Source organism: Lynx rufus, unplaced genomic scaffold, assembly GCF_022079265.1.
Source record: "Lynx rufus isolate CCGP_SWC_20201006 ecotype Redwood Valley unplaced genomic scaffold, mLynRuf1.p SCAF_12, whole genome shotgun sequence".
In the NCBI taxonomy this organism is placed as follows: domain Eukaryota; kingdom Metazoa; phylum Chordata; class Mammalia; order Carnivora; family Felidae; genus Lynx; species Lynx rufus.
Genome location: NW_025814826.1, coordinates 39,751,776 through 39,980,740, shown reverse-complemented (window position 1 = coordinate 39,980,740; position 228,965 = coordinate 39,751,776). Strand labels below are relative to the sequence as shown.

Here is a 228,965-nt window from a genome sequence, read left to right as displayed (position 1 = left end):
GTAACCACACACTTCAGCATGATGAAAATAAAGATTAGTGTTTACATTTAAATAAATGTTTTATCCTCCCGTAAAATAATTACCTGTGTGGTTTTACTTCTATAAATGGTAAGAAAGGCTAAATGGATAGTTTCTTCTTTATCACTAGGGGTCTATAAAAAATGGACTTAAGAAATGAGAAAGAGGGAAAACAATGATTAAAAGAGGCGAGGATTTCCTACTCTGTCTTTAAAAAAGCATTGTTTCTGACTGAAAGTAGCTTTGATTGCTCTGAAATTACGGATACATTTGTTTGTTCATACATTTATTCACTAAGATGTGTTGAGTATTTTCAGAAAAGTTGGGTTGATTTTCTTTAAGCATGTCAGGGATGCAGAGGGGGAAAATGTGCTAGCACCGTATGCTTCCTCCCCTTGGAATAATAGGGTGGCTGGGAAGGATGAGGTAATATTTGATCTCTGTTACTTTATTTGTCCCTTGTGAGGTGGGGTATTATTCTATTTTACAGATAAGGGAGCTAAACCTCAAAGAGGTAAAATGCTCACAGTTTCATGGTTCATCTCTAGAAGCCAGGATTTCAAGTGTCTGCAAAGCAAATGGTTTTTTCCACTCTACCACAAAGCGAAGAGAATATCCTAAGTTCTCACCCAGAGACTCTTCTTCCCATAGCACTTACCACGTTTAAACATACTGTATTTTGACTTTCTATGTCTTGATTATTGCCCATTTCCCCCATTAAAATACTAGGTCTCTGAGGGCAGGGATCTGTGTTCTGTTTTGTTCACAGATGTATGTCAAGAACTTAAAACAGTATGCATAGTAGGGGTTCTAAAAATTGTCGTTGAATGAATTAATTCACCCAACAAATACTTCTGGATGCTGGGCACTTCACTGGATCAGTCAGCAATACTGAAGGGGACAGATAAGTTTTCTGCCCTCAGGGAGTTTAGGTTCTGTCCGTGAAAGACACAGAACATGCCAATAAATGAAGAAAATCATTTTAGGTAAGTACTAAGTGCTAAGTACTTCCAAGTAAATAAAGTGTTTTAACCAAGAGTGACAGGAATAATGGTAAGGAACAAATCTCTGAAGAAATAACATTAGTACTGATGGATTAAAAAGTGCCAGGTATGTGCAGATATGGGAGTAAACTGTTGCAAAAAGAACAAAGGCAAAAGTTCTGAGTCAGAAAGGGGTTGGGCATGTGATGGGACATCAAGGAGGCCAGAGTGGCTAGAGTGGAGGAAGAAGTGGAGTAAGCCGGCGACTGGGAGAAGTGGAGAGGAAGCTAGTTCATATGGGGCCATGTAACCATGTTAGGGTTGGTTTGAATTCCTTCCTGGTGCAATGAGAAATATGAATGGACTTTAAACAGGACAGTGATATAATCTGGGTTTTTTTTTCTTGTTTCTTTTCTTCCCTTTTTTTTTTTTTTGTAACTATGGCTGCCATGTGCAGAAGGCGTTGTAAGCAGGCAGGAGTGGAAGCAGGGAGACCAGTGAAATAGTCTAGATGAGTGATTATGACAACTTGGAGGTGGAAGTGGATATAGAGACTAACTTGAATAAAGATACAACTTAGAACTGAGGTGATTTGCAGAGAGATCGGATGTGGGGAGGGGAAGTGGTAGAGTTTAAGAAAGAGAGACATTAAGGATGACTCTGGAGCACCTGAGTCAATGGTAGTACCATTTACTGAGAATGGAAAGAGAAACGCGTTAGGGAGAATAATTTGAGGTGTCTATTAAATATATATGTGGAAATGTCAAGTGCATAATTTTACATATGACTGTGGAAATCACAGGAGTCATTGGGGCTGGAGTTATAAACCTGGGGCTTTTCAGCATTTACATACTATTAAAATGATGGGATGGATAAAATTATCCAGAGAGAGTATAAGGAAAGAAAGAAGGCCAAAAACTGAGTCGTAGGGCATGTCCACATTCAAATAGAGGATAGAGAACCAACAAACCAGGCTGAGAAGAAGCAGCCCAAAAGTAGGAGAAAAACCAGGTGAAGGTAGTACTGGGAAAAATCGAGAGGAGAGCGATTCAAGAGTGGAGTGGCCAACTGTGGAAATCCAACCAAGAAGTTGAGTAACAGGAGAACAGATGCATGCCCACTGGCTTTGACAAACTCTTAGTGACTGTCCAGATCTTTTTCTTTGAAGAAATAGACGATTGAAGTGGGTTGGAGAGTGAATGGAAGAGAAAAAGTAGAAATCAACGTGTGCCGCTAATTTTTTAAATAAGTTTCACTGTCAAAAGGAGTAGGGAAGTTGGTAGTAGTTACAAGGGGATAGGAATTACAAGTGTTTGTTTTATTTTTCAATATTGAGAGGAGATAGAACACATTTGTATGCTTTCATAGTTGAGAAATGGAAAGAAATTGATAACCTAGGAGAGAAAGGATTAAGTGAAGGAGAGAAGATGAGAAGGGATAGGATGCAAGGCAAGCGTGTGGACAGAGGTAGTTTGTCTCTGGTAGGACATTTCTTCTACTGGAATACACACGTGCCTGAGGGCACACATGGGCACTTAGCACATCATAGAGGAATTTGGCTGAAATGGAAGGGAAACTATTTCTGGAGGTGAATAATCGGAAGTGTCCCAAAATAATGAGCTGTGCTGACTCAGGTCCCTTCCTGTAGTCCAGCCTAGACCAATACCTAGATGCTGTTTTCTTCCTTACAGTCCCTCCCTATGTTTATTTTTAGTCATTGCTAAATTAAAGCATTTTTACCTTCAGAAAAATTATAAACTTGTTTTTGGTATCCACTGTTGCTACAGAAACAAATATAACACACAAACTCAGCACTGTTCTTCATCAATTCAAGATGGATGGGAAGATGGGCTCTGGTGAAGAATTCTCCATGAACCACAAATATTTATGTTGATTATCAAATTGGAGGCAGCTGATCACAAACAGTGAATTGCTTTGTTGTCATAACGATCTGTGTCCCTCTTTAAGTAAAACAAAAGATTCAAACAAAATTATCTCATCTGAAACATTGGACGCTGAGTATCCTATCCACATTGAAACGAATGTGTGCGAAGGTGAAACAGGAGATCCTGGACCAGTTCTGTTTTTCTTTTCCTCACCCTCTGTCTCCCCACCCTTCCTCCCCTTCTTCAGAGTTTCAGTCTGTGGAAAATTACTGCTTTTATTCAGAACAGTCTCTCACAAATGAGTCCCTTGGAGTAAATAAAAGATGGAACATAGCTTGCCTTTCGGAAGCCCAAGGCGTTGGCTGGTTTTGTGGACAGGATGATCTGATCTCATAGAAAGAAGTACTCAAAGTTGCTTTCAGTAATTGTGTGCCTGTGATGAACAAATAGGCAGGAACATGGAAAAAGAAGAACAATTCTACTCTATTGAACAAATTGCTGTCCCATCAAAGCAAATGTTAAACATTTCCTACAGTTATGTGTGCAAACATTCCAATTTATAAGAAAAGATTTTTTCCCAAAGGGATATGCTGACCTTTCCAAGTTGAGCTGTTCGGAAAGGGGGAAAAATGCATTGCACTCAGATGCCAAGCGTTGCTGACATTTGTGGCAGGAGAGAAAGGAAGTCTGTGATTTGAATCTGTCATAGGCCTTGCCTAAGTAGTGGTTGGGTCTGCTATGTTTTTCTCTTGAGGACTTTTCATTTTAAAAGGTTTAGGGGTAGTTTCTAATTTCCATTTTGGCTCAGTGAGCACTTCTTTTTCTACTACTTGTGTACTCTACAAAATTCATTTATTCCCAATCTTACCAGGCAAAGTGTACACAATGAAGGAATAACCTAGGAAATTAACAATCAAATCTTGAAAGTATGTCAAACTCTCAGTTGTTCCAAACAAAAACAATTAGAAAGACCACATAGAGTAAAACCATAGTATATCAGGTAATATTTTTAAATCTCTGGAAGACACACTGTGCTGTGACTGCTGATTCTCTTACAGTCACAATGGCTATAACTAATGGTTACAACAATAATTCCAAATAATTCTTAAAATCTCAAAAAGACTTAAATGCTACTCCGAAAAGTTGGTATTAAAAGTTGTGAATACTTCAGTAGTGTTTAAGTTTTGTAAAAGGTGTATCTCTCTTTTTTTTTAAGTTTATTTATTTTGAGAGAGAGCAGCATGAGTAGGGGAGAGAGAGAGAAAGAGAGAGAATCCTAAGCAGGCTCTACACTGTCAGTGCAGAACCCAAGGTGGGGCTTGAACCCATGAACCATGAAATCATGACCTGAGCCAAAATTGGATGCTTAACTGAGCCACCCAGGCACCCCAAAAGGTGTAGCTCTTTTTTTTTTAAATGTTTCAACATAAAAATCCCATACGTAAGTCACATAAAAGTGAAGTTGGGGCACAGGACACCCAGCCCGGAGCCCTGCCATTTGCCTCCCTCTCCTCTCCTGCAGTGGTCTCAGTATCACCTCTGAGAACAGCTAGAAAACCAGTTCACTAAATACCAGCCAGTTCATGTAAGAGCCCCTGTGAGATACCTCTCAGTTCCCTGCACTAGTATTCTGAGTAATACTAAAGGGCTCTGTCCTCTCCTGTCCTAAACAAATGAAGGCTTCTTAGAGATGTTTTCTTTCTTTCTTCCTTCCTTTTTTAAATATTTATTTACTTATTTACTTACTTACTTACTTACTTACATCCAAGTTAGCATATAGTGCAATAATGATTTCAGGAGTAAATTCCAGTCATTCATCCCCATGTATAACACCCAATGCTGATCCCAACAAGTGCCTTCCTCAATGGCCCTTATCCACAACCCCTCTAGCAACCCTCAGTTTGTTCTCTATATTTAAGAGTCTCTTATGTTTTGTCCCCCTCCCTGTTTTTATATTATTTTTGCTTCCCTTCCCTTATGTTTATCTGTTTTGGATCTTAAAGTCCTCATATGAGTAAAGTCATATGATATTTACCTTTTTATCTTGTTGCAAATGGCAAGATTTCATTCTTTTTGACTACTGAGAAATACTCCATTGTATATATATACCACATCTTCTTTATCCATTCATCCATCGATGGACATTTGGGCTCTTTCCATACTTTGGCTATTGTCAATAGCACTGCTATAAACATTGGGGTGCATGTGCTCCTTTGGAACAGCACACCTGTATCCTTTGGATAAATAGCTAGTAGTGCAATTGCTGGGTGGTAGGGTAGGTCTATTTTTAACTTTTTGAGGAAACTCCATACTTTTTTCCAGAGTGGCTGCACAAGTTTGCATTCTCACCAGCAGTGCAAAAGAGATCTTCTTTCTCTACATCCTCACCAGCACATCTGTTGTTGCCTGAGTTGTTAATTTTAACCATTCTGACTGGTGTGAGGTGGTATCTCATTGTGGTTTTGATTTGTATTCCCCTGATGATGAATGATGTTGAGCATTTTTTCATGTGTCTGTTAGCCATCTGGATGTCTTCTTTGGAGAAGTGTCTATTCATGTCTTTTGCCCATTTCTTCACTGGATTCTTTGTTTTTTGGGTGTTGAGTTTGAGAAGTTCTTTATAGATTTTAGATACTAATCCTTTATCCGATATGTCATCTGCAAATATCTTCTCCCATTCCATTGGTTGCCTTTTAGTTTGTTGATTGTTTCCTTTGATGTACAGAAGCTTTTTATTTTGATGAGGTCCAAATAGTTTTTTGCTTTTGTTTCCCTTGCCCCCAGAGATATGTTACATAAGAAGTTGCTGCGGCTGAGGTTAAATATATTTTTGCCTGCTCTCTCATCTAGGATTTTGATGGCTTCCTGTCTTACATTGAGGTCTTTCATCCATTTTGAGTTTATTTTTGTGTATGGTGTAAGAAAGTGTTCCAGGTTCATTCTTCTGCATGTCGCGGTCCAGTTTGCCCAACACTATTTGCTGAAGAGACTGTCTTTATTCCATTGGATATTCTTTCCTGCTTTGTCGAAGTTTAGTTGGCCATACGTTTGTGGGTCCATTTCTGGGTTCTCTATTCTGTTCCATTGATCTAAGTGTCTGTTTTTGTGCCAGTACCATACTGTCTTGATGATTACAGCTTTGTAATACATCTTGAAGTCCGGGATCGTGATGCCTCCTGCTTTGGTTTTCTTTTTCAAGATTTCTTTGGCTGTTGGGGTCTTTTCTGGTTCCATACAGACTTTAGGTTTGTTTGTTCTAGCTCTGTGAAGAATGCTGGTGTTATTTTGATAGGGATTGCATTGGATATGTAGATTGCTTTGGGTATTATTGACGTTTTAACAATATTTGTTCTTCCAATCCATGAGCATGGAATACTTTTCCATTTTTTTGTGTGTCTTCTTCAATTTTTCACAAGCTCCCTACAGTTTTCAGTGTATAGATTTTTCACCTCTTGGGTTAGGTTTATTCCTAGGTATTTTGTGGGTTTTGGTACAATTGTAAATGGGACTGATTCTTTGATTTCTTTCTATTGCTTCTTATTGGTATGTAGAAATGCAACCGATTTCTGTGCATTGATTTTATATCCTGTGACTTTACTGAATTCCTGGATCAGTTCTAGCAATCTTTTAGATTTTCCATATAGAGTATCATGTCCTCTGTGAAAAGTAAAAGTTTAATTTCCTCCTTGCCAGTTTGGATGCCTTTTATTCTTTTGTGTTGTGCTTGCTGAAGCTAGGACTCGTGGAGATGTTTTCTAATCTTTTCTCATACATGTTTGCCAGTGATCTATTGGTTTAACTGTGAAGAGGATCTCTCATTTTCAGTACCGAGGCCATAAAAACATTTGGGACCATGATGATGCAGAATGATTCTGGCTGTAAAGCCTACAGCCAGCCCCCTTGTGAATGGTTTTAGAGGCAGGCATCTTGCCTCCTGCTCCTCACTGCCCTAGAGTTCCTCCCCATGGTGATCTTCTGATCAGCCTTCAGGGATAGTTTTACTTTCATTCCCAGAAGCTGTCATTTTTGGTCAAAGTAATTTTGAATAACTTTGAAAAATTTTGCCCGAGTAGAACTGTAATGAACTGGAGTATGAGAACTATTAACAACTGCAATATTTCTCCAATTTGATGGTGTGGTAAAGCCCTCCTTCCCCTTCCTCACAATCAAATAGCTCACAGTGTTTGAAATGGTTTTCCAGCCTTACTTTCTACAGTAAACAATAGGTACTGGCATTTTAAACTGACCTTTAATTCTTCTGAACCAGCACATTATTTCTGGCTTATTGGTTATATAGAGAAAATGAACAACGAAAGCAGTCTTAATAATGTTCACATCTCCCACTGAAAGTAATATACAGAAAAAAATTTTTAAAATGATCACCCATGTACTTATTATTTATTTTGAGAGAGAGAGTGTACGCACGCAAGCAGAAGAGGGGCAGAAAGAGAGGGAGGGAGAATCACAAGTAGGCTCTGTGCTATCAGTGCAGAACCTGACATGAGGCTCGATCCCACAAACTGTGAGATCATAACCTAAGCCGAAATAAAGAGTTGGAAGCTTAACCAACTGAGCCACCCAGGCACCCCTCACCCGTGTACTTATCTTACTCCATAAGGGTTCCTTCTAATCAAGATAGGCAATTATGAGGTTCAGGTGCACTGTGAAGCTTCAAAAAGAAACAAAAAACATCTGTATTTTTATGTGCTTTAAACTTAAATGAAACAAGTTAAATATATCTATATCCTTATGCACATCTTACTTCATTTACCATTACAAAAAATAGTCAAAAAAAATTAAAAATTTGTTTCACAGGCCAATATGTCTAATGATGATGACATTATCTCCATAAAATAGGTAAGCACTGATTTTATTTAGGAATAATCAACACATTTGGAAACCGCCTTGATGTGTAAATGAAGGACTATTTTAACAAATAAAACTGGTTTGGGGCAAAAGTTATAATGAGCCAAACTGACATAAGAATAAGAAACCATAATGATCTCTCTCAGCATACCACCAACTTAGAGTATGTCCTTTGAATTTCCTATGCACAGAGATGATTTTTTCTGTGCCATTTACACTTTCAACCAGATCCTAAAGACACATGTTAAGAACATAACTGGACAAGGTCATAGACACATTTTGTAGCAGGAAGGTCTCTGGGTACAGCACTGACCTACACATGCACAAGAACTGTGACCTTGGCATCATTAGAATAATGACCCAATCGGGGTGCCTGGGTGACTCAGTTGGTTAAGCATCCGACTTCAGCTCAGGTCATGATCTCACAGTTCGTGAGTTTGAGCCCCACATCAGGCTCTGTGCTGACAGTTCAGAGCCTGTCTGCTTCGGATTCTGTGTCTCCCTCTCTCTCTGCCCCTCCCCCACTCACACTCTCTCAAAAATAAATAAATGTTAAAAAAATTAAAAAAAAATAATGACCCAATCAAGTGACCTAATAGTCATAGTTTTACAACTGCATGAATATAAACCATATTTCATTTTGCCTTGATTATATAATATCTGACCCAAGTAAACTGGGAATACAGTCATAATGGCATTGGCACTCAACTACAGTTATTTATATGAAAATAAAAGCCAAGCTAATTTCCTTATTAAAGAAGTTCTTAGGAAACAAAAATAGGTGTTATCTATTATAATTTGTAACATCATTTTCATTGAGAACTAGAAAGGAAATTCTGATGGCAAACTTTTTCAGGTGGTAATTTCCAGCAAAGAGGCCTTAAAAATCATAGTCCACAATAATGCTGATTAACCACTAAGGTCATCTGCTCTCCAAGCTTGCTATTTTCCTGTTATTCAAACATGCAACTGCCTGGTTTCTTCATATGTGAGATGGGGTAATGTCTACCTCACTGGATTGTGAGAAGTCATTGATATAATTAGATTCTCAGTTCTGAACACATAAAGCTTTCCCTTTTGTAATTAAACTTGTAGTTCACCATAAAGATGTATTAAAAGTAATATGGCAAAATCAGTCAACTCCCACTGTCCACAGGAAGGGGGCTGCCAATAGAGCACAGCAAAATGTGGAAAGTGTACAGGGCCTCACAACTACCACTTGCTGAGGGTTTATGTATGAGCCAGGCACTATAATGAACACTTATAGTCTCAGTACTTAAAACCACCATCTCCATTTAAATGATTTGCAAACTCAGGCAATTTTTTTAATACTGCACCATTGCTACAACTCAGAATTCTGAGCTCTCACAATTGGTGCAATCAGATCGATACATAGCAAATCATTAACATCCATGGAAGTTCCTGGAAGGAAGGCCACAGACTGGTTGGCCACAGACTTCGGGTGAAAGTTTTTTTTTGTTTTTTTTTTTTTAATTTATTTTGAGAGAGAGAGAGAGAGAGAGAGAGAGAGAGTGAGCAAGCAGGGGACGGGCAGCGAGAGGAGAGAATTCCAAGCAAGCCCCAAACTATGATATGAAGCTCAAACTCACGAACTGTGAATTCATGACCTGAGCCAAAATCAAGATTTGGATGCTTAACCAGGCAACCCTCTTGTGAAAGTTTCTATGCAAAAGATCCTGCTGGTGGATTAGCAAGGTCAGTAGCAGGTAGTCAGGGTAGAAAGGTGTGTGTTGGGGGGCCAGGTGTGTGTAGGAAAGTGTGTTCCTAGAATAGGGTCTGTTTCCACCTCTAGAAAACCAAGAGTTTTGGTGAAAAGAATCTTATTACTCTCTGGGGTGCCTGGTTGGCTCAGTTAAACGTCTGACTTCGGCTCAGTCATGACCTGACAGCTCGGGGTTCAGGCCCGGGGTTGGGCTCTGTGCTGGCGACTCAGAGCCTGGAGCCTGCTTTGGATTCTGTCTCCTTCTCTCTCTCTGCCCCTCCCCTGCTCACGCACTCTCTCTCAAAAATAAATAAACATTTTTTAAAAAAAAAGAAAGAAAGAAAAGCATCTTACTACTCTCAAAACTTACCTCAGTTACTTACTGAGCATGCCCAATGGTCATGACTAAGGGGCATGGCAGATAAGAGGTGGGAAGCAAAGTGAAAAACAGCTGAATACAAAAGGAATCACAAGTTGATCCTATAACCTTGGAACAACTTTGGTTAAAGTGAAGTAAATTACATGAAGAAAAAAAAAGGCTCCTTGTTATTAGGAGAGAGGACCTCAAATTTTAAAAATCTTTGTAAATGGTAAACACAAGTTTACTAAGTTATTCACTATTGAAATAAGCTCTTCATGGACCCACCATCTTCTTCAGCACTCCAATTCACTGGAGGGGAGAAACTTCTTCCCGGAAGCAAACCCCCACCCCTCAATGTGGTTTCAGCTGAAACTACTCACCACAGTAACTTAATTTTCTTACACACCTTATGAAAGATTTCTTTTAAACAAGGGGCTAAAGACTGTGAAAATAGTTGCAGTAGGTTATCTTAAAGCTGAACTACACAGGATTAAACAAGATGTGTGTTAGATATATCAGGCCCAGACCATCCCTTAGTACTTACATCATTAATGACAAAACTTAGGCTTTTTGGAACACTGGCCATGGTTAGATTTGCACTATACTGGTAGCATATAGAGTGGTGTTGGATGCTTGATCCAGATACCAGTTTCTATAGCTACCACCTTCTTCCCAACCACCAATCTTCAACTGAGAATAGTCACCATACTGGCCAGAGGCAAGTGCAGGTCAAAACTGAGGAATTTAAATGCTGAATTTTAAGTTCTCAAATGTTGACTCAGTTAAATTATGCTACTAAAAAAGAGCCAAGAGTCAACTAGAAGATATCCCTAGCTACAGCTTAATAAGAGGAAAATAAGTGGAAACCATATATATATACACACACACACATAGTTTGTATACATATATATAGTGTGTGTGTGTGCACACACACACACACACAAAACAAAGTTTCACATGTCTGCACATTACTTGGTACCTCAATACATGAAATGCATAATTCAAATAATGGGTAGCACTTCACTAATTCTATATATGAGTATCCATATTTCTTTTTTACTTTTACTAATAAGCTCCTAGAACTGGTAATTCTTAATTAAAATTCAAACAAAAACAGAAACTATAAATTTCAAAGCTAAAAGAGCCAGTTTGTTACCATGAAGTGTTTATCATATGTATTTAACAACACAACTTCTTTCGGGACCATATTATACCCAAACTGAACACAGGTATTCAGTTTACATATCACAAGAGGCTTAAAAAAAATCCCAGAATTGTTATTCATTCTTTCCATAAGAAAAATCTCGAATTAATCATACAAACTATAATTTCTAACCAGTTTTTACTTCTAATTAAACAAAAATCAAAAAACCAACAAAAAACAAAATCCCACACTCATGAAAGTCATGACCAAATCAGACTTCAATACTTGTCAACTGTTGGGAAAAAGCAGTAAAATTTATTGTGCTAAAAGAGAGGTTATCCTTTATGAACGCCAAATTTAGAGAAATCATGTAGCATTCCCATGAACAAAAATAAATAAATACAAATAAGGGAAGAGAATACTTTTATTACTAAAAATTTAAGTCTAATTCTATTTAATTGGGAGTATATTGGCAGAAACTCAAATAAACCTGATGACTGAAAATGTGGCTTGGGACTGTAAAAAAGCAGCTTTTTACCAAAGTTAAATTTCAACTGATTCTACAATCATATTTAGTCTGGGAGCTTAGGATAAGGACCCAGGGTGATCTCACTATATAGTCTGCGATTTTACTATGAAATATTTTAAATTCTAACAGATCAGCAATAGTTTAGAGTACTTGTAACATTAAAAAAAACCCCACAGAATGTTAATTTTGGGCAACAACTTTTATGAAAGTAAAAATCTTTAAAAATTCTAAAGCCATAGAAAATCAGACTGGATGTATTTTAATTGTGGAGAAAAATTAATGGAATTTTAAACTATCAAATCTATTTCTTTCCCATAAACACAGTATGTATCTTTTTCCTTGAAACGATTTTGGAGCCAGTCAACACCCAAAAATAAAAATACTATTCCTATCTCAGTTTGAAATTTAATGAACCAATAATATTATCTTAGCCAACAACATGGTGAACTGAATTATGTCAGATATATAAAATTGATACAGAAATCACCTAAAAGCTTTGAAATTTTAGAACTGAAGGCTTTCTGCATTTGGAATTTAATGGCTTTTGTGCAAGGGACTAAGGTATTTAAAACACTGTAACATCTTAAAATCCCTAACAAAAGGGAAAAACTACTAATACTAGTTTTTAAAACTCACAAGTTATAATAATGCAAATTTGTCATTTTGCTGATTTCCAATTTATACATGCAATATAAATTACAAATATGTATAACATTACAACACCGTCTAAAAGAAACAATGATGTATAAAATATATACGATAAATAAAAGTACTGCATTTAATGTGATTTTCTTGAAAACCAAAGTCATCAAATCCCTTAATGTCATATTAAACATAAACAATACCAGTTCAATTTAGAGGAAATGTATGTCAACACCAGCTTCTGACAACAAAAATAAAGAAGTTAAAGCCCTGCGGTTTGTCTGATTTAGGTCAGATAATCATGGAAACAAAAAAATATTTAAAATTATTTATTTTATCATTATGCACAATGAAGGAAAGCATTATAGAGAGCAGAGTTCTTTCCCACCATAAAATTATTTACACCCATTTATTCAGCTAGAAACACTAGCTAGAAGAGGTACTGGTATATTCCATTTGTAATAATTTCTCTACAGCAAACAATTGTCTTACACTTGGAGCATGTTGAAAAAAATATTGCCTCATAGGTCTTTTTCTTCTTTTGAGTCTCAATCACTAAGAGCTCAAGGTACTTTGAGAGAATCCTGGTGTCCTAGATGGCCAGATGAATGCAATAAAACCAAGCAATGTGTTTGTATTCTTGAAAATACTCTGAAATCCCTCGAAATGTTGCTTGAGTTGTGGAACTCCCATTTCTCCTCCTGGCACTATGACATGTGAAGAGCATTTGCTATGAAAGCTTCACACCAATTTTGTTTTGTTCCTTCTTCATCAGCCGCTGTGCCTCCTTTTCCATTTTCTTCCTTTGTTGTTCCGCCGCTCTCTTTTCTCGGTCTGCTATCTTCTGCTGCCTGAAGAGAAACACAGTCCTATATTTACTTTTAGAAAATACCACACAAGTAAAATGGCAAATAAATTCCAGAAAGAAATAGCTATCATCAAATGTAAGTTCAAAAAATCTTCATTCTTCTCACTGCTTTGAAAACTTCAAAGATTTTCAAAATTAGTATTTCTTCTAATCCTTAAAACAACGCTTGGAAAATAAGAGTATTATCTCTATTTTACAAATAAGTAAAATGAAGAACAAAGGCCGAGTGCCTTGCCCAAAGTCATAAACTTAAGTAAAAGAACCCACATCTTCTAGCCCCTCTTCTTCAGATTATTTTCACTAAACCACCACCTCCACTGCACCACACCTTCTTTTTGATAGCATTCAGAAAAGCGTGATGTTGAGGATTAAATCTTCTATTATTATAATAGTTAAAAACACTCTGCTAAAGGAAGTCAAGAACACAGATGTGCAGAACACAATGCCCAAAGAAAATGGAAACTTCACACCAGCCTTCCAACTGGAAGCTAGAAATCTATTTACAGATTAACACTTGGCCAGCTCTACTGATGAAGGGGCAGAATGGTAGGTATTTACTGAGTATACATTAGGAGATCCTTACCTCTTCCCTGGCCCCTCCCTGACTCTACAGACCTAGAATCACCAGCCTCTCTTTTGTCATTTGACTGACTCATGTGGGGAGTGAGAGTAGCAGGGGGTGATGGAGAGGAGAGAAAAGAACCGAAGCTGGTTCCGGATGAGGGTATGAGAAAATAAGTCGAAACATGCAAGGTTGAGGAGGGAAGTGGTAGGTCACAGTTGTACGTGGGATAGGCAACACAAGCTTTTATAAAAGAGGAAAATCCAGTGTGGATTACCTACATATGGGGCAGCTCGAAGCCGACTCTGGCAAGCGAAATCTTTGTCTCATCATATTTATAAGTGGGAGTAAGCAGAGAGGTGTATGACCAAAATTCAAGAAAGTACAGAGCTATTTTAGGCAATACTTTGACCTTCACAAAGCTTTGGAAGAATAGTTTTAAAAAAAATCTACATTTCACTAGCTCTGATACCTTTCAAGCAAAACTGATAATCTGCCCTAAAACAGTCAAAATGTCAGTGGCAAAAAGGAAGATAAGAAAAGAATTATAAAGGGCCGGCTGTTTGCAAACAAATAAGCCTTCACCTTGTTACTAGCTGAAGTGTAAATATCAACAATTCATGTTCCTGGAAAATGAAGCAATTTAGAGATTACTGCAGAGAAAACCTATTTTTCCTCTCCAGATACACGCCTGGAATTTCTAAAGTATAGGAATCTTCTTCCTTAACAATATTGATTACAGTACTGGCAGTATTAAATTGGCAATGGGAAATGGACTGAGTCAGAGGACATGGAGTGTGAATACACTAACAATTTGCAGTGTTCTTCTGGGGACAATAAACCGCAGGACTCCTTCATGTCTCTCCGACTCTAACTTATGCAACTTGCAGCATGAAGCATATATATTACTGACTGATAGGCCCCTTCTCCTAAGCTGTCATATAACATAAAACACTAAGTTTAGGGTTTTGGTTTTTTTTGTCTTGTTTTGTTCAGAGTGCAAGAGGATAGGGTGGAAAAAAATGTTTTGGTACAGTGAATGTTAGGATACTTGTGAACTCATAAACTGTACAGTGCTGTCGTTATTACTGGATTCAGGATGAATGGCCCTTCCTTTATCCTGTGGTTAATGACCACTGTTTATTCTAAAACACTCAGACTTCTATATCTATGATTTATCCAAAAATAGAGTAAAAAAAAAAAGTAACATCTTTTTTGATGATCTATGCAACATAAATGTGGCTGTTTACAATTTAAAAAATAATTCCTTTACAGTGAATAATGATTAAGTGAAAACTAAATACTTAAAACTCTCATAACTTTACTATTAAAATGTGACCCATCCCTGTTAAAAAAAAAAAAAAAAGTGCTTAAAATAGGAAGGACAAGACCAAAAAGAAAAAAAAAACAAAAAAAACCGTAACTCTCATTTATTTAACTGCACCCTCTGCTGTCTGTTCAAGGTAACTGTAGTTAATTGATACAGAGAAATACAAAAATGAAATCAATGAAATCAGTTGTTATTTTCTATCCCTATTATAAAAACTATCTTTTAAAATTAACTTACATCAATGTATTTTACTATATCTTTAAAAAACACAAAAATAATTTACCCACATTTAAATATCTGAGCTTTTCATCAGTGACGATGGTCACAAACTCTTTCAGGGTAAATTTTCTCTTTACTCTTTAATGCAGCAATAGCAAGAATTATATTTATTGCTCACAAAAACATGGAGATAAGAACATAAACACCAACGAAAACAAACCTGAAGACCTCTAGAATTGTATTCTCTTCTCTGTAGAATGGGCAGTACCTGACATAATTATTTACAATTCATAGGGCTTTTGAGTATATCAACTAATAAGATACATATACAAATGTAGAGTGCTATATACATTATTGCCATTCAAATGTGCAGTGCTGGGCACTATTCTAGGCCACAGAGAAACAAAATTAAAGGTAGAATTGCTGACTTAGAGGAATATACAGTGGTGGCTCACATTTCAAAAGGTAACTATGTTTTAGAAGGAAGGTAGTATAAAGCAAATAGTAAATGATGTGTATATGAAAAAGATCTCATTTGCCGTTAATAACATTATTACTCTTTTGTTTCTATAATGCTTTAAATTTCTGGTTTCTGTGAAGTTTTAATCATGTAAAATAGTATATGTAGTCTGAAATAAAAAATCTCATATTATCTAAGCTCAAGTGAGAAAGATTTAAGAAAAATAAAATGTTTGGCAGAATAAGCTTTCTTGACTTTGAATGTAACATGAACAAATCTGGTTCCTCTACTCGAGTTGCAGTGTAAATATTACTAAAATACCTCAAAACTTCTTCTGCTTGCCAGGCCGCATCTTCTTCTTCTTCCCATGCATTGGTATTTTCCTGCCAGGTATCTAAGTCACCTAATTCAGGCTACAACAAAACACAAAACAAAATTATGAGAGTAAAGAGCTCTCCTTTCTCCTCTTAGAGATCAAGAAGAGTATCTTTTATTTTTAATTTTTTTTAACATTTATTTATTTTTTGAGAGACAGAGACAGAGCATGAGTAGGGGAGGGGCAGAGAGAGAGCGACACACAGTTTCCGAAGCAGGCTCCAGGCTCCGAGCTCTCAGCACAGAGCCCGATGTGGGGCTCGAACTCATGAACGACGAGACCATGACATGAGCTGTTGGACACTTAACTGACTGAGACACCCAGACGCCCTAAGAAGGGTATCTTTTAAAACATAACTCAGGGGCGCCTGGGTGGCGCAGTCGGTTAAGCATCCGACTTCAGCCAGGTCACGATATCGCGGTCCGTGAGTTCGAGCCCCGCGTCAGGCTCTGGGCTGATGGCTCAGAGCCTGGAGCCTGTTTCCGATTCTGTGTCTCCCTCTCTCTCTGCCCCTCCCCCGTTCATGCTCTGTCTCTCTCTGTCCCAAAAATAAATAAACGTTGAAAAAAAAAAAAATTAAAAAAAATAAATAAATAAATAAAAAATAAAAGGGGAGATGTTTAAAAAAAAAAATAAATAAAACATAACTCAGATTTTGTCACTCCTCTGTGTCTTCTTCATGTCCTATCAAAGGCCCAGATGATTTGGCCCCTGGTCTGCCTGGAACTCAGGGGTTTTCTGTGATGTGTGACTTTCAGTACTCAGCAGTCCTGGGCAGGTCCAGATTTCTTCCTATTTTATGTTTTAAAGCATAGTCCTTTTATACTGACTTTTCTTTTTCTGCCTACTTTAAATTGGAATGGACAAGAATATAACATTTCTTCTTTCGGTATCTCTCTTTTCAGTGAGCTGACAGGGTGGGGTGGGGACAAGAGAAGAGACAAACTGACTGGAGAGGGATTAGAGGTGCTTCACTACTCTGTGCTGAGATCAACCCGAGGAACTGAAGTTTCCAAGCCGGCACAGGCATTTTCATTTAAGCATAAGTAACATACAGATTTCTCAATGGCTCTTACTATGTGGGTCCAAGGCAAACACAATAAATCAGGCAAAATTTACTCTTCACCAGAGCACTTCTACATTGTGCTTCCTTCTGCCTGTCCTACTTACCTGATACCAGTAGGCTAGCCACTACCTTCCACTATTCCCCAGGCCAGACCTCTAAAAGTTCACTTTTTCTTCCACCAAACAATAAAAATGCTCATTCCGGAATGTTTACTTAGGTGTGGAAGTGACTATGAACATAAAATAACTGGTGTCAATCTGTGAATAGATTTATTATATTTTTTTTTGAGCGCTTACACCTAAAAATGAAGTAAATTGTATGGTTTTCTCCTAACTGTAAATGTAATACCATCCTCTGCTAAAAAAAAAAAATTAATATTTTATCTTTATTTATTTTTTTTTTTTTAATTTTTTTTTCAACGTTTATTTATTTTTTGACAGAGAGAGACAGAGCATGAACGGGGGAGGGGCAGAGAGAGAGGGAGACACAGAATCGGAAACAGGCTCCAGGCTCTGAGCCATCAGCCCAGAGCCTGACGCGGGGCTCGAACTCACGGACCGCAAGATCGTGACCTGGCTGAAGTCGGACGCTTAACCGACTGCGCCACCCAGGCGCCCCAATATTTTATCTTTAAATAGTCTCTACATCCAAAGTGGGGCTCAAACTCACAACCCCAAGATTGAGAGTCACATGCTCTATGGGCAGGGCCAGCCAGGCACTCCCTCTGTTAAAAAATTTTTAGTGTATTTCTGATTATCTGTTTAATATAAATCTCTAAAATTAGAATAGCTAAATCAAATTAAAAAAAAAACTAAAACCACTGAACCAAATACAAATGACCCTCTTGAAAAGTTATACCAATTTATCCCACCAACAGCAGCAGGTGAAGCCTTGTCTTCCTGTCATCTGTCAATATGGCCAACAGCCTTCTTTGTTCTTCACTAATTTGTTAAGATTTAAAAATTGTGTCTTATTATTTTACTTTGGATTTCTTTGAGAACATTTCTTTGTTATCAGGCTATGTCTATTTCATATCCATTTTTCCACTGAGATATTTGACTTTCTATGTATAAAACATTTAGATATTTAAAAAGTTAACTCCTAAGACCATAAAAAAAGAGTGATATCTGGTCCTTTAGTAAAGATGGCCTTCTAAGTAAAAAAGTTTTAAACGATAAGATTGATTTGTTACATAAAAACAAGTATCTGCCAATCAAAAACATCCAAACCAAATTATAAAGCCAACAACAAACTGAAAAGTTATAAAAGATGACAGAAAAAAGTTAATATCCTTACTATAAAAAGCTATCAAAACAATATAGATGATTAAATTAAAAAAAAATAGAATGTGGAATTTCAAAGAAGCCTAATTGGTAGAATGGGTGATTCGTTATTTTTGGAGCAGAGAACAAAGTGCAGTAGATTACCATTCTCTCCTAAGCAATACTCCCTTATTTCATCTGCTTGGAGGAAAATATGTGGAAATAGCATTGGAGATTCTCCACCTACTCTATTTACCTTTTCCAACTCTATAAGGAATTACATATTTACAACTTCATAATGAGCTATATTAGTGTTATAATAACTTATAACTCCAGTTAAGTGGCAAACGTTTTACTAATTCACTGGAAAAATTTGAACTTTACCAATATGGATCAAACATATATGAATAAAGTATAAAACTTAGAAATATAAAATAAGAAACATGCTATGTTCTTTTAGAGAAACATCTATGGTACTATTATGCTCTCAGAGCATGATGTAACTGCACAGCAGTTACCAAATCTGCATTATTTATGTGTGATCATTTATTTAACACTGAAACTCCCCCATAGACTGCACTCTTTTGAAGCAAGGACCCTGCCTGTTTTGCTTACTTTCTTCTATGTTACTAGCACCTAACACACTGTCTCACATTAGTAGGAACAGATTTTGATTAATGAATTAAAAACATACATAAACATGGATCCTCCAAGGAGAGGGTACTCTGAAACACCTGTGCAGTTTAAACAAACAAATAAGATGGTGGTAATTTAAAAATATGTCTGCAAATTCTTTGGCACTCCTTCCTCAAGTGGTAGAGCTGAATTCCTCTCCCCTTGCATGTAGGCCGGATTTACTGACTAGTTTCCAATGAATAAAATAATTGGAGGTGACAGTGTGTCCCTCATAAGACTAAGTCACAAACAGGCATTGTGGCTTCATCTCTGCATGTCCTCTCTCTCTCTCAAGGACTGCTTATTCTGGAAAACTCAGCAGTTATGTTATATGGAAACTCAAGCAGCCCTGTGGAGAGATCCGTGACAAGGAACTGAGGCTTTGTGCAACCAACCAGCACTAAATTGCCAGGCATGTAAAATGAGCCACCTTTGAAATGAAGCCTCCAGTTCCAGTCAAGCCTTCAGATGACTACAGCCCCTGCTAATGATGTGTCTGGAAACTCATTAGAAACCCTGAGCCAGAACCATCCAGTTGAGTCACTTCTGGATTCCCAATCCATAGAAACTGTAGGAGATAAAGCATATATTTACTGTTTTAAGTCACTAAGTGTGGGGCTGTTATACAATAACTAATATAATAAATTAATCAATAATTAATCAAAGCATGATAAAGCTTAGATCTGGGGAGAAGTCTGGACATTGGTGTTTTTAAAAAAAATTCAAAGGGATGCCTGGGTAGCTGAGTCAGCTAAGTGTCTGACTTCAGCTCAGGTCATGATCTCACGGTTCATGAGTTTGAGCCCCACATCGTGGTCTGTGCTGATAGCTCAGAGACTGGAGCCTGCTTCGGATTCTATGTCTCCCTCTCTCTCTGCCCCTCCCCTATTCACTTTCTCTTTCTCTCTCAAAAATAAATAAAAACATTAAAAAAAAAATTCAAAGCTGATTCTGAGATACTTCCAAGGTTGGGAAACAGTTATATATTTTCCTTACTCCTTTTGTCCTTAAAACTGATGCATTTAAGTCAAAACCAACTATAAGTCAACTTATACTTTAAATGTAAATATACTCTACTAGGGAAACAATTCATGACTCACTTAAAATTACCTGCTTTTAAGTTTAAATTTCAGTGGTAATCTCTTCAAAGGTCATATATGTATATTTTTTTAACGTTTATTTTGGAGACAGAGAGAGACAGAGCATGAACGGGGGAGGGTCAGAGAGAGGGAGACACAGAATCTTAAACAGGCTCCAGGCTCTGAGCCGTCAGCACAGAACCCGACGCAAGGCTCGAACTCACGGACCGCGAGATCATGACCTGAGCTGAAGTCGGCCGCTTAACCGACTGAGCCAACCAACCGCCCCTAAAGGTCATATTTTTAAGTAACATATTGTCTCGATCTTTTATGTATACAGTGGGACTCTGATCTTAGTTGCTGATGAAATTTGCAATCTCATAAAAGGATAAGATTGGTAAAACTCCAGATTAATCTCTCTCAATCTGCTAAACCTGTTTCAAAGCAGAGAAATACAAATATTATGTTCACTTCATTTTGATTTTTTTTCTTCTCTTTTCAAGAAAACAAAAACAAACTCTTATCTAGATACTATTACATACTTACAGATTGATGAAGAAAAGGCATATCTTGTGTAGCTGCTAATCTACTAGAGAAACCTGTGCTACCATCTGGGATGCCAAAATTTAATGGTTCTCTCTTCTTAATAATTATCTGAAAGATTAATTGAAACAGAATTACAGGAGTATTTTACATATCATGTAAAAAGAAACAAGATAATTAAGTGACCAAAGTATTTTATAATTATCTTAAATATGTCCTGCCTTTCTTCTTTTTAAATTTATAATATAATTTTTTTAAATCTCTAAAGAGTATCAAAATTCTTAAGCAATTGTCATACAAATCACTTACATATTAAGAAAAATTCCATTTTACTTTTTCTAAAAAGAATAAATTTTCCTCTTTTTCTTTCACTAGCCCCATAAAATAGAAGTTGGCACTTTTAGTCACTGTATTAAATAAGAACACGTGTTACATCTTTCTAAAAGCTCTCTTAGCATATGGTTATTGATGAATGTATTAACTCTTTCAAGGCAGTAGTATTAGCTGTGTAGCTTAAACATTTTCAGTCTAATTAATTTATTAAGGTACTAGTGTAATATTCTGGATTTCTATTAAGAACAGCAATATTCTTCCAAAATATATGGTATTCATCTACTAAGAAACTCAAACTCCTTGAAAAATACACAACTTAATGCTTTTCAGCACTGAGACATTTGGACAGCTTAACAAAAACAATCATGATTACAGAATGTAAATGTTATCAGCCTTGAAATTGTCAAAATAAATTTACAGCTGAAACTGGTTGGGAGGTAGAAGAGGGTGAGAAACCCTATTAGAGAAGAGTGGAATAAATAATGTCCTCTTTTTATAAAGTATATTTAAAAAAATATTTTCTATGCATGACTGAACAAGAAATGGAACTCTAAATATGTTTACTTATTTATTTTTTTGAAATGTCAGAGTGACTAGTGAGGTAGACTGGAATAATAACATCATAATATTTGGAAGAGGGGGAATAGTAGTGAGAGTAGTATGAAACAAACCTCATCTAGGATAGTATGAAGCCAATGGACAATGTCTGTGATTGGTAAATCAAGACACAGCAACTTAATCATATTATATATAGATATGATAAAAAAACATTACAAACCCAAACAGGAAAAGTTATGAGCGATTGCTTATGGGACGTACAACTGGCTATGGGGAATGATGGGACAGAAGTTTGTTGCTTTTCATTAAAAGTTCTTCTATATTATTTAACTTAATTTTTTAAGTACATGTACTATTTTTGATAAAAAGAAAGGAAAATAATCAGTCACCGTTCTTTTTCCAATAATTCCCCTCCACCTTTAAGTGATCTTCCATATCCAACTCAAAATGGATTAATTAAAGTGTGGAAGATTAACATAAGCTCACAGTTATTGTGCTCTCAGAGCCTTACATCAGTTTTATAATGGTTACGAACAATGGAAACTATACCCATCAGTTTGTAGACATCACTGCCTGTGAACTCTCTTAAGGTCAGAACTTTATCTTATTCAGCTTAGTCTCTACAGAACAGACTGGAATCTGGAATCTGGTCTACATTTGGATTTCAGTAATATTTATAAAACTTTAACAGATGTAGGGGTACAACTTACTAGATCTACGTCTAGAAGGTTGAAAATATCAACCTGTTTAATATGACAGAAAACACAACAAATTGATCATCAGAAAGAGGCTTTCTGACAAATACCAATTATACTAATTTTGACTACAGGAATTTGAAAAGCAGTTTAATAGTTTAACTTCCAAAAGCATAAACCTTTAACATACTTTCTGAGTTTTCCTTATTGTTGGTGTCATGTCCTTAAAATAGTCAGGTTCCAGTTGTTCCAAAGCATTTTGTTGTGTCGTCACATTCCCATTCCCTCCTTCAATCTTTACACTTGTGGGTGCATCTTCATCCCAGGACGTCCACTCTTCAACATCTGCCTACATTTCATTGACAAATACTGTCAGTCACAAAGGAGTAACCTAATCAACATCTCAATTCATCATTTATTACAAAAATAGGCTTTCTAGAGGAGCCTGGGTGGCTCAGTCGGTTAAACAACCAACTTCAGTTCAGGTCATGATCTTGTAGTTCATGAGTTCGAGCCCTGTGTCAGGCTCTGTGCTGACAGCTCAGAACCTGAAGCCTACCTCAGATTCTACATGTCCCTTACTCTCTGTCCCTACCCCAGTTGCTTGCTATCTCCCTCTCTCTCAAAAATATATAAACATTAAAAGAAAAGAAAAAAAAAAACTATAGGCTGTCTAAACAATTGGTTTCAAACTTTCTGACCAAAAGGAAAATACAAATTTTATAACACATACCAAAACTAAACCAAAAGTTTAAAAAAACACTTACTTTTACTAGAAATTAATCAGTTCTATCCATTAAAAAACCAAAACCAAAACAAGAGCAAATGCTTTAAAAATTGAACTGACATTTAAAGCTACAGTCCATTGAAAGAATATTGAAACTTGCATCCTAAGCTTAACCAGGTTGATTACCTGATTTAAAAAAAAATCAACATTCTTGATAGAATTTATAAGACAGAATCTCAAATGTAATATTCAAAATGTCTGTGAAACAACTCAAAATTATTCAGCAATCAATAAATTTCAACTTGCATGGAAAGATAATATAAATGTTATAATTATCTAAGACTTTAAAGTAGTTATAAAAAAACTTTAACAAGCAATAGCAAACACTCTTGAAATCAATGGAAAAACAAGATAGAAAATCTCAGCAAAGTAACAGAAAATACTATGAAGAACCAAATAAAGATTTTAGGATTAAAAAATATAACAAAAATCCTGACTTGACTACCAAATTAACTTCATGACATACTAATTAATGGTCTGCATTCCAGTTTGAAAACTATGGTTCTGGAACCCTTATTCAACCTTAAAAAAAATTTACCTGTTTAGGAACTGATGAATAATCAACTGTAGTTGGTAAAGTTATTTGGTCTCCACTTAATTTCCGTCCTCTACCAGATCTAAAATGAAAATGAAATAATTTATTTTAATAACTACCAAAACAAGCATTGGTAAAAGAATTATAAACAGTAACTGAAGGCTTATAAAAGATCTTTTACAATTTTGCGATTATTTATTTTAATAATTAACAGTTGCTCACTAAAATATGAAAAGAAAAGGCATGCATCAGGTATCTTTTCAATATTTTTAAAATCTTTGACAGGAGAAAACTGCTTTTTGGCTTAGGACTCAAATTATAGATAAATTCAGGAGGAATATAAATACAAAAACAAAAATGCCAAGTGATTTCAAACCATGCTTTCTCTTCAAACCATGCTCTGTAGGTGAAGCTCTGGGACACCTATGCCATTTTCAACAAGATGGCTTGGCTTTTGTCTTATATATATATATATATATATATATATATATATATATATATTTTTTTTTTTTTTTTTTTGGTAAGATTACCTATTAAACTATTCAAAAGTTTGAAAATCACTGGGTTGAATTAAACTGTAATTGGTAAGTTTTAAGGATTAGTAGGAAAAGCACTACATTAAACAAGACACGTATTGTAACTCAGTTGTTAAGAGCACAGGTTATCAGAGTGCCTGGGTGGCTCAGTCGGTTAAACAACTGACTCTTGATTTCGACTCAGGTCATGATCTCACGGTTCTTGGGATTGAGCCCTGAGTCAGGCTCTGCACTGACAGCTTAGAGCCTGCTTGAGATTCTCTGTCTCCCTCTTTCTCTGATCCATCCCTGCTTGCCCACTGTCTCTCTCTCAAAATAAATAAACTTAAAAAAAAAAGAGCATGGGTTAAGGAAACTATGTAAACCATAGTTTTCAATGTTACTTCTTTTAATTATGAGTCTAGTTAGAATCAACTAACCTCTCAGCCTCAACATCCCCATCTGTAAAATGCAGGTATTCAAACCTACTTTTGTCGAGTTGTTGTGAAGATTTAATTAAATGATATATTTCCAGCGGCTAGACACCAGTGTCTGGTATATAATAAGACACTAAAAAATTGGTAGCTATTACAAATGATTAATCACTTGCTTCATTTTAAATAATCTATAAATCTACTTAGAGCTAACTGGTAAAGTTAGCTATTTTTACTACAAGATTAGAAATCATATCTTATTTAAAGGATAAACAGATAATACAGTCTACTACTAAATTTATAATGCAAACCCAGTATTTTATAACACATGATCTAGGTTCCTTCTGACACTTAAGAAAAGCTTATTCTATAAAATGAATCAGTTTTCTTTTAGAATGAACATACAATCAATCCTAAATATATTTATTATTAAGAATTATAGTGAAATTTATAATGGCAACAATTATCCTTAATATTTTAAAAATCAAATGCAATTTCTTATACTAAAAGTGTTTTAGTTTTAGAAAATACATATGCAAAGAGAAAAACACCTATAATTTATCTTCTGTTAACCTCTAGCCTTCTGGCAATTAATGCCCATTATTTATTTATTTTCAAAGATATGCTTTATTTTTTTAAGTGTTTGTTTATTTTTGAGAGAAAGAAAAAGACAGTGGGGGGGGGGCAGAGAGAGAGAGAGAGACAGAGGATCTGAAGCAGACTCTGTGCTGAGAGCAGAGAGCCCGATGTGGGGCTCAAACTCACAAACAATGACATCATGACCCGAGCCGAAGTCAGATGCTTAACTGAAGTCAGACGCTTAACCGACTGAGCCACCCAGGCACCCCAATTAATGCCAATTCTTATCCTACTTTACCTCATGAATTTCTGGCCATTCCTCCTCATGCTCTGATGATCTAAGCACTTAGTTTACTATTTTCCCTATTTCCCAAATCCCATTCTCTTCCTGGGTGAATTCAACAATCACCTAAATTTTCCATTTCTTTCCTGACCTTTCTTCCTCTAGTGATCATCTTCACTCTATTTCATCCACTCATTTCCACTGCCATATTATGGACCTCTTTTTTAAAAAAATCCCAATTCACTTTACTTCTAACAATAAATGTCCTTAATCCTCAGAGTTTTAGTAGTTATAAATGGCCATTTCGCCAGAGAATATATTTCCTGGCTCCTTTGAAGCTAGGTGGCCATATGACTAAGCTCTGGACAATAAGTTGAGAACAGAATCATTGTGTGCAACGTCTAAATCAAGTCTGCCACAAAAGGAACAAACAGCCTTCTACTTCCTCTTTTGACTACCCTACTCTGTGTGTCAGTATTTTTTCTTTCACAGTACCCCTAGGCCAAAACAAATCCCTAACAGTTCCACTAATTAAGTAGTTAGGACCAAACAATTTAATACTTATGTATGTCCTAACTACTTAGTAGCCGTTTGAAAAAACACCATAAATAAGTTTAAGGAAAAATATTTTTATTTCATTCTTAAATAACCACAATCACTAATGCAATGTGTGTATGTCTACTGGACACAATTTCTCAAAACTTAAAATCAGATTGGCTACTACCATCCTCTTTTTCTCTTCCACATTAATTCTGGTTCAGTACTTGCTTTAATTCTAACCTAAATCCTAGCTTTGCAAAGCTAGGCCACCAAAAATACAAGTAAATAAAAACTTATCTCAAACATTCAAGAATATCATCAAAACAGCTGCAGGATCTAATGTGAACTACCTCGAACTAGTAGTTTGTGCAGGGTTAACAGATGCTGACTAAAACACATTCACTGTGTGTTTTGCTGGAAATGTAAAAATATCCTGATGATACCCCTGTGAATTTAATGTGAAGCCCTGAAGTACCTGAGCATACAGCACTACAGCTCTAGGGTACAGTAGCATGACAAAACAGAAGGAATTCCAATCTCCGGATGACTTACTGAAGCAGAATGACTTAACTGACTGGGACTAAGTAGTCCACATTCCACATTCTGGAATATTATTTAAGAGATTAAAAAAAAACAAAACAAAACTGTTTTGTTTGGGATTTTTCTGTTCAAGTTTTGTTTTGTTTTGTTTTTTACTATAAAAACAACATTCATATTGTGGTATATAAAGAAATACTTATGCCTAATTCCACTTAACCATCTTAAAACATTCTCGTAATGAAATAATTATGTACATATAAACTCTCTTATTGTAAGTTGGTTTGCTTTTTTCTGAAATTCTGTAGGAATGAGAATGTGATTTTAATTGAAGAGGTAAGAATCTGAAAGAATGAAAAGAAGTAAAACTCCACTTTCTAGATCTGAAGTAGAGAAAATGTTTTTTAAAATATCAAAGAATAATGAATGAATAGTATAATCAAGTTATTTAGCTTAAATATTGTCTGCCCTGTCTTTTTATAATTATGAAGGTATCCAAAATCAGCAAAATGATAAACAGATCAATTTGAACATAAAATTTGTTTACCTGCATATTAATCTCTTTAGGAATGAGAATACTGTTGCTAGGCAGGTACAAACTTTGAATAACCGAAACTGTGTAATAGCCATGGTGGGAATCAAAACCTGTGGGAAAAGCACAAAAGTAAATACATTAAGCTGATTTCATATGCTATATTCCCATTCTGAAGTCAAGCTGAAAGATCCTGTTATGAGCTGTGAAAATCAGACATATTTTACTTTTCTTTAGAAACCACAAATATAACACCGTGAATTTTAAAATTAAAATGTAAATCATATTGACAATTTGAGAAACTAGGTTTCTAAATTTTCAATAGCTGAGAATTTTCAATATTTGAGAAACTAGGTTTTTAAATTTTCAATAGTTAAATTTTCAATATTCTCAGAATGTTTTTTAATTCAACTCCAATTATCTTTATTTTCTATGAAAAAAATAAAAAAACCCCATAAAACAGTATACCGTCTTTTGTGCCTTTTGAAGTCTGAACCACATGAACATAACAGTACTATTCACAAATATTTTTAAATGTCTTTAACTTTTAGACAGATACATTGAATTATGTCCTTTATATAGATGAGGAAATTGATTAAGAGAGGTCAAATAACTAGCCCAAAGTCACATAGCTAATAACTTGGAAGTAACCATAGAGATGATCTAGTCCAGTGGTTCATGTATTTGGGATTCTTTTTTTAAAATTTTTTTTTTTTCAACGTTTATTTATTTTTGGGACAGAGAGAGACACAGCATGAACGGGGGAGGGGCAGAGAGAGAGGGAGACACAGAATCGGAATTGGGATTCTTTAAAGAAATAATCATACCTGGACCTAACCCTAGTAAATCAATTAAATCATATTTTCTAAGGGGCAAGTTCCAGTTAAACTAGTAAGCCTACAAAGGAGATAAAAAATCGTCAATAGAAAAGGTGCCAGAGAGTGCCTGGGTGGCTCCAGTCAGTTAAGCATCCACCTCTTGATTTCAGCTCAGGTCATGATCTCACAGTTAGGTGAGATTGAGCCTCACATCCAGCTCTGCTCTCTCCCCCATTCACGCTGGCTGGCGCACTCTCTCTCTAAAGAAAAAAAGAAAAGAAGAGAAAAGGAAAGGAAAGGAAAGGAAAGGAAAGAAAGAAAAGGAAGAGAAAAGAAAAGAAGGGAGAAGAGAAGGAAAGAAAAAAAAAGGTGGCAGAAAACAGGGTAAAGTGGAACAAATAACAGATTGGACAAGTCAAAAACCAACAGCAAGATGAAAGACTTAAACCTATTCTAATTAAATGTCAACTGTCTAACATCCCATTTAAAGCCAGAGGTTATTAAATTAGATTTAAAAAATAAGATCTTTGTACGCTACCTACAAGAAATGTACTTTAGGGGCGCCTGGGTGGCTCAGTCGGGTAAGCGTACGACTTCGGCTCAGGTCATGATCTCACGGTCCGTGAGTTTGAGCCCCGCGGTGGGCTCTGTGCTGACAGCTCAGAGCCTGGAGCCCATTTCCGATTCTGTGTCTCCCTCTCTCTCTGCCCCTCTCCCACTTGTGCTCTGCCTCAAAAATAAATAAAAACATTAAAAAAAAAAAAGAAATGTACTTTAAATATAAAAATACAGATAGGCTAAAAGTGAAAGAATGGGGGAAAATATACCATTCTAACACTAATCAAAAACAAGTTGAAATGACTATTTCAATGTCAGAGAGTAGATTTCAAAGAAAATAGTATTAGCAGGCATAAAAATGGTCCTTTCATAATGATAAAAGGGTCAGTTACTCAAAAGCACGTAACAATCCAAAATATATACATCCCTAATAACACAATGATGCCAATATCATAAACAAGAGGTGATATTACCAGAAAGTCTACAGATATTAAACAGCTTTTACTACAAACAACTTTATGCCTATATTGGACATATAAGAGGAAACGGACAAATTCCTTGAAACAAGTTATAAAAGCACAAGAAGAAATAGATAACCTGAAAATCTCTCTATCTATTGAAGAAACTGAATTTGTGGTTCAGACTTTTCCAGGCCCACATGGCTTCTCTGGTGAATTCTACCAAACCAAAAGGAAAAAGTATACCAGCTCTACACAAACTAGCAGAAAACTGAAAGGGAGAGAATGAATTCCAACTCATTCCTTGAGGCCAGCAATTACACTGATACTAATCCAGACCAAAGATATTACCAGGAAGGAAAACTAGAGGCTAATACCTTAAGAACATAGATACAAAACTCTTTTTTTTGGTAATTAAAAAAAATTTAATGTTTATTTTCCGGGGGGGGGGGGCGTGCAGAGAGAGAGGGAGACCTGGAATCTGAAGCAGGCTCCAGGCTCTGAGTGGTCAGCACAGAGCCCATCAACGGGCTTGAACTCATGAACTGTGAGATCATGACCTTATCTGAAGTTGGACGCTTAACTGACTGAGCCACCCAGATGCTCCTAAAGTTTTTTTTAATGTTTATTTATTTTTGAGGCGGGGGGGGGGGAGGGAGGGAAGGGCGGAGGGGCAGAGAAATATAAAACTCTTAACAAAATAATCAGTAAATCAAAATCAACAATATATAAGAGGATAATATCTCAGACCATGTGGGGCATAACCCAGGAATGTAGGGTTGATTTAACACTTGACAATCAAATGAAATTCACCATATTAACAAACTAAAAAGGAAAAACCCTATATTCATCTCAGCAGAGGTAGAAAAAGAATGTGACAAAACCCAAAATCCATTCCTAGTAAAAACTCACTATCAACTAGGAATAGAAGGGAACTTTCTCAACCCGGTCACAGACATCTATGAAAAACCTATATAATTACATGAGACTTAATGATGAAAAACTGGACACTTCATACCTAAGATTATGAACAGCACAAGCATGTCTCCTTTTACCACTTTTAGCCAACACTGTAGCGGAGGTTCTGGCAAGTGCAATCCAATAAGTAAAGGAAATAAAGGGAAACCAGATTGAAAAGGAAGAAGGAAAACAGTGTGTGTCTATCTAAAAAATTCAATGGAATCTACAATCAACCATATTTTTATATGTTAACAGCAAACAATTACAAATTGAAATTTAAAAAAAATTATAAAAGCACAAAACATATGAAATACCTAGGACAAATGTAATGAAAGACTTACATACTGAAAACTATAAAATATCGCTTAGAGAAATTCTGAAGACCTGAATTAACTTAAAAAGATCTTTCAGCACTTGAAGACTCAGCATGGTTAAGATATTAAGTCTCCCTAAATCAAATTATAGATTCAATGCAATACCAAACAAAATCTCAGCAAGCTTTTTTTCTCTAAAACCTGACAATTCTAAAATTCAAATGTAAATACAAAAAGCCTATAGGAGCCAAACAACATTTAAAAAGAACAAAGTAGAAAGACTAATACTACCTGATTTCAAGGCCTGTTACATAAAGCCACAGTAATCAAAATAGTGTAGTGTTGGAGTCAGGACTGACAGAATAAAAGGTACAGAAATAGACCCATATATACAGGGACAACTGAAATTTGACAAAGATGTAAAGACAGTTCAGTGGAGAAAGGACAGTCTTTTTGACAAGTAGCACTGGGAAAACTGGACATCCAGACACAAAAACAAACAAAACAAACTTCAATCCATATCTCACATCACTTAAAAAAGTACTCAAAATGAATCAAAATCTAAATACAAAACCTGAAACTATAAAACTTCGAAGAGAAAAAATACAAACAAAACAAAACAAAAAGGACAAAATCTTGGTGACCCTGAGTGAGGCAAAGAGTTTTTAGATAGGACACCAAAAGCACCATCCATCAAAGAAAATATCAATAACTTGGGTTACATCAAAATTAATAACTAGAAGTTACTGAATTGTTGAAATTCAAAAACACTGTTGAGAGAATGAAAAGGCACAGCTTAGGAGAAAATCTCTGCAAAGCATATATCTGATAAAGGAATGTTATCCAGAATATATAAGGACCTCTCAAAACTCAGTGACAAAACAAATAACTCAATTAAAAATGAGCAAGAAAACCCAAAATAATCCACCAAAAAACCGTTATAACTGATTTATAAATTCAGCAAAATTGCAGAATATAAAATCAATGCATAGAAATCGGTTGCATTCCTATACACCAACAATGAAGCAACAGAAAGAGAAATTAAGGAATCGATCCCATTTACAGCTGCACCAAAAACCATAAAATACCTAGGAATAAATCTAACCAAAGAGGTGAAATATCTATACACAGAAAACTATAGAAAGCTTATGAAAGAAATTGAAGACAACACAAACAAATGGAAAAAGATTCCATGCTCCTGGATAGAAAGAACAAACATTGTTAAAATGTCAATACTTCCCAAAGCAATCTACATATTCAATGCAATCCCTATCAAAATAATACCAGCATTCTACACAGAGCCAGAACAAATAATCCTAAAATTTGTATGAAAAGACCCCAAATAGCTAAAGCAATCTTGAAAAAGGAAACCAAAGCAGGAGGCATCACAATCCTGGACTTCAAGCTATACTACAAAGCTGTAATCATCAAGACAATATGGTACTGGCATAAAAACAGACACTCAGATCAATGGAACAGAATAGAGAACCCAGAAATGGACCCACAAACGTATGGCCAACTAATCTTTGACAAAGCAGGAAAGAATATCCAATGGAATAAAGACAGTCTCTTCAGCAAGTGGTGCTGGGAAAACTGGAAAGCGACATGCAGAAGAATGAACCTGGACTACTTTCTTACACCATACACAAAAATAAATTCAAAATGGATGAAAGACCTCAATGTAAGATAGGAAGCCATCAAAATCCTCAAGAAGAAAGCAGGCAAACACCTCTTTGATCTTGGCCGCAGCAACTTCTTACTCAACATGTCTCTGGAGACAAGGGAAACAAAAACAAAAATGAACTATTGGGACCTCATCAAAATAAAAAGCTGCACAGCGAAGGAAACAATCAGCAAAACTAAAAGGCAACGACAGGATGGGAGAAGATACTTGCAAACGACATATCAGATAAAGGGTTAGTATCCAAAATCTATAAAGAACTTACCAAAGTCAACACCCAAAAAACAAATAATCCAGTGAAGAATGGGCGAAAGACATGAATAGACACTTCTCCAAAGAAGACATCCAGATAGCAAACTGACATGTGAAAAAATCCTCAACATCACTCATCAGGGAAATACCAATTAAAACCACAACGAGATACCACCTCACACCTGTCAGAATGGCTAACATTAACAACTCAGGCAACAGATGTTGGTGAGGATGTGGAGAAAGAGGATCTCTTTTGCACTGCTGGTGGGAATGTAAACTGGTGCAGCCATTCTGGAAAACAGTATGGAGGTTCCTCAAAAAACTAAAAACAGAACTACCCTATGACCCAGCAATTGCACTACTAGGCATTTATGCAAGGGATACAGGTGTGCTGTTTCACGTTTATAGCAGCACTCTCAACAATGGCCAAAGTATGGAAAGAGCCCAAATGTCCACTGATGGATGAATGGATAAAGCAAATGTGGTACATAAATACAATGGAGTATTACTCGGCAATCAAAAAGAATGATTGCCACTTGCAGCTACGTGGATGGAACTAGAAGGTATTATGCTAAACAAAATTAGTCAGAGAAAGACAAATATCATATGACTTCACTCATATGGGGACTTTAAGATACAGAACATATGAACATAAGGGAAGGGAAGCAAAAATAATACAAAAACAGGGAGGGAGACAAAACATAAGAGACTCTTAAATATGGAAAACACACAGAAGGTTACTGGAGGGGTTGTGGGAGGGAGGATGGGCTAAATGGGTAAGGGGCATTAAGGAATCTAGTCCTGAAATCATTGTTGCACTATATGCTAACTAATTTGGATCTAAATTTAAAAAAATAATTAATAAATAAATAAACAAAAATTTAAAAATAAAAAATGAGCAAAAGGTCTAAACAGACACTTCACCAAAGAGATACAATGATAAATAAGTATATGAAATAATGGTCAACAACATTAATCGTCAGAGAAATGCAAATTAAAACCACAGTTTAAAACCATTTTATACCTATTAAAATTAATCAAATTAAAAAATGATGACCATACCAAGTACTGGTGAGGATGTGGAACAACTTTAACTCTCATACACTGGTAGTGAGAATGTAAAATGGTATAGCCATTTTGGAAAATAGTCGGCAGTTTCTTCCAAAGTTAAACAAACACATACTAGGTCACCGAGCCATTTTACTCCTAGGAATTTGCCCAAGATAAATGGAAGCATGTACCCATACAAAAACTTGTACTAGAACAGCAGCTTTATATTTAATAGCTCCAGACTGGAAACTACCCAAATATATATGTCAACAGGTGAATGAATAAACAAACCATAGTATATACATAGAGTAGATTTCTACTCAGCAATAAAAAGTAATGAACTACTACTGGAAGCAACAGCATGGCTGTTTCTCAAAATAATTATGCTGAATGAAAAAAGCCAGACAGAAAACATATATGAGTCCATATATTTTTTAAAAACCCTAGCAAATACAAGCAAATCTATAGTGACAGAAAGTGGATCAGTAGTATCTTGGGATGGGACTGGGAGTGATGAGAAGAATGAATTGCCAAGGAGAATGAGTAAACATTTCCACATTCAGAGTCTCTAAATACAAGATCACTAATCAATGAAAGATGACTATTTTTCCACTGTCGGAAGGTAGAGCAAATAACATTAAATCAAATCAGAAGAAATTACAACTGCACACATGCAAGTGCGCACACTCACACACACACACACACACACACACACACACACACACACACACACACACAGCAGTGTTTCTGACAATGCAATTTTCGCGTTTTAGCGGCTCCTTGCCTTTTATTTGTCACAGGAGGAAAATTACCAAGCAAGCACTTAGAATAGGATTCCTATGTTGGAATAATTTGAATATATCAGTATATCATCCAACTTCTTAATCAGCAAACTAATATACACTGAAATTAACTTTTCTGCGCAAAGTGAGGCAATAAGCCACACAACTAAAACTCATCTGCCTCCGAGTCCATTAGTAACAACTTGGGAAACAATCATTACAGTCGGTTAATACCATTATTTGGAGTAGAATGGTTTGATAAAACAAATGAAAACATAATTCGATACATTATTTTTTTCCAAAATAAAAAAGCATAAACACTATGTTTGGACATCAGTTCTATATATATTTACTTAAAAGAGGGTGAAACCTCACTTAAGTAATAATCATGGAATCAGAGAGAGCTTTATGTTACTTCTACCCAAAATTAAAATGCTGACTTTTTTTTTTTTTATAAAGATAAGCAATAAAGGGCGCCTGGGTGGCTCAGTCAGTTGGGCGTCCAACTTTGGGTCAGGTCATGATCTCATAGTTGGTGGGTTCAAGCCTCACATCGGGCTCTGTGCTGACAGCTCAGAGCCTGGAGCCTGCTTCAAATTCTGTGTCTCCTCCTCTCTCTGCCCCTCCCATGCTCATGCTCTGTCTCGCTCTGTCTCTCAATTATAAATGTTAAAAAAAATTGTTTTAAAGATAGGCAATAAAACTTATAAGTTTCAAGTCTTCCTAGATAAATACACCATCCCTCTATGAATAACCTGATGTTTTAAAATATATTTCATTCATGTATGGATTAAAGCAGACAGTACTCTTTGTTTTTAATTACCAGATATGAGTAATAACCTCCTAAAGTCTTGAAAACAGCATGTAACCGTTTTTTCAACTAGTAAGATATTATATTAAATTAAAAAGAACATAGTAAAAAATAGTGGTCACCTCTAATGGAGGAGTTGTATGGAGGCATAAGGGAACTAAGATCTACATTTCAATCTGAGTGGTAACAACACCAGTATACTATATATACTGTTTGTATGTTATGCCTTAATATAAAAGTTCAAAAGAAATAAAAACAAAACAAAAACAGAAAGTAAGGGGGCACCTGGGTGGCTCAGTAGGTTAAGCCTCATACTTGGTTTCAGCTTAAGTCATGATCTCAAAGTTTCAGGAGTTTGAGCCCTCCCTACTACCTCACCCTGCCCCACCCCGCCCCACCCCTCATCAGGCTCTAGGCTGGTAGCATGGAGCCTGCTTGGGATTCTTGGTCTCCCTCTCTCTCTCTCTCTCAGGAAAAATAAACTATTAAAAAAAGAAACACAAGCAAACAAGGAAATACAAGTCAACTCTTATGGTACCTGATCCTAACTGCTCTGTAGAGCCACTACTGCCAGTCCCTTCAAAGAAGGGCAAAACACACAGCTAGCTCCTTTCATTTCTACAATTAGAAAGGTAGAAAGGCCAAGTAGACCCTAGGGTAACAGAGTTCCAAAATGCTCCCTTAGCAATGTTCATACATTTTTGTACAACCGGAGGCCTTATCTCCACATGAATGGAATGATTTACTGAATGCCTGTATTCAGAGTTGGCTTACTAATTGAGAGGACGGAAAAAATAGTGACTCAAAGAGTATGAACCAAAAAAAAAAAAAAATTAAGAAGTTTACTATTCAAGTAACTTAAATATTTCTGTCAACAAAACCCTCAATTACTGGTTTACTGGATTTCAAAAAATGCAATAATTTTGACTGCTCCTTTCTCTTAGTCCCTGATGTCCAAACTGTCAAAAGGCCTTATTCCACTTCCTAGTACTGCCCATATTCTTCTCTATTTCCACTGCAATCTCTCTGGCATAAGCTTTTTTTATTTCTTGCTGGGCTGTTATAAAGTTTTCTTAATTCCAGTATATTTCTCTTACAGTACTTATATTCTATTTTTTGTACTAGAGTTTTTTCTATATACCTTATCTGCCCTGTACCATCTTTCCCAAGGGAATCTTGTTTACCTAGTACCTTCAGTTATCAGCTGCAAAGACAGACCTGAAAGGTTTAACTGCTTTATTATGAACAGAATGACCTGACTAGTTAAGATGAACAAAAACTTCACTTTAAAGTTGATTTGTCAAAAATAAAACTCTCAACCAAAAGAAAGCAAATTTCCCTAAATAAAAATTTAGTCTAAAATTTCAGAAAAATTATAACAAAAAAAGATAACCAGAAAAGAGACTGTATGGAATGTGGCACTTGGGGGAAAGGGGGAAAAGAACTGAGGAAATACTCTATCAGGGAGAAGATATTTAATATTTAAGGACTGGGGAAAGGAGTGGGTCTCTGGATATATACATGCACGCACAGTTGAAAATAAATTTCATATAGAACCTTTGCAACCACTGTCATCACCTTGCCACAAATATTGTTGTGTGTCATTGTTCAGTATTTGTCAACTTGGCCGATTTCAATTGTAACTGAAATTAAAATTTAAAGTTTTGTTCAACAGGCACACCTAGGTGGCTCACTCAGTTGAATGTTTGACTCTTGATTTCACCTCAGGTTATGATCCCAACATTGAGAGATCAAGCCCTAGGTGGGCTCCTTGCTGAGCGTGGAGCCTGCTTAAGATTCTCTCTTTCTCTCTCGCTCTCCCTCCCTCCCTCCATCCCTCCCTCTCTCTCTCGGTCTCTCTCCCCCTCTCACACTCTCACTCTCTAAAATAAAAATAAAGTTTTGTTCAACAGAAAAACAGGAAGTGGGGCTATTACTGACAATAGAATTCTCTCCCCAGCAATGAAGAATATCTTCATTCTGTGGAAAATTTGCTTTTGTGATTATCAAAAGAGAGGAACCAATATTCATTGACCAGCTACTATATGCTAAGCATTATCTAAAAATTATCTCTTAACCCATAAAACCATCTTATGAGATAGATAATATTGTTCTCATTTCATAGAACTGAAGCACTAAGAGTAAGCCCATGTTTCCCTGTTCCTACACCCAATGACTCAGATTCAAACGGAGGTCTATTTAATTCCAAGGCCAAGAACACCTCACTAACAATGCACATTCTTAGTAATACAGTGATGATATTATAATTTCCAGGTTAAATTTTCTAACCAGTTGCAATGAAACGGGAAAATGCACTCAAGTTAACTATACTTCTGATTTTATAAATTACACTCATTTGCAGGCAGGAATATTGTTGAGACCCACAGTTGCTTAATGTTCCCACTCAATTCAACGAATATATATGTTTAGCACCTACTATCTAACAGATGCTACCCTGGGTGATGGGAAAAACTATTGACCCAGTACAGCGAAACCCTTAGTTTGCTCTCAACTGTTACAGGCTAGTGACAATGTAAGGGACCAAAGAGACAGGGACTCATCAGTCTTGCTCAGGTTGGTATTTCTAGATCTTATCCAATAGATAAGCACATAGCAGGTACTCAAATATTTGTTGAATGAAGGGAAATTAACATTCCTTGAGTATTCAGTATGTTCAAGACATATCTGTAGACAATCTATGTTCTATCACGTTGCTGGACTCCTAAGGACAAGGAGGTTAAGTTCCACTATACCCATTTAACAGATGAGGCTGACAGTGAAGCTCAGATTCACTCACTCAGGATTTAGACGGACCCCAAAGCCCAGGCTCTCCCCACAGCATATTGCATTTGACAGAGCTTTTAATTTTGTACTTATTGTCTCAGTTTAATTTTTGAAAGGTCATCAACTTGTTAAGTATGCATCTTAGGCTACTTTGCAGTTTGGTTAAAAGTTTCAAAATACTTTCAAAACTGAAAATGCTAATAAAACCTGATTTTTAAATTAAAATTTCCTTTAAAATTAGTAAGAAAATGCAAAAAATTAAGATACAGCAGGAAAAGAATCAGAATTCTGAAGCAACCTATCCTCAGGGCTTTTGGAGAAATGAACATCTCTAGGAAATCAACAGGAATGAGAACTCGACTCAGTCAAGAGAAAGATTCATCTACACTTGTGAAAAAACACTGCATTAGAAACTACAAGATTAAATGTATCTTCCTTCCTTGTAACCCTTAAAGTGCTGGCGAGACCCTTTCAGCAGTCACTAGATCACAATTTGTCAAACAAGCCAAGCCAAAATCTATGTTAGTACACACCAGAATAAATAAGTCTTCAATTGCTGTAATTCTAAAAACATATTTTTGAAATTTTTCAATACCAAAATAAAATTTAAAAAATACATACGATCTAGTACAGCACGGAACAGCCTCAAATTAAGTTGGTAACTCTCAAGTTGGTTAAGGAATATCACAAGACTGCAAAAATAAAATTTACCTGAACTCACATGTGAAAAACCAAAGAGAAAGGGAACTAGAAGTGGAACGTGGGAGTGGGTTGTACAGTGGAGCGCTGAAGGTACCATCTCTGCCACTTAAAGGCCCTCAAATATGTGACACCTGAACTCTTAACAAGGAGGGCTGATAGAGTTAAGGTCTCCTGAATGACTCAAAAGGTAGGAGTTTCATGACTAAAATGCTTTCACTTATGGTCACCCACCTGAAACTGGCTGATGAAAAAAAAAATCATACCCACTGTACAGATGAGAAAAACAAGAGCATTTTCAGGTTACACAACCCAACGCCATGCAAACGGCGCTCAGAGAAACGCTCTAAATCGCTAGAAGTGCGTGCAGGGGTAGGTTGGGATTTGGATTTTGGAAAAATCTGGGAAGGAGCAAGGCCTGCAGAAGAAGGGCAGGAAGGACCTGCGGGGGCCCATTCGGAGACTCGAGGGCTTCCGCGCCGGCGTCCCGCAGGCGTGCCTTCCACGCGTGAGCGCGGCATGGTGAGGGCTGCACGCCAAGGGCCTGCTCCCAGTCGCAGTTCCTTCACCCCAGAGGTCACCCCGACCCGGAAACAGTACCCCGGAGTGGCAGTCGGCCGTAGAGGGGAGAAACCGGGTGGAGGGGCGAAAAGGAAGGTGGGAGGGCAGGAAGTGCGGGACGAAGAAGAAGGCTGACCAGGGAAAGGCAGAAGACCCCCCTCCCAGCCCCAGGTTGGGATCGGGGGGCAGTGGCGGAGGGAAGCCCCTCGCGGGCACGCGCGAGCCGCACACACTCACCTGCCCCTCCCCCTCCCCGCCCGCCCGGCGGAGGCTCCGAGCTGCCGCGGGCCGCGCGCGCACACAAGGCGCGCGCACGCGCGCTGCCGGTCGCTTCCCCGAGCTCGCGCTCCGCCCGTTCAGTCCCAGCCCCGCTCATTCAAAGCCGGGCGCGCGCTCCGTCGCAGCCGCCGTTGCCGCCGCGCAGCTGCCATGGCCGCCCCCTCCTCGGGAAACACTCCCCCGGCCCCTCCCACTTCGCCCTCCTGGAAGGCGGTTCTCGGTTGTCTCCGCACCCTCACTTCCGCACCCCGCCCAGGTCCTGTCTGGCCCAATAGACAAGAGACTGCGGGTCCGGCGACCGGGCTAAGCCAATGAGCGCCGGGGGGGGGGGCGGGGAGAGCGGTGGCCGGCGTGGCTGTGGCAGAGGCTAGGTTACGGGTAGGTTTTCTGTGTCTGTTGCTGGCAGTACGGACTGTTCGGTCTCAGAACCCCTGGGTTCCTTCCGTGTTGCCCTACTTTCTGTGCAGAGTTCCTCCGCTCCAACCAAGCCCCTTTTTCGTTCGACCTACAGAATCCCCCTACCAAATGGGATCAAGGGAGAGCAGTATTTAGATTGCAAAATGGGGGAATTGCGGCTGTCTCAGGGTAATTTGGCTGTCGGTAAGCCAGGTCTCAATCATTCCTCCACTTTAGGGGTGCGAAACATTTAGTTTAATTCAGGACTTGGCCTCCTCCAAGTTATTGAATTTCCTTTAATTAGGAATTAAAAAGTGGCACTTAACCTTGTTCCTGCATTTCTTCGTCGCTTGCAGCGCAGGCTAGCCATTCCGCCAAACTAAGATTTTCTTTCTTTCTATGGTTCTCTCTTTCAAGTCCGTTTTTGTCCTGTATGCTATTAAAAGGCCAGGATTCTTTGCTTGTTGTGGGCGAGGCCGTCAGAAAACTATCTGCTCCACTGTCGCAAAGCAATAGTTTATATGGTCAGAGGCTGAAAGCAGTTCGTGTTTTGTTTTGGTTTTTTATCTCTTTTTTACTACAATCATTTAAGTCACCTAACCAGCACTCACCTACCCACTTACTTTGTAAGTACCCTTCCCACTTCAATCCGTACCACATTTCTTGTAATTTAACTTGTTTATCCCCAAGAGATGAACTGTATGTTTATAACTTTTGCTCTAGAATGGTTCTATGTAACTTTGGATACATTATTTCACAGTTTCCTCATCAGTAACATGACCATAATGGGGTGTCTCACCACTGGATGGGAGCCCCCAAATGTGGAGACAGGATCAGATGGACAATGGCCCTGGAGGTGAAAAAATGTGTATGAGGCAGAACAAAGGAGATAGAACTTTCTCGAATACACCACAGGGGAGCCAGGGGACAACACAGCACAGCAGAGGAGAGGAGAGGGAGAGAAATTTTTAAGCAGCCTCCAAGCCCAGCATGGAGTCTGACATGGGGTTCCATCCCAGGACCCTGAGATCATAACCTGAGCCAAAGTCAAGAGGCAGATGCTCAACCAACTGAGCCTCTCACGTGTCCCTGGGACTGTTTTTAAAGGGGGAAGATAAGGAGGTATGGTGAAGTACTGAATTCTCCCTTTTTTGGTAATTGTGCCTACTTGTAAGTAGCCCATTGGTCAGTTAGGGCCTATGGATATTTTGAGGTGGAACCCCTGATGGGCCTGTCTGTATTCAGCCAGGGGGTCTCTGTGGGCCCTTTTTATACTCCATTCCTCAAGCCTGTTTGCTTGAAAGCAGCCTATGCACATAATAGTGCCTACTTCATAGAATGGCTAACCGGTTCAAAGCTCTTAGGGCAGAGCCTGGCACACGGCAAGCATACATAGACAATAGCTATTACTGCAGCTGCTGCTGTTATACTACTAGTACACTATTTCATCATCATTCCCAGTTACCGTACCTCCGTAAACCCACTAAATCCTCTGCAGTCTTTTAAACACCTATTCTAACCTTAATCTCTTCAAATGCCTATATCCTAACAATGCAAAATCCCCCAATTTTTTTTTGGATTCCCCTAATCAATAATCCAAAATAGCCTACATCTTGACAAAAACATATTTTCAAAATGTTTTTTCTTAGACACATATCTTTGCTTCAAACTATCATATCCCTATGATATTTTTTATTCCTAAGGGTTTTTTAAATTAAATTTGCCATTTCCAAATGAAACAAAAGGTATATATTTTTCTAGAAACAACTAGTTACTGAATATTTCTTTTCCAACACAATAACAAAACTTGTTAAAGATTGCAGACTTGGTTTACTTTGAAAATACCTATGAAATCACATTTAAAATCATCTTCAGTCGTTGACTAGTAATTCTGTAATTGGGAATCACAGCTGCCAATAACTTGGGATCTTGCATGGGGACCATCCTTTGGGAGTGTGCAATTTGAGGTCCAGTCTTCCGCCCAAGGCTTGGGTGGGGTGGGGATTGGGACCACCAAATGTCAAGTGGGAGGAGGATAAGGCATAGACTTGGTATATGAAAAATTTTCTGAATTGCCTGTCTTCCATGGGTTGCAGTTAATTCTACCTGCTCTGTGTTCAGACACTTTGCCCATTTTGAGGCTTCTGATTTGCCCCTGCCCAATCCCTAATCACCAACTTGATTTATTCACTTTTATCAACTTGCAGCTCACCATTTAATCTCCCAGTTCAAAGCCTGTATGGGCTTTGTTGTTCTGAGTTCTCCATGTGGGTCTGAGTAGTGTTTTGTCAACTGTCCTCCCATCCCTGCCCAGTAGTTAGGGCAGACCTTGCAAACACAGCCCAGTGTTTCCAGATCTCCCCAACCCAATTCGCTGTCTTTTCACTAAAGGGATGGTTTTTTCCTCAAGCATAATTTTAGACCTGCTGTTCTGACTTGGACTTTAATGGCCTTTTATTAATGAGCAGCTGTTCGTGGTTGAATACAGATTATAAAGTCACATTCATTTCTCAATCAAGCAAAACAAAGCCTTGCGGCTCACAGAGTGACAGTTTTGAATAGATACGTTTGAAAGCAAAGGATTTTCTGATGATAATCTTAATGGATTGTTTTATTGATCTTTCTATTCTAGAGAATCGTGCTTGCTTTCAAAATAATACATTTTAATGTTCAGGAAAATTGTAACTTATTTTTTAATATCCATCATCACCATTTAATACATAATATCAGTTGCTTAATAGAGAAAACAAAAAGTCTGAAGCAGCTTTCTTATTTTCTGTTAAAGGAAAACTGACTTTCTGTGAAGGATTTAAATATTTTCCATCACAAATATTACTATAGTATATTCAATTGGTAGTAATTTTTATTGCTAAATACAGGAAGACCCAAGGTTTAAGAATAATTTAGGGTTAAACAACTTAACCTTTAGAAGAGGCCTGGATAGGAATAGAGAAAAATAATCCATGTCTTTTATTAGAAATGGATTCAGGGGCACCTGGGTGGCTCAGTTAAGCAATCCACTCTTGATTTTGGCTCAGGTCATGATCTCGTGGTTGTGAGATTGAACCCTGCATTGGGCTCTGCATTGAGCATGGAGCCTGATTAAGATTTCTCTCTCTCTCTCTCTCTCTCTCTCTCTCTCTCTCTGCCTCTCCCCCTCTGCCCTTCTCTCCCACTTGTGCTCTCTCTCTAGAAGGAAGGAAGGAAGGAAGGAAGGAAGGAAGGAAGGAAGGAAGGAAGGAAAGAAAATGGATTCAAATAAAAAGATACCCTTAACTCTTCACTTCTGTGTTCCAGTAGTGAGGTTCAACAACATAATACCTCTTTGGCTAATGTCCATGTTGTTATTAGAGCTGTAATATAGTTCAGCTATATTATGAGTTAAGTAGATGTGATCTGAGATGTGGAAATGTAAGGCCATTTATTATTTCTAAGGGTAAATGTGTTAAGATGCCAACAACCAATATAAAGTAACAGTTTATAACACAATCTGTTTCATATGTGAATTGAAAACTTAAAAATGAAACAACACTGAATGAACAATGAAAGCCTAATTCATTCAGCTGTAGCATGATGGACATTGTGGCTTCAGCCTTAAACACATTTGAGCTTAGTTTTCTCATCTGCAAAATTAGATTAATAATTCCTGCCTCATAGGTTTAATTTGCAAACTAAGTGGCATAATGTATGTGGAAATGTGTTGGAAACAAAGCAATAAGGTCAATGGAAGTTTTATCATCTTCAAGTCTAGCAGAATCTTCTTTCAGCTCACAGCAGGGGATAGTGCTTCCAGGAAAAAGAGGAGTGAATTTTCTGTTACCAGCAGCCAGAAATAGACATGTTTGTTAGTAACATATAAAAAGGGGGAAAGAAGAAGGAATGCTAAATTTTAAAGTTACATTCTGAGTACATTCCTCAACTCCTTTGCCCTTTTGATTTTAAAAACAGAAGGGGAGGGGTGCCTGGGTGGCTCAGTTGGTTAAGCATCTGACTCTTGATTTCAGCTCAGGTCATGATCTCACAGTTCATGGGTTTGAGCCCCACAGTAGGCTCCGGGCTGAAGTACAGGGCCTGTTGGGATTCTCTCTCTCTCCCTCTCTCTCTCTGCCCCTCCCCCACTCGTTCTCGTTCTTTCTCTCTCTCAAAATAAATGAAAACTTAAAAAAAAAAATAAAGACAGAACGTGAAAACAGCTGTTACAAGGAAAGCACCTACAACCCTACCTTCTCCATGCTTTTTCTCACTACTTCTGGGATATTGTGCTTCTAATAGTATCTGTTACCAGGTTTTGTCCATTCTTTCTTCTCAGTATCTATCATTTTAGCACACCAGAATTCTCATAATCATCTCTAACTAGTCTTTTGTATTTTATTTTTTTCTTTCCTCTAAATTAGCTTGGACTTTGCTGTATAATATAAATATTTTTAAAGCTTCTTCACAATAAAGGTCCTGTTCAAAATAGAGATTTGCTGTTGTCCATCAATTCAAATTCACTTGGAAGGACATGCGTCTTGACTGTTGCTTTTTAATCTCTTCATTTCAAATTGCTGCTCCTGGATCCCCCTATGACCATGTCTGGCCCTTTAAAATGTGAGACATACCATCAATTCTTGTTAAAAACATTTCTCTGTATATACTGTTTCAATATAAAAACTTAATATATTTATTTTCTCTCTTCCTAGGGAGAACTTGTATGCATAAAAGGTCATCTGCCTGAATAAATTACTGTAAAGAAAAGCCAAAGGAAAATACTCTTGCCACGTAACTGGACACACAAATAAATATCTTGCTCAAAAGGAATTATTTTTTTCTGCTCATAGGCTCTGAGCCCATTACCATAGCAACCACAACTTGTGTTGTCTAACTGGATGTGAATTTTATACACTGTTATTTGAAATGTTAAGGCAGTAAGTGAAGATAAAGTGCAATTTCTATAATATTTTGGAAGGACTTGTTTATCTCAAAAATCTTGTAGAGGAAAAGTTTCATTGTGCAGCCTACTCATTTGTTTAATGAAACAGTTTATTCAACACTGACCATTGGCACAGCGTGTGCTAAGCATGTTAGAGAAGTGAAAAGCATAAAGAACACTTACCCTGGAGGAACTTCTCTAATAAAATCAGCTTGTCATGGGTAAACAGAATACCTGAAAGAACAGTTTTTTCATAGGGAGTTATCTAATTTTAGAATAATCTGATCATCATAATTAGAGTAGTCTATTAGGACCTGTAAGTAAGACAGCTAGAGGCTTGTTACAGCTGGTCAGATTGCCCACAAGTATTCAAATACCTATTGTAACCCCTACAGCAGGTACTTTTCCTTTTGGTCTTACAAATGTGTTTGTAGCTACTCTCTGGAGAGGTGAGTGTTTCCTTCATTGGAAGTTGAACACTTCTTGGCAGCTGGTACTGGCCTGAGGAAGCTGAAAATGCCCACTGATGAACATGGAAGAAAAGTGTGGTGGTTCACCTGTTTCAGGTAGGCTTCCTAAACCAAATATGCAATGGATTCAGATCAAGGTTTAAGCACTTCTGTTTTGGAGGATACAGGCAAAAACTTCAAAGATATACGTGATATTTTAAATTATTCTCTTGCCCTGGTATTATCCCTGCCCACATCCCTGGATGGGAAGGATTAATTCCCTGTTCTCTTGTTTCTTTCAAGAATCTTCTGAAACCAGGAGATACATCGTTTAGGTTTAGTATTTCTGCCAAGTAACAAGGAAACCCTGCAAGAGCAAGGGCTGGTATAGGGCACCACATTGTCGGGGACTCAAGCTCCTTGCAACTGAGCACTCAGGGGCTGGCCTTTGTCTCCCTGGCCCAAGGACACATCTTGTTCCACACAGCAGAAAAGAATGAAGAAAAGGCAAAGCGATGCCTAACAGCCAGTTTTTAAGTTCCTACAATATTCCACAAGATTATTTCCAGTTTTATAACTTACTACACAAAAGTTGGTCATTCCTAATGGCAAGGGAGATGGGGAACTAGTCTTTATTCTAGGTGGTCTGTGCCCAGCCTAAGAGTCTATTTAATTAACACTCACAGTGTTTATTACATGCTAGACCTTGTTCTGGTGTAATAAGAAGCCTAATGATTTATTGGGCCAGGGATTGACATGATATAGGCAACATTATGGTACTAAAAATAGCAAGAGTGGCTACCATTTACCACCTACCACCTGTTAGGCACTGTTATTGAATTTCATATACATGCTATCATCAGTCCTCAAATACCACACTGCAAGGTAGATATTTTCCACATTTTACGTGTGAAGAAACCGAGAATGAGAAAAACTAAGAACGTGCCTGAGGCCATAGAGGTCATAAAGTATAAACCTAGAATTTGTGTCTTTGACATAAATACGTTTTATGAAAAACTTCTTCAGAATGAAACACTTTCCAGTGCTTGAAGAAAAGTGAGAAGCAGTGAAATGTTGCCACTTGGTTCTGGAGGTAGATTGAATCTTAGCTTTACCATTGGAAGCTCTGTGAACTGGGGCATTTTATTAAATCTTTTTAGGTTTCAACAGTGTCCTCATCTGGAAAAGGGGACAATGACTTCACAGGGTTATTGTAAGGAAAGAGTCCACATAGAACATTCAGCATATGTCTGATACATAGTAAGCATGTGGTGAATCTTTATTTATTGTTATTGTTAGTAGTAGTATTCTAATTTTTTTAATGTTTATTGAGAGACCGAGCCTGAGTGGGGGAGGGGCAGAGAGAGAGGGAGACAGAATCTGAAGCAGGCTCCAGGCTCTGAGCTGTCATTATAGAGCCCCATGAGGGGCTCTGACCGCATGAGATTATGTCCTGAGCCAAAGTCTGACGCACAACCGACTGAGCCACTCAGGCACCGCAGTGGTAGTAGTAGATGCACCATCTGGGAGTCACTGCAATGATCAAAAGTGATAGAGCTTAGAAAAGAGTAGAAACAGTAGTACAAGACATAAATGTTTTACTTATCAGAAATATAGGAAGACATTCTTTTTTTTTCTTTCTTATTAACTCATCCTGTTCCTTACATTGAGCAAAGTGGAAGCATTATATTTATTTTATGAATTTTTCACATCGTGGATAGAACAATCCTAATATACCAGTAAATAGCCACTTCTAACATTAAAAAGTATTTCTAAAAAATTAAAAATGAATTTCTAAGACAGCATTGTTCAAAGAAACATTTTTTTTAAAAGGTGGCCAGCTTATGAATGAAGGCTATTTAAAACCTTTTTGTCTAGGATTCTTAACAGCAATGAGTCCGACACCAATCCATTGCATGCCTCAAACCTCTGAGCTTCCATAAGCCTAATTAAAATCCTTGTCTCTTGCTTTGGCATTGCGAGCTAGTACATCCAATCCTTCCCCTTTGCAAAGGGTCTCTCAGCATAGCTATTTCCAAAAAACTGCTCTCCAAAAATCCTCCAATCTACTCTTCTGGGCTACCTACTTAAAAAGGTTGTACATCTTTGTTTGGTACACCTCCCCCCCCCCTTTAAAATGTGTCCTAGCCAAAACTTCTATTTTAATACCTAGTTAAAACTGCATCCCTAGGACCTACAAAATAAATCCAAGCTCTTCTGATGGCATGGCACAGAAGACTGTTGTCTCTCCTTCCAGCCTTGCTTGGTGCCGTTCCTTATGTCAGATTGGTGTTCCAGTAACATCAGACCGCTTGCTGATTTCCCCACATTCCATGCTTCATTTGTCCACTAAACAGCGAATCAGGATCTACTAGTGCTGGATGTTTTGTTACATGGCAGGAAGACATGCTGCATAAGGAGTGCCCTGCCTTCAAGGAACTCACCATCTACTGGTGTTCCAGCCTTCGTTCTTGCCACCACACCTCTGCCAGGACTCTCTTCCTTCCTTGGTTCATCTCATGCTTTATTCCTCAACACTCATCTCAGGCATCACCCTTGAGCTGTGTTCCTCACATACTGTTTTGCATCAGTGTTACCTTTTTCCAGGACTATTTCCCCAACTACTTTGTGAGCTGGTAGAAAGTAGAGACAGCATCTTATTCCCTGTAATCTTCTCACTAGAATGTCTCGTATCTAGTAAATGCTAAATAGATTTGACTAGATAGATAGATTTGATTAAATAGATTTGTTCAGTTTGACTGAACAAAATGCCAGATTTATACAAAGATATTTGGATTTGCTACCTGGTAAATGTTTACTATTTTTCTTAACCAAGATTAACAATGATGTGGGGTGAATATACTAGGAAATGGCAGACAGAAGAGAAAGGTCTGAAATTTGTTGAATGTTCGCAGCTGTTCCCAATGCTTCCTTAGTGTTGTTACTTGCTGGAAGGTAACTTTTCTGAGTATCAGCTTTTCTTGCTCTGGACATAGCTACAATGCCTTTATTGATAGTTCTTCCTCAAAATTAAGCATTTCCTTTAGAATTTTCTGAGTAAAAAGTACAATTTTCATAGTATGAGAGCTTTTGGTTAACTTATCTACATTAATTATGAATTTTTTTCCATTCCCTTATTTTATTCTCTTAAAAATATGCATTTCTTGTGCAATAGCATGGGGTTGTAGGAAGCTACACTCATAGCTGAGGCATTTTTGAGTGGGAAGAACGTAAGCAGAGATAATTTGGGCTTTTTCCAAAAGTTTGCTCAGAGACAACAACAAAAACTCTTAGAACGGTAGCCAGGGTTTGGCAGGCCCAGAAATCCAGGCCAATCTAGAATTTCTAGGATTACTATAGATCTGAAAATCAGCAACTTTGTCTGAAAAAGGTATAAAACAAATCTCATTTCTCTAAAATCCTAAGAAATTAGAATGGTTTAGATCATTGGAAATCAGAGCGTCATGAATGGATAAAGGAAGTCAGATCCCCCAGTGCATACACAAATTCAAAATGCTTCCAATCTGATCTAAAAGTGGGTAAGTCAAAACTAGACAAGCTCTTGCACACATAAAGGACTCTATGATTTGTAGGTATAGCAACTTGGAGGTGGCATATCTGCTTCCAAATCAAAGATTTCTTAAAGTTTTTTTTTAAATGAAATAAGAACATACGAATATAAGGAATCAAAAGACTTATATTTTGAAGAAATTTGATTTTTGTCATGAAAGCTAATTAGTACATTTTATATATTATAAAAATATTTTTCGCTTATTTTCTTGAAAACGCTATAGGCTTTTTCTTGTTGCGCAATAAAATAGCTTGTAAAAAGCAGCTCTTGTGTTTTTGTTTTCAGCCCGTTCTTCGGAACAGCACACTTTTAGTTGCATCCTGAAACGTGAAAACAATACAAATATTTTTTTAAGTAGCAGTAACATCTAGTGTGGTTTAAAATATGTTTAATTCACTTAACATTTCTAATATTTCATGGTATGGTTAATAGGGCAAAAGCAGTACTAAAAATTAGTATTTCAAAGTTGACCATGTATTGTTAGAATCAACAATGCACTCTTTTTGTGGAACTGGGGAGAGACAATAATGGTGCTTAAATTTTGTATTTTTCACATTCAAGATGTCATTTTATTTAGTGGAACTTCATGACTTTCTTACAAATAGAAGTGTTAATTCAGAATGCAAAGTTATAAAAATCCCAGCATTTCATTTCATTAATAGTTGGTATGGTGTGAATGCACCCCACCCCCAAATTCCTACATTGAAAACCTAACACCCAATGAGATAGTATTTGCATGTGGGGCCTTTGGGAGGTGTTTAAGTCCTGAGAGTGGAACCATCATGATGGGATTAGTGTTCTTATAAAAGAGACCCCCAGAGCTCCTGAGGCCCTTCTATCCTGTGAGGGCTCCATCAGTGACCTAGCAGTGGGCCCTCACCTCACCATGCTGGCACCGTGATCTCAGACTTCCAGCCTTCAGAACCCTGAGAAATAAATTTCCAGCCTCCAGAACCATGAGAAAGCCACTTAGTCTGTGGTATTTTGTTATAGTAGCCCAAGACTAGGACAGTGGTGTTTAAATCATTTTATGTTTTAATTGAAGGATAGATTACTGAGCGATTATTTAGTAGCAAGGGAGAAGATGTTGATTAATTTTTCTATCTGGAGAAAAAAAGTCCTAAAGAAAATGCCAAGAATAGGGGTGCTTGGGTGGCTCAGTCAGTTAAGCGACTGACTTCTGCTCAGGTCATGACCTTGAGGTTCATGGTTTTGAGCCCTGCATTGGGCTCTGTGCTGACAGCTCAGAGCCAGGAGCCTGCTTTGGATTCTGTGCCTTTCTGTCCCTCCTCTGCTCATGTTGTCTTGCTCTCAAAATAAATAAACATTCAAAAGAGGAAGGAGGAAGGGAGGGGGAGGAGGAGGGAGAGGAGGGGGGAGGGGAAGGAGGAGGGAGGGGGAGGAGGAGGGAGAGGAGGGGGGAGGGGAAGGAGGAGGGAGGGGGAGGAGGGGGGGAAGGGGGGGAGGAGAAAATGCCAGGAACAATATTATTTACTAATGACTTAAAAATAGAATTTTCTGAATTTTATATAATCCCAAAGTTTTTGGGAATAAGCAGGCTGAAAGTCAGTGAGGGTAATTAGAAAACAATGCATTTAGTGAGTAAATACAAAATGCACAAAGATATATTAAGCAGTACTTATACCTTATAGTTTAATGCTTCTGAGAAGAAACAAATTCAAGTAGTACCTGTCATGCTATTGTAAAATGGACAACTGGTTTTGCTTCTTTTAGAATTCTGGCATAAAAATACAATAACTTGTGTGCTGATCATTTCCTTCTTGTCCCTTAGTTCTAAACCCACCCTTATTCAGCTATAAGAGGCCAGGACTGAGTCTCTTCAAACCACACTTCTCCCTTGACAGCTGTCTCCTAATTAATTTCTGCCATTAAGAGGAAAGAACAGATAATTCCTGTTTGATCATTGTTCTTGAAACCCCAGCCTCCAGTTTGTTCTGCTACTCCCAGAACCAGCCTCAATGTGTCCCTTCATCCTGACCTTATCTATGTTTAAATTTAAATTATGGTCTTGGCTTTTATTGCTTGAAATTCTTCAGTATCCTTTTAAATTATTACCCCATCTCAAATTCTTCTTAAATCTTTCTTTGGATTTTGATTATTACTCAAATATAAGAATCTAATTAGGTATCTTAAAACTTAGAATATTTATCATCTTTTGATATTTGGAGATCTGTATTGGTTCTGTATAGATCAATCCTGATTTTTTAAATTTTATTTTTAATCAGGGTGAGATCCATATAACATAAAATTTTAACCATTTTTATTTATTTAAAAAATTTTTAAATGTTTATTTATTTTTGAGAGAGAGTGAGTGAGGAAGGGGCAGAGAAAGAGAGGGAGACACAGAATCTAAAGCAGACTCCAGGCTCTGAGCTGTCAGCACAGAGCCCAACATGGGGCTCAAACTCACAAACCGTGAGGCCATGACCTGAGCCGAAGTCAGGCATTTAACCAACTGAGCCACCCAGGCACCCCAAATTTTAACCATTTTTAAAGTGGACAAGTAGTGTTAGGTATGTTCACACTGCTGTGCAACCAATCTCTAGAACCGTTTTCATCTTCTTAAATCTTATCAGTATTCTTTATATGATGCTTTCATCTCATTAATCTGTCAGAAACTCTTCATCATTCCCCTATTAGATCAACTGCAAACTGATTAATACCTGCCAATCTAAGCTTTTTACTGTTTGCCTATATTACCCCAACTCAACATTTCCTCCTATGTTGGCAGGCAGGACTTGTCCCCCTTTTAATATTTAAAATCAACTAAACCACATTTTTAGCACCTATGATAAATATGGTATGTGGTCTTATCTTCTGAGTACTCACAGTTTATTTAGTGAAGGAAGGTAGATTTGAATTTCTGTAAGTTTAATACAAGTATACCACAGGAAAGGCTATAATAATGGTAGAAACAAAGCATAACTGGAGAACAAGGGAGAAGAGAATTACATGTATTAGCGAGTGGGAAGAAAGAAGGGAAACCTGGTGGAGGAGCTGGATCTTCAGCAAGGCCTGGCAGGATGCCATGAGCAGAGAAAGCCCAAAGGGAGGGAATACGTAGGATGGCAAGAATCTTTTCTAGGAATGATTTGTCACAGGAGGAAATCTTCAAAACTGACTTCAGGACCTTTGGTGTTGATTACAATTTGCATGTAGTGAGGAATCTTTGAGGATCTGACATGACAAATCACTACATGACATCACTACATGTCATAAATCTGACAGCTATATGGAGGATAGGCTGAAAGTGAGGAGTTCGGAAGCAGGGAATTCAGGAGGCTATTATAAAAGGTCAAGAAAGAAGTAATAAAAAAGAAGAAGTTGTAAGTGGAGCCCCAAGACTTTAAAGGAGGAACAGATCTGTAACATTATGGATGGACATAGGGCAACTTGAAGGGACATGGAGCTTGAAGGAAAGAAGCCTAAGAAGTATCAGCCTGAGAGATGAGAAAAATGACCTTGGCATTAGCTGGGATGGGGTACACAGCACCCGGTGGCCCTAGTGATTGGTTCAAGAATGGATGTGTGACCCAAACTAGGTCAATAATACTGCTTTGGGATTTTGCTGAAAGTGTCGAGAAAGAGGTTTGCTCTTTCTGCATTAGCTGCCGGGCCGGTAGAACATACATGAAGACACAGGTGGTACCCCTGCCATGAGGTTTGGGGGTGGTCAGTCTGCCTGAGAGTGAATCTACTACCATCAAGGAGCATGGAGCCCAGAGATGGAGAGACATAATTTTTGGATGACATCATGTGAGTGCTTACGTCTAGTTATAGCAGAAATCACAACTGGACTTCTCAGTTAAGTGAGTTCATTTTACTGCCTAAACCAATTCAAGCTGAGCTTCTGCCCCTTGTAACTGAAAGAGAGCCCACCATTATCTTCTCATTCCCCACATTCCCATATGCCGTCATGTAATGTGAATAACATTTCCTGTAAGGTTGTCTTTATCTCCACCACTGAAGCTATTACTTTCTCAATGGCCAAGACCATGTCTCTGTGTTCCCAGTGGTGCCATGCACAATGGTTGTGCCCTTGATCTCTGTTTAGTAAACATTTACTGGAACCTCAGTATGAGGAGACATATACATACATTACATAAGAAATGAACTATGCTTACCTAGATTTATGTTCAAAATCAAAACTGTGGCCATAAATGTTTCCAAGAGCAACACTCTTCCCATCAGACAGCTAATTACTACAATCACTGTCTGCGCAGCTGTGCCCACAGTCGATGCTTTGCCACTGCTGCTGTCACTGCTGCCACTGCTGCTGCTGCCACCATTGGTGCCACCACCACTAGCGACAGACTGTGCTGGTAGGCTCAGAGTCCCAGATTCCACCCGGGCAATATCATCCAGTATAAATTCAATCTTATAATTTTTTCCTAGGAAGAAACATCATTATAGAATTTGACTTCCTTTTATAATTTGTTTGTTTTCACACAGACCCAGTTGGGTTTTCATTGACTTAAAAGTACTGTATAATTCCTAATGAAGTATTTTTGGAAATTGAGCCAAATAGATTCATTGAAGTATAAACACGCATAGAGGAGGTCTCAGAGTTAGAGTTCCAACTGCCCACCAACTGTGGGCAGGGGAAATCAGGCTAGATTTTCTTTCTGTAGCATCAGTACTTGCTTCTTAGGGATATCTTCCTAGTGCTCAGGACTAGAGAGAGGCTGCTTAAAATGAGGGACAGTAGGGAAAGGAAGTAAAAATACTGAGCCTCTGTTCCATCCCTGGATACTTGACCTGGAGTAGAGAAGCCTCAGCCTCAGCTGGGGGAGATGGGGTGGATACCGAAATACTAAACTTTTTATTTTGAAAAGTTTCAATCACAGAAGAGTTGGAAGAATAGTACAACAAAAACCATATGCTTTCCATTTTGATTCAACAATTTTACTGTTTTTCACACCTCCTTTAAGTCAGATGCTATTTTTGTGTCGCACGATTGTGACCCTTTCTTCTTACTTCCATGCAGACAAGCTTAAGGAAACTTTTTAGATATTTTTAGAATGTGGAACATAAAAAGCTTGTCCAAATATTTCTTAATCCATATGTTAAATCTCCCCGGTTTTGAACATGAGATAACCAATATATTTTTCCTTGACATAATTGCTTCTACAACTCCTGCTGTCATTAATAATGGCTACCACACCGAGTTTGCAATTCTTGTCCAACCCTGAAGTTTTCATTCCTCTCCTTCTATTATCTTTTTTTAAAAAAATAATTTCTGTTTTCTTTCTTTTCCTCTCTGTCCCTTCATCCCTCCCTCCCCCTCCTTCTTTCTTCCCTTCCCTTCCATCTCCTTTCCTCTCCTTCCCTTCCTTTCCCTTCCCTTCCCTTTCCTTTCCTTTCTTTCAGAGTATAGTTAGATCTTGACCTCATTGTGCTTTCACAAACAATGCCAGTGCATTCTGTAACTTTCAAGACAGACGGTCCTTGTTCTATAGAATTTTCTGCCACCATTACAATCCATGACAATGGCGTATTTAAGTAAGTCTTTCCTTTTTTCAGTTTGAAAAAAACTGAAGTTTCGTGGCAGGCGTATTTTTTTCTTAAAATGTACTGTATTTTCAGTATGTTTTATATATACTGTGAGGAAGCCCAAGAGAGCCTTGTGGAGAGGCCACTCCCTGCAGGAGAACTGAAGAACCTAGCTAAAATCCAGAATCAAAACCTTAGGGATATGATTTCAGTCAAGCTATCCCAGCTAAAGCTCCAGACATCACTGAGCAGATATAAGCCATCCCTGTCCAAATTCCTGGCCCACACTGTTGTGAGCAAGTGAAATGGTTGTTGTTTGAGCCATTAGATTTGGGGCTGGTGTGTTATCGTAGCAATAAGAACAGAAACAAGCACTTTATATCATATAGGTTGCCAGGTAAACATGTCCCAAATGTTGTTATCCACTAGGAATACTATTTTTTATCCAGATTGCTCAAAGATGCAGATTCAGCTGTTTACTTTATTCTTCTTCCACCCTTTTCTCACTTAATTCTCACATCCCCATTTTCTGTGTGAGAAACCACAACCCATGCCTCCTCTCTATCTTGGCCCCTGCTTTGCTTCTTATTGAGCTAAAAGTAGAAGAGGGTGTGGGGCCACACTGTCAGGCTCTCGGCTGATCTGCAAGGGGATTTCCCACTTCCAGTAACTTATGGGGGTTGCCTACCAGAAAGAGTTACAAAACCGATGCTTTGTTATTTTTTTCTCATGTGCTTTGTTGTTATTACAATTTTATAGTGGTTAATCTACAAACTAGATAACTGATCTAAAGATAACGAAGAGATGACTGTCGTTGGTGTTCCTTACTATATACAACCAGAGAACTGAGACCATACACTTGATGAAAGTAAGAAAGTAGGACAGCAGGTAAGCAAGCAAGAAAGAGATTAGAAGCAATGGCTGTTCTCCATAGCAGTCAGATAAATACTTCAAGGGAAGCTTTGAACTAGGAAGGAAAATTTAGTGTATAAAAGGGGAATGATATTTTGTTATCACAATAAAACACCAAAACTTATATTATTGTTTCAGCATTCCAGTGATACTGGTTATTTTGGAACATTGCTATTTGGAAGTGGCACTTTGAAGAACATAGCGTCCAGGTTGGGTTTTTGCCACTGGGTACCATTTGGGTCCACCTTCATGAGGCAGTGGGCAACCTTCTCTTCACCTGGCTTCTTGTTAAGTGCCTTCCCAGAAGAGGATCCCAGTTCTACTACCATTTACACTGACTCAGAAAGACTTAGGCTCTGCCCTTAACCAGCAAGTGTATAGGGCACTCTAGGTACCTGTCTAGGATCACAACTCATTTTCATTTGAGTCCCATCGAACACTGGGTTGAGATACTGCTGCCTAGTAGGCAGACCAAGCTTGTCTGGTTTAGGGTACCATCAAAGCAAGAAGTAAAAAATAAGAAAAAAGATATTAGGGGGAATGATTTTTGTCTTTGATATTTAGTTGATATGAAAAGAATCAGACTATTATTGGAATTTCTTTTACTTATTTTACTCTTCACTTTTTACCTTTATTCTCACCTTTAGTATGTATATATGTGTGAGAGAACAGTGGTAAGAAGTGGGGAGTACCAATATAACTTTTCAGAAGTTAGGGCCTATAAAGTTCTTAAATGGGCCCAGATTAATGGTAAACAGATTAACAGAAGCCTGTCTCAAGTATAAGTAATTTATCTATTTCTCTCTTTTAGATACTCTACAATCTATCACCAGTAGATACTCTACAATCTGTTTTGGCCTCAGTAGGAAGGCTTTTACCAATTGGAGTTATGCCATCAACCCGTATAACGATAATATAAGAAACATCACAGTGGAAGTTATAACTATTTATTGTAATATTGAAGATATCACTTCATACAGATTCATTTGGTATACTTTATGAAAACTCATAGGACACATTTGTTCTGATCTCAGAACAAGTTATAATTCTCCACAACAACTGGTTTGTTTACTGGTTTTTCCTGATGGGCACTGTGGAATCATAATGCTTATGTTTTCTCCTTTGTAATGGCTTTCAGAAAGCTTAGAACCCACTTTTCAGTCCAACTCTGAACCCCTGCATGGGGCATTAAAGTTATATTAGCCTATCTTATCCTCCCTTTTCTTCAATTTGAAAATCTATGTATTGCTTGTTTTTATTATAAATGTAATGCATATTTAGTGAAAATTTAGAAAAATCAACAAATGGATAAAAATATGAATCATGATATAATTTTGATGCACAGCCTCAGATTATCTGTTTAATTTCCTTAATTACCTATTTTAATTTCTATTTGGTTTTGGATACTTTTGTAAGCTAGATGTTATCTGAAATGTTCTTTGAAACAAGGCAGGTATAGTGTTCCAATTTCTATTGGAACTCTATTGATCAGAGTATTATAGAATGCTTTGTTCAATTATAATTATCCCTATTTGTGGATGTATATGTGAAGATCCAAAATAGTACACTCACCTGTTCTAAGAAGAGTAAGGTCTGTATAGTTGGCCCAACAGCTGCTGAATGGAATTGTTGTATTTCCACTAAGACCAGTGATGTGGTTATTATTGGAGTCCTTTAGTATGGCCTTCAAAGTCAGTGAAGTAATCCCAACTGATACACAATCACCCTAAAGAAAAAAGTAATAGATGGGGCGCCTGGGTGGCTCAGTCGGTTGGGTGGCCGACTTCGGCCCAGGTCACAATCTCACGGTCCGTGAGTTTGAGCCCCGTGTCAGGCTCTGGGCTGATGGCTCAGAGCCTGGAGCCTGCTTCTGATTCTGTGTCTCCCTCTCTCTCTGCCCCTCCCCCATTCATGCTCTGTCTCTCTCTGTCCCAAAAATAAATAAACTTGAAAAAAAAATGTAAAAAAAAAAAAAGAAAAAAGTAATAAAGAATTATAATTGTCCTGTTCCCATGCTTTTTTTTTTAAGATATGCAAAACTATATTATTTAAAATGCCTCAATACAAATTTGAAATCTGTAGAAGCTTCTCCTGTACAAGGAGTTCACAAATATGGGTGGGCAGTGGAACAAGTTCATTGAAAAGGAACATTTTTAAAACAGTAAAATATTATATCCACAGGTTTTAGTCCAGTTTTCAAGGGGTAGTGAAATCCTCAGGTTGCCAGCATACCAGGATTACAGAAGTTGGCTCACCTTCCAGAATTTATAGCTTAATTCCTTCACTCAGTTAAAGCTCTGGGTTATAACTTACATCTGAATCTACTGCCTTTACTGCAGGTTGCTGAGAAAATGGCTGTCCTGGCTGTGCTGCCACGGGCTGAGTGATCACTGAGAGTGAGGACACAAAGGCCACATGATGAACAGGAAATGCAAACCTTTCAACTGGTTGGGCAGTCACCTGTAAATTAACGGTCATGAGTGATGAAGTGGTTTTCACATGATAAATTACAGTCAGTAGCAAATTCATCTTAGGCTAAGTGTAATATGTAATAATCGTAAAAATATGCTTAATATGTGAAATTAATTTTCTTAAAATATTTCCCCCGATCAAATTCATGAAGCGCTGTTATAAATATTCAAAGAAAATCACATTTTATACCAATAAATAATTTTTTAGAAGATATGCTCTTTTTTCAACTACTTTATCATTTTAGTATACCATTAAAAATAGCCAACGTTAATTAGAAAGACATGCTCTCTAAATTATTGCATTGAAATATAAAGAGTTAAAATAAGAAATAAGCAGCAATGTTTTAAATACCTAAGGTATATTTTTCTAGTTGCCCTTTCTTACCTTAATCCAGGCAGAGTCACTTGGGCTGGGGATGGGATTGGTTATAGACATGGAAGAAATATTAAATCCAAGGATACTACTGGTTTTTCCTGAAATTACAGCTTGTCCAAGAGAACCAACAATTTTTTGGAGTTCAGATAACTGCATCTGACCTATGGGGAAACAGTAATATGTCATATGTGATCTAAGAATATAGAATTATGAGAGTTTTTCACTTTAGTTTTTGTTTGCACTCCTCCATCCAAATTATGGAATGCTTTAGCTTTTTCTTTGCACATGAGCTCAACATGACAAAGTCATATGAATGAGCTTAGGAAAATGGAGAACTCTGGAGAGTATGTTTTTAAGCTGCAATTAAAGAAAAACCAAAGGTAGATAAAATAGACACAAGAAAAATGAATGACAGCATAGTGGGAAATATGTTTCTTAATTTAATACGTTCCCATGTCCTTCTTTGTTAAGAAGTGAAGCACTGTCATGCAAGTTTATTGCCACATAGCATTTTTTTAAAATAGAATTCTAATGTAAGGATAATTAGCATCATCGAATCTATACAATGTCTGCTAGTAAGTTCTGAAATTAACACTACACTACCCACAAATTGTTACTTGCTTTGGAACTTGATTTTCAAGTTTAATTTTAACACTACAGGTAGTTTCTATTGTCTTTGTCTAGCTTGGTGGGTCCTCGTAGACCTGCTGCCCCCACAGTGCTCCTTTCCTAAGAAGGGGCACCTCTATTCATCATACTCATTTGTCAGAGCCTGCTACTTTGGCTTGATCCCTTCTTCTACTTCATTTCTCCCCCATACCGTATAATCAGTTACTGATTTCTCAATCTCTCTGTCCCCACTGTCAAAATCGTAGTCAAAGCCATCATTGGGGGAAGGGGGTTACTAAAACAACTTTTAAACTGGCTTCTTGTATCCATTCTCCTTCTTCCACTCCATTCTATACACTGTAGTCAGGGTGATCTTTTAAAAAACAACTCTATGCAGGATATTTTTGGTGTACTCTGAATCTTGACAACACCTCGTGCTTAGGTATCCAGTGCCTTCTAGATCCAGAGTCCTGCCTTGAGGACGAGGAGCACTGCATTTCTTCCATTAGGGCTGAACCATGAAGCTCAGTGTGCTCACGAAGAAGGAGGCAGCTGATCTCACAGAACACTTTCAAAATCGTGGTCCTAGGGAATTTCAGTCCTATCAGTTTAACAGGTCTCTTTTGGTTGACTTAGACCCTCTGAATAAATGCTCAGTCTTTCAGACTCCTTCTTCCCCCCCATTCCCTCCATATACTCTCCTCCAAGATGGCTTCCCAGGCATGAGGGCTCATGTGACCCAGGGGTAGCAGTACAAAGGTGCTTCATATCCACAGACTACTATTACCACTCGTCCTCACTGGTTTTTGGTGCAGCGTGGCAGGTCTGACCTGCCTGCACTGTTTACACATTTTCTCTGGCTGCTTGACACATGAAGGCACCCATTTCTGCTAACTGCCACCTTAAGAAACCAAAGTCCTTAACCTGAAGAGCTTTTATCCCTGACCAATCTGTTTATCGAGAGGTCCCCTCTGTAGGGATCCCTTGAGGGACCCCTTTCTAGACACCTGGGAATTCCTGGATATCCTGACACTATGTGAAGGCCATGGAGAGCCAGGAGTATTACTACATGCACATCTTTCTTGCCACTTCCCAATATTTTGCTGTGAAATTCCTCTTTGCCAAGTTGTAGGGCTTTCCTTGAGCCATGAGTGATGTCCTCTAGAGACAGAAGGTGAGAACTTTACCCAGTACCCAGGTTTATACATGATAGAGTCTAGGTGTGTATGAAAAAGATGCTGGACAGAGATCAGATAGATCCAGATTTTCTGAGTCTGAAATTTATATAGTTTGGAGGCTCTCTTTAAGAAAAAGAATAAGGAAAGTGATTATTTTTACAACTTTTATAATAACAATGATTGGACCACATTATTAAATGGACCCTTCTCCCAGAGTCTTAAAAGTTCAAGTCCCTCCCATGACTTGTACAAGTGAAAGGCCTGGAAGCTTAAGCTTCATTAGCTTGATGCTAATCTTCCTCTGACAGGGATCTACGTCTCATCTTTTTGGAGATGAGTGTGCCTAGTTGAGACTTGTGCTTGATTACTGGAGGCAATGGCATGGTTGGGGATACATGCGGGAGATGCATGCCAAGAGGCCAGGACGGTACAGTTGCACCTCAAGAGAGGCTTGCGACCACCTACCCTATAGCAGCGACTATGAAAGCAAGAGGCCACATGGGGGTCTGAAGACAGGAAAGTCCCCTTGGTATTCAGATACCAAATTAAACAGATAGAAAGGAAAAAATCTGAAGGGCTGAACATTTACCCAAATGCCCAAACTGAGTCACTCTAAGGACATAATTTAAAGCAGCAAAGATACCTCTGATGTGACAGCTGAGCTGATTTTCATCTGATACCTAGAAAATGGGGGTATGGAGAGTAAGGGACAGGGAAAAGGGTGACGGCTGGGGACACTGATTGGATCAGTCACAGGAATTAAAGACAGAACATATTCTCGCACCTTTGCATTTGCTAGGGTAAATCTGTGACTTTACTACAGCTCAGCATCTCCAAAGATCTACTCTTCTCCTTAAGGAAACATCCACAGTCCTTTCAGCTTATGAAGAGGAGAGCTTCTTTTGGTTTCCCATTTCCTTACACTTGAACATTCTTACCTTTCTCTTTTCATAGACTGATTCTTTTTATGCTTAATCTCTCAGCTATAAAGTCACTTCCTTATGTCACCTCTCAAATCTTCTGTGTTAGCTCAAATCCTTTTGTTGAATTTACTAATTGCTACAATAACAAAATAGAGGCTATAGTTCCTTCATAATTCCAAAACAGTTTGGGATTACAGGGGTAGAGTAGGAAAAGGGTCTCTAGGCCCTTACAGGGTTCAGGATGTGGGGTTGGTGGGATTTCCTGAGGGCAGGTTTACCAGGCCCTGGTAGGGTCATCGTGGGTCTAGTATTACATTCTTCTCTCTCAAACACCTACTCTTCATACCTGTGGTATCATTGTTTATGAACTGAGGAGGAGCATCTCCAATCTCCAATTCAACTGTGAGTCCCGTGGATCTCTTCCTCCGCAGACTCTTCCCTTGTATTATTTTGCTGACGCGGATTTTGTCACTTGGTATCTTCAGGAACAAGGCAAGATTTCTAACCAGGTTATGAGAGCTATAGAAGTCATCTTCTGTAACAGCAGGCAATTGGAAAGAAACAAATATGACCGCGGTGGTGTGGATTTCAACCGGTATAGTTCCTTTAACCAAAAGGTAAAGCATCTGGTAGGTTCTATCAAAGTAGTTTTCACCAAGGACAGTGGAATTCAGGTTAGGAAGGAATTGCTCTATGAAGGAAAAAAGCCAAAACAGCACAGTAAAAATCTTTATATTATCATAATAACCATATATTTAGTAGTATTTAATATTTGTTAAATTTAGGAAATTCTGAAAAAATTCACCATTATTCTTCCATAGGAAAGTATGCATATTAAAAACAGTAACACCTTTAAAAAAACACTTCTAGAACTGACATGCAAAGTTAAAGTCAACACTTTAAACAATACCGTTAATCATCATTATACATTAAATTTATTTTAAAAATAATTAGCCATAGATACAGTATAATTGAGAAATAAAATTCAATTATGATCCCAAGAGCCTATATTGTACCTGGAACACTATTTACATGTTCATAATTTTAAAGGCTTTACTGAAGGCATTTGGTAATTTAAAAATGTAAATTTAACTTTAATAGCTATCTAGTTTATGCAGTGCTATATATCAACTCTTAAGGAGCTTTTACAACTCAGTGCTTCTATTTTTACTAAGGGCAAAAGTATATAATACAAATGAAGTATATACAAAAATATCTCAGAAGGATTTTATACCAATGCAACAGGTTTACATTTCAGCCTGAAAAATCTTTGCTTAATGCAAAACAAATTCTACTTCGGAAATGACTTTTGGAAAAGTGACTGAGATTTTTATATATATAAAATGAGTGAATATATATATATATATATATATATATATATATATACACACATATACATATGTGTTTATGTATATGTGTGTGTGTATATATATATATATATATATATTTATGACAGAGTGTCAAAACTGTCTAAGTTAATAAATCCACTAACAGAGCCCAAAGGAATTATATAATAGTACTAGAATGAGACATGTAGCTTCTTACCACATTCATAGTGAGGCTTAATAAAAAAATAAATTACAGTTTTAGAAAGAAGAAGATATTTCTTATGAATGTAATAGACATTCATAGCAGTTGGTATTAAGAAGCCACTTCATTATCACTATGTATCTCTTTCAGAGCTACTAGTGTAAGTTCTAGATGCAATTTGGTTTAAACCTTCTATGAATCTGAAGAATATGCTTTTATATTATAAATTGAAACTTCTCTCAAACTACATTTAGAGGTGCATACACCATTTATCTCAGGTAACTTCCTCATGTCTTCACAGTAATGGAAGGAAGCAGAGACATACATAATGAAACATTTTGGGTAATCTAAAACAATATGTATAGATTCATAATACAGGGAAATTATTTTGCATTCTAAGTGCCAAAGGAAAAATGTTCATTTATAAACAATGCTATATCAGAAAAAAAATCTTGTAAGAAGGCAGTGGTGATACTGTTTTTCAGCCCTTCAACACCTGTATAATCAATTCCCTATATTAAATAGTCCTTGTTGAGATCATTTCTATTTCCCCAACTTGAATGATAGAGTACTTGGTCCCCAAAGTGTTGTTTTTCAAAAGAGTTAAAAATAATGAAATGAAGCAGCAAATATGAGTAGCTGTTTACATATAGAAAGTGATAACACAGACTCTTTTAACTTACAAGGAGGCAATATGGCCTAATGGTTAAGTGCATGGCTTCTAGAGCTAGACTCTCTGTGTTCAAGTCCTTGCTCTGCCCTCACCATCTCTGATATTACCATGGACTGAACTGTGCCCCCCGCCCCCCGCCCAGATTCACATGTTAGAGCCCTAACCCCTAGTGTAAGGGAATTTGGAGATGGGGTAATTAGCTTTAGATGAGGGTGGAGACTTCATGATGGATTAGTGCCCTCATAAGAGGAGATCCCAACGTCTGCTGTTGCTGTGAAGATACAGTGAGTAGGCAGCCATCTGCAAGCCAGAAGGAGAGCTTTCACCAGAACCTAACCCTCCTGGCACCCTGACCTCATACTTGCAGCCTTCAGAGAAAATGAATTTGTCTTTAAGCCACCCAGTTCGTGGCATTTTGTTATGGCAGCCAGAGCTATGACAGAGACTGTGGCAAAGCCACTTCCTGTTGTCTCAGTTTACTCATCTCTGCCTACCTCACAGGATTATTATTAGAATATTTAACAATGAGGTATTATATACAAAGCACTTATAACAGTGCCTGGCACACAGGAAGATTTCTGGAAACATTAGCTATTCAGACTATTAGTAGAAATAGGACTTGCTCCATAGACAGTAATAGATATGGGTTATCCATTCATACTCTGAAGTCTAGGTGATGTTATGACCTACAGCACGCACTTGAGGAATTGTTAACCAACATTATGGGGCACATCTAAAAATGATAAGTAGCACATGTGGAATGGAAGGGATTGGATTTATAAGTACCGTGTTTAACAAAAAGACTTCAATGAGAAGATATAAATCCTGGCCTTGAAAATACTGATAAATGGACGTTTAGCCTTTTCCCTATATTTCATTTAAATCCAGTTTATTATATTGACTTCATGGTGTTTGGTTGATGTTATACTAGCTTTCTTGGCAATATTTCTGGTGACTGCCAATTAATTTTGGCTCTGACCTCTATGAAATAGAAGTAAAGCAGAAATAGGGTAAACATTCTAAGCAAAATCTCTTCTGTATATAGGATTAACTGAACTACATGTAGAATGTAAATGTTCTCAGGGGGGCCAACAAATGTGCCTCATACACAAAATCCACATGTGTACAGATAGATAAGAGTTCCATCAGGAATAATCTTTCAGGACACATATGCTATAAATGAATACATCTTAGAATTTGGTGGACCGTGGCAAAAAATATTTTCTCTTTTCATTTTTCAATGGCTAAGGAACTAGAAATATTAATAATGAGACATTACAAAGAATTTTATACATAATTAAGTACTTTATTTTTCTGAGGAAATACCTGTGTGCAGATGTCTTTTAAGTTCACAGTGTTTCTTTTTAGGGTTCCATATTGTATTTTGGGGGCAAACCAATGTATTGTTCACATAGACATCCAAACGTTGAAGTGTGTGAAAAAAAATTCCTACCATGACAGCCTGTTAAAAATAAACAACATTTTTATTTCTTAAGAAAACAAGGAAACAATATTTAGAATTTAGCACTTAAAACGTCCTTCAACTATATATATCTTCTGTAAAATACTAAAACTAAGTTTTATGAATTGATGATAAATACTGAGTTAAAATTTGTAAATGGTCTTATATTCAACCATTCATACTGACATTATAGCTTAACTCTTAATTGATGATTCTCAGTAGAAAAGTATAATGTAAGAAAAAATTAGTAAAGGAGTATCTCTAAAAGAAACATTTCCTTTCAAAGGTAAAAAAGTTCAATACAGGCTTTGAGCTCCAGGGGCTCAAACCTGGGCTCAAACCTATTTCCAGGGGGAAATGGGGAATTTAGCAGTGCTCTATAATGCAACCAAACAAATTTAGTTAACGTTGAAAAAAAATGCTTACCTCTGAGACAAATTTGGTAGTAAGACTAAAAAATTAGTCAACATAACTATACTCTCTGATTCAATTTTGTTCATTTTCCATGTTTATATTCTTCACATCTCATAATATCAGATGTAATCTTAGAGTAAGGAGACTAGCTTTCACAAGGGCAGGGAGAAATTAATAAGGAATATAATAAGCTATACATAGTTTTGGAATCTTCTTTTGAAATTATCTTCAACATCTCAGAACATTAACAGTCACATTACTTTTAAAATTAAAAATACTCTCTTTCATTCAAAACTTGAATGCCTTTCTAAGCCAGGCCCTATTCTAGGAGCTGTCAAAAGTCCCTGCCCTCTTTGGGCTTACATTCTAGTGTGAGGAGAGAGACAAATAAACAGTAGAAATAATAAAAAGTAAAATATGAAGCATGTTAGAAGGCATTAAGTGCTATGGGAAAAGGAAAGGGAGATCAGAGTATGGATAATTGGGAGAGCCAGCTGGGGAGGGGTGAACAGGCTAGGCCCATTAGGGGATTGGAGGGAGTCTGTAGAGAGGGGAAGTTAGCCACCTGGGGTAGAATGTTCCAGGCAGACTCAACATCTGGAACACAGGCCCAGGTGGTAGTAGGTAGCAGGAACACCTAGGAGTCCAGTGTGGCTGGAGGAGAAGTCAGAGGACTCTGGCTCTTGTACAAAGCCCAATGGGGAAATTATTGCAGGGCTTGGGGCAAGGAGTGACCTGGTCTGACTTATATTTTGGAGGTACCTCTGTGGCTGCTGAGGTGAGTACAGACACTAGAGCGGGCAGGGACAGAGCAGCAGCAGGAGTGGGGAGCCAACTGCCTTAATCCAGGGAAGAAATAATGGTGGCTCAAAGTGGGTGGTAGCAGTGACGGTGGTGAGAAGTGGTCACGGATTCTGGATATTTTGAAGGGAGACTCAACAGGACTTGCAGATGGACTGCATGAGGAATATGACCCAAAGAGAGGAATCAAGAATGGGTCCAAGGTTTTATCTCCAGCAACTGAAAGGATGAGGTTGGTATCATCTGAGAAGAGGCAGGTGTCTCTCTTTGTTACTTCTCTGCTTTATCTTATCCACATCCCTTCTTCACATTCCTAATACCTTGGGATGTTCGAGTCTTGTACTCTGAGAAAAGAAAATCTCAACTATGAGACTATTGCTTAACCTCATACTCTTTTCCACTGACACGGTATATACATAAATGTAATCATCCCACCTGAATTCAGTTTATAGCCAAGATTTGATATGATTGAAGATATTTAAAACAACATGCTGTGATCTCTCAGGTAAATTCCAAAGGTGTATTTCTGAAATATATAAATAGCAGCCTGGAAAAATAAATATATAATTCCAGTGACCAATTCTGGATGTGCACTATTTTTATGTGAAATTTCAGGTTTGCTTGCCCATCACACAAATCGTAGGCCTCACTGTCATGCCTCAGACGTAGAGCAGAGAATCAAGTGTATATGGGGGAAGGGTGTTTGGTATGCATCTATGCTCTCAGGCTGATGAAACCTTCTGGATTGACAGGATTTTTAGTAGTACGCTGATGACCCTTGAAAATGAGCTGTAGGGCTGACAATGTTCAAGAGAACAGGGGAGGACACAAAGTCCTTAGCATATAGAAATGTATGTCAATAACCAACACCAATAACTCAAGAAATTATTTCTATCTCGTGTTACCTTTTTATGGTCAACATTAAGCAACATCAGTCTAAGATTCTGAGGACTGGTGCCAGTGAAGTAAACTTCATAAGATTTGTTCAGAGCCACAATGCTATGAAACAGGGACAGTCTTCTCTGGCATGTGTATCCGGCACACCAGCCATGATCCTGTGGGCCTAAAGCCACATAAGTAAACATTCATGTTCCATATTATGAATATATTTAGTGCAAAGTCTGAAGACTAATTGTATTAAAAACAAATTGCAGTGGTCAGGTTCAGCATTTACATCCATTATCCATCCACCCATCTATCCAGCGATCTAAGCCATTTCTCAAACCTTAGCTTAAAAAAGGAAGGCAAGAGGGGCGCCTGGGTGGCTCAGTCAGTTAAGCCTCTGACTTCAGCTCAGGTCACGCTCTCATGGATCTCATGATGACAGCTCAGAGCCTGGAGCCTGCTTCAGATTCTGTGTCTCCCTTTCTCTCTGCCCCTCCCCTGCTCATGCTCTGTCTCTCTCTCTCTCAAAAATAAACATTAAAATTAAAAAAAAAAAAAAAAAGGAAGGCAGGGAAGCCACTTCTCCCTACTACCCATACTTTTATACTGCACAGGGTGAAAAAAAGGTAAATTAGTGTGTTGAGTTTGCACTGGAAGGTCATTGAAGGAAACAGGTTTCTATGAATCTATACTTTAATCATCATATTAAAGCCAAGGCCACATGGTAAGAAAGTGCTTGATCCTTTCTCCTACTTATTAAATGTGAATTCAGGTGGGGAGCCTCTTCAGTGAGAAATATGCTGTTAACCATTAATTTGTTAAAAACAGAGCTTGTACCTGGAAACATGGCTAACCCATGGATTCATTAACTTTTTACTTCAGTCACTCATCTTCATCAGTTAATTTGTGCATTTGACACACTCTTAAGTATGTTTTTTTATGAAGTCTTTAATCTTCCTGCATTGTTATTTTAATACATTTTTAATTAAAGACTGGGATTATAAGCACCATTGGGGGGTCAACATCATTAATGACCTGAGAAATAATACTTCAATAATCCTTCTAGAAAGCCAAAAGACAGTGGAATCCAGACATCTCCAGAACAGGCATAATATGACCTTTGTAGCAAACTATTTCACTTCAGCTGGGTTATAAAACGTTGAGTGAGATACAGAATGACAAATTTTCTTGATGTATTTATTCAGTAGCTTTGCTCAATTTCCTGGCTTAATTGGAATTCTAATCAATATTTATAACTGAACTTCAATCAAATTTTGAATCAGTATAAACTTCTGAATCTCATGTATGAACTTTCTCTTAGCATCCAAAATATAAATTCTACTTTTAAACAAACCTTCTTTGTGGGTTTTGAAAACAAACAGAAATTTCTATGTATTAAATGAAAAATTTAGAGTAGCAAAAGCCATATTTTAAAAATAGATGAGATTGATGAGGAAGATGGCGGCGTAGGAGGACGCTGGGCTCACCGCGCGTCCTGCTGATCACTTAGATTCCACCTACACCTGCCTAAATAACCCAGAAAACCGCCAGAGGATTAGCAGAACAGAGTCACCGGACCCAAGTGCAGACGAGAGGCCCACGGAAGAGGGTAGGAAGGGCGGCGAGGCGGTGCGCGCTCCACGGACTGGCGGGAGGGAGCCGGGGCGGAGGGGCGGCTCGCCGGCCAAGCAGAGCCCCCGAGTCCGGCTTGCAAAAGCGGAGGGGCCTGACGGACTGTGTTCCGACAGCAAGCGCGACTTAGCGTCTGGGAGGTCATAAGTTAACAGCTCTGCTCGGAAAGCGGGAAGGCTGGAGGACAAAGGGAGGGTGAGCTGCGGAGCCCCCGGACGACAGAGCTCAGTTTGGCGGGGAACAAAGGCGCTCGCCAGCGCCATCTCCCCCGCCCATCCCCCAGCCAAAATCCCAAAGGGAACCGGTTCCTGCCAGGGAACTTGCTCGCTCCGCGAGAACACCCAACTCTGTGCTTCTGCGGAGCCAAACCTCCTGCAGCGATCTGACTCCCTCCGGCTGCCACAGGGCCCCTCCTGAAGTGGATCACCTAAGGAGAAGCGAGCTAAGCCTGCCCCCCCTTCCGCCGTGCACCTTGCCTTCCCACCCCAGCTAATACGCCAGATCCCCAGCATCACAAGCCTGGCACTGTGCAAGTAGCCCAGACGGGCCACGCCACCCCACAGTGAATCCCGCCCCTAGGAGAGGGGAAGAGAAGGCACACACCAGTCTGACTGTGGCCCCAGCGGTGGGCTGGGGGCAGACATCAGGTCGGACTGCAGCCCCGCCCACCAACTCCAGTTATACACCACAGCACAGGGGAAGTGCCCTGCAGGCCCTCACCACACCAGGGACTATCCAAAATGACCAAGCGGAAGAATTCCCCTCAGAAGAATCTCCAGGAAATAACAACAGCTAATGAGCTGATCAAAAAGGATTTAAATAATATAACAGAAAGTGAATTTAGAATAATAGTCATAAAATTAATCGCTGGGCTGGAAAACAGCATACAGGACAGCAGAGAATCTCTTGCTACAGACATCAGGGGACTAAGGAACAGTCACGAGGAGCTGAAAAACGCTTTAAACGAAATGCAAAACAAAATGCAAACCACCACGGCTCGGATGGAAGAGGCAGAGGAGAGAATAGGTGAACTAGAAGATAAAGTTATGGAAAAAGAGGAAGCTGAGAAAAAGAGAGATAAAAAAATCCAGGAGTATGAGGGGAAAATTAGAGAACTAAGTGATACACTAAAAAGAAATAATATACGCATAATTGGTATCCCAGAGGAGGAAGAGAGAGGGAAAGGTGCTGAAGGGGTACTTGAAGAAATAATAGCTGAGAACTTCCCTGAACTGGGGAAGGAAAAAGGCATTGAAATCCAAGAGGCACAGAGAACTCCCTTCAGACGTAACTTGAATCGATCTTCTGCACGACATATCATAGTGAAACTGGCAAAATACAAGGATAAAGAGAAAATTCTGAAAGCAGCAAGGGGTAAACGTGCCCTCACATATAAAGGGAGACCTATAAGACTCGTGACTGATCTCTCTTTTGAAACTTGGCAGGCCAGAAAGAATTGGCACGAGATTTTCAGGGTGCTAGACAGCAAAAATATGCAGCCGAGAATCCTTTATCCAGCAAGTCTGTCATTTAGAATAGAAGGAGAGATAAAGGTCTTCCCAAACAAACAAAAACTGAAGGAATTTGTCACCACTAAACCAGCCCTACAAGAGATCCTAAGGGGGACCCTGTGAGACAAAGTACCAGAGACATCACTACAAGCATAAAACATACAGACATCACAATGACTCTAAACCCGTATCTTTCTATAATAACACTGAATGTAAATGGATTAAATGCGCCAACCAAAAGACATAGGGTATCAGAATGGATAAAAAAACAAGACCCATCTATTTGCTGTCTACAAGAGACTCATTTTAGACCTGAGGACACCTTTAGATTCAGAGTGAGGGGATGGAGAACTATTTATCATGCTACTGGAAGCCAGAAGAAAGCTGGAGTAGCCATACTTATATCAGACAAACTAGACTTTAAAGTAAAGGCTGTAACAAGAGATGAAGAAGGACATTATATAATAGTCACAGGGTCTATCCATCAGGAAGAGCTAACAATTATAAATGTCTATGCGCCGAATACTGGAGCCCCCAAATATATAAAACAATTACTCATAAACAGAAGCAACCTTATTGATAAGAATGTGGTAATTGCTGGGGACTTTAACACCCCACTTACAGAAATGGATAGATCATCTAGACACACGGTCAATAAAGAAACAAGGGCCCTGAATGAGACACTGGATCAGATGGACTTGACAGATCTATTTAGAACTCTGCATCCCAAAGCAACAGAATATACTTTCTTCTCGAGTGCACATGGAACATTCTCCAAGATAGATCATATACTGGGTCACAAAACAGCCCTTCATAAGTTTACAAGAATTGAAATTATACCATGCATACTTTCAGACCACAATGCTATGAAGCTTGAAATCAACTACAGGAAAAAGTCTGGAAAACCTCCAAAGGCATGGAGGTTAAAGAACACCCTACTAAAGAATGAGTGGGTGAACCAGGCAATTAGAGAAGAAATTAAAAAATACATGGAAACAAACGAAAATGAAAATACAACAATCCAGATGCTTTGAGATGCAGCGAAGGCAGTCCTGAGAGGAAAATACATCGCAATCCAGGCCTATCTCAAGAAACAAGAAAAATCCCAAATACAAAATCTAACAGCACACCTAAAGGAACTAGAAGCAGAACAGCAAAGGCAGCCTAAACCCAGCAGAAGAAGAGAAATAATAAAGATCAGAGCAGAAATAAACAATATAGAATCTAAAAAAACTGTAGAGCAGATCAACGAAACCAAGAGTTGGTTTTTTGAAAAAATAAACAAAATTGACAAACCTCTAGCCAGGCTTCTCAAAAAGAAAAGGGAGATGACCCAAATAGATAAAATCATGAATGAAAATGGAATGATTACAACCAATCCCTCAGAGATACAAACAATTATCAGGGAATACTATGAAAAATTATATGCCAACAATTTGGACAACCTGGAAGAAATGACAAATTCCTAAATACCCACACTCTTCCAAAACTCAATCAGGAGGAAAGAGAAAGCTTGAACAGACCCATAACCAGTGAAGAAATTGAATCGGTTATCAAAAATCTCCCAACAAATAAGAGTCCAGGACCAGATGGCTTCCCAGGGGAGTTCTACCAGATGTTTAAAGCAGAGATAATACCTATCCTTCTCAAGCTATTCCAAGAAATAGAAAGGGAAGGGAAACTTCCAGACTCATTGTATGAAGCCAGTATTACTTTGATTCCTAAACCAGACAGAGACCCAGTAAAAAAAGAGAACTACAGGCCAATATCCCTGATGAATATGGATGCAAAAATTCTCAACAAGATACTAGCAAATCGAATTCAACAGCATATAAAAAGAATTATTTACCATGATCAAGTGGGATTCATTCCTGGGATGCAGGGCTGGTTCAACATCCACAAATCAATCAACGTGATACATCACATTAACAAAAAAAAAGAGAAGAACCATATGATCCTGTCAATCGGTGCAGAAAAGGCTTTTGACAAAATCCAGCACCCTTTCTTAATAAAAACCCTTGAGAAAGTCGGGATAGAAGGAACATACTTACACATCATAAAAGCCATTTATGAAAAGCCCACAGCTAACATCATCCTCAATGGGGAAAAACTGAGAGCTTTTCCCCTGAGATCAGGAACACGACAGGGATGCCCACCCTCACCGCTGTTGTTTAACATAGTGTTGGAAGTTCTAGCATCAGCAATCAGACAACAAAAGGAAATCAAAGACATCAAAATTGGCAAAGATGAAGTCAAGCTTTCGCTTTTTGCAGATGACATGATATTATACGTGGAAAATCTGATAGACTCCACCAAAAGTCTGCTAGAACTGATACATGAATTCAGCAAAGTTGAAGGATACAAAATCAATGTACAGAAATCAGTTGCATTCTTATACACTAACAATGAAGCAACAGAAAGACAAATAAAGAAACTGATCCTATTCACAATTGCACCAAGAAGCATCAAATACCTGGGAATAAATCTAACCAAAGATGTAAAAGATCTGTATGCTGAAAACTATAGAAAGCTTATGAAGGTAGTTGAAGAAGATATAAAGAAATGGAAAGACATTCCCTGCTCATGGATTGGAAAAATAAATATTGTCAAAATGTCAATACTACCCAAAGCTATCTACACATTCAATGCCATCCCAATCAAAATTGCACCAGCATTCTTCTCGAAACTAGAACAAGCAACTCTAAAATTCATATGGAACCACAAAAGGCCCCGAATAGCCAAAGGAATTTTGAAGAAGAAGACCAAAGCAGGAGGCATCACAATCCCAGACTTTAGCCTCTACTACAAAGCTGTCATCATCAAGACAGCATGGTATTGGCACAAAAACAGACACACAGACCAATGGAATAGAATAGAAACCCCAGAACTAGACCCACAAACGTATGGCCAACTCATCTTTGACAAAGCAGGAAAGAACATCCAATGGAAAAAAGACAGTCTCTTTAACAAATGGTGCTGGGAGAACTGGACAGCAACATGCAGAAGGTTGAAACTAGACCACTTTCTCACACCATTCACAAAAATAAACTCAAAATGGATAAAGGACCTGAATGTGAGACAGGAAATCATCCAAACCCTAGGGGAGAAAGCAGGAAAAGACCTCTCTGACCTCAGCCGTAGCAATCTCTTACTCGACACATCCCCAAAGGCAAGGGAATTAAAAGCAAAAGTGAATTACTGGGACCTTATGAAGATAAAAAGCTTCTGCACAGCAAAGGAAACAACCAACAAAACTAAAAGGCAACCAACGGAATGGGAAAAGATATTTGCAAATGATATATCAGACAAAGGGCTAGTATCCAAAATCTATAAAGAGCTCACCAAACTCCACACCCAAAAAACAAATAACCCAGTGAAGAAATGGGCAGAAAACATGAATAGACACTTCTCTAAAGAAGACATCCAGATGGCCAACAGGCACATGAAAAGATGCTCAACGTCGCTCCTTATCAGGGAAATGCAAATCAAAACCACACTCAGATATCACCTCACGCCAGTCAGAGTGGCCAAAATGAACAAATCAGGAGCTTATAGATGCTGGCGAGGATGTGGAGAAACGGGAACCCTCTTGCACTGTTGGTGGGAATGCAAATTGGTGCAGCCACTCTGGAAAGCAGTGTGGAGGTTCCTCAGAAAATTAAAAATAGACCTACCCTATGACCCAGCAATAGCACTGCTAGGAATTTACCCAAGGGATACAGGAGTACTGATGCATAGGGGCACTTGTACCCCAATGTTTATAGCACCACTCTCAACAATAGCCAAATTGTGGAAAGAGCCTAAATGTCCATCAACTGATGAATGGATAAAGAAATTGTGGTTTATATACACAATGGAATACTACGTGGCAATGAGAAAGAATGAAATATGGCCTTTTGTAGCAACATGGATGGAACTGGAGAGTGTGATGCTAAGTGAAATAAGCCATACAGAGAAAGACAGATACCATATGGTTTCACTCTTATGTGGATCCTGAGAAACTTAACAGAAACCCATGGGGGAGGGGAAGGAAAAAAAAAAAAGAGGTTAGAGTGGGAGAGAGCCAAAGCATAAGAGACTGTTAAAAACTGAGAACAAACTGAGGGTTGATGGGGGGTGGGAGGGAGGGGCGGGTGGGTGATGGGTATTGAGGAGGGCACCTTTTGGGATGAGCACTGGGTGTTGTATGGAAACCAATTTGACAATAAATTTCATATACTGAAAAAATAAAATAAAACATTTAACAACAACAAAAAAATAAAAAAATAAATTTATTTTTAAGAGAAATGTCATGTCACTATTGTAAGTAGAAAGCTTGTATTGTCTTTCAGAAAAGAAAAATGTAAAAATAAATAGAATAAAATCTTTCTCCACCATTTAAAAAGAATAATTAGAAAACATCTCCATTATTCACTGACTGGTCTAAAATTCTTCCCACAAGCTCTCTGCTTTGTAAGATTTAAAGGCAACACTTGTAACTGGGTTGATTGCAGGCCAGAGAAACCAGGCAAATTGTTGGTGCCATGGAAGTGGGGAAAGACTTGAAATCATGTAACTTTGGGACACCCCTGATTTAGCTCATTGTATTCTCTTTGACTCATTTTAAAAAATGAGTATTTTTGTGGCGTACTGGCCACTTTGTTGAGTCGTGGGATATTTCAGTACATGTTTTGACACTGCCAGGGCACAGAAATCTTTCTCAGGCAGGTTACAGGCCCCTTCGGCACTTAAAAGACTCTTAAGCCTTCTTAGGGACTAATCTTTGGGCCCCTGACTATTTCAGGGTACTACAATGAGTTTCTGCCCTCTGTTTTCTGCAGATGTTAGAAGTTCATCTTAGGTATTCAAAAAGTCCTGGACTTCTGAGTTGATCTGAATTCTTATGGAGGCCACTGCCGTCCCTCTGTACTAGAGCCACCCACGACCAGAATGTAAGGAGCCTAAACTCTGGAGCTTGTCAAGATATTCTTGACAGTCAAAGGAATTAAGAAAAAAAACCCCAAAACACATTGTTTCAAGATTAAGCCTTATAAAGATTCATGAAAATGAAAAACAAGTGGGCTGGAAATACCTGTTCTCAAGTATTCCAAATAACACATTATCTGTTGTTGTCGTTTTTTCACACTGTCTGCTTTTTAATTTATGTAAGGCAAAATGTCTTTTTGGAGACAGGCCAATTTTTCCTTCAAATATTTATGCCACCTTATTAATACAGGTATGAAGATCACTCAAGGAATAACTTTCCTCTTCTTCTGATGGTCAGTTTGCAATAACTGTCCTTGCTTTCTAATATGGGAAACTGTTTAGGTGTCAAGCATCTCTCCTGCACACATATCTTTTCTTACAAACAGAAAGTAAAGCAATCCTGATGTTTGCTAGTTTTATATGTGATGTCCCCATGCATGTAATAAATAGCAAATGTTTGAGTAACTCTAATTTGTTTACACTGAATACCTACCATTAATGAGATCAACATAACCATTGCTCACTACAGCCACTGGTGAGAGTCTTCGAGTTTCTGTGTCAGAATCCAGGCTTTCAATAACCATCATTGCATATTCCATCCCATAGCACCGATAGCCCTGCCATCGTGGGATGTATTTACAGGTTGAATCTCTAATAATTCCTAGAAAAACAGATATATACATTTTAGCAAGGAAAAGCAATCTCTTTGCAAAAGCATCAACGGACTATATTTTTCATTTACGTAAGATTAGTAAGTAGAAAATATGTTATTGATTGAGTACCCCAATTAGTAAACATAAAAACATATGTACTTTGTTTCACAAACTTGAGGACTAACAGAATAATATCCAACGAACCTTTGTAAGGTGCTTTCTCAGTGACAGGAATTCTACTTCCATTTGGGAATGTGAGCATCACCTTAGGAATTCTGTAGTCTCCAATTCCAAATTGACTATTTCCATTCCATTCATATTCTGCTTGAGGTATCACTGAACCAGAATTTCCCAGAAAAGAGCCATCCATGTCTCTGAGAAAAGATTTCCTTTTGGCATCACAAACCATGTCTACACAATCAGATGGATTCACCTTACTGTGGAGAAAAAGTGAAACAGATGAATATTTAGATTAAGTATCCTTCCCCTGTTTCTAGGGGAACACTCAATTGAGTGTTTGATAAGAGAGTATCCAGGAGTGCCTGGGTGGCTCAGTTGGTTGAGCGTCCGACTTTGGCTCAGGTCATGATCTCACAGCTCGTTAGTTTGAGCCCCGTGTTGGGCTCTGTGCTGACATTTCAGAGCCTGGGGCCTGCTTCGGCTTCTGTGTCTCCCTCTCTCTCTGCCCCTAACCTACTTGCATTCTGTCTCTCTCTCTCTCAAAAATAAATAAAATTTAAAAAAAGTATCCAAAAGAATTTTTGATTGATTGAATCTTATCATTTCAGAAAGGATTCAAAGTAGGACCAAGTAGCATATATAATTAGTATTGTAATGAGGTCTGCTTTTCCGTTCTGTTGGTATTATTATTAATTCATTGGAATTTCAAAAGTACAAGTTATACCTGTAGGATATAAAATTAGAATTCCATTTTGCTATTCCATATTTTGTTGGGAAGATTTCATCTTTCTACATTGCTCACAGTGTACTAACACTGTCCCATCAAGCAGGTGAACAGTTACTCTGTTGTGCAGGACATACAAAATCCCTGTGCTGGCAGGGAAGTCTTTATTATTTTTCCCTTCCTACTTTTTTTTTCATGGGTCTTTAACATTTATAAGTATCCTATGCTTAGTATAAAATAATGCAAATACTTAATAAAAGTTCAGTCTCCTTCACTTTCCTATCTCAAGCTCTTAGGCCATTACCAATTGCAGATTAGTATATATTCCTATAGACTTTTATTTATGTAGATAGAAACAGATATACTTGGATTATAATTGTTATGCTATATATTTCAGTAACCATTATGTAAATACCCAAACTGTAAGAGATGAAATACTATAAAGTCATTCATTATGCAGTTCAACCATACATGGCATTCTGCCTTCAACTTGAGCTACCTGGAGTGTTGATTGTTAGCTGCTTCTAATAGTAAAATAGGTGCTTAATTTGCAAAATACTGCACATTGCATAGTATACATGGTATATTGTGTAGTTACACTACGTCGTGCTACATAGTATGGGGAAATATATCTTATTCCAGAGTTATAACAACAAAATAATAATGGAAAGCTCAGATCTATTAGATAGTGTTTAGCATCTTGCTCCCTTTTTGCTGTAAGGGGGACATGTGGGGTAAGTTACTATACTATACTACTGTACTGTAACAGTTTTGGAGATGACTTGAATACATAGTTCATGTGTTCTCTGTATTCAAGTATGAGAAGAGTGCTTTTGTGAGCAAGTCTGTGGGAAGAGTACCCAGTGGCACACTTATATTATGGATTAGGGCTCTGTCTTTACTTCGTATTGCAAAGAAACAGAGGCTGAAATGTAGATTTTTGTTCAAATGATTTATTGAAGGAGTACCATCAAAAAAGAAGGAGAGAAGCCACAAAGGGCAAGGGAAAGAAAACAAGGTAACTGTGGTCTGTGGACTAGTTTCAATCTTATCTCAGGGGTACCTCTGGATCATTAACTGTACTGAGAGTTGCTTCCACCTGGAGATAAGGAGGCTGCCCTTTTGAACTCCTGTATCAACTAGTCATTTTCCATGGATTGCAAAGAGGTGGTGTTAGGGAGGGTTTTAGCCCCCCAAGGCTATTCCTGTTTGGCTAACAGCAATTTTCTGGAAAAGTGGGCAAATGTAGGTTATTATTGGCCAACATTTAAAGCACTAGGGGCCTTGTAAAGGGGATCTGAGAGAACATCAATAGCATCCTAATAAAAGCACAGAGCTCAAAGACTATTTTAAAATGTATTTTCTTCATGACCTAGTTATTAAAATTATATATTGCATCTGAAAGATTCAATGATAACTAAAGAGGAGCTAATAATCTTCTAGTGGGGGGAGGCTCTATTGAGCCAAAAAATACTACAGTTCAATAATTAATTATTAAATGAAGAGGTGTGCAGTTATCATCAAAACAAAATTAGATGATAAGCACCTGGGAGGCTCAGTCTTTGGAGCATCTGACTCTTGATTTCAGCTCAGGTCATGAAAGTGTTGTGGAATCGAGCCCTGTGTCAGGCTCCACACTCAGCATGGAAATTAAGATTAAGTGCTTAAGATTCTCTCTCCCCCTCCGCCCCTCTCCCCAACTCGTGTGTTCTCTCTAAAATAAAATTAAAAATTAAAAAAAAACCCACAAAATCAGATGAAGTCAAACTATTTATGAAACACTGCATTTCTCTGAAGAGATGTCTATCTAATTAGCAGTATTCCTTGTCTTCTTCCTATACTGAAAATGGTCAAAGATCTCTCATAAAATATTTCTTTCCTCCAATCTTGTCTTACATCTAAATTCCTGATTTGCATCTCCTACAAAGTGTAGCAGTTATTGGCTATCTTCTTTTAAGATTTAGAATCTAAGTGGCTCAGCTTCTAGAAATAGTCTGACACTGACTTTTGTGATTAAAAAGTCACTGTGCTAAGTTTTTGCATATTCTCAGTCACAGTGATTATAATGACTGACATTTAATTTCAAAGTGCATGATGGAGTGAACATGATAAGATATTTGGAAAGCAACGGGAAACAAAAGAGGTAAGGAAAAGGGAAGAAATGATAGAGATGTCTCTCATTCCTAATGATTATTTATGGAGAGATATTAATGTACAACACGCTCCTAACCTGGTCTCAATACTTTATGTTGAATGATGGTATTATCATGCATGGAAAAAACAGAGTGAGAAAATATACACATCAAAGCCTACTTTTTCAATTTAACTGAAAATACAGATGCATTAGCCTTAATTTTCATGATGCTGATTAAAATTTTATAGAAATTAATATTTACTTTAATATAGCAACTTTCTCAGATCTATGATGGGGGAAAAAGACAAGGCAAAGCTATAAATACAGGAAAGAAAAAAACTGGGATTTCATATATTATACCTTATATCAGGCCTGTGTATGAATATTTTTGATTGTTCAGTGGTATCAACCAGCTGTATGTTCTTCACATGGATGGGATGCTGTAAATCTTCATTTAAAGGGTTAGTAATGAATATCACATTAGTTTCACCTGAACAAACATTCTTAAATCCAACAAATGTTGAACCTAAAACATAAATAACAAAAAAATAATAAATAATTTTCTATGAAGAAAGTAATAGAATCAGTTTCATTTCATGTACATTCCAGCAAACGCATCATTTAACACCGCCTTGAACAGGGAGCTCTTTCCTTATGTGGTAGCTAGTCCACCACTAGTTATGTTAGATTGTTGCCTCCCTATATCAATACCATTGAATAGTCTTCTCATATTTTCTCTGAGCTTTGATATGTGATTTGCTGTGACTAATGGGACAAGCGCAACTGTGATATAAGTAGATCTGAAAAGTCTTGTGTATTAGGGCTCGCTCTCTTTTGGTATTCTTGGGGAATCTTGTGATTTCCAGAATGTGAATGAGACTAGGAGAAATGTGGCCCAATTACTCTGGTCAAAGACCAGCCCAACCATTAGCAAGCACCAACCACCAGACATGGAAGTGAGACTGTCCTAGACAACTACTCCCTATCCATCCTGTAAACTGCTGGCAGCCTATGGAATAATCCGAGATGAGACCAGCAGACAACTATCAGCTGAACAGAGCCCAAACTGCCAATCCACAGAATTATGAGCTAATAAATGGTTGTTTAAAGACTCTAAATTTGGGTGGTAATTTGTTATGCAGCAAAGACTAACGGACACATTGTATTTTGTTTTTTTGTGTTTTTTTGCCTTATTTCATATATTGTGTGACCAGAAGATAACATTTATTGAATCCAAAACTTAATCTCCATTGTACTTAAAATCCAATAACTCAAAAATAGGAGGAAAAAAAAGGTGACTCCAGAATTCTTAAATCAGTTATGTGCTATCTACTACTCTTCCTGATACTTTTTTCTAAGATGATATTGTATATACATGAATATGAGCCTGTAGATGAATATTAATGAAATACCAAAGTAGTGGATACTGTTTGTAAGCTGTATAGATCTGCTTTCCTGGCCCAGTGCACTGCCCCTTAGTTCCTGTGTTGGCTGCTAACTACTCACAGCTGCCCCCTTCTCTGGAGAATTGCCTTTGATCAGATCAGATGACAGCTCTGTCTCTTAAGAGATTATGCACTCCTAGCACTACCACCAAAAGGTTACCATGCCTGATTGGCAAGTGATACAGAAGGCTCCCTTGCCTCAAGAGGGGGAAACTAAGTGGTACAGCTCACACTGCACAGCCCTGCGAGGTTTCAAGAAGGAGCTAGACTCCAGCTGGGACCATATCCTTGCTTACTCCTTCCTCTGCCCTGTCCTACTTCCCTCACTCCCTTTCTTGTGAATGTGCATTATTAATAAACCACCTGCACAAGAATCCTATCTCTGGCTTTACTTTTAGACCACCTGATTTAGACAGCTGGAACCATAAGTGGTCCTGGGATATATAGTGTAATGATGCAATGATGAATCTAGTTCACTTACTGTCTAGATGGGAATGAGGACACTCTTACTGGTGGTAGGTGTAGTATTGACAGTCTCTGGAATGCTGTAACAGTGCAATTGTTAAGATTTCACCTGTGGTGAACTGGGATAATATCTAAGTGGAAAGAATTGCTCTGGCTTGTACAGTAACTTTGGCATTTAAGTGGAAGAGGGGAAATAGTAATTACAAGGAAACTAGAAGTAGTCAACTGTTGACCCTCACTGATGCTTTGAAGAAAGAAAATGTAAGTTGTGGTGATCAATCACAAATTCAAAGCAAACCTCAGGATCTAATCACAAAACCAGCAGAACGTTCCTAGAAGGTGGAATTTCAGACTGGCAAGTCTCCTACTTCAAAGTCATGGCTCTAATAGAAAAGAAATGGAACCCTGAGTTAGGATGGGAATATAGAAGAAGATAAACTTGAACCTTGAAACTCTGGGTTCCCCTTGAATGTCCAGATCTGTGTAAGTGGTCCACTTCTTCCTTATTAGAGCTTAGCTGCCCTGCCCTACTTGTTTGAAATCCTGACAAGACTTCAAAAGAAGTAGTTGTTTATAAGGAAAATCTTGCCTTTTTCAGGACCTGTCTCTGCCTCCCCTTCTAGAAAACAGAGCAGTAAGCCTGGTCAAGTCTCAACATGGCCTCACTGGGGAAGCACTAAGCATGCTATGGGATGAGAGGAGTTATATACCAAAGGAACTGCACAAGCTGAGTAACATGTACTGGCAGGAATTAGAAGTATATATTGGAGAGTAAACTGTGATGGTGTTAGGTCAGGGGTAAAGAATATAAAGCTAGACAAAGGAGAGTGTCAATATGGATGAGGGTGTTCTCCCATGTTGCTGCCATGGCTTTTCCAAGTTTGGGAAAAATAATGTTCCACCTTAAATGAAGTAGAATTGTAAGAATTGTCATGGCAGACTGTAGAAGAAGGATTCAAAAGATTCTGAGCAATGGACAAGATTGGAATCACTCTATTATATAATGCCTGTGCATTTCAGCTCAAACTGGGGATGGCCTTGAAAGAGTATGGTGTGGGTGGATTCTGCTATGGGATAGAAATTTGGGTAGTACACAGGGTGATCCACTTCGTGTGAAGAGTGGAGTGGTCTGAAGTAAGGCTAAACATGGACTACAGGCAGTGGTAAATGACACAGCTAGTTAGTCAGGGGCCTGGAAGGAATAAGACTGGATGATTGGGTAAAAGGAAGCCTGAGGGAAAAGCAAGGGTATGGGTCGATGGGAGTAAGCATATAAATGATCACAAAGCAGTATCAACTATGGAAGAAGCACTGAAGAAATAAGTGAACAGAATAATATAGCCAGTAGATGTTACTATGCTCTTAGGTTTTATAAGCTTAAATTTCTTCAGTTCTAAAGAAAGATAATAATATATAACCCTACTTACATAAAAGGGCTTTTATAATTGATAGAAACTAATTAATGTTAAATCACTATACCAGTGTTATTTCTGTTGTTTTAGAAGGTAAAATAAATGGGACTTCTTTAACGTATACAAATTTGGCAGGGGACCATTCTTCAAATTGACTGATAATCTGATTTCTTTGCTTCTCATACTGAGAAGATTCATATATAAGTTTACTTAAATCATTATTTTTTTTTACTTACAGTGAAACATTATGAGATATATTCTACATATTCTTTATAGAACTTGATTAAGTAGATTTTTCAAGACTATGTTTAAACTTGCCTGAGATATCCAAAAGGCCACTAATGGCATTGTAACTCATGATCCCTGCATGGGGCTTCCGGGGTGCCATGTTATGTGCTGAAGCAAAGGTAGGCCAGCAAATCCCACTTCTCCCACCTGTTATAAAAGAAAGAAAGTTAATAAAATTCAAATATGCATTCATATGAACACCAAAACTAAATTTCTAAAATTTTCACCTGATGGAGGTCTGGTGCTCCGATGGGCAGCAGAAAGTTCGATATTTGGATCATCGTTAGTTAGGACATCAGAGCAATTAAATCCAGGGCTACTTCCAACAATTAATGAGCTCTATTAAAAAAATTCAAACAGTATAGCTTAAATAATAGCTTTTCTTCAAGAAAAACATTATAATGGGTAATTCTAAATTCCACTGTAGCAAAACACAGCCTTTCAGTTTGAGGAATGGATCATTCAAAAAACCAAGATGAAAGGATGTGATTTTATGCCCTGAATAGAATTACAGTCAAATTGGAAGGGGGAAGACAGGCAGGTAAATTGTTATATATAATGACATATTTCTATGACAGAAATATGCCCAGGGAAAAAGTAGAAACAAAAAGAGGAGAAAGTGTCAATACTACCTAAGCAAATTCAGGAAAGGTTTCACAGAGGAAATGAAAGGTTTCACAGAGGCAATATTAGCAGGTGGCAAGCAAGAAGGGGTGAGGAGAACATGGAGGAGAGGGAAGGATACAGCATTTCCTGGCAGAAGACAATGAGAACAAGGGGAGGATGTTTGGACTAGCCAAGCTATGAAGTCATAGAAATCATTCTTTAAAAAAATTTTTTTTAACATTTATTTATTTTTGAGAGAGAGAGAGTGTCTGTGAATGGGGGAGGGACAGAGAGATAGAGGGAGACACAGAATCTAAAGCAAGCTCCAGGCTCTGAGCTTTCAGTGCAGAGGCCAACGTGGGGCTTGAACCCACAAACCATGAGATCATAACCTGAGCCAAAGTCAGATGCTTAACCAACTGAGCCACCCAGGTGCCCCATCAAGGAGATTGTTTTTATTGGAACTTCAAAACATTCACCTTTTCTTCTTATTGTGGCTGTACTCATTTCTTACCTTAATTTGCACTGTTTTACTGGAAATTTTGTGAGATACAGCAGCTGGTGTGTAAATCATTGAAAAAATGGCCATTCCATTGTCAACCAGAGTCACATTATAGATATGCATACTCTCTGTGGTCTGTAAAACAACTTGTAGGTCACATAGCACAAAATACAATCATAAAACAAGATAAACAAGCACCATATTGGATCACATTTACCTGAAAATAAATTCCATAATCCCAGCATGTCCAAATGGTAAATCCTTGTATAAGAGAACATCCAGGAAGGCCGTCTTGGTTCATATAAATACCATATAAACCTCCATGCGCTTCATTGTCAAACCACTTTTCCATGGGATTAGACTGACCTTGGAAGGAAATATGAAAACGGAGAATATTATAAGTCATGTCCTAGAGCTTTATGAACAGTACAGGTTAAAGTTAAATTTTTTAAAAATTAAATACAATAAAACCCTGGATTGCGATTAACTTGTTCTGCAAGTGTTCTGCAAGAGGAATAAACATTTCTAATAAATTTTAACTTGATAAATGAGTGATGTTTTGTAATATGAGTAGTACGTGATGCCAAATGTCATGTGATTACGACTCAGTCCATGGTTCTTGAAATTTGCTTTGATATACAGGTGCTTTGGATTACAAGCATGTTTCTGGAATGAATTATGCTTGCAAACCAAGGTTTTACTATACATAATTCTTATGCAAATTCAAACATGATGATCAAATATTTTTATGGCTTGGCCATTTATGGCTTACTCTACTCAGTATTTAATCTTGTTTAATTTGTCCCTTTACCAGTAGAACGATTGCATACTCATTTGCAAAAGTTTGGTTTAGTTGCTAGCACACTGAAGTTACTATATCTGACTAAACCAAACAGGAATTTCATGAGAAAGTACATGAAGTTTGGATTCAAAGAAGGCTAATTTTGAAACACAAGTGATACCACTTGCTGTTTATAAAATGCTTCCCCTACACACCTTTTTGTTGCTGGTTCCTTCTGGTCACCCCATTTTCAAGTTAAGTGTCACTTCTTAGAAGGCTTTCTCTTGACTATCTGATTCAAAGTAGCACCTCAGTTTCTCCACATGGCAATTAAAATTATTTTATTATTACTTATTCATGAATTGTCCATCTCCTCTGTCCTATTAGAATGTAAGCTTCATGAGAGAATACACTGTGTCTGTCTACCTCATTGATCACTGTATTCCCAGAGTCTAGAGGGTAATGCAGAGATAGGTGCTCATTTAACTACCTGTTGAATTAATGTATGTATGACCTTGGAAACATTGTTTAACCTTTTAGAACCTCAGTTTCTTCATATATAAAAACTTTGGGGGCACCTGGGTGGCTCAGTCAGTTGAGTGTTCATCTGACTCTTGATTTTGATTCAGGCCATGATCTCATGGTTTGTGAGATTAAGCCCCACGTCGGACTCTGAACCAATAGTGCAGAGCCTACTTGGGATTCTCTCTCTTTCTCTCTGCCTCTTCCTCTTTTTCCAAATAAATAAATAAACTTAAAAAAATGTTTTAATGCCTAATTGAGAGTAGTTTCAAACTGAAATTAAATAACCCACATAAAGTGCCTCAATAAATGGACGCTATACTCATTATTAATATATAAGATAATTATGGGGCACCTGGGTGGCTCTGTCGTTAAGTGTCTGACTTTGGCTCAGGTCTTGAGCTCACAGTTCATGGGCTTGAGCCCCACGCTGGGCTCTGTGCTGACAGCTCAGAGCCTGGACACTGTTTTGGATTCTGTCTCCCTCTCTCCCTGCCCCTCCCCTGCTTGTGCTCTATTTCTCTCTCAAAAATAAATAAACATTAAAAAAATTTGTTTTAAATATATAGGATAACTGAGGTGGATATTTATGAAACTTTATTTATGTGCAAATCAGATCAGCAACCTTAATAACTCCCTCCCAACCATGCATACATACATTGAAGGATTCCCTATATACAGCAGCATCACCTCCTGAACTTTACTTAGTACCAGTTCTCTTGTCCAAATCTCCTGGTGTTTGACTTCCTCCTATCTTCTATTGACTTTCCTTTCCTCCTAATGCTTTGGGATTGACATTTTACTTATCAACTGCCTGGATTCTGTTTTGTTTTCTCCATAAGAAGCTGTTCACATGTCTCTCCCTTGGTCCCACGCAGTGTTGCCCCTGGGACCCAGTGTGGGTCAGGGTTCCCCTCCCCACCTCCTGGCCTCTCACTGTGGGCCTCTTGGTGCCAGCCTCCCACTTGCCTGGGAGGTGGACTGGATAGGTTGGTGTCCCATTCCATGAACATAAATCCTCAATTCCTCAGTGATGTCTCCTATTTCAATTTCTCTAAATCCCAAACTTCCTTGTAAACACTCTCAATTATTTAGGAATATCACTAATTAAATATTCATAAATATTTAATCAGTTAGTGAAACACACATATTAGTAAATGTTCATATTCACAGGTCATATTTTGACTTAAAAAAATCCAGGACTACTTCAAAGAAGTTGCAGAAGAACTATATATTGTAAAATTTTAGTCAAAGAAAACCTTTAAGTTGTTGGGAATTAAAATATATAATAAGAGAATATAATAAGGAATTTGTTGGAAGTTGTTTTATTCCTTCAAAATGTATTTTGCATAAGAATAATATTAGCTTAAGCCCAATGATTTTTGAATTCACAGAAAAAATACTGACTCAAACAATCTTAAAAACAACCATACTGAGATATAAAAACCAGATGTACAAGGGATATAAAGTATTCAGAGAAAGTCCCATTTCCCCTAAGTTTCTTAAGGGGTGAACCCTGAAATTCTAGTATTTATTTTATTTTGATCTGATAATTCATTTAACTAACTGAAAAACCAAAAGGTTATAAAAAATTATACAATAATAAGTCACCAGTCACCCTGATCCTACTCACCTTGTTTTTTTTGTTTGTTTGTTTTTACACTTTGTGTCTCTTTAAACACAAATACCCTACATATTCATATTTTCTTTCCTTTCTTCCATAAAGCATATCACAAACAAAACCATATTGTATGTACATTGTTCTGCAATCTCCATTTATCACTTAAGAATATCTTTGGGGATTTCTCTCTCCGTATCAGTAGATCAATATGTATCTTCTTCCTTCTTTTTGAAAGGTCCCTAGTGTTCCAATGTCTGGCTTTATAAAACTAGTCCACTGTTATTGTACACAAGGCAGGGTCCAGTTTCCTGCTAGCAGACAATGCTGTGATGAATCACCTTGTTCATAAATCATTTTCTAAGTGTTGTAGAGGCAAATGTTAGATTGCCAGAAGTGGAAATGTTGAGCCAAAGGCAAATGCTCCTATAATTTTGGCAGCTACTGCCCTGGTCCCCTTTATAGGAGTTGGTTATATTTGTCATTCAACCAGCAATGTGTAGATGTCCTAGCTTTCCTACAGCCTTGCCAAAAGAGTAGTTGTTTGGTTAATTTTGGACTTTTACTCATCTAATAGAAATGTATCTGAGAACTGTTTATGCCCTTTGACTTTTTCATGCTTGTAGGTTTAAACACAGGAAGAGTGAACATTAATTCCTCTAAAGAAGAAGCATGAAACAGTGTCATATCCCTAGAGATACGTATCTCTATGCTTGAAAGTGTTACTTTTGTGAAAGTAGTAGTGGGATGAGGCACTCACTGGTCCAACACCAGCCACATCAAGAATTGAAGTGACTGCTAGAGTTTTTCAATCATAAACATGGAAAAGTAATTATCCTTAAAAGTCTATTCCTTTTTTCTTTAGACCCAATGGTATCTTCAAATAATTTAGCTTGTTGACTTCTTTTAGTGTCCTGGAGGAGGAGATACTATATATTGAACTAACAAACAATAATTATTTCTTTCTAACCAATTTGAACACGGTATTTCCTAGTTTTAGTGGCTCTGTGCCAAGACTTACTTGAGCAAGGTTCACCATCAATACGGTATCCCACCCTTCCAAATCCAGCCACGACATTATTTTGTAAGACTGTATTGGTCCCTCTGTTTACCTAGCACAGTGATAAAGAAAATGCCATGGGTCAGGCTCTTATACAACTATACAAAGAGATCAAGTATCAACATATATAGGAAAACTAATTATGACTACTCTTTAGGAGGAAAAATGTGTTTCATTATTCACCCTGTCCAAATTTACATTATAAATGAAGTATTGAAATTACCTTAGGTTCTTGGTATAAAATCATCACTAGATACTATGCCTTAGATTTCATTAGAAAACTACATGAAAGATATTTTTTTTTATTTCAGTCACAAAATCCACTGGGTATCACTCAATAATTATAAGCCAAGGGCCAAATTCAGTATTACAGCAAGGTTAGTAGGATTTTATCACTCTTTGGTTATATTATGTTACCAACTTAACTTATTAAGAAAAAAAACAACTAAGGCAATTACAGTAGACCATAAGATTCATTAGAAGCACTCACTAGTTTAAATAAAATCTGCTATAATAAAAACTGGTTAGGCAGTCACTGAACAATTTTATTTTATGAGACCAAAGTGGCAAAAAATGAAATACATATAGTACAGAAGATTTAGTTTTTGCCTCTGGTGTCAGTGAAACAGCCAAAACTTCAACTATTTAAAGTATATTAAGCACTTTTATTTTTAAATATTATGATAAGAGAACAGAGTCAAGTGAAATCCATAAAAGTAAAATTAGTGTCTTTTCTTTCAAGAGGTCCAGAAAACTTTAAAGATTTAGAATTGCCATTGGATGACATTTTCACATCTATAAATAGATGAAAGAGAACATCATCATAAATGTATATGTTTCAGGATTTTAGGTTTTACTTTAAGGTAATTGTTAATAGTTGCACAAAAACAAAACTCAATCCTTACCCCATATTCCGAAGAGAGCTATTTTTAAAATTCCTTTTGGTTCCTATGGCATAGGTAAGTAAAATAAAAACAAGATGGAGCTTTATTTCCTCCAAACTCTTCCTCTGTACTTTCTATTTGCTTTCCTGCCTTCTCATCCTACCCCTAACAACCTACAGTGATTGAAGAAACTTTATGAGCAACAAGAAGGGTTCAGCTAAGAATACCGATTAGACTAAATAACTTTGCATAGAGAATCATAAGAGTTTTAGATGAGAAAGAGATTTTAAAGATTCTGTAGTCTGTTACTCTAATTTTCCTTACGAAGAAGAAAACTAAATTCAAAGTAGTAATATCGACAGGGCACTCAGTCAATTAACAGTAGAGAGACCCTGTACCAGAACTTCAAAGTGATAACTAATGTTGGAGAAACAAGGCAATAAGAGAATATTTGAACCACTGGACATCCACACAAAGAAAAATCCAATGGCTGTGGGAGCTTGCCACATCTTTTAAGAAAGTTTATTCTCTCCTTTCTTTAGCTTATTTTATTAGTTCACCAATCTTTAAGGAAGAAATAGTTTTCAGTATTTTGAGAATTACAGTTTCTACAGAATTTATAATCTTCAGTGAAGAAATTACAAATTATAATTTTGTATACCTTTGTATAACTATAAATCTGATCACTCTACCTCAATTGCTGCATGCCAGAGAGTTGAACTTAAATCCTTTCTGTTTTGATAGGTTCCCGGCCAAACTGAAAGTGCCACCAAGTTTCCTCGAACTCTGTTGGCATCCCCCCATATTCTTATTCCTGCAAAAAATTAATAAAATCCCCTCAAATACATAAAAATTTGCAATGAGTCCTATGGGGAATGTCTTTCATGTTTCCATGAAATTCATTTTCTAGTTTGAGCCTGACAAATCAACCTCCTAAATTCTAGAGTACACCTTTTGAACTCTACCTCTTTAATAGACTACCTGCATTAAAATCTTCTGGGGTGCCTATTAAATATGTGGGTTGACAGGCTCTGCCTCAGATTTTACCAAACACATCAATTTTATACACATTAATGAGTTTGTATTATGCTTTATACTGATATTCAAGAAAGGATAACCCCCTAAAACCAAGTCCAATTTTTAAAAAATAGTAACCTTTATTTGTGAATAATCTTTTTGATTGATATGTGAGGAGTATTTTAAGAGTCATAGTAATTTAAACTATTGGTGATTAGATGATTCACACGATATCATGGTCTGGTAAATAATTCTAGAGTTGTACTACTATGGCTATGATAGCCATAGCCACATGCAACTACTTAAATATAAAGTAAGTACAATTCAAGTTAAGTGCAATTAGGGGTGCCTGGGTGGCTCAGTCAGTTGAGCATGTGACTCTCAATTTTGGCTGGGATCGTGATCCCGGGATCATGGAGTGAGTTCCATGACAGGCTCCACGCCTGCTTGGAATTCTCCCTCTGCCCTCTCCCCGACTCGCACTCTCTCTCTCACTATAAAAAAAAAAAAAAAAAGTACAATTAAAATTAAAAATCCAGTTATTCAATCACAGTAGCCACATTTTAAGTGCTCAGTAGCCACATGTGGTTTAGTAATTACCGTATTAGCATAGATATAGGCCATTTCCATTCTCACAAGAAGATCAATTAAACAGCATGGCTCTAGAGTCTTCAGATAAGATTGTCTCAGGAAGCATGTTATTTGGACAAAAATATTATCATACTACCTTCCCCCACTGTAAAGTGAATGATGTTGTCATCTATGTCCACTCCATCTGTTCCAAACACACCGATTGCTGGGGAAAAGCCATTATGAAAGGCACAGCCTCGAATATAAGATGAGCCATGATCTTGAATCTATGAAACATCAGGACTCAGTGAAAATTTTACAAATAAAATTAAAATATATTTGAAGAAAAAATTTGAAGTAAGTGATTTTCAGGAAATAAATGTTCATAAATAAAATACTCTATTTACTTTCCATGAAAGAAGATTATTTCCCTGTATATCTTTTAATCCTGGAAATTTCCATATGTCTTCAAATTATGATTAAGTAAAGCAAAAATGCATATTTAAATGTAGATAAAAATTCTGAAGTACTTTTCTATGCATTTATTTTCTATCATTACCTATAAAATGTTAAGGAACTAAAAAGTATTTCTCAGAATAATTTATTATATGATTAAGCAGGGACTTTTTAATTAAAAAAGGTGATGCTCTAGGCAGGGGGTTACAGTCAAATGTCTGTAGGAACCAGTCAATGAACAGGACTGGGGCTGCAACCTCAAACCTGCAACATTATTTTTCATTTACATAAGAAACATGTTCTCTCTCATTTTTTCTTCAATCACCAGCCTTCTAAGCACATCTATTTTGACAGAGGCTTGGATATGCACACATACTTTTCACTTGAGAAATATAAGCAAACCCCGCTATGTTTAATAGAAACTATTTGGAAGTATTTTTGGTCACTGCGAAATAAAGTGGAGATTTGAAATAATATCACAGATCTTTAATTCTTTCACCTTTGTGCTCCTTTTTTCTGTGTTTTCTTTCTGCCTTTTTTTTTTTTTTACTGACTTTAAATGCGTGATGTGGGTAAATCAAATGCTATGAGTCTAAAAAAGTTGGTGCGAAATGTATCTAAGGAAGTTACATTAGATCATAGTTTTAGCAATTCTAAGATATGGCATTTTTAGTAAAGTTAAATGAAAATCAAATCAAAATCAAAATGTTTCATTTTGAATATACACAAAAATTCAAGTACAAACCTGTTCTAAGTTAAGAAATGTTACTGCATATCTTGGATCTGTGCTATCCCTGAAGCCTTCTTGACCACAGTGATAAAATTCCACATTGCTTATCCTTGCATTTCCTGGCAGGGTAGGGAAGAAAGAGTTACATTTTTTTTTTCTTGAAATAATAAAATTTGTGTTTTTGTAAGCTATAAGAATTGTAATTTTCCAAATAACAAATTTGTTTTTAACTTTTTCATTGAAATTTCATTTGTTCTTCTTTGTTCCTTTAATCTAAATAAGGCAGTATTTCCGGACTTTTTTTCACTGCCCTCCACAAGGGCCTTTTTGGACTTTTTTCTAATAGCCTCCCCTCCCCATGAAATTTCGATACCTCAGATATACTATATATCTGTTAATATATGGTGGCTCTTTGGGGGCCACAAACCATTGCTCATCTAAGTTTTTTTGTCCTGTAAGAGCCATTTTTCATCCCCTTGGTAGTGATATTGTCCCTTTTGAGAACGCATGACATAAAGCAAAAGATATAATTTACCCAACAGTTCAATTTTGATGCTCTAAAGAGATTTTAAGGGCATTATCTTTACATAATCCCTTCCAGAATAAGCATTGTAAGTATCTGCTCATCAGTTTGTCATAAGTACCATTGAGGTGACAAGAGGCAATTTCATAGATTAGTAATAACAGCAATAGCAATCCATGAGAGATTACTCTGCCAAGTGCTGCACTAAGGGCTTAAAAGGCAATTTGTGGTTTAATTCAAATCCTATGAGTTAGGAAGTTTTATTATTCTTATATTCTATATAAGAAAATAGAGCCACAGAGAATCATGGCTCGTAAGCAACAGTAGAGGATATTTCCCATTTCAAAAACTGATATTTAATAAAATGCAGTGGAGAAGAGTTACTTTGTACTGCAAGGGAGAAGCCTGTCTCAAAACCCATGAGCCAGCAATTGGATGTACGATGAAGAACATAATCATAAGCTAGAGACAGAGAAGAAATGGTTACTACAGATCATCTGGGCCTATAAAAGCCACAGATGTGTATAACATCACAAAACAATTTATAGGAGCAAGGAAAAGTTGTCATGAGAATTGGATCCATCATGGATTTGAAGTGAGGCAGGTGTGGATTAGTATCCATGGTCAGAGCAATTTCATCCCTCTAATAATCTATTTATCTGTCTTTAAAAGGGGACAATATGTATGCATAGCACTATGGGGATTAAACGAGATAATATATGTTAAATTCTTAGCACAGTGCCTGGAATATTGTGCCATGATCATCATTACTGTTATCATCAGTTAAGCTCCTGTTGACAGATTATAGCCAACAGGTAGAAGCTATACTGGGATGACTTCTTGCTCAGTATAAAAGCTTTCTAAAATTAGAACTGTTGCAAAACATAATAGGCAGAATTATGAACAAGTGAAGACCTGCTAAACATTTCAAGTCAAGAATAAATGAGTGAATCCTGGAACCCAGATTGTGGGATCGAAATATCAGTTTCCAAATAAAAGAATCAGCATTACTTGGAGGAAGACTTAGTCTCAGGCTCGGAAGAACAAAACAAAAGACATGCGGTTTGTCATATCAGAAACTGAAGAAGCTAACGAAACCTAAATCAAAAGGACTTAGGCATCAACATGAAAATGTTTTGAAGGTCAGTGATGGGGCATTTTCATTTGTCAATGGCAACTGGGCATTTGTAATATCAGTAAGATTAACAATCACAATCCATATATGGATTAGAAAACACCAAATATGTTTAAAGCCACAGAGCTCATAATGACACTAATAACAAACAAAAAATAAAGATGCTTTGTCACCTTTGGAAAATGGTTGGGCACCAACTTACTACTTCAGAACTAGGTAATAATAGGAAAGAATCAGGCATTTTTCCTACACTTCGTATATAAACTATTTCTCAGGGTAGTCAAATAGTTGTCTGAGGAAGCTTCTCTTTACAGAAATATTCTAGATTACAAATAAGAAGGGAGTGGTAGAATTAAAATATCACCACTTTAAACCTCAGTGATTTAACAGATCCAGGCAATGATCATTAATAGCTGCTAACTTCACAAAAGAAGCTTATCAGACACAAACGGAATAATCATGCATTACATGTCTACTTAGTGGAAAAGTACACCGTCAACCATGAAGAATTCTTTCCTAAAAATTGGGTCTGAGTATGATCAATTCTTTAGCTCTAAACTACCTATGATAGAAAATACAAAGGATACAGGAACAAGTGAAGTTCTAGGGATGAATTACTAAATTCTAGACTGTTGGAAATACTACTGAACAGGTGATCTAGGTTCTTTTGTACATAAACTGCAAGAAGAGATACATGAGTCAGATATTTAAAATTCACAGGGGTGCCTGGGTGGCTCAGTAGGTTAAGTGTCCGACTTCGACTCAGGTCATGATCTCACGGTCTGTGAGTTCGAGCCCCGCATCTGGCTCTGTGCCGACAGCTCAGAGCCTGGAGCCTGTTTCAGATTCTGTGTCTCCCTCTCTCTCTGACCCTCCCCCGTTCATACTCTGTCTCAAAAATAAATAAATGTTTAAAAAAATTATAAAATTCACAACCAATTGCAGCATGGTCTTATTTAGATCCTGATTTGAACAAAGGGAATGCAAGAGGAAGGAAGGAAGGAAGGAGAAAGAATAAATTGGGGGAGTCTGAATAATCATTTGATATAAGGAATTACATTAACATTTTAGCATCTGATACTTACAAACATTTTTAAAGTCTTTTAAAGTTGCATGCTGAAATATTTTTAGATGAAATAATATGTGATTGCTTCATTTACAATACCCAAGATATTGGAACAACCTAAGTGTCCACCAATGGATGAATGGATAAAGAAGATGGGGCATATATGAACAATGGAACATTATTAAGCCATTTAAGAAAAGAGGAACTCTTACCATTTGCTACCATTTGCCACAACACACAGACCTTGAGGGCATTATGCTAAGTGGGGTAAGTGAGAGAAAGACAAATACTGTATGAAACTCATATGTGGAATCTAAAAAAGCCATATTCATAAAAACAGAGTAGAATGGTGGTTACCAGGAGCTGGGGTGGTAGTGGTGGGGAATTAGGAAGATGTTGTTTAAGGGTATAAAGTTGCAGCTAGTGGCTAAATAAATTCTGGAGATCTAATGTACAACGTAGTGATTACAGTCAACAACACTGTATTGTAACTTCAGAATTGCTAAGAGACTAGATCTTTATTGCTCTCGCCACACAAAAGACATATTATGTGCATGAAAGAGATGTTAGCTGACACCACAATGGTAATCATATTGGGATATATAAATGTATCAACATAAATACAGTGTACACCTTAAACTTATACAATGTTATGTCAATTATATCTCAATAAAAAAAATGTATGTGGTTGCTTCAAAATAACCCAGGGGCTTGAAGAGAGTGGGTGGTTGTATAGTTGAAACAAGAATGACCAAAGTTGACCATTGTGGTACCTAGTGATGGGTACACTGGGGTTCATTATACATTTCTCTATGTTTGAAAATTTTGTATATATTTGAAATTTTCCTTCAAACAAAATTAACAGATCTATTGTGCTTGTTATCAAATGATTTCTGTTTGGGTGAGAAGCTGGGCTGTTACCTAAGGTCATTATTAATAATTCTTATTGTCTATGAAGATAAAATAAGTAGAAAAATGTTAGGGATTTGGTTGTTGAGGGTAGCACCTGGGTTTACATAATCCCTCTCAAGGCTTTATTCTTCCATGTGTTAAAAGCAAGACAACGGGCCCAAATTGGGAGTTGCTTATGCTCAGCCCCATGTCACCAAACTGAGACTGAACTTAATTACAGTTCCACTACCAGAAATGGAATCTTAAACCAGTCAGTCAGGAATCACCTGATCAGCACTGGTTAGGTAATCTCCCTGATTAGCCCCTGCCGTCCCCTAGAGGCAAGTAACCTGCTCCCTTCTGCCTGTAAAAGTATTTCATTTTGCACAGCTCTTTGGGGCTCCTTTCTATGAGCTAGATCAGACACTGCCTGATTCACAACTCATTGATTAAAGCCAGTAAGATCTTTAAAATGTACTCACTTGAATTTTTTAAACAGTGTGATCCTAAAAAGAAGTGACAATTGTTTAAGAAATGACTAAACATAGAAGAGACCATGTTATATTTCAAATTTGTACCAACCTTTAAATGTCATCATATTTTCAGTGAATGAGCTGACCAGGACACGTGCACCAAAAGATTCCTTGAACCAACCTGGGTAATCTTCACCAAATATTTTGATGTTCCTACTCAGTATCCCAACATCAGCTGCTAACGTGTAGCTCTGACCTGTTCCAGGAACATGGTATCTTTCAGCTACAACAGAAAGGACAGCTAGATTATTACCAATGCTGAGAAATACCTGTGTTTATCAGTTCCTTTGTAATTCACAGGCCACATAAATTTCTAATATGCCAAAAGTCAACACAAATGTGTGAATTAATTAGATTTGCATGCTTAAACATACATAGATGGCAGACTGAAATTATGATAGTTTTAATTTTTTTCTTTCCAAGTTTTTATTTAAATTCCAGTTAACATATAGCATATATTGGTTTCACGTGTGGAATTTGGTTATTCAACACTTACGTACAACACCCGGTGCTCATCCCAAGTGCCCTCCTTAATCTCTGTCACCTATTTAACCGATCCCCCCACACACCTGCCCTCTGGTAACCATCAGCTTGTCCTCTATATTTAAGAGTCTGTTTCTTGCTTTTCCTGTCTTTCTTCCCCGCCCCCATATTCATTTGTTTTGTTTCTTAAATTCCACGTATGAGTAAAATCACATGGTATTTGTTTTCCTCGCACTTACTTGTTTCACTTAGCATAATACCCCCTAGCTCCATCCACGTTGTTGCAAATGGCAAGATTTCACTCTCCTTTATGGTTGAATAATACTTCACTGTGTATATATGTACGTATGTATATACATACATACCACATCTTCTTTATCCATTCATCAGTCAATGGATATATGGGCTCTTTCCATAATTTGACTATTGTAGATAATGTTGCTAGAAACATCAGGGTACATGTATCCCTTTGAATTAGTATTTTTGTATCCTTTGGGTCAATACCAGGTAGTGCAATTGCTAGATCATAGATGGTTCTATTTTTAACTTTCTGAGGAACCTCCATAGTGTTCTCCAGAGTCGTTGCACCAATTTGCATTCCTGGTGCAAGAGGATTCCCCTTTCCCCACATTTTCTTCAACACCTATTATTTCCTGTATTGTTAATTTTACCCATTCTGACTTGTGTGAGGTGATATCACACCAGTTGTAGTTTTGATTTGATGATGAGTGATGTTGAGCATCTTTTGATGTGTCTTTCAGCCATCTGGATGTCTTCTTTGGAAAAATGTCTTTTCATGTTTTCTGCCTATGCTTTAATTGGATTATTTATTTTTTAGGTGTTGAGTTGTATAAATTCTTTGTATATTTTGGATACTAACCCTTTATCAGATATGCCATTATTCCCCCATTGTGCAGGATGCCTTTTAGTTTTGTTGATTGTTTCCTTCACTGTGCAGAAACTTTTTATTTTGATGAAGTCCCAATAGTTTATTTTTAGTTTTGTTTCCCTTGCCTCAGGAGATATAACTAGTAAGAAGTTGCTACGGCCTATGTCAAAGCACTTACTGCCTGTGTTCTCCTCTAGGATTTTAATGGTTTACTGTCTCACATTCAGGTTTTTAATCCATTTTGAATTTGTTTTTGTATATGGTATAAGAAAGTGGTCCTCTTTCATTCTTTTGCATGTTGCTTCCAGTTTTCCTAACATAATTTGTTGAAGAGACTTTTTCCCATTGGATATTCTTTCCCGCTTTGTTGAAGATCAGTTGACCACAGAGTTATGGGTTCATTTCTGGATTTTCTATTCTATTCCATTAATCTATGTTTCTCTATGTGTGCCAATACCATACTGTCTTAATAATTATAGCTTTGTAATATAGCTTGAAGTCCAGAATTATGATGCATCTGGCATTACTTTTCTTTTCCAAGACTGCTTTGTCTATTCAGGGTCTTTTGTGGTTCCATACAAATTTTAGGATTGTTTATTTTAGCTTTGTGAAAAATGCTGGTGGTATTTTGATAGGGATTGGATTAAAAGTATAGATTGCTTTGGGTAATATAGACATTTTAACAATATTTGCTATTCCATTGCACAAGCATGGAATGTTTTTCCATTTCTTTGTGTCTTCTTCAATTTCTTTCATCAGTGTTTTATACTTTTCAGAGTACAGATCTTTACCCCTTTGGTTATGTTTATTCTTAGGTATCTTATGTTTTTTGGTGCAATTGTAAATGGAACTGATTCCTTGATTTCTCTTTCTGCTGCTTCATTATTGGCGTATAGAAATGCAAAAGATTTCTGTATGTTGACTTTTGCATCTATCTTCATTAGGGATATTAGCCTGTAGTTCTCTTTTTTAGTGGAGTCTTGGTCTGGTTTTGGGATCAGGGTAAAGCTGGCCTTGTAGAATGAGTTTGTAAGTTTTCCTTCTATTTCTGTTTCCTTGGAATAGTTTGAGAAGAATAGTTATTAACTCGCTAAATGTTTGGCAGAGTTAAACTATAAAGCCATCTGGCTCAGGACTTTTATTTATTGGGAGATTTTTCACTACTGATTCAACTACTTTGCTAGTTATCAGTTTGTTCAAGTTTTCTATTTCTTCCTGTTTCAGTTTTGGTAGCACATATGTTTCTAATAATTTATCCATTTCTTCTAGGTTGTCCAATTTGTTGGCATACAATTTTTCATAATATTCTCTTATAGTTGTTTGTATTTCTGTAGTACTGGTTGTTAATTTATCCTCTCATTTGTTATTTTATATATTTGGGCCCTTTCCTCTTTTCCTTTTGATATGTCTGGTTAGGGGTTATCAATTTTATCAATTTTTTCAAAGAACCAGCTCCTGGCTTCATTGATCTGGTCTATTTTTTTAGTTTCTATATCATTTATATCTGCTTTAATCTCAATTATTTTCCTTCTTCTGTTGGATTTTGGCTTCAATTGTTGTTGTTTTTCTAGCTCCTTTTAGTACGAGGTTAGGTTATTTATTGGAGATTTTTATTGCTTCTTAAAGTAGGCCTGTATTGCTATATACTTCCATCTAATGACTGCTTTTGTTGCATCCCAAGGGTTTTGGACCATCGTGTTTTCATTTTCATTTGTTTCCATGTATTTTTAATATCTTTTTTTAATTTCTGTATTGATCCATTCATTTTTACCAGGATATTCTTTAACCTCCATACATTTTTGGTCTTTCCAAAGTTTTTGTTGTGGTTGACTTCAAGTTTCATAGCATTGTGATCTGAAAATATACATGGTATGGTTTCAATCTTTTTGTACTTATTGAGGCCTGATTGGTCACCCAGTATATAGTCTATTCTGGAGTCCCATGTGCACCTGAAAAGAATGTGCATTCTGCTATTTTAGGATGAAATGTTCTGAATATATCTGTTAAGTCCATCTGGTCCAGTGTGTCATTCAAAGCTATTGTTTCCTTGTTGACTTTCTGCTTAGATGATCTGTTCATTGTTGTAAGTGGGGTGTTAAAGCCCCTACTATTACTGTATTATTATCAATTAGTTCTTTATGTTTGTTCTTGTTTTATATATTTGGGTTCTTTCATGTTGGGGGCACAAATATTTACAATTATTAGATCTGGTTGGAGTGTTCCCTTTATTATGATATAGTGCCCTTCTTCATCTCTTGTTACAGTCTTTGTTTTTAAATCTAGTTTGTCTGATATAAGTATTGCTACTCTGCCTTTGTTTTGACATCCATTTGTGTGATAAATGTTTCTCCATCCCCTCACTTTCAATCTGCAAGTGTCTTTAGTTCTAAAATGAGACTCTTGTAGGCAGCATATAAATGGGTCTTGTTTTTTTTTTGTAATTCATTCTGACACCCTATGTCTTTTGATTTGACTGTTTAATCCATTTACCTTCAGAGTAATTATTGATAGGTATGTATTCAGTGTCATTTTATTACTTGTTTTGTTTTGTTTTGTTTCTGGAGATTTCTCTGTTCCTTTCTTGTCTTTGTCACTTTTGGTCTTTCCTTTCCACATAGAGTCCCTTTTACTATTTCTTGGAGGGCTAGTTTAATGGTCATAAAGTTCTTTAGATTTTGTTTGTCTGGGAAACTCTTTGTGTCTTTTTCTATTCTGAATGAAAGTCTTGCTGTCATAGAGTATTCTTGGCTGCAGATTTTTCCCATTCAGCATGTTGAATATATTATGCCACTCCCTTTTGGCCTGCCAAGTTTCTGTTGAGAGATCTGCAGCTAGCCTTATGAACCCTCCCTTGTAAGTTAGGGACCACTTTTGTCTTACTGCTCTTAGAATTTTTTCCTTTATCACTATATTTTGCAAATATAATTACAATATGTCTTGGTATTGGCCTGCTTTGTTGATTTTGATGGGAATTCTTTGTGCCTCCTGGATCTGGATATCTGTTTCCTTCTCCAGATTAGGGAAATTTTCTATTATTTCCCCAAATAAATTTTCTTCCTCCTTTTCTCTCTCTTCTTTATCTGGGACTCCTATAATATAAATGTTATTACATTTGATGGGAGTCACTGAGTTCCCTAAATCTATCCTTGTGATCCATAGTTCTTTCTCTCTTTTGTTCAGCTTTATTATTTTCCATTATTCTAGCTTCTATATCACCTATTCATTCCCCTTCTCCTTCTATTCTTGTGTTCATTGCTTCCAGTCAGTTGCAAATTTCAGTTGTTGCATGTTTCATTACAATTTTTTTTAACTATTTTATATCTGTGGTAAGGCCCTTCCTGACATCTTCCATTCTTTTCCTAATCCCAGTGAGTATCCTTATGATTGTTGCTTTAAATTCTCCATCAGATATGTTATTTATATCAGTTTCACTTAGATCTCTGGATGTGACCTTATCTTTTTCTTTCATGTGGGATGAATTCCTCCATCTTGGCATTTTGTCTAAATTTATGTCTTCTTCTTTGTGTTAGAAAAGTCTGTTATGTGTCCTGCTCCTTAGATGGTTTTATGAGGAAAAGATCATGTCTCTAGTGTCTGCTGGATGTATGCTACTATAGTGTTTTGGCTGCTATCCTTCAGGCTAGTTGTCTGCAGAGGCTCTCCTTGCCTGCAGTGGGCAGTGTTTGGTCCTTGGCCATAGTGTGCCGAGTTTTAAGTAGGTTTGCTCTGGTCTGCCTGTTAAATGAGACCTGATGCTACTTCCACTAGAACTGAAGCCCTGCAGAAGTCTCTGGTCAGGAGACATGGTATGGGCAGGAATTTCTGCTGGTCTTTTAAGGAAGGGGCCCAGGATGCTGGGATTGGGGCACACTTGATTGAAAAGGGCCATACTGGCACAGCACAGCAGTGTGGGAGCTGGTGTAAGTAGACTAGGCAACCAGTGTTGGTGCTGTGCTGTTTACTGAAGGTGGTTCTGTGTTTATGCTGAGGGACAGGGGTGGGAAATGGTGCTAGGCAGCTCCTTTGCCCCCAGAGAGGAGCCTCCAGGCACAATCCCTCTCAGGGAAGCACTCCCAAAACAGCAAATAATCTCCCTGCTGTATGTCCCAGACATTTTTCAGATTGTTGTTTCCACACCGTCTGTCCCCCACCCCCACCCCCCAGTTGTCTGCCTGCCTTCACTTCAGGAGCCGGGTAGTGCCCTCAGGGCTCTATCCCAGGCAAGCCTGCTGACTTTTAAAACTCCAGGCTTTAGGAACATGGTGTGATGGGGACCTGCACTGGTCTTCTGAGGGAGAGGCCCGCCACCCTGTGACTGAGGCTGGCTTGACCAAGAAGGGCAGTCCCGCCAGAGCACAGGGGTGTGGGACTCGGAAGAGGCAGGCCAGGCAGCCAGTGTCAGAGACCAGCTGCATGTGGCTCTGCAGCTATGCTGAGGGGCAGGGAAGGGAAACGAGGCCCCTGGATGGCCGAGACAGAGACGCATCTCCATGAATTCTACCTTTCACAGAAGTGCTCCAAGAAGAGGGAACAGTTTCTCTCTGTGTTTTAGGCATTCCTCAGATTCTGCCAGCTGCCTCCCAGGTTGTTTGCCTGCCTTCTTTCCAGGAGCAGGGTAGAACCTTCAGGGCTCTATACAAGCCATGCCCACATACCTTTAAAACTCTAGTCTTCCAGACCTGCTGGTTGCAAAAACTCACGAAAATCAGCCCCTCTGTTTTCCTAGGCAATAACTTTGAGGAAGTGTTCTCCTCGTGCTTACCCCTGTGTGCTATGCTCTCTCTTGCCTTTCTCCATGACCAGGGCTCCCTCCTCTCCACAGCACCTCCACAGTGATTCGTTTCTCTTCTAACCCATGTCTCTGCACCTCCTACCTTCTTTCTCCATGTGGCCTCTCTGTCTAGTTGTAGAGTTTGTTCTGTCAGTCTTCAGGTTGATTTCTTGGGTATTCAGAATGATTTGACAGTTATCTAGCTGTGTTCAAGGGACACGATGAGTCTATAGCATCTTCCTATTACGTTGCCATCTTAGATTCCCCCATAATACTTTTTAATTTATAAAATGAAATAAATAAAAAGCATTTCTTCTGTTTACACCAAAAGTATGATTATAATCAGCAATTATGAAGTTATTGTTTACTTGGTAGTTTGCATATAAATTAAATCACTGTTGTAAGGCCAAGTTGAGAAAATGAAGTAGAGAAGTAAAATAATTTGTCCAAGGTCATATGGATAATCAGAAGCACACAGATATTATCTTTTATGATGCCTAAACTTTGGTTTGTTCCAATTTTCCTATGGCATATTTTATACCGATCACATTTTTTTACAAATGTGTAGTAACATATCAAGCGCAGTCTATACACTTACATCTTAATGACTTGTAAAACATAATCTAAATTACATTCTACATTTCTAGAACTCTTACTCAAAATTTTAAGGCAAGCAGGTGTATTTCAACAGAAATAAATGTTTGGTAGTTTAAATGAAAGAATCTATAATGTCAAACTTATAAAAACCACTTGTTTTACAATTACAGTGTTGGTCAACAAGCTTTTTCCTTTTGATTTAAAAAAATGTGTGACATAGAATGACAGATACATATGCTTCTATCAAAATACTGCTATAAAAAGTTCTTTGAAGTTTCTTTTCCATGAACGTCAAACATCTGCCTATCAATCATGCCACATTATAGCTGAAGTTCTCATGAGCACTAGAAGCATCTGTATGGCTTTTCTAACATAACACCCCTGTCTGCTACCACTTTCTTAGATTCAGATGAAAGTAGAATGTCAAATGGGGAAAGAGTGGGGCTGGGATAGCCCTGATCCTATAAGTTGAAAGATCATCTTCAGATGATTCTGATGAATTCCTTCTATCCTTGAGAATTATGGTTCTACCATTTTTTTGTAGCTTTTCTAAATGCAGTTATAGCTGAGAAATGTGTTAACAAAACAAATTGGGACAAAAATGCTCTTGGCTCAAGGGTTCTCAAAATTCACGTGGATGAGAATCACCTAGAAGCTTGCTTAAAACAGAAAGTGCTAACTTTACCCCATGGGATGTTACATGTTAGTCTTTGCTGAATATTTGCTGAATGAATGAATGCATACAGCAGGGACTATTGGAAGCCAATACAGTAGTGCCCCTTGGGTACTAGTACCAATCAGAGTGAAATGTTCCTCAAAAATGTTAGATTTTTAAATCAAATAGTTGTAATTACAAAGGAGATCACTAAAAATGTGAACATTTCAAGGCATGTTAATTACATATCTATTTAAAGAACAGCTACTTACCAAGGTGAGTGTAGGAAAGGGTATCATTGAGAATCAGAATTTTCTGGTCGTGCAGGACTTTAATGATACTTCTAGTTTCTGTCTGGTGGAAATCATAGCTTGTAGTTGTTATCACAATCTCTTCTCCCTCCTTAGAAAAATTCAAGTGCCAAATTCAAGAACAATTTTCAAAATAGGTTTCTATTTCTTAATAATAACTTTTAAAATTCTAATTTAATTTATATCTGATTAGCAACATGGTATTATCGGAAAGAACAAACATACATTGAGGTCTCTAAAAATAAATATGCTTGTGTTTGATATTAAGAATTCTAAATTATGATTTATCTCAACATCTCCTCAAATTTAATTCAGTCACTAAATAAAATCACAGGCAATATACTTTTTTTTTTTTTTTAATTTTTTTTTCAACATTTTTTATTTATTTTTGGGACAGAGAGAGACAGAGCATGAACGGGGGAGGGGCAGAGAGAGAGGGAGACACAGAATCGGAAACAGGCTCCAGGCTCTGAGCCATCAGCCCAGAGCCCGACGCGGGGCTCGAACTCACAGACCGCGAGATCGTGACCTGGCTGAAGTCGGATGCTTAACCGACTGCGCCACCCAGGCGCCCCGTCAGGCAATATACTTTTAAGAAATTAAATAGATCAAAGCAAATATATTCATATTTATATTAAAAATTGGTCAGTACAATATTCTTAAATTTTGCCAGTTTTTTTAATATAATTAACTATTACTTGATATTCCTGAAATATGGGAAAGACACACATAAAAAATTTTTTTCCATTCAAAAACTTTCATATTTTCCTTTCATAACTAAAGATAAATAATGTTCTTTATATATTCTGAAGGACCTTTAAAATCCCAATTTTTTTTTTTCAACGTTTATTTATTTTTGGGACAGAGAGAGACAGAGCATGAACGGGGGAGGGGCAGAGACAGAGGGAGACACAGAATCAGAAACAGGCTCCAGGCTCTGAGTCATCAGCCCAGAGCCCGAAGCGGGGCTCGAACTCACGGACCGCGAGATCGTGACCTGGCTGAAGTCGGACGCTTAACCGACTGCGCCACCCAGGTGCCCCATAAAATCCCAATTTTTAAATGCCTACTATCAGGTCAGCTTCTGAGTGCAAGTTAATGCAAAATATATATTTCTTATCTGATCAATCCTATGAAAAAAAATGTCCATGAGAATAAAAAAGAAACCTTTGTAAGTTGACCCACTGTGTGTATTCAGTTCCCACCACATAATATTTCCTGTACCTGCCAATCCACAGCATCCATTAGAGATAGGACTTTGGAACCAGCCTCTGCAGTTTCTGAGAGCTTAGTTTTATATATTGAACGTGGAAATCCATGAAGATCCAGCTCACCAAACACCCCTGAAATAGAAAAGCTTCTATTTATTCACCACATAGTACTGAGTTAGGTGCTAATATAAAATGAAACCATTCATTTTAATAAGTGATTGGATATTTTAGAATGAATGGAATGAAGTTGGATATCTGCTCAGGGTTATACAAGATGGCTTTGGCTCTTTGAGCCACTTCTAGGAATCTGGTCCATAGAAATTAAAGCCAGTGCACAAGGATACATGAATAGGAATGCCCACCATAATACTAGAAAATATTGGAAAAATGGAATAAATCTAAATGTACATCAATAAGAGAATGATGGGGCACCTGGGTGGCGCAGTCGGTTAAGCGTCCGACTTCAGCCAGGTCACGATCCTGCGGTCCGTGAGTTCGAGCCCCGCGTCAGGCTCTGGGCTGATGGCTCAGAGCCTGGAGCCTGTTTCCGATTCTGTGTGTCTCCCTCTCTCTCTGCCCCTCCCCCGTTCATGCTCTGTCTCTCTCTGTCCCAAAAATAAATAAAGGTTGAAAAAAAAAAAAGAGAATGATGGAATAAATTATAATATACTAATACATTAGGGTAATGTGCTATAAAAAGAAAGAGTGTTATCTGTAAATATTGACGTAGAAAGATATCCATAACATGTTAACTGAGAAAGAAAACTGCATAGGAATATATTTAGTTTGACCATGTTTTTGTAAAAGGCACAATACTATAACCACAAATCAATATATGCAATATGAATGTACACATATATAAAGAACATGAGAAGACATGTAAAAACTGCTAATACAGATACTAGTTTCCTCATGATGGGGTAGAATTGGAAAGATGTATACTTTTTCTTAATATTTTTTATTGGTATCGTTTATGTTGTTTGAAATGTTACTTTTGAAACAAAAAAATAAACACATAAAAGCAAGTTCTTTTTAAGATGGAATTTGTCTGCCTTGGAACACTTACCAGTGGAGAGCTGACTCCTTCAGTCAAAGCCATTTTTTATGCCCCTATTTACTGATTGTCACTGTTTAGAAATTGTATGGCAAAGCGACTGCAGCACATGCTTGTATGTATCTTTCCAACAGATATGCAGCAGTGTTAATAAACTTGGTTATTAATCATGACCAAATAAACCCTCTCAGTTCCTTTACTTTCCAGGCTCAGATAGGAATACGTACAGCCATACACATCCAACAGGAAAGTATAAAGTTCAGCAACAGTTGTGACTGGATAACTGATGGCAGTCAACTGATTCACAGATTATTAACACTATAAGTAGAATAATGTGTAGAAAAGTTACCTTTTAAGGGAAAAGCACTAAGATATGAGAAAGTATGATTATTTATAAAAAGAGACAGTTATAAAGAAAACCAGATTGGAGAAATAATACACATATGGAGAGATTAATGTTAGTTTTGCAATGAATTATATTTTGGTTTCAAATACGCACATCTATACCTATTTTAGTGTGACATGATTTATTTAAACATTTTTAAATTTATTTTTATAACGCTTTACTATAAATAAATGTCTGTAAAATCTTCTGATACCATAACATCACGAACTGATAAGTATTTTAGTGCCATATGTCTTAAAATAGATTCTCAGGGCACCTGGGTGGCTCAGTTGGTTGAGCGTCTGACTTCAGCTCACGTCATGGTCTTGTGGTCTGTGAGTTCGAGCCCCGCATCGGGTTCTGTGCTGACAGCTCAGAGCCTAGGGCCTGCTTCGGATTCTGTGTCTCCCTCTCTCTGACCCTTCCCCGCTCATACTCTTTCTCTGTCTCTGTCTCTCTCTCAAGAATAAATAAACATTAAAAAAATTTAAAAAAATAGATTCTCAAAACTGACATGATACTTTTGGTATCCGGAAACACATACCTAAGACCTTTGATCCTTGATTTGGTCCTTCTGGAAGTGCCCAGTCTGGAGTAGAATGATTTCCTCTAAGAACAATCTGTAATTCTTCTTTAAAAGGGTTATCTTCCCAGCCACCAATCAATCTACCTCCCTGCAGTGAAGCATAAAATTGTTAATACTTAAAAATTGGGCAGAAAAAAATTTCACCCATAAAAATGGAATTAGAAAGATACTGGTAGCCTCCTCTAGTAAAAATGAATGAAATTTGTTATACAAAGAACAGTATTGTATCTGGAAGTGATCTTGATTTAACCCTGTCACTTTGGGATAGGTTGCTTAAATGATTTTTCAAAGTCGGACTTACTAGCTACTTATTGTCAGCACTGTCCTAAAGCTGAGACCTGCTTAGACCTAAACTAGTGCTACTGGACAGATCACGTTTTATTTTAGCACAATATGACATATATGAAGTACACTCCTCACACTTAATTCCAAGCTGTGCCCATTAGGAGGCCTCATTGTTTTGTTTTGTTTTTTCAAATTTTTATTTAAATTTTAGTTAACATATAGTGTAATACTGGTTTAAGTAGTAGAATTTAGCGATTCATCACTTACATACAATACCTACTACAAGTGCCCTCCTTAATGCCCATCACCCACTTAGCCTACCCCCCACCCATCTCCCTCTGTCAACCCTGTTTGTTAATGGTTTGTTTCCCTCTCTCTCTCTCTCTCTCTTTTTTTCCCCCTTTCCCCTATGTTCATCTATTTCGTTTCTTTTTTTTTTTTTTTAATTTTTTTTTTTTCAACGTTTATTTATTTTTGGGACAGAGAGAGACAGAGCATGAACGGGGGAGGGGCAGAGAGAGAGGGAGACACAGAATCGGAAACAGGCTCCAGGCTCCGAGCCATCAGCCCAGAGCCTGACGCGGGGCTCGAACTCACGGACCGCGAGATCGTGACCTGGCTGAAGTCGGACGCTTAACCGACTGCGCCACCCAGGCGCCCCTATTTCGTTTCTTAAGGAGCCCTCTTTGTTGATAATAATAGCTACTACTAAATGCTTGCTGATTCTCTGCCAGGCATAATGTGTAAGGCTTTACATACATTATATCATTTGACCTTTACACTAAGCCCATGAATTGCTGTTATCATTCTCACTTGATAGGGGAGAAAACTGTTGCTAAAAGCGGTCAAATAACTTACCCAAGGTTCCCAACTGAGGTAAGGACTCAGTCGTACCTTTAATTTACCTCAAAGCTCATGCATCTAAATACTAAAATACTGCATATCTTTAAAGCAGTAAAGGCCTAGTTTTAGCAAAGAAAAGTTACTACTACTTTTATTTTCTTAGGACACTTAACAGCTTTTTGGCTAGGCCATTCTTTTTAATTAACAATAATAAAAACCGACAGAACAATTCAACCAATTATACTGTTACATATTCAAGACAGTCTGAGCTTTATGAGAGAATGAGGTGATTGTTCCAAACAACTGAAATATTTTTAGTAGTCTTCTCCTGTTGTCATAATTCCATCCATGTCCATTCATTTTAAGAAACACTGTTTTCTTAAAAAAAGAAAGGTTTAAATTTTTTATTTTTTTCCACAACTCCTGGAATTGGATTCTCTGGTTGTTGGAGCAAGTTGTGGGTTTAGCTTTACCTAACAATAATACAAATATTCTACGTAGGATTAAAAATGGGCAAACTTCACAGTAAAAAGTAGCATAATTACTCCCTAAGGAATGTGTGGCCACCAGTTTAAAGGGCAGCAGAAATATATTGGACTTATCTCATAGGTTAGAGCCAGTTGTGTTTTTTATTCACATCGATTGAACATATGTTCTTATAATTTTTTTAATGTTAACTTATTTGAGAGAGAGAGAGAGAGAGAGAGAGAGAGAGACAGATAGACAGAAAGCGAACGGGGAAAGAGCAGAGAGAGAGGGAGACACAGAATCCGAAGCAGACTCCAGGCTCTAAGCTGTCCGCACAGAGCCTGACGCGAGGCTAGAACTCACAAACTATGAGATCATGACCTGAGCTGAAGTCTGACGCTTAACCAACTGAGCCACCCAGGCACCCCTATAATTTTTTCAGTAAATCTCCAACATCCTAGAATTAGACTAATAAAGGTATAAATTGTAAGACCCTTCCTCCTACCTGAAGCAATATGTAGGTAGCATTTAGAACAACTTTTCTGTAAGAAGACTCTGCAGCTCCCACACTGTGTTTATCTTCCAGTTCTAGAACTCCCCAAATAATGAGACTTTCCATTGGTGGAATATCTGTGTCTGCTACAATCCACGTTCCTATAAAACAATGCTTTATTATGAGAAATATAACATAATCCATAAACTATTGCCTATAGATAAAAACAATGACAACAGTGAGCCTTGGTTTTGAAGTTTGCAACCCTTTTTCCACACAATGACTTATTCTTATCTCTCCCAGGAAATCTGTTATCCTTAATCTTCAGGCTGAAATCCACATAAAACCCAGAAGGCTAGGTCTGGTACCCAGGACACAATAATAGAATCCATCTCTTCACATTTGCTCTTTCCCCAAGGTGTGCTGCTTAAAGGTGGAATGTAACTATTGTCGTATCTATCCTAATGTCACATAAATATAGGCATTTCATTTACTTACATTTATATACTTACCTTCAGGAATAACCACATTTGCCCCTGGGTGAGGTATGGTATAATTATTTTCTCGAGATGATTGCCAAAAAGAATCATTTGACCATAAGCTGAAAAGAGAAGAGAAATGATTCCATTAAGTATTATCTCTATATACTTAATGACCATCTCCTTAGGGTGTACCACTATACTAGATGTTTCGGGGATGACAGAACGTAAATTAGAGAATTTATACATTGTCACTAAGCAGACGAGCTGATAGGTGCAACTGGTAGGACACTTAACACATATGACTACATATACAGCTTTTTTTTTCTCCATTGAAGAAAACTTCCTTTCTATCTAGAATCTGAATCACTTTTTCTCCCACTAAATCCTCATTGTAATACCCTCATTTTGGCTAAGATGTAAATTACTTAATTTCCTTATAAGATTTCACATGACAGAAAGTGAAAAGAAATGTATCCTGGGGCACCTGGGTAGCTTAGTCAGTTAAGCACCCAACTCTTGATTTCAGCCCAGGTCATGATCTTGCAATTCATGAGTTTGAGCCCTGTAATTGGGCTCTGTGTCAGCATGGAACCTGCTTGGGATTCTCTCTCTCTCTCTCTCTCTCTCTCTCTCTCTCTCTCTCTGCCCCTCTCTGGCTCACTCTTTCTCTTTCTCTCAAAAAATAAAATATTTTTTTTAAAAAGAAAAGGAATGCATCCTTTGTCCATTTAAAGACCCTTACATGTGGTGCTACTGCATGGGGAAAGGGGAAATAGGATATGGTCAGTTAGATTCTGTGAAGGGAGGGATGGAATTGGCGATGTGAATTGGCAACGATGAGTCAATGAGGTTAAGCCCCTGGGCTGGAGTCAGGGATGGTAGGTGTACAACCAGAGTGAGGGTTATGTTAAACTGAAATAGATATAAAAAGTGCTTTGGGGGAGAGGCAGTCTCCTCTTTTCATCACTATACTTTCCAGAAACCACCTCAAGTCCAAATTGTTGTAAAGAATATTATTATAAAGTTGATGATATTTTCCTACTGGAAAACATTCACAATCAGTGGTTGCTTCCTTAACTAGTAAAAACTTTAAAAATTCTATGATACTAATTCTGGAATTCTAAAAAAGGGTCAATACACAGTTTGGTTAAGAGTGTACTTGTAGTATACATTTGAATTACTAAGTTTTATCATTAAGAAATGTGTTAATCAAAAATTCTGTTATAAAAATTTGTTTTAATAGTTTTAAAAGTGAGGTTAGCAGTTAGACTTACAATAATACATTATTTTTCAAGAAGCAATTTTAGGGAAGGTTTGTTTAAGGTTGTACCTTTCTAACTAAATAACCTGGCCAGCATTGTACAGATTGGATAATTGATTTTATCTAGCTCTTCTCAAGATTAATAGCCTTTCATTCTTACCCCTACCAGCACTATACCATGCATTTTATACATTCTTCTTCTTAGTGCCCATTGTTATAATCAATGCAATGAAGCCTAATACTTCTTAAACTAAGCATATGTGTGTTGAATAGCTAGAGCTTTACATCCTAATCTTGAGGTACCAGCTCTGGATCAAGATTCTGTTTGTTTTTACTGATAGTATTATCTGCATAATACTAATTAACAAATCCAATTATAGCCATTTCTAGAAAGCAGAACTCATACTATGAAAGGGAAAAACCCCTATTCTAAGACCTATTCACGTAGCATAACAACATATTCCTCTATCACATTCTGGTCTAGACCAATCTAAACCTATTATGTGAGTCATAATGAATATTAATTAAATTTTCAACTATTTTTTTCTACCCTAGACTACATAAGGGCTTTTTGGTCAATGTCTCTTACAAAGATGGCCCATGTCTCTTACAAAGCTCTCTAGAGTCTTTTCATGAGCCTTTCTTCACTGTCCCTCTGTAATGCTGACAGAGTAGCAAAAGTGGCCTTTCCAAAATGCAATTTGGAGTATGTTACTTCTCAGCTGAAAATCATTTAAAAGCTTCTACTTCTTAATACTAACTGCCTGCCTGAGCTGAATGGTCTGATGTCTACCTGTTTCCAACAATATTTCCAGGCTACTCTCTTCTGCTCACCAGGGTCCAGCCATGCTGATTTTCTCTCTGTTCCTAGATATACCACACTCTTTCCCACTTCAGGGCCAAGATGCTTCCTTGGCTTAGAACACTCCTCTCCCACCCTTCCCATGGTCCTCTCTTCCTCACCCTTTGGCTCTCAGCTGGAATTTCCCATCCTTTCTAACCATTCCACCCAAAGGAGGTCCCTGTCATGTTGCTCTCTGTCCCAGCCCCTAACCATTGCCCTTATAACCTTTATTACAACTTACACTCATGTGCTTTATTTTCTCTTTACTTTTTTGTTTCTTTGCTTTCTTTTGTTGGCATCTATCTCTTTGGATAGAATGTGAGTGCAATGAGGGCAGGGACCACATCTTTGTTGTTTACAATGGACTCCCCAATGCTCAGCACAGTGTCTGGGGCATAGCAGGTGCTCAGCACATTTTTTTTAATGATTGGGTTAATATATAAACAAATTCAATTATTCTTTTTGTATAGTAGCTACTGTAGTATGTATTTTGAAATGTAATTCACCTAATAAGAAATATTGAGGCTTACTTGATGCATAGTAGTAGGCTCTTAAGTGCCCACTAAATGTTAGCTTTTATCATCACTAACATTATTTTTATGATTACTTGTCCATAAAGGACAAAAATAACATAAAATCAGGATCATACCTTTAAGGGTCTTAAAGGCTAGTACAGTCATCACATACTAGTTCCATGATGTATGGTAATTGCTATAATACAAGGTAGAGATGACATTTCACATGAGACATAAAGGTAAAGGTCTATGTAAGTTTCAAAGATAGAAAAATCATTTTTAACTAGGAGAATTAACACACATTAGGGAATCAAACATTTGAACTAAAATAAGTTGTATTACAAGATTTGGCCATGACAGTTATTCTAGACAAAGAAGACATGACCTGCTAAGACAGCATTGGATTAATGAGGAGACTTAGTTTCTGGTGCTATTCTGAAAGTGTCATCAAAAGTTTTGTGATGTCGCATAATTCACTAAAGGTCGTTGGCGCCCGCTTTCTCACATATATAATAAGTGAGTTGGCCTAGCAATCCATATCTAACATTCTGCAAGTTGGAGATTACCAGTAACATTCACACATAATTTTTGTGAGACGTTTCCATTTTCTCATCAGGGTGGTTATAAGGCCCAAGTGAAGTAATGAGTGTGGACATGCCTGGTGACTTACAAGGCATTATGCAGGTCCAGGGCATTATTTTCTCAACCAAGAGTGAGGTGTGAAAACCGTCAAGTGCTATCAAAGGTATTAACAAACAAAAGGCCTGTATACTTATATGTGGCTGGTCGCTTCCTGGGATTTGGTTTTCTTGATGGGGGATGTACAGGAAAGCAATCCTGGAGAATGCAGCAGTAAGCTTGGAAATTAATAATAACATCTTTCACATCAGGATCCAGGGTCCCAGAAATGGGCTGGCTCTGCTGAAGTTCATTTCTTCCTGACACTGGAGGTGAAGGAAAGTATTTTAAATTAATATGACGATCAGGGCACCTGGGTGGCTCTAGTGGTTAAGTGTCTGGCTTCAGCTCAGTTCCTGATATCAGGGTTCATGAGTTTGAGTCCCACATCAGGCTGTCTGCTATCAGTGTGGAGCCTGCTTCAGATCATCTGTCTCCCTCTCTCTCTGCTCCTCCTCCCATTTGTGCTCTCTCTCAAAAATAAATAAACATTTAAAAACATTTTTTAAAAACAGTAAATTCATAAGATGACTAAAGAATCTGAATGTAGACAAAACCATGGCGACTTGAAAATATTCTTTAGATAGTAGGTTGGTAGAGCTCAAACATATGCAATACATATGGAAAAATTCTGATGAAATGCACATGTCTTATTGAGAAGCAGTCAAACTGTATTGACAAAACAAGTATTCTGGAACTCAAAATGTATTCTTAAATATTTATAATTGCCCCAAATAATAAAATAATAAAAATGGAAACGAAATATTTGACAGCTTCCTTTGTACTCATTTCCTCTCATTTTGTGAAATAAATGTCAGGGCCATGTGTAACAGTGTTGGTGTTATCTCAAACATAAAATGTAATTTCTGGGACACCTGGGTGGCTCAGCCAGTTCAGCGTCTAACTCTTAATTTCAGCTCAGGTCATGATCTCAGGGTTGTGGAATCGAGCCCTGTGTAAGACTCTGCACTGAGCATGAAGTCTGCCTAAGATTCTCCCTCCCTCTCTCTCTCTCCCCCTCTGCCCCTCTCCCCACCAGCTCACTTTCTTAAATAAATAAATAAATAAATAAATAAATAAATAAATAAATAAGTAAATAAATAAATAAATAAAATCATTAAAAAATTCTTGTAAAAAATAAAATGTAAGTTCTTAATTCAACTCAAGGCCCTTTTCTTTTCTTTTCTTTTTTTCAATATATGAAGTTTATTGTCAGATTGGTTTCCATACAACACCCAGTGCTCATCCCAAAAGGTGCCCTCCTCAATACCCATCACCCACCCTCCCCTCCCTCCCACCCCCCATCAACCCTCAGGTTGTTCTCAGTTTTTAAGAGTCTCTTATGCTTTGGCTCTCTTCCACTCTAACCTCTCTTTTTTTTTTTCCTTCCCCTCCCCCATGAGTTTCTGTTAAGTTTCTCAGGATCCACATAAGAGTGAAACCATATGGTATCTGTCCTTCTCTGTATGGATTATTTCACTTAGCATAACAGTCTCCAGTTCCATCCATGTTGCTACAAAGGGCCATATTTCATTCTTTCTCATTGCCACGTAGTACTCCATTGTGTATATAAACCACAATTTTTTTTATCCATTCCTCAGTTGATGGACATTTAGGCTCTTTCCATAATTTGGCTATTGTTGAGAGTGCTGCTATAAATATTGGGGTACAAGTGCCCCTATGCATCAGTACTCCTGTATCCCTTGGATAAATTCCTAGCAGTCCTATTGCTGGGTCATAGGGTAGGTCTATTTTAATTTTTTGAGGAACCTCCACACTGTTTTCCAGAGTGGCTGCACCAATTTGCATTCCCACCAACAGTGCAAGAGGGTTCCTGTTTCTCCATATCCTCTCCAGCATCTATAGTCTCCTGATTTGTTCATTTTGTCAAGGCCCTTTTCAACATAAATTCAGTCTCTAATCCTTTCACTCAGCAAACATTTCTTGTTTCCTGCTATATGCAGGACACTGTATGACATATTTGCTCATTAAGCTATTTTTCTCTTCCTTTAGACAAAGCATTAGATAAAAGAATCACTCTGCCCAATGAACACATACCCAAGTAATACAGAGTACTTGTGTTTGCTTCAAGGTGCCAGTCTCCATTCTTGCTAGTATTCCAACTCAACAGATTTGAAGAGCCATTCCTCATATCAAGAACATTAAACATATCAGGATTTTGAGTGAAGTTATGAGATATGATTACATAGTCTTCTTCCTATAAAAGTTTTCCCCAAAATATGATTTCTTTTATATGGTAATATCCTACATAATATACATTAATTTTGATGAGATACACATTAATTTTGATGACATATAGATACAGCTTATATTAAGACTTAAGTTGTGGTTTTAGTTTGTCATTTTGCATTCATATTTTGTTTAGTAACATTTACACATTTATGGAAATAATGCTAACTATATCCTAAAGCAACAAAATTCTCTCTCTCTCTCTCTCTGTATATGTATACACATACACACATATCTAGAGAATATTTTATTTCTATAATTTTTGAAACATTTAAAACAATGATAGGTATTGTTTTTGGCTACACGTATGTAGTATAAGTAGAAGAATATGAATCCCAATTCAGGATACTGTTTATCACCAGAGGTGGAAAGTGGGGGAATAAGATTAGGGTAAGCCAAACAGGGGACTTCCATTTTATCTAAAAATATTTATTTCTGGGGCGCCTGGGTGGCGCAGTCGGTTAAGCGTCCGACTTCAGCCAGGTCACGATCTCGTGGTCCGTGAGTTCGAGCCCCGCGTCAGGCTCTGGGCTGATGGCTCAGAGCCTGGAGCCTGTTTCCGATTCTGTGTCTCCCTCTCTCTCTGCCCTTCCCCCGTTCATGCTCTGTCTCTCTCTGTCCCAAAAATAAATAAAAAACGTTGAAAAAAAAATTTTTTAAAGAAATAAAAATATTTATTTCTTTAAAAAAAAATCAAAAGTAAATATACACAGAATGTTAGATTCAGATAGATCTAGGTGGTAGGCATAAAGGACTTGGCCTGTTGTTTTTTTGTGTTTGATACATGAAAATACAAATTATAGGAGCACCTGGATGGCTCAGTCGGTTAAGTGTTCACCTTCAGCTCAGGTCATGATCTCGCAGTTCGTGGATTGGAGCCTGGTGTCAGGCTCTATGCTGATAGCTCAGGGCCTGGAGCCTGCCTTGGATTCTGTGTCTCCCTCTCTCTCTGTCCCTCCCCCACTCGTGCTCTGTCTCTCTCTTCTCTCAAAAATAAATAAACATTAAAAAATTTTTTAATAATACAAATTATAAAGCCTTTAACTGGTACCTGGAACATAAGCACTCAATAAATGCTAGTTATTTTTACGGTGATAATAAAAGGACACCAGCTTAGTATTATGGGAATATGGCAGAGATTGTTGACTTCGATTCCTACACAAGGTTCCTTTTTTTTGGCTGCTTAGATTCAGGGTGGGTCATGAAGTGTGTGCAGGTCAGCATGTGAGGCAAGCACCTTCCATGCTGCATTCGTGTTATATGCAATCATAATTATTAGAAGATGAATTTTATAGCTCTTTACCTTAAATCCATAGAATGTTGATGTATAGGATATGTTGGTTATGTGACCTACATCTTTGAAATACCAGTTAATGTGCTTTGCATTTGGAATCAGAGCCATCCATCCAGACATATGAGTCAGTCGTTTCTTCTGAAAGGGAACAATGCTTGTGCCTATGGCAGAATGCAAAACAAACAAATAATAGTGATCTCTATCTCTAGAAAATTCCTCTTTTTACCAAGAAGTGCAAATGTCAAATATTAGCCAAGTCAACAGAAGTCTCTGAAGAAGTCAACATAGCATTTCATTACTTATATTCTAAATGTCTTTGTTAACTGAAGGCCCCAATGTTTAATATTCCACTTAACTGAAATACAAAATGCTTTCTCACTTGGAATTCTGAACTGAGATGACATCATTATTCCTTAGGGAAAGATAAAATTCAAACATGATGATGATTATGACCACTATGACAAAAGTGTTTAAATATATTAACACAGTTCTTTAAGTATTATTGGTCTAAAATATAATTCTTTTGAGGAGTCCCTAGGTGGCTCAGTTGGTTAAGTGTCTGACTCTAGATTTTGGTTCGGGTCATGATCTCATGGTTCGTGGGATTGAGCCCTGTGCCAGGCTCTGTGCTGACAGCGTGGAGCCTACTTGGGATTCTCTCTCTCCCTCTCTCTCTGTGCCTGCGCTGTGCGTGTATTCTCTCTCTCTCAAAATAAATAAATACATAAATATTTTTAAAAAATATGTACTGTGTTGCTATTCTTTTAAGAACTTAATTCTTCAGGATGCTTCATTTGTAGGGCATGTCAATATAAGTTATAATTCTTTATTAGATTTCCTGTATTTGTTGAGTTAACAAAATCTGAGTAACAAGTACTAATGGTAAGATTTGATTAAAGCTCTTAAGGATCTAGGTTACCACCAGACTTACCAGGAACAATGGCCATGATACCCTAAATTTTGTGAACAACAAACTTGGGACCTAAACTACCTGTTATGAGAAAAAAAATATTTAACTTGGTAATTCTTGTTCATGAGAGAGTGCCTGACAACTTCAGCTAAAGATTTGAAAAGAATTCTTACAATGTAAAGAAGAGATCTATGATTAATTGCTTACATTCTATTTTTTCCATTCCCTTCCCTCTCTCTTGTCATCTCTGATTGAACTTTATGTTAAATTTGCAAACTCTTCCCTTATAAATTTAGGAAGAAGAAGCTAGAAGAAAGACTATAAAATAAACTCTCATCCTTTTTCTTTGGAGAATGAGGCAAAAAAGTTCCAATATTAAGGAGGAACAAATTCATTAATTCTTAGGCTTGTGAATTAGCACTGCATTTAAAAAGGCCATGAGCAGAGACCCTGAAAACATACAGTTCCAAATGACCTGCAATGTATGAGCAGAACTATGATGATTTCAATTTTATTCAGTAAGTATTTATTCCTCTCTCTTCCTTAAGTGCAGCGTAGATTCCTCAGGCCTATTGATGTTGGGGGACCAGACACTCATAACCATTTGAAAAGTGCTAGCTGAGTGAGCCTTGCCATCTTGAGCCTCTGGTTGCAGTGCAGAGATCCTGCCCCAGGGAGCTGGCTCTCCTTTCAGCATTTGCTCTGGAATAAACACACATGGAACAACCTGAATTCAACTGTTGGGAGGAGCAGAGCCCAAAGCATCCTAGCCGAGCACAGCCAAGATCACCCAACCCCCAGTCCTCAGACACGAGAGTGAAAACAAGTGATTGTAGATTTAAGCTATTAAGTTTGGGGATAGTCTGTCAGGAAGCAATAGGTGACTTAGATAAGAGTTCATGAAAATCATCCACAACCTCTAGAATTTGCTCTATGTTTGGCAGAACCAACCTCCACCAAAGTTTTTCTGATGCATGGAATTATACTTTAAGCTGAACTTCCTTCATGATTATTTTGTAAATAAAACTAATTATCATTTTTAATAGTTATTTTTGTTTTCTTAATTTTTTTCAGATGCATTCATTTTCAGCATGTTGATTTTAAGCATCTTGGACTGAAATTTGAAATTGATATTTAAAAAAACAGTATTAAAAGTAAGTGTCTCAGATTAATTTGCCATCTGGTCTATAGTATCACTAACAGTGTCAAAAATTAATTTGCCATCTGGTCTAACTTTACATATGAATTCATAAAGATATGTATATTCATACATATATACATAAAGATACACACATCACCATGTATAAGACCCTTTGATAAAGATATCTAAAGATATATGTAAAGTTATATCAAATCTTATTTCCCACTTTTCTAGTATATTTGTTGAACTTTTGATTCATTTAGTATATATATAAAATGAAAACAAGTGATCTTTTTTTTTGTTTTTAATTCTTAGTACTAAGTAATTTTATTTGGATTTAATGGAGATAAATAAAAATAGTCAAATTTGCTTGACTATGAAAATTGATTTATTTTTTATGTCACATTATAAAGGAAAATACCTGGCATGATGTTTTCTCCACTCTGTAATTTGGTCTGGGTACTACAACTAATTCCATTGTAATTCAATGCTTACTGAGTCTCCACTATCGCAATGTCTTGTATTGAGTTATGTGGGTGACAGAAAGATAAATTTATAGATCTTGCCACCAAGGTGTTCAGTTTAGTAATTAAATAAAAATCTTTATTCCTGAAAGGATCAGACAAAACGGCACAGAGAGACTTCACAAGAAAGCTATAGTCTCATAAATTCAGAAATATTAGACTTCTTAAATCAAAAATAAAAACCAACAGGGCACCTGGGTGGTTCTGTCGGTTAAGCGTCCTGCTCTTGGTTTTGGCTCAGGTCATAATCTCACTGTTTGTGGCTTTGAGTCCAAGTTGGGCTCCATGCTCACAGCATGGAACCTGCTTGGGAGACTCTCTCTCCTCTCTGCCCCTCCCCCACTCTCTTCCTGTCTCAAAATAAATAAACTTTTAAAAAATGAATAATAACACAAATAAAAACTTCTAAAATCATCACTACCGCCACCACCACCACCACCACCAAAAAACCAACAATGACAAAAAACAAACCCTAAACTACAGACTCAAAATGTTTAAATATTACTACTGAAAAATTGTTAAAGGCATATATATTTTTTATTATGCTGTATATTTAAAATAATTTCCTCAGGGTGGTTTGTACATCTCTGAGTCCTCTGGAAAATTATCTTAGACCACGTTTTATAAAAAGCTAATGTTCAGTCATTAAAGTATTTGAAGATATGATTAAAACTTTTATCATAAGTAACTATTTGATAACATAATAATGGGAAATATTAATGTATTATCTCATCAGACAAAATAGCTTCATTTGCTTTTGGTGTTTTGGTTCCTTTTTGTTTTAGCTTCTCAGTTTTTAATCAGAAGAAAACATTCATAGATACTTTGCTTAAAATATTGTTTATTGTACCACAGTCTCTAAAAGTTTAAGTGATGTTGCTCCATCCCAGACATCTGGTAATCACAAGAAAAGGAATGGCTGCTGGGTTCATGTTTTTAAGCCACTGAGATAGTGGGTATAACCATTACCCAGAGAGTTGCTGTATGACCTTTTCAATTCATAGGAGGAAGAAACTCTAGTAGGAATGTTTTAAAAGTTAAATATAATAACTGATAACATCGTAATAAATGATAAAAGAATTGCTTCGTACTTACTGTTTCCCCTGCAGATCCACTGTCCACTATTCTTCATGAGTTTGGACAGTGGGGAGCAGAGGAAGAAGAGAGGCAGAGAGGAATGTGTAATGAACTCATTAGTCCCCTGACTCTCTCCCTGTGAGGAAGTAGGGGGTTCTCAGTGGGCTCCTGCATCTCTCGACCAAAGGGCACATTCCCATTTAACTTGCTTGTTTGGCTGGTGCAAATGCCAGAGGGATCATGAATAATGACAGCAAATTAATTCAACCTAGTCAGGTAATGATGTCAAGCTCATCTGATATTCCAGGTATGATATCATTACTAAAACAAATCGGTGAATCAATAATCCCTGGCACCTGGTGTACAGCTATTTACCTAGCAAATGCCCCTCCAACCCATTTCAATCAACAAATATAATCAAAAGGCTCTGCCTTCACTAGCAGGGACAACAGTGTATTTTTACCGTCTTGCTCCAAGGACTGTGTCAACTTTCCTACTCTCTGTGGTAATATTATCTGGAGGTTCCTTGAGCAGCAGAACATCATGCTGGTCCATGCATTTATTCCATATCCTCACATGCCCATTTTGGGTGTGTTATTTGTTTCCTGCCTGATAATGACTCATAAAAATATTATAATTTTTCCATGTTCCAAATAGCGAGTGACAACTCAAAAAGATGATGATGAAAATAGAAAAATATTTAAGTTACTAGTTTAAACGATTGTATTCCACTTACCAAAAGAGTCTGAGAGAACCACATCCTTTTCAAGCAGAGATACTGGAGAAGGCTTGTTGAATGCCAAACGGTGGAAGCTGACTGAGGCGTCACAGACAGCCCCAGGGAACCCAATGCTCCACTCGGCTTCTTGTGTGCAGTGGGAAGGGTCCAGCAATGAGCTGTATGGAATGACAGTGTGTCCTCTGTGACCTAGGAGATGGACATAAACAGAATGTTTCCTGTATCATGTTAGAAAACTAAAAAAACCAACAAAACCCCAAACTGTCTACAACAAATAACTACTGTGACCCATAGTACCAGTAACAAAATCTAAAAGTCCTGGTAATTTATTTTTTTGGCATGGGGGAATAGGACCTCATATGGAAGCTTTGCAGTGGATTCTTTGGTTAGGGAGATTATTGTAGATGTAGATGAAACACAGGATCTGAAGAATACATGAGAGCCAAATAAGGATGGGAAACAGGATAAGTAACTTACTCAAGGATACACAGAAGGATTCAAACCCAGGAAGTCTAACCATAGAGCCTGTACTCTTAACCAATGGACTGCCAACTATCATTAAATACCCAAGCTGAATGAATTAGATACTAATAAAGGTTATACAAATTTTTATAAATGAGAATCACCCAAATGTTCTCCCTCTAAAAGCCACAATTAGAACAACAGTGAAAAGTCAACAACTATAGTTGAGAACTCAGTCTATTTGAATATTGAGATGAATCTTTTTCCATCTTACAAAGTCTTTCAAAAGTAAATTGTTAATATCTGTAGATTTACTTGTCAATGATCTCTTAAAGAATTATGTAGAATCCCACACATAATCCTTGTGATCTTATTTAGGCAAATATATCATTAAAATGTGTACAGATACTAAACTGCAGAAATTATGAATATTTACAGAAAATGTGGCATACTCTATGTTGAATTTTGTACTACAGTTAACATATTCTTTGAACTAATTTCAAATTCAGAATTTAGAGTGGTAAGAAAAGGACTGGGGAGCCTGGGTGGTTCAGTCGGTTAAGTGTCTGACTTTGGCTCAGGTCACGATCTTACGGTTTGTGAGTTTGAGCCCCACATCCTGCTCTGTGCTTACAGCTCGGAGCCTGGAGCCTGCTTCGAATTCTGTGTCTCCCTCTCTCTCTGCCCCTCCCCTGTTCGCACTCTGTCTCTCTCTCTCAAAAATAAATAAATGTTAAAAAATTTAAAAAAAAGGAAAGAGTTAACAGTAGCCCTGTAACTTATTCCTTTCTTTTACAGATTTTAGCAGGATATTTCTAGTTTGCTTACATTGCTGCCAGTAAATAAACCTGGAATATATACATTGATGGGGCATGATTAGCTTAGAGAATTTGGGTAATCATGTAAACAGTTTCTTATCTGTATAATTAACTGAATATAAAATGAATAAGCAAAAAATTTCCCTTTGTGGTCAAAGTTCCCATAAATATTCCTCAAAATTTGCTGTTAATCCAAACCAAAGTGCAAATGCAAGAGAAAAAAAAAAGGATAAAGGATATTTTTAAAGGCTACACCTGACAATTTGGGCTTCTTCCACAAAAAGAGTGTCTCATCTGTGCCTAGTGCTGACCTATATCCTTAAATCATTGCCAAAGTTTGATGCTGGGTAAGATCTGTGATTCATGTGAGTCTGCTTTGACAGTTCAACTCTCTGTGTAAACATAAACATTTCCAATGTATATTACCAGATGAGAATATAACATTACCTGTAAGTGAACCATCAACATCAATCAGTACCACTTCATGTTCCCATCGAAAGCCAGCCTTGTTTGGTGTGTGAAAATACTGGATATCAACAAATTTTGCACTCCAACCTCCACATTTTTCATTACAAACTCCAGTGATGGATGTCACTCCCAAAGCTGCACAGTTGGGACGGTCAAAGTTCATAAAGTGTACAGAAGATACAGTCAAGCCTTCACTAAATGGGAGAACCAGGCCTTTCCTTGTGCAAAATGCAGACCCCATTCCCAGTTCATCAAGATGCCCAACTATTTTGGCATTTTTAATCACTGCTCCATTGGTTTCACCCCATCCCCCAACATAAGGAGCCAGAATCCTCTTGGTCTCGATTCCAGCCTCATAATTATTTACCATCACAAAGTTATGGAACTGAAGGGCTCCTCCATTGACCCATTCAGCTCCTTTTTCACAGTTCCAAGTAGTAAGTGAATTAAATATCGCAGGCACTGGCACTGTAGAAGTACAAGATCCTGTTTGCATGGGGAAATATTCTTCAAATATCCATAGTCCAAACCAGCCTTGAGAATGAACAGTGTTGTTAAAGAATTCTCCAAGAGGAACTCTTTTTTGGCAAATGTTTCGGTCATAGGATGGCCCATCAGGATGGTTGTTCATTCGGTACCAAAAGCCAAAGTGAGTGCCTCCAGCAGCTGCATTGTGTCGTATGGTGTTGTTTGGGTTGGTTACCCAAAATGCAGCTGGGGTCACATCATCATTCAAAAGACTAGTACTTTGTTGCACAAAGACTGCCAAGTTATATTGCAAAATATTGCCATGTTCAATACCATCTTCTATAAAAAATGCTCCTCCCTTGATATCATATATAATATTCCACTCAACCAGCAGGTGATGTGTGTTATGGATAGTAACAGCTCTGTTATAGGCCTGGTGAATTGCACAGCCTCTTACATAAGATGTAAATTGCAAATCTCCAAGCAGGTGCCAATGAATTGGATATCGCCCCAACCGGAAAGCCTGGCCAGCATGGAATATCTGTCAAGCCCAGAAATCATAGCTATTTAGTGATACACATAGACTCATAATTTGCCTGGCTTATATTTTCTTGTTTCAAAACAATCTCCAATTTTATATTAATTATTATCAATACATTTATATCTGCCATATTATTCATGTTTATCCTTCAAATCTGTTATGTGACCTTCAATCCACATTGTTTTATTCAATATATAACAGCCCATACTTGTTACCAAATGAATGAATGAACAAAAGCCATCTCTGAATCTTGTTTTTCACCTCAATCTATTACTAAACTTCCATGTTTGGCAATATAAAACCTTTCAAAGACTTATTTTTCTCCTTCACTCTGATTCTTATATAATAATAACAAATATTTCTTGAATGTTTACCGATTGCCAGATATTGTGCTGTGTCCTATATGCATGATCAATCTTTACCACGGCCCTACAAGGTAGCCATTTGTCACCAACTTCACTTTACAGATGAAGTTTACGATGGCTAAGAATCTTGTTCATGGTCATAAAACTCCATTTAAACTCCATTAAAGGTGGTCTGATTCTAGGTTGGTGCTTTTATTAACCACTGTGCTGTGCTTTCTTCCGGTAGGTCTATAATCCATTAATTTAATACAGAGGATACCAGTGTGTGGGAGTGCGTGTGCAAGTGTGCGGGTGTAATATGATCCCATAATGTTAGAAAAAATATTAGGGCATCTATTTATTTTCATTTTTCATCTAAAAATAAAAAACTATTACTAATAATCAATACACAGATCGACCCTGACCTTATTTAGTCCATATCTCAGATGTCACATATGTGTAACATATCCTAGAAAGAGGGAGAAACAGGTGTTGCCTCTACCACCCTTAATACGTTGTTTGCAGTCTAGGTGTCTCCAATTTAATAGATTTATGGATTTTACTATTCCTCTCTCTCTCACACACACCCTCTCTCCCTCCCTCCCTTCCTTCCATCATTTCATCCTTCCTATCCTCCTCCCTTTTACTGAACATCTGATAAAAACTGTGCTAAATTTTGATTATATAGACTGAATATGAGTAAGTTACAGAGGGGCTCCTAATCTCCTGGGGATAACTTGCGTATTTATTCATTTTTTCACAAATTGGTTACATTAACAATCAGTTGAGAACCTGCTGTATGTCAAGCACAGTTTCAGCTATAGGACAATCAGTAGAAAACCAGAAACACAAAATCTCTGAACTAATTGAGTTTATGTTCTAGGGAGAGATATTGAAAATAGATATATATATGTCAGGAGCTATGAGTAAATGAAGGAAAACGGGTTTGGGCAGTTATTTCAAATAAAGACAGTAAGGAAAGGCCTCTCTTAAGGGAGGACATTTGAGAAAGACACCTGACCGAAATGAATGTGAGCCATACAAGCATTTGCTGGAGGAGCATTCCAAGCAAAAAGAAGAGCAAATGCAAAGAACCTGAGACAGAAATGTGCTTGACAAGGAGGCCCATGCAGCTAGCATGGCATGAGCCTGGGTAGAGTCACAGGAGATAAAGTCAGAGGCAAGCTGGGGGACAGATCGTGTGGGTCCTATGGGAAGGACTTGGGCTTTTTGTTTTAGGTGTAACATAAAGCCATTGGAACAGGGTGCAGCAAGATCTGATTTATACTTTAAAAAGTTTATTTGGCTGTGGCATGGAGATTCTATTGGAGAAAGGGTGGAAGCACGGTGACCAGTTAGGAGGGAATCATAGTAGTCCAGATGAGAGGGGACGGTGGCTTGGGTGAGGGACTGGGTGGCAGTAGTGGAGGGAGAGTGGATGCAGGTCATTATATTTTGTAGGCTGTGTGGGTAGAACTTGCTGACGAATTTTATGTGGGGTGTGAGAAAAAGAAACAAAATTTTGGCATGATTAAATGGGTGAATAATTGGGTGTATCAAAATTGTCTGTTTACTTCTCTGTCTCCTCTACCAGATCATAAGCAGCATCTGGTCAACAGCAGGAGTTCAGTGCTTAGTCACTGCCATGGATAACTTTTGGCAAACCACTGTGATTTACTAACAATGCGTCTTACCTCTACGTATTCTATTCTTCCAGTTACCATATTAGCACCAGGGACAGGAGCATGAAACATAATGCAGCCTCCAAACTGGTCACTTCCTATTTCTTCTCCAAACTTTCCCTGGAAGCATGTCTGTGTAGCAAATTCACCTTGAAAAATATTTTTTAAGATATCATAAAGAAAAACCATGGCAAAATCCTTTAATTATATAGATCCCCCATACCTAATTATACCTTTTTATTCATACATAATTTTAATCTCATCCTGGGATATAATTATTTGCATTTACATCATTTCCTCCTCTATCTCGTTCACCTTTGCATTCCCTAAGGTACCTATTACAGCATTTTTCAAAGATACTAAATAAATATTTGACTGGTTAAATTAATACTAATAAAGATATTTTTTCTTACTATCTCTGAAGCTTTGCCCCAATATTTGGAGATTAACATAATGCAAATCCTATATTTGTATAGCACTAGAATATGCATATTGCCACTTAATTCCTGTAACTACAGTAAGTGGGCAGAACAGGAAATATTCTTATTTTAAACAGGATGATATTAGGTTTCATGAACTGGAATCAGAATGTAGGTTATTTGACACTGAATCCAGAGAGCCTTTTCTAATATAACCCACTGAAGTCTATCTTTAAACCATATTTCTTAATATTTAACTATACATCATATTGTAATGGTATTTTTATTACATAAAAGCATCTATCTATCTATCATCTCTCTATCTATATATACACGCATACACACACAGGCACACATATAAGAACTGTGGTAAGCTATGGAATCATTTCTTGTCTAATGACACTTGAGTGGAAGAGACACGTCTCTTCAGGACCAAAGTGATTAACTGATATTGCCTGACACCCTGGCCATCCCATTGCCTTGTCCCAGAGATCACAGAGGCCTATGTTGAGGTGGAGTCTCCATCAGCCTATATCCTAGAATCATAACAATGAGCATATTGGACACGTGCAGCGTGAGTGAGAAATAAACCTTTCTCATTTTAAAGAGAAATGCCATTTGAGGTTTATTTAGTACTAGAGCATAACCTAGTATGCTCTTTTAACAGCAGTTTTTAACTGGGGGTGATTTTTCTCCCAGGGAGCACTTTTACAATGTCTGGAAACAATTTACAAGCTGACACACTCAGGTTGCTAAAATTACCAGTGTCAAATCCATCAGGACATGCTGGAATTTTGTGATTCCACTCCATAGTATCAGATCCTCTTATTAAAATATTCCTTGTGAGAATTCCAACTTCTGCTCTTGCTTCAAACAGAGTTCCATCAGGGAGTGTGACAGTGATTCCTAAGTGTGTGTAATTCAGCGGGTCAGTGAGCACTACGTTTGTGCCATCAGCAGATACGGATGCAATGGTGCGTTTTTCATTCTCTCGTTGACCGTGTCTGTAAAAATTTCAACAAAAACCTTTCCAGATTAATCTAAATCAACATAATCTTGTTTCAGTGCATTTGTTTTATGCTCTCTGAACACTCCCTCTATAAACTAGGAAATTTTTAAATGTCTTACAACATTCTGAAGAGGAATTCGAAAATGGTGTTTAACTCTTTCTTAGAGTGAGCAAATTTTACAAATGCATTTCAATTAAATAAATATGTTCCCAGCGCTGCAGTTGTTTAGAGAGAACTGGACTAATTCCTATAAACTATTCACATAAGCCATTCACTTAAAACTTTGAAGATCACACGCAGTGGTCCTCCACTGCGAATGATTATATCTGCCCATGAGACATTTGGCAATGCCTGTCACATTTTTGGCTGTCACAAATGGGGGTCCGACTGGCATCTAGTGGGGAGTGGCTATGGATATTTCTAAACATCCTATAACACAAGGGGCTGCCCCACACAAGAAAGACTTGTCAGGCCCAACGTGTCAACAGTGCTGAGGTTGATAAGCCATTGGAAGTTTCTGAGTAGGGAAAAGACAAGACTGAGGGGAAGTATATGAAGCCTTATTTCTACCACTTCTTCAAAACACCTCCAATTCCAGCCACAGCGAAAGGACCTCTCGATTCTATAATATACTCACTCATGTATTCAGTCATTCAGCAAACATTTATTGAGTGTCTAGCTGGTTTTCTAGGCACAGAATGAAGGATGCCAAGTAGAAAGTACCCCTGACTTTACAGAGATGTGTGTGCCCGTGCCTGATTGTATATTATCTACTAAAGTGTGTGACTGATGTTTTCAACAGAGGTAAGGTTAGGGGAGTTATTTCTGTGTCTTCCTGACCTTCCCTTTTGACTCATCTCTCCCTTGGCAAATCTTTTTCCTCTTTTAAATACTAGTTCAAATGACAACGTCACATGCAAACTGGGTAAAAAGACACCTCTCTCGGGGGCGCCTGGGTGGCGCAGTCGGTTAAGCGTCCGACTTCAGCCAGGTCACGATCTCACGGTCCGTGAGTTCGAGCCCCGCGTCGGGCTCTGGGCTGATGGCCCAGAGCCTGGAGCCTGTTTCCGATTCTGTCTCTCCCTCTCTCTCTGCCCCTTCCCCGTTCATGCTCTGTCTCGCTCTGTCCCAAAAATAAAAAAAAAGAAAAAAAAAAAAAAGACACCTCTCTCAACTTTCGCAGCTCTTCTTCTGGATTCCCAACACACTCTATCTCATGCCCTGTCAGTGCCCACCATTGCCACACTGCGGGCCCATCATGTCTGCTGTGGCTCTCCTATCTGCTTCTTCGTCCCTTCCACTACCTGGCTGCTCCTGCAGGTAAGGCACCCAGAGGTTAAGTCATTTTGTGTGCTGAGCACTTAGTACAGTGCCTGTCACAACTCAGGAACAGTGTTTGATTGATTTAACAAATTAATGCAGAACGAATTAGTGAGGGGAGGAAAATAGAGGAGTGGAGCCCACATCGGAAGGTGATGTAATATTCCAGGTGTGAGGGACAGAGTCTAAATTAAACTAAGGGCAGGGAAAGCTGATGGAAGAGACATTTCAAGGGCAGGACCCAAAGAACTTGGTGATGTGCAGGAAGTGACAGATACTGATAGTCAGAAAGTCACTGGGAAAGTTTTTGTGAAGATCAAAACTAGACTGTAAGGGCTTAAGGGGAAAAAATGGATAACAAAAATGCAATGAAAAAAATGGGCATAATATTTAAGCAAATTAATCATTTTTTTAAGCAAAATGAAAGCAGCTAGAAAAGATAAGAGAATAAAGTTATTTTTCAAGACAGTGAGTGGCTGGAGAAAGCCAAAGTACAAAAGACTCAGAGAAGGAACTGTGGGCAAAGGAAGCCATGGGGAGGTGAGGATTAATGATGCTTGAGCTAAGGGTATACCAAGAGTGTAAGATCCCTTAGGCGATATAGAAAAGGGATTTAGGATGGCCTCTCCCAAATTCTCTTGGATTCAGATGATACACAGATTTCTTTAGAAAAGAAGGTTCTACAAAGCATTTTAATATGTTATGTGCACCTGAACACAATTTTTATGCCTTTGTAATAATATCTAACATTTATACAGCACTTACTTTGAGCCAGTTTCACTCTGAGTGCCTACACATACTAACTCATTTAATTCTTACAATAACTCTGACATAGACACTATTAGCATTCTAGTTTTCCTGAAGTACAGAGATGAAATACTATGGCTGCAGACCTGGCAAGTGGTATTGCTGGGAAATGGGTCCAGGCTGACTAACTTTAGTAGTTTTCTCAACCACTTGTTTTTACAAATTCTTAAATACAACGTATGAATGAAATAGTAAACAATGAGTTCAGTTTGGTGGGAAACTTCTTAATTCTTGTTCCTTAAAATTAAATATCTCTAAGCTAAGTTCTAAATTTACCCTGTTATTTCACACAGAAAAGCTATAAACAAGAACCTTCTATTCTACTCGGAAGCCCTCTCATTTTGCTGCTTTTTATTTTGCCATTATGTAATTAAAATTTCTTCCAAAGGCAGGAAAAAAAAGGGCACTTATAAAGCTAAGTATATACTTAACTCTTCCGAACATCTGCAAGTCTATTTTTAACTTGGAAAATGGCAAAATCAAAATGCCATCTTGAATTTTAATTCTAAATTGAGTCACGACCTTAACATAATTTAGCCGTTTCTTACCATAAATTACTACTTGTTACCTGATAAGCATGACCATACCCAATTTTGCTATTACCCATAATTTGAACAATAAAGCAAAAATAAAGCTCTTCCTGCTCCCTTTCCCCACCAATATTCTTGGTGTAGCTGTATTATTTTTATTCTTTTTATTTCTCATTTGCTAATATATATAATTAAGCAGAAATTCAGGGTCATAGGCCGTTTCAATTGTAAAATGTCAGACATGTAAAAGGTCGTGTTAATCATCACTCAATCTGTAATAATTTCTTCTCTTTGTTTCAATCATTACTAACAACCTTGCTCCATGGGAACCACTGCTAAGACTGTAAGATATGAAAGAGTTCCCCAGCAGCCTGACACCGTGTTCTCTGGTGACCCCAAATAAAGCAGCTCGTTTACATTTTTGCATTCATTAATGTATTTAGCTAAAGCTCTAAGTCAGAGGTTTTAAATGACTTAATAGCAGAATGCTTTTTTCAAGCAAAATCTTACATGGGAATTTATCCGTGAAAGACAACTAAAATATTTCATTAGTATACATTTTATAGGTTCAAATTTATACTTTTTCCTATTAGAAATTAACCAATTAAAACAACACAGTGGTGTTCAACCTGATGTTAACATTTAGCAAATATGTACTTGGCTATTTATATTTCTTTATTAGAGGTTTCAAATTTAAATCAAATAGTTGTAGACCTTCTGGATCATCCCTCTTTTGCAGAGTTAAAAAAAATCTCTATTCTAAATCAAAGTTATCATGCCCAGAAGACATCATACCTGTGACCTGTGCTTGCGATTACAATCTTATCGCCTGGTTTCCAAGTTACTGCTTCTTGTAAAATCAAAGTCCTTTCCCCCGCCTTTGCTGTATGAGCCAGACGAGTCCAGATCACAGAAACAGGCAGACCTGGAGCCAACAGACAAACTGAGTCTTTCTTTCTTTTTTTTTTAATTTTTAAATCAGTGTTTATTTATTTTTGAGAGAGAGAAAGATTCACAAAGCACAAGCAGGGGAGGGGCAGAGAGAGAGGGAGACACAGAATCCAAAGCAGGTTCCAGGCTCTGAGCTGTCAGCACAGAGCCTGACATGGGGCTTGAACTCACGGACCATGAGATCATGACCTGAGTTGAAGTCAGATGCTCAACCAACTGAGGCACCCAGGTGCCCCCAGACTGAGTATGTCTAAAGACGTGTTTTCTTGCATAGTGAGGGCTTTATGTATTTTTCATATTTGCCCGGATTGAATCAACTTTGGAAAGGTTCATTTTACCTTGGCATTTTATACCTTTCTCAAAAAAGAAAAAGAAATATTTAGAATGCTTGCTTTATAAAAGTAACAATTACGTTATGATAACATGTGTGGGTCTATAAAACTAAAAATCATCCTTCTGCAATGATATACTCCATTTAAAACAATCATCTTTATAAAAACACAATATAAATGTGATTTGATACTATTGTTAAAACAGGCAGAGGCCTATTACCTTTGCCATTGTTGATATAAATTGCTTATATTGATAATCTAGAGACAAATGAAATGTGTAAACTTCTGAAAATTACATTAGGATATTTATTTAGCACAATGCAGGGTGACAGTTATTATCATAATAGGGATTGTGTTTATACATTCTAAATTTATGAAAGAAACAGATTATTGCAATATAGAAGACTTTAACATAAAAACGATTCACACCATGCTTCCTTTAAATAAGTAAGCCTGATACCTCAAACATGATCATAATCATTTTTATTTGCTGGTAATTTTCCAGAATATAGTCATATAGAAGTACAACTATAAACTTATATTTTAGAAAGAGCCCATTTTAAAATACAAACATTAGAAGTTACAATCTTCTGCTTCCAGACTTAATGCCTTTGTATATAGACAAATGAAAGCAGTAATAATCACTATGTACTCTGGTAGGTGCTGAAATAGGCAAAAGGTGTTGTGAGAACACATACAAAGGAAGAAGCAGAACGGTGTAGAGAAGATCCAGAACGGTGTCCCCAGGAGTGACTTGGGTTGTGAGTCTTGGTAGTAGGAAGGGCTGACCTGCCCTGGATAAGGGGAGGGCAGAGATAAAGAGGAACAAAGAGGGGACATGTAAAGACAGGAGAAGCTTGGCAAGTTTTCCTTTAGAGAGTTGTCAGGAGGGTTATCCCTTGTTTCCTGGCTCGTATCTCCTGGACCAATTCTCTGAGCCCTTTTGGCTGCCCTACCATGCAGATCCAGGATTCCCTCTCGCACGGCCAGAGTTTTGGTGCCATATACTGGGAGCTCAGGAGATCGCAGGTGCCCATGCAAGGTAATGACCGCCCTGTGTTGAAACGGGGATGCTTCTGTCCCAATCTGCAAGGGATTTCACAAGCATCATTCAGAAAGTTAAAAGTCAATATCCACAGTTTTAACCACTTAAAAAGTAACCCTTTCTTTTGAGAAATTGATTGCTCGGTTGAATCTTTCTTCCAGTAGATAAACCTTACATTTTCTAGTCAGATCTTTGGAAAGTATACTGATTGACTTTAGCCACATTTCAGAGCTATTATTTTTTTCTGTTCTATTTAAAATTTGGCTCTATGATAGTATGCTATTCTCTTCCCATTGAAAGCACAAGAACACTCTGGAAGACATTTTCCCAAAAAGGGGATTTTAGACTAGTAATGGAGACCTACATAAAGATAAACTTGTGAGGGCTTGTTATAATTAACCATCCATTTTACAAGTGGTATTTTACAAAGAGATGGAGAGAGGTTAGCAAGGATTCCATATCAGGTTCTCTCGTATACCTGAAGAATGCCTCCGTCTGTAATTAGAATATTTTCTGCCTGGAGTTCAATGTCAGCTTCATCAAATATTAGAGTTCCACCTGTGAACCACACAATTTTGAAATATAACAAAGGAAATTATTATTAAAATCTATTTATCAGATTACACATAAAATTTTAATTTCTTATTCTTTTTTTAATGTTTATTTATTTTTGAGAGAAAGAGCGGGCATGTGCGTGAGTGGGGCAGGGACAGAGAGAGAAGGAGCAGAGGAAGCAGGCTCTGTGCTGATAGCAGAGAGCCCAATGCAGGGCTCAAACTCACAAACCGTGACATCATGACTGGAGCCAAAGTCAGACACTGAACGGACTGAGCCAGCCCTAATTTCTTATTCTTATCTGCTATCACTATGCATGTCACTTTAACTTCAGCTCTTTAACAATATAAAATACAAAAATTTCAGACAAGACCCAAGAGTTGATGGAAAATTAAATCCCTAGACAGATTATTTTCCTTTGATCACTGTTATTTTCTATGCTTTTAAATAGTGCAGCTACATGTTCTATAAACACAAGTCTTCAAAATATAAATTAAGGCCAAAAACAATTAAAATTAGGGGTACATGGGTGGCTCAGTCAGTAGAGCACCCAGCTCTTGATTTCAGCTCAGGTCATGATCCCAGGGTCATGGGATTGAGCCCTGCACTGGGCTCCATGCTGAGCAGGTATTCTGCTTAAGATTCTCCTTCTCTCTCCCTCTGCCCCTCTCTTCTGCTTGTGTTCTCTTTCTCTAAAAAAGAAAAGAAAAGGGGTGCCTGGGTGGCGCAGTCGGTTAAGCGTCCGACTTCAGCCAGGTCACGATCTCGCGGTCCCTGAGTTCGAGCCCCGCGTCAGGCTCTGGGCTGATGGCTCGGAGCCTGGAGCCTGTTTCCGATTCTGTGTCTCCCTCTCTCTCTGCCCCTCGCCCGTTCATGCTCTGTCTCTCTCTGTCCCAAAAATAAATAAAAAACGTTGAAAAAAAATTTTTTTAATAAAAAAAAAGAAAAGAAAAGAAAAGAAAAAGTTAAATTAAATTAAACTAAAAATGAAAGAAAAGCACTTTTTATAGAAATCATGACAATGCTGACATTAGCTCTGAACTCCTATCCACTAATTTGCACCAGCAACACCTATAGCCTGATTAGCATTATTAAAGAATGTGCTGAGATATATTTTTATGAGACTGATGTAAATTTGTCAACAGTAAAACTTTACTTGTCCAAAGGTCCAAGAGTTAATAACTTCAAATACTTGAAACACACTATTATCCTGGAAGTTAAAACAAAAACAAAACACAAAGGTTTTTGAGCAGCTAAAGCCATTATGGCAAAGTTGATACCTGAAAGCCCAAAACATTTTACTTGCACCAAATATTGTTGCTTTTACATGCAGTTGTAACAGTTCTGGTTATTTCCTCCTCTGTACTAATGGAATATCAAGAAGCAGAGAGAAGCCCAAGTACAATGAAAGTAGTTTGAAAGACAAAGGTGAGAGTCACACCTGGCACCCAATGGGAGTTGGGGTGGTCATTTAGTATAGAATTTAGCAAATCTCTCTGATTTTATAACCCCTGGGGGCCACTATACCAGTCCTTTTCTGAATGGGAAATACCTTTTACTGTTGTGATTCACCACACGCGGAGAGGCATAGGCACATGCACATACATTATTATTGAAACAAAAGTTTCGCAAAACAACATTTAACTTTAGAAGGTGCTTACCCATAAGAAGGCAAGACGCTCTGATATTTTCCATTCCATTTCATCAAAAGATTATGGTTACAACACACTAAATAACAGCATACCACAAATGGATTATGATGTTCAATTTAAAGAACACAGTATTCCATATTGCATTAAAAACATCATACCACTATAAATAATCATAATCATGAGTTTTAACTAAATTTTATTCACAGAAATATTCCATAGACAGAATCTAATAAGCAGGTTTTCAGAAATTTACCCTGAATAAGCAACATTTTCAGAATAGGTGTATTTTGATCCAGCAAAATTGTCTGTCCTTTTGTAATAACAACTAGAGACCCTTCCTCGGGGGGAGATTTTCCTCCCCATGAGAAGTTGGAAGACCAGGCATCGACATACAGGAAGTCAGCATCATCCTGTAATAAAATACGAGAAGCTTTTAAATACAGACGTTTTATCAGAATGATTCATTCAACTTCTCAAACAAGAAGGAACCTAAACCAGGAAACATTTTCATTAGTAACAAAGTATAATCTACCTGATTTTTTTTTATTTTTTATTTTTTTAAATTTTTTTTTAACGTTTATTTGAGAGACAGAACATGAACGGGGGGGGGGGGGAGGGTCAGAGAGAGAGGGAGACACAGAATCTAAAACAGGCTCCAGGCTCTGAGAGGTCAGCACAGAGCCTGACGCAGGGCTTGAACTCACGGACCGCGAGATCATGACCTGAGCCGAAGTCGGACGCTTAACCGACTGAGCCACCCAGGCGCCCCTACCTAATTTTTTTTAAAGTTTTAATCGTTTATTTATTTTTGTGAGAGAGACAGAGACACAGCACAAGCAGGGGAGGGGCAGAGAGAGGAGACACAGAATCTGAAGCAGGCTCTAGGCTCTGAGCTGTCAGCACAGAGCCCAATGCGGGGCTTAAACTAACAGACTGGGAGATCATGAGCTGAAGTCAGACACTTAACTGACTGAACCACTCAAGTGCCCCAAGTTTAATCTACTTTAAATATGTCACAGCTGTCTGTCGGTTTATTTCACAATAATTATAAAGTGAAAAATCAATTACCAGTTAGCCTACAATCCAGAATAAGTAAAAACCTGAAATCATAAAATATTAATAACAAGCAACAAAAACATGTTACTTTAAATTTAGCATAGTTACATTTCAGTTATTTTTTGGAGACATTAACAGAGTAAAAAGTCCATTAACAATTATGTCATCTCCCATAATGTTTTCTATTTCTCCTTTCTCTTCTACTTTTCTATTACTGTCATTAGTACTATACTCAACAGCACCTTTACCAGTTTGGCCACGCCATTCCTCCTGATGTTGACGTTAACTGGAGCCCACCCTGAAGGGGTGTGGGCATTTGTCACACAGATGATAAACGTCTTGTTGGAATACTCAACATCACATTTGGCTTCAGCTATGGTGATGTGAACATCCTGCATATTTTCACTGTAAAGGAAAAAGGGGACAAACAAAACATTGACTTTCTTCCCTCAAATTTCTAGGTAACATTTTCAAACCCTATTAATGATACGCACTACTGCAAAAATAATGATCTTACTCCATGATCCATCAAAGTGCAGACTGACACTTTTTTTAATAGCAAGTCTTCAAACTATGTGTTAAGAAAAAAAGTAAACAGAGATTAAGAAGACAGGACATAAAGCTGTACAAATTAGCAGGCATTCCAGTGCTGGGAGAAAAATTGCCTGGGTTCAATTTATTGAAAGAATCCATGTTGGTCTCTAAAGAGCCACTTTTGGTAGAGACTTTCAGGGATCCTTTTGTTTATGTGATATTTGCACTAAATTCAAAGACTTCAGAATTTAATATCCATGTAAAAATTCAAGTCCAAGGTCTTGAGAAATTAAGTACTTGAGAAATTAAAATTGCCTTCTATGATTTAAATGATCTGCGGTTTTGAAGTCAGCCTTATCCACTTGAAGAATAATGACCGTGCAGTATACAAATTTGAGCCAAATAATGAATATGTTTAGGAAGAAGGAATCCGGCCACTTACAATGAAATGGACATGATGTATGAAGACATGTTTCATCAACTCAGTGAAGCAGATCATGGTTGGTGATGAGATAGTAGGGGAAACATAACAAGATGTGATTTATACTTGGGGTCTAACTAGGATTTAGGGCAAATTATTTAACCTAATTTCAGTCTCCTAGCCATAAAATGGGATAAAAATATCTAAGATGGTAAGGCAGGAAGTTTCTGTGGGGTAGGAAGGTGCCTGACATGGAGTAAGTAGTTGATAAATGTTGGCTATTAGTACTAGGATGTGCCTCAAGCATGACTTCTGAGCAGATGGGTACACATTACGTGAGTATTTTAAGCACTGTCCTTGCATAGGAGAAAGGAAGAGTGATGCCTTGAGCTTATATACACCTATGTATGTGTGTGTGAAGACAGTACCTGAAGCCTGATCCCGTGATCGTAAGTCTGGTGCCCCCTGCTGTACTGCCTCTCTTGGGAAATAGTTCTGTGATGAGTGGAGTCAGTGACATGGCATACGTAAAAGGGGTCGTGGACTGTGACAAATCCTTCCCGTTGACCACACTCACTTCACAGGCTTGCTCAGGTCCTCTGCCTGTGAGAAGAGGATCGAACTGAGGACAGTTCTGCCATCAGGCCCTTATTCATTTCCAAAACTCCCATTTTCAATAACATCTTCCTTTTCCTGTAATCACTTCCAATATACACAGGCTATTTTTCAATTAATAAGGATCTCTAGCAATAGCCAAAAAATCTCAAAATTCATGCATGTAGTCAAAGAGAAAACCCCTTAGACCCTTTCCTGGAGACTCTTACTGTAGATGATGCTACAAACCTCCCTGTGGTTTCCAGCCCTAGAGGATGCAACACTACAAATCAGAGCAGGAAGGGAGGGAGAACTGGTAAGACACACAGGCTGAGAGCAGCAAGGACTGACAGCTGGAAGTGAGCTAAGAGACAGAAAGAACACAGACATCTGGTACGAAAGTGTACAAAGAAGAAGAGCTGGCATCAAGACAGCCCCAAAAACCTCGACAAATCTTGACAGCACTGTTGCATTAAAAAAAAATCAGCATATAAACTGATGTTGAAATGATAAATAAGCTCATTCATAAAAGTGTTATATTTTCTTCAATATTCTTTGTTTAAGAAGTCAGGGGTGCCTGGGTGGCTCAGTTGGTTAAGCATCCAACTTCGGCTCAGGTCATGATCTCATGTTTCGTGGGTTCGAGCCCCACGTCTGTCTCTGTGCTGACAGCTCAGAGCCTGGAGCCTGCTTTGGATTCTGTGTCTCCCTCTCTCTTTGCCCCTCCCCAATTGGACTCTGTCTGACTCTGTCTCCCTCTCTCTCTCGAAAATAAACATTTTTTAAAAAGTCAGAGAAGAAGTAAAAATGTTTATAAAGACTTCCTCAAATTTTGTTAATTTTTTTTAAATGTGTATAAACCATATTTTTTATTCACCTAGAGCATTCCTTTTGTTTCATCTTAAATTTCACTGGATAATTAAAATGTGTTGTGTACTTAAAATACCAGATGTTTAAACTTCACAATAATATGATAACCCAAGAATTAGGGTTAATAATATCTCCACTTAATAGATGCATGAACTGAAATAGAGTTCAGTTACTTAACTGAGGTGACACAGTAAGTGGAAAAATGAAATTCAGGGGCTCCTGGGAGCCCGGGCTCTTAACCACCAAATAAAAATAAATAAGAGTAATAATAATAACAACAGCAAATCACATCTCATGTTTCAGATATCATTCCATCCACTTTACATACATTAACTTATTAAACCTTACAATAATGAAGTAGGAAAATGTGATTATTCTCAGTTTACAGATGAGGAAACTGAGGCACAGAGTAGTTGAATAACCTGCCCAAAGACACAGCTTGGGTTTGAATCTTGGCAATGCATTATCATGGTTTACACTCATAACCATTATACTATCTTATCTTTAACGGAAATCTAACAGTTCAATAGGAATTAAAAATGTGTTCTCCATTAGGCATGCTCAGTTTACCTGATAAACTGAAAAACCACAATTTATTATAAACAATTTAATCTAGCCCAAAGGTCATGAGTCTTGAAAGACATATAAACCTAGAAAACAAAGTTCTACAGAAATTGTTTAAAATGAGGACAGTCAGAGGCGCCTGGGTGGCTCAGTTGGTTGAGCGTCCAACTTCGGCTCAGGTCATGATCTCACAGTTTGTGAGTTCGAGCCCCACGTCGGGCTCTGTGCTGACAGCTCGGAGCCTGGAATCTGCTTCAAATTCTGTGTCTCCTTCTCTCTCTGTCCCTTCCCCACTCATGCTCTGTCTCTGTCTCTCAAAAATGAATAAACGTTAAAAAAAATTTAAAAAGAAATTTTTTAAATGAGGACAGTCATAAAGGTGATTCAATTGCCTCCAAATCTTAGAAGAAATTTAGACTCTGATTTCTTTAACATTAACCATTTCTCAGAGACTGCCACTCTTTTTTCTGACTACTTACCATTATTACGTGGAGTTTTACATAATAGTGTTGTGCAATCGGATTTAAGCCTGTCAACTGCACATTCTGAGCCACACACTAATATAGTTGAGGTCTGTGGATTAAACCCAGTGCCTGTCACAGTCATGGTCTGACCACCACCAAAGCTCCCTAATAAAGAAAAATAAAAGGGAAAAACACAGCTAATGAAATGAAAACCTCCTCTGTGTACATATTTCAAAACCTGAAATGGAAGTAAATTATAATAAATGAAATGATTCTTAGAACTGAAATTATATAGTATATATTATATTAATGCAACAGAATTCCTTTTGATGGTATTAATTTAAAACGTTTACTGAGTAGGGGCGCCTGGGTGGCGCAGTCGGTTAAGCGTCCGACTTCAGCCAGGTCACAATCTCGCGGTCCGTGAGTTCAAGCCCCGCGTCAGGCTCTGGGCTGATGGCTCAGAGCCTGGAGCCTGTTTCCGATTCTGTGTCTCCCTCTCTCTCTGTCCCTCGCCCGTTCATGCTCTGTCTCTCTCTGTCCCAAAAATAAATAAACGTTGAAAAAAAAAATTTAAAAAAAATAAAAAAACGTTTACTGAGTAAACATTACATCCTGTCATTTATTTCAACTACTTCTAGGAACCAAAATTTTATTTACCAGAGATGTCAAAAGGAATTTCAGAGTAGTCAAAACATAAATGCAAAATTACTATTTAATTAAGAGTACATTGATTATACTTTCTTTAACCACTAAGATAATTTTCAAATAGAAAAAAATATTTATGTATTCGTAATTATAGGTCAGTGACGTCTAAATATGATTTTATAAAATTATGTTAACACTAAGAGAAATATAGGCAGTAAATGAATATTTTGAAGTGATTCATTGATACATGCACATGCTTATTTGATGGATAAACCAAACTATCTTCAATGTGTTATAGGAACTACAAATCTTAGCAGTGTTTAAAGAATAATTTTTTTACTGAAGTGTTTACTGAAGATTAAGTGTTTACTGAAACAATTTAAAATATTTGTAGGTTCCTACACATTCATGGCTACCTTGGCTTGGATGAATATTCTGAATAGTAAGTGGGTACTCAAATACAACTGTGGACACAGCAAAGCCTTTTGTCTTATGATGCATCATGACAGGATAGGTGCCACCAGCATGATCTCCAATGATGCACTGCAATACACTATCATTGACCATGGTTACATTACACTGGATGTTGTTTATCATCACGGAAATTTCCAAGATATCAATACCAAAATTAGATCCAGTGATTTGAATTTGGGTTCCTGGTGGACCTTTAAAAAAAAAAAAAAGAAAACAATATATCCAGTACTTATATATGCATTGAAAGATATACTTAATTACTTCCATAAACAAAATAATATCCAGTATTTTAAAGCTTAAAAAACATTAACAAAATACAAAGTTTGGCTATACCATATATTATAATCTATAGTATATTTACTATAAATTATCTCAACATTCATTATTTTCCAGCACATTGTTATTCTGCTATCGTTAATGTTAATTCAGGCTACTGCAGAAGAGGGGAAAAGAGAAGAAAAAGATTCAGAATTAAGAAGTATGAATGTCTGGGGCACCTGGGTGGCTCAGTGGGTTAAGTGTCTGACTCTTGATTTCGGCTTAGGCCATGATCTTGTGCTTCATGGATTCAAGAACCACGTCAGGCTTTGCACTGACAGTGTGGAACCTGCTTGGAATTCTCTCTCTCTCCCTTTCACTCTGTCCCTCCCCTGATCATGCTTTCTCTCTCTCTCTCTCTCTCTCTCTCAAAATAAAAAAAAGTATGAATGTCTGAGCAGGGGTGGTGAGTTGGAGTATATTTTATGAATGAGGCTTAGAATTTTTTATTTTTAGTACTTTCCTGATATTGGCAACTCTTTTGAGGATGGATTATTTTTCTTAATTTAAATATTTTCAATATATATACTTGATAAACAAATTATGATAGGTAAGATAGTAAATACAGAAACAAGGAATTAATTTTAAGAATTATAGATGAATGTTGATGCCTTGAATAAATGCACATAGAACAAAGTACTTCAATCCTTCTTCCTTTTCACAAAAATGCATTAAGGGAATTAAACACATGGAATTTTTCATAGTTCATCCAAATGAATGCCTTCATATTTAAAGAATAAGTGAATAGATATTAACCAACATAACTTGTTACACATAGAGTCATCAAATAGTAGGCTGATTTTAATTCAAGCAGTAATGGTAAAAATGGCCATATAACTGACCATAGTAAAGACCACTGACATTTAAATGGTCATTTTAAAGACCACAGAAATTAATAAGATCTTTCATGTTAGGAATAGTTTTAAGATACAAGCCAAAAAAATGATTTTTTAGTCTTAAATTTTTAATTTTGTCTAGCATTTTCACCTATCAAATGGAAGTGTTGTTCTAAGTTTGATCTATTGCCTATCTCTTTGGTAAATAAAGCAGCTCAGTTCTCACTTGTCTGCAAGTTCCATAACTTCAAATACATTGCTTGAAAGAGACATTCAGGGGTGTCTGGGTGGCTCAGTATGTTAAGAGTCTGACTCTTGATTTTGACTCAGGTCATGATCTCAAGGTTCCAAGAGTTTGAGCCCTGTGCTGCTTGGGATTCTCTCTCTCCCTCTCTCTCTGCCTCTCTCCTTCTCTCTCTCTCTCTCTCTCTCAAAGTCAATAAATAAACTTTATTTTTAATTTTTTAATTTTTATTTTATGTTTTATTTATTTCTGAGAGAGCACAACTGGGGGAGGGGCAGAGAGAGAGAGAGACAGAGGATTCGAAGCAGGCTGTGCACTGACCACAGAGAGTCTGATGCAGGGCTTCAATTCACGAACCATGAGATCATGACCTGAGCCAAAGTCAGACTCAACCGACTGAGCCCTGCAGGTGTCCCTAAATAAACCTTTTTTTTTTTTTTTAAAGAAGGATACATTCAGGCAAAAAGATGGAACAGAAATGGCTCACAGAAATACAAACACATGCCAATATCCAATTCATCATTTGCAATGATTACAAATACATGGGGAAATGTATGTTATTGCTATATTAATGTTCACTTTAAAAAAAATTCCTAAATGAGAAAACTTAATGTATCAAAGAAAATTTCACTAGCAAACTCTTGAAGGGAGAGAATACATCTTACCCAAACCTGGCACATTTTCTAGTAATACAAACTTAAAAAGATTATTTTTAAATAGCCTTTTAAAAGGGTAACATTTAGGGGTGCCTTGGCGGCTCAGTCAGTTGAGCGTCCAACTTCGGCTCAGGTCATGATCTCGCGGTTTGTGAGTTCGAGCCCCGCGTCGGGCTCTGTGCTGACAACCCAGAGCCTGGAGCCTGCTTCAGATTCTGTGTCTCCCTCTCTCTCTGCCCCTCCCCTGCTCATGCTCTGTCTCTGTCTCTCAAAAATAAATAAAGGTAAAAAAAATTTTTTTAAGGCTAACATTTAATTATTTTCTTATTAAAGTTGCCATTCTAGGTTACATTTTATGAATGAATTTATTTAACCTTATCAGGTAGGTACTTGCATGTATAAGGAAACTAATATTTAAAAAAAAATTTGTCTGAAGTTGTATTACTATAAACTAGAAGAACCAAGATTTGAACCTAGGCATCAAGGCCATGTTCTCACCTTTACACTATAGCTGCCTCTCCAGAATTCATTATGTAGATGATAAGCATTCCAACACCTTGAAGATTATCAGAAACAGCATAGAATAATGACAAAAAAAATTAAGACATCTCAATCTGTTCTTAGTTTAGAAAAATGAGTTATGCTAAATCATTATGCAAATCTTATTTCATAATATTTTTTCCATCTGAATGGGCCAATTACCTTCTTAAAAAGAACTCTGTTGAGTTAATAAGTTAGTATTCAATTGTAGTTTCATGGAAACAAGATACATAGAAAAAGTCTCAATGTTTAGTAAGATCACCTACCCCTGAATTTTAACAGTTGTTTCCTGTGCCATACCAGCATTAATGACATAAATTATCAATTCAACTCATAGATACCCATCTATTTCTTCCTCATTTTGAAATTCAGGTCATGTTAATGGGGATTTTGTTTCAAAATAGAAGTTGGAATTTGATTAAAAATTTCATCATAAGAATGTGCAAAAAATAATCACAAAACGGAAACTACACAGAACTCAAATCCCATGTATTAATTGAGTTAAGTGGATTGTCTAAGAACACATCTTAATAATCACAGATAAACATTATTCCATTTCTACACTAGTAAATATTACTGATAATATCATATCAAGACAATAAAAGGAAGGCATTGGAGTACCTGTCCTTGGATCAATTTCTCTGAGAAGCGGAGTATCCTCCAAGGTGTATGTAAATGACAGAGGTGGATAAGCAACTGTATTAACGGAGATCTTCACATCGACCCTCCCAACCATCCCTGCCGGGGTACTGCAGAAGACTTCACTGGAGTTGACAGAAATAATTTCACAAGGTTCATCCCCAACAGTGACTGTGGTGTTGCCTGGATAGAAGCCATTTCCTGTGATCACCAAAGGAGTTCCACCAGCAATGCTTCCAGAAGTGGGTGTGACAGATGCAACTGCTGGGCTGCTAACAGTAAGGTTCCCCAGAGCCACACCTTTACTTCCCACCACAACACTAAGAGGATGAAGTCCAGCTGGGAGAGGACTCACCAGCAGGGTGATGTTATTGTCATTAACATCTATTGCTCTGACCTGTTGGTGTCCAATGAAAACAGCAATGTCTTCCAAGGCAGTGCCAAAACCGTCTCCTTCAATAAGAACTTCTCCAGGTCCTTTGATGGAGTTTGGGAGGATTCTCGTTATGAAAGCAGTGATACTTTCTGAGTATGAAAAGCTGCAGTTCCCCTGACACTGGGCAGGCACTCCATGTATTAGAAGATCCACTTTCACCAGCTGTTGGGGAGCGGGAGATGTTTCACACTCAATGGCTGTGTAATTTACAGATAGAACTTTACATGGCAAATGACCCATAAAGACTTCTGCACCTGCAGAAGAAACCGCAAATCCAGAGCCTTTTATGGTCACTCTGGTCATTCCGCTAGTTGATCCTGCATTTGGCAGCACCATGTCGATGTTTGGCAAAAGTACAAAACGCCCATCAGATTCACTGGACAGCGTGTTGAGAGCAGTGCCCAGGTTGTAGACAGTTAATGTGACAATTTCCCTGATGCCAACATCCATTGAGTTTTGAGGGTCGATATGACAAATAATGGAATTATCACTACTTTCTTCTACAATACAGGGGTAGCTACCAATCGTAACCTGAAAGTAAGATGAATATGGAAACAAGTCAATACATTACTCTGGAGTGAACTTAAATTTTATATTAACAGCAACTGAATTTTAAAAATTTAATCATGTGCAAACTTTTTTCCTCATAAAACTGATTTAGGGGGCTGATTAAAGCATCTCTCGGATCAATCTTAAAACTATGACCATACATGAATGGTCATAGCTACATTATTCATAATAGCCAAAAAGGTGAAAACAATCTAAATGCCCATAAATGATAAATGGATAAATACAATGTGTATACTATATAATGGGATATTATTCAGCCATAAAAAGGAATGAAGCACTGATAAACATAGTATATAACATTGAAGAACCTTGAAAACATTACACTAAGTGAATAAAGCTGGTCACAAATGACCACATTATTATTTATACATTCTATTTTATTATTATTATCATTCTATTATTTATACATTATTCAATTATTTATAAGAAAGGTCGAGAATAGGGAAATCCATAAAGACAGAAAATAGATAATGGTTGTTTGGGGCTAGAAGGGTTGGAGAGGTTGGGGATAATGTCTAAGGGTTAAGGTAAAATGTTCTAAAATTGAGTGTGGGGATGGATACACAATTCTGTGAATATACAAAAAGCTATTGAATTATGCACTTTCAATGGGTGAATTGTATGGTATATGAATTATATTGCAATAAAGCTGTTAGGAGTTACGTTATGAGGTTATGGATGAAACATTTTCCTTTTATTGAGTACACAGTAGTAAAAAGGAGATCATTATATTCTTACCTTATTGGCACATGTGAGATTACTGAAGCCACATCCAGTAATTGTTATCAATTCATGTAGTGTTCCAGCAGATGGACTAATGTTGCTTATAGATGGTGAAAAACAACTTGAAAGCTCAAAGACCAATCTATCTGAATTTTTAACCCCAGTATTGTTCAGGCCACACTGGGGTTCTGTTGCTAGGCAGTCTGTCCCGGAGCTTCCCAAGTGCAAACTCACAGGTCCTTTAGATAAAAAGAACTACCCGTAAGTCATGTATAAATATTCTAAAACAAGAACCGTTCTCAGAATGCATTACTCTTTATTTTAATGGTGGTGGCTTATATTCCATTAAAACTTTTTCTTTTCTTTTGTTTTAGTGACAAGACGGGCTCAGGCAATACAAAGTTAAAATAAAGGCCTGGACAAAGATGGTGCAGTAAAGAGAGAAAAGTGAATATAAAAATAATTTCCTTTTCAATGTTTCTAAAGCCAGATTCTATAGGGAAAATAAAACAATAACATCATTTCACATCTTAATATATTTTGGGGCACACACAGAGGGTCAGAACCTTATTTTTTATTTAAGTTTATTTATTTTGAGAGAGAAAGTGTGAGTGGGGGTGGGTGGCAGAGAGGCAGAGAGAGAGAGAGAGAAAAGAGAGAGAGAGGGAACCCAAGAAGACTCTGCACTGTCAGCACGGAGCCTGACACGGAGCTGGAACCACAAACTATTAGATCATGACCTGAGCCGAAATCAAGAGTTGTATGCTTAACCGACTGAGGCACTCAGGTGGCCCATTTTTTTTTTTATTAGAGAGAGAGAGAGAGAAAGAGAGAGCATGATTGGGGCAGACGGACAGAGGGAGGGAGACAGAGAGAGAGAGAGAAAGAGAGAGTGAATCTCAAGCAGGCTCCATACTCAGTGTGAAACCCAATGCAGGGCTGGAGACTTTGACTCTGGGATCATGACATGAGCCAACACTCAACCAACTGAGCCATCCGGGTGCCCTCAGAGTGTCAGAACTTCTTCACACTACATCTCATTTGAGGCATACAAGGATTCTGGGAGAATGGTAGGACAACATTAACATGGGCCTCATTTTATAGAACAAATTCCAGTCTTAGAACAGTCCAGATTTATTCAAGGTCGTGTGGTTGATCAGAGGCAGAAGCAGTGTTAGACCTAGTCATCAGCCTCCTCCTCCAGAAAGGTCACATACACCCTAGGTCACTGGAGTAACAGAGTTTCCATCTTTAACCCTCTTACCTGGAGCGTATGTAGCTTCAGTGCTACCCACAAACAGGTGCAGGGGAATGTGCCTGGTTTCAGCTGGTAAAACATTAATGACTCCTTGGAGAAAAATAGAGCGAGACTCATCAACATACCCACTGCTATAATAATGGATTCCAGGTGAAGTAAATTGGTAAGAAAATGAACCTGCCATAAAATAAGATTATATGTAATAAATACAAGCAATTAATGCATCCTCAAAAAGAAATTTCAAATGATCATTCAAACACACATGCAGATGACAGGTTTATTATTTTTCATGCACATGACATTTCAACAGGAAGTAGTAAAAAAATGATTCACTGGTTATAAAAGAGCCATCTTGTATAATGAAATTACATTCCAGGAAGACAAGAGCCAGCATTAATTTTTCTAGAAAACCACATTAAGTATGGCATAACTTACCAAATTTTAAAGAAAAACTCAACATGCAGTGAAAAATAAACAATACTTTGTGTTCATGAGAAAAAGTTCAAAGTGATTACATATATATATATAACAAAACAGGCAGTCTAACAGTACACTTTACACTGAGTTGTTCTAGGAGAAATACTGATTTTAAGGCTGATTCCAATCGACAGAAGTTTGTTACTTGCTACTAGTTTGGTGTGATTAAAACATACTCCAGTTTTCTTTGTATTTTGCTTATCTCAATACTTTTTCAATTGGTTGGTTATTCCAGAATGAAGAAAGACATTTCTGATATCAGAAATCATCTCTGATATACAAAATACATTGCTTACATTTACTTATAATAGGTTTATAAATTTTTAATATTTTTACTATAGCAATACAATGTCAAATAAATCATTTGTGTATTTATACATATTATTTATACAAAAGTATTTTAAATATAAACAATATCCTTTTATTATATCTAGGAAAAAGAAACATAACACAAAATTCAACAAAGTGGAAACATACCTGATGCAGATTTTTCTCTTCCATTCATAAATCCTTTGCCATCATAAATTACACTTCCAGGACTGGATACAGAGAAAACCCTGTATCCTATTCTCCTGAGAAATGGATGTGTTTGCCAATGCCATGTCACTGTGTCTCCCACAGATACATTTAAGACTGATGGTGACCAGGCATAACCTAATCCATGTACTAGGAGCAAGAATTGAGACACATTTTTAAAAGAAAAAAGGAAAAGGAGTAAAAATTCTCAATAATTACCTTTGCAAATATTGCATTTTTGTACAGCTACTAGCAAAAAACTCTTTTAGGCTAACATCCTAAATTTTTTATGTGCATAATTTAAACATGTAACAAAAATAAACAGAAATAATGGAAAGTATGATCATGAGAAGCTAAGGAAAAAAATAAGCCACTCACCTCCAAAACTGATGATCAAGAAACAGTTTGAAAAAAATCAGAAAGTCAATAACAAGTTGTTCAGAAATGTCACATGGAATATTTTTTTAAAGCTATGGTCAATTTTTTAAACATAATTTTCTCAGGCATAGAGGCATGCGAAAATCTATATAACAACAATTTGAATATTTATTTAGGGACCTATGACCAATAACAAACAACAGACAGTAGGTTTGGGAGTGCAATAAAATCGAATGGCAATTCCTCATCTTGGCAATTGTAGTCTAGCATTTTAGACTCAAGTCTACCACTGGCTCATTCTATATGTAGCCCCCTATGTCAAAGAGATAAAGTATAGACAAATTACTGACCAATTATAGAAAGAAATAGCAATATTTATTCTCTGAATACTTTGAAGTATTAAATAAATGAAAATAAAATCAATATCAGGGTAAATTGCTTCCATTATTTACAATATACAAATGTTGGCTGATACCTGAATCTTCTCCACTGTTGGTAATCCTAAATGTATTCCCTGTTGAATGAAGAATACATTTTATGACATTTTCTGATGATGAAATCACACTACAATGGAAGGACCCTAGAAAGAAAAAAGATGGGGGAAATTTTTTCTCAAATATTTTTTGTAAAATATAGAAATGAAGTATAAGTAGTAAACAGTAAAGGCGCCACAAAAACTCCACATTATGTAGCAGGATCTTTGATATTTTTCTGATAGTTATCATGTTTGTGTACTGATTATTTTTACAACAGAGACCTTAACTTTTTAAAGTGTTTTATATGCATCAAATGTAAAATATTTACTAAAATTAAAAAAGTTACTCAATTTCTCTTTACTACCTTAACCACACTTAACTTTTTATACACTAATAGAAAAATAACGTTTCCATGATTGAACAGTATTTGTGTAATAACTCAGCACCTATAAGCACATCCTTTACAGTGAGAAAAAGGGATAACGCTCTTTGGTGAGGATGAAACTCTTACCTAAGAGCACAGTGTTCTCAGTCGGTATTGTGCTGAACCCCACGCCCATAATAGTGACTTCAGTTCCACCATATAAAGAGCCTCTCTGTGGAAACATGGTGGTCACTTCCAAAATATACTGTATAGAAGCATTTAACTTATCTCTGCAAAAGAAAAATTGGTAGATGTTTCAGTGACTTTTCCATGGCGTCCTGTTGCTAAACTCTCATTAGAATATGACTCATTTCAAAGGAGGAAGAAGTTGAATATTTAATTAGACATTACGTTTTCAAACTAGATAATCTGATAATTATCATGGCTTTAATTTGGTTGGATGGTTTGTATGTATGTGTGTATATATATAATAATAATATAATCATATAACATGTAACAACATACTATATATATAATCATAATGTATATAATAATAGTTTTTCCCTAACAATGAAAATTAGTTTTCTGAAAATCCCATGGCAGAATAATTTCAGATGGAGGGACTTAAAATATTGTGAAATAAATATGGTTATTAGAACTGAGGTCACAAGAAATATATGCTATCCTTTAAAATATTTTACATATTCATTACAGTAAAACATAAAGGCAGCATTCATGATCTGTAAGAATATAGAAATGAAATTCCATACATTTCATTTAAGAAATAGGGCGCCTGAGTGGCTCAATTGGTTAAGCATTGACTTTGGCTCAGGTCATGATCTCACCATTCGTGGGTTTGAGCCCTATGTCAGGCTCTGAGCTGTCAGCACAGTGCCTGCTTCATATTCTGTCTCCTCTCTCTCTGCGCCTCTCCTGCTCATGCTCTCTCTCTCTCAAAAATTAAACATATAAAAAAATTTTAAAAAAGAAATAAAAGTTGTATGCAACTAATTTGAATTTATTATTCTATATATGTTGGAAACTTGTCATGATCTCCCTTCCCACTATTTCAATGAGAGAGTTTTAAATTTGTTTTGCGTTGTTACAGACGATGTGTCTCCGAGGAGGTCATGCTGTTCTGACCTGATACATAGAAGTAGACTCCTACATCCTAGCTCTCACCACAAGTAAAATGAGTCTTTGTATTAACTTTTATTTCACTTCCTCTATGCAACTGAATTGCTATTTATTTTTTTATTTTTATTTTTTTATTTGAGGAAGAGGTGGGGGGAGAGGTGCAAAGGGCAAGAGAAAGAATCTTAAGCAGGTCCATGCCCAGTGCAGAGACCAACACGGGGCTCAATCCTGTGACCCTGGGATCATGACCTGAGCTGAAATCAAGAGTGGGATGCTCAACCCACTGAGCCATCCAGGTGCCCCTGGATTGGTATTTCTTAAACTGCCAGTGAAACACCCAGCTTTGTATGCTATCAATTCTATTTATTATCTCCATCACACCAAAAGCACAAACCAGCTGCCCTGTTAATCAAAGGGGGGGGATGTAGTTCTGGGGTTTGTTCGTGGTTGCTCTTGCTCATCTTCCTTCACCTCAAGATTCTGCTGCGATAATCTCTCCTCCTATTCTGACTTAAGCTTTACCTTCTTTTTTCTTAATTCCTAAATTTTAGTTTTCTCTTTTTCTAAGTATCTATACCAGTACTTTCCTTAGGCCAGCACTGAAATTTTACTTCAAAATTTTAACAAACAGCTTCCAGGAAGAAAATAGTGAGAAGTTACTTACAGGAAAAAGCTGGAGAAAGATTCTCTCCATCCTCTCCTTCAGATGGCCAGCTCCTACCCATTTCTTGGCTTAATTGTCACCTTCTAGAGAATGCTTTCCTGTCCCTCAGGAAAAGTCAGTGCTCTCTACTATATGCTCTTACAGACCTGCAACCTCTTATTCATAGCCTCTTTCATACTTATAATTAAGTTATTGATGTAATGTGTTTGAAATCTGCCTCCCCAACAAAATTGTGGGTATTATTAATGGCAGAGGACATGTCCCTCTTATTCTGCACTGTGAATTCAGCACTGAACAAGTAACTAACTGCTCGGTAAGTATTTCCAGAATGAATGAAAATATGTGATATATACACAAATCTAGTTCTACAGAGAATCCTACAACATAATCTGAATTGTTCTCAAAACTAAGCACGTATTGCACTTTATATTTTTCAGAATCTTTTGCAAAAGGAGATAGAGATGGGTGAAGAAAGCAACTGCAAATATTAGAAGATGAATGGCTACTTCTTTTCTTATCCCAAAGCTGTTAGCCTCATGTGTCCCACAACCCCATGAGTTTATGGTCATTACTATACCTTGTTGATGCAAAACCCCAGTTTCTGACTTCTACATAGATATCATGTTTTCCAGGAGACAACTTGGGCAAAAGACATCTAATATATGTGAAATTCCAGTGAAAAATCTGGCAGGGTCTTCCTCCAACATACACCTCCACGTTTTGTGCAAGTTCATTGCCAAAGTTATAACCCTTAACTGTTAAATTAACTTCTCCTATTATTTTAAAAGAGAAAAGAAGTTTTAGAAGAAGATTCCACTTATTATGTGGTATAAAATTTGCATATTAAGTAAATGAACTCATTTCTTATCTTTCATCAGATTTAGGAAATCCTAACGCAGAGGCAAAAGAAAAATCAGTGCAAGAATTGATATCTGCCATATGGAGATAAAATTCATATCTAATTGTTTCACAGAGGAAAAAAAAGATGGCAAAGTACTTTCTAAAAAACTTAATATTTTTCTCCTTATCACACATGTTCAAAGTGAAATAATAAATAGACTAATAGAACTTGTGGCTGGTTTTGCTTTAAGAAAGAACTGGGTGGCCCAGTTGGTTGGTTAAGTATCCGACTTCAGCTGAGGTCATGATCTTGCAGTTCCTGAGTTCGAGCCCTGCATTGGGCTCTTTGCTGTCAGCACAGAGTCTTCTTTGGATCCTCTGTATCCCCCTCTCTCTACCCCACCCCCATGTGTGCTTGATTTCCCTCTCTCTCTCTCGAAAACAAATAAACAATAAAAAAAATTGCAGGAGAAACTATACTTCAAAAACCTTTCTAGAAATAGTTTACATTTATATATGTGATGTATATGTATGTGTGATGACGTATGTATATATATCTTACAAACATGCATCTTACATATACATATGTATTTTTCATGCACATGTCAAATGACTGATCTCATTAAAATTTTCCTTACCTAGTATTGTTCGTACTTTTGGACTAAAATCAGTTATAACCGGGGTCTGCAAACAGTTATAGCTATAAGCATCCTTTGCTGAGGCTTGAAATCCATTGGTAATAACTGAAATATCAACTGTACCCTCAGTTCTCTGAAATAAGAAGAAAAAAATTAGAAAATATTCAATGTTGAGATGAAGAAATCTGATGGCTAAAAACAACTAGAACCATTCAAAATAAACTGCTGAAGATGTTTTGTTTCACAGTTGTGAATCAGAATCAATTTTCAGATATTTAGAAAGCTGTGGTGTCAAATGCAGGCTACGTGTTTTAATGTTTTAGATAAAGGTACATGATGTACTGGTTTTGAGGGAGGATTACTGGATTCCTAAGGGCTCTGCAATATAGTTAGGATGCTCTGGACAAGTGACTCTTTTAAATTAATAAAGCATAAGATACTAAAAGTTTTGACATTTTGCTCTTAAAATACACTCATGTAATCTATTCCTCTTCATTGACAAATCACATTATTATATCTTTTGCTGACTTGGATTCACAATCCAAGACGAATAGTTGGACCCCTAAGAAAAATGTTTGGTGTTCTCACTGATAGAGGACCTACAGATTTCCCAATTAGGAAAAACAGTTTTTCCAGCACGTAGTATTTGCTTAATGCGCACTCAGCCTTTAGCTGAAACACAAAATCTAAACAATGTTTTCACTTACCCTATCCTCCAGATTCTCATCATCATTCAGTCCAACACATGCTCTAATTTACTCTTCCTATAGATTTCAACTACATAATACCCCCACTTAGTCTGCTAAATTTTTTTAATGTTAATTACCGTATCCAGCATCTTTGTGCACATAATAAACAAACAAGAGTCTTGGTTTAAATTTAAACACTATATTTTAAGAGAAAGAACAACAATTTAGTGCTAAGATCCAATATTCCACAAGGAACTTCACATGGGGGTGTTTTTTTTGGTATTAGATTTATGTATTTATTTATTATCAACAAACTGAAACTTTAACACATTTAAAATATATAGTCCTTAAAAAAAAAAACCAAAAGATTTGCTTCTCTGAATTTTTTTAGACTGTTAGTGCTAAGGTTCTTTCATACTTAGATTTACCTGATCAACTCTCTTTCATCCTTCAAGCTCTGATAGGCCATCTATTTTTCTGTGAAACTCTTCTGACAGCCTCTCCTCACTCTGTTTTATTTTTACTTTGTTTTACTTCTTTAAAAAATAATTTTTTTTGACATTTATTCATTTTTGAGAGACAGACAGAGTGCAAGTTGGGGAGGGCCAGAGAGATGGAGACACAGAATCTGAAGCAGGCTCCAGGCTCTGAGCTGTCAGCACAGAGCCTGATGTGGGACTTGAGCACACAAACTGTAAGCCGAAGTCAGACGCTTAACGGACTGAGCCACCCAGGCGCCCCCAGTTTGTTTCTACTTCTATTATTTCAAATCGAACACACTGTTTAGTATTGGTTTCTATGTCTGTCTTTCTAAATGTTAGGTATCTAGAATGTGGATATAATACTTCCTATTTGGATCTTAGCAGAAAGATGTTGAAGAAATAATTGTGAAGGAACGTTACTATAATGCTGCAGTTCCTAAGTAAATATGTCCCTTGTTTAAACTTCTCCTGAAATGTCCCTTAATTCATTAGTTTTCAGAAAAAAAAAAACAACTAAAATCAGATGTCTTACTTTTGGTGTTCTGCAGATTATCTTATTCAAATCCCCTTCAATCACATTGCAGGTTTCATTTCCAACTAACACCTTTGAATTTTCATTAAAACCAAATCCAGACAGAGTCAAAAGAGTACCACCTTCATAAGGAAATGACAACAACAATAACAGGTCAACAATACCAAAAGGAAACTTTGGCAAGAATCTAACTCATCCTTCAAGAATTTTCTTATCATCCAATGGATGGGTCGTCAAATAGATCAAGGACTAGGCTCGGTGTGTGTAATCACTGCCACATAGTACAGCCTGAGCTCTGAAGTCCGGAACCATAAAGGAAACTAGGCTAAGTGATTTAATGAAATAACAGATTTGCAAACCAACATCTGTTTTGGGGCATTACTATCAACTGCTATTTTCTATAGTGTCTTCTTCATCCTAAAGAGAAATTATGCTGGTTTTATATGTTCAACCATTTTGTGTTCTGAAAGTGAATTAAAACTCTCAATGAAATTAAAGTCAACTAAGACTCTTACCAAATCCCAAATTTTATTATCACTAAGTAAAAGGGAAACTCAGAAATAATCCCAACAAAATAAAAATAAAATAAAGTGAAATAAAAACACAAAACACACCAAAAGGATCAAGACCAAGGCAAAAATCCCAAACTAAGGGAAATGAAGCAGGACAGGAAAAATGTGTTATTTTTTTTTCATCTTCTGTGTCAGGCTTCCTTTCCCCGATTTGTTCCTGGAACTTTTTCTGGGTCAAGTAGCTCCATTGAGACTGTGGTTACAAATGGAGCAGCTGGTAAGCAGAATAATAACTAATAAATCTTATCTTGACATAATTGATGAGCTTGTTATAGAAACATGTAATAATTGATGATATTAATTCAATAACCTAAGATGTAAGTATAAGCAGTCACCCTGACTTGTGCTTCATAAGAAACAAAAGAATTAGTCAGCCATTTAATTACTGTGCTTTCCAAAAGGGGAGTCTCCTTTGTTCTATATGAGGGGGCTTTGGGTTCCTCTCCCTCCACCCTGTTCTAGAAACAGTACAACGAAATGATGGAAATGTATGCAATTTTCTTTGTTTAGAACAATTAACTATTACCTGCCAGGCTCCCAGAAGCAGGCCAGATGTGTGAGATCTGATTCTGATAAATGAAGTAGAGTACCTCACCCTCTATGTTCCGTGCTAGTCCAACATCGGCTATGGACACAGCAACTGGGAAATGTCCAGCACTGCCATTCAGAATCCGGCACTTGATCTCATTTTCTTGTGAAACAAAAGAAAAACATGATAAAACAAATGTTTTTGTAAGATAAAATTACTGAAAGTTTACATTTGCAAATATAAATAGTGGGCTTCATTTTTATATCCCAAGAAATATATCTGAGGAAAACTACTCATATACGAATGGGGCGAAAGTTTTTACAAACTATCTGATGTTATGACTCAGACACTGTTAGAAAAAGGTAGGTGAAATAATAATAAAAGCAAAGTGAACAATTTACTCCTGATTTCTACTGTGGCCCCCCAAAAGTGGGGAGGGGATTATTGTACTAGTAATTTTAAAATCCTAATCTGTAAAATCAATATAATTATATCAATAATTCTAAAATTGTTGGTCCAATATGTGATTTATGTTAAGTAAAATATCAGGTTTCATCAAGAAAGGTGATCAAAAACTAAATGAAAATCTATCCTTCACACTTCATTCAGAACAATATATGCACATTTGTAATACAGATGCATTACTGACTTAGATCTCAAGAATGCATAGAGTATCTGAATTAAAAACAAATTATATGAAAGATACATTTGCTTATATAATCCTATTAAAATTAAGGAAAACACCTAGGATTAATTATGAAAGGTAATATTTAGGGAAATACACAATCATGGCTCTCACTTTTTCAAGAGTAAAAAATGTGAGTAATCTTGAAATTTTATGTTAACAGATAGAGATTTTGTTGGACTCGAAGTCAGGGAGGATGACCATGTCTCTTTGCTGCATTATTAATGTGACACTGTCAAAGCATGGGCACCATCGAATACCAGAGTGGTGTCTCTTATATTTTTGTGTCCCAGAGACACACCAAAAAAAGCTTTTTTTTTTTTTTTTAATTTGAGAGAGTTTGTGCACTTATGTGCATGTGAGTAGGGGAGGGTCAGAGGAAAAGAGAGAGAGAGAGAGAGAGAGAAAGAGAGAGAGATTGAAAGACAGAATCTTAAGCAGACTCCACGCTCAGCACAGGGCCCAACATGCGGCTCCCACGACCCTGGGTTCGTGACCTGAGCCAAAATCAAAAGTTAGACGCTCAACTGACTTAGCCGCCCAGGCACCTCAAGAAGGAAAGCTTTTATATAATCACTTTATAAGGGAAAAAGAACAAAAATCAACAGTTAAGGGATAAAACACACTGTCCAACACTGAAAGAACTAGTTTGTGGTCATAACCAAAGATTAAAAAGATAATGCATTTGGGGTGCCTGGGTGTGTTGGTTAAGTGTCCAACTTCAGCTCAGGTCAGATCTTGTGGTTCCTGGGTTTGAGCCCCACATTGGGCTCTGTGCTGACAACTCAGAGACTGGAGCCTGCTTCAGATTCTGCTTCGGCCTCCCTCTCTCTCTGCTCCTCCCCTGCTCACACTCTGTCTCTCTCTCAAAAATAAATAAACATTTAAAAAATTAAAAAAAAAACCATAATGCATTTATCCAGAGAAGTTTGCCAATTTCATGTCCCCAGAGGTACTCTACAGAAGGACTATTTTAATACTGCTCTTTGACTCTACCTTCTCTTATGAGAAAAACAATTAAATGTAATAATAATAATTTTACAAAGGACCTACCATCCACAGAAAGAAGAGAGCAACCCACTGGTCCAACAGAGACCAATACAGCTGAACTGGGGGAAAATCCAGAGCCTACTATGGTTAGAATTGTGCTTTCTTCAAAGGATCCTGAAAATGATCAATTTAAATAACAATATGAAAAAGAAAAAACCAAAGAATCTGTTGTTATGAAGTCAAATGTTTTGCAGAGACAAATAAGCCTATTTTCATCTAAAGGCTATAAACAATAAGCTGGTAAATAAGCAGAGAAAACAGACACATATTTACCAATGGTAAATTTTTTCCCATTGAATTGCTCTATATTTGTTCATATTTTAAATCTGTGTTGACAGAGATTAGCAGCAGAATATCTGTCTGAAGTATAGAATGATATAAGGAAAATTATCGTTATGACAAATTAAACAGGCATTCCTATATGATAACTTATCGTATGACAGAACTGCCATCACAAATTCATGAGAAAAAAGATGAACTGCACAATACTTGTGGGCACTTTCCACTTGTGATAAAATAAGCTTCCTCTGTCTGGGGTATTATGCATCCTCAAGTGGCTGAGATATTCCCAGGTACACCCTCTGTCTCAGCATTTTACTCATAACTGTTTTTTCCATTCATTCTTAAGAGTGTCCAACTATAGATGCTGGAGAGGATGTGGAGAAACGGGAACCCTCTTGCACTGTTGGTGGGAATGCAAACTGGTACAGCCGCTCTGGAAAACAGTGTGGAGGTTCCTCAAAAAACTTAAAAATAGACCGACCCTATGACTGTTAGGAATTTACCCAAGGGATACAGGAGTGCTGATGCATAGGGGCACTTGTACCCCAATGTTTATAGCAGCACTCTCAACAATAGCCAAATTATGGAAAGAGCCTAAATGTCCATCAACTGATGAATGGATAAAGAAATTGTGGTTTATATACACAATGGAGTACTGCATGGCAATGAGAAAGAATGAAATATGGCCCTTTGTAGCAACGTGGATGGAACTGGAGACTGTTATGCTAAGTGAAATAAGCCATACAGAGAAAGACAGATACCATATGTCTTCACTCTTATGTGGATCCTGAGAAATTTAACAGAAACTCACGGGGGAGGGGAAGGAAAAAGAAAAAGAGGTTAGAGTGGGAAAGAGCCAAAGCATAAGAGACTCTTAAAAACTGAGAACAAACTGAGGGTTGATGGGGGGTGGGGGGACGGGGTGTGGGTGATGGGTATTGAAGAGGGCATCTTTTGGGATGAGCACTGGGTGTTGTATGGAAATCAATTTGACAATAAAGTTCACATATTATAAAAAAAAAAGTGTGTCCAGATTTGGGCGATAAGTGGTATAGTCACCCTACTTATATAACATCACATACAAGATGGATTCCACATGGATTTTAATAGCTAAGAATGAAAAATGTCAACCTCTTGAATTTTAGAAGAAAACATAATCAAACATCTTAACTTTAATGTACAGATGGTTTTCTTAAATAACATTAAAAAGTCATGGTTAACCATAAAGGAAAAGATAAACAAACTGGAATAAATCAGTGATTTGACTGTTCCCATAAACAAGATACTAAAACAACGTGCAGGTGACATATTGGGAGAAGATGTGCTAGAGGATCAGTAAACATAATATAAAATACACAGCTACAAGTCAGTAGAAAAAAGACAATCTGATAAATAAAGGATGTTAACAAGCAATTTGCAGAAGAAATACTCTAAATGTCCAAGAACCAATAAGAAGACTCTTACATGCATTACTCATCAGAGAAAAGACAAATTAAAACAATGATGAGACAATTCCTTTCACCCATCAGATTGACCAGAATTAGGAGGCTGATAATCTAAGTATTGACATCGATGTGAGGAATACAGTGCTCTCACATATGCTGGAAGTACAGGCATGTTGGAGAGAAATTTGGCCATCTAATAAGCTGAATACACACATACTCAATTATTATCCAGCAATTCTATCTCTGGGCATGTACCCTAAATAAGCTCTAGCATGTACACCTTAGGAGATTTGTACAACAAAGCTCAATGCAATTATATGTAAAAACAAAAGTTTGTAAACAATCTAGATGTCCATCAACAGAGACAAAAATAAGTTGGTATATTCATGAAGTATTTTTAAATGACAAATTAGCTATGCATAAAAACATATATATATTTCTCAAAAGGAATGCTGAATGACAAAAGTCAGATGCAAATAATATTTACAGCGTAATTTCTCTGATGTTTACATCTTAACATCTCTTTCACAAGCTTAAAAACACTAAAATTACCTTATGTGTGTGTGTTCTTTACAAAAGGTATTAACAATGGCATGGAAGAATACACACAAAATTAATTATTGTGACTGCCTCTGGGGAGATCTTTAGGGACTAGAACCAGAGATTGTGTTTCAAGAGGACTTTAGCTGTTCCTATAAAATTTTCTTTCTTAAATTGATAATTAGAAGTAAATATGACAAACTGTTAACTGCATTAATTTTCAGTGAAGAGAAGATAGGTGTTTTTTACAGCATTATTTATACTTATCTTTTCATTATTTTAAAATTTATCAAAATATGGCAAAAAAGCAATTTAGATTGTTAATTATTTTGAGTAAGAAACAGATTTTTTCAGGAAGTACATATAAAAGTGGAAATTCAGTATAAGATACAAGGATAGATGTAAAAATATAAATATCAAGGGACCACAACGAAATTAAAGTTCATCAAATTTTTATACTTGATAGTTTTGATCCCATGTAACATGGATTATCCCAAAGTAATATCATTACTGTAAAGAAGTCTGAAGAACATATTCTTTCAACACAAAGATGAGTTATTTTTTAAATTTTCTTTCTTTTTTTTTTTTCGGTGATATATAATTAGCAGATGAATTTTCCTACTAGCTACCAAGATTAAATCTGTGATTATACCATCTGAGTTTAGCATTCTGACTGAAAAGAAAAGCCACTCCTTACAATCTTTAGCCCCTGCTGTTTACTTTCGTGCTGGGGAGTTCAGACACAAAGAGTAATCACGTTTTTAAAGTAATTACATAATATGAAGATATGGTACAATGTGTCATCCAAGACTGAGTTCTTGGCAATGTGTTTTCCTCTAATTCTCAAGTCTAGGAACTAATTATTTTCTTTTACTCAACAGCAGCTGTCTCATTACCAGCTTTTTAGTACTAAATCTCCTAAAAGTGGTCTCATCTGACGAAAGATTCCTGTTAATACCCTAGCAAGCAGAATTTCACAAAAATGCCTCGTCAGAGTGAAATTTTAGAGACCCGACTCTAACGTGGTGAAACTAGAGAAGTAGACTGGCGAGTCCAACTTCAAGTGTGATTTGTTTTTCAAAAGTAAGTAATTAATGCTCTTTCCACAGCTTTCTGATAGATTTTTTTAAAACTATGTAGCAATGTCTGCATGCCTGAGGTGGTGAAACCAGTATATTTAAAAACCATTATTAGTTTACACTTTTGCTACTCGTCTTCCACACTCTACTCCAAGTTAAAAAGCGGGAGATTACCTTGAGATGGGTTTATGGCCCGGACTACTGGAGTCGCCATGAAATCCCACGTAAACCCACAGTCACCTGAACACTTAGCTGGACCTCCGTTGACATAGACTTCAACCTTCAAATAATGAAACACAGAAACAGAGAACGGGTAGCACAGCTATGGAGAATATACATAAGATTTAAACAAATGATGGGGTTTTGTTTGTTTGCTTGTTTGTTTTCAAAAATTAGTCTATTTATACTCTCTGCTTTGACCATTCATTCAGCACATGTGCCTCGTATGCAAAGGCACAGTTCTAAGTGTTAAAATGCATTAAGACAACATTAAACACAACATCCCTGCTGTCACTCAATTTATATTCTAATTGGGGGGGGGAGAGACAGAGAGTCGCACTATAAATTTTTTTTTAAGTAAATGCAAGGTGCCTGGGTGGCTAAGTCAGTTAAGTGTCTGACTTTTGATTTCAGCTCAGGTCATGACCTACTGGTTTGTGCAATGGAGCCCCCACATTGGGCTCTGCGCTGACAGCACAGAGCCTGCCTGGGATTCTCTCTCCCTCTTTCTCTGCCCCTCCTGTGCTTGTGCACACATACATGTGTTTTCCCTTCTCAGTCTCTCTCTCTCTCTCTCAAAATAAATAAATAAGCATAAAGAAAAAGAAGTAAGTGCATATTACGCCCTAGCAGTGATTAGTGCTATGAAGGACAATAAAGGATGCTCTTGTGAAAGTCACCTACATTCATTACATATTAATTTCCTCATCAATAAAGTAGGAATGTTAATAATTACTTCACAGAATAATTAAAGATTAAATTAAAAAGCATATTTTCAAATTCTAACAGGTAGTGGTCAAGCTTAGAAATCCACACTTTTATCATAAGGAAGGTAATTTTCCCAAAAGTCATAATAATATTATTGAGTTAATATTCAGATGAAAATAAAGACATCATTCCTGCTGTTTCAACAGGTCTTTAATGTATTACAAACTTGGTACATATTTAAAATTATGTTACAGGTCATGAGAAAAGTTTCAGAAATACCTGTGGCTGTTGGTTGGGTGTACGAAGTAGGTCTCCAAGTATGCGCCGTCTGAATAAGCCACCATCTTTTATCTTCGTAACTGTCATATTAGCTTTTTCTCCAATAATATTGGAATGATTAATCTATTTTTACACAAAATTATTTTACTAGAAAGGCTATGATAAATATGACTGTACTAGTTTTTTTTAATTAAGCAAGGTTGAAAGTGAATAAAAGTCAAAGATGAAAAAAATCATTCAAAAAAGCACTTTAGTCACATTTTTTGAAAAAGGAGCCTCTTCCAAAGTGAACATAATCTACCCCCCCCAAAAGGGCTAACATGACTGCATTATAATATATTACATCAATTACAAGTTGAACTGAATGACTAAAATCAACCTGAATTGTTAGAATAAAGCATGTCTAAGGAAAATCAATTTACTAAATTTTATTTTCTCAAAATGTTCTATGATTGTCCTAAATGTGACCATTCTGATAAATGATTTTTAAATAGTTGAATGAGTTATACCTCTTTCCACCTGAGAGTCAACTTTTCCCCTTCAGCATTTTTCACCCCTGATTATCCTGGTTTTTCATCCACTTGTGGAATTATATTTTTTGCCAATGATAAAAATTAATCAAATCAAATCAATACATACAACTTGGTTATTTCAAAATCCCTCTGCCAATATGCCAGCCTTCTCATATATACAGTGGCTAGCAAAGAGACAGGAGTCTCCACACTGGGCCCTGTGTGTGCTAAAGTGGTGATAAGAAGCAGAAGTGATGAGCAAGCAGGGAAGGACTGGTCAGAAGAGAGACAAGGGGGTAAATGCACAGACATCAGCAGAGATACCAAGAGGAAGACCAGTCACTAGAGCCACTCAGCTACAGAATCTGCTAATTCTAGTTCCAGACCATGTGTTTTCTTAAATTACCTCCATATCTTTATGAATGTTACTATTCTGCACACCCATAGTCTATGTAAGGTACATCATATGTTACATTTATATACGGGTGTTTTTTTTTTTTTTGGTCTCCTCTTTCCCCTCTCTCCTCATTTTTTTTTCTTTTCTCAAAATGGTCCCATAAGTAGATTTCTGTATTTTCTTCCACCTTCTGTCATGGACACCTTTCCAGGTGAATACACGTGGGTCTACACTATATATGGCTTCATGGTATTCAGGCTAATGTTGTGTCATTTTAACAACCATTCTTCTCTTGATGGGGCCAGGTTGCTAGGTTTTTACTATTACAAATACTATCACAGTGACTACTTTTGTGCCTACATCATTTCATATTTGTGTTATTATTTCAGTATTATACAGTTATATAGCTGAGATTGCTAAATCAGAAGGTATCTATATTCAGATTCTACTAAATAATCCCCTAAAATGATCATACAAATCAACTTTCTCTCCAATAGTGCACGAGAGAGACCGTTTCCTCCCTTACACTCTTACTATCACTCAAAAGCATCATCTTTTTAATGTTTTTGACAGTCTGAGCCCCCAGACTCCTCTAGATTCCTCTCCTTCACATACTCTGGGTCCAACTCCTCTCCTCTGACCCCCTTCACACTCTAACTAAGCAAAGGTAATTAGATAACAGCTTACCACAGGAACTACCTGGGGGTACACAGGATAACCTATAAGCCCTGCCTGGGCTCCTCCTGCCCCTATAAAGGGTCTTCTAACACATATCCCTGGTCTCTTTCCAGAGGGGACAGCAAATAAAGTACCAACAGCAATTCTCCATGAAAGAGAACATCGAATCAACTTAACTTAGAACAATCTTCCCTCAATTTCTCTTTTTTTAATGTTTAGTCTATAGTTTGCATTTTTTAAATATAGACAGTCTCCAATTCTTTAAAAAAAAAAATGAGGCAAGGTGCAATAAGCCAGCAACACATGGAAAACAAACAAACAAACAAAAGCCAAGCCAGAGGAGGGAACCTGTAGAAGATTCTGCCTTCCACGTGTGCTTCTCCACTGGATGTTCCATGAGTATCCAGCACACGTTCCCTCCCGTGTTACTGAGACTCGTCCCACTTCTTCCACACTCTGGAGAGCAAACTGTAAATCTGCAGCCGACACAGTGGCGGGAAGGCCTGCATTCAACAGAGGGACAGCAAATAGCAGGGGTCAAAAATTCACAAACCGATTTCACCCTTAAAACCCATGAAGTATGTGCTACATACATACATAAGCCAACTGTCCTCCTCCAATATAGTAAAAATGAAATTTGCGTCTTATTTAGGCCAAGAATTTATGAATCTCTTGGAAGCAAAAATTACATGAGTAACGTACCTCAGATGATAGCTCTGGCTCAAAAACTTTTATTTTTGATTATTGATTAACTTTATAGAGAACCTATAAGCTGGGGACATAAAAGAAAAACAAACTTTTGGGAATGTAACCTGGTATATCTGGTGAGGCAATAAAGAAAAAGTGAAAATATAATTTGTTCTGGATAATTTAGCTTTATGTCACTAACATAATCTCAAGGATATAAATTATGTAGGGAAATCATATTAGAAAGAAATACACCAAAATTTTTATTATGGCTGCCTAGATTGGCATTGTCCAACCGTTCTGAACTTTTGTCATATACCTTTGAGAATGTGTCCATAAGCTTGAATGTCAAAGCTGCCACTTACAGGTGGAGACGCGGCTTGAATTCTCTGAATACGAATCTTTGACTCCCCTGGCCAATTATTTCCTCTGTAAACAGACTCATTCTCTGTCTCATTTGTGATTATCTAATTTCCAAAATAAATATTGATAAAATGATTAAACATAACAACAGCTAACATGATTTCTATTTCACCATCGTACAATCCTGTGACATGACATAAATGAGCCTCAGGTATTCAGGATTCCTCAGAACATTAAGGAGAGTCACATAAATCAACACAGGCCATACCTACAAAGCTGCAATAATGAGGCCAAAGTCAACTCAGTCATCTGTGCAGCAATCAGCTGGAACCTTAGTAATACCTCATTAATTCAGAGTGTACCCTCCATCACTCAACGAACAAATATTTATTGAACAGGCATCCCATTCAAGGTACAGTGCTAATCACTGTGGGGAGGCAAAGAAACATAAGATGAAGTCTTTGCTATCAAAAAACTAAAAATCTCTTTGGAGAAATAACATATGGGGACTAGAAAACTAACAATATACCGAAGTATATAATCAGCACAGATTCTGATCCAGACTCAAGAAAAACCTGCCTAACGTTGAGTGCCAATCAATTGACAAAAGCAACACATGCTATAAAAATTCATACACAGTGACTGTACTAGTGAAAATGATAACATCCTCCTGCTTCAGATCCCTCACGGTTGTCTGTGAATCTTGTGGAATTTAAAACTTTAAGCCTCACTGCCCACAGAAAAGAGTAAACATAATTGCCAAAAGACATAAGTTCACAGCAGCTTTGTTCATAATAGCCCCAAACTGGAAATAAGACAAAAGCCCATCAACAGGATGGTTAAATTGTGGTATATTCACACCACGGAATACGGTAAAGCAATGACAAAGAATGAACTACAGCTACATGCAACACACAAATCTCATAATATCAAACAGAAGCAGCTAGATGCAAAACAGCACATACTGGATTATTTATCAATACAAATAACATTTAACAGATGTGCACATTACTGCGTGTATCTTTCACTGGAATTTTTTTAAAAAGGTCACAAACATATGTCCCATATTCCTTAATTTGACTTTGACTGAATAACAAAAGCTAGAGGATACAATTACCAATTTTAATGAGGAATCTTGAAAAATGGGAGCTGATGTCACTGATTATTTAACAACACAAACCCCTGATACTACATTCTGTTGTGCAGCTAAGAGTAAACGACTGAAACATATTTACAAGACATTTCATCCTGAAGATACTAAGATTACAACATTGCACCAGCATAGGGTAAAGCAACTTTTGTGGAATACTTAAGAGTTTTCCTGTATTTTTAATCACAGAATCAGACTATCATTAAGCAAAACACTCTTTGAGACTTTCACAAAAATATTTAATTACTATTTAACTCCAATCTGGAGCTTATTATACTTGTTTTTGATTCACTGTGGAAAATTATATTAATTCCTTGGATAGTTTTGGAGGACATTACATTTTAAAATACTTACATTTATAGTATTTAATACTGATCTTATTATAAATAACTCAAGCAGTACAAAAATTATTCAGGTCCTTTTGGAATTCTGGAAACCTATCTTTTTCCTCCCAGTACCAATTTTGATACAAGCAAAAAGTGGTGTTTCTAACAGAAACATTTAAGAACATATTGCAGAATTTCAAATTTTCTGTTCAAAACTTTTACTGAAAGAGCCCATAGCATTTCCTTTTAAGTCAACAGAGAAAATTCTAGTTAAATCTGTTTCTTAAGACAGTTTCCCCTTGTTTTTTCCCATAGACATATTTCTTAAAGACTTTCTTAATGCTTAAAGTGAATTTTCATGCTCAAGTCTAACAAGGCTCTAACTCTTCATTTATGCTTAGAATAAGCTTATCTTGTCCTATTAAAAGATACTCCATCTGAATGTCAGATGCTATATGCTTATCTTGTCCTATCAAAAGATATTCCATCTGAATGTCAGCCATTTGTAAAAATTTTTTAAAAAGGTTATTAGATCAAAGCTAATTTTCCATAAATTGAAAACAGTAAGTTGCAAAATTCTGAGCTTACCTGTGCAAAGCTCACAGCCATCATGGGTATATTATAACTGCAATTATATGAAGTCATGGTGATAGAATATTGGTTGGTAATACTTGATCCATTAATTTTGGTCTGATTCACCTGAAAGTTCTTTAAAAATATCCCTTTATTTGCTAATGCTGGAAGTCTTCTCTTTGGCATTTCTAAAGAACATGGAATAAATGGAAAATAAAATTTCATAGCTTCTGCTGCTAAAAAAGAAAATCATCAAATAATATCCATGTCATGGAATAGGAATAGTTGTTTAGAATCAAATTTTAGAAAGAAGATCTTAAGACAAGTAGTTTTTGGAGCTTGGCAAACTTTTACTTCTAGAATATAAAGCTTTAAAGTCTGTCAACATATGAGCTTTACCAGGTAAAAGAAAATATTTAAAAGCCACCAAACCCTGGGTTTCATGTAGCCTTCTGTGGGCCTGTTAGCTCTGCTCTGTCCTAGGTTCCTGAATGTAGTGCTAAGACGTGCACTCCATGAGGACAGGACTCGGGCTGTCTTGTCCACAGCAATTTCTTTAGTAGCTAGTACAGTGCCTGGCACATGGTAGGTGCTAAATACATGCTATCTGTTGAACTACAACATCCATCTGAGCCCAAGTGAGCTGTCTTATATATGTGCTCCACTAATTAGAATGTAAATTCTGCTGAGAGCAGATTCAAAAGAAGTGACTCTAAAGTAGTACATTTAATTTTAACCAGTTGACTTTTGACCTTGCACTTGAGAGTAGTTCCAAAGGAAAGGATTTTAAAATTTCTCTGAAAAATGTGAGTGGTCACTGTTAAAGGTGATTGTTTATTTTATTTTTTTTTGCCCCTGTTTCCCAACATTTTATTTTATTTTTTATTTTTTTTATATATATGAAATTTATTGACAAATTGGTTTCCATACAACACCCAGTGCTCATCCCAAAAGGTGCCCTCCTCAATACCCATCACCCACCCTCCCCTCCCTCCCACCCCCCATCAACCCTCAGTTTGTTCTCAGTTTTTAACAGTCTCTTATGCTTTGGCTCTCTCCCACTCTAACGTCCTTTTTTTTTTTTTTTTTTTTTCCTTCCCCTCCCCCATGGGTTCTGTTAAGTTTCTCAGGATCCACATAAGAGTGAAAACATATGGTATCTGTCTTTCTCTGTATGGCTTATTTCACTTAGCATCACACTCTCCAGTTCTATCCACGTTGCTACAAAAGGCCATATTTCATTTTTTCTCATTGCCACGTAGTATTCCATTGTGTATATAAACCACAATTTCTTTATCCATTCATCAGTTGATGGACATTTAGGCTCTTTCCATAATTTGGCTATTGTTGAGAGTGCTGCTATGAACATTGGGGTACAAGTGCCCCTATGCATCAGTACTCCTGTATCCCTTGGGTAAATTCCTAGCAGTGCTATTGCTGGGTCATAGGGTAGGTCTATTTTTAATTTTCTGAGGAACCTCCACACTGCTTTCCAGAGCGGCTGCACCAATTTGCATTCCCACCAACAGTGCAAGAGGGTTCCCGTTTCTCCACATCCTCTCCAGCATCTATAGTCTCCTGATTTGTTCATTTTGGCCACTCTGACTGGCGTGAGGTGATACCTGAGTGTGGTTTTGATTTGTATTTCCCTGATAAGGAGCGACGCTGAACATCTTTTCATGTGCCTGTTGGCCATCTGGATGTCTTCTTTAGAGAAGTGTCTATTCATGTTTTCTGCCCATTTCTTCACTGGGTTATTTGTTTTTCGGGTGTGGAGTTTGGTGAGATCTTTATAGATTTTAGATACTAGCCCTTTGTCCGATATGTCATTTGCAAATATCTTTTCCCATTCCGTTGGCTGCCTTTTAGTTTTGTTGGTTGTTTCCTTTGCTGTGCAGAAGCTTTTTATCTTCATAAGGTCCCAGTAATTCACTTTTGCTTTTAATTCCCTTGCCTTTGGGGATGTGTCGAGTAAGAGATTGCTACGGCTGAGGTCAGAGAGGTCTTTTCCTGCTTTCTCCTCTAAGGTTTTGATGGTTTCCTGTCTCACATTTAGGTCCTTTATCCATTTTGAGTTAATTTTTGTAAATGGTGTGAGAAAGTGGTCTAGTTTCAACCTTCTGCATGTTGCTGTCCAGTTCTCCCAGCACCATTTGTTAAAGAGGCTGTCTTTTTTCCATTGGATGTTCTTTCCTGCTTTGTCAAAGATGAGTTGGCCATACGTTTGTGGGTCTAGTTCTGGGGTTTCTATTCTATTCCATTGGTCTGTGTGTCTGTTTTTGTGCCATAAAGGTGATTGTTTAGAATTAGGTTGATTTTTTTAAAGATCACAGTTTAGGGGCGCCTGGGTGGCGCAGCCGGTTAAGCGTCCGACTTCAGCCAGGTCACGATCTCGCGGTCCGTGAGTTCGAGCCCCGCGTCGGGCTCTGGGCTGATGGCTCAGAGCCTGGAGCCTGTTTCCGATTCTGTGTCTCCCTCTCTCTCTGCCCCTCCCCCGTTCATGCTCTGTCTCTCTCTGTCCCAAAAATAAATAAACGTTGAAAAAAAAAATTAAAAAAAAAAAAAAGATCACAGTTTAATTGTAATTATTTTATTATCACAGCTCATATGTAGGAGTCTACTGACATGACTATAAAACAATGCTTAGACTACCAGAAATAAATTTTTCATTTATAGTATTATTAATTATCACCATGATGTCCATGAAAATATTCAGTTTAATCATACCAAACAGATGCCAATGTCAATAGCTGCCTTTTAGGAACACATATCTTTGTGATTAGTTTCTCAAAAATCAAACAAAGCAAAATGAAAATATTTGTCACAGTTTATATATATATAAACAGAATCCAGGACTAGAAAGACTAATTCTTGCCACAATGACAAAGTTTTCATTAAGAGTACATTTATCCTTAGAATAAAAAATAATATTATTTAAATAATATTCAGATAAAAGAATGACTCAAATATTTAGAGATTAATGTCTATGTAAAGTAAACAATAATTCCCATGGTAAGATTTTTCTACAAGATAGATTTAGAGGTTTTGAATCGATATGAAATGATACAACATACCATCCCATGCGGACACTGTAGATGTCTGTCCAATGTATACTGTGTCTACATAGAAAACCTGTGATTCTGATGCCTTCTGTAAACCAATCCTCTGAAGAGAAAATTTTGTCCCAGTGTATTTGGCTTGTATGAGGTCCAGAAGGTCTATGCAAGTGTAGGTCCAGCTGAAATATGGTTAATTAATGTAAACCAATACACTATAAAAAAGCACTAAATTCTTAAAGAGGAAAAGTGGTTTTTTTCCCACAAGAAGACCATTAAACGCACTTTATTAGCACAGAGGTGCAGCCATAACAAGAAACAGCAGACAGAAATTTGAACTGGTAGTAATAGACTTAATGTTGTATACTGTAAATATAGGTTTTCTTTTATTTGTAGCCTTGGCAAATAGCCACAGGAAGGTGAAATATTCTGTAGCGATAGGTAAGGAAATTAAGGAGTATGTGCCTTGGTGTAGAGCAAGCATATAAATAAAAACAAGACACAAGAATAAAGTAAACTATTTTAGTAAAAAATGTCAAGGATAGAACAGTAAATTCAGTTCAATACCAAGAAGCAAAACTGGAACTTGTTATTACTCCCAAAAGAGCTCCCTAGAGTTGCACTGTCTCCTGATATGAGACAAAAGTGGTAAGTGATTTACGTAAAGCACATTACCCCTTAAATGTGTAATTTAGATTCAGATTTTGTACTTGATATTAACTGCATTGGAATTCTATGAGTTATAGTTAAGCAATTCAGCTATGAGAGTTTGCAACAAAGAGAAAAATATTGCCATCAAAATAACTAAACACAATTTAACAATAATCTTTATATCAGCTACTGCTGTAATTATTAACTGACTAGTTTGTTTGAGCACCTACTATTTTAATTTCCTTCATGGTTCCCAAACTCATCATGGGATCCACCTCAGTGCCTCAAAGCTTAGCTTAAACTAACATATTTTTAGAAAACTATATGTGGAACTACAGCAAGATAAAGTGCTCTTTAAATAAATATGAAAAAAAAAACACTTAGGGTCTCAGTAGAATTCTACCCTAATTATATAATTCTAAAGTTTAAGAAACTACTACTTAGAAAATTTAGTATACTGAACAGGACCCTTTATCAGACAAAAAGAGACTACAAATGATATCAAAACTTAAGCGAACAGCACACTGTCTTTGTGGCTACATAACAGTGTTTTATTATTATTATTATTATTATTTCTTTAACATTTATTTATTTTTGAGACAGAGAGACAGAGCATGAGCAGGGGAGGGGCAAAGAGAGAGAAGGACACAGAATCCAAAGTGGGCTCCAGGCTCTGAGCTGACACGGGGCTTGAATTCACAACCTGTGAGATTACCTGAGCAGAAGTCTGACGCTTAACCGACTGAGCCATGCAGGCATCCCTAGATAACAGTGTTTTCTAAAAGAAAATCATATTTCACTTTTCAGATTTTGAAACCTGATTTATAGCTACAAAAATCACTGTTTTGGAAAGGTTATACCATAATTCTTGGGGGGGCAATGGCACTTCTAACACTAACATTGTACTAAAAATAATCTAACTCTAACACATCTACTTGATGGTGGCCTGTCTAAGCTAAATCAAAGCAAATTTAGAAATACACAATAGGAGCAGGGGAGTTTACTTTGCCTTGACGGGCAATAATTTTACCCAGTGAACCCTATTCCTCTGAAAATCATGACATTCTTGTTTAAAGATATCATAGCATTTAGGGTAAAGGAAGCCCATCAGTCTTATCAAATGTATTTTACAGCAGATAAATTGCAGGTTAAAAGGAAAGACCTATTTAGCAATATGGTGAGTGATGCTTTGACGAATATGAAAGAACCAAGATCTGTAAAATGTTCCAAAATCTCGTCACAGTGAATGAGTCAAACGCATGCAGGTGATGCTCACCAAAACTAAAATTGTCAATCTAATCTGTTCAATTCAGGCATGCAGGGAATGTTTATAGCAAAATGTACCTGGAGAACACGTTTTCAAATAAAAAAGGTGTATATGTGCATGTGTATGTCTTCATTATGACTCTATTGTGTGTGAAATTTGTATGTGTGTTCTATGTGGAAATACAAAAGTGGATTGACGCAAATTTCAGAAGATATAATAATAAAAAAAAACGTAATTATGCAGAACTAACTTGTGCTTGAGGGTGTGGCAATTATAGTCATTAGATAGCTTTCTTAGACATCTATCTTCTTCCCTTATACTTCTCTGCTTGCATTTCTATGTGTCTAACTTTTGGCAAACCAAGCATTAAAAAGTGTCTCTTCTCCATTAACTTTGAAATATTCATTGAAATATTTTATTTGCTCTGCTCACACCTAGAAAGCACCTTGTTTTCAGTGATCAAAGTTTAATGACAATATTGTGATAAAGGAGTCTCTTTCTACCTGCCTTCAGTAAGTGGGAACATTATTAGATTTAATAATACATGATTTAAATTATAAGGTTTACCATTGTTTTACCTTTCAAATGGTCATGGGTGATGATAACACTAGACCAATTCTTATTTTCATAATCTATTTATTTTTGCCACAATTATTTCTGTTAGGATGCTAATGTAGAGGGCATGAAAACGGCAGTCAGATCTATGCTGCACAGCATTTGTCAAAAACTAACAAAAAGTGGGGCATCTGGGTGGCTCAGTCAGTTAAACGTCCAAATCTTGATTTTTGGCTCAAGTCATAACCTCATAGTTGTGACATTGACCCCTGTGTTAGGCTCCATGTTGGGTGTGGAGCCTGCTTAAGACTCTCTCTCTCCCTCTCTTTCTTTGCCCCTCTCCTGCTCGTGTGTGTACATACTCTCTCTCAAAAACAAAACAAAAAAACCCAAACTAACAAAAAGTGGAAAAAAAATTTAAAAAGTTAACAAAGAGTGGGTTTGTTTTATGTTCAGGTTATATACTGTATTATAACTTCCATTTTACATTCACAGAATGTAACTTACTTGTTTCCATTAGTAAAGTTATAGGTAAATTGTATATCATTGCTTCTAGTAATCTTGCTTCTGTCTTGGTATTGGAATTTTAGAGCAATATAATTTGCCAGGAATCCTTTGTATGCTAAACATAACTACACAGAAAATTAAAAAAGAAATCAGTAATAATATCTTAGCTTTAAGTTGTTTTATAGCAATTCAAGTTAACTCAACCTAATCCAGTAAATAAATATTGATAATTTTCCATACAAAATATTTCAGAACACAGAGACAGGGATAATTAATTTCAGCCAATTAGGTATAGAAGAATTGTGAAAGATTTTCTAGAAGAGGAAGTGGAGTTGAACGACCTTACAATTAAGGATTAATTCCTTATTGTTTTCTTAGATATGGTTTCCTTAAAAAATGAAAATAATTCCCTCCCTTTAGTCATGTAGCAATGTAAAATTTAAATCCAGCTCTAAGTGAACTCTACCGTGGATGTAAAAGCCCAAACACACAAAGAGGAGATAAACACTGAAGTAGATTAATTGGGATGTGAATGCAGCTAAGCATTTAGAGGTAAAGATGCATGTCACTGTAAAATGGTAGTTAAATACCAATCTTAATGGTCTACAACATCTTAAGCATACCAAATATATTTAGAACTTAGAACTTGAGGATGTATATCACAACTTGAGAATTTTAAAACCAGAGAAAGGGTAAACAAGACTATGATTGCTAATCTTAAATACCTATCCTAAAACTCCCATCTCTACTCATGCTTTCCCTTCACTTCTCCTTGACTGGATACCCAAGATCACTCTATGATGGCTATCCACTTTTGTTTCTTCTTAATAAATAAAATATATTGAGGAGATTATACATTTTTAATTGTTTTAATATTTAAATTCATGTGCAAGTAATTTTCTCTGAAATTATAAGATAAAGCAGAATACGTGTGCGTGATATTACATATTTTTTTCATTTTTTTTTGAAAACCAACAGAAGAGGAAATCACAAGGCCCCAGAATGTGAACCACAGTACCTGTCTAATGTGACATGATTTCACATGACAAGCAGTTTTCCCTGTCTTATATTTCAGGAAATTTTATTATCAAGGTATTTTACAGATTACATTAGCATATCATTTTGTTGAGTTCACCTGATTATAAGGAAATAATAAAATGTCTCCATATGGTAGTCTGTTTGGTTTAACATCTGTGGAGTCAAAGAGAACAGCTGGGTTTTTCAGGGAATAACGACCACAGTAAGCATCAGTTTCCGCTGTCTTCTGCCCTCTGTTAATATGTTCCTACAGAAACAGTAATATTTCAAATGAAAACATGACTTATTGTCCTGCTTTATTCCCCCACATCTCCACCCAATTTGTTCAAGTTCCAACTTGGATCCATTGCTTCCCACACCACTTTAACTTGAAATATTCTCTCTCTTCTTTGAAAGTCTAATGCTCTCATCCTGTATCACTCCTTTGGCTCCACAATCATATAATCCCTTGTACCTGTATTTGGCTATTTCCTAAATCTTATATTTCTCCTTATATCATGAACTCTTAGGGATATTTATTCATTCCTTCCACAAATATTTTTTTATAATTTTTTTAAAGTTAATTTATTTTGAGGGAGACGAAGAGAGAGTGAGGGAGGGAGGTACAGAAAGAAAGGCAGGGACAGAGGATCTGAAGCAGGCTCTGTGCTGACAGCAGAGAGCCCAATGCAGGGCTCACACTCACAAACTCCCAAGATCACGACCTGAGCGGAAGTCGGATGCTCAACCGACTGAGCTACCCAGGCATCCCTCCACAAATATTCATTCAGTGTTCACTATGTGCCAGGTTATTGTTTGTTAATTTGTTTTTTGTTGAATCTTCAAGGTTCAAGTGGTGAAGAACACTATCCCTATATGGGATATTTCCTATCCCATGAAGTTTGGGACAAAGGAACTAAGGATTATAATACTGATGTTGAAGTATTATACATATATAATTATGAGGTTGAAGAGAGGCCTCTAACTCACATATAAAGCATCAAGAAAGATAACTCAGAGGAAGCACTACATGAGTTGTCTTTAAAGATAAACAAGACTCATTTCAAAGGAAAGATGGACTAAGGAGCTTCAGGGAGAGGGTAAAATAAGTGAAATAAGCAGGGATGTAAGAAGATGGTGCTGGGAAATGCAAATAATCAAAGTAAGATAGAGCAAAGAATGTGTGCCAGGATGATGATGGGAAATGAAGAAAGGAAAGAGCATAGTGTAAATTACTGTGCAATTCCCAAGGCTGCTAGCACTACATTCAGGATAGGAGAACCCAAGTACATGCATGTTTATTAAATTAATTTGAAATGAGAGCCAATTAAATGGAAATATTTTCCTTTTTTTTCACTAATAAATCTGCTCATTAAACAGATTTAAAGCATGTGATTTAAAGCATGTGATAAATATTTTTAAGGATTCATATTTATTTCTAAGGTATTGATCTGAACCAAATCACTAGCCTATATAGTCCTTATTCTTATGGTATTCATTTGGAAATGGTGAATATCTGGCTTCCTCGGATTTTCAAAATAAGAATTAGGAAGATAAGAGTATTCTGAAATTTTCTTTACTGTACATCAAAGTTCTTATACCTCACCAAGAGAGAAATAAGGACAAGTATTTTACTAATTGACCAGAGGGTGATCTCAAAAATCAAGGGAAGCCCTACTACAAATTATATGCTCAGAAGCCAATGAGGAAACAGGATATACTCTGCGTCCAAGTAAAGAAAACAAGTAAAACACCCTATAGATCTTATATTGTCCATCATCTTTCTTACTTTCCCTTGATCGAGAAAATTCATATGTGGTGAATTTCACAAATGAATCACACTATAATGCAAGGAGATGATAAAGCAGACCTTACCAATAAATGTGTAACAAATTATTTTTGCAATTTGACAATAGGAATTAATGTTAGTCCAAAGAGAATCACAAGATTCCAAGCATTTATACGAATTCTTATTTGGTCAGTTTCACTGTTCATTTACATTCCATACCAGGTTAAAATCAGACTCATAATCTCTTAAGTATTTCACAACAAATCCTTCTTCAAAATTTGCAATTTGCAGTGGACACTTGGCAGTAACCATTTCTTCTACGGCTGCCTGAAACTAAATTAAAAATATGAGCTTTAGTAACTTCTTTTTCATGAAGAGTTAGAACATTTATACTATTACTACTCATTCCACTAATTAGTTATAACTGAACATTTGCATAATTCCCATACTTCAGCCATCATTATGAGATCATTTCCTAAATAATTTTAAGTTAATATGTAATAATTTTAGTGTCTAGTGACTTTTTCAAGAGTTTTATTTTAGAATCACAATAGTTACATCCAATTGGGTAACATTAGCTTACACCGTTGTTATGTAAGGTAGACATACTTGTTTAGTAGTTTTTTTTAAAGAGGGCAATGAGGCAAACCTAAATGAATTAGCACTCAATTAAACAGGTTCCAAGTGAATAGTTTTCCCCATTAGTTCAAAATTAACTGGAAAAAACTATACACTGTATTCTGTTTTTCAAAATATGCAAATACAATATACAAAATATACAATGTATTCTGTTTTTCAAAAGAAGAGATTCAGATACTATAAGACTGTATTGATGGTTATTTTAAAAATAATAAATGATCTTGGATTATATAGGAATTGGTACACATTTATTCACAAGTTTTCCTGTAATTTCCACATCTACTTCTCTTGCAAAGCACAGATATAATTAGCATTTAGAATTAAGGAGATAAAGTAAGATGTTAATCATCAAACAAATATTAACCTAAACTCATTGTGTAGATAGTTGTCAAAATTCAGTAACTCCCAAGCAAACATTCTTTCTACAAAAACAGCTGCCCCACACAGAGATACAATGGATCCTGTTGGCACAGATCTAAGAACCCCCCCTTTCATCCCCTGTGTCTCTGTGATGTTTCCTCCCTTCTCCACTCTCTATGGGTTGGCTCCAACCCACCATGTCAAGTAAATGAGTGTATTACTGCTCCTTAAAGTGTGGGGTTTATTTTGTTTTCTTTTGTTTTACTAGAAAGGTGATATTTAAATAGCTTTCTATTTAACAAATTAGCTAAGAGCATACTTCAGCTTCTGATGACCATGGGGTCAGAGGCTTCGAAGTGATTCCATCCCAGTTTAGTGTGAATGTGTCCAAACTGGGTTTTCCTTTGATTTGTTCTGTAATATCCAGGGTGACATTGTTCCCTTCAATCATTTCATAACCAAGCAGATCAAAGTCTCCTGCGATGAAGTACCAAATAGGATTTGAAGATGTTAATAAAATACCAATATATCCATGAGTAACAAAATTGGTTTTATTGTATTATCACAAAAAAGGGGGGATGAATGGGGAAGATGTGGATCCTTGAATTTGAGCTAAAGATTTAGCCGTAGCAGAAACAGCAAAATAACAGATAAAGTGCTATTCATTTAAGGTTCAATATCCATGGCTTAAAATAAAGTGTTATGGGATAAACAAAAGGAGGTATTGGGACCATGAGGTAAAGATCAACGACCAGTGGGATATTCCAAAACTTCTTTTCGTTTTGTCCCAGTACCATTATCATAGTATAGAGGGCTAGGCTGGGATATTGCTATTTTCTTTAAACATGAATACAGTACAAAACTGAATTCCAGGAAATAGCCTGAAGCCTGGGAGGCCTGTTAATACAATCTCACTTTAAAAGAAATAAGGGCTTGTCCTCAGATTTATCTCTGCTTTGGGAAGATGCTTCACCATTGGAAACCTACTGACCTCTGTTGGGTAGAGTCCTAGAATTTGATTTGGTACTTATGATTTTGGTACTGTATTTCTTAAGGCTGCTGAAGCTGTAAAATTTCTCTCTGAACTATAGATGTATTCCTCGGAGAACAAGGATCACCATATCTTCATTTATACAGCATTTTTGACAATCTAAACTTTGGGAAATTTTTAGAATTTCAATTCATGTTAAATGAAATTCTTTGCCCTCCATCCAACAAGCAAATTAAACAATTTTATAAAATGAGAAATAAACAATGAATTGGAAAATAATTATTGCCCAAAGAAAAGTAAATACATGCATATTCAGGGACCTATTTTTGAACTAGATAGCCCAAATACTAAATTTGGTCGTTAAACTTGACTTTAAGACTTGAAAATGCAAAACATTAATAGGAAGTTAATAGCTATTGCTTGAAAAGGACAGAGAGGTAAAAATAATTTTGGTAAATGCTGTCTTAAACACAGGTGAAATGTTTTCTTTCAGTTTTTGTTTTTGTATGTTTTTTTTTTCTCACTGTAGGAATTCTCAGGGATTTTATTATTCTAATGAGATCTGTCAATCTTCAAGGATAAGCTGGGGTATGCAGTTTCCCATGTGGATTTGACCACAGAATCCTTTCATCAGGCAAGATCTGGTTAGACTAGTGTCTCCCAAGACATGCTAACTACTTAAAGCTCATTTCCAGAATTCATATCTTTGCTAATTTTTTCTAAATATGAAGTAGCCTATTATACAGATAGTGCATTTATGGTATATATAGTGTTTCTCATGCATTGAAGCTGTACATTCCTTGAAATAGGACTAAAATTTTAATTACAATAGAAAAAAATTGACCATTTATTTTCTATTTCTCCTAAAAGTGATCAAGGCTATGAATCCACTTCTTTCTCTGCCATTTTATGGAATTTTTACTTTTTTTTTACTTTTTTTAATTTTTTATTATATGAAATTTATTGTCAAATTAGTTTCCATACAACACCCAGTACTCATCCCAAAAGATGCCCTCTTCAATGCCCATCACCGACCCTCCTCACCCTCCCACCCCCCATCAACCCTCAGTTTGTTCTCAGTTTTTAAGAGTCTCTTATGCTTTGACTCTCTCTCCCAATCTAACCTCTTTTTTTTCTTTTTTTTCCTTCCCCTCCCCCATGGGTTTCTGTTAAGTTTCTCAGGATCCACATAAGAGTAAAAACATATGGTATTTGTCTTTCTCTGTATGGCTTATTTCACTTAGCATAACACTCTCCAGTTCCATCCACGTTGCTACAAAGGGCCATATTTCATTCTTTCTCATTGCCACGTAGTATGGAGTTTTTAATTTTTTCAGTGGAGCTTTAGAGAATATAAATTTGTTTCTTAGAGAAAAATTTACAGAAGTACAAAATGAGATACATGCTTACCTCTAGTTGATATAAACGTTACCGTGTAAACATAGCTTTGGGAGTTTTGTGTTCTTATTACTTGAACTGTATCTGGTTTTATAGACCAGAGGTCATTTAAAGCTGATTGCAGTATGAAGTCAGAAGCATCACCAGGTACCAAGACTTGGATGAATTAAAAAAAAATAAAAATAAAAAGGCAAATGATTAGGGGCCTTAATTAAAAAAAAAAAAAGAAAAGAGTTGCAATCTTTCTGCACTAACCACAGCCAGCACTGATGTCTTATATTTGAATTTTTAAAGCACCCGTAGTCTGTATCATATATTATCATTTAATAAAATTGTGTTTTGAAAGTAATTCTAGTTCAATAATAGTGACTACTTCATTGGATTGTAATTTCCTAAAGATCAGGATCGTATTTTATTGTTTTAATATTCCCATGGTAATAAGCATTGTTATTACCATTGTTATTATTGTTATATAAGCTATTTGGAAAACAGTAATCACCCATTAATATTTACTTATTGAAACAATTAACAGAAATAGAAAACTTATATTTTCAGGTTTATTATAAAATATAGAGACGCAATATTTTTGTTAACAGATAAATTAGTATCTCATAGCTTTTTTTTGAGAAATTGGAATATTTACTTCTCTGTAATGATGAATTTAATTCTTATTATCTTAACTTATCCCTGTGAGTCACAGACACATAAAACCCTTCTATGCACTTAGATATACATTTATTGTGATCATTACAAAAGAAAATGATAGTATATACCAGGAAGTTGTTTTTACTGATACTATTTTTTATCCCAGTCCAAAGGTTTTTCTTCATAATACATTTTTAGCTTCTTTGTCTAGCACACTATTAAAACAATATTTTCCAGAAAGAACTAGACTAGACTAAATTTTTATAATTTCATCTATAAATGAAGAGAAATGAAATCTCTTTTATTATTTGCAACTTACCAGTTTTTTCCATGTTATAGATTAATCTATAATGGTAGTGGGAACATGAATTAGCTTCCACGCATGGGCTGGTTACTGTTATCTTTTGAACTTCACTCCTTGCAGTAGTTCTTTCCCAGTTTTCCAATGTTATAACCTATTTCCCAATTTAAAAAAAAAAACCTTCACTGTATAGAAAAGCACGTTTAAAAAGCATGATAGTCAATTATTCAATGCTTCTTTATTGCTCTATTTTACTGCAAATGATAAAATATTTTAAAGTTTCAGTCTTATCAAATAACAGCCTCTTTCATTTATAATACAGATACTTCTAACCACAAGTCAATAATTTTCCATGACTGCTTTCCCCTCAAGTAGTATCTTCCATAGTAAAATTAATAACCAAATAGAGCTATCTTGGAACGTTAACTTTCTACAAAGCAGATCTATCATCACAGCAAACCTGTATTTCCTGGACAATTGTCGACTGGGATCTGATAACTTGTTCTTCATTTACTGCATCTTCTGTTTGTTGCTCAGTATAGACATTTCTATACTGGTACAAGCCAACATCAACAAAGGCACTCAGTCTATACTCCTGCAGCAAGATTTCAATGTAATACCTGAAAAATATGAAATTTTTTCCAATGAATAAAATTTCAACACTATATAAAATACCTGCCTATTAAATGATTTATGTTGTAGTATCCCTGATTTTAAATATTAAACTTTCATGGTAGTTTTTTTAAAATAAAATGAATTATGTAGCGTATCTGCACTAGAGATACAGAGTTGTCCCCATTCGTGACTAATTCATTCAGTTTTGTCAATAGATATTTATTGAAAAAAGATACATTCCCCTCTCCTATCCTCAAGAAGCTTAAAACAAAATTACATTGTAGATTATAATGCAAACTCCCTGGCATAAAACACAGAAGGCATGCAGAGTTTAAATACTCTAATGTATATAAGAAAATAACAGGCAGACTTAGACATATCATGTTTTGTATCTGAGTGGTTAAATGTTGTCAGGGATGGAAGTTCCTTTCTAGTTCCTTGAATAATGACTCCAGTTAAAACTGGGGAAATAAAACACTGCTTCAGGAAACTATTACTGATTAGATTGATCATGGCCTCTCCAACAAGCTGGATCATCTAATTGCATGTCCAGGATAAGGCATTTGCTGACTGGCTGTTACAGGTGAGTGAAAAGCTACTGGTTACCTACTTAAATCTCAATCAATGTCACCATTGCTCCCATCTTTGGAGAGGCCAGCTGGGAGTTCCTCTAAATTGCCTCACATCATTTAACAGATACCCTTTTGTATATGAAGAATAAATATTCACAATTCATGAAAGACTCTGAATGAGGGACATTTATCACCTCTCATCTTTCTAGGATGATGAGGCTCTGGGTCATCCCCCTCATAGAACTGATACAGGAGGATTCCATCAGGCTCTTGGCTGCTCTGAGAATCTGTTTGCCAGCTCTACCAAATGAATGTGGGCAATACTAAGAAGTAGGGCTCAAAGAAGAACCATTAAATTCTGTACCCTGTTAGCAGCTTAAAAATATTAATTAGGCACTTTCTATGTATCACACACTAAACTGAGCACTTTATAGACATCATATTTAATCTTCACAAAATCCTGTAAAAAATATAATTCTCTTTGTTCATATGAATAACAGAGACTAAGAGAGTTTTAAAGATTAAAGGATTATTAAAAATTAGTAACTGATTCAAAGTAGAACAGGGTAATGAAAAAGAAATTCACTTAGAGATGGGGCTATATTATCTGAGTAGGATGAATTTGGCAAATGAGCAGCTACCTTTGGAAAGGTCTAGGGACCACTGTGCAATAAGCCAAGTACAGTGGCCTCAGTTTCAAAATTCACAGCCATCATTATAAGTATCAGTGTGTAAATTCCAAGCTGACTTGCAGAAGGCAGACAGCAGATGTATTAGGGCTCACTTTCATGTAAGCTCTATGCTCCTGCCAAGCAGGTAAACTAAATGCACTTTCCACGGCCAAGGCAAAGCCTGAAAGTGTATTAACACTTAATAGCAGTAGGGATTAATTAGGTGTTCCGTTTACCCTGAATTGGCCCACTGATCCTGGTTAAAAAAGCAAGTGGTTAAGTACATAAAGAAGTGATAGTAGAAGGAGGAGGATAGAAAGAATGGAACGCTTTCCCCATGTCATTATTACTAAGATTTCAGTGAGAACACTGAGCGTAATTGCTTTCAGGTACCTTTAATCCCAATCCTCTCTGTCTAGTTCCAACAGATCTTCATGGTGCTGTCAATATCTGGAAGGATGGTGTGATAGAATGAAGGGGGAAAAAAACAACAATGTCCTTCCATCTAGAAGTGAAGTCTATTTCTTCACCCCCCCTTGAATCTAGATTTCGCCATTTGCTTTGGCCAATAGGATATTAGCAAAAGTGATACAAGCAGAGTCTTTAAAAAGATTATGTACAGTAGGAATTTCTTTCTTCACTGCTGGAAACCCATTCACAAATTTGACAAGCCTGGGGTAGCTCTTGGGAGGCAAGAGACCATGTGGAGTGGGACATCCCAAATATCTAAGTTCCAGCCATGTCAACTGAGGCTCCTGATATATAAGTGAGGCCATCCTAGGCCATCCATCACCAACTAGAGTAGACAGAACCAAAAGAACTGCCTGGCCAATCACAAAATTGAGTTGCTTAAATTACAAAATTGGGGGGGGGGGGCGGGGTGGTATCTTATGCAGCAAAACCTAACACATACAAATGATAAATGGAAGATGATATCACGGAGTCTTTAGATCTCCGTGTAACTTAGCTACTTTGAATTTATCATGTCTTTTACCTCTTGCTTTCCAGGAATCCTGAATGCCTTTTTGAATGGTATCTCATATTTGAATGAAACTCTCATTTTCTCCCTGGACTTGACCTTTCAGCACTAAGTGATATACTCCTTAAGGGTAGGGAGTAGATTTGAATATTTTTGTATTAAATTTCCTGGCCCAATATCTAAATCAGTGAATATTAAATATATGTTAGCTGTGTTAATAATTCATGTGGTTTTATGTTTCTTCTCTAGAAATATTCAAGAGCTCAGCTTAGATGGCTGAATTGACTGAAAGGTCCTAGTAAGAAACTAAGAACAGGATCAAGTAAATTTCACAAAATTATAATTTCTGCAACAGAAATATTTGGATTTCAAATATCCCTGGTTAGATGAATGTCAATATTCTTGGAAATACAGAACAAATTTTTAATAAAATTATAGAGAATGACCAATTGTAAATTAAGCCAATGAAATAACATCATTTCTACCAATAAAACAAATTGACAATGTTTTTAGATATAAACTTACAGTTCTTAAATACTACATAACAGTTTAATGAAAATTAAAAAAACCTTACTCTTTTCCTTTCTGAAGATGAATGTCATCTGAACTTTGTGTTGGACTGGAAAAATAATTGTTGGCATTGGAAGAATGATATGCAATCTTCACCTTATCCGAGAGCGAGAGAGAGAGAGAGAGAGAGAGAGAGGAGAACTTATTAATAAACTTTTCAGCATTTATTTATCATTTATTATTTCTGTCAGTCCTAGAACTTTCATGAACAGAAAATGTGAAACTACATATTTTTCTTCTAAGATCTGTTATCCATGGTGAAATCCAGTGTTTAAAAATTATCAAAGTTCACTTCATACTTTCCACCCTTACCTAACATCAGAACCACTATACCATAAATACACACAAACCACAGCTTTTCCACAATTAGTACTGCGATGGAAAATAGAAAGATATCTACCAGGAGGAAGGTTGATATTGTTAAAACATCCTCTTGCTCTGTGGAGAGGTTTTAGGGGTTTAATCTACAAGAGATCACCAAAAGTAGGTCTGAAAGATGCCAAGGTCACTAAATGGGTCTGCATGCCAGATTGAGAAAATTCTGGGCTTCCCATCAGGAAAGATTATACTATCTTTGGAGGAAACGTGCTGAAAAGCTATGGTAAAATTAGAAGTCATATATTACAGGCAACAGTTTAAATTTGTTCCTCCAGGTTGGGGGGCAATCTTGCCATGTACATGGAGTCATAAAATGTTCTTTGATTTGGTTCATTAGTTTCACATTTATGAAAACTCCTAAAGAAATCATTAAAATGCAGAATAATTTAATGAACACTAATGTTCAACAGAGTATTATTTGTGGTCATGAAAAGTCAGAAGTAAACTAAAAACTTTATCCACATGCACAAAGTTATACAGGTTTAGTAAACCCATGCAATAAAACACTTTTTAGTCATTAAAAATTGTGTTGTGTAAATTATTTAATAAAATGTGAAAATATTTATATGTGACAAAAATGACTATGAAATTGGATGTGTGATCTTATGTATATAAAAAACAAAATTGGGGTGCCTGGGTGGCTCAGTCAGTTGAGTGTCTGACTTCAGCTCAGGTCATGATCTTGCAGTTTGTGAGTTCGAGCCCCGCATCAGGCTCTGTGCTAACAGCTCAGAGCCTGCAGCCTGCTTCAGATTCTGTGTCTCCTCCTCTTTCTGTCTCTTCCTCCCATGGTCATGTTCTCTCTCTGTCTCTCAATAATAAATAAATGCTAAAACATTTTTTTAAATAAAAAAAACCAAAATAGACACAAAAAGAAGTGATAGACTTTAATGTCATGACCAAGTAATAGTGAAATAGATGTAGTAGAATAGTGAAATATTTTCACTCTTTCCCAAATTGCCTAAGTATGGTTATAATTCTTCCATAATTAAAATGATATTTAAAGGAAATACGCATGTTTTTCCCTTCCTAGAGCAAGTTTAGATACAGGAAAGCATTTTTTTTAGGCCATGGGTTTTCTATGATGACTTTATAGTTCATATAACACATGTTAAAATAGCCGAGAACCCAATCACATGAAAATATCTCTCATAAACTCTTTAATATATGCATTGGTTTGGATTAGAATAGATGAGATACATATAAAGGTTGCCATATTGCTTTTGTAATATTAAATAGTATTCTGTGGCTTCCTTACCTTATCTTTTGGATGTCCAGTTTGGCTGAAATAAATGGCATAACGGTCATCACCTTTAATGTAGAATCTATAGACATCAGATTCTGGAGCCACCAAAAATCCACTGAAGCGTGCAACAAATGTATCTTGCTCCATAGGCCAGATATAGGAAGCTGAATCTACCCAACTGGCACCCATGTACCCCGGTGTTTTCTCATTGTATTCAAGTATCTCTTCAAGATGTACTGGCCTACTATTATTCCAGAGCTCAAGCTTTAGGCCTCTCCCACCTGAATGTAACAAAAAAGTATTCTCATCAGAATTTTGATGTGGTGTCTCAATGGCCCTCTACGTGGGTGGTGGTTATAGATTATTCTACTGTTATTCACATTTTTAGAGCATGCATGTTAACGAAACAATTGCACATACCTGTACATATACCTGTATCCACAGTATAGAGTGCTGTTAAGATAGTCTACAATTTATTTATGATTATTTCATATATTTGCACCTCAGATTCTACATATGTAAAATAGGAGTGATATTACTATTTGTGTGGTTGCTATGGGGATTAGATACTAGTGCTTTACTTAAGATAATAATATAATAATTATTACCTATGACATGACTCATGTTGTTTTATTTAGTTAAATCTCAAAACTTCACGGTTCAGACCATTTGATTTCAAAACCTTTGCCTGATTACTCTAACAAAAGTTACTCTACTAATGGTTTACAAGTAATCAAGGAACAGACAGTGTTGGCTTTAAGATTTGTCATTATTGGGGCGCCTGGGTGGCGCAGTCGGTTAAGCGTCCGACTTCAGCCAGGTCACGATCTCGCGGTCCGTGAGTTCGAGCCCCGCGTCGGGCTCTGGGCTGATGGCTCAGAGCCTGGAGCCTGTTTCCGATTCTGTGTCTCCCTCTCTCTCTGCCCCTCCCCTGTTCATGCTGTCTCTCTCTGTCCCAAAAATAAATAAACATTGAAAAAAAAATTAAAAAAAAAAAAAAAGATTTGTCATTATTTGTTCTTCTTCTTTTTGACACTACAACTGCTATGAATTCATCTCCTTCTTGGACAGAATCAGAGAGAATTATCATTAAAGTTAACCTACACTTGCCAATGTAAACTCTGTAATTAACAGTTTTTTCCTAATCATAAGGGAGCCATCTCACTTTTTTTCTTTTTTCTTCCTTGAAACACAACAATCAGACACATGCCTCCTTTCAGCAGCCTTAAGCTGTTCTGGAGCGGCTGGATCTAGAAAACAAAGGCTCCTCCTCTTCAGCTGAGTTTGTTCAGAGAGAAGTTTGTGCGTCTCAAACTTCTGCACCAGCAGTGTGCTCTGATATACACAACTCTCTTTAAAGTTACCAACTGTGATTATCAAAATTCTCTTCTGAAACTGGTCATTTTTTTCTAATGTCATCCAAAACAAGGAAATTTAAGAGGCTGATAAATGTAATTTTCTTGGCTCCAAATACCAACCAGTGATACAATTAAAAACCAATTTCACTTTGTGCACAAGATATGAGAAACACACCCTCAGATCCAGGCACAGCCTCTCAGTGCTATCACTGCAGATGTCACTTTGGCCACAGGCCAAAGTCTGGAAAGAATTTTGAGTCCCCTTTCTCCCATCCCGTTATCACTCTTAAAACATTCCAGACAAGTAAGGATTTAACCTCTCCCATTTATTTTTTAACCACAGAAAGGCATTTATACAATTTCCATGTAGCCTGCACCAACATTTAGTAATCTCATTTAATTTTAAATAAAGTCACCACTGAACTCATTCAATAGAGATGTGTTGTTTTCAGTAGGGTGTCTGAGGAATTTAGGCATGGTGCAGCTTTGATGCAGCTATTTTAATGCAAATATTTCCTGATCCAAAAACTAGGAAGAAATTTATTATAATTCTCACCACAAATTCTAAATAGTTCAAATATTTTTTGTTACTAATTGCTATGGGCTGAATATTTGCATCCCTTCCAAAACTTGTATAATGAAACCTAATGCCCAATGTGATGTTATTAGCAGGGGGGGCCTTTGGGAGGTTGTTTAGGTCATGAGATTGGACCTAATCTCATAAATGGGATTAGAGCCCTTATAACAGAGGCCCCACAGAGCTCTCTAGACCCAGGAAGGTGCCATCTATGAGGAGGCAGGCCTTCATCCAATCTGCTGGTACCATGATCTGGGACTTCCCAGCCTCCAGAGCTGTAAGATACACATGTTGGTTGTTTATATGCTACCTGGTCTATGGTGTTCTGTTTTAGCAGCCTGAATGTACTAAAGCCCTAATGATATATGTCTTCTTACATAAATGCAGAAATGGCTGTTCTCTCTTCTGGTAACTTACCTGGATATACAGTTCTGAGAACATCAGGTTTAGGGGGTGTCTTGCAGCATATGCTATTTTCTGTGACATTCAAAATATCACAGGCTTGGCCTAGAAAGAAGCAAGGTGTAAAGCTATTACTACAGAGCTCCATAATGTAAATCACAATCAGCTTATCTTGAAATACTTTTTTGATAAAAACCAAGTTGCATAAGCAAAGAAACAAAGCTGGGGGTTCTTCATTTCCTTTATGTGTTCTTCATGAAAGCTTATCACTCATTAATTGTCATACTTTTACATGGTAATGTTTTCTTGGCAAAACATCACAAGCCTGGGTTAGAAAATTTTGTAATTTCTGAGAAAAAAATTTTTAAAAAATGATAAAACTATGTCACTCTAAGAGATTTCACTCTGAGTCCAAAGTGAAGCTTTCTATTTTGTCTCTTACAGAAAAAGTGCTGAATAAACTCATGATGTTCAGAATCTGCAATAGCAGATGATCCCAGCCCTCTTAGGTAAGATAAATAAATAAAATGGCACTATAGTCCAAGTTCTCCAAATGAAAACAACAGAGATAATAATTTGTAAATGGTATTTTCACAGGCAGACTGAAACCAAAACAGACAGGGTCTAAATGAGAATGATTATACTTCTACAAAAGCACAATTTGAATTGAACAAAGAGTCTATGGTTTAGACTTCCAAGTGTCCCTCACAGTCAGAGCCTAATATAAGGTGAGTCCATTAAGTATTTACTGACATGAGAATCACAGCCCATGAAAAGTGAGGCAAGGGTTAGCAAATGGAGGAAGGTATCTTTTCCAAGTCTTGCCTGGTGGCCTGGAAAACATACTTCAACACTACCTTTCATGATTCTGAACGCTCTGTGAATGCAAGGTAATTGAACTAGAAAACAGTGCATTTGAACAGCATATTAAACCAACTTAGCCCATTTTGTTTGGAGCAAGGGAAAGATACATAAACAAATCATTATTTTCAAGAAATTACTGATGATTTCTCAACACCCAAAAAATGAACAATCCAATTAAAAGTGGGCAGAAGACACAAATAGACACTTTTCCAAGGAAGACACACAAATGGCCAAAAGACCAATGAAAAGATGCTCAACATCATTCATCAGCAGCAAAATACAAATCAAAACTACAATGAAATATCACCTCACACCTGTCAAATGGCTAAAATCAACAACACAAGAAACAGCTATTGGCAAGGATGTAGAGAAAGGGTAAGCCTCTTGCACTGTTGGTGGGAATGCAAATTGGTGCAGCTACTCTGGAAAACAGAACAAGATTCCTCAAAATGTTAAAAAAAATTATCCTATGATCCAGCAATTGCACTACTAGGTACTTACCAAAGAATACAAAAATACTAATTCAAAGGGATACATGCACCCCAATGTTTATATCAGCATTATCTACAATAGCCAAATTATGGAAACAGACCAAGTGTCCATCAAGTGATGAAAGGATAAAGTGGAGATGGTACACACACACACACACACACACACACACACACAATGGACTATTACTCAGCCATAAAAAGAATGAAATCTTGTCATTTGAAATGACGTAGATGAAGCTAGAGAGTATTATGCTAAGCAAAATAAGTCAGAGAAAAACAAATACCATATAATTTCACTCATATGTGGAATTTAAGAGACAAAACCACCGAGCAAAGGGAAAAGAGAGAGAGAGAGAGAGAGAGAGAGAGAGAGAGAGAGAAGCAAACAAAGAAACAGACTCTTAACTATTGAAAACAAGCTGATGGTTACCAGAGGAGAGGTGGATGGGGGATGGGTTAAATAGTTGATGGGGATTAAGGCATGCACTTGTTGGAATGAGCACTGGATGTTGTATGGAAACCAATTTGACAATAAATTATATTTTAAAAAATGCAAAAAAAACCCACCTTTTAAAAAAAGTAACAAGTTAAAAGAAAAAGGAATTACTGAGGATTTAAAATCTTAAACCTGGTTGCCACATTAATGGCAATGAAGTACCATAAAAATTTAACATGCTATAGTTATATTTGCATGTCAACTGTATCACAATATCAGATCCTAAAACACAGTATATAAATTAAAAATATTTTATGTTCTTGGTTTTAATATTTGAAACATATTTACATACAAACTTCAAAATAACATACATGATATTTAAAAATCTTATTGCCTCAGTTTTAATATTTATGCAGGTGACCAGTAAGGATTCATAGAGAAAGAGATATAAATGTTAGATGAGGTTATTTTATATTAATTTCTTTTCTTCAAATCACATTTTGGTTGGCTCATGGGCATATTCTTTAAAAGTAGAAAGTACCATGGCAGAGGGCTGTATCAGAATAAGTATGTACCCAATTGCATGGACAGACATGCAGTCCTTTGCTCATCAAGGTAGGTAAGGTCATTATGATCAAGTGGGCAGATCCCCTCTATTACATTCATCCTCTATCTCCCTTTTGAGCTACACAGCTTCCTACCTTGAACTGGTCTCAACCAGACACATAAAAATGATGTATAACGAGAGAACCAAGCCATATGTACATTTGTAAAGATAGAACACATTAATGCTCTTTCCAGAGCCAACATCATCAGTGATTCCTGATGTCCAGATAAAACACAGTCAGTGAAAAGGGAATGAGAAGAGTATCCCCATGTACTTTACATTTCCCCATAACCATCCCCCTGAGAATTATACAACAGCTCAAGAAAGGCATTTAAAAGTTTGCTAAATAGAGGGTTTATGTGTCTCAAAGTATGGTGGGGAATTTGTGGATGGCAACTACGATGCTACCACACAATGTCCTTTGGTGATGAACTCAGAGCCCAAGTCCTGGTCATGTAAGGCTGCAAGAAATAGCCCTCACTGAAAAGTAGCAATGGGAAAAGTATCAAGCCCCAAAACCAAATGCCCATGTGAAAATACTCAGCTTTAAAAGTAAGACATTAAGGGGGTGCCTGGGCGGCCCAGTCAGTTAAGTGTCCAACGCTGGGTTTCTACTCAGGTCATGATGTCACAGTTCTACTGACAACACAGAGCCTGCTTGGGATTCTTTCTCTCTCTCCCCCTCCCTGGCTCAAGCTCGTGCTCTCTCTCAAAATAAATAAATAAACTTAAATAAATGTAAGACATTAATTGAAAAAAGACTATTATTCTGCTTACAAATTATTTAAAAGCCAGGATCTATTCTTATAATGTAATACATTAAAAGTCATAAAAAATACCTCCAACTAGAACTCTGACTGGGAAATCTGTCTGATCAAAGAATCGTCCACTTATTGTTAGCATGGTGCCACCTTGAATGCTTCCTCGTGACGGGGAAATCATAGTGACCTCTGGAGAGAGGGAGGAGAAACACATTAAATAAAATTTCATGAACATTACACATAAACCCAAATGCTTGAGTTTTATAAATTTTCTAGATTACCTAGCCTTGGCACATAGCACAGCACAGGCACTGGATTACTAAATGAATGAATTAAATGTTTCAATTTGGTCTCTGGTGCAACCCTGCAAAAAGGACAATTAATATGGCTCTCACAGAGACCTACATCTCATGGGAACCAGTCTTTAGTGCTGACTGGTACTAAAGAGATACTGGTAATGGAGGATGCAGAAATTAAGGAAAACCTGGGCTGAGCAGAGTTGTTTGATTCAAACAAAAAACACAGGAAGGCAAGAGAACAGCCTCTTTACCTCTATGCTCTTAAATAATAAGTTTTTCTTCTATTTCTGGGCCAACATCTTATATTTGTATTTTTATCATATGGTAATACATTAACTATGATTGGAAGTCTTCTGGCTTCATATATAAAAGTTTTAGGTATATTAGTAAAATAGCCAGTGCATGATATATGATAGATTCTTATTGAAATTTATTCTTATTAGTTCTATCTATCAAAGTTCTTTGTATTTTTACATATGAGTTTCACATTAAATAGAAAAAGCCAGGATATGTCATATGTGATTGATTCCAAGACACTTTTCTTCACGTTTGAACATCTCTGAAATCTGAACGTGCCATTCCATCAATCACTCCCGACCTGGAATGAAGTGTAATTCTTCCAGGAGGGTTTGTGTTTGCTTTTGACACTCTCCTAGGAGTCTACCAACCTGAGATTTCTGTAAATTACAATAAATTATAATCTGCTTGAGGATTCTTTTGGACCATACCGAGACCATAAATCTGAATACTTGCCTTGTAGATTAAACTGACAGTGGAGAATTTTTTTTCCTCCCTCAACCCACAGCCCAAGCAGAGACATGCAAATTTCTCTTCTGTCTTTCCCTTGTTTTTTCAACCTATTTAAAATATAGTTTTCAGGGGTGCCTGGGTGGCTTAGTCCATTAAGCATCCAATTTCAGCTCAGGTCATGATCTCACGGTTCGTGAGTTCAAGCCCCACGTTGGCTCTGTGCTGAGCCTGAAGCCTGCTTCAGATTCTGTGTCTCCCTCTCTCTCTGACTCTCCTCCTCCACTCACATTCTGTCTCTCTCCCTGCCTCAAAAATAAATAAATATTAAAATATAGTTTTCAGGGACTTAGCTTAATGTCAGGGCTTCCTATTAGGCTCCCCATCTTGTGTGCTTTTCCTTTCTTAGCAATACATAAATTAATATAGTACCCTTAAATCATTATTATCTTCGATTTGATGAAAGTACACATATCCCCCTTCTGTCTCTCTCATTCCTTCTCTCTTTCTGTCACACACACACACACACACACACGCACACGCACACACATGCACACACACACACACACACACACACACAGGTCACATACCTGCATATGTTTGAAACATTGAAATTTTATTTAGAGAAGAAACAAAATATGCCATTTTTTGTGGGAAACTCCTGTGTAAAAAAAAAGTAAAAATCCTTACTTTAAAATAAACTTTATTTTAGGAAAATGTTATTTTTTTAGTGATATAAATCATGTCATAATTTGAAAAAGAGCTGGACAGAACATTTTGGGAAGATAAAAATGTTCTATATCTTGATGTACTTATTGGTTACATAAATATAAAAGTATACAAATCAAATAGTCATCTGTCAGAACTTACTAAACTGCACACTTAGATTATGTATATCTTATTATATGCAAATTATACCTCAGTAAAGAATTCATATTAATGTAAAAAAATAGGATCACCCTTCATGCAGGCTCTTGTGTTGACGGCCCTCCTCTCTCCTCTCTTATAACCCATTTGACATCAGAGTAAGTAACATTACTGAACACTTATCAGATATCATGCTAAGGTTTTTAAGCTTTTAATCTAAGATTTTTTAAGCTTTAAACTTATTATGCCATTTTATCCTTACATTAACTCCATGAGGTAGGTACAAGTCAGAGAATCTACTTCTGTTACTGAAAATCACATGGGGACTAAGTGGTAGAAATAGAATTTGAAGCCAGGCAAGTTGAGTCCTGACCCCTGGCTCCTATCCTGTATCCTACACAGTTCTCATTCTTCTGCCACTCACTAATCTGCATGAAAGCACAATGAATGAAAGCAGGTTAACAGTAACGCACCAGAGTTAAGTCACCCTTCACAAACATAGAACCTATTCACATTTTTTGACAGACATAAGATTTGCACTTTCATAGCCTGGAGAGCGTGGACGGTAAGGAATCTGGTCCTAGAAATTAAATGCTGTTCCCTTAATTACCTCAATGTAATTCATAATTAGAGAAGTTAAGAAATTCAAGTATTAAGACTTAAAGCCCATTCATTATATTTCTAACACACCAAACTAGAATCTAAAAGGATAAGGCAAATCTTGTGGTTGAGACCAACAGTAAACTACAAATCTGACCCAAGCACTATGATCCACATTTGCAAGACTAAAGGGTCTCTGCAAATACTGAATGCTAAATTAGTTATTTAAGAAGTTCATACTGGATTCATGTTTGTATGCTATAAGCCTTTCAATTGATTTCTCAAAGATCTGAAATGATGCCAGCTCCAAAAATATTGTCTGTGGCCAGATTCTGCGTCTGAAAAATTAACCCTGCTTCTTAAGTTGGTGGGAAAATTGCCTCCTGAAATAAAATTTGAATGTAATTTATTTGGTATGACACTGAGGTGATTTTCACTAATTCATTGATAATGACTAGGCATTTCTCAATTAAGGCAGCCTCATCTGAACCTTATCAGTTTGGAACAGCTGTTGTTTGAACTTGGGGTAATAGAGGAGAGAAGGTGAACTATTAAAAGAAATAGAGAATGGAAGCCACGATGGTCTTTAATTGGTTCATTTGATATTCAGGAAGACTCCTGAAATTTGTAAAATATAGACTTTTTAATTTATAAAATGATTTAACATTTTTTAATGCCATGTAATCATAAAACTAGGCTTTTAAAAAGTATATGCCATATTTTTACCAGTTATCTTAAAGTCCTAAGATTGTTTTATATAGAAACACAGTTTCCTCAATTCTGAGACATTAATACAAAAGAAAAGCTACTGGCTTTAAAAAAAAAAAAGGAATTATACACCAAGATCACAGAATCAACTATTTTAAGCAATATTTTTGCCTATATTATGTGCAAATTTGCTGGCTTTTTAAAATTGAAAGTTTCAGGGCATGTTAATGCAACATGCTGATTTATATATACTTATCAATCACATTCAAGCTTGATCACTCAAACCTATTTTTAGATAATTATTTCTCTGAGAAATCTATGATGGATTTGGTAATTAATACCTTTCACACAGACTCAGAACTAAGAATTCATCTTTTTCACCTGAAGAAGAATGACAGTGGCATTAAAAAAAAAGCAAATATGTTTCAAGAAATCATTTAAAACTCAGTAATTACTGCTTCTAACATGATTTTCTAATTTTTTCAATAAAATCCTATTGCCTATATACATATGTAGGTAGTGTCCCTGCTGAAAAAAAAACTGGTAAATCATGGGACACTATGTCATTTGCCCCATGGAAATCACAACAGTGAGTCATAGTACCATTTACATGCCATCCACTATGGTCTGCCCTTGAATCATAATATTCTTCATGGTTTTGGTCCAGTCTGTATTGGTCTATAATAAAGTATGCAATCCAATCATCACTTTGTTATAAACCTATTCTTTCTGGATGTCTGGAACCAGATGATCCTCAAATACAATGATAATGGATTTGGTCTCACCAACTCAATTACAGTTCTATGCATGAAAGGATCAAACATCATCCTTATTTTGCAGTCTGTGAGGAATAACATCTACTTTGATTGTAATATTGCCATTCTTCTCAATCTTTTTCATCTTTTTTCAATCTTTTCTAATCATTCATCTCTCTTCAGAAACAAAAAAGAAATCAAAAGATTATTGATTATTATCAATATCCTATTATTGATCTACTACAGCTATGTTAGTATTGGATGGCTTGATAGTATGATTTATTTGGATTTCTGTTAACTGGCTCATTTTCTCATTGGAAGACACTATGATACATTGGGCAGAATAATTCATTTAGGTTTGGCACATCTTGGTCCTGCCCATAAAAGGCCATTAGCATGCCCCAGTTAGTGTGACAGCCAACAAATGCCCCCACACATTTGCAAATGCACAGAGAGGTGGGGTAATCCTGCCATGGCCAAAGAATTCTGGATCAGGATGTTATGTAGTGATCCAATGTGGTTCTATGGCTGTAACCCTCCATCACTCTTTGCAGAGCACTGGAACGGAATGCTCAGAGCCTGGAGTTAGGCTGTGTGGGTTCACATTCCAGCACTCCTTCTAACTGGCTGAATATCCGTGGGCAAATTACTCAACATTCCTGAGTCTCATTGTTCCCAGTGTGCAACACAGGGGAGAGGATAACACTCAATTTCATAGGTTCTTTGGGAGAATTCAACTAGACAATATATGTAAAGTGCTTAGTACCATGCCTGCGACTAAATGTTCTTTATTATCTGTAATATGAGGTTTGCAACATGTGTTGAGATTTGCATATTCTGATATTTCTATAAACATATGGTAGTATTTCTTAGTGAAATTAGGATGTAGGATATCTACATATAACTCCCTTTCTCCAATTTGTGCCTCAGACACAGCCTTTCAGCTGTTGGGAAATCTAGCATTACCTAAAACAACAAGTAAATCTTTGACTGTGATACTGAAAAGGGTTCTTTTAGGTCTTACGGCTTTTCTGACTTAATTGTAATTCTTTTGATAACGTAATAGTTCAGTTTTGATGTGAACTAATGTTAAGAGTAAATAAAATCTTGATTGATTCCAAGATGATTTCTAGCTTTATTAAAAATCATGATTATAAGTGATTAACATTGGTGCTAAGATGGACAATTGAGAGCTGTAACTGCCATCTTTCATCACTCTGTATGTCTTGATGCTTTAAATGAATACCTTTATGTGGTAATATTAACTGTGGGATTTTATTTACTCTTACATTAGTTCACATCAAAACTGAACTATTCAGTTATCAAAAGAATTACAATTAAGTCAGAAAAGCCTTAAGGCCTAAAAGAACCCTTTTCAATATCACAATCAAAGATTTATTTTGTTGTTTTAGGTAATGCCAGATTTCCCAACAGTTGAAAGGCTGTGTCTGAGATACAAACTGGAGAAAGGGAATTACGGACCCCTTAAATATTAATTCGGGAGAAGAAAGTGATTAGCCGTTCTTTAATCTCTGGATCTATAGCACAAAGTAAATATATACTTTTATTTTATTTACCCAGTTGACTCAATTATGAAAATTATTATTTACAAAATGACCTACCTTCCATAATCACTATCCAAGATGAAGCTGACATTGTGATGACCTGGAATTAATTAAAATACACAATCAATTAAATTCCCAATCACAGGAGAACAATAACTATACATTATAAAGCTGATTTAAAACCAAAGTAAAGACATTTAAAATTAAAACTGTAATTACACAGCCATTTATTAATCCTCAAAGACATTATCTGAAAGAAGTATTTTAAAATATACACACTAAGATGTCTCAAAATTGTAACTAGAGGGGTGCCTGAGAGGCTCAGTCGGTTAAGTGTCTGTCCTCAGTTCAGGTCATGATCTCATGGTTCGTGAGTTTGAGCCCCACATCAGGCTCTCTGCTGTCAGCACAGAGCCTGCTTCAGATCTTCTGTCCCCCTCTCTCTCTGCCTGTGCCCCACTCACACACGCTCTCTCTCTTAAAAATAAATAAACTTAAATTTTTTAAAAATATAACTAGAAAAACCTGATGAAATATAATAATGAATGAAGGATGATAAAAGAACATATGCATAACCACATACCCCTCAAATTTCCTTGATTCATTCAACAGCTATTTATTTGGGGGAGACATTCTGCTAGGGAGATGAGAGACGCAGGGTGAGCTCTCGGTTCTCCAAACTGAGCATATTGTGCAGTAGAGGAAACAGCCAAGCGCAATGACACAAACAGAGAGCTAAAAATTGTGATAAAGCTATCAAAGAGAAGGAGAGTGAACTTTGAGAGTGGAAGGCAGGGCATCAGTGAAGGCTGTTTTGAAGACATGACATTTTATCGGAAATTCTCAAGACGGGAGGAGGCTTGTTAAGGCTCTGAGACAGAATGAAGTGAAGCTCATTCTAGAACTAAAGATTATAATGGATGCTAGCTGAACCTACTGTGGCAATCATTTCACAATATGTGAGTATCAAGCCATCAAGTTGTATGCCTTAAACTTACATAGTGATCTATGTCAATATAAAACTGGAAAAAAAGAACTCAAAGATTTATGTGCCTGGAGTACATAGACCAAGGGGGAAAAAACAACATAAAAATTAAGGCTAAAGGGAAAACAGCTAAATTAGTAATGGAATTTTCTGGATGACAGAAGAATAAAAAAAAAAAAGAAATCTGAAGAAGTTTACCCTCAATGTAAACCTTAGGAAAAAGGTAATTTATACATGCTTACATGAAACTGAAAAGAAGCCAAGGTAAAGAGGAAATGTTGAAAAGAAAGGGATGAAGGGGCAGGGGAGGTCTAAGAGAATATGAAACAAGGAAACAGAGTCAGTCAGGCATTTCTGAGAATTATGAATAATGATGATCAACATTTACCAATATAGGTTCCAGTCGTCTTACAAATCATAGAACCCATGTCTCCATTTGGATGATCTAGTTTTAGACCATACCTAATAAAATATATATGTTAATTACAAAGTTTAGATTGACAATAGAGTTCTTAAATACTGTATTTCCCTTAAGTATCTATATAATAAAGATCCATTTATTGTCAAATAAATAATAAAATAAAGTAAAATAAAATAAAATAACTGTGTTTCCTTGAAAACATCTTATGGACTTTAGAATATCTATCAGGACAGAAACTGTTGCTACAACAAAAATTTCTGTAAAATGAAAATATTTCCCAGCCTTGGTTGAAGATACTTGAATAAAGCTTCAGTTTATAATTATTTTATAGTTAACTTGGCTATCCCCATTGATATTCCTTTTAAATATTTTTAAATACTACCAAATGAAACAGTCAGTTGACAAAGATATTTCTCAAAATATCCTAAAACATAATAATCTAAATAATAGTTCATATCATACTGTACTGGAGACAATAGGGGATATCAGGTTACATCTAACTATATAAATGACTGCTGATTTACCATACAAAATATTATAATTTTAACTGTATTTTAGAGTATTCAACTATACAGTATTGCTAGATATTACTATTTACACTGGTATGTTTATACCTACTATTCATATTCTAAATAAAATTATTTGAATTACTTACAAATTATCAGATTGTGGTATGAGAAGCTCACAGGGCATTCCTCCAATATAAACTCTGTATAAATATTTTATTGGAAAAGATCAAGTTATGTTTAGTAAGTCATTTCAAAATGCTCTCCTCTGACGAAGCTCGCTGACACCTTATATTTTTCTCACAATCACTTATTATTATCCATCACTCATTCATTCAACAAACACCTAGTGTACATCTATTATGTTGCAGTCTCTGCTGTAGATACTAGCACACATCAGGGAATAAAACAAAAATCTTGCCCTTGTGGGACTGACATTCTAACTGGGAAAGACCTGATAACAAACATGATAATCATAATACATTTGGTGTGTTAGAAAGTTATAATACCACAGGAACAGAAAATGTGGAAACAGATAATGGGAACTCTTCCATTGGAAGTTCAATTAAGTCAAATACAAAACAGAATTTTGTGTTTTGTAATACAAAGTATGTTCCTTTGATTCCTACAGGTAGGAATTACACAAGGTCCACAGCAGAAACCCCACAGAGAAATCAGGATGAAAAGAAGAACTAACATCCTCAATGCCACTGGAATGGAAATAAAAAGCTGAGAAGAGGCAGGGTTAGGCTTGAGGGAAACATCTGCCTGCGCATTTCCCTAGATGACCAGGTCAACCTACTGCTTTAAGGGTGACAGACCCCAATGCTATTGGAAGCCTGCAGGCATGACTGGTACTGTATTCTTTGCTGCACTCAGAACAAACCACCCAGCTTCCATGCCAACAAATCCCAGATTCAAAGTAAGTGCAGATACAAACATGAACTCTTAAAGTTAGGACTTGAGTTTGCAGAGAACTTTACGCTTTTTAATATACTCTTACACGCTAATCTTTTATCATTACATTAGGTTTGTAATGCAAGTACACTGAATTACTGTACCCAGTATGAGATTTATGGATTCATATTCTCCTTCTAACCTCCCACTTTATTGCATCTAAATAATAAATTTAGCAGCGAACACCTACAGGCATTTACTATGTTTAATCCTTACAACCATCTTATGGGTTAGTAACTATTACTCTTCCATTTTATAGATGAAAAAACTGAGGCAGGAAGGTTAAGTAGCTTGCTTAAGCCTACAGCCATAAGGAATAGATTCAGGATTCAAACCCAGGCAGTTGGACTCCAGCAGGTGCTCTTAACCATGCCCAGTGATTCCCACAGTGATGTGGATTTGCCGATCAGTGGGATTACTACCCTATTTGGCCTTAAATATATAAAATTTTTCCATCTTATCTTTTATACCAAAATCTCCCTAGTGGGTACCAAGTCCGTTAGTTATTTGTGTGTCCTCTATAATTTGTACCTCGTCTGAGTTTGGAGAGTAGGCTGAATTGACAAGACCTGTGAGAAGCAGAAGCAGCTTAAACACCTTGGTATCTTGACTTCCTGCTCAGAACATGGCCACTGCTCCCTGCTAAGGGAATCAAGCCCAGTAAACTGCTTTGAGGGTACTTGGTGTCACAATTAAGATGGTAGGAATGAGATAAATGCAGTTCTAAGACCTTCTTCACCTCTCACATCAATAGGTGTGTGAAAAGTTTTTCTACATTTATATAGTATCTCAGGGTCTCCAGGATATAAGGGCTAGGTAGCCTGATCTCTAGGTCGCTGCTGACTGCAGTCCTGTGATTTCATGAAATAATTTCTATCCATTCCCCTGTACTAAACACAAGAAATTTCAGCTACAATTGCGAAAAAAGGAATCTTCTTGAAGGTTAAACTTTCTATTTCCTGGCATTATTATAGGAAAGGATGACTTAGAAAATACCATCTAAGAATTAGAATATAAGCCATTCACGGCATTCAACTATATGGAAGCAAACAAAATCTTTATGCTAAACTATCTATACAAAATGTTAAGTATTTTTTCCTCTATTTAGTATTTATTTTATTATATGTAAGGAAACAATATAAACATTTCCAGAGTATTACACATGCATACAAATGTGATTTGAGTTCTACCTCACATAATGCCACCTAAATTACCTTTGTTTCATTTAGCAAAACCTCTCAAATTACTTGCTTTACACAGTTATATACTTATATGTGTGTATACATATGTATCACCTTTTCAGTATTTAAAAAAACCTCTAATTGCTGTATGAATTGTTATCTAATTTATTTATCCATTTTATACATGTATTCGATAAGCATGGAGCCTCTTCAAAGCCATAGTACTGATTCTGTACTTCCTTCTATAGCAAATGAAGAGGGCTTTATGTCTTCAGTCCAAGGCAGGACTGAAATAGGTATAGCACACGTATGCTACAGAAAGATAATGCTAGTGACAATGCTAGTTTCTGGTCCAAAATGTGAACAATTATTTCTTGATATTAGGTAAGTAGCCAATATTACCATCTGGTCCATAGCTGGTAAACAGAGGAACCAGTGTTCAAATCCTACACTGTCACTATAAGTTATTAACTATTTTCAGTTTCAGCACTCTCCCATGCACCACGGGGTAGAAGAAAAAGGGCCAAACTGCATGTTAGGAGGCTTCGGTTCCCCCCATCTTCCCCCATCCCGCTGATCTTGACTAAGCTATAAACCTCCAAGCTACACAGCTACATATATATACAAATTGAGGCAGTTAGATTAGGTAACAAGTTATCCAGTAATAAAGTTCTATGACTAACTCAATTACTATTGAACTTGCCTCCATGTTCCTTCCATTAATAATATCCATCAAAGAAAAAAAAAGAATTACATCAAACCAAAAAAGAATGGCATATTGGCCCTTTGCTTCCATGTTGATGGATGAATCATCTAATAATCTACTTTTCTTCCTATAATATGGCTGAAAATACACTGCTTAATCCCATAACATTGTAGTGATTTTTAATATCATTGGACCCATTAATTTTGGAATATCACATCATGAGATACCATGATAAGCATATGTTTCCACATCAAAAATTTACCTCAAAATCCTAACATTTTTCCCATTTGAGCTTAATGCAGTATTACTTCCATAGACATCAGTGAAGATTCTGCCTTGGATAGTTATTAGTGTGCCTAAAACAAACAAACAAACAAAATCTGTGTAAGATTATCTACCCATACACCCATACACTTAATACCCAACATCAGAGGTATTCCCAATAAAACAGGCATCCAGATACTTATATCCCATGTTCATCACTATTGTTTACCATTGTTCTGAAAGTTCTAGCAAATACAATAAAACATGAGTATTTATGGTATTAAAGCACTATCTGTAAGTATTTATAGATAGTATTTATTAAAGTATTTATTAAAGAAGTTTTTCATGAAAAACAGAATGAATTATTCAATAAATACTGCCTGGGTCATGAATGACATATTTGAAAAAATAAATAAGATCTCTACCAAAAAAATAAATAAATCCTGAGAGAAATAAAAATTAAATATAAAACTAAAACCATAAAAACTCTTGAAAAATAAGTATAAATTTATAAAATATCTATATAATTTGGGGTGGTACAGCCTTCTACAGCATAAAATGAATGAAGAAATGACAATGGTTAAGAGCTATAGATTTAATTTAGAAAATAAAAAATGTCTTAATGACAAGAAAAACCATTAATGAAATTTAAAAGTAAATGGTAAATTAAAAAAAATACTTTCCACATAAAGATATATATATATCTTTAAAATATAAAGAATTTTTGTAACTTAATACGGAAAAATTGACTAGCATTAAATTAAACCAATGTGATGAACAAGTAATTTATAAAAGAAGAAATACAAATGGTCAATAAATATACATAAATGAGTATTTTTTTTTAATTTTTGTTTTACATTTATTTATTTTTTGAGAGACATAGAGAGACAGAGCACAGTTGGGGAGGGGCAGAGAGAGGAGACACAGAATCCGAAGCAGGCTCCAGGCTCCGAGCTGTCAGCACAGAGCCTGACGTGGGGCTTGAACTCACAAATTGTGAGATGATGACCTGAGCCGAAGTTGGACGTCCAACTGACTGAGCCATCCAGACGCCCCATAAATGAGTAAATTTAACTGCATAAATCAAGAACTGGAAAAATTAGAAATAAGCTACTATATTTTTCATATAAATACTTGAAAAAAATTAGTACTTAAAATTGTCAAGAGTATAGAAAAGGGTATTTTCACATATTCCTGTTGGGATTATACACTGGTATAATTATAACTATAATGAAGTGGAAGCCAGCTAAATGTCCGATAGGGGTATAGTTAAATACTTTATAGCAGATTCATATGCACCCACTGAAAATCATTTTTGAGACAATATTGAGAGCTATTGTACAACCAGAAATGTGTTATTTAGGGCACCTGGATAGCTTAGTCGGTTTGGCGTTCAACTTGGTTTTAGCTCAAGTCGTGATCTCACGGTTTGTGAGTCTGAGCCACGCGCTGGGCTCTGCACTGACAGTGAGAAGTCTGCTTAGGATTCTCCCTCTTCCTTTCTCTCGGCCCCTCCCGCACTCACACATGTGCACTCTCTCTCTCTCTCAAAATAAATAAATACTTTAATAAAAAAGAAATATTACTTATAAATTATCAGATATAATAATTTTATATACTAAAAATTAAAGACCACAAACCAAAAAAAATATTTCAGCTGTCTTACAACAGACCTGGAGTTCCAGATAAAGGTGTGATGCTCTTTATTGTTGGGGTTCTGAAACTTTTTGCCTGTAAAATAATACTGTCAATAAGCTAATATCTCTGCTCCTTACATTATTTACATTTAAACAATATCCATAATATGACTGACAAAATATATCTTTTTACATATAAGAAAATACAGTTTAGAATATTATTCTGATTATTCAAGATCTTTTCCTTAGCCACTAAAAATCTTCTTTCATTTCAAAATGTTTTTAGCTTGGAATTTTCACATTCAATCATCCTTCGTTATCAGTGTTAGTCAAACCCTAGTAATAAGGTTCTCTGGTAACAACTTTTAGGAATTTGGTGAAATAAAATTACAGAAAGCCTCCTTTTATTTAAGCCAATGGAGAAAAAATAACAAAGCATATTTCATAAACAGAAGCAAAACCTGGCTAAATTCCATCAAAGTAAGCTTTAGTAACTAAGCTAATGATAACTTTCTAGAGCAATGCAGGTATAATTCTTAAGAATTGTGACAAACATGATTGGAATTGGGAGAGAGCAGAAGTCCAGGGAGCCCACAAGGGTGATGGAAACTCTAATATTTTGATAGACACACATAATTTTTAAAAATATATGGATTATCCTTAGAAGAAATGTATTATTGTAAATAACTCTATATAGGGTAATTACATTTTGCATGACTTCTATGGTACGTGCAGTTATATTTCATCTCTTTACATTAGAAATTATAAAGAAAGGAAAAATAGGCTATTTAAAATGAAGGTGAATCCAATGACAATAAGAAAAGGAAAATCAAACTAAGAGTAGAAATGGAGAAAGAGAAAAAAGAGTATGAGTGAGGAAACAATTTAAAGTTTAAAATTTTAATTCAATAGTAAAATTAAAGAGGGAAACAAATAAATGATAAAGGAGATTCCACTACTATAGAAGATAATTAAAACTAAGTGAAGTTATCCTTAGCTACCTGCTAGTATATTTTTTAAATGTGGAAAAGATAACAATCTGTAAAATTAAAAAATAAAAGCCCAGTTCTGCAAGAAAGCAAGCACGAGATTGATTATCCGTTAAGCTAAAGAGGAGATCCCATGTACATTGAAGGTGCATGCCCAGCTGTCAAGGCGACCTCTGCAGGTATTACTTTCTGTAACAGGAACCCCATCCACACTGACTCTCACGGTGTAGGAACCTTCTGGCATTGCTCTGCAAAGCAAATGAAGAACATATAAGGAATGCAATGACCCTTTTATTTCATGTATACCATCAATAAAAAATACTGCCCCAGACTACAAGTCATTTTTTAAAACAAAGTGTCAAAAATTCTAATTGACGCACAGCTAAATTCCATTCTATATTATTAGAATTCCATTCTATATTATGGAGAGAGGTCCATGCTGAACTCTGTACTGCAGATTCTAGCATCATGGACCTCAGGCAAATGCTTATTCTAAGTGCACTGGTGCGTACTGAGGAGGAAAACAAATGTATTAACAAATGTAAGAATAATAACTTGAAACGCTATCATTGTCACCTTGGTACAGTTATGCTATGATTTGCTTTTTAAAAAGTTTGATCAAATTTCTAAGAAAGTTTTTGCTGCTGGAAAATAGCCAACAAGCTCAATGTAGATGAAATCCTCTAGAATACATGCTACCTGTCTTATTAGTAAAAGTTGCCATTTATAATGATTAATTTTTTCCTCTAAGTTGCTAATAACAAACATCATTTTGGGCTGATAGTAAAGAACTTGAAATGTCACTCTACAAAATGATCATCTTTAATCTTAATGATTATGTCAAGACTTTGAACAAAATTAATCAAATCAGACAGGAAAGCATAATTTTGATATTTTGAGGAGCATCATTATGATTTAATAGTAGCCATTTATCTTCTAAAAGGGATCAACAATGATAAGATAATAGCTATAATAACCTGGGAGAATATTTAGAATATATTTTATTGTGCCAATATGCGGAAAGAGCATTACAACTCAATACAATAAAGTTATAAAATAGTCTAAACTACATGAAATAAAGACAGCTGATCATCAGAAAATATTATTAATATCCAGATTATATAAAAAACTATATAAAACTAATATGTATATGAGAAAGATATTCTTATTAAAGGTAGTATAAAACATACCTAGTATAGCATGTAATTTGAGTTGAATGACTTGAATCCTTTTCTACATCACAAGAAAATGATTGGAAAGAGGAAACTAATTGCACGCTGTTTCCCCACTCAGCATTATCAACTCCATAGTTAAACTGGTTTGCTTGAGCAAAACCTGGAAAGGTAAAAACACTGAATTATTATTAATGGAATTCTGTTTTCAAAAATCTAACAATTGTCATTCAGTACTGAATCATCAATAAATAATAAGGAATAGTACTAAAGTAAGCAGTTAACCTATTTTGTATTTATCCCAATGATTATAATCCTCCTTGGAAGCATAAAAAATTGCTTTCAATTCATTTCTCCACAAAAGTAATGCTTGAGAACGTATTATTTGTTAGGCATGGAATTAAATAGCTTAGATTCCAGTGGTAGGGTGTGCAAGGCTGGAGAAAACAGACGTGCACCAATTGCTATATCTGCTGGGGGTAACTGCTATGAAACCAAGCAGGCCTGATGGGGTAGGAAGAGTAGATGAGGCGAACACTATTTTATAAGGGATGGAATCTTAACTTTGAGTTCCTAAAAAGCAAAATCTGAGGTGAGAACTTGCAAGCAAATGGTTTATTCAAGTGATGACCCCTTTGGGACAAAAGAATAAAACCTGAAGAAAGAAAACCTGAGCCAAAAGCACAGCTGGGGTTCAATCTTGCTGGAAACTTCCAAGGAAACTACAGACTACCTCTCGGAATCAAAGAATCAATGGCAAGAAACATCACTTCATCAAATCCTGTCCGCATTAGTTGAGAGTTCTCCCTAGGGGAAAAAGGGTTTTTCCTGCACTTTTGGGCTGCACATATGTCCACATGCCATATGGATTCCAATGTCCCAAGTCATTGCATCAGTGAAGCCCTGGGACAATAGACAAAGACATGCTATGGGCACAGAAGGCAAGAGCTACAAGCATAGACTTTGTCAAAGTATATGAGGGACTATTTGCCATAGCTGTGGCTAGCATTAGAGGTGAGAACAAGAGGATGTGAAGCTGAGTGTAAAAGACACCTCTTACAGTCAACTCTTCACAACATATAGACATGCTTATGCCCCACATTTTAAGTACAATCCATTTTCAAGCCAAGAGCTCTGCTAAAGATTTAATACCAGAAGGTTAGTGGGGCAAGATACAGGCCACACTAACACAATGGTTCCTGAGGCTATAATGAATACTCACCATACTCATTTTATTTTTTTTTACCACACATAGATTTCCTTACCCTTAACCAGTACTTCAACTAATGGAGTGACACTATCCTTCATACTGAGGGTCTGAGCCCTTAATTGCCTTGCCCTTGTTAGGCTATGGTTACCACAATCGCCTATTCAGTTATCACTGGACACAGAAGCCAAAAGATACTCCATTAATACCCTGAATTCCAGACATATTCCTCCCTATCTCCATTAGGGAAAGCAACCCTACCTCTCCATGATCATCAGTACTGATTATCTCTAGTAGTCTGCTAATTATGTTTGATGAATTCAAACAGATCAAGTAGTAGTGGTAGTTTCAGTTCAGTGGAAGCCATACAGGGATCCCTGGCAAAAGCATTCTCTAGGGGTGCCTGGATGGCTCAGTCAGTTAAGTGTCCAACTTTGGCTTAAGTCATGATCTCACAGTTCATAAATTTGAGCGCCTCATTGGGCTCTCTGCTTTCAGCATGGAGCTCACTTCAAATCTTCTGTTTCCCTCTCTCCCTGTCCCTACCCCACCAGCTCATGTGCACACACTCTCTCTCTCTTAAAAAAAGAAAGAAAGAAAGAAAGAAAAAGCATTCTATAATCCAGCAGAATCTAAAACTGTAGGGACAGAAAGCACAGATCCAGTTTCCAGATCACTGGAAGCAATACTGACAGAGAGTAACCATTTTTTTCCAGCTCCAAGTGTTCTGTCTCTTGGGAAACAGCAGCATGTATCTGCCATGGCTCCATGCATATGGCATATGATGGAGGCTAGCATCTCATCCCACAGAACGTTGTTTCCTAGCTGGGATCTTTTATAGACCCTTTTATAGCTGACTTATCTGTTATAGACCATTCCATCATTCTACTAGGCCACATCTTTCAGGGTAACACAGGTTTTGTGGTCATGTGCCAATAATTACAACTTTTTCACTATAAAATGTTTTCTTTGTTATGAGGCACTATTCTGTGGAATTTCATGGCAATAACTCAGACTCTGGAAGCTCTAAGATGGAACTGGCAGAGGCACTGTGGATAGAGAAGGCAAAATCTATATCCGAAGTGTCTGTTCCTGCAATAATGATCTTTGTTCTTTCCATGAGAGAAGGGGAGTGATGCGATCAACTTGTGACTAAATAGGTGGTGGACTTCTTGAGGGATGGACCCTATTGAGGGCTTTTTATTAGCCTCTGGTCTCTGCTACTGGCAGGTCAGGTATTCAGCAACTGCAGTGAGCAGCTTAGCCTCGGGGAAAGGGAGTCCATGGTATTGGCCCATGGCCTTCACCTCATGGCCCCTCTGTTCATGGGCCCATTGCACAAGCACTGAGGTGGACAAAGAGAGAAGTTCCTGAATGAGTCACTCCATCAACGTGGTTGCTCTGTTTCCTCTGTGGGGGATCCTCTCTTGCAGGAATTAACTTGAGACATACAGATCTGCATACTTTGTGCTCATACCATGAGCCCCTTCATGTGCCTGTTTCCAAGACCTTCTTGTTTCTGATTTCAAACCCTGTTTCTGGGATATAGGAGGCATGTGACATAAATGGTCAAGAAAGCTTTTTGGAAGGAGTAAGCCAGGAGACTATCTATGGCACGTGCATTTTAGATAGAGGGAACATGATGTTCAGGGTTCTATACTGGGAACATGTTTCTGGATTCAAGAATTAGCAAGCACGGTTGGAGAAGTATGTGTGAGAAGAGTGGTAGGACATGGGACCAGAAGTTGAGGCATTTAGATTATTTTTATGAGTGAGAAAGCACTAGAGGCTTCATAGCAGAGGAGGGGCATGATGTGACTTACATTTTCTAAGATTCACTAGCTTCTAAGATTCACTAGCTTCTATTCTGAGAATATAGATGAGGGGCAGCAGTGAAGATGCTATTTCAGTGATCAATGGATAAATAATTGGCATGGGGTCAAGAGAATATTGGAGGACAATCAGTGAAGAGAAACTTATACCTTTCGGGGGTGTTTTACTGTACACAGAAGCAGAGACGTGGGTGGTAGCCAGAAGGGGGTTGCGGGGCAAGAGGAAACTTGATGATTTTGCTCTTGCTTTTTTTTAGGTTGGTGAAATAACAGTATGCTTGCATGCTAATGGGTGTGATTCAATAGAACCAGAGAAATGGATGATGTGAAACAGAGTAGAAAATTATTTTTTAATTGATGAAAATTATTTTAATCTTATTATAAATATATGAAAATTCCAGAATAGATCTGGAAGTAGTTAAATATCCATTAAGTAATTTTATGCCACAGGTAAGTATTTTATATAGTTGGAATAACATTCAATTTTGAAAATAACCCAAGAAATAATATCTTTGGTTAAGATTAATTGGATAATGTTCTATTGATTAAATCCTATAATTAAATATTCTTCTAATAAAAATGTTTAAAAGATACTTAGTATTCTAACATGCAGAGTGGATATATGAATTTGTTAATGTTATAATATTTTCTGGAATAAAGTTAAGTTAGTAAATGAGCAGTAGTTGACCACTTCAAAATCTAAAATTCCTAAATTCTTAGTTTTAAAAAGTATGTGCGTTTTTAAATGTTATTTTTTTCTAAATATCACAAGTGCTTAACATTAAAACAGCACTATTGCCAAATTGATGACTAATATTTTTTAATTATGAATTTTTTTCCTTTGCATACATGTCATTAATGTAAATTTATAAGTTATCTGAATTTCAGAACCTAATCCCTACATAGCATATTGTCCCACAGTACCATAATAAACTTAAAATCTGCAAGCCATGGGGGCGCCTGGGTGGCGCAGTCGGTTAAGCGTCCGACTTCAGCCAGGTCACGATCTCGCGGTCCGTGAGTTCGAGCCCCGCGTCGGGCTCTGTGCTGACTGCTCGGAGCCTGGAGCCTGTTTCCGATTCTGTGTCTCCCTCTCTCTCTGCCCCTCCCCCGTTCATGCTCTGTCTCTCTCTGTCCCAGAGATAAATAAACGTTGAAAAAAAAAAATTAAAAAAAAAAAAAAAATCTGCAAGCCATGAAAAATATTAAACCCAAAGATGTAGATTTAACTCTAAATCCTATATATTACTAATGTTAGAAAAAATAAATATTAAGTACTTGCTTTAAATTGTCAGTAGTTTTGCAGCTTGTTTCAGAAAACAATCACTACTACCACAAGTGCTCACAATTAACAACCTTTAATAGTTGAAGTGGCTGAATTGGGGTTGACAGATATCTGTGGTGTGACTTCTTTTTAAAGTATTGAACATTTTCGGTGTTCTAAAAAGTCCATGAGAAAACATGAATATTGCCTTGTCTAAGGTAGGACTGGAAGTAGGACCACACTGTGCCAGAGGTTCATCAAATGCCAAAGCCCCAAAGCCCCAGCTCTGGTAAAGCTACATGTTAGACGATAGTGCTTTTATTTTTATTTTATTTTTTTTTTTAAGTTTATTTATTTGGAGAGAGAGAGAGAGAGAGAACAAGCAGGATAAGGGCAGACAGAGAAAAGAGAATTCCAAGCACGCTTCACAATGTCAGCACAGAGCCCGATGCGTGGCTCAAACCCACGAACAGTGAAATCATGACCCGAGCTGAGATCAAGAGTTGGGGTTTAACCTACTGAGCCACCCAGCTGCCCCAGGAGATAGTGCTTTTAAAGGAACCCTGACATCCTGGGTAAAATCCCAGCTCCACATGTCCTTGTTGTATGACTTTGGGCATTAGAATTTTAGACATAAACTCTCTCATTCTTAAGTCTCCTCATCAGAAAAATGAACATAATAACATACTTATTAGATTGTAGGAAGACTAACCGAGGATTGTATATATTGCTTAGCTTGGTGCTTGGCTCACATGTTAAGAGCTCAGATGATATTTGCTCTTATTATTGGTCACAAAAATCCTGAAGTTTAAGTTCAGTATTAATATTCCTTTTTATAAATAACACAAAACTAATAAGTGGGTGGTTAGGATTTGAATCTAATTGTAGATGTCAACCTGGCACACATGATATTGGGAGAAAAATAACATTAAAAAATGTTCATTATAAAGCTATTACCCATTACCATACATAACTTCCTCCAGACTCTATGTTCTTAGCTCTTCTCCTGTCCTTTAAACATAGAAAACATAAGCAGAACTCAACAAAGGGGAAGGATTTCAATAAATACCGCTTTCTTCCTCTAAGCATAAACCGTAAACAAACAGAACTTATCCAACATAGGCTAAAGTTCAAATATAAGTATCAATTTAACATGTAAAAGATATCTGCATTGAATCTGAAGCTTTGATTCTAGGATGGCAGTTACTGCTAAAATGGAATTTTGAAAAGGTACATGAAAACAGAGGAAAGCTAGCTACTTGAAAACGTGTTCTTTCCTTTTGCCAGCTAATGCGTATCTTTGGAGTTCCTGTTGAGTTTGAAATACACAGAAGGGCTGCTGGAAACTAACTAAAGCATGGAAAGTTTTACTAGTGGTGTGGTTCAGGATGTGATGCATGTATTTATTTTCCTATTAGGCACATCTCACATAATTGATATGGTAACACAGATCTGTTCATAAGCATTCTTAAGGCAAATACAATTGTAAAAAATAAAACCAACAAAAGAAGATATTGTTTGTTTGGTTTTTTTGCTTAGGAGTTGTTTTAATGTCATCTATATACTTAATGTCACATATATATTTAATGTCATATATGTCATACACAAATTTTATACAGTATTTATGTCACATATATAGACATATCTCCCAGGAGTAAAATCTATGGGAAAGCATAGGCCAAATCTGTAAGATTTGAAAATATCCTCATAAATTCTACTTAAAAAAACAACTATAGAAATATTTATAATGTTTTAGCTAACTCCAAAGAGTTAAAAAGAATCCCCTCTAGAAAGAATTTCAATATAAAAGTATAATTCTAAAAAATAATTGAGTATGAAGAAGATACCTCTGGAAGTACTCCAAAGCACAAAGATTACGGGAAGGGTTGGGTGTACCCTGGAAACAGAAAACGTTGAAGCTTCAGATGGAAATTCCTGGCATGTTGATGTATTTTTTTCTTTTGCAGAAAAACTGGAGATAAGACTTGCCAGGCACACAAACCTGGTTCTCCTGATAGCAGCCTGTGCTGCTATCATGGAAAATGTCAGTGTTGTTAAGGCCAGTAGTCGTTTTGCACAATGCAGGCTGTTTGGGTTTCTCTAGTTAAAAACAAAGCAGAGTTGAAAGCATATAAACCTACTCCAAAGTTGTAACATTCAAAACAATGAGAAGGAAAGGTGCAGTGTGATGAAGGATGATTCCTAAAGAATGGAACCAAACCTATAACATAAATGCAAAAATAAAATAAAAATAATAAAAATAAAATAGCTCTAATTTACGGAACAGATAGTATCTATGGGTACCTTAGATACATCATCCTTTTCAATATTTACAACAGCCCCAACAGGTAGGAATTAATATCCCACGTTACTGATGAGGAAGCTGAGGCTTAGAGGAGTAACCGGCCCCAGTCACACAGTGGGAAGGGGCAGAGATGGAACAAAAGCCAGTCAGACTGGACCAAAAAGTCCCTGTGTTTTCATAACATTATAAAAACTATATAATTCAATACTTCGGTTAGACAAAAATATATGTAATAGGGAAATCTCTAGAAAAAAAAGCCAAAAGTAAAATACTACTCCTTCCATCTTACTCACTTAAGAGAAATATTAAAAAAAGACATTTGAGAAATACAAGGTATGAATATAAAGTAACAAGGCCAAGAAAGTTAGAAACACTCCAGAACTAATCAAAACGATAACACTCCTCATTAAAGTAGGCCTCCTAGACAGAGACACAATTATTTCCATGATCATGCCATTGCTCAAGACACTTTTACTTAGGGGTTTTTAAGCACCAGACTTCAGCTCAGGTCATGATCTCGTGGTTCGTGGGTTCAAGCCCCACGTTGGGCTCTGTGCTGACAGCTCAGAGCCTGGAGCCTGCTTCAGATTCTGTCTCCCTGTCTCTCTGCCCCTCCCCCACTAGCACTCTGTCTCACTCTCTCTCTCTTTCACAAATAAATAAACATTTCAAAAATATTTAAAACACTTTTACTTAGGCCATATAATTGTAAAATTATATCTTTGGCTCCTGAAGCCTAGCCTTTAGAACAAAGTAATGCAGCAGCAAATTTCTGCCTGCAATGGTGAATGTGATATGTGGAAATAGCTGTAAGTCACGTAGATACACCAAAATATTAACAGTAGACCTTTCTAGATGGTGGAATTTCAGGAACTCACTTTCTAAGTCGAACATTTCTATAACATTTAATTTTCTCAGCATGACTTTTACAAAAATAAAGTATTTATATAGTCATATGGGACCAACATTTAGGTAATCATCTAGCAGTGACAATTCCATTTAGAAAGTGTTCTTGTGGGGCGCCTGGGTGGCGCAGTCGGTTAAGCGTCCGGCTTCAGCCAGGTCACGATCTCGCGGTCCATGAGTTGGAGCCCCGCGTCAGGCTCTGGGCTGATGGCTCAGAGCCTGGAGCCTGCTTCTGATTCTGTGTCTCCCTCTCTCTCTGCCCCTCCCCCGTTCATGCTCTGTCTCTCTCTGTCTCAAAAATAAATAAACGTTAAAAAAAAAAAAAAAAGAAAGTGTTCTTGTGTGATTAATAAATTAGGTCTGCATGCAATTCTAAACATGAAATATGGGTTAGAGAGCACTGATGGAGTATGTGTATGTAGTTCTTCAAAAAAGTTTGTTCAAGTAGCACATTCACTTAGCTTTGGAAGTCTGGTGTGTTTTGTAAATTCATTACATTGCTCTATACACATTTTGTATATATCATGGGCCCTGAAAACCTATATAAAACAGTATTTAGACTCAGCCTCTGAGAAAGACATATGCGAACACATTTTTAGTCACCGAGAGTACGTGGGTAAAGTAAGGAGAGGGAAGACAAATCAAGGTGGGGATGCAGGTATCTGCAACTCAAATAGAATTTCAGTATCCCATGATCCTCTATCTCTAGCAAGAGCATCCAGCAATTGAGACAGATGGGAAAACTAGAAATTCACCATGACACGAGTGACACACAATACACTGTGACTCAGAAAGTCCATGTAAGAGCAAAGGTTACAGCTAAATTCATAAAGATGTTCTTCCAAAACACCTTAAGAATAGAATGTTTTGTTTTGTATTTATAACTAAGGGCCATCTGGGTCTACATACTTAATCTCAAAGAATGGTTTTTAGATCAGAAAAGTTTAGGTCTCAAGGCAGAAAGAAATAGTTGAGTGGTGTTCTGTTCTGTTTTATTTTGTTGTGTTTTGCTTTGTTTTAGTCTGGGCATTTCTTTATGGCTTTGAAAACTCTGTTAAGAACCAAATAGCTTTCAAGTACATCTTAACAGCAATTTACAATACAAGGAAACTACGGATAAAGCCTCTTTTAAATTAGTCTTCAGCAAATACATTGGCTTTAGGTGTTTAGCTCTAAACAACAACAATCAAACGTTAGTCCAAAATACATTCTTCACAATTTAGAGGCATAAACCATTTTAAATATGTCACTGAGAGATCGAATTCTGCAGAAATGTTACTTAGAAGTATTGAAAGACATTTCAGTATGTATGACAGAATAATTAAATGTGTTGCTCTGTCCATTCTAACTCCCAAAGGTTCTCATTTGTCTTTTTATTTTAAAGACTAAATAATAGTTTTTTGTATTTTCAAAAATGCTTTTCTTTCCTATCCTTCAAAAATCCATGAACAGAATATTACTATTATTTAGAATGCAAAGGCCTTAGGACTAAAAGAACCATATATTTAATCTTAGGAACAGTTGTTCATTAAAGAAGTTCACTGATTGCCTACTATATTTCCACCCATGACCAGGCAAGGAGAAAGTCGTACATAACCCATACTTTGATGAAGTATATGAAAAGGACTGGGTGGCAGGAGAAGCCATCCAAAGTTTTGCTTTTAATTGCCTTTCTGCCTTCATTAACATTCTAGTTATCCATCACAGCCTCTTATTAAACATTCTACTTCCCAAGCCCTCCAAATGTTATATTTGATAAAGATAAATTAAATGTTATTAGACCCATGAAGAACAAAGCAAATAACTGCCAAGGTGGATTCAAGATTTTCCTTTTGGGGGCACCTGGGTGGCTCAGTCAGCTGAGCGTCCAACTTTTGCTCAGGTAGCAATCTCACCATTCCTGAGTTGGAGCCCCACATTGGGCTCTCTGCTGTCAGTGCGGAGCCTGCTTTAGATCCTCTGTTCCCCTCTCTCTCTCTGTCCTTCCCCTGCTCATGCTCACTTTCTCAAAAATGAATAAACATTTAAAAAAAATGTTCCTTTCAGTTCAGTCATTATAATCCAGATCTTGGAAGTTAAATTAAGCAAGTGATTATAGTATGAATTCAGATGATCAGGATGGTAGAGATTGTTGGGGATTTTGTTAGTTGTCAAAGGGGTAGAGTTAATATTCTGGCCAAATGGAGAAACAACTCTTATGGATTTTTTTTAAACCACAAATCTCTAAATGTGATATAGTCTTTAAAATGCTTCAACCTTGGCCAAAAAGAAAAAAAAGAAAAAGAAAAAAAGAGGCAACCTTACCTTCTCCTTTGATAGTCAGCCTTGTCGCTCCATTTATGCTGCCATATTTAGGTATTATTTCTGTGACTTTGGGAACAATTTTGGAGCCACCTGAAAGATATTACAGTGCAGAAGTAAAAGCATCAAGTACTCATTTCAAGCATCAAATGGTACCACATATTACAATGTTAAAAGAAAAACATCATGGGGGCGCCTGGGTGGCTCAGTCGGTTAAGCGTCCGACTTCAGCTCAGGTCACGATCTCACAGTCCGTGAGTCCGTGAGTTCGAGCCCTGCGTCGGGCTCTGGGCTGATGGCTCAGAGCCTGGAGCCTGCTTCCAATTCTGTGTCTCCCTCTCTCTCTGCCCCTCCCCCATTCATGCTCTGTCTCAAAAATAAATAAACGTAAAAAAAAAAATTAAAAAAAAAAAAAAAAGAAAAACATCATGAAGATACAGGACTGAAAGTAAATACACCCATATTCTATTTGTGGCTCTACTACTAACCAATGATTTGACAGAAACTAAGTCATTAACTTAATTAATACCCTTTGGCTTTATGCAAAGTTCTATCTTAGGTGCCACAAAGAGTGGGAATAATACATGATCATTCTCATCACTCTTACCTATCATATTACAAAAGATTTATTCCAACCCTTAATTTCATATAGTGCTCACTAACTACAGTTCCATAACTACAGTTAGCAGCCCACACAGCAGCAGACAATGCTGCAGAAATAATACTGTGGAGAAACGGGTTGTTCGTTATAAGAGCACAGAAGAAGTGCAAAGCTGGGTCAATTGAAAGAATAGTCCAGGTACAAAAGGTAATGATATGTCTTAAGAAGAAATTGTTTTCTGTGACAGAGTAAGACTTTAGGGAAGATAATTTCTGGGATCTTTTCAGCCTCCTGATGATAGTAAGTTCTTACTCTAATGGTCCCTAACTCATTCAATGAATGGTGTAAGGTTCCTGGGGATATACAAATGTATTGACAGTCCCAACTTTCCAATAGTTAGGATAGACAGCACAGAGTGACAGCACACAGAAGACAGCACAGGGGCCATGGGTGACTAAGAAGGGGCACTTCATCCACACTGCTTGGGTCATACTGGCTTCTTGAAAGAAGGGGCACCCCAGCTGCATCTTGCAGGGCCAATGTAAATAGCTGGCCTGGACCAAGTTTGGGAAAGATAAAGAGGTCTAGAAACAGGGAGGGGCCTCTGCATACACAAGGGTGAGTGGACTGCTTCTTTGGAGAACTGGAAGTATGCTTTAAAACAACTCAAAGATACACATTGGCTACAAGAGTTCGTTTTCTGCTTAAACTATACAAATCTGGTACTTATAAGATTCAGTAACAATTCTCAAAGTAGGTGGAAAAATTTAAGCAGAGACCAAAAAGAAAGGCCACACAAATTACTGTTTAAAATGGATATATGAGAAAAGGTTAAAGAAATTATAATCGTATAGTCCATTCCTGCATGCAAAAAGTTTAGTATGGACTTCAGATGTGTCTGTACTTTAGGTCTGACTTTGCCAAGAGCTCCAAGACTGATCCTGCTTTAGGCACATTTATAACTCCCACCAGCTCACAGCCAAGAGTAGGAAACTCCAGTAAGGACTCTGAACCCTATCTCCAAGACCGTGCTGCTCCTCACCTGTCTCAGGTTCATCCTCCCGTTATCTCCACGGACAACTCCAATTTCTTATCTTATCATCTCTTCCAACTCTCTCCTGGGTATTACTTTGAAGGCACAGGGCAGCTGCCCCTGAAAGTGACTGACACCAGTCACAGAGATCCATTCCTGTCCTAAGGGGGGGGGGGGGGACTGCTCTCCATACCTTGGGGGAAAGGGACCCAAAAAGAGTGAGAAGAGAGAGGACTCAGACTGTGTCCCCATCCCCACCTCCAGCCAAGTTTCAGTGTCTTTTTCAATGGAGTCACTTGGGGGTGGGGGCTGTGAGGTTCCATAATTCACGCAGGAACTCTTAAGACTTCAGAGCAATCCCTCTTCTCTTCTGTCTCTGTCTCTCTGTTAGGCCTGCCCTGCAGGTCCCAGGTCCGCAGGATCGCCATGCAGCCGCACTCGCAGCCTTGGCGCAGGGCTGGTGGCAGGCAGTCCCGCCTCTCCCACGCCACCCCTGGGATCAGGGGTTGCGTCTGCACGGACCGTGCCCGGGATGAGTTACCTGTGCGGGGGTCCGCGGCGCACAAGAGCAGCCCCCAGAGGCCCCAGGTTCCCAAGAGCCACAGGTGTCCCATCGCCGCGCCAGCCCCGCAGAGTCCGCGCGCGCCGCTCACTCGCAGCTGCAGCCAGTGTCGGGCTCCGGTCCGGGCGGAGACGCGCTCGCGCGCCACGCTCTTCCCACGCACGCAGGCGAACTCAGCCACCCGAGGCCCGCCCCGCCCCGGGCCGTCCCGCCGCACCTCTGGGATTTGCACGCAGATACACTCCCCTGCGCGGGAGAACTGATCCCGCCCCGACCGGTGTGTGGTGATCAGACCTCCACAGGCGAACCTGGGTGCTGACGTCTGAAGGCTGTTCCCATGAGTGTAATGACTCCATTTCATCTGGCAACAGAGATCAATGGGCAAGTTTTCCATGAATCCTGCCCCACTCCCCACCCCCCTTCAATTCTAGGCCTACACACTTTCATTTGCCGGTCTGCTTTAATTATTATCACCAGGTGGACCTAAAAGTCCACCTAATGCACAAACCCCACACGTTTTTTTCCCCTTCACATTCATATAAATTAGTGCGGATCCTTTAACTGACAATCATACTAATATGTATTGATTTCTCTGCATGTCCCAAACACCATGCCCAGTGCTTTAGAGACTTCAACTCACAATAATCCCCAAAGGACTCTTACGATTACTATTAATGACAATTACTATTGTTATCCCCATTGTTCCAAGCTGTGGACTGAGGCACCAAACTTTGAGTGACTTGCCCAAGGCCACGTAGCTAAGTGCAGTGAGGACCCAAGCAGTGACTCCAGAGCCAATGCACTTAACCCCTCCACTGCCCCCCAGTTTAGCACACCTCTAGTGAGGGTTTGCAATGCCGAGGACATACTCATCCTAAAAATTATTCATTATCTATCTGAAATTCACATTTAACTCAGTATCCTGTGTTTACTAAACCTGACTACTCTAGCTGGGAGGGAAGAGAGAAGAAATAGAAGCCAGAACTCTAAAATATGAAAAATAATAATATTAGGCCCTTGCTCTTCAAGAGTTTATACCTATCTCATCGGGGGTTGAATGTTTTTGTTGTTGTTAGATCCGGTTAATCACATTCATCTCATGATGTTCTGCAAACTGACTCCCCATGTCACCATCCCACAGAAACTAGTGCCTGCAAGGTACCACTGCCTCTGGGAACTCTTTGTAGCATGTGACACTGGTAACATCTTTCTTGAAATTCCATTCCTCTGAAGAGTCTTGGGTTTCTTCCTACCTCTCCAATCATTTCCATCTTCTATTTTTCTCTTACTTCTTCTTCCTGAAAATTGATGTTTCTGCAGGTTTTACTCACCCTTCCCTCCTCCATCTGGAAGTTGGTCAATTAGCAGAAAATCAGCTCATTGAATGCCAATTTGCTGATTAATTATTTGCCAAACTTACTAAATTTGAAGACTGCAATGTCATATAGCAATAGTTACCAGCTTTATCAAGAATTGCTTAGCAGCATTTTCAAAAATACTCACTTTAAATTATTAGCTGTGAAATGTGTAGAAGTGTATATATATTTCAATATCAAAACCAAAATAAAATGTACTGTGGGAATAAAAGTTGGAATTGCTTGGTTAATTTTGATTTCTTTCTGCTGCTTTTAAATTAGAATTAGATTAAGTTAACCTAAGTTAAACTTTAGATGATTTCATTAAAAAGTAATTTAAATACAATTTAATTCAAAATTTTTATTTTTTTCAGATGCTTCTGAATTTATAAATTAAAAAAGAATATGAGGAATAGGTGAAATAATACTAAAATATTTTAAGTGGTTTTAGTATTAAAAAGGTAGTAAATGTCATTCAAAAGTGTTAACAAATAAATCAGAAGTTAATGAAAAACTTTGTCCCATATCCTATACTAGAACAGTTTACAACCAGGAACCATTGAAATAGGCAGACTTTTCTATAGAAAGTCCTCCTATAGAAGGAATCCATATTGTTTATAACAAGGAGGAAAACTGTTCTATGTTTTGGATATCAATAAAGTGAATAGGGAAAAGTGCATATATGTATGAAACAAGCATATATAAATATAAAATACACATATCCATATATAATTCACAACCCAGTTGTGAGACTCAAAAATGTGTGTATAATTTTTCTATATATTTCACCATCAGTAACCAAAATCAATTTGTTCAAGCTGCTAATTATTTATGTTAAATTGCATTCATTTAATTTGGTAAATTTGGCATATTGGTCATTTAGCAAATTGATCATTTGGCTAATTTGTTTTAGGAAAATTGATATTTCAACAAAAAGCCTGATTTTCTGCCACATAATGCCTAAATTTCTTGAAAAGCCAAGCACTGTAATTTGCATATATAGATTTTATACTCAACTCTTGTTGAATAAATGAGCATCTTTAACATTTCTCACTTTAAAAGTGCCTATTTATGGGGTACCTGCCTGGCTCAGTCAGTAGAGCATGTGACTCTTGATCACAGGGTTGTGAGTTCAAGCCCCATGTTGGCTGTGGAGCCTACTTAAAATAAAAATAAATAAATAACTAAAAGTTCTTATTTAGATGATAAATCAATGTCTTGCAAAAGATCTCACCAGTGATTTTTTTTAAGTTTATTTATTTATTTTGAGATAGAGGGAGGAAGGGCAGAAAGAGAGGTAGAGAGAGAATCCCAAGCAGGTTCCACACGTCCAGCATGAAGCCATACACAGGACTCGAACCCACGAACTGTGAGATCATGACCTGAGCCGAAATCAAGAGTCAGACGCTCAACCAACTGAGCCACCCAGGCGCCCCTCACCAGTGATACTTATATCTTAAAATATTAATATAAGTGGATAGGATAATGTGACAATAAATAATTATAACTAGATGAAAATTTATGTAATGAAAAGTCAACTTAGAACTAGAAAAAATGACTATGTAGTTTCCATAACTAATGATTTAAATTGTATTTATCTTTAGAATATTTAAACCTTTGTAATACAGATTCATCATGGACCATTGACAGGGGAAGGTGACTTCTGATCACTAAATCCCATGCTTCTTTTTTAAGTTAAAACAAATTCCAGCTCTAAGAAAGCCCCACTAATAGGGCCAGCATCATGGGCATATGACTCGTGCAGTCTCATAGGCCCCATGCATTTAATCCATGCTGTCACCATTGTGAAGTCCTAAATAATTTTGGAATGAGGGAATCCTCGTTTTCATTTTGCCTGGTCCTACCTACCATGATGGTGAAAAAGAGACAGATTATAAACTTGTTTATCCTTCAATTTGAAAGCAATGAAAAAGTATAGGGAGTTAGTAAGAACTCTTGCAGAGCTACAAGGAATAAAGGGTTCACTATGAATTCACCTTACTTGGAAAATGAGCTGTGTGTGAGAGCCTGATTTTGAATATAGAACTAATTATGAGAGATGAACAAAATGAGGTACCTACAAAAATAGGGTGGTTCTCTTAGTATGCTGTCAACAAATATTCAGTATTGTAGGCAGTAGGAATAGGGCACTAGTTTTGTTTTGTTTTTAAGCTCTGTCTTCACATAAGTTGCATTCTTAATGGAGATAGCCAATAGACAAGATAAGTGAGTAAAATATATAGTATGTTAGAAAGTGATACATGCTGGAGAGAGAAAAATAAGGAGGGAAGTATATCACATGTGTATTGCAGGCAGGGGGGTGGATTGAGTATGATGAAGTTTTAAATAGAAGGACCAGGAAATTGTCACAGAGAAGGTGAATTTCGAGTAAAGATCTGAAGGTCTAAAAGGAATTTGCTTAGCCATGTGGACATCTGGGAGAAGAGCATTCCAGTCATTTTAGAACAAATGCCAATGCCATGAGGAGGGAGTGTGTTTTGATGTGTAAGGAACAGGGAAGTCAAAGTATATAAGATATGAAGACCCAGAAGTAATGGGAGGTGGGGCAGATCATGCAGGATCATGTATTTGACTCTGAGTTAGATGGGAACCCCCTGTAGAATACTGAGCTAAAATATGACATGATTTAACTTATGTTTTCAAAGAAACACTCAGATACTATTTAGTTGCACTAGGGCAAGAGCAGATGCATCAATTCAGAGATGGGACATCAATTCAGAGATGAATGCAAATAATCCAGGCGAGAATAATGGTATCTTGGAAAAGGATGGTAACAGTGTTGGTAGTGAAAAGTGGTCAGGTTGTGGGTATATTTGAGAACCGAGTCGATAGGATTTGCTGACAAGGAATATGTAGGGTAAGAGAAAAAAGGAGGGGCAAACATGACTTCAAGGTTTGGTCCGCAACATCTAGAAGTATGGAGGTCATTAAGAGGTGGTGAAGAATGTGGGAAGAGTATATTTGAAGAGTGTATCAAGAGCTCACCTTTGTAAATATCAAGTTTAAGATCTATTAGATTTCCAAGTGAGATGTAAAATAGGCAGTTTGGTTTTTGAATCTGAAGCTCAGGGAAAACTTCAGGTTGGAAATATTAATCTGATAAACATGAGCATGTATTTTAAAAATAATGAGGCCGAATGTGATCATCTAGTGAATGGAATATAGATGAAAAGATCTAAAGACAGAGCCTTGGGAAACTCCAATATTGAGTAGTAGGAAAGATGAGGAAAAACAAGCAAAACTGACTGAGAAAGGGTGGTCCAAAAAATGGCAGAGACATCAGGCAAGAGTATTGCCTGGGAAGCCACGTGGAGAAGTATTCAAGGAGGAAGAAGTAATGGCTATCGATTACCCTGGGATTTAACAATGTGGAGCTTATTGGAAACTCTAAGAACAGTTATAGTAAAATGGCAGGAGTGAAATCCTGATTGGAGCAGATTCCTGAAAAAATAGGGCTACTTGGGGACCATCTTAGGCTCTATCCACCCACAAGATAGAAGAGTTGGAGAGTCAAAAGGTCAGCGGAAAATACTCCCTGCAGGCAGCCAATCAGACTAGTGGTCATAGCAGTCTTGAATTAAAGTGAAATCAACAAGAATGGTGTCCTTTCTCCAGTTACTTGGAGGTGTGCATGTGCAGGCAGGAGAGTAGGCAATTTGGGAAAGCTAGTAGTTTTACTCACTTATCTTTAAGGCACTTGCCGGCACTAGGTGACACTGTTGGCAGCATTCTCTAATAAAAAGTCAGGAAACTAGAAAAATGTAAAGGGGTAAAGAGACTAAAACCTAGGCAAGCATGTGGGTTTTATTTTGTTTTTTAATGCCTTGAGAATTTTGTTTCTGTTGTTTGAAGTAGACAGTTCTTATGTGGGGAGCACTATCTTTTCTCCCTTTTAAACATCATCCCAATTTCTCCTTTGTGGAATAATCTCTTTACATTACATTTACTTTACATTACATTTACATTAATTTCCCAATTAAATGTAGTCTGGTGACCCAAGGTGTGTATATGTGTGGTGGGGGGAACCCAGAGTATCAGATTCTCCTTGGAGCTTGAACCTTGGGCAGAGGAGCCTTGAGAGAGTAAATGCTGGAATTCATTCATTGCCTCAGAGGTGCCCTGACTGGTCTGTTCACACAGGACTGTTCTGAGGTTCCTTCCTCCAAGGCTTAGAAAGTGGCTTGGTACAGGGGCGCCTGGGTGGCTCAGTCCCTTGGGAGTCTGACTTTGGCTCAGCTCATGATCTCCTGATTCGTGGGTTTGGGCCTCACGTTGGGCTCTGTGCTGACCGCTCAGAGCCTGGAGCTGCTTCGGATTCTGTGTTTCCCTCTGTCTCCGCTCCTCTCTTGCTCACACTCTGTCTCTCTCTCAAAAGTGAATAAACATTAATAATTTAATGAACATTAAAAAAAAAAAAGAAAGTGGCTTGGTTCCTACCTGTTTCCATGTTTTGATTTGTCAGGTTTCCTGTGAGAATATGGAGCTTCCATTATTCTTTATATAAATTTCCTTTTGCTTAAGTTTTCCAGTTAGTTACTTTTGTTTGCAACCCCCCCTCCAAATTCTAATTAAGAAAACATTTTTATTAGTAAATCATACTTTTGTGTCAAGGGCAAAGCCCTGGAAAATGATACAGGCCAATTTGAAAAATGCCTCACTGGGTATAATATTTAATAAGGTGAAGGTGAAGGACCAGTGGGGCAGTGTTCTCAGAGGGCTGAGTCATTTGGCAATTCTTATTTTCCCAAAACCTTATATAGGAGATTTAAATATGGAAACTGTATTGACCCCAATTTTTTTTAGACACAATGTTATTAAGCCTCCCTTCCCCAAATAGCTGTCTACGTGCTAGGATAATCCTAGTTGAGAAGACATTTCCTAGACAGAACTGAGAACAAATCAACATCTTATATGCCCTTGGCAAATGGTAATAACCATTTGTTATTTGTTTTGAAGCAAACAAAAAGCTTTCAATCTTGACTTTATATTTTGAAACACTCCACAGTATTTCCTGGCCAAGTATTGCTGATAATTAGCAATTTGTATTACTTTGAAAGTAGGTTAACAATATAATGGTCATATTCAGTTCATCAAAAAAGTATTTATTGTGCACTTACTATTTGCCCAGCATTCTGTTAGGTGTATTAAACTCCAATAAACTCCAATAAAATATTGTTTTAATTTATATTTTCACTAAGAAGCATATATATATATATATATATATATATATATATATTCATGCATTTATTCAACAAATATTTATTAAGGATGCTTGATCATCAAAAATAGTTCTAGGTAATAGAAATGTGTCAATGAGGAAGACATACAAAGTCCTTGCCCTCATGGAGCTTACAGTCAAGTAAGAAAGTTTCAATTGAGGTAACATCTAGAGCAATTATCTTAAGGAACAAACATAGAATGAGTAAGAACTGGAAAGATGTAAGAGGTCCAATTTCATTCTTTTGCATGTGGTTATCCAGTTTTCCCAACACCATTTATTGAAGAAATCATTCTTTCCCCATTGAGTAGTCTTGATTTCCTCTTCCAATATTAGTTGACTGTATATTCATTGGTTTATTTCAGGGGTCTCTGTTCCATTGATCTATGTGTCTGTTTTCATGCCATTACCATACTGTTTTTTGATTACTATAACTTTGTAATATAGTTTGAAATCAGAAAGTGTGATGTTTCCAACTCTGTTAATTCTCAAGATTGCTTTTGGCTATTTGGGGTCTTCTGTAGTTTATACAAATTGTAAGATTGCTTTTTCTAGTTCTGTGAAAAATGCTTTTGGGATTTTGATAGGGATTGCTTTGAATCCCTAAAGATGTCATCCTAAAGATGACTTTAGGTAGTATGTACATTTTAACAATATTAATTCTTGCAGTTTATGAGACCAAAACAAAATTCCATTTATTTGTGTCTTCAGTTTCTCTAATCAATGTCTTATAATTTTCAGTGTACAGATCTTTCACCTCCTTGGCTAAATTTATTCTTAGGTATTTTATTGTCTTTGAAGCCATTGTAAATGGGATTATTTTCTTTATTACTCTTTAAGATATTTCATTATTTGTTTACAGAAATGTAACTGATTTTTATATGTTGATTTTGTTCCTAAACTTTACTGAATCTGCTTATTAGTTCTAATAGGCTTTTTTTTTTTTTGGTGGAATATTTAGGGTTTTCTATATATAACATCTTGTCATCTGCAAATAGTGACAGCTTTATTTCTTCCTTTCTGATTTTGATGCCTTTTTTTCTTCTTTTTCTTGCTCAATTGCTCTGGCTAGGACTTCTAGTACTATGTTGTTGTTGTTGTTTTGAGTTTATTCATTTATTTTGAGAGAGAGAGAGAGAGAGAGCGAGAGCGAGAGAGCACATGCATGCATATGAGCAGGTGAAGGGCAGAGAGAGAGGGAGTAAGAGAAAATCCCAAACAGGCTCTATGCTGTCAGAACAGAGCCCGACATGGGGCTCAGTCTCTCTAATGGTGAGATCATGACCTGAGCTGAAACCAAGAGTTGGATCCTTAACCAACTGAGCCATCCTGGTGCCGCCTAGTACTATGTTGAATAGGAATGGTGAGAGTGGGATCCTTGTCTTGTTCCTGATTTTTGATGGAAATTGTAATAATATGAAGAGATGACCGTGTTAACTAATCTTATTGTGGTAATCAATTTGTGATATATACATATATCAAATTATCATGTTGTACACCTTAAACTAACACAATGTTATATGTTCATCATATCTCAATAAAATTAGGAAACATTTTTATCAAATGCCATGATGCAATGACACATAAATAACAGTGCCTATGGCCACATTTTTAAGTGATGGCTTGGATTTTGTTTCTATTTCCCTCTTCTCTCCCTTTCAAAATAATGGCAAATAAGGATAAACTAAAAACAAATAAACAATTAAATAAATAACTGGGAAGGAACAAAAAGCCAGTGCAACGGAGATAGCAAATGAGGGGGAAGGAAGCATGAGGTAAGTTTGGAAAGCGATATGAGGGCAAGATAAAGTAGGCTTTTAAAACCCAAGGAAGCAGTTGTTCAAGTTTTAAACCTTGATTTATGTTTCAGAAAATGCACTATACCTGCTTTGCAGTAAGGGATTAAATTGGGGACAAGAATGGACATAACACTGGTTAGTATGCTATTGTAGTGTTCTTGACTAGAGATAATGAGGATGAAATTAGAAAAAAAGTATTGGAGGGGCTCCTGGATGTGGCTCAGTCGATTAAGTGTCTGACTTTTGATTTTGGCTCAGGTCATGATCTCAAAGTTCGTGAGTTTGAGCCCTGCATCGGGCTCTGTGTTGACGGTGTGCAGCCTGCTTGGGATTCTCTGTCTCCCTCTCTCTACCCCTCACCTGCTTGCTTGCTCTTTCTCTCTCTCTCTCTCTCTCTCAAAATAAATAAACATTAAAAAAATTATTAAAAAAAAGGAAATATTGGAATTGTTAAGAAATGGACAGATGCCTGGATATAGGTTAAAGACAGCATTGTTATTTACGTTTGGAATTATATTTTGGAATGCATTGGTGGAACAAGGAAAACCTATGATGTCTTAAGTTTGGGGCATTAGTGCCTAGGTGGATGGTGGATCATTTACTTTGATATCGAAAGGCTGGAGGAGGTGCATTCTGAGGTCAGTGAGCCACACCCCTGTTTTCTCCAACTTGAGTTTGAAGTACTCATTAGGAGAAGGGTTGGCTTACAGGCTGGGAGCACAGGCTTTGAAGGCAGCCCTCCAGGGCTCTATGCTTCACTCTGCTACTCAGTAGCTGGGACAAACTACTTAACATCTTTGTCCTCAAGTCTCTTGTTATGTAAAATGAGAATAGAACTTACTGATAGTATTACTTTGGGAAGTAAATGACTTAGTAAATGTAAAATGCTTATAATAGTGCTTAGCATATAGGAAGCCCTCAACAATGGTAACTATTCTTATAGACCAAGTGTAAATGCCAAGTCAAGTAAACAAATAAAACCCGGGACTTATTCAGCAGCACATAGATGGAATTTGAAGCCACAAGAGTGGCTAAGATCTCAGAGGGCAGATGGCTGTGAACTTGGATGGGGAAAAATATTACAGCTTTATTTTGCATTCCCTTCAATTATTAACGTAGACAGCAAACCACAGTAGTGTCGTTGGTATCTGTGATATCACTGGAAATCATAGATATTCTTCTATAATATTACAATTGTTGGAGGTATCTTGAAACATCATTTATGCTCATCACTACTTAAAGGAATTATTAGACCCATAACAACATAACTATACTCTTCCCATCTCAGATGCTAGTGTATTAGTTGTGTATTACCTCATGTAAGGGACACAAAGGCTACAGTGTAGTTGTTTTTTAACAGACTATTTTTTAGAGCCCTTTACTTTCACAAAGTAGAGCAAAAGGTATGAAGACTTCCCATATACCTCCTGCCATCACATATGCAGAGACTCCCCCATTGTCAACATCCCCCACCAGAGTGGTACATTTGTTACAAGTGATATACCTACACTGATACATTATCACCCAAAGCATGTATTTTAGGGTTCACTCTTGACCTTGTATTCTTTGGGTTTCAGATTGGTTTCTTTCACTTAGTAGTATGCATTTAAGTTTCACTTACTGGTATGCCTTTAAGTTTTAATGAACTAAATAGCTCATTTCTTTTTAGTGCTGAATAATATTCCATTGTCTAGATGTACCACAGGTTATTTATCCATCCCACCTACTGAAGGACAACTTGGTTGCTTCCAAGTTTGGGCAGTTATGAATAAAGTTGCTATAAATATCCATGTGCAGGTTTTTATGTAGATATATTTTCATCTCGTTTGGGTGAATACCAAAGAGTGTGATTGCTGGATTACATGGTTTAGAGTACAGTTAGTTTTGTAAAAAAACATCAAACTGTCTTCCAAAGTGGCTGTACCATTTTGCATTCCTACCAGGAATAGAATGAGGAGGGTTCCTGTTGTACATCTTCCTCAGCATTCAATGCGTTCTGGGTTTTGGCCACTCTAATAAGTGTATAATGGCATCTCTTTATTGTTTTAATTTGCATGTCCCTGATGATATATGATGTGGATCATCTTGTCACTTGCTTATTTGCTATTTGTAGATCTTCTTTGGTGGGGTCTCTGGCCCATGTTTGGTTTTTTGTTTTCTTGTTGAGTTTAAGAAATTCTTTGTTATATTTTGGATAACAGTCCTTAATCAGATTAACCTTTGGCAAATATTTTTTCCCAGTCTGTAGTTTGTCTTTTCAATTTTTGACAGTGCTTTTTGGAGAGCATAAATTTAAATTTTGAATGAAATCATGTTTATTGATTAGTTCTTTCATGGATCATGCCACCAGAGTTTTTATTTGTAAAAATTCTTAAGAGTGGCACTTTTTCATGCAAGAAAATCTCAAGATGAAAGCTAGGATACTTCTGAAATTTGGAATTTCCATTTAACAAAATTCTTTTTTCTAACATCCTATAAAATTGGAGAGACTCTAGTTCAGCCATATTCACTGAAAATGTTCAGGTTGGTTTTTGGACTGGAACAGAGGAAATTGTTGGAGCAGGTGGGTAGAGGGGATGTGACCATCAGTTGACCCACAATTTAAACCCAGGCAATCAGAGGCTTGGAATGCACACTCTGCCCACCGTTTCCCACAGTGGGAACTATTTTCAGGAACACAGCCTTGAGAGAGTGAGTTGCTATTGAGACCATCTGGACTGTGTAATATATCACTGAACCAAGTTAAGATCTCTATGTGAACTTTTTTTTTTTTTTAATTTTTTTTTTTCAACGTTTATTTATTTTTGGGACAGAGAGAGACAGAGCATGAACGGGGGAGGGGCAGAGAGAGAGGGAGACACAGAATCGGAAACAGGCTCCAGGCTCTGAGCCATCAGCCCAGAGCCTGACGCGGGGCTCGAACTCACGGACCGCGAGATCGTGACCTGGCTGAAGTCGGACGCTTAACCGACTGCGCCACCCAGGCGCCCCTCTATGTGAACTTTTAAGATTATGGCAGGTAGTGCAGAAATCAGCTTGCTTTTTTGCTGCCCAAGGCAAGCCTCATATGTAAGTTCCCCGCTTATTAAAACTTCTGTCTGGAGTGGCCTGCCTCTTTCTTCCGTCTCTAAGCTCCCTCTATGTACAGGGGCTAGTTTCAGGTTTTACCCAGAAGCTCCCAAACCAGCAGAAATCTAGGAGAGATTCTCATGTCAAATGTTCTCATTCAGGGTAGAATTATAAAAATATCTTAACATTTTGAAACAAGAAATGGAGAAATTGATAGCCTCCCTGTTCCCCTTGAGTATGTGGCTGGAAGAATTCTTATTCTGTGAGTCTCTTTTGGAAATGGGCAAGGTTGTTGACAAGTTCGAAGTTGTGAAAAGTTTTATCGCTCTGTTTTTTTGTAAACATTATTTCTCCAAACAAAACTTCAATTGGAAAAAAAAGCATTATTTTCCTTCCTGATTGCAGCGATACTTGGTAATATATCCAATATTCTTACCTTAATGGGAAAGGAAGAACCTCGTGATGTCATCACTTTTTGTTTTTTAACATAGACATGCACTAAGAATTAAGACTATTTCTAAAATCCTTTGCCAACAACTGTAAAAGTTATCAACACTATCCTCTGATAATTACTCTGAATAATTAACTGCATTTAAGAATTGGTCAAGAGATGGGGCACCTGGGTGGCTCAGTCGGTTAAGCGGCTGACTTCAGCTCAGGTCATGATCTCGCGGTCCGTGAGTTCGAGCCCTGAGTCGGGCTCTGTACTGACAGCTCAGAGCCTGGAGCCTGTTTCAGATTCTGTGTCTCCCTCTCTCTGACCCTCCCCTGTTCATGCTCTGTCTCTCCCTGTCTCAAAAATAAATAAAACGTTAAAAAAAAATAAAAAAAAAAAAAAAAGAATTGGTCAAGAGAGAGGATCAGACTAAGAAGGACATCTTTACCAAATAGTTCATTGGCATTCCCAGAGAACAAGACTTAAATCCTTATCTGAATTAAGGACCATTGGCTTTAATTTCTCTAAAAGCCAAAAAACTCCACATTTGGAACACTTTGAAAAAAAAATGATTTATCCATGAGTTGGCTCCCCTGGCAGTTATTTTTAACCATATGAATGAGATAAAACTTTCATTTCAAGACTATTGTGCCTTCTACTTAAAAAAAAAATCATAAGGTGACTAGGATTAGCAACTGATCAGGAAGCAAGGCAACCAGAAGCAAGGCTGACACCCTCCAAACCTTGAAATGTTAGAGAAGGTGCTTCGTCCTCAGATGGCTGTCAATTTCTTCAAAAAGAGAAATCTAGGGACAATTGGAAACTATTGATTCTTTCAGAAGTTACTTTTATCTTGATAATATTAAAGCTGAACCGGAGATCCATAATCCTTTTCTTTTCAATAAACTCTATTGAAGATATTGTCCTAGCCTGTGATCTTTGATCTTAGGACCAAATCTTATTATAGTTGAAATGTAACTCAAAAAGAATCCTGGTGTTCTTTGAGACAAGATTTCCTGGCTTTGCAAAGTGAACTGAAGAATCTTTCATTCCATTTGCAAAAAAAAAAAAAAAAAGGAAAAAATGTCTCTTAAGTAATCAATATTTTCAGTACTTATAACCATTCAAACAAAAATTTGAAATTGATGGAATGTCCAATATATCATATAAATATCATATGTAATATATATGCTTGGTTAAACACCACCTCATAACTTAATGTTCTTATAAAAGTTAAGAAATAAATAGCCTTTAAATTGGTATTTTAAAAATAAGATGTGATTTTAAGCCTACCTATATTTGAAATGCATTGCCTTATTTTTGTGTTAATAAAGATGAATATTGTGCATTTATTTTGAAAGATATTTATAATTATACTTTAATATAGTTTCCTGTGTAACTCTAAGAATTTTATTTTGTGCATTTTAATATATTATTATGAGAAAGAATTGATAGGCTTCACTTGAGTGCCAAAATAACACAAAGCAGTCAAGAACCCTGAGACAGAGAAGAACTTAGGCCATATAATTGGGGTTTGAGAAGTTAGCAAAGACTGAGAGACAGCAGCCATGAGTTAAGAGAAAAGTAGGAGAGTTTCGCAACATGGGAAAGAAGAGAGGAATGTGTCTAACGAAGGAGAGTGGTCATTTGTTACCATTATTGCTAAGAGGTTATTAAGTAGATGTTTCTCTTGACCTTGACATGAATAGCTTCAGTGAAATGACAATTTCCACAACCCCAAATTGAGTGAGTGAGTGGGAAGTAAGTGGAGGTATAGACAACTCAATTAAGAAGCCTTCCTACAGTAGTGCCTGGGTGGTTCAGCTGGTTAAGCATTCAGCTCCTAATTTCAGCTCAGGTAATGATCTCACAGTTTGTGGGTTCGAGCCCTGCACGGAGCCTGCTCGGGATTCTCTGTGTCCCTTCCCCTCTCACATTCTCTTTTTCTCTCTCTCTCAAAATTAAACAACAAAAAAATCTCTTTAAGAAGTCTTCCTTGCTTTGAATGTGAGCAAAGAAATGAGGCTGTTCCTTGAGGGAGATTTGTGACCAAGACATGGTTTTTTGTAAAAGATGCAAGTTACCAGGCCAAATTTCTGCTGTAAGGGTTGATGAAATAGAGGGAGAAACTTCTGTTGGAAAATTTTGGAGAGGAGTAACCTCAGGAAAGAAATTATCAAGAAAGAGAGAGTGCTGGGATCCAGAGCACAAGTGGAGTAAAGTGGGGAAAGTGGATTCAGATTCAGGAAGGCTCACAGATTTGGTGATGTGATGATGCTGGGTTTTTGTCTGATTGCTGCTGTTTGTTGGTAAAGCAGGAAGTAGTGTTGTTACTGTGGGAGAGGAGTGTGAAACGGGCATTTGGGGGAGTGGGAAGTGTAGGCTAGGGAAGTATAGTAGAATTTTGGGGGCAGCGAAAAGTGTTCGTTTGAGAATTGTGACCATTATTTCTTTTAAAAATATGATTTTGAAAAATTTCAAGGCTGTTTGTGATAAGTATATCCTTCTCTTAGATTAACAGTGTCTATCATTCTCTCCATATTAAGTATATATACTTTTGTTTTTGTTGTTGAACCCTTTGAAAGTTTGTTATGATGTAACACTTCATCCCTAAATACTACAACATGGGACAAAGTCATTCCTCCTAATACAAATGTAACATTCAGGAAATTTAAAATACTGATATTATAGCCCATGTTTAAAAATTACCAACTGTCCTAATAATATTCTTTATAATTTTGTTTAATAAGACTGTCACATCGCTTTAAAGACAAATATCTCTCTAGGGGGCACCTGGGTGGATCAGTTGGTTAAGCATCTGACCTTTGGTTTCAGCTCAGGTCATGATCTCATGGTTTGACCGTTTGAGCCCTGCATTGATTGGACTCTGTGCTGACAGTGCAGAGCCTGCTTGGGATTCTCTTTCTTTCCCTCTCTCTCTCAAAATGAATAAAAATAAACTTTGTTTAAAAAATTTTTTTAAATGCAAATATCTATTCTTTTTTTAAAACATAAAACAATTCTTGATCTTCATTTCTTTCCTTCTCCGCTCCCCCCCCCCGCTTTTTTTTTTAACATTTTATTTATTTTTGAGAGACCAAGACTGAGTTCAACCGGGGGAAGAACAGAGAGAGGGAGACACAGAATCGGGAGCAGGCTCCAGGCTCCAAGCTGTCAGCAGAGCCCAAAGTGGGGCTTGAACCCACTAACCGTGAGATCATGACCAGATGCTTAACTGACTGAGCCACCCAGGCACCCTGCTTTTTTCCCTTTTCAATTTTTATAGCCTTTCATTCTTTCATGACATTAACATTTTTGACCAGCCTAGGCCAACTTCAGAATGTTGTAGTTGTTATTTTAGAATAAGACTTACCAGAATGTTGTGTAATTTTCTCAACACAAAGTTCAGGGGATAAGATGCGTGGA

General features: G+C 37.0%; 2 protein-coding genes across 2 annotated transcripts; both read right to left on the bottom strand.

Moving 5' to 3' along the window:
- Nucleotides 1-11,276: 11,276 nt before the first annotated feature.
- EBAG9 (estrogen receptor binding site associated antigen 9) lies at nt 11,277-27,033 on the bottom strand. The gene is made up of 6 exons (XM_047074119.1): nt 26,936-27,033; nt 23,504-23,582; nt 22,369-22,527; nt 20,596-20,703; nt 15,913-16,004; nt 11,277-13,003 (listed from the first exon to the last, which is right to left on the bottom strand). The coding sequence occupies exons 1-6, from the start codon at nt 27,016-27,018 to the stop codon at nt 12,883-12,885; spliced, it is 642 nt and encodes a 213-aa protein (XP_046930075.1). The 5' UTR covers nt 27,019-27,033; the 3' UTR covers nt 11,277-12,882.
- Nucleotides 27,034-46,125: 19,092 nt separating this feature from the next.
- PKHD1L1 (PKHD1 like 1) lies at nt 46,126-213,693 on the bottom strand. The gene is made up of 79 exons (XM_047074118.1): nt 213,621-213,693; nt 211,449-211,538; nt 201,649-201,793; nt 200,598-200,706; nt 199,506-199,563; nt 197,831-197,924; nt 194,874-194,927; nt 194,186-194,259; nt 192,870-192,912; nt 188,908-188,978; nt 187,350-187,460; nt 184,128-184,217; nt 181,788-182,056; nt 180,156-180,247; nt 177,205-177,364; nt 176,763-176,898; nt 175,811-175,954; nt 173,729-173,886; nt 172,630-172,743; nt 170,740-170,889; nt 169,605-169,729; nt 166,643-166,806; nt 163,584-163,756; nt 161,476-161,623; nt 160,818-160,972; nt 158,883-159,005; nt 157,851-157,956; nt 154,334-154,444; nt 152,593-152,757; nt 151,495-151,616; nt 149,792-149,924; nt 148,891-149,086; nt 146,660-146,802; nt 146,148-146,252; nt 145,256-145,444; nt 144,308-144,478; nt 143,059-143,282; nt 141,297-142,281; nt 138,024-138,272; nt 136,975-137,124; nt 134,896-135,070; nt 133,761-133,917; nt 132,710-132,866; nt 130,728-130,807; nt 130,161-130,290; nt 128,717-128,846; nt 125,017-125,258; nt 123,848-123,984; nt 120,780-121,809; nt 119,050-119,241; nt 114,671-114,822; nt 113,176-113,335; nt 111,212-111,383; nt 107,850-107,938; nt 107,350-107,498; nt 105,207-105,336; nt 103,237-103,355; nt 101,974-102,103; nt 94,356-94,529; nt 90,174-90,277; nt 89,130-89,259; nt 88,078-88,199; nt 86,463-86,553; nt 82,738-82,886; nt 82,533-82,655; nt 81,640-81,751; nt 81,443-81,559; nt 78,163-78,328; nt 74,969-75,201; nt 74,605-74,772; nt 66,024-66,181; nt 63,768-63,903; nt 60,585-60,929; nt 57,538-57,689; nt 56,995-57,141; nt 56,254-56,407; nt 52,401-52,667; nt 47,129-48,575; nt 46,126-46,217 (listed from the first exon to the last, which is right to left on the bottom strand). The coding sequence occupies exons 1-78, from the start codon at nt 213,691-213,693 to the stop codon at nt 48,565-48,567; spliced, it is 12,762 nt and encodes a 4,253-aa protein (XP_046930074.1). The 3' UTR covers nt 46,126-46,217; nt 47,129-48,564.
- Between the last annotated feature and the right edge of the window lie 15,272 nt (nt 213,694-228,965).

What these genes read in the sequence shown, in the direction of transcription:
- PKHD1L1 (XM_047074118.1), bottom strand. Translation starts at nt 213,693, where the DNA reads ATGGGACACCTGTGGCTCTTGGGAACCTGGGGCCTCTGGGGGCTGCTC. An exon ending in ACCTTTATCTGGAACTCCAG is followed by an intron (nt 197,925 to 199,505) that starts GTCTGTTGTAAG and finishes TGTTTGTTTTAG; the next exon opens with GCACACTAATAACTATCCAA. An exon ending in GAGCACCAGACCTCCATCAG is followed by an intron (nt 81,560 to 81,639) that starts GTGAAAATTTTA and finishes CTTTTATAACAG; the next exon opens with GTGGGAGAAGTGGGATTTGC.
- EBAG9 (XM_047074119.1), bottom strand. Translation starts at nt 27,018, where the DNA reads ATGGCTATTACACAGTTTCGGTTATTCAAAGTTTGTACCTGCCTAGCA. An exon ending in ATTCATCAGTTCCTAAACAG is followed by an intron (nt 22,528 to 23,503) that starts GTAAATTTTTTT and finishes AATGAAATGTAG; the next exon opens with GCAGATGTTGAAGAGTGGAC. An exon ending in TGCCTTTTCTTCATCAATCT is followed by an intron (nt 16,005 to 20,595) that starts GTAAGTATGTAA and finishes GTTTTGTTGTAG; the next exon opens with CCTGAATTAGGTGACTTAGA.